Source organism: Polypterus senegalus, chromosome 14 (genome assembly GCF_016835505.1).
Source record: "Polypterus senegalus isolate Bchr_013 chromosome 14, ASM1683550v1, whole genome shotgun sequence".
Taxonomy (NCBI): Eukaryota; Metazoa; Chordata; class Cladistia; order Polypteriformes; family Polypteridae; genus Polypterus; species Polypterus senegalus.
In genome coordinates, this window is record NC_053167.1 from 93,221,545 (window position 1) to 93,425,256 (window position 203,712).

Below are 203,712 nucleotides of genomic sequence, written 5' to 3' on the forward strand. Positions count from 1 at the left end.
CCACTGAGCAAAGTTGTGAATAGAATGTCTCCAACACAGAGAAATCACTCATTGCAGTAGGAACATACACTGAGACAAATCCCAAGACAGTGCCTTAATCTCAGTTTCATAATAAGTTTGTCAAAAGGAGTGACATCGGACAACATCAGGAGCAGCTCATCTGCCACAGCAACAGCTCTTCTCTGAGAGTGACAGAGCAATAAAAAGTGTTCCCAGTCCTGTCATGGTAAAGAACCATATAGTGCCATTAAAAAAATATTATTTTTAAGAGTGTAGGAAAAAAATGGAGAACTCTGAAAAAAAGGTCATGTCAACACAAAGGACAATGTGCGGCCTCCAGACAGTCCATGACAGGACTTGTGTAGTGGCACAAAGCACTGTAAGGACACAATTCGCACAGACTGTAGCATGGGAGGTGGTGGGGTGATGAGTGGGGAGACAACAGATGTATATAGTGCAAGTAACGTTCAATAAAGTTCAGTAGTCTTTTGCCTGCATTGAGAAAACTTCTGGCGTGTTTTCTTCCATTTAATTCTGGGACGGGTCCTTTGCATATGAAGTTGCTTCTTTATGAGTTGCAAAACTTCCTAATATTTGGAAAAACCTGAAACGTTTAATGTATGATATATGAAGTATATTAACTGATTAAGAAAGCCTGGACTTAACCTGTGTTATTGTATGCAGCAAGACATCTTGTACAATTATGAGCCATTGGTATTTTACAAATCTGCTACCATCTGTTTATGGTTATTAACTGTATGGAGCCTGTTTTGGATGTAAATACATTTTTAAAAAGTTCTTTCTAGAACCTTCATTTGGATGCTTCTTTTGGGAACTATGGCATCACTCTGAAGAAACACTCTAGGACCTTCATTTGTAAGAGTGTAGATCCTAAAGATCTTTCTAGGTGGCTGGGATTGGCTCGTGACCCTGTAGTTAGGATATAGCTGGCTGGATAATGGATTGGATGGGTAGATCCTAAAGATGGGCAGTATAGTTTGTCTGGTGACTCTAAATATATCCCCTTCTTAGGAATTGTCAGAAGACATCAATGAAGAATATTGGTAAAACAGAAGACATTGGCTGTAAAACCACACTTAAGCATGAGAAACATTAGGAAACTCATCATTCAGCCCAATAAAGTCCAAAACAAGACCTGAAGGTCCCTAAAGTCCAGCTCTCCATTACAATACTTGGTAATTTTTTCCATGTGTCTATGATTTTTGTGTGAAGAAAAACTTTTAACATTTGTTTATAATCTGCCCTTGACAAGTTTCCAACCGTGTCCCCATGTTCTTGTTGAAGGACTAATTTTAAAGTAACAGCTGGGAAGCACAGTACTAGTTCTTTTCATATTTTAAACACTTTAGTCATGTCAACTGAAAAGATTCAACTTCTTCATTCTCTCCTCATAGCTCATCTTCCTTATTCCCAGAATCGCCCTAGTCCATCTCCTCTGGACTTTCTCTAGTGCTGCTGTCTTTTTTTTTTAATATGGAGACCAAAACTAAACGTAGTATTCCATGTGAGGCATTGTAGGAGTAAGGATGACGTGAAATATACAGAGAGAAGAAATTGTAAACACACTTAATTCTAACTTGTCAAAAGGCACAACAATAGCTAGTACATTTGGGCCACACTGAGAACTTTTGTTACTAGGATTAAAAACAAAACAAATACACTAATATAAGAGGACTTCCTTTCCCATAGTGTCTTCATAAGAATACAGCCATTATAAACCATTTAAAAAATACAAAAACACACAGCTCAATCAAGCAAGAACAAATAACACAGACATTACAGCAATATGCTCCAAAATCAAACCAAAGACAACAGAGATAGATAGATAGATAAGTCTATTATGCAGGTGTATTGTTGTGCAGGTGTATTGTTGTTGGTATAAAGGACCCCAGGTTGTATTTCTTGACACACTTCTGCTGAATAATTTGTTGGCTGAAAGTCCTCAGTGTTAGTGTGTCAGATTGACAATGTGGCACATTGTTCATAATGGCACTCAGTTTTGTTTTACTTCTCTCCTTTGCTACAACCCCCAGGAGGTCCAGAATGTGTCTCTTAATTTAACCTGCCCTTTTAATTAAGTTTGTTGATTCGGTGGGTCTCTCTTGAAATGATGTGACCAGCCCAGCACACCACAGTGTAGAAAATTGCACTGGCCACCACAGAGTTATAAAAGATGTGAACAATGTCACTTTCCACATTATAAAGAGAAGCAGTGTCCTAAAGAAAAGGAGCCTGATCTGCCCTTTCTCATATAGCTCCTCTGTGTTCTGAGCCCTATCCAGCCTGTCATTGATGTGGACCCCCAAGTAATTGTAGGAGTGGACCACTTCAACACCCACTCCCAGAATAGTGACTAGACATAGAGGCTCTTTGATAACCAGTCCCTTGGTTTTGCTGATGTTAAGCTGCAGATCATTTTTTCTCCACGTGGTTTTAAATCCAAGCCTACCTGAGAGATGTGTAAATAGTTTTGTCCAAAATGATCCATGTGCCAGAGAGTCCCAAAACATATGGACTAACAATGCTGGTGCTAGAAGACAATACTTACAGGATGGACCTTGCTATTTGTACATTTTAGACAATATCAAAAAATATACACAAAATATGAGAAATGAAAGATTTTTAAGTGAATTATGGTGTGACTAGTTTATTTTGAACTAGAGTGTTTTCTATGAATGGCTGAGTTCCATTTCTTTGCTGAGGTTTTAACTGTAAAAATAACTTCAAATTTGATCACACAAAAAAGATCACTTTACCACTATCACCTTGGATCATTAAGTTCTGGGAAATATTTTTTATATATTGTAGAGATGCTGTCTGAATTTCCATCAAGGCTTGCCAGTATCGGTGGGTGAGAGGTGCAGAACACAGGGTGGGTCAGTTTTTACAAAGTGTCTGATCTGTGTAGAGGTGTGTACAGCCAGATGATTACATTAGGAGTGTAAATTTTTAAAAGATGCAAACATATAACCAATGTAGAGATCTCTAAGGCTGTGTCCCAACACTACTATGTTTTCATTTAAAAACATGCATATTAGCCTTCATTGCACTACACTGACGGTTTTAAGCCCTGAAAATTGAGACTTCTGAATACGCAGCCTCAGCCCGGTAAGGAGGATGGGAGAAAAGGGAGAGCTTTGAACGTGCAGACTCTAATGGCATTTGGTTTGTGCATTTTACATGGCACCTTCCCCAATTGTGAGCGCTCATTACATTTTTTCAGTTGGTTTGCTCACCTTACACTAAAGCGTTACAATCTGTTATATACATCTGTGTTATTCAGCTTCACCTGGGAAGTTTCTTAAGACAATGCTGATATGACTGTCATTGTAGTTTAAAACTTATCATGAAATTGCCTTTGATTACTTTTTTTTGCACCAAATGACATCATTTGAAACACACGATTATACTTTCTTACAGCATTCATTAAATATATCGAGTCCAGAATATTTTTAATAGGCTCTAGCAAGTTTTGAAAAGGTAATAATTAGATTTTCCTGCTTTTACAACACATTCCAGTATGTTCATTAGCCAATTTTATTGTACAACAATAAGAACATTAATAATTCATGGGTCCCATAAGAATTTCTTTATTACTGTAGATTTAAGAGCACTGTGTGAATTGTAATTAAACCCATCACTGCATTTTTTTCAAGTAAAGCAAATGTCTTTTTTGACTTGCCTGTCAAACAGAAGTTGCTCTGTTCATATCAGTATGCTTCAGGTATGTTTAGAAACAGCAGTCATGTGAAATTCTAGATGATTGTGTGTATTTAGCAACCACAAATCAGGTCCTTTCAAGGATTCTTTTTCAATGAAATTGAAAATTGCAGTTGTCTAAAATACTAAAAATAGTGTACAGTTCAATACAAAGGTTTAGACACCCCTGGCCACATGGCTTTATTGACATTTGAATTGAGAAAAAAAAAAAACAATTTTGTATTTGTATGAAAATGTACAGCTATATGCTTTGTTCGATGAACTAAAAAAACGTTAAAAAAAAAATAAGAGAGTAAATGTTGCATTTGCAAACACTTGGGCACCCTACTAAGTCAGCAACACCCTTTTTGGCAAAAGCCACAGCTTGCATACTTTTTTTCTTTTTTCAAGAGTCTTTGAACTGTTTCCCCAACTGTTTCCCCATTCTTCCTTAAAGATGCTTCTAGCTGCGAGATATTTTTTGGTTGCCTTGTGTGCACAGCATGCTTAAGATCAATTCACAGATATGGGAAGTGCAAAGGCCATTCCAAAACCTTCACCTTGTGTTTTAGGAGGCAGCAGATTTTGGAGTTTGCTTCATATCATTGTCTCAGAGAGTCATTCCCTTTTCTGCTTCAGTTTCCTAACAGACTGCCTATCATTCTCCTTGAGGATTTGCTGATATTTACTCAAATCCATTCTTCCCTGTACTATCACAATGTTTTCAGTGCCACTATCTTCCACACAACCCCAAAGCATAACAAATCCACTTTGTACAGTTGGCAAGATGTTCTTTTTTCCCCCCAAACACTACTCCTTATTATCTCTTTCCTAATAAATCTTATATGGTTGTGGGCAAAGTGTTTGATTTTAACTTCTATCCACAGCACTTAGTTTCAGAATGCCTCTAACTTGTGCTTGTTGTTTTTCCTGTTGAGATCACATGCAAGGTTTCCTTCTGAAGGCTCTTCCATGAAGACCACATCTGTGTACGTAATTCTACAAGGCAGTGAGGGGCAGCAACAATCGCCTCAGCTAAACCTGCCTGCAGGTCTCCCTTGCAGTCAATACAGGGGATTTGCTTTGCCCTCCTGCACTGTATACAAGCTGATCTGTCAAATTTTCTTGGTCCTTAAGATCTTGTCTTGAACTCTACGATTCTGCTTAACTGCCATTTCTTAAAGACATTTTAGACTGTGGAAATTGCTAGATGGAACTGCTTTAATATCCTTTTATAGCTCCTTATAGCGAGTTGCACAGAACAGCCAATAAGTGTTGAGTGTTGTATGATGCATGAATTGTCAAAATATAAATCAGACCCAGGATTGGTTATTAGCTGGCAACTCCTAACGACAATACTCAGCCAGACTAACACCTTAATAAATTAAGCCAACCAGACTAATGACCCGATGAGTTCTGAGGCTTTAAAACTAAAAGTGTGTAAAAACCTTTGCAAATATTATTTTAAAAACATTTTTCAGCTCATCAAATAAATCATAACTGCACATTAACATCTGCATCAATTTTTGTTTGCTGCAGGAGTTATATTTATTTATTGCTTTAAACTGTTAACAAGATGCACAATTTGGCCAGGGAGTCTACATTTGTACGGAACTGTACATGGATGTGTGTGCATGAGTTGGACAGTTTCAAGCTGAATGGCCAGATCTCATCAGGAACTTAAACTGTCACAGTCAAGTTTCACTGTAACCGTCTACAAGAGAAACACACACATATGTATTGTATTTAAAAATAAAGGATATCCTTCCATTTATTATGCATTGTCTATTTGGAAAATATAGCACACAATATACACTGTATGGACTGCTGTTAGTATGTTTAAAGAAATCATTAGTACTGTAAATACCTCCACTATACCACAACTCTGACCTGATGTCTAATATTAAAAAACATCTGACAGCTGTACTGAAATTAGGAGTTGAATGTTTGCTCAGAATTAATTTTATTTCAAAAACTGAGGTATTATATGAATGGCCCTTACAGCACACATAGGCTATTGGAATATTGTTCTTCACACAGAAAACAAAATGATATACAGTATTTAGATATGTGGCTAGCTTCCTACTTTGTCCCTCTAAAATAACATTTTCTTAATTACCATAATACATGAAATGTTCATGCAAATTGATTTTTTCCAACTTTTGCTAACTTGACATACAGTATATAGAAAATAAGAAACCTGACAGACAAGAGGAGGCCATTTGTTCAGCTAATAGCTAAGCTGTCCGAATAGCTCATCCAGACACTTCTTAAAGGTTGTCCAGGTTTCTTTGCTAACTACACGTGTTTGTAGTTGGTTCCAGATTCCCACAACTCCTTGCATAAAAAAGTGCTTACTGGCTTCAGTCCTAAATGCAGTGTGTAAAAGAGATCAAGATTGCGCATGGTCATTTTTTATGCATGGTCAAGTTCTCCCTAAAGACGTTCAGTACTGTTTTAAAGTAGTAAAACTGTTTTAAATTACAGTATTATATTTTAAAGGTACATGCATTTGCCAGGAAAGATGGATAATAAAGTCCATTTGGTAGAAAAAAACAGAATGAATTTTCCATAAATTGCATACCATAATCTGCAAGTTATATATGATGGTCTACATAATACAAGCAACTCAATGATATTAAAAATTCATCATATACTGTATATTTATTGAAAAAATAGCAATTATAGAACACACTTAATACATAACAGAGCTGTTTTCACAAATCCTGCATTTCAGAATTTGGTACATTTGTAAAATATGTTGATATCCATTTAATTACAGTATACATAATTCACACACACTTGTTACTGTACCACTGAAGAGTACAAATGCAGAAAATTTCTTAAGATGCAATGGGACTATCTGAACCGAAGAGTAAGAGGCCTCAGATTACTAAACTATATACAATTATCTTCTGCCTCTGAAAATGTATTGTTGCCATTTTCAATTCAACAGGCTACACCTGCTTAGTAGGTGTGCTGTAGCATTTATTAAATAACCAGAATGCTGCCTCAGACATTTCCACAAATGCTTTTATTATAGAGATGAACCTCTTGCTAAACATACCATCATCCCTAACCAGGTCTAGAATATCAGATACTGCACAATTTACCCATATTAAATTATATTAAAATTATAAACACTAATACTTTTATTCTTTCAACATTTAAAAACTCTGCTTTTTTGGAAGTGCTAAATCAAACAACACTGGTATTGTGATTTAAAAAGTAATACCAAAGAAAAGACATTCATCAGAAGGATGTGGCAGCTCCTAGTTGTATTATTTTTTTATTGTTACTTTTTTTAAAAAAGGATAAGTTTTCATTCCTTGTAATCCAAAAACAGCTGTAGCCTTTTTCGGTGTTCTTCTGACATCTGAACTGCACTATAGCAAAACAAGAAATGAATGCATAATCACAATCATTTACCTTACTCATACATACTCTAATTACTTTTATGTTCTTAGATGAGATACACAAAATCAGCAGTAAACTAGGCTGACCAAAAATTAATGGTAAGTGAAAAATAGGTAATAACTTTAGCATTATTTGAAACATCACAAACACTTTGAATTAAATTTCTAAACAAAAAAAAAACAATTTACAGTGCAGTATCTGTTGATATCCATTGGCTTTTGCATTAAAAAATAATTTAAACATTAAAACCACTGAGTCAGATCTTATCTTACCAAGATCAAAGAATAAATCACACAAAGAGGCTAACAGTATTGAAATTTAGTTATACGGCTAAAACAAAAAATGTTTTATATCATGATTTATTTAAACAGTGTCTTTCACATTGCAACAAGATTTATTAAGGAAATTATGTGACAATTGAAAAAACAAGTATAACTATAAAATATTTTCCTGTGCAGAACACATTGGAAACAATGCATTCAAGAAACTGAAAATTAGAATTTTTATTTGTCCTAAGCAAAAATAAACATTTCACCTCATACTGCTTTCAATGCATTTCAGAGTGAGAGGTGACCAAAGATAATTGTCTGCTAAATGTTAGCAATAATGTTTATTAGGCATAGCAGACACACAGGCAACTGTAAAGGATCAGAAAAAGCAGGCTTTTTAAAGTAATTTGGCTTAGATTGCACTGTAGAATATTGCAGTGGTTTTTGATGATTCTTTGTTCTATGACAAGAAAAAAAATTATTTGGTATAGCAAACGGCACAGCTGATATAATTTTAAAAGAATCTTATGTAGACAACATGTAAACTTGACACATGAATAATTTCTCTACAGAGAGAAATTAATTCAAAACTTACGTTAAATGATCACCAAAGGTGGTGGTTATTCTGTAAATGGCAGTTTTCAGAGCAGCTCTCAAAGCAAATCTGAGAGTTTTATAAGATGCATCAACAAGACTTCCTGATGTTCTCATTGGCTTGCTGGAGGCATGAGGTAGCTTAAAATGTTTATCCACTGCCTAAGAATAATGAACACATAAACATGAAAAGAAAGTTAACACTTTACAGTACATTAAAATACTATTTTTAATACATGCAGTACTTGCTATTGATTCACAGCTCCAGGGCCTAGGGTTTAATTCTACCAAAGGTCAATCTCTGTGTGGATTTGCACATTCTTCTTGTACCTACAGGGGTATGGGGTATTACCAGCAAAATTGGGTTCCTCTTGCATTTAAAGACATTATGTGAGATTAAGTGGACACTCTGTATTGAGCACTTAGGATAGACAGTGTGTGTGTGAGTCCATCTCTGTGTCTTCAGATCAGTGCCCCATCCAAGGACGGGCCCTCCTTTGCAACCAGTGATCTATAGACACTATGAAAGATGGGACGTTACTTGCTAACAAGCTTTGAATCAGCTTCCCATCAATATCCCGTTAACTGCCAATTTTTTTTTCCCCGAATATTTTCACTTTATTGTTATAGATTAACATCTGCTTAATAAGGAACACATATATTTTGAATCTCAACAATTGTACTTTTTCCAAAATTTCAAAATTTTGGCTATTCCCTAAATGGAGATCATGACACTACCTAGAGATCATGATACTACCTAGTTTTGGTGCCATACTGGAAAACACTCAACATGTAGTCCAACATTACATTTGCAGCACTGTTTTCTTGCGTTAGTCTTACACACTGCACACTTCCTTTGTTTACCCATTTCTGTGCGTTCAATGTAGTGACCAGTTCCAGAGGTTCTGATATCAACAGGAACACGACTCTTGGCTGGTTTGGAGAAGGATTTCCTTCCAGCCTTTTTTGGGTCAGATATTCACAAAGAAAGAGCAAAATATATCCTGGCAACAGATCTTCTGAAATCCAAGAGAGGAATTGCACCATTTGCAAGACAATATAGTGCATGGGAATTCACCAATGCTACATGAATGGCATTGGTCAGCAGAGGGAAATAACACTTTTTCCCCCTGACTTTGATTCTGTATTTTTGGATGTTCCAATCCATCTTATCAACCCCACCCATGTGTCTTTTTTATTCTGTGATCAATTTGGGTTAGGGGACTTGTATCTCTCTCTTGTTTTCCCTGCTCCATCGCTTCACCTGTGACATAGGATCAATGGGTTCATGGTTGCTTAGTAGCTTTACACAGCTGTTGTCATTCCAAATCACACCCAAAATTTCATTCTCAGAATTAAATCTGTAGTCGCATGTACCTCTTTCTTTTTTCTTCATTTCCTTGTCAGATGCAATAGGGCACTTGTTCATTCTATTGAATCGAGCAGTCCCTGATGCCCTGACATCAATATCTTTCAAATATTTCATCAAGGAGAATCCGGTAAAGAAATTGTCAAAATACATTTTGTGAACATATGGTGTCTCTAAAATCGAAATCATTTTCAAGACAACAGATGCCCCAAGTCCAGACACGCCTGCATCATCATTACTGCCTGTAGCCTTGCCTTCGTACACCTGCATCTGGTAACAATAGCCTGTTTGTGAGCAGCAAATCGCCCATTGTTTGAATCCAAATCTTACAGGCTTACCACGCATAAACTGCTTGAGTTAATGGTGTCCGAAATATCTGACAATTTGTTCATCAATGCTCAGACTTTTAGAGAAGACACCAAATTGTTGAAAGTTTTCGTTAGTTTGTCAATCAATGGGCTGAATCTTGAAGAGCTTGTCCCTTTCATTTTCTGGGATCCCTTCCAGGTCAGAATTGTCAGTAATATGGAGGTAGCGTTTTATTTCCAGATATCTGTTTCGACTCATACATTTTCTCACACTTTGAACTTCCATATCTTCATCTTCACACCAGTACAATTGTTCTTGAGGAAGAGAGTGGTACCCAGTGAAGAGAAGAATGCCAATAAACTTTCTAATACAATCATTTGAAAGGGAAAATTGATGGGCGTTTTTTTGTGTAGCGTATGTTACAGTCTGCCGGACAATATCTGTGATAATTGCATCATCAAATAGCTTCTCAAAACACTGCACAGGGCTTTCCCCCCCAGAGTAAGTTGATGAGATCACACCTTTTTTCCACAACATCACAGTATGGGTAGCTTTTAGAATAAACTGGTGGTCTCTTCTTCCACTATGGATTCAAAGGTACCACTCTCCTTTTGGCAGGTGGTAGGCCTGTATCATTTGTAGCGGTGCTTGTTGATGGTGACGCGATGGCCACTGTAACATGATCATCCTCCCTTGCTGCGCAATGAATTTCAACAGGTCCAGGAACATCTGCGGGTTCATAATCATCAATAATGTTGTCATCAATATCTTCATTGTCTGACACTTCAACTCGTTCTGGAGGAAGTTCCACAATATCTATAGGGCCATTGTCATCATCATCTTCATCAGAACTTAGAAATGCATCGTCATTTATTATATCATCAATTTCTTTCAAAGAAAGAACCCTATGCCACGCCATTACCTGTTAAACGCAAGTACAAAATATTTAGTGAAATTTCAGTCAGTATCAGATGTGAGCCCCAAATGGGGATCGAGATATTTGGTTCTATTGTGCCCATCAAAACTATATAATGTATTGAAAAGTGTAATTACAGTACTAAACACTTACCAATCATCACGACAAACCATCAAGAATGAAAAGGGGCCTCCTGGATAAACACTTGTTCTGCTGTAAAAACCAGCGTTCTACTCATGTGACGAAAATAGCTGCCCTGACCGGAAGAATGATCTCGCGTGGGAAGCCAACCACATGCACGAGCTCAATTTAGCATCCGCATCACAGACACAAACCTGATTAGTCATGCGCACATCGTTGTTTCCTAAACAGATAGCAGGTGGCATCACTAGACGGTTTACAGTACATGATACCCAAATGGGGATCGTGGCAGTTAATGGGATATCATATGCATTTTGAAAATCTCTAACTTTTCATGGAGCATTGGACCTGGTTAGGTATTTCAACAACTTTTACTAAAAGACTTAACTATGATACTGTTAAAAGGTTGCTCCTTTGGTATTTAGTCTAAGCTCAATCTACAATCAAAAACTTTTATCAGTGTCACAAAACATTTTTCACTCTCAAGCACCTATCAAATGTGTGCTGTTAACCATTATGATGTACTGTGATACAAGTTCCATTTCTTCCTCAGGTAAAAGCATCTGTGAAATTAGGAACAGACATAACTTTAAAGATGCTACCTTTTTGACCATTACCTTTACATAGTGGAAAAATCTTGGCAATGACAAAAAAACCTGATCAAGGGAATTATTCAGATGCATTATAGGAAACACATAATGAACAAAAAAAAAAAAAACAATTTCAAGCAAAAAAATGTGGTGTCCAAATTCCTAATTATTGTAAGAATATAAGCTAAAAAATGTAATACACACAAAAAAACTTGTAATAATGTACAATTCAGCTAGAGTATTCAGAAATGGACAAGGACTATGTTGGAAAAAAAAGTTGAGTCAGATATAGATATATATATAGATATATATATAGATAGATATAGATATAGATATATATATATATATATATATATATATATATAGATAGATATATATAGATATATAGATATATATATTATATAAAAAGAAAAAGAAAAAAGAAGCTTTTTGGCGCCACCATTTGGTAGTAGATTAGTTCTCAAAGAAGGTCATTAGGTAAATATGCCTCTTTTCAGATACTAGCAAATCATATTATTGGTTTACAAAATGCCAGGCCAGTTTTGTTATTTCAGTAAATTAATGGAATTGGTAATAACCTATTTTCAGATAAAATTTTTAGTTTACTTACTCAACCAAGGACCAGTGCTAAAAAAGAGACCAGCAGTATCAAGCTATAAAGTACCAACGCTGGAACAGGAGCCAGTTTATTACAATGAACATTCATGCCATGGGCCAATTTAAGGTACCACCAAAAAAAAAAAAAAACCCAACTATAAACATGTTTGTAATGTGGATAGAGTGACAACCAGGACAAAGGAAGGCAAAAACAAGTCATTGGTGAGCCAATTAGGATTTGCTAATGAATCTGACAGTATGTTTTTGGATGACATGGATGTCAGAGCACCTTGAAAAAAAAAAAAATCCACATAAACACAGGAGAAAGTACAAAATGCTCACAACACCCAGGTGAAGATTCAATGCAAATCACTTGGAACTATAAGACTGAAGTGCTAATCATAATGTCTCAATGTCATTCTATTTTGACTAGCAGGTAATTACAAATACCTTTAAACAGTGTAAAAGTTAATTTGATGGCCTTGTGAGAATGTTCCACATTTTTAAATCTGAGAAAAATCATTTGAAACAGGAGTGATAAGACCAGGTTCAGGTCATGAGTAGAAAATTAACAATGGTGCTGCATGCCAACTCTCAAAAAACAAATATCAGATAAAAGCTACACAAACATTTAAATTTAGAGGTAGACTGAGCCTCTGATGAAACTGAAAGCATTAATTCACACTATACTTTAAACAACCAACCAACAAATGGGGTAGCTTGCACATGATAATACTAAAGTTAGGAATGATATAAAATTTTACAATATTACTGACTTACTAATTTAAAATATTTAAATAAACTAGGATATGTACTGTTCTAAGTGCTTTCATACATGGGGTAGCTTGTACATGACAATACTGAAAGTGCTTTTATACATTTCTGGTCAAAATAATGTACTCTAACCTTTTGTAAATTCAACATAGAACTGAGGATGTCAGGAAGTGTGGTCTGCACAACTCCAAACTTGTCTTCAAAATAGGAAGCTGCTACCAAATGAGACAACCCTGTTGAGAAATAAAATCAACAAAACTATGCTCTTAAATCAATTTAAAAGACATCACTAATTTTCAATGAAACTTGTTAAAATTAAATTCATACCATCTTTTTGCATACAAATTAGAAAAGTAACCGAGCTTCATTAGTAACCCAGCCACAGGGGATGCACAAACCAGTATGTTTCTTTGTGCCGGTCCCAAGCCCGGATAAATGGGGAGGGTTACATCAGGAAGGGCATCTGGTGTAAAATTTTGCCAAATCAATATGCGGACAACAATACAAATTTCCATACCGGATCGGTCGAGTCCCGGGTTAACAACGACTGCCACCAGTACTGTTAGCCAACAGCGTGCTGGCGGAAATTGGACTACTGTTGGCTGAAGGAGAAGAAGAAGAGGGGGGAGACATGTCCGGAGGCAGGAGGAAAGTAAAGAGAGTGAAACTAAGGGTAGGAACTTTGAATGTTGGCAGTATGACTGGTAAGTGGAGACAGTTAGCAGATATGATGGAGAGAAGGAAGGTTGATATATTGTGCATGCAACAGACTAAATGGAAGGGGAGTAAGGCCAGGTGGATTCAAATTGTTCTATCATGGTGTGGATGGGAGGAGAAATGGAGTAGGGGTTATTCTAAAGGAACAGTATGTCAAGAATGTTTTGGAGGTGAAAAGAGTGTCAGACAGAGTAATGATTATGAAGCTGGAAATTGGAGGTGTGATGATGAATGTTGTTAGTGCATATGCCCCACAAGTTGGGTGTGTAATGGGTGAGAAAGAAGATTTTTGGAGTGAGTTGGATGAAGTGATGAACAGTGTACCCAAGGGACAGAAAGTGGTGATTGGAGCAGATTTCAATGGGCATGTTGGTGAAGGGAACAGTGGAGATGAGGAGGTGATGGGTAGGTATGGTGTCAAGGAGAGGAATGAAGAAGGTCAGAAGATAGTGGATTTTGCCAAAAGGATGGACATGGCTGTGGTGAATACATATTTTAAAAAGAGAGAGGAACATAGGGTTACGTACAAGAGTGGAGGAAGATGCACACAGGTAGATTACATCCTATGCAGAAGAGTTGATCTGAAGGAGATTGAAGACTGCAAAGTGGTGGCAGGGGAAAGTGTAGTTAAGCAGCATAGGATGGTGGTCTGTAGGATGACGCTGGAGATCAAGAAGAGGAAGAGAGTGAGGGCAGAGCCAAGGATCAAATGGTGTAAGTTGGAAAAGGAAGACTGCAAGGTTGAGTTTAGGGAGGAGGTGAGACAGGCACTGGGTGGCAGTGAAGAGTTACCAGACAGCTGGGAAACTACAGCAGATGTAGTAAGGGTGACAGCAAGAAGGGTGCTTGGCGTGACATCTGGAAAGAGGAAGGAGGAAAAGGAAACTTGGTGGTGGAATGAGGAAATACAGGAGAGTATACAGAGGAAGAGGATGGCAAAGAAAAAATGGGATAGTCAGAGAGATGCAGAAAGTAGACAAAAGTACAAGGAGATAAGGTGCAAGGTGAAGAGAGAGGTGGTGAAGGCTAAAGAAAAGGTGTATGCTGAGTTGTATTAGAGGCTGGACACTAAGGAGGGAGAAAAGGACCTGTACCTATTGGCTAGACAGAGGGACCGAGCTGGGAAAGATGTGCAGCAGGTTAGGGTGATAAAGGATAAAGATGGAAACGTATTCACAAGCAAGAAGAGTATGTTGAGCAGAAAGAAAGAGTACTTTGAGAGGCTGATGAATGAAGAGAACGAGAGAGAGAAGAGGTTGGATGATGTGGAGATAGTGAATCAGGAAGTGCAACAGATTAGCAAGGAGGAAGTAAGGACAGCTATGAAGAGGATGAAAAATGGAAAGGCCGTTGGTCCAGATGACATACCTATGGAAGCATGGAGGTGTTTAGGAGAGATGGCAGTGGAGTTTTTAACCAGATTGTTTAATGGAATCTTGGAAAGTGAGAGGATGCCTGAGGAGTGAAGAAGAAGTGTACTGGTGCCGATATTTAAGAATAAGGGGGATGTGCAGGACTGCAGTAACTACAGGGAATAAAATTGATGAGCCACAGCATGAAGTTATGGGAAAGAGTAGTGGAAGCTAGGTTAAGAAGTGAGGTGATGATTAGTGAGCAGCAGTATGGTTTCATGCCAAGAAAGAGCACCACAGATGCAATGTTTGCTCTGAGGATGTTGATGGAGAAGTTTAGAGAAGGCCAGAAGGAGTTGCATTGCGTCTTTGTGGACCTGGAGAAAGCATATGACAGGGTGCCTCGAGAGGAGCTGTGGTATTGTATGAGGAAGTCGGGAGTGGCAGAGAAGTACGTAACAGTTGTACAGGATATGTACGAGGGAAGTGTCACAGTGGTGAGGTCTGTGGTAGGAGTGACGGAAGTTGGAGGTGGGATTACATCAGGGATCGGCTCTAAGCTCTTTCTTATTTGAAAATGGTGATGGACTGGTTGACAGACGAGATTAGACAGGAGTCCCCGTGGACTATGATGTTTGCTGATGACATTGTGATCTGTAGCAATAGTAGGGAGCAGGTTGAGGAGACCCTGGAGAGGTGGAGATAATGCTCTAGAGAGGAGAGGAAGAGGAATGAAGGTCAGTAGGAACAAGACAGAATACATGAGTGTAAATGAGAGGGAGGCCAGTGGAATGGTGAGGATGCATGGAGTAGAGTTGGCGAAGGTGGATGAGTTTAAATACTTGAGATCAACAGTACAGAGTAATGGGGATTGTGGAAGAGAGGTGAAAAAGAGAGTGCAGGCAGGGTGGAATGGGTGAAGAGTGTCAGGAGTAATTTGTGACAGACGGGTATCAGCAAGAGTGAAAGGGAAGGTCTACAGGACGGTAGTGAGACCAGCTATGTTATATGGGCTGGAGATGGTGGCATTGACCAGAAAGTAGGAGACAGAGCTGGAGGTGGCAGAGTTAAAGATGCTAAGATTTGCTTTGTGCGTGACAAGGATGAACAGGATTAGAAATGAGTACATTAGAGGGTCAGCTGAAGTTGGAAGGTTGGGGGACAAAAGTCAGAGAGGTGAGATTGCATTGGTTTGGACATGTGCAGAGGAGAGATGCTGGGTATATTGGGAGAAGGATGCCAAGGATAGAGCTGCCAGGGAAGAGGAAGGCCTAAGCGAAGGTTTATGGATGTGGTGAGAGAGGACATGCAGGTGATGGGTGTAACAGAAGATGCAAAGAACAGAAAGATATGGAAGATGATGATCCGCTGTGGCGACCCCTAACGGGAGCAGCCGAAAGAAGAAGTAGAAGAAGAAGAACTGAGTTTCATTAGTAATAAGGAATATTACATGGTGCTCCTTTCTACTATGAGATGGACACAGCACCAAGCAACATTGCTCATCATCCTTATACTAGTGAGTAAAAACTCTTTTGAGGAAGGTGCAACAAGAGTATGGAGCTGCTGCTGTGTCACATTAGGTTTATATACGTGTGAAGTGGAAGTTATGCAAGTCAAATCTGTTGAAAGTGGACGCAAGACTTTTTCAGTTTTTTTCAGAAAAAAACAGAACAACAAGTAAAGCTGAGGCTCTCTGCGCTGTTAGTGTGTGATGTTGCCCATCTGGAATCATCAGCCTGCAACAGCAATCTGAATTCTCTTTTGGACTGTATTTCGCTTGGGGACCCAAGTACTGAAAATATGCTGTTTAATCGTGAGGCAGTCTTTACCAAACTAGATGCACTGGAGTGGGATGTGTTCAGGTTTAAATTAGCACCTCCCAAATGTGATCACCACCTGGAAAAAAAATTCTTTATATTTAAGTGTGGAGTAGATTTCACAATTGGACGAGCTACAGAAGTTATGGTAAGAACAAGAAGAACAAATTTAGTGCCTCTTGCGAGTGTTTTACCAGGAACAGCTTATTGCCAGGAGAATAAGCGGCAAATTCAAGGCATGCTGGTGCGATATTATCTGCTAGATGGTTTTGGAGTGACTAGGCATACTCCTTGAGGTGTTGAAGGGGGGCTGCACACTAAGTCTGACTGAGCAGTGTCCAAGTGTAATAGAACTTCTGAGTTTTACTTATTCTGTCATAAACTAACATCACCTAGTGAGCTTCTTAATAAATTGAAAAAGTTTAATCATTTCATAGACTATAAGGAAGCATGCTGAGAAAGCATTAAAAACTTATGGTAAAATGTCATATTATAATTGACAAAAGTACTCAAAATGGAAAAAGTCACATTTACATTTCTGAGGTCATCAATTCTAATGTACAGTAAGACTATATGATTCAATCTCTCCCTCATGTAACTTAACTAAAGAACACAATAAAAAGTTGTCTATTTTGGCCCAAGTTGATCATTTTCCTCCAAGTTATAGTTTAAAAGATTTCCAATGATATACCAATATAAAAATCAGAGGATATTAATCTTACCTGTACTTCAACATCACTGCGGCTTCATGCTTAAACAATGTATTACGAACTGCTCTGTAATCTATGTATTTAGTTATAACTATGACAAAATGATTAGAATGTTAAACAATTCTGCTAAATCTATGACAGAAAAACATATTTACCTTCTAGTGCCCAAATATGAGCTTGGCTGTCTGCAAAAAGTGCCTGACTGGAAGCTTCAGGTAGCTGTAAAAAAAGAAGTAAAATTAAATAAAAATGTTACATATGGCAAAATATTATTTTGAAGTGACGTTTAGCACAAAGACGGGAAAAAATTCACAATCATATTTAAATACTAATTGATGTTGTATATCATAACAAAATTATGCAAAATTGCACACCAAAGGTCATCCTTTTCTGCTACAGTTTCAAGCTCAAAAACTGTATCTTTTAAGCTCATACGACAGTTCTCTCATTACTGACACAGGTGGGGCTGCAGTCATTGTCCATCTAGACCTTTCTGCATCTTTTGACCAGGAGATCTTCCGGTTGCGGCTTGAACATCTGGTGGTTCTTAAAGGGGCTGCTCTTAACTGGTTCAGGTCATATTTTAGTGGTAGACACTTTTCAGTGTCTTTCAAATCTTCTCTCTTGTCTACTGCTTCCATTAAAGTGGTGTTCCTTAAGGATCCATTTTGGGACCTATTTTATTTTCTATATATTTTCATCTTATAGGAACTATTTTCAGAAAATGTAATATTTCAGCTATGCTGATGATACACAGGTTTATATTCCTTCGGCTGCACAATTGTCATTTTGAACTAAGATCCAGGATGGCTAACAATTTTCTTGATCTCAATCAAAATAAAACAAAAGTGATGAAAGCTGGCCCTCCTGCCAAAGCTCAAATTGATATCGAATTTCTCGGCTCTTTTTCAAGTCCGTAATCTTGGCATCATTTTTGACAATAACCTCTCTTTTGGGAAACAGATTAACTCTGCAGTCAAGAGTTTCTTTTTCCAGCTTTGTCTTTTGCCCAAGATCAAACTTTTTTTTTTTTTTTTTATCATCTCCTGGGGACTTTAAGAAAGCTAATCATGCTTTTCTTGCCTTGATTACTGCAACTGGTCTTCTGGGATCAGCAAATCCCTGATAATCAGGTTGCAGTTTGTTCAGAATGCTGTTACCCATTTTTTGGCTGGGGCAAGAAAGTTTGATTGTGTTTCTCCAATATTAGCTTCTTTACACTGGCTGCCTGTTAGTTTCAGAATTGACTTTAAAAAGCCATGTTCCTGACTACTTATCTGTCTTTTACACCAGCCATCCAGAGAACTTAGATCTACCGGTCAGTTGCCTTTTACAGTACCTTGCACTAAGTGTAAAACTAAGGAGAAAAAACCTTTTGCAGCCTCTGCACCTCTTCTGTGGAACTTTTTACCTCATTACTTTAAGATGTCACCTTCAATTGAACTGTTTAAATCTAAACTGAAGACTCATTTCTATTGCCTATCTTTCAGTAACCTTCACTGACACCGATGGTTACCCTGCTCAGTCATATTCTTTTTTTTCCCCTCTAAATCACTGCACGCTTTTTTTAATTTTATTGTACTTTATTACCATTTTATTTATGTTCATTGTAGGTTTTAATGTAAAGCACTTTGGCTACAGTATTACTGATGATGTTTAAAATGGGCTCTATAATTAAATTGACATTGTATCTAATTTATAAAAGAAATAATACTGAAACAGTATTAGTATAAGTTCATATAAGCATGTTTAATGAATACAACATTTACAAAAATAATATAAACCAACTGCACTTTTAAATAGTAAAAATTAAAATGGCTGAATAGACACAAGGGTTATGATAATGATAATAGTCATGTGGCATCCTGATAGACGAATTAGTTGTGGAAATTTTGTTCTTGGGATATTACGTGGACAAATTAAAAGTATTGTCAATATAGTCTGACTAGCTCCTATCTACAGTACCGGGAACAACTCATCTTGACTGGTGGTGGTCTTTATTCTACGCTGTACCTGCCCCAAAATTGAGTAAGCCTGAAATGCAGCCATTGAGCTCTGCAACACAGAGTTAGAGATTTTTTTTTTTTTGTTTATACACCAAATAAGTATTTGTACTTTTAAACATTTAAAACAGTGGAGATGCTATTGTGAAAAGGGTACCAATTTACAATTTTGTAGTAGTCCTACTGCAATGTTTGATGCCCTTGCAAGGAATAATGTAAGTGCATGAAGGACAGAAATTGCAAGAAATACCATGCATATTTAAATTTCAAAAGTGAATGTTCAAAGTGAAAACTGCTTATAAATATATCAGAACATCTTGCATCCACTAATATACTAATCAGAGGTCATATGTGAAAAACAGGAAGAGTATCTTTGCCTCCAAATTACTAAAAGAACAAAATTCATGAGTTTCATAGGGAGCACCAGAGGGAAAGAAAGGAGATAAAAAGTAGACGTTGAGCTTCAAATTTAAGAGGAGCAACGTAGATTCTGCTTAGCCTACACATCAACTGTCCGTTAATATGTAAATGATTGCGATAGGTTACATTTTCTTTCAAAATGTGTTGGACATCGAGAATCCTTTTTTTGTTCCTCCAATTATGGGAGATGCTGGAAAAGTGTTGTGTGCCATTTTCACTACAACATGCTGTTCAGGCTTTGTATTTGCAGAGCAAGACTTAGGTTTGCATTTAGTACCATTAGTTAAAAATCACTGAAGGTCTCACCTTCCAGGTTGTGATTTTTATCAACGATTATGATGGAAAGGTTCAGGCATGGGAAGCCAAGGATTCATTGTCTTCTACTTATATCATTTGAATGCAATCAACTACATGCACAATGTGAAGTAACACTCATGTAAAGCAACAACCCCCAATCTAGGCGTATCCTTTTGTTAACCAGTAGTTTGCAATGTGCAGCGGAAATGGGTGCAGCTTCCATAGTAGAGATATTTTAAATACATCTGATCCTTTCCCACAAAAGTATAGGGAATTTGTGTTATTGTATCAATAGTAGGCTAAGTAGCAAGACTTACACAGAATACAAGTGGAGCCAGCCTCTGGTTTTTCATTTTACAGTTATATCTATCCCTCCACATGTGACAATAATGACAAAATAAACCTATAAATCTATATGCAACCATGTTCAAAAGTTTAGGTGATGAATGAAAGAATGGGATAATGGGCTTTGGTGACCTAAATAATATTCCTCTCACTGGACTGAAGAGATTGCTTTCTGCCAGAGACGGAGATCAAAAAGGTAAGTGTGCTTTGTAGAAAAGGCACAAAAACTCCACTCTCAAGAATAGCCAGGTGTTTCAGTAGTGAGGATGCCTCTGACAGCACTTACCACAGACTGTTATGAAAGAAAGGAAATTCTAATCTACCCTGCATATGCCTATTACTACAATGACCTTAACATTACTAAAATGATATTTTTCTCTATTGGTAAACCTGTCTATGCACTCTCACTGTGTGGAAATATTATATATTAAACTATATCAATGCATAGCACTGTCAGGCATGTAAGTGCAATCACTTTCATTTAAAATGACAGCATAGGACTGTAGAAGTTGCCTGCATAATTTAAATTAACACTTTTTTTGAGGTGTGGAGTCATTTAAAGTTTTGATGGGATCTACCAACCCTATTATATTTATGCAGTACACTATTACCTGCTCTTGGGGAGTGTATTATAATTGTAGACCCTTGACTGAGTCCTGCAATATCACAGAAACCCCTTTGATTTTTGTTTTCTATTTTTTGGTATTTGGTATACTGTATTAATCCAAGTGAGAAGGTTGTCTTATCACATGGCCATTGTACAGCACTCTGTACAGCATTGTACTGGAGTAATTTTCAGATTCAAGGTCCTTGCTCAAGGGCCCAGCAGAGTAGGATCCCTTCTGGCAGTAATGGGATTTGAACTGACAACTTTCCCAATACACCATCTGTAGCCTCAGAGCCACCACTATGTATTTTCATCTTTTCTTTAGTATGTTATATTTAATCTGGCTTTGCAGAAAATAATCATCCTGGTAAATGAAATCCTTGTTAAAGAAACAGTCACTAAATTATATAATTACATTAATAATTACAAGACGCATAAAACTACTTAAAAGATATAGAAACAGGCAATCATACAAAGAAATCAATTAAAATAAAATAATGAAATAAACTGTGGTATGAACAGGCATGATATAACTGCAAGCAGAAGAGGTCCCACCAACGATGCCTGCTGTACTGAGCCAGGATTTCATATATAAATATCTTGGCTAAGGCACTGCCTGTGTGGAATGTGCACATTGTTCTTTGGTCAGTTCGGCTTTTCTCCTATTACTCTCATTTTTCTCCAATACACCTCAAAACATGGAGCAGTTTAAAATTTTGTGTGTTAAGAACACTCATGAAAAATGCCTGTTACTAATGTTTATACCAAAATGGTCTAACACTCAATACTAAAGACACACTTTTGCTCAGTATTGCTTTTTGGTGCTTTGCTATTTGTATTGTTTGTCTATACATTTTAATTTCTGATTATATTATTTGGTAAAACAAAGATGAAAAATTTGACAAAGAATGAAAATGAACGGATAACTTCTTTGATATGGGGAAAAAGTAAACATTTTTTATACAAATATGTACCTATTTCTCATTAAAATAGTATTTGTGAATGGTTACATTTTTATCCTATAAATGTTGCTTCAGAATACACCCACTATGCATGATACTAGTAGTGTCCACACAAGGAGCAAGTTATTTGCTGCATACTGTATAGAAAAAAATACTCAATACCTAATATACTTCAAAACTTAATTTGAAGAAAACTACTAAAATGCATTGAAATCCTATATACGAGGTTAGATACAAAAATAACTGGATGGGTAAAAAAAAAATATATATATATAGTTTTATATATTGATGAATTACAACATTCTAAACATTGTCACCTTCAATATACTTCCCTCCCGATCTCTACACCACTCCATACACATCTTCCATTGATTTAGACAGTGCTGGAGGTTTTCTTGCTCAAGACTCTTCAACAGGTTTGCCGTTTTGTCTTCACTTCATCCACTGAAGAAAAATGCTTTCCCTTCAGGTCACTTTTGATTTTTGGGAACAAGGAAAAATCACAGCGAAGCTAAATCAGGTGAATAGGGAGGATGATCCAGGACAGAAAATTTTTGTTAGTCAAAAACTGCTTTATGGAAAAGAAAATTCATGAGAAATCTGATGTTGATTTGCCGTTTGATTTTTCACCTGACATTATTGCAGCAACTCGTAGCTATTGTTGTGCAAATACTGAATGGGCTATTCACAGGATATACCTAGCCGGTTAGCAGTTTGAGAGGGTGAGTAGGAGGGAATATAGTTCTATGATTCATATCCCACCAACTTCCAAACAGTTTTCCAGGAAAGCCCAAAGCCCAGTCTGGTTATTTTTGTGTCTGACCTCGTATCTTAGTGGCTAATTTATTATTAGTTTCTTTTTTCCTTTCTTACACCTTCACTTGACTGTCATTGTCTTCTGTGGGTATTACATCTCTTTAGCTTGGATTTATTAAGGTGTTTGTTTTGTGGCTTAGATTTGTTCTTTGGGTGGATTACACCAAATGGTTGTGATGGGATTTTATCACAGTGATATTAATTTTATTTGAAACTTTATTTTTATTGGTCTAAAATAAAAATCATCACAAAGAAGAAATAAACAGCTAAAATCCAATCTTTCTCCACAGTATTTATTTGCACTTCATTCAGTATAAGTATTATACTTGTATCACTTCAAGATGTTTACTTAAATTTAAAGTCAGAATAGTTTTCAATGTAATCAATAGGAAACTAAAATTGCAATAGTTTAAAAAGACCTTACAAAATTTTGGTTTAGCAACATTTGTAAAATTAATTTCTTTTATTAATTATACAAAGCATTAATATATCCTTACCTTATTAAAGAGATACATGACCAGCACCCGTTTGGCCAAGAAAGTTTTGACCTTAAAAAATGTAAAGAAACTGAAATCAACACAAAAATATTGCTGACATTTGGTAAATGCCATGAGGTAAAATTAAAAACTATTTTATGTCATTTTGGTTTTTATTAAGATGTTAAAAAAATAAAGTTTACACAGTGTATTTATTCCAAACAGAATTTCACAGATTATAAATTCATAGTAAACACATTTGACTTGTTAGGTTTGTGATCTGTTACAAGAATTACATGATATAAAAATTTGATCATGCTAACTGGCGCCTTACATTCAACATACATATATAACAGATAAATAACATAAAACTACTAGAAACATTTTTTAATGTACACACATTATATCACTGTCTCATACCTGGTCAAATCCATTTTGGAGCCACACTGTAAGAAAGTTTGATTTTTGAGGACCAGGAGATGTGCAAGGCAGAACAGGAATATCTCTCTGTGATCTACCATTAAGTGGAGAGTCTGAAATAAATGTATAAATACACATAAAATAAAAAGGAAAACCTAAACAGAAGAATACCATATTTTTGTGTTCATCATAAGGACTGCTGAAATGTAGTCTTACTAGAAACATTTGTAAACACTGTAGACAAGTGTAAACATCAAAGGAAAAGAGAAAAACAGATTTTGTTTAAAAAATAATGTGCATCATTCTGATTATACCTGTAGATGAGGTCCAAAGCTTTGGTCCTCGCCTTATTAAATGTGGACTCTGCACAGAACCATACCATGGGGAACCTGGATCTATAGAGGCAGTTAGACGTTTCAGTGCTGGTGATCCAAAGGGACTATTCATGTCAGGAGAGAAGGGGGCAGTTAAAGGAGATTTTAGGGAGGACAAAGATGGTTTAAAAACAGAAGAGGACCCTCTGTTTGTTTGACTAGAAGTTGTGCTTTGTTCTTGCCAAGGTGGAGAATCTTCTACTGAAGATGAACCTGTAACTAAAGAAACAAGAAAAGATTACAGGTATAATGCACATATGGAGTTGCAGAGTAGCAGCAGTAACCCCTGTAAAACCCAAGTCCTACAAAAAGCATTCTATTTGCTGCCTGTGTGAAGTATGAGTGCTTTCCAGGGATCCACATTCATTTTTAGGGTAATTACATTCCATTCAACATCTGACATTAGCGACTCTAATGGTGGACAACATGAGTGTATGTGCCTTCCTATGGATTTTCATACTTATCCGAGATTGTTTTTTTATTAAATACCATGCTGCATGCATACATGCTGTATATTCAAATTTATAGTATTGAAAATGCAAAGAAGCTACACATTTATTAATGCTTGATAAATTATTTCAAAGGCAACCATAAAATTAAACAAAAGTCTTCATGGGGTTAAAATTAAATAAATAACTAAATATAGACTTTGTGAAATGAGTATTGAAAAGATGAGGGCAACAGATAAGTACTTTACTGGTATAAACTCTCCTACATTGGTTCCAAATCTTAAATGAATGGTGAACCAGTGGATTGTTAGTTAACTGGTGGAAACTGGTGTTGACTGAGGCACAGAGGAAAACACAGAGAGAAGATTCTGAGCAAGATTTACATTCCCATGACTAACCATTAAGGTACTGTTTCACTGAGTTCTGTTTATTTTGGTTGTCTTATTGTAAAAATATCTACAAAATAGTATGAGAACTGAAAGTTATAGCATATTCACTTTCAACATGTTAATTTTCCCAGCTAAATTAAGATGGAGGGAGGCTCATCCATTAAAAACTTGTTTAAAGTTTTCTCTCACATAACAAAAAGTATCATTATCATACACAGATATTTTTGTTCTAGCCCTTCCCTTATGATCCCGATTATCTATGGCCGTTTCCACAAATGGAAAACTAGGGAATCAATAGCAATCATATCAAAGACTGGAGAAAAAGATCGCTCATATTTGGTTCCACATTATAATCTGAATTTATATTATTTAGACTTGGAGTGCTTAGCTAGTACAGAGTAACTTAATCCAAGCTGATATATTAGGACCAAACCCAAATTTGAGCAATTCAGTAAATTCAGTATATCTCCATTCAACTCTGTCAAAGGCTATTCCTGAATCCAAAGGCAGTAAGACCTCTGGAAACTGAAAGAAAATATTGGTCATTAACAGATACATTTTGATATTGTTATATTATGGGTAGGACATTTTCTCTGTTCTTTTAATTGAAATGCTAACCAGGATCTTAACATTATTCAGAAGTGAAACTGATCTACTTCAAGCACATTCAATCAAGTTTATTTTTCCTTGGAAAGGCTGTAATTGATACCTGGAATAGTGTTTCTTTAGAAATTTTTGTAGCTTTAATAAGCAATGTTAACAGTAAATGGGTTAATCTATATTACTAAACGAAGGTTGAATATATGCACAGATGCCAGACGCATTGAAAGCGCACGCGCACTGTGCCTCAGCGCCCCAGAGTCAAACCCAGCGGCTTCCCAGAGTCAGTAGGAGCCCAAACAAAGCACAATACAACCTGTAAACTAAACTTCAGGTCACAATACCCCTGCCCGCCCGGTGAACACCACCGCATATACAACCTTCATTTAGTAATGTTTGTATACATACAAGACGATTGCAGAGGCCAGTGGGCCAGAAGCACCAACAGCGATGACGCTCGCAGAGTCAAACCCAGTGGCTTCCTAGAGTCAGTAGGTGGCGCCCAAACACCACAACATGATCTGTAAACTAAACTTGAGGTAAAGCGTGCATGGCGCAGGCTGTATATATGCACAGATGCCAGGAGCCACAAGCAAGCCGTACCCACTACCACTGCCCCCCGAACACGACCGCCAACACCACCGCATATACCACCTTCGTTTAGTAATGTAGCCCTCCAAGCCTGGATCCGCCGCCATGGTCACTTCAGCAAGCGAGTCCGCTGCCGTCAAACGACTTCTAGCTAACGACACAGCCATAGAAAAACAAAAACAAGACCGCATGGATATAAACAATGAGCGCAGGCGCCTTCTGAAACACCATAACCAGATAAGTCACGGCTCCAAAAAGAAACCGGTTTAGTACAAATATGTTTATTTAATTAAATGAAAACTTTCCCAGGACGCACCCACCCTCCATGATTTTCCTTCCTTCCAAATATCGGAGAACAAGCGATTGCCATTCTTGGATTTGCAATTCTTTCGAGAATCCCGGGTTTGCTGGTTTAATAATGAAACTTAAAAATTACCAATTAGTTTAAATGATAAATACACTTAAATGCTAGCAACATTATTACATGTATATTTATATTTTCTAATTGTATCTTATTTACAATATAATTAACATCCAATTAATTAAACAAATTTCAGCTTTGAAATCCTTGTAAATCTTGTTAGCCTTAAATATCTATTCCCACTGTTGATTTATTGGTTTCAGTTTTCAAAGCCTTTCTGTAAATTACTTTCCAAGAGAGTTAACTGGGGAATTAAATGGTTTTATAAGATTTGTTAATTATGCATGATTGCCTTATGGTAAAGTTCAAAATTTTAAACTTTTAGACTTCCAGTCTTGGTTTCAGAGGTTAGGGCTCACTGTCGAAGGTTCTAGAGTTTGAAAAATTAAAGATTCATTTTCAGAATTCCTTAATTAATTTTCTGCTTTTTCCTTCTGAAGTAATTTTTGTTGTAATAGTTGGCTTGAATAATTGTGGAATTTTAAATTCTTCAAGTTAAATGCAAAAAGACTTGTTTTTGGGATTACAAGCCTTAATGCAATTCTGAATTTTGTCTTACTAGAAACATTTGTAAACACTGTAGACAAGTGTAAACATCAAAGGAAAAGAGAAAAACAGATTTTGTTTAAAAAATAATGTGCATCATTCTGATTATACCTGTAGATGAGGTCCAAAGCTTTGGTCCTCGCCTTATTAAATGTGGACTCTGCACAGAACCATACCATGGGGAACCTGGATCTATAGAGGCAGTTAGACGTTTCAGTGCTGGTGATCCAAAGGGACTATTCATGTCAGGAGAGAAGGGGGCAGTTAAAGGAGATTTTAGGGAGGACAAAGATGGTTTAAAAACAGAAGAGGACCCTCTGTTTGTTTGACTAGAAGTTGTGCTTTGTTCTTGCCAAGGTGGAGAATCTTCTACTGAAGATGAACCTGTAACTAAAGAAACAAGAAAAGATTACAGGTATAATGCACATATGGAGTTGCAGAGTAGCAGCAGTAACCCCTGTAAAACCCAAGTCCTACAAAAAGCATTCTATTTGCTGCCTGTGTGAAGTATGAGTGCTTTCCAGGGATCCACATTCATTTTTAGGGTAATTACATTCCATTCAACATCTGACATTAGCGACTCTAATGGTGGACAACATGAGTGTATGTGCCTTCCTATGGATTTTCATACTTATCCGAGATTGTTTTTTTATTAAATACCATGCTGCATGCATACATGCTGTATATTCAAATTTATAGTATTGAAAATGCAAAGAAGCTACACATTTATTAATGCTTGATAAATTATTTCAAAGGCAACCATAAAATTAAACAAAAGTCTTCATGGGGTTAAAATTAAATAAATAACTAAATATAGACTTTGTGAAATGAGTATTGAAAAGATGAGGGCAACAGATAAGTACTTTACTGGTATAAACTCTCCTACATTGGTTCCAAATCTTAAATGAATGGTGAACCAGTGGATTGTTAGTTAACTGGTGGAAACTGGTGTTGACTGAGGCACAGAGGAAAACACAGAGAGAAGATTCTGAGCAAGATTTACATTCCCATGACTAACTCCAAGCCTGGATCCGCCGCCATGGTCACTTCAGCAAGCGAGTCCGCTGCCGTCAAACGACTTCTAGCTAACGACACAGCCATAGAAAAACAAAAACAAGACCGCATGGATATAAACAATGAGCGCAGGCGCCTTCTGAAACACCATAACCAGATAAGTCACGGCTCCAAAAAGAAACCGGTTTAGTACAAATATGTTTATTTAATTAAATGAAAACTTTCCCAGGACGCACCCACCCTCCATGATTTTCCTTCCTTCCAAATATCGGAGAGAACAGAAAGCGATTGCCATTCTTGGATTTGCAATTCTTTCGAGAATCCCGGGTTTGCTGGTTTAATAATGAAACTTAAAAATTACCAATTAGTTTAAATGATAAATACACTTAAATGCTAGCAACATTTTACTTGTATGTTGATATTTTCTGAATTGTATCTTATTTACAACAAAATAATTCCAACACCCAATACAATTAAACAAATTTCAGTTTGTAAAATCCGTTTTGCTAAATCTTGTTACTGCCTCCTTCAAATATCTATTCACTCACTGTTGAGTTTATATGGTTTCAGTTTTCATAAGCTCTTTCTGTACAATTACTTTCCAAGGAGTAAGTTAACTGGAGAATCTAAAGTGGTCATTTATAAGCAAGATTTGTTATATGCATGATTAAGCCTTATGATAGGTTGCCATTCCAAACTTGTTAGACTTCAGTCTTGTGCAGAGGGGTGTCAGAGCCTACACCATAAGTAACAGTGTCAGAGAGTTTGAAAAAAATTAATGAATTACATATTTTGAAGATTTTATAAATTGTACATTTTCATGTTTTCTTTTCCTTAACTGGAAGCTTCAATTTATTGTTGTTCATATATCTGTGGCTGGCTCTGAGACTAGGGATCTGCACTGGCAATCGGAAGGTTGCCGGTTCGAATCCCGTAAATGCCAAAACAGACTCTGCTCTGTTGGGCCATTGAGCAAGGCCCTTAATCTGCAATTGCTGAGCGCTTTGAGTAGTGAGAAAAGCGCTATATAAATGTAAAAAATTATTACTATTATATAAATTACTTGTGTTTTATACAGTATGTTTTATGGGTGCTACTGGTTTGTTAGATCTATGAATGCATTGTTAAGGTTAGGTCAAAAGCCCCATTCTAAACAAATTCACCTTCCAACCTTTTACTTGACTCTTCTTCAAAGTCTACACTGTGTTTACAGGGTTATATATGGGGTGGTTGGGGCAAAATCGGGTGTTGGGCTCAGAAATTATATCTTCTTCCAGTTGTAGCATATGCAATTAGGTTTTCCCATAAAGGTGATACAGTCAGTTACCAATTTACAATAGTTTCTACCTCTTATAATCACTCGATACCAAATAGGAATATATAGACTTGTAGATATCTAATGAATATTGAAAAAAAAACAATTTGAAATGTTCCAAGTACATTTCAGCATTTTTGTTCAATTCACAGCTTCATTCGCTTTTGAAAATCTCTGGGATAACTACAAACCTAATTTCATTTGTAGCACTAGTTTCTATGCCTACAAATCTTACTCTCTGTGCTTAAGTGGCATGTATAAACTGTCATTATCTCTTTAAACCCTTATATAAACCTCACATACCTTCATGTGAAATAGTATATTGCCAAGGCAAAATACTCCACAATGTATTTACATTTGCTTTCTGCAACAGACCCATACAATATAGATGTTGGGTCAGTTGATGTATCTGCCAATCTTTGGAAGCATTATATAATATGGGCCTGGTTCCTCTGAATGGGAAAAAGAGTATAATGAAAAAGTGCTTTAAAATATCTGCAAGGAATTGTTTTTTTTTTATACTGGGTATTCTAGTTTAAGCAGTCACTATATGCAGCGGTCCAGAAGAAAAGCCCAAAAACCATCTGGCTGTCACACAATTGTATAAGCTAATTAATCTGCTGGATCTGAAAAGCCGCATCCAACGTTCTAATAGAAAACACATTATAAATGCCCTAATACACACTCACCAGCCACTTCATTAGGCACGCCCGTTCAACTGCTTGTTAACACAAGTAAATAATTTGCCAATCATATGGCAGTAACTGAATGCATTTAGGGATGTAGACATTGTCAAGACAACTTGCTGAAGTTAAAATTGAGCATCTGAATGAGGAAGAAGGGTTATTTTAGTGACTTTGAATGTGGCATGGTTGTTGGTGCTTTATAGGCTGGTCTGAGTATTTCAGTAACTGCTTATCTACTGGGATTTTCACCTACAACCATCTCTGGGGTTTACAGAGAATGGTCTGAAAAACTGGAAATTAACCGGTGAGTGGCAGCTCTCCGAGCAAAAATGCCTTGTTGATGCCAGTGGTCAGAGGAGAATGGGCAGACTGGTTTGAACTAATAGAAAGGTAACAGTAACTCAAATAACCACTTGTCACAAAGTAGGTATGCAGAAGAGCATCTATGAATGCACAACACATCAAACCTTGAAGCAGCTGGGCTATAGCAGCAGGAAACCATACCAGGTGCCACTCCTGTCAGCTAAGAACAGGCAACTGAGGCTACAATTCGCAGGGGCTCACCAAAATTGGACAACAGAAGATTGGAAAAACATTGCCTGGTCTGACGAATCTCGATTTCTGCTGCAACATTTGGATGGCAGGGTCAGAATTTGGTTTCAACATCATGAAAGCAAGGATCTATCCTGCCTTGTATAAATGGTTCAAGCCTGGTAGTGGTGGTGTAATAGTGGGATGGATATTTTCTTGGCACACTTTCGGCCCCTTAGTACCAATTGAGCATCTCTTAAATGCCAGAGCCTACCTGAGTATTGTTGTTACCATGTGCATCCCTTTATGACTACAAAGATAACACGCCATGTCACTAAGCTCCAGTCATCTCAAACTGTTTTTTGGGCATGACAATGAGTTAACTGTACTCAAATGGCCTCCACAGTCACCTGATCTCAATCCAACAGAGCACCTTTGGGATGTGGTGGAACAGGAGATTTGTATCATGGATGTGCAGACGAGAAAACTGCAACAACTGCGTGATGCTATCATGTCAATATGGACCAAAATCCCTGAGGAATGTTTCCAGCACCTTGTTGAATTTATGCCACAAAGAATTACGTCAGTTCTAAAGGCAAAAAGAGGATCTACCTTGTTCCTAGCAAGGTGTACCTATAAAGGTGTACCCAATAAAGTGGTAACTGGTAAATATACCTCACAAAATAAATTGGGGTCAATTCAGACAGATAAGATTAAATCAAGAATATGTTTATGAACATTACACCTTACATTTTCTTAAACATTACTAATTTCCTTCAATTTCAGTTTCATTCACGGTAAGTAAAACAGTAACAGTGTCTTAGTCAGAATAATTAATGGTGAAAAAAATCATGAGACACAAAGAATGAATGTCCCTCCTTATTCACATAGAAATTACCTGAAAAGACTAAAGTAACTGAAAATGTACATACTGTATTTAACTTTAGAATCCTGCTATGCTGGAAGCAATACCTGAGCTCCTAGAAAGGGATGATCTGTTATCACCGTCAATAGGCTGCTGTTTCACCCGTCCATTGGATGCAATTGCCTCCTGGTAAGCAATCAATTTGTGGGTAAGATTATTCAAGAGAGATAAACATTCTCCAGAGAGAGTAGACCAGTTGTGTGGATGACCACCTAAACAATAAAAAAAGTTAAATATCTTCCACTATTAAACTGTATAACAGACACTAGAATTACATACCTGCATACATAATGCAAGGAAGCTTTAAATACATTCCATTTCCTCCATAGGTAAAATACATAAATGAATCATGGAAGTCTTCAGCCCTTTTAACAGATTCTCTAAAGCTATTTTAAGTGGACAGTAAGTCAGTAAAGTAAAAAGTAATCAGCATACCACACTGCGATAACAATTAATAAACATGAATTGATGTGAAACTGTTTAATGTAATAAAACACATTAACTGTCCTGTAATTAACCAATTATCAAGCGCAGTACATTTCAGTTATTCTAGGTCATACATTATTAAAATAAGCCCTTACCTTTAATCAGCAAAATTTTCCTGATTATTAATATTAATTGTATTACCATTACAAAGTTACAAGGACCATTATTAGCAAAGAGGCAGGTGTTATAAATTATTATGTCTGTGCTAAAAGCAGTTAAATAATGCCACTTGACAATTTCTTAAAACATAAAAAAAACACTTAAAAACTTAACTTTTACATACCAGGCTGACTTAGACTGAAGACCTCATGTCTTCTAGAGGCAGAATGTTGTGACAACAAAGCAAAGTCCTGCAAAGCTAAATACTAGGGAGAAAAACAATACACAGATTAAATTACTATATTTATACATTTTGTTTCCTCTAATGGCTAATTCTGTCACATGAGCTTCTAAGTAACCATTTGGTAGAGCCAATACACAATCACTGAGTAAGTAATAATTATTTATCTTCTAAATGCTTTTTCCTTTACTAATTCAAGACAGAAATAATGCAGGGTACAAGACAAGGACATAATCAGGATGTGAAAGCATTTCTTCTCAGGCACATTCACACTCAATATAATAAGTTGCAACAGGCAGCTGGAAAAATAAAAGAAATCAATCTAACATGTAAATCTCAGGTATAAGAAGAAAACCAGTGTACCATGACGAGAAATAAAAAAAAAAAAAACACCCAAGAAAAAAAGAAAAACACATTTACACAGAAACCAGCCTAGGGTTGAAACGTAAATCCCATGAAATTAGAGGCAAGAACACTAAGAATGTGATATTATGTTGTCACAAAAAAATAATATGTACCTTTAAAACAGGTGGCTGCTTGCTGTTCAACACTTTGGGGAGACACTCATTAACTTTTTCTGAAAATGCAGTTTGCACTGGAAAACAAACTACCTAAAGAGACATAAACATTACTATAGACACTGTTATTTACTTTCCAAACATTGGTGATATCAACAGTTTAAACTGCAGTGTGCATGTAACTTGCAACAATTTCCCTAAAATGCCTTGACATAAGCCAAGTTAAGTTATTAAATTAGTGCAATGCTGCAATGCATACATTTGCATTATTGTTATTTCTGGAAAACAGAAATATTTTTCCCCAAATTATATAAAACAAAGAATAAATATGTTTAGTTTACTGAAATACAGTAACTATGCACAAATACATATCCAAATTATTTTATGAGGAGAAATCGCTTATTTGAAATATGGTGGCAATGCAAGATCTTCACAAAGGACAATTACAGTCATATGAAAAAGTGTGGGAACCCCTCTTAATTCTTTGGATTTTTGTTTATCATTGTAGCAACTTCCTTTTAATACATGACACGTCTTATGGAAACAGTAGTATTTCAGAAGATACATTAAGTTTATTGGATTAATAGAACATATGCAATATGCATCATAACAGAATTACATAGGTGCATACATTTGGGCACCCCAACAGAGATATTACATCAATACTTAGTTGAGCCTCCTTTTGCAAATATAACAGCCTCTAGATGCCTCCTATAGCCTTTGACGAGTGTCTGGATTCTGGATGGAGGTATTTTTGACCATTCTTCCATACAAAAATCTCTCCAGTTCAGTTAAATTTGATGGCTGCCGAGCATGGACAGCCTGCTTCAAATCATCCCATACATTTTCCATGGCCGAGCATAGACAGTCTGCTTCAAATCATCCCATAGATTTTCCATGATATTCAAGTCAGGGGACTGTGACGGCCATTCCAGAACATTGTACTTCTCCCACTGCATGAATGCCTTTGCAGATTTTGAACTGTGTTTTGGGTCATTGTCTTGTTGGAATATCCAACCCCTGCGTAACTTTAACTTTGTGACTCATACTTGAGCATTATCCTGAAGAATTGTTGATATTGGGTTGAATTCATCAGACTCTCTACTTTAACAAGGGCTCCAGTCTTTTAACTAGCCACACCGCCCCACAACATGATGGAACCTCCACCAAATTTGACAGTAGGTAGCAAGTGTTTTTCTTGGAATGCGGTGTTGTTCTTCTGCCATGCAAAGCGCTTTTTGTTATGACCAAATAACTCAATTTTTGTCTCATCAGTCCAAAGCACTTTGTTCCAAAATTATTCTGGCTTGTCTAAATGAACATTTGCATAAAACAAGCGACTCTGTTTGTGGCGTGACTGTAGAAAGGGCTTCTTTCTCATCACCCTGCCATACAGATGTTCTTTGAGCAAATTATGCTGAATTGTAGAACAATGTACAGATACACCATGTGCAGCAAGATGTTCTTGCAGGTCTTTGGAGGTGATCTGTGGGTTGTCTGTAACCATTCTCACAATCCTGCGCAAATGCTGCTCCTGTATTTTTCTTGGCCTGCCAGACCTGGGTTTAACACTAGAATTACCAAAGTTTACGAGAAAACTCATAAATCTGGCCCACCTTAAATCCAAATCGCACGTCTCCATTCAGTGTCTTTTGTCTTGTAAATGTGTCGATAATCCCAAGCAGCCTGGTATACCATTCACCCCACCACCAGAGAAACTGCAAAAACCTCTCCCAGCTCAAGCCTTGTTTATCAGTGAGTCAGGTACCTATGCTAAAAAAAAATAGTTATTCGGAACACATGCATTTCACATGTGCTCCGTGTCTACAAAGATCTGTGTAAGCGTAGAATGCTATAAAATGTTGAACACGTACCTGAAAGACAAACTTTTTCCTTGTTTTAGTACTAACGACAAAATGTACACATGAAGTGTATAATGTGAGAAGACTGAAGTCCAAATATCAAATAAGCACTTTCACAAAAACTGCAAGTATAACAGAACAAATGCGCTCTCCCCAAGACTATAACCGAAGAAAAACAGAGGTGAACTCAGATCGAAGAAAGAGAACAGAAGCCCTCGCCGCAAGAAACGCCCACTCACATATAAGAACAATGCAGCTGCACCAGGCGTAAAGGCGAAAGATGGCACCGTTTGGATACAGGACGAGGTCTGGCATCTTCCTGCCAGTCAGTCTGCCCCACATCTGCCCTTCAAAGAAACAGCATGGCTTATAGCGCTCGCCAACGTATTGTGCAAACTCCCGTTTGCGATTATGTTTTCTGATGGTCTTTACATAAGAAGCATTTATATGTTACTTATATAAAAGCCAGATCGAATGTTACTAATGTTGATTTATTTACTTGTCTTCCTACAGCGTAAAGTCACAAGTAGACTGCAGAGCTTCCTCTGTTTAATCGACAAGGGCATGCTCACAAATTACATATGTAATGCCATGGAAAATGCCTGCTGACACTTTAGTACGTGAGCAATGGTACGAGAATGCAGTTAGACTTCTTTTGGGGCACATACACCGTCCAGATCTAAACACTAGTGTGGAGAGTCATTCGCTCGCTCGCATCTTGTTTCAAATCTTTTAAGAGTTGCTTTGAGGATCCCATGCTGTCACTCTTCAAAGGAGAGTCAAAGGGAAGCACAACTTGCAATTGACCACCTTAAATACCTTGTCTCATGATTGGACACACCTATGAGGTTAAAGGCTTAACGAGCTGATCCAACCATTTTGGTGTTGCAAGTAATCAGTATTGAGCAATTACATGCATTCAAATCATTAAAATTGCAAGTCTACCCAAATTTTTGCACAGCCAATTTTTCAAATTTGATTTAATTTCATACATCTAAATACTACTTCACGAAAAATCTTTCTTCCGAAAACACCCCAGTACTTAGATGTTCCTAGGAAATGAGACATACCACTGTTATCTTTTTTGTTGAAAGTACAATAAATTATTATGCAGGCTGAGAGGGGTTCCCAAACTTTTTCATATGACTGTAAAGTAGACGGTGTGTTTGGTTTTTGTAACATACTAACACAAATGGTTTCTCTCAGAATAACCTTTCTGCAGTGTTCATTAGCACAACACATTTATATGGATGCAGCATTTTTTCCCCTTTCTCAACTTTGATCGTAAAAACTTGAAAAAAAGTACCAATTTTTTTTTTATAATACTTTGAAACAATTCATAATCCATTACTATTTAAAAGATGATAAAATTTATATTGAAAAATAAACATTGAGAAAATAACAGCTACAAACATATTCACTTTATATTCTTTTGGGAACATACAATGTGTCTGCTTGTCAAGTGTTCACATGATACCATGCAGCAACGTAAACACTTAAGAACAGTGACCACAAATAACAGGGTATTCTGGTTTTAAGGCAAGTTTTTACAATATTCTTTTCCCGGATTAAAAAAAAAATGAACTTTGGTATTCCATATATCTTACAATTATGGTGTTAAAATTTATTTAAATGCAATTGAGAGAGGTAAAGCCGGAAAACTGTGGTAGAGATACCCAAAGATAGCCATAGAAGGAATTGTAAAGGTACAAGCAAGGCAAGAGATATCAAATCTATACTAATAAAAGGCAAAGCCCTCACTCACTGATCACTGATCACTAATTCTCCAACTTCCCGTGTAGGTAGAAGGCTGAAATTTGGCAGGCTTATTCCTTACAGCTTACTTACAAAAGTTAAGCAGGTTTCATTTCGAAATTCTACATGTAATGGTCGATAACGGTCGACAACATTCGCCATGTTGAACTTTCTTATTTATGGGCCGATCTTCACGAAATTTGGTAGGCCGGCTAATCCCGCGCTTAACGGTGGTATGATGCCACCGCCATATTGAACTTTCCAACGTCACTAATTCTCCAACTTCCCGTGTAGGTAGAAGGCTGACCCCATCTTCACGAAATTTGGTAGGCAGTAACCGAAACCGATGTATATACTTATTTGGTGGTATGACGCCACTGTCGGCCGCCATATTGAACATTCCAACGTCACTAATTCTCCAACTTCCCGTGTAGGTAGAAGGCTGAAATTTGGCAGGCTCATTTCTTACAGTTTACTTACAAAAGTTAAGCAGGTTTCATTTAGAAATTCTACGTGTAACGGTCGACAACGTCTGCCATGTTGAACTTTCTTATTTACGGCCCCATCTTCACGAAATTTGGTAGGCGGCTTCCCTGAGCTAACCGAAACCAATGTACGTACTTATTTCGGTGATATGACGCCACTGTAGGCCACCATATTGAAATTTCCAACGGTCTTTGTTACTTATGGGCCCATCTTCAAGAAATTTGGTACGCGGGTTCCCAACGCTAACTGAATCCTACTTACATATATATGTCCATAGCCTGCAGCTTGGTCACCGTGTGAGGCGGCATTGGGTCCCCCATCCCAATGCCTCCCACGTTGTTGGCTGCCTGCCTATATAAGGTCACCCGTTGCTCCAGTTTCTACATTCCCTTCCTTGCTTCGCCACGGGATTCACGTCTCCCTGCTGACAACTGCAGCCTTTTTATTTAATCCACAGCTTCTCCGCTGTTTTATTGTTCGTTTATTACGCTTATAATTATTATGTAGGTATTTTAGACTTACTTTACATTGTTCAGGTACCCATTTCCTTTATCGTTCCAACCATACCCCCATTAACATGTCTATCGAGGTGATCACCATCGATCAAAGAACACACTCTCTCTCTATGCGCACACACATATAAAAAAATTTGTTGAGTGTGCAGAGAGCATATTGCATGTTTTAAAAGTAAACATTCATCTGTGTCATCAGATTATACATTGGCATTTAACAACATTAATGGACGAATGGTAAACATGAAAGATACGCTGTCGCAGGTGTAGCGTATGCTGTTGTTCAGCTGTGGCCAAAAAAAGATGCCAGGCGTCCAGCTCTAAAATGACATATACTATGATAGTGTAGGATTCAATGTAAGCTTGAAAGAATTGGTAGCTATATTCATGAAAATTGTGCATTTGAAGTAAACAGTAAATTATACTCTTCAAAAAGGCTGCTGTTAATAGCTGATAAAAATGCTACAAGAAACAAGAAACGCAGATTTCAGTATTCAAAACACAAAGAATCAACAAATCTGTCTAACACCACCAGTACATACACAGATGAGACTGCACAACATTCGCCTTCTGACTGCATGTCTAAACAAATAATTTTAAAATTACTGTCTAATTGCAAATATAAACATGCTATGACAAAATAGCTACGTTTTAAAAATGTTGTACATCCATAGAGCACAATGCTTATCTAACTCTGTTTGCTGTAGTTATGTCATAAAGTGATGCAATTGTTAAAATGACAGACTACTGTTTAGTATATTTTGCTTAACCCCTCATATCCCGGCAGCAATTTAAAAATGCACGGACTATAGAAATTAGGGGTGGGTGTTATAGGAAGAAACCCTGTGGGTATAGGCTTTGCAACACCAAATCTGCCCACTGTTTATACAATTCTTAACAGGTTGTTCCCAGGTGTGTATTCTCATTTGAGAATAGTCCAATAAAGGAAAACGGAAAGACCGTTGAAGCGGTCAAAGAGTTCTACCTGGACCTTCATCGAAATAAAAAAATGGGGTACAATGCAAACTTTGCAGGGTAAAGCTTTCGTTTCATAAGACAACTATATCTATGTATAGGCAATTGAAATCATAACAAAATTCCCTCTCCTTTCACATATCAATAATCAACAGCTAGCCTTGACATCAGACAACATCCTTGCAACAGCAGCACTTAACTTAAAACACTTCTTTGATAAAGTTAAGAGGAAACATGTCCAATGTAGTTATGTTTGGGTTAAGTATTCCTGTGATACAGCTAAAAAAAAAAAGTATTCCTGCTTTACCCATGCAACAAGAGCTGGTAGGACTAATGCAATGGGTTCACCCACAACAAATGTGGATTTATACACCCTGAGCACTTGTGTACAATTTTAAATGTAGGTTAGTTTGCACAAATTGTTAACAACATGCTATAAGCATAAATAACAAAGCCTTTTGTAACCATTAGTGCAGCTATGTTAGGTATGTTCAATTAACAATTATTACTGTAAAACATGTTACTTCCTTAAAAATGTAAAAGGTCCATTAACATGTATGAATAAATAATTAAATGCCACAGCTATATGGCTCATTAGATTTTTCAGATTACACCATGAAAACACAATTTTGTCCAGTCTTACATACCCCTACTAGCCACTACACCATAGTGCAGTCAGCAATTAGAATCCTTTACTTTCCAATGAATAATAGTTGTTAGTTGTTTTCTGGTTTTAAAACGTAAATATTTTTAGTAAAATATACTTAATTTCTAGTTTGTTTGTTTTTTTAATTTTTGCTCAGAAATTCATTATAGTCCTGCTTATATTTAGCCTTAGAAATTTTTGCATGCTGAACTCTGCAACCTGAAATACCACAAAAAAGTGCATAACAAAGAAAGAACTCAAGAATGTCCCTTCTTTGTCCACCCAGCATTTCAGAGGTTCAGACATGCATATGGAAAAAAACAGGTTCACAATCTCCCAAAAAATATTGAAAATCTACTTAAAAAAAAAAAACAGGGCATCACTTGTTTTTCCTGAAAAATAATTATAGCAAACTTATATGCCAAAATACACCAACAATGTTATACTACTAATTAAATAAATATGCTTGGTGTTATGTGATATGTTATGTTTAGAGCAAGTTTAATGTTGGAGATATATTACAAAAAAACAGATTACCGAATAGCCAAGTTATTATCTATAGTAATACTAAAATCCACATGACTGGTTAGCCATTGTTACTATTTTCATATTCTGAAACTGAAAAGAATTTGGTCAATATTTCTACTCTTCAGCCAGTGGCAGGGGTAGAATTCAGCCCTGATGACCACAACAATCTAAAATGTTATTTATTCACGTTTTCCCCATATTAAAATGTTATTCTCTGCCTAATTATAAAGTGTTTTAGTTGTGCAATATATTATTCAAAACTATACTCTGTTTTAACCTATAATTAGCATTAAATTCTGGCGGTGTACTATATCAAGGTGGACAGTAAGAGAGATTAATCACGGACTTTGAAGAGAACTGTGATGAATCATGGCTGTCAATAGGACTGAGCAAGGTGTGACATACGTTACTTGAGCCTCTTCTTCTATTGTAGCTTTACAGTTATCATGACCTGTGTGAAATTCTGCTTCAACAGGTCCACCTGCAATATGACTGGCCAGATCAAATTGCTATAATGTTACATTTCATTGCCTGTTTAGCAGGTATTGTGTGTTCTGTACTACAGCAGCTCTGTTTTGTTTTTATTTTAATGAGAATAAACATTAAAAAAGCAATAAATAAAAATGTACTTTGTTGATTATATGATCAGATTATCAGATTACACAAAACATTTAAATAGAGAATATGATGTGGCTTTTACTAGTAAGCAACCATAACATTTAAAAAAAATAATTAATAATGAGCCTACCTACTTACTGTATCTAAAACTAATTTTGAAATTAAATTTTATTGCAATCATTCCATACAAATCAATTTTTACAAAAAGTAGGATTGAGAGCAAATCGACCCCCACCCCTGAGAGAGAGAGAGAGCAAGGCCAACAGAGTAAAACTTAAGGCTTGTAAACATACCTAAATTGCCGAGTTTGATAAGCCAATAGAGATGAATGGAGAAGAAAAAGGAAATGCAGAAATAATTGCTTCCTCTGTGCTTTAAGAGCTTATTCTAAAATATTACTGATTAGATCCTGCCATGTTTTGAAAAAAATCTGTACAGATCCTCTGAGTATTTGTTTTTTTCCAATTTCAAATAGTATAAAACATCGGTTTCCCACTGACTTAAAAGAGGAGAGTTAGGATTCTTCCAGTTTAGCAAAATAAGTCTGTGTGCCAAAACTGTAGTGAATGCAATCACAGTTTGTTTGTCCTTCTCCACTTTAAACCCATCTGGAAGAACACCAAACATAGCTAGCTGTTAGTGGATTAGGAGTGATTTTGAAACCAAGGCTGTCTGAAAGGTAATTAAAAATTTTGGTCCAAAATGAAATTAATTTGTTGCAGGCCCAAAACATGTGACCCAGTGAGGCTGGGACTTGATTGCAGCGATCGTAGGTTAGATCTTGTCCTGGAAAGAAAGAGACAGATGTGCTCGATATATAATTTTGAGTTGAATAATTGTATGCTTTGCACATATGGAGCTCAAGTGAATTCTCTGCATTGCTATTTTCCACCCCTTTTCTGATATATTAATTGAGAGATCTTTTTCCCAGTGTCCTATTGGATCTTTGAAAGGGAGGGACTGTAAAATAATTTTATATATTGCAGAGATGGTGTCGGAGTCCTTGAAATTGAGCAATATTTTTTCCAGCGTGGATGAGGGTGCAAGATGAGGAAAATCGGGCAGGTTCTGTTTATTGAAGTTCCTAATTTGAAGATAGTGAAAAATGTGTAGCTGGAATGTTAAATTTAGATTGTAATTGTTCATAGGATGCAAAGACGTTGTCTATATAAAGATCTCTAAGCAGGTTAATCCCAAAATCCACTAAAACATTTTAACACTAGATTAATTAGGACTTGCTTCCTCTGTATGCATTAACACTATGAGATTTAATAAAATCAACTCAGTTAAACTATTTTCAAGTTTAAGGAAAAGTAAAAACATAATTTTTAAATATAAACAAAAAGTAATAATCTATTTTCAAACAAACTACATTATTTATATTTATCTATTTGAACAACATTTAGGATATATTTTGACTTGTTATTTTCTATTTTAGAACTATACACTATAAGGACTATTAAAAAATGATTTCTATTATTATTTAGTAAAACTAAATCTTTTTAGAAATCCTTAAATAAAGGATTTATTTCTTGTAAATTATGTCCCATGTATACTTACATGATTATGCATAATCAACAATTCACAAAAGCAGAGGCAGGAGCATAAATAAACTGTTAAATTTGTCCTTTTCCTGAAAAAGATTTAACTGGACAAACCTCAGTAATGTATATTTTGAAGAGCAGCCATGTTGTGTACCAGAGCATCAAAAGAAAAGTGCCACTTAACCACAAATGGTAAATAAATGAAAAGTCAAGAAGTCCTGCCAAACTGTCCAATGAGGGAGCAGAACTAAAAAAAAAAGCAGAAAAGTACATAGTATATTATTTAATAACCCTGTTTAAAGACATAAATCAATATTTACAAATAAATGCTTACCAACCTGTCTCTCTTATGGTTCATTGCTGTACAAAACCAAGCTCTTGGAATATAGCCTGAGAATAAAAGAAATAAATCATAATGATATAGTTTTTATTTAGTTAAAACTCTTTTTCCATCATTATAGCAAGTAGAATTAACACTTAAAAGAAAGCTCAAAATACATTAACCTATTCTGAAACAAATGGTATTTTCAGATATCCCAAACACATTTCAAGATGTCAAGATATCTTAAAATAACATGCTGGTCAACATTTTGAGACATCCTGAAATAAGCTCCTGTTCCTTTCAAGATATCTTAAATGCATCGAGATATCATGCTTCTTTTACACATTTTAAGATATCTTAAACCAAATTCTAGATTCCACAGTGATTTCTCTCATAAATACTTTTTCATTGGACTGTCTTTTTACGATTTATTGAGATAACTTTTAGACATCTTGAATTGCACAGTAAGCTATTTTAAGATTCTGGAAATATATTTTAAGATATCTCAAAATACAAAAGGAAGCTAATTTAAGATATCTTTAAAGAAGGTTTTAAATATATTGAAATGCATTTTAAACAGAGCTGCGGTTTCAATTTAAAAAAATTCATCACGATTAATCTCACAATTAACATTTCTAATGAAAATTAACTGCACATTAAATTGCAATTTATTGGATTTCTTTCAAGCATGATATTTTCCTATAAAGAAATAACTCAGTGATTAATTTCAAATGCAAACCACTTTTAATTACTACTTGCCTATGCATGTTACGTTACTCCAGTTAATTTACTGAACAATTTTGTTTAACAGAAACACCACACAATGACCACCAAAAATACACCCATACTCCTCAGGGCTTGCAATAATATTTGAGAAAACCAATATGAATGATTTGAACTCATATATTGTGAAAGAACATACCAAAAGCACCAACCATTATACAAATACTGAAACTAAATTATTAAGTATAAACTGAAACATAAAATCATGGATCAACTTTTGTGCACAATCAGCACTGTTATAGCTCAGGTTGGGTTTAACTGCATGATACACAAAAGCTAACTCCACAGCTATGACCTAGAGAGGAGACATCATTAATTTCATTTATAATGTATATAAATTAGGCTTTTAAATAGCAAGGACAAACTGAAAAAAAAATTATAAATATGCATCTGTACAGTTCTTTGTTTAGATACACATCTTCATAGTGTGTATCATTTATGAATTATAAGAATAAATCAATCTTAAGCCCAAACGAATGGAAATATTAGCATAATTAATTTGTACTGATTATTGCCTAGTTTAATTGGTTACAGTACAGCACAGGCTTCATTTGCTTAATATACAATTAATTAAACAAAAAGCTCGACCATAAGCGTATTCTTCACCAGTAACAGGGATAACAAACTGACATTCTGTCTCCCACTCAGACCTAGAAAGTCTCTTACACGACTGGAATAGGATTAGCAGACATCACCATAGTACTGTGTACAGCGAGTGTATTGCCTTGTTCCGACGTGATTCAACTTTTTTTTTTTTTAAAAACTTATTTGTGAATGCAGGATAATGGCAAGGAAAACACTGACAGTACAATCTCAACCATTGCGCAAAACTTGTCTGTCTGAAATTCATTTACTCCGCTTGTTTAACTGATTTTAATTGTTTCCTTGCAATTTTCTGCATTTTGAAAAGCTACTGTATACATGAAAGTATTTGTATGAAATATGAGAAGAATCACAGAAATTTTTAATGTGTTAAGGATGATTATAACAATAATACATTTTATTAACTTGTAGGCACCCTTCTAAACACTCAAGGACACCGAATAATAGATAAAACACACATTATAATCAAAACTAAAAATACAAAAATTAAATCAGACAGAGCAATTATAATCAAAGAGAAAAAGCAGTTTTAAACAGATGAGTTTTAAATTTAGATTTGAAAAGTGAGAATGAATCAATATTTCTGAGTTCGGATGGTAATGAGTTCCAAAGCTGGTGGTAAGACGGACGAAGGGGTCAGTCAAGTAGGTGGAGGAAGGGGATCTAAGGGTGTATGAGGGAACAGCAACATGGAGTTCTGACAGATATGGAGGAGCAAGGTTGTGGATAGCCTTGAATATTAACAGGAGAATTTAAGTCAATGCGGAACTTACCTGTAAGCCAGTGAAGCTGCTGCAAGACGGGAGTGATTTTGGTGAATAGAGGGGGTTCTAGTAATGTTGCGGGCAGCTGAATTCTGGACCAGTTGATGAAACAAAGACCAAAGAAAAGGGACCCAACAAGTGACATTACCAGAGGTGACAAGGTTATGAACAAGGATAGTACTTGTGTGGGGAGTGAGGGAGGGGCAAATACAATTAATGTTACGCAGGTGGAAATATGCAGACTGGGAGATGTTATTGATGTGGGTCTGAAAATAGAGTACTATCAAGAATTACGCCCAGACTTTTAACCTGTGGGCAAGGGGAAACAGAGGAATGATCAATAACCATTGAATAATTATCAATTTTTGATAATGTTGATTTTGTACCAATGAGGAGAACCTCAGTTTTGTCACTATTTAATTTAAGAAAATTTGAAGAAACTCAGGATTTAATTTCTGCTATGCAGTTAATAAGCGATGAGGGTGGAAAGGAAAAAGTAGGTTTGCTAGTGAGGTAAAGCTGGGTGTCATCAGTTTAACAGTGGAAATTAATGTTACTTTTACGAAAGATATTGCCGAGGGGAAGGAGGTAAATAATAAGGAGCAGGTGCCCCAGGACAGAGCCCTGGGGCACACCTGAACTAACAGTGGTGGGTTGGGATGTAAAAGTATCAAAGTTAATTCTGTAAAAAGAATCCAAGTTAATATTTTTAATATAAAGGAAAGGCATGACACAAGGAAACTTAATAAAGGAAACAGCAAGTTTAACACTGAATGAAAGAAGAAAATGATTAGTTATGGGGAGTTCATCTGCAGTACAATCAAAGGTGGTAACTCCAGAGCAGGAGATCAAATCAAATCAATAGCCACAGACTTAGGCGGTGCCGTGAGTGGCAGCCTTTTCTACAGCTCTGTGTACGACTTTATCTTTCTACCTTTTTCTCTATTTTACTGATCACTCTTATCACTTTCTTTTATGTAGACTCGTTCCCTGGACACTTTTTACTACTTGGACATGGATTTTTACACGTCGAGACTCGTCTATTCAGGTAGTCAACTTCAAGCGCTGAGAACAAATGCCCATGCCGGTGTGTTTCACTATTTACCTGACGAGGTAAGAAGGCGGTATCGTGGCAGCAGAGCCGCAACTAAGCCAAAAGCGAAGCAGCTTGCGAGAAAGTGGTGTTACAAGCCTTTGATGCCTTCTGTGATCCTGAGAAACGTGAACTCACTACCAAATAAGATCGACGAACTGGCCGCGCTGATGAAAAATGTCAGGACCTAGAGAATGCAGTTTGTTGTGTTTTTGTGAAACGTGGCTAACAACTACCATCCCAGATGCTAACGTGGAGCTACCCGGGTTTAGCACAGTTAGAGCGGACAGAGACGCAAATACCTGTGTGAAGCAGAAAGGAGGAGGACTCCCTCTCTATGTGAATACAAGGTGGTGCAACTCTGGACATGTAAACATCAAAAATTTCCACTTGCTGCAGGGACATCGAACTGTTGGCCGTAAGTCTGCATCCCTATTACTTGCCCAGAGAGTTTGGACACGTCATTGTTGTTATTGTATACATCCCTCTTCAGGCGAATATGGAGATAGCGGGTGAAATCATCCATTCCGCTGTTGCTAAATTACAAACAAAACACCCTGAGGCGCTTGTGCTAATCACTGGAGATTTTAACCATGTGACGCTAGACAAAATATTACCTGCCTTCTCCCAGTATGTGGATTGTAACACCAGGGGAAACAGGACTATTGACTTACTGTATGCAAACGTTAATGACGCATACAGCGACACCCGCTGACTGCGCTTGGGAAAGCAGATCATAACCTGGTTTTGCTTCAGCCTCACTACAAACCAAGATTAAGGGAGCTACCTACAACCACACGCTCATTCAGGAAGTGGTCCCTTGAGGCAGAGCAGGCTCTGAGAGACTGCGTTGGAACTACAGACTGGGATATCCTGCAGGGATCATATAGTGAGAACATTGAGGAGGTTGTTGACTGCACTATTGACTACATCAACGTCTGTATGGACATTGTAGTTCCAGTAAGAACAGTACGCTACTATGCTAACAACAAGCCATGGATTACAAGTGACATCGAGGGCCTTTTGAACCAGAAGAAAAGGGCTTTTAAAGGCGGTGATCAGCATGAGCTCAAGCGCATGCAGAAGGAACTCCGAGTCCAGCTCAGCCTGGCGAAGGAGCAGTACAGGAGAAAGCTGGAGCAGAAGATGCAGAATGGCAGCATGAAGGAAGCGTGGGATGGGATGAAGATCATCACTGGCTACAGCTCGAAGCGGGGTGCCACCATCAAGAGAGACGTGGAGAGAGCAAACCAAATGAACAACTTCTTTAACAGGTTTCACCACCCTAACCCACTTTCACCTGAGAGTACTGCACTCTCCACCCATCCTTCTGCTGATACCAGCATAGGAGGCAGTTTTCCCCACCCACAATTACAGCAGTCCAGGTAATTAGAGAGTAGAGGAGACTTTGTGCCAGCAAAGCAGTGGGTCCAGATGGAGTATCGCCATGACTGCTGAAGGCTTGTGCACTGGAGCTGGGGAGTCCTCTACAGCGTATCTTGAACCGGAGCCTCGAAACAGGGTAGAGTCCCGAGGCTTTGGAAAACATCTTGCATCACCCCAGTCCCAAAGGTATCACGTCCTAGTGAGCTAAATGACTTCTGGCCTGTCACTCTGACGTCACATGTGATGAAGACCATGGTGCGGCTGCTGCTTCACCACCTGAGGCCACTGGGCCGCCACCCTCGACCCTCTGCAGTTCTCATACCAGGAGAAGGCAGGTGTGGAGGATGCCATCATCTATATGCTACACCGATCCCTCTCCCACTTGGACAGAGGCAGTGGTGCAGTAAAAAATTATGTTTCTGGACTTCTCTAGTGCCTTCAACACCATCCAACCTCTGCTCCTTAGGGACAAGCTGACAGAGATGGGAGTAGATTCATACCTGGTGGCATGGATCGTGGACTATCTTACAGACAGACCTCAGTATGTGCGTCTCGGGAACTGCAGGTCTGACATTGTGGTCAGCAACACAGGAGCGCCGCAGGGGACTGTACTTTCTCCGGTCCCGTTCAGCCTATATACATCGGACTTCCAATACAACTCTGAGTCCTGCCATGTGCAAAAATTTGCTGACAACACTGCTATCGTGGGCTGCATCAGGAGTGGGCAGGAGAAGGAGTATAGGAACCTAATCAAGGACTTTGTTAAATGGTGCGACTCAAACCACTTACACCTGAACACCAGCAAAACCAAGGAGCTGGTGGTGGATTTTAGGAGACCCAGGCCCCTCCTGGACCCGGTGATTATCAGAGGCGACTGTGTGCAGAGGGTGCAGACCTATAAATACCTGGGAGTGCAGCTCAATGATAAATTGGACTGGACTGCCAATACTGATGCTTTGTGCAAGAAAAGGACAGACTTCCTTAGACTGCCATCTAACATCTGCAATAAGATGCTGCAGATGTTCTATCAGACAGTTGTGGTGAGTGCTGGTGGAGGCTGGGAGGCAGCATAAAGAAGGACGCCTCACGCCTGGACAAACTGGTAAGGAAGGCAGGCTCTATTGTAGGCATGGAGCTGGACAGTTTGACATCCGTGGCAGAGTGACGGATACTGAGCAGGCTCCTGTCAATCATGGAGAATCCACTGCATCCACTGAACAGGATCATCTCCAGAAAGGGGAGCAGCTTCAGCGACAGACTGTTGTCACTGTCCTGCTCCACTGACAGACTGAGGAGATCGTTCCTCCCCCACACTATGCGAGTCTTCAATTTCACCCAGGGGGGTTTGAGGGTTAAATGTCAACATTATACAAAGTTATTGTCTGTTATACCTGCATTTTAATCACTCTTTAATTTAATATTGTTTTTATCAGTACGCTGCTGCTGGAGTATGTGAAATTCCCCTTGGGATTATTAAAGTATTTATCTATCTATCTATCTGTCTCTAAGATATGTCCTTTAGAATGAGTGAGAACATCAGCATGCTGCTGGAATCCAAAACTCTCAAGGAAGGATGTAAAGTCTCTAGTAAGAGGGTTATTGGTTTTATCCATATGTATATTAAAGTTCTACAGAAGTATTATGTTTGATGAAACAGTAGATAGGTGTGTAAGGAAAACAGCAAAGTCATTATTTGATTTAGAGGGACCGTAAGAGGGGGCAGTAAACATTTGCAATAATAGTAGGGATAGGTCCAGTCAATTGACACACAATAGATTCAAAAGAGCTGAAGGCAGGAACAGACAACAGCAGGACTTTCCACTTCTTGTGATACATTATCGCAAAACCACTGCCCTGGCCAGAGCCACGGGGTTGACAGATGTAAACAAACCCCGGTGGAGTGGATGCGTTACGTTGGGAAAAGTCATGAGGTTGTTGCCATGTCTCGGTTAGACAGAAAAATTCAAACTTACGATCAGTGAGGAGATCCTGGATGAAATGCCCCTTGCTTGTAAGTGAGCAGACGTTCAACAAACTGGTTGACAATGGCATTATCACATTTGGCAATGGTGTTAGCCGACCAAGCTAGGCTGGCTAACACACCGTGGTCAGCAACCCTTCCTATGTTATGTGGAGGATGTAGAGAGTTGAACCAGATGGAGTTTATTATTTTCAAGGTGTCAGCCTGGAGACTCCGGTGGGACCCACGGTGAAAGTATCTCCAATGGGGGAGGAATACGATGTCCAGGCAGAGATACAGTGCGTTCAGCATAGGTTTGGACAGGTGGAAGTGCAGTCGGAGGAGCTCAGCAGCTGAGTACTGAAGCAGGACCGTCACAGGTTGGATAGTGAGCAACAGGAGGGACCAAAGAAACAAGAACCAAATAAATATCCTACCAGTTCACATTGTAGGCAAGAATGCAGACAACTCAGACATCCGGAGAAGAAAACCAGGTAAGTCTCAAAACAGGGTTAGGCTGAAAATAGTCCAGACACAGCCGCACTGAAGAATCAACAAAATCACCAGTTGAGCTAGAAATTATCAGTCTAGCTATAAATAACTAAAAAATAACACTCGAAGAAAACAGTTGCTCCGTCAATTAGATCATAAACTAATTAAAAAAAAAAGTTAAAAATAGTTACCGGCAAGCAGTCCCACCATCATTTTCTCAACGAAAAACGACATTTGTGGAATTTAGAGATTTTGAGAGAAAATTACAAAATTTCTGAATACATTAACTTTTTGAATAAACTCAACCTCAAAATACCACCAAGTAAGTTCACTTTTGTGAACGTTTTTAGGTATCTCAAATTAATTTACTGATATCTTAATGTGAATCTCTAGTCTGACTGAGATACATTACAATGTATTTCAGGATAGCTAAAATTTTATTTCTGGGCATCTTAAATGTATTTGAAAGAATTATCAAAATTACTTCCTAACTGTTCAAATTTACAATCCTTTAAATTAAACGTCCTGTCTATTTCATGATATCTGGTGTGTAACACCTTGAAGTTCACACCAAGTTACTTTCAGATATCCAAAAATGAACTGGAGGTATCTAAAATGGACAGAGTTATTGAGATATCTGGAAATGTTAAAATGTTGTCAATTACATTTAAATAACATACTGGCTTTTTAAAGCTTTCACAAAGACATCTAAAAAGGTTAACTGCATTGCAAGATATCTGAAATTCATTTTAAGGTATCTCAAAATGTTTATTTGGATTGCAATACATCAACAGAAATGGTATGTTAAAGTATAAATTCTAAGCCAATAATAAAAATGTTAAAATGCATTTTTCTACTTTGTCCATGAATTAATATTTACTTTACAAAAGCAAGCATTTATGCAAGACATATTACTTAAGACACTTAAAACATGTGCTTTACACCAAAAACAATGTGTTATTTGTTCAAAATACCTTATACAAACAGTTTTTTTTCCAAAGAGAATATCAAATAATTAGGTTGCATAAACTTTTTTAATGTATAAAGGAAATGCAAAATGGGTTTTATTTTCAAATATGGTTAGGATCAAAGAATACTAATTAGGTGTCAGAAAGTAAACAAAAAACAAAAACTGAATTATGAAGATGTCTCACAGTGTCCACTAAATGTAGAATGTATAATGGTTATGGCTACCTTAATCATATGTTAAGCACATTAACTGGAGAGATGGTGAAGCCATAACATAAGTAACAGTAGTGAATTTGTGAATGTACCCTGTAATAGACTGACCACTGTTCAGACTCCAGTCACCTATAAACCCAACACCCCCCCTAACCCACCGCAACAATACTGAGGCAGGTTCAATAGTGGGTGGATATGTACATTTGGCCATAAATTATTAGTCATTCATTTACTTACTAATATAAGTGACCATAAGCTGCTCAAGTGAAAAAATGCTCAAAGTTAATTAAAATAAAATACATTTACAGTAAATTACTTCTATTTATGAAATCACTTCAACATCAATTTAAAGATTGTTTCAAGAATAAAATCAAAATAAGAACACATTCTTACCTAAGAAATAGTACACAATGATGAAATTGCGAACAGAATACAATGCTTGAATTGCGCTATGCTTAATGACCAAAGGAAAGGCTCCCTTGACACGGAGATACTTGTACTGCTATTGATTTAAAAAAAAAAAAAAGATGAATTAAAATGTTATTTTCATTATTTGAAACAACTGAAATATTGTTCAGTTTATGGGAGAAAACAGTTTACAAGTCCTTTAAAGAGGACACTTAGAGCATTTAATGAATGTGATCATTTGACAGGAGATGCTGTCACATGAAGACCTGAAACGGCAGATTTGCACTGGTCATTATCCCCTGAGTAGATGGAAATAGTAATGGTGTCAAAGTTCCCCTATAATCTATAGCTATTCCCAAAATACATTTATAAAAGGACAAATATACAAACTTTATACTCAAAATGAAGTATCTATTTTTTTTTAGAAGTCATTGACTATGGGTGTTTTCTAATTGCTTTATCAAAGGTGTTTTCTAAGAGCAAGTTTGACATGGGTGAGTGGAAGCCATTCCTTAAAGGACAGAATAGTGTCTTGAAATATGGGCTCTGGACTACCATAGACATATAGAAAGCAATACATTGTCTCCTGTTGACAGTAGAAACTGAAACTTACTTTTTTTGACTATTGTTACGCTGTACTTGAAGCTGTTGTGAGGTGCCTATCATGCAAGTTGGTGACACTCAGAAACTGAGGTCTGGGTTGTGACTTTGGGTCTGCTGGATACCTGCCTTTCAAAGTTTCTTCCAGTTTTAAATTGTCCTAGGATTATGTAGAACAATGTACTCATTAACACTTATTTTTTGGCAATTTCTCTAAATGAAAAACCTACACTTCTAAGGGTAATAATGCACCGTCTCAATTAATTTAACTGCCGCTTTCTTGCCATCATCACTGCAATTTACAACTTTCTACAGTGTAGAGGGTGCAGTAACACAGTCTGTTCCAACTCAGCTTTAAGACAGAGGGGATTTATGTTATCCACAGAAGTTTGGACACCTGTGCAAATTATTTGCTTCAACTTGCAAGGCTTAATTTACTTTAATTGCTGCAGAACTCCTAGAGGTTGTAACCCATTAGTTCTTCCCTGAAGAAGGTCCATTTCTAATATTCTGAAATTTCCTTTTTTCAGGTTTTTGCTAACCTAAAACTTTAAATTTAAACCTCTGGCACTTTACTACTTACTTTTCCACCATTTAAGTCGTTCATTGTATTTCAACCGATTAAATTTGAAGAAAAACAGGAAAAACTGAAGTGTTCTAAAACCTTTGACCAGTAGTGTACATGTTAATGATTTGTGGTATATTTAAATCTAATGACATACAGGCAGGGTCGTTTAATGATAAGGAAACTATTCCTTTATGTTATCATACAAGCTCATGTTAACATTCATTTTTATAAATGGGGTTACTTGGGCTCACATAAGAACCATGAATAAAATTAAATAATAAAATAATATTAACATAATCTATGACTGACATTGTAATTTCCAAATATCTTTCATTATTATTATTATTTAGAACAAAACACAAATAAAATTACTTTTCACATTCACCTATATTAAAATACTTAACATTTTTATGTATTAAAAATTTACTGTACAGAAATTATTCCTAAAAAAATTTACTTCAAATGCATCCAGTACTTGACAATAGATAACCCAAGCACAACATTCACAATATTTTCAGCTCTGCTTCAACATTTTATTTGATTTGCTTTTTTTTTTTTTTTTAAATACAGGATGCAGAGCAAACCTTTGCAGACTGCTGCCCGTATTTTTAAACTGCACCTCCTGCTGTTCATGCTGTTTAACAGGCAGGCATTAGACTGCTATAGACAGTCTGATGACTGCCTGTTTACCAAGGCAAATACTGCAGAGTACACCACTTTTAACCATCACCTTGAACAGTGTCATTCTTTAAACATTAAAAAACACAAATGCACAATAACAAATCCTTTCCATTTGAAAAAAGTCTAAAATCTGACACGACTCTTGACTAGACATAGTACTTCAAAATTTAACCGCAGAAGAGTTAAACTCTTTGCATGGTGCGATTATTTCATAATGTCAGTATTCAAGGCAGATAAAAGCTTTAAAGGCTAACAAAGAGTATAGTTGCTCATTTATATTCATTTATTATTCATTTTATATTAACTGTCAGTTTTTTTCTCATGTTTTGTGCTTTATACTGTTGCTTGGTAAATTACAATTGCAGAGCTTATCACAAATGTAATAATCCATTTGACAACTACCAAAATTACTTTGCATTACTGTGAAAATTTTAACCGAAACAAACACAGTATTCTTTTTTTTTTATTAAATAACAGAAAATATCCAGGTAATAATCCACTTAGTGACTCTGGTATGAAGTATTGATACCCACTTTCCATAACAAGAGAGACATTTGCAACTATTAAAATGCTGTTACAAAACTGGTCCAAAGAAATTGTTTTGCAAATACAAATAAATATTAAAGATGTTTTCTATAAGTATATAAAAATACCTGTATACATGGAAAAGATACATAATTCATGTTGTTAACAACATAGAGAAGGCTGTAGATAAATCCTAGAAAGCCACCAGCCAGCAGAAAAAACAGGTGATATTCATTAAGGCACATGTGAATACTTTCAAAGCTAAGGATGGAAAAGAGAGATACAAAAACAGTATTATTTTAAAACAGTCACAATAATGGTGTATTAACATTCTATTAAAAAAACCAAATATGTATTTTCTGTCAACTGTGTCACTAAAGTGGCCAATTTAAAGTTTAACAGTGTTAAAACGAAACCTTCCAGCATTACCAAAATTATCGGGCAAAACGTCAGACCCTATCAGAGGCATCATCACTCAAGCTCAAACATAACCAATTTCTGAGAGAAAATCTCAGAAAAAATCTAATATCCCACCAAGCAACCAATATAACAAAGCATTATATAGTATTCTAAATTAGTCTTTTGTAAAACCAGAAAAGTACTTTTAATCTGTTTCACAAGAATGTAAATAATTAGTAAAATACATGCTGTGAAAGTAACATAAGGCAAAAAAGTTAAATTTAAGTGATGGGTGGTCTTCAGAAAACATCCAGCTCTTCATTAAAAGAACACAAATTCCAAATATGAAAATTAAAGTTTTTAGATTTTTAAATATGGAAAAAATACTGATTATATCTACATATTCATATTAAAAATTGTAGTATTGAACTAAGAGATCAATTCCAGAAAAAAAATAATTTCTGCAATCCACTCACATATACAAGTTTGATACTTCTGTGATGGTCTCATGGTTAACTTTAAGATCAAGAAAAAAATGCTCAATTCTTGAAAATACAAACCAAAAACTACTATGTTTCACAAATGAAAACGTGTAACTTGCATGCAAATATTTAGTAAACCCGTTAAAAAAAGATTTTTTGGGAGATTTTCCTTATCTTCAGTTCATTAAATAGTAGCAATGTGCACATTCAAAAAGTGCCACAACAGAAGAAAGAGGGAAAAGAGATGACAGATGGCAAATATCAACAAGTTAGAAAATGTATACATGGCGTAACATTCAGGGGCATTTGGGGACTTAGTTAACCGATTTGAAAATTGGAGCATTATACATTTTTATATTCACGTTAATAAGTCAGTTATCATGTTTATTAATATTGTGCAAGTGAATCTTACTAAAAAATAATAGTGATAACAGAATGCAATGACATGCCTTAGTAGACTATATTAAGCACATACCTGTTAACAGCATTTTACATATTATGTAGTTAAAACATAGCCCAAACAGGCGTATGGTGAGTTAATATTTTGCAGATTCCAATTCAACTGATGTAAAAATGGCATCCATTGATGTCCAATTGTTAATTCTTGGTTGTGTGGGTCTACAACTTGCTGGAGTTAAAATTTCTAACACGTAGCATTTTTTGAAAGATGTGCCCAAAGAAGAATTAAGATCTATTTAAGATTCAAAGTAAAACAGTTGGCTGTTTCATGCAATAATGAAGAGAAGGTCTGGAGTTTTACCAGTAAATTATAGTTACTTTGAAATATTAAGTCATTATAATGTGGTTTTTAGACTGTAAAAACAGAGTACACATTTGTTCACTCTATGTTTACAAAAAGATACGTACATAATTCTTTTCCTCTTCTATTCATTTCTAGATAGCTTAAGTGACATTTGCAATTTTTTTTAAATAAACTTTTTGGTTGACTTACCAAAGTAGGCATGAATAATTTGGTGTACTAGCGGTGCAGCTTGTCCATGCTTCCCTTGGCATATACCTAACTTGTAGTTAGGATCTGTTTTGCCATCAGAAGCGGCTTTTGTACACATAAAACAAGAAAATACCTCTCAAGATAAATATGAAACTAATCCATAATTAAAACTGTACAGAATGTTTCTCTGTTCTAAGACAGACAAGTTTGAAAATGTGTTTCAATGGGACATTTTGAAATTTCAAAAATTTGCATAGTGTGCTGTATTTTAGAAATGCCAACAAATGTCCTTAAAGAATATGTGCCAAAGTTCAACAAAAATTGGGCTATTTTCATGAGGTTAAACAGACAAGGCAATCATAGTTGGTGGTTTTCTCTGCCATTATTAAAGAAACATAGGACATGTGATGCAAGATGCCTCAATCAAGTACGAGAAGAAATTTTTAAAAAGTAAAATGTATTGATGATATATTGGTACACATTTTTATCTACTGTTAACGAGAGACAAACTGTCTCAAAAAGCTACAAACAGCTATGTATTGAAAGATAAAAATAGAAATTTAATAAATGTACTAGTAATGCTTAATAATCAGAAATTATTTGGAACACACAGTATATAACCATCTCCAGCTATTTGATCTATAACTAGACAAGGCTCTCTCCTAATCAAATTTGAATATGAATTTGTAAATAAATGATAAAACTGCTAAAAGATATGTCCTATGCCCTATCCCTGGTTTACAGTTTTTTTATTGTTTTTTGTTTTTAATGCATGTAATACCGAGTTCATTTTCTCAAACTCTGCCTGCAGTCAGCACAATGGAAGTCTATGTAGACCATTTTCACTTTAACGCAAAATACATTCAATAACCACATCTTTCAAAATATATGGATTCTTTTCTCATTTGAACTCCACCACAGCAAAACTGTATGCATCTACCATTAATTATACAAAAATCTATATGCTCTTTTCAAAACTGTTAAACTGAAATTCAAAACTTGCATAACACAAATTTCAATTTAAAATTCTTGCTACATTTCTGCAATATTACCAAATTTAAAACCACAAAAAAGGGAAAACAAAAGAAGAAGAATGAAAACAACCTGAGCTCATAGCGCTTTATACATGAAAACCAACCCCCAGGTTTTATATTTGACTTCACTACTATTTAACAAAAGTCTTGAGAGGTTTCCCCGAAATCTTTTCACCCAGCTAAGGACAGAGTATTTGATGGACGAAGAAGTGAGTCTGTGGAAGGAGTATGCATATATATGGTGGAACACAACTAGTAAGAAAATCAAGGGCTGTAGTCTCGGAGATAGGGATAACTATTATATAATGTATATTTTGGTATGATCAATATCAATGGCAGAGACTGATCTGAGAGTACATCTAAATATGCAGCACTCAACAGTGGCTTCTACTATAAAAATTTTCAAGAAAACCAACAGGTAAGATATGCATTCTACAAGACTTTCGACTGAACTGAATACAACAGCAACACAGTAATTAGAGTAACGCCTTCACAATTACAAGTGGGTGACTGTTTTTGTATTTCTCATCTAAAGCTTACTTCCTACAGTGGGGAAAACTAGAATTTTCACAATTGAGCAGAAATCAGTGATCACTGAAAAACCATCACCAAAAATGCCATAACACTCAAGGAAATTCAGAAAAGTGTTGGCAGATGGCACCACATTTGGAAATGTCCAAAGTGTAAACAGGACAACTATTACTTGAGTCCTGAAGAATTATCAGGTCAGGATGAAGCAGTCATAGAATTTGAGAGGATACTCCCAAGTAAGAAGTCTATGCAGTACAATAATGGCTTTGAAAAGAAAAAGGCAGGGCTTCACACAATATCTAATTGTTTTTAGATATATCATGGAAACAACTATAATAGCACAACTCTGGCAAACCTTTTATATTGACTTTTCAATTTAAAGAGTTCAGGTGTTTTAAGCCAGACAAACACCCCACATATTTATATTTGTGGATAAGACTAGTTCAACCAAGCCAAAACACACCGATAGGGGTGGCAATATCACAATATGTGCGGTACAATTCTCCAAGGACCTATTATTACATTAGCTGTTATTGCATTAGCGGCTCATACAATACAGAGTGGCCTATTTCATTCCTTGATGACCTCTGTGGAAGGCTTGTGCCAGGAGAGGAAAGACACGTAATAAGGTAAAATAAACAAACAACTGTAATTGCATGGGACAAAATGGTATTCTGCCACTGCCTTGCCACCACTATGTGACTATTTTCCATGCACCATATTCTCCATTTCTCAACCCCATAAAAAAAAAAAAAAAAATCTCCTCATGGGGGTAACAAGGTTTAAGATAATTCCTTATGATTAGATATCCTTCCTAGATGCAATTAAAGCTGGAAGCCTGCAGATATCTACAAAAGATTGCCAGGCATGAATCAGGCATGCAAAAATATTTAATCCCTGGTATACTGCAAGGACAGAGCCATTGCAACCAGACAGACACAAAGAAATTTATCCTTTCATTAAAGTGGATTTTAGAGAGTAAAACAATCTTCAGTTCATTAATATATAAAAACTATTAAGACATATATAGCAACTTCAGATATAACCCATCTTATTTTATTAAAACAAAATAAACTGACTTGTGCACTTACCTATTTTCAGCACTGCAAGGGATTATAAGTGCCTGGTATCTTCCTCCAATCATTACTGCTGCACACCAGAATACAAATATTCCCATTACACAGTGGGAAAAGGAGTGAAACAATTGGTGAGGATGAAGAACTTTTCCTAGTAATGCAATCCGAGTACAAGGTATTGAAGGCACCACTAGAAGAAAATTGGCAGAATTACTTTATATACAACTTTATTTTTACTTTATCTATTAAATTTATAAAATAAATGCAACTGTGAACATACCTGTATAAAACTGTAAACTGAAGAACCCAATACTCAGCACAACCAAACAAAGAAAGACAATGGAAAATATAACATAGGATGCATAAATAAAGCTGAATGAGCCTGAAAAAAGTGTTAAAAAAAAAAAATTAAAATAAAATATTTAAAAAGAAAGAGCTTAAATATCACTCTATACCATGTTTATAAATACTTTTACAGACATAAAAAGCAGGTAAAAGTGTTGCATGTCAAAGTCTCAAGTAAATATTCAGTAAATAACATATTTGCTATATCACACATTTTATAAAAGAAAAAGTGCAATTTACATTTAAAAAAAAAATCTATTAAATAAAATAAATTTGAACTGAAAATATATCAAGTGCAAATAACATTGTTTATTGGAGGTAGCAACCTAAAGTATTTCTATTAAATAAGCAAGAAAGTTTGTCTGTCCCGGTGTTCGTCACAATGCAATCACCAAGTGAGTGGAAGATTAAATACAGTTTTGATGATTTTCAATAAAGAAAATTTAAATGCGAACATGATTCGAAAAACTAAAGAAAACTCTAAAATAGTAAATTCTAAATTAATCTGGAAAAAAGTTATATACCAAGGTTGTGAGAAATGTGGCAATATTGTCATATCATCTACACGTAATCGAGGCCACTGTTCTAACCAGAATGGGAAAGGAGGGGACCATTTTCATTCCACGTATACCAATCATTTTCATAGAACTCCCTTTCCAATTCAAACAACTTTAGTTTCCAGTGCTTCTTATATTTGCAATGTCAATAAATAAAGCTCAACAATAATCATTTAAAGTTACTAGAGTTTACCTTAAAGAACTGCTATGTCACCTGTTCAGAGATTAGGATCAGGAAAAAATGTACTCATTCTTGCTCTGAATGGCAATATGAAAAACACTGTATCAAGGCACTCTAACCAATTCATAACAACTATAATCTGGACTTCCACCACGGTCGCCAGACCCATGGGGACCGACACAATCCCCATAGCCAGCCCTGTAAGTGCCATCAATGACATCAGACACCATCAGAACCGCAACAGCTACTTCCTTAGTATGACAGCACATCAGATCAAACAAACCAATAGGTGTACCCACCTAAAGAGAACTGGCCAATCCCAAGTATGAACACCTCAGAGCATGCCATCACTGAAATGCAGAGTTTACAAAGCTCTTCCAAAAGCAGAAGAAGATGATGATCATGCTGGATAGATGTTTCACGCCCATACCCAGATGGGCCGCCTCAACTTCCAACACCACATTCATAGTCTGCTGGCATTTCATTAACTTGTATTGATTCTCAATCTGAGATGAAAGCAAGGAAAAATCTACAAAATATACAAGTTGGTGTAACCAATGTCCAGATAAAATTAAAACAGTTAACTAGTTTGTAGTTGGAAGTTGCAAAGGATGTTTCTCCATTTTTATATAGACTAGGGGGCTCCCCCAATGCTCGCTTCGCTTGCCCACCCCCGTGTTTTGTTTACCGGATATACAATTTAAAGAGATTGTTATTTTCATAGGAATTGTTACATACGCATTGTTTTCACTTTTACTTTAAAAACTTTTGTAAAAACAATACTTGTCCTTTATTTCCGGCCCTGGGCGTGGTTATATCTCTTTCTGGCAGGACGTTTAACGCGGCTCGCGTTGTGAAGGGGAGGCGGCTGAACGCACGCTAAGGATATGCTGTTGGATCATCTGCTGTCATTCTGCTGCTGGCAAGCTGCCTGTTCTGCTTGTCACATGTTGTTTTAAGAGCTGGAAGCACATGATGCATGTCTGCCAAAAGCAATCCAACAACTGCTAGGTTAGATGTCTGTGGACTTGTTTTAAATGATGGCTCACTGCCTTGTCTCGCGTGATGTTGTAAAAACAATACTTGTCCTTTATTTCCGGCCCCGTGCTTGTTTAAAGTCGATCATTTTAAAGCCTGTACAGCTGCTGCCCTTTTTGCCACTTCGTGTCTCTGCTGCTCGCGTTGTGATCGCTTCTCTGTGATCATAAATATACACCTGACCGAATTGTGTTTTCTTTGAAATTAAACTTGTCGTTGCTTTAACTGTTGCGGGACCACAGACTCTCATAGCGTATGGTCCATTATTTTGTAAATCTACGTTTTGTGCATTGAATGATCCAAAGGCAAAAAGACTTTGTTTTCTTGTTCTTTTATTTCTGACCTTGCTTTGTCCTGTTATTTTTTCAATTACACCTGGTCCTGATGATTAATTTCCTTTTGTTTGCGCTAATGCAATCTTTACTATCTTTTTTGATACTGTAGCGTCTGACGTAATAAAGTGTCACAAAAGTTTTACTTGAAATATCGATGACTTTGTAACCCCAAATACAACTTTCTAGCACTCTCTCCAACCCCTCACCACCACCGCATCAATCAATACCCCGCTATCAGTCTTCCGTGCTGTACCCCCGCCCTCCCTCAATCGGACCTAACAGTCACTTAAAACAAAAAAGGATTCGGCCTGGTTGGGACGCTACAATACTTTCGAATTTTACCGCTTTCATATTCTTTACCTTTCTCTGCATGTGTATGGCGCCATCGTTTGTTTCAGCCTTTCTAATTCCACTGCTTTCATAATCTGCCTTTTTTCTCTCCAACGCTATTGGGGCTCTTTCGTCAGCGTTGCTCTTTCTTCTTTGCTTAGTCATTGACGTTTCATCTAGAACATATTGTCCTTATACGCTTTATATGTGCAGATAGCACAGAATCTGTGTGTGCTACATGCATTTTACACGACTGAGTGTTTTGCTGGCCGTGTTCTTCTTTGATATTGTTTGCATCTCGCAGATCTTTTAAGTGTCTTCCGAGAACTTCTGAGAAGATCACGTCTCGTCCTTTTCCTTTCCAGGATTTTTTTTTTTATAATAGAGAGATGAGTTTGCAAATTCGCCAGTGCTTTTCAATTGGAGATTTAAAACTGTGTATGGAATCTGCTCAAGGTATCTCAACAAAAATTGAACCATTTCGACAAATTTTCTTGAAGAATAAATCAACCAAAGACAAACAGTCGTGGTTATCGTAATAGGGGCTTTGCACATTATATGAAAACACACCTAAAAAGGCAGTATGAAGATACCAGAACAGTAACAATGGATTTGTTTTCTGTGTGTGCTTATCTTGTGAATTAAGGCCCTAAAAACCATATAATAAACCAGAAGCATGCAACACTCTACACACTCAGATTTCACCAATCATATATTTGAGGCCATTTGTAAAGGAGTTGATCATAGATTTCAGGAAGCAGAAGACAGACCACACTTCTTTCTACAACTTAAAAACAACAAACACTAGATATAGTAGTGTATGGTAAATACAAAAATAAAAACAATATTACTAGCATGCATTGTATGTGTATGTGTCTTAATACAGTAGCAACATAACTGTCACTGTGGAGAGGAGACATGCAATTAAGAATGCAATTGAATTACTTGCACTGTATACACATTATCAGCATAAATATCTATCGCAGCTAGCCTATATCGTTTTATTCCATATCGGGAAGTGTGGTACACCCAGCTTCAGTCCACCTTAACCCCTGAAACAAAATAATCTAAATATACATGTTTCTGAATCTGCCTGGTAAATCTGCTTTTTGTGTGTGCATTTTTACCTTTGGGCTGAATAAAGACAACGCATAAAAAGCCTTTGGTGGTCAATCATGTTAGGTGACAGTTTTCATTACAACAACTCCATTTATAACAGGACAGTAGTATAAATGTACTACTCCAAGGTTGCCCCTTAGCCTTGCACTTTTCAAGAAAATAAGAGGCTACACTAATGTAAAAAATTCATTCAGTACATAAGGCTTGTGAATGAAATTACCTTTTCCAATATCTTATCCAGATACTTTTTGAATGCAGTTAAGCATTCCTGTTACACTACACACTTAAGATGTTTGCTCTAGAGTCCCTTAACCTTTTATGTAAGTTCCTTCTAACTTTAGTTTTACACTTCTCTGCATTTCCAATGGTTACCCGAATGTGATGTAATGTTTATTTGAAAGAGATGTTTATTTGATGCCTTTAACAATTTTAAAGGCCCGAATCTTGTCTCTATTCAGGGACTAAAGAGGCTGCAGAAAGTTATTTAGTCATGGGATATTAGCTGCCTTCTCTGTACAGCCTTTAGTGATAATATATTTTTTTATAGCATGTTAACCAAAACTGCACATTATACTCTTCAAGTGATCTCACTAGTATGTTATAGTTTTAGCAGAACATCCCTTTATTTATATTCAATGGTTTCTATGATACAAAACATTATTTGCATTTGCACGTTGTCTAGAGACCAGCAGTTCTCAACATATAGTGTGTGCACAAAAGCACTTACCAGAAGCATGCGAGGTAACACACAAATAAAAAGCTCAGGAATACGGAGAGAGAGAGAGAACCCACTTCTGTTGCAGTTACATAACATGTGGAACTTTGGCTTAGTGGAAAGCAAGAAATTCCTCTTACAGCACTTAGGGAGGAGGGTTATTCCATGTCTGAAGGCATGATCATCAATGAGCAAGGTATTAAAGAACACGAAACCTTGTTGTTTGGGATGAATTTTTAGAAATTAACAACATTTTAGATAAATATATACATGTTTGGGACATTTTAAGCATGTAACCGGATATATGACACATGGATTACAGAATGCGTAATTTGAAATTATTCATGGGTGTTTTCATATTGTAATGTGTTTTTAGCTCTTGCATGGACATCTGTCCGGTGTGGAAAGCAAAGCTGGACGGGAACCTGAGCACCTCCCTATCAAAAACCAAGTGACACGGTAAATAGGACTCGTGGTCCAGATAAAGAGATTACTAAATGGATATAACTTAAATAGATGCAACAGTCCTGAAGGACTCAAATTTAATAATCAAACACAATAAAGAAACTACAAAAACTAAATAATTTTGAGCACAAGATAAAAACAAAAAATGATTTTTTTTAACATCCAAGAGTAAAGTCATGAATAATGTATCACACAGAGTATTTCAGATGCAAAACAAAATACTATACAGTATTCACACTGTTATAACCAAGCACACCACCATTAAAATATGGGTATTTTTTTTTTTAAATTAAACGTGAAATGTATGGCTCATACACAGTGAAAACAGCTATGAACAGCGCCTGAATCTTTCAGTCCTTTACACCAACAATCAATATTATGAATGGGGTTTTTTGTAAAGTCGTAAAGCGTAATATCAGACAAGTAGCAAACCTGACGTGGAATACCACTAACTGTCATCAGAATGTTACAAACATTAGAACTGAAGCATGTGTCCACCATCCTAGACCATGGCAAATTCAGAATTGCCATACCAGCTTGAATTACTGTAAATAACATTTTGAAGATTTGACTACAAAATTCACATGTAAACAAATAATGGATTAAAATGATATGGTTATCAGACAAATACTAGGTAACCATAATATAAATGCATTAATGCCAAAGTATGTAACAGTCTACAAAGCTACATTCTTTCAACAGCTTAAAGAGGCCAAGAGTCACACATTAACTCTTTGGAAAGTCAGAAGGATATAACTCAAATGGCCACACTGCAGTTAATATTGAGGAAGATGGATTTATAATGCGTTATATTATATATTATAATTTATAATATACTAACCAGTACCATGATCCATACAAAATCAGCACAAAATGAAAAAAATTCATAAATAAGTTGTACTGCCTTCTTATATAGGGGAAATTATTACATGCAGCAAAACATGTGTGCCTCTTAAAGACAGAAGTGGCATGAAACATATGTGTTGTGTTTATCCAACATGGTTAGTTATGATGATTGCATGGTTAGTTATGATGATTGCTGCCGCTTCAAGGATATGTCATCCTGAATCCAAAATCTATACCCATTTATATCATACCAAGGTCAACCGGGCTCTTGGTGGGGGGTGGGGAGGAGCATTATATCCTATGTTTCTAGACATAGATACATAGGTAATACAAAAGAAATTACATTCAAGCACTGAACAGTACACTGTATTGTTTAAATAAAGGAAAAAATCAGCACCTTTGGCAGTTGACCAACAGTAAGTTATCCTCCAAATTGTGCCCACAAACTGACAAAACTGTGCTCTAAGAAATCTCTTAGAACGACAATTTAACAATGGGTCTAAGACCACCTTGTAATAGCAGTGGCAAGGTGTAAAATGCATAGGTCATGAACAGGGCTGTGGAGTGACAATTTTTACCTAGACCAAAAGTTAACCAACTCCGACTCCTACTAAATTTAAATGGGAATTAAAAAGTAAGTTGAAATGTCCCAATTCACAAACAGTCATAATGAACTACATTCAAGCCCAATGCATGCAGTGCACATGTTACACATGTCAAGTAACCATGAAGCATGTCATTGACTGTATGCATCAATATGGGATGTAAACAAATCACCGCTTTCCATTGTGTCGTGTTCCACTGTTGGAAGTTGAACCTAGCCTAAAGCCCACTGATTTTAGATTGCATTTAAAGGGAACCCGAGGTCCAGGAATATGCTGCCATATTTATTTCCTTTCCTTTAACTATAACTGTATTCCAAGTTTAACATAGGTTTTCCAGATATTGTTTTTAGTTCTAGTGCTTTTTTTTGTTTTAAAAGTTAAAACTACCAAAGAATGTGGTTTGTATTTTTGAACCAATACATTTCCTGTTCCTGATTTTTATGCCTGCTATTACTATCCAGACACTTGTTTAAAAAAAACCTTGTTTTCATTGTGTTTGTCTTTAATCTGGCATTATAGTAGAGTGTTGGCTTCTAGCCAGTAGTTCTGTGGTGAAATGACATGTATGTTGCCTTCCTTTCCTTCAATGGATGTAGAAAATACATTAGCATAGTATATACATACAGAGGAGTCTGTCAGAGTCGGAAGATTTAGAAACTGAGGAGTCGGAGCATTTAACCGACTCCACAGCCCTGGTCATGAAGGATTCTACATGGTCTATGTGGGACATCAGTAAAACAGAAAAAAGGCTCTGAACAAAAAAACTAGCACCACTGACGTTTTCCAGAAATCAGACGGTAACAGATTAAGACTTCTAGAGCAACATGCTCTGGAGAGATAAAAATAACATATAATTTCAGTTTACATATAATTTCACAAACGGAAGGTTATCTTTCAGAATGCTAAGGCTAAACCAAAAAGCTTGAGGAACCAAAGCACTTGAGAAAATTACAAAGCAGTCTGATGTTTAACTCTTTCAGGGCGGATGTCGACTTTTGTCAACAGGAGGTGTTAAGGCAGGAATCAACCGTAGACTGTGATACAACTAGCTTCTACATTTTAGTTCAACTCTTTTGGCCAGAAGGAACGTTACCCTTGTTGGATTGACTGCTTGAGTAGTGAAGCGCCTACAATGGAAAAAATTGCATGGACATCTGGCAAGAGGTCAAGGAGAATGCACAAAGCAAAATACTCCGTAGACGACGTTTTGCGTATCATCACTGCAATGAACTCTTACTTGTCAGACTCCACTTTTGACACATGTGATCTGGAGATCAAGACTGAAAACGAAAGTGAGGTACTGGCATTAGCTGATCGTGGTGCTGAACACGTTTATGTAGTTGATGCGCTTACAGCAATGTTCACCTGGAAGGATCACCATTTACAATGACAAACCAGACTGCACTTGCGCTGCAACCGCTGCTACCACCACTCCAGTACCCCAAAACGCTAAGACAGCCTGGCAGCCAGTCTGCCACGGCCATTCCAGCCAAACCATCAAGCCACAACAGATAGCGAACTGGCAGCCACAGCATGCAGCAACAGATGGTTTATATTGATTTATGCAGGAATCCATTGCTTTGCGTGCTTTTCAGAAAAAATATTCAGCCCTCAAAGAGTTAAAAACAAAAAAAAAATAAAAGCACAGTTTGAAAACAGCCAAGAACAATATCAAGATTTAAATGGTGTAGAAAGTTTATACAGTGGCCTGAAGAGGAGCTATACAAGCAAAAAAGCTCTTAACCTCTCACGCCATTAAAACAATTCTTTTTTGAATGTGGGCCAAGAGTTACAACAGTTCACATGGCTATTTCTACCAAAGTGGTAGTATCAGATATTAAACACAAGTATACTTTTCTTCCCCAGGAAAATCTTTTTCTCTTGACTGTATAACTGCATACAAAAATAGTTCGGGTCATATTATTAGGTCACCTTACCCTACTGAAACAATAAAACTATGCTTAGACTTTTCCTAAAATTGCACATTTTACACAATGGAACACTTTTCCAAGAGTGTACATTTTTCAGAACACCACACACAGTAAATAATCTGTGTCAGCACACAGTGGATACAGGGTCTTCTAGTGTGTAAATCTCTCCATCACAAATTAAATTAAAATAGGTAACTTCTCTTGCAAGCACAAAGGTTTACTGTATTTCTACTATTTTCTTAAATGAGCACTTAACTCTTATGGACAAAGGTCACAATGCAAAAGTATGTAGTGTGTTATATCCATAAATTATGTCAAACAAGCACGACCTGAACAAAACAATTAGTAAATACTGTAATAGGCATATGTGAAATTTGGATAAAACATCACATTGAAGACAAAAGATTATAAACTTATGTAACATCAATCTGATTCATTTTGCAATTTTATGTTTATGGTCACAACATTTTTGGTTCTGGAAATGCCAGAAAACAGTGGGTTGTTTTTAACTTGTTTGATTTAAGAATAAATTCCCACAAACCATACAAGATTAAAACTACAGTAAATGCTATATTAACCAATAGAAACATCATTGTCAACATCATATATCAATAGAGAATTCCACAACAAACTATTCATTCAAATTTTACTGTGTTTCTATGGAATTATTGTAGATGTGGCTAGACTGTATGCTATTTCATACTTAAGCGGTGAACTTACAGTTCTGATGGGTTTACATCCATTGCATAGCACAATGCATTGTTGTCAGTTCTGACATTTATTTCCTAGATATAACCGAATTAAATAAAATGTCCTTACATTTATATTAAAAATAATGACTAAATAAAACAATTGAAGTGCAGTAATTTAAAAGATTGCTTATCTATCAAAGAATAATGGCATTAGCATATTTATATCTATCATTTGATATTAAGAAACATATAGAAACTATAACACATACTGAACCTACCCATTTACTATCAGCTCTTACTTACCCAAAATCCACTGTATTGGATGAAAAAAACTGAACCTACTTAAAAGGACAAAAGCAGCTGTAAAGGCTGGTAAAAGAAGCACAGACCAGGCAACACTTGCTGCTGCTCTCCAACATATGACCTAAAAAATTAAGGAGTTCAATGAGTTCCAACATTTCCATTCAAATCAGTTATAACACACCATACTTCAATAAATATTACTTAAAATGTAGTTGTTGACACAACATGTGCGACTCAATGAAGAAGGCATAAATGTCTACTTTTCAGAAATTCGTTATTTATAGACCATTACAAAAACAGCTCACGAATTTGAAAGGATTGACTTTGTCTGTTTACACAGTGAGCTGCATAATGCTGACGGTTTTCAATTTTGGTACAGTGTGTTCTGCACTGTACTGTACGTATGTTGATAATATGCATTCAAAGGAAGAACTGAAAGCCTACTTTTAAATGTATGTAATTATATGGACTTTTATAGAATTACGATTATTTAAAACTAAAGTGAAAACAGTACGTGATGACTAATTGTTAGGATGTGCAGGTATCATATACTTTTTCTTTTTAAGTCATTTACTATAGACAGACAGACAGACAGACAAACAGACAAACCTTGCCAGAAACTCATTAGGTCCCAACGCCTCTTATTCAAACGAGAAAGGCAAGTAAAACGACCCTTTATTACATAAGAGTGACGATAATTAGCAGACAAATTTAAAAAAAAATAGCAGTTACTCAATAATCACTTTAAGTAAGGAGCTTAAACAGAGAACAGTTACTCAACCTCATTGTTTGAACAAATAATCATGAAATCACCTAAAATAAATAATCTCTGGAAACAATGCATTTGTATAAACACTTACGGGACAAAATAAATAAAATAAAAAATAATAACTGAAGCACCACTGTAGCTGCCAATTAAATAGCATGTGCCGGGCTCATTTTTAAACTAAAATAAAATTACAGATACTATAACTTACGCATAAAAAACTCACCTTTTTAATAAACCAATGATCCTGCCCTAGCAATAGCATTATGTCACGCTTTAAAAAAATCCCAACATCAAACTACACACACATAAGATCCGACCACACCGTACTAATAGACAACTTTTACTTGGGAATGGTTTTCAGTCGAACGCGCCTATTCGACTTCAAGGACCCCAACAGGACCCTGCAGTTAGGGTGTCCGTTGAGATGCCTGAAAACCTGTTAACGTTTCCTGGGCTGAAGAGCGGATTCTAATGGAAGAATCTGGTTAAAATTTGAATAGCGCCATCTTTCCAGAAAAATGTGAAATGTCAATTTATGATGAACTTATCATACATATCAATCATCCATCCATCGATTATCCAACCATCCATCCAGTATATCCTAACTACAGAGTCACGGGGATCTGCAGGGCGCAAGGCAGGAAACAAACCCCGGGAAGGGTGCCAGCCCACCGTAGGGCACACACACACACCAAGCACACACTTGGGACAATTTAGAATCGCTTGGAAACACGTGTCGCCCATATCAACCAATGATATAAAATTATCGCATTTAATTAGTATTACAGTATGCTTTTAATTCTTGCATATTCGTTTATTTTAAATATTTATTATATTCATAATTATAAAATATTCAAAAGGACACATTCTTTCGCCACACTTGAGGGCAATACATTAACATAACAGTATTTCTGATGATGATTTATTTTCAAACAGTACCTGTGTATTCGATTTATAGCAAATTTAAAAAGTTTAATTTATTTTTTAGACCCCTGTCGTCACTTAATTGTAAAATATGTTAACCCATTTAATTTCGAGACGTTAAATATGAAACGACCAGCATTTCTCTTGAGTATTCCAGTTTTCCTCGCGAGTGTAAATTTTGAACTGATCATCTGCGCGAGCGTTAACTGAGATAGACGGACACCTCGTTCGTTTGAGTTGTTAGTGAGACATTGAGTACCGCGACCTAGAACTGGAACTGACTTGTTTTTATTATTAATGTTGTTTTATTTACGATTCATTCGTATACAATTCAGTGCCTTTGTAAAGTGAGGGAAGTGACTATAGATAATACTAATTAATTGTAAAATCGTAAATATATATCCCACTGTGCTTCTGAGAATGACGCATTTCTGTATATTTTAAGTATTATTTAAGCATGCAGATAGATAGATAGATAGATAGATAGATAGATAGATAGATAGATAGATAGATTTTGAGACTTATAGATTTTGAGACTTAATTATCTGGGATTTTGTCCTGATCGTTACTTAGACTGTGTAAACCAGCAAGAGGCCAACATATTTTGCCTGATCCATATGTGATACATACAGTTTATATGTCTTATATCTGACAACAGTGTATAGATAAATCTGAAAACAATGTATAGATAGATAGATAGGTAGGAAATGCAGGATTAGATAGATAGATAGATAGATAGATAGGTAGTGCTTTATTATTAGTCTAAAGGGGGAGAATAACTTTTTATAGATGCTCAATAAATAAGTACTGTAACAAACAACAATAACCCCCTTTAAATACACACCATATTTACTAAAAAGAAAAAAAACCTTTGAATGGCTGCAGTTGCAGTTGGTATTAGCTATGGAAAATAATGCACATGTTCTCTGAATAAACTAAAAATCCAAAAAAATATGAATAAATACATCCAATAAAGTTTATTTATATTACTAAGAATGAATAAAAGTAAAATCAAATATTATACATTAGGTACATCAGTACAGAAAATACATACAATATATAGATGACAGATGTAGGGGTAATTATGTTAAACTGTATAAACAACTCAATATCATTTTTTTTCTGTGCCATATGGATATTCCTTAATAGAGAAAGAAGATTCAGGTCTGAGATGTATAACATATCTGTGTTCAACACAACACTATTTATGTACATCTGTACTTCCACTGGTTGATGTTAAATCAGACTAGCATTCTGTCTATGGTTTATTTATTCCTTTATACCAAATGATTCCAGAAATGGGTGTCACGGTGGTGCAGGGCTTGTGTTCCAGGTATTTCCTACATTGAGTTTGCATGTTCTCATTATGTCTGCATGTAGTTCCTCCAGGGGCTCCAGGTTCTACCCACATTCTAAAGATTTGCATTTTTGGTGGACTGGTGATGATAAATTGGTGTGTGTGTGTGTGTGTGTGTGTGTGTGTGTGTGTGCGCACACCCTTCGATGGACCTACTTGGATAGGTTTTGGCTTCCCTGCAGCCCTACTTGGGATAAACAAAGTTCAGAAGCTGGATGGATTCCAGACAGGTCAATGGTTCTTCACAGTCTCAATCAGTGGATTCAGATAAAGTTTATTAAAAACTATGCACACACATATTAGTCCTAGATGTGTACAAATGCACATATACCAAATCATTTTGTATTTATCATTTAATGTTCAGATTTGTCACTTTCTTACACCAGTGTGATCCAGGATTTAAGTCAAGTGGCTGGCAGTTCAAACGCTACCCTTGACTTATAGTGAAATTCTGAAATTACTTAACCTGTCAATGCTTCCTGTGTAACTATTACCATCCATCTACCCATTACTGATTCTGCTCAAGATAGGTCCAGATCATAGGGGATAGAGCCTATGGTGCAAGGCAGGAAATAAGCCAAAAATATGTCTCTGTGTGTGTGTAAACAATTGTACTACAGATTTGTGCTTGTAAATTACTGTGTTAATTTGATATATATAGTGCTAATGGGTTATTGGTTTACTTCACTCTTCAAGTCTGGTCCCTGAAAACCCTGAACTTGATTAAATAACTTCAGCAATGTATGCAAAGAAGGAAGCTTGTTTATTCTACAATGTTTTACTCAGTTCTGTTTCCATTAGATGCACAAAGCAGAAGTAGTTCATTAGTCATTAAATTACAGTTATTTACTTATTCATGACCAGATAAGGATGGCCTATCTTATATTACATTTATTTTACAGAACAGTGGAAGAAAAGGAAATGTGAACGCTTGACAGATCCAAACAAAGTTGGTTAACATTAGCACTCCATGCCTTGTCCATATTTAGTCTTTAGTTTCTGTAAGATGAGCTACAGAGGCTGTATAGTCACCCTAGCTCAGTTATGAAGACTTCTGTAAGTGATCTTAACTGTACTAGAAGTTGAATAAAGGTTGTTTTCACTTTTAGTGTGAGGTTTAGGTGCCCCAGTTTTCCCTAATGTGTCTTGGAATTTCTTCTTCAGTTTTTCTGATTCACCTTGGAACTGAACAAGCTCCCAGGAGCTTGTCCTTGGAAACCTCTGGTACTGAGAAATGGAGGTTACTGTCTGCACAGATTTGTCACAGACCTCTTTAGGTGAAATTTTTGGGGTTATCCCAGGGAAATTAGTCATGAGTACCCGTTCATGCCTTTGCACTTTTGTGTCTTCCCACAGTTTTAGCAAACGACCGTACTTCTTTGTTAACTCCTTCATTTCATATTGAACAGAAGACAGTTGCTCTTCCAGTGTTCTTCTAACTAGCACATTTGAGTTTAATGCAGTTGTAAGCTGATTGATTTGATGGTTTAAACTGCTGTTTTCCTCAGACAGATGACTGCTCTGCTGTTCTTTTTCCCGCAGCATGCCAATGATATCCTTAGTTGTTTTTCCCTTAAATTTAGGGTCATATTCAAGTCCCATTTCAATTCTTAGTCGTTTCACTGTTCTACGCAGATCTTTGTTTTCTACAGTGAGATCTCGAACTTTATGTTTAAGACTTTCAGCATGAGTCCTTGTTATAATTTCAGAAAGCTTCATTTTGTCTCTGAGTGACTCTTCTTTTTGAAAGGCCTCATCTCTTTCCTTCTTGTATTTTTCCAGTAGTTTCAAAACATCAGGGTTATTCTGGTTAGATTTTTTCTGATTTGATTTTGTTGAAGGCATTTCAGGAAGATAACAGCAAATAACTAAAAAAAATCATGCAAGTAAACTTCAGTATTGACAACATTTAATTAACACATGGCTTAATTAGAAGATGATATATTTTGAAAATGTATTCTACTAAAAAAAAGAATGTTTCAACAATATTATTGTACTTGAATCTTTTTCATGTGATCAATACAAACAATATTTTCTTCATTATTCCTTTCCACTTTTTCTGTAATGTTTAGCTAAAATTATTACAGCTGCTAAAATATTCACAAAGTCACTTGTACATTCTAAGAAATATTTAACCATCATAAGAACTATTTATAAATGCTTAAAAAGAAAAAATACATACCGTAGAAACCTGTTTAGAACTAGAAGTTTGCAGAGTTTGGAGGAAGGAACACGTGTGACTTTAGCATTCTTGCAACAGGCATTGTAACACTTAGCAGATTAGCACCCTTGCCATTTAACTGTGACTGATCTCTAGCTAAATTACTACAGAAGAGAGTCAATACACGTGTAATTTAAAGCTAAGGGGTCGGATAACCATAATTAATTAGTGGGCACAGTAGCATTCATTAACTCTCAAATTACAATCACTTGATATGTCACTAATTAGAATTTGATATTCAAAAAGTCCTTTCTCATCCTTAAAAGTTATGTTGTACAATGACCGGCAGCCCATTCATGCAGTTTCTTCATACTCAACAAACAGTTATTTATGTACCTGCAAAAATAAATACTTTTAGCAGAAAATATTTTAACTTGAATTCAAGTTAGGTCAGTAGTGGCTTATTTTAGTCCTCGAGGAGCACTTTGTCAAACTGTGTTCATTAATCTTGTTTTTATCTAAACACCTTGGGATTTATGATATTCTTCTTGTAGACTGAACGATACACAGAAGTGTTTTATTCTATATTTTAAGAAAGCAATTAAATATCTAAATGCTTTGACCAATCATAGGATTTGCAACTATATGAAGTTTACCCAGACCACTTAATGTGTACAGAAAACGCTGCCAAGCTCACCCATGAAGGACCACCATTGCTGATTTTATGTAGCCTCAACTAATTTCATGCTCAATATTCATCACCCAAATTGATGTTTTATTTTTTGTAAGTAAACTCTGATGGATAAGCATGTTTTCAGTAGTTGGTTTCTGATAAGATTGGACTCTGATAGGCAGAAAGTCATAATTAACTGTATTGGCCAAGTACAGTAATCTGTACTTGGAATTCTTCCTTGTATGATGCAATATACAAGAACAACACAAAATTAAAAAAAAAATCAATAAAAGATAAAATATGATGCAGTATACAAAAGCAACACTAAATAACAACATGTAAAGTGATTACTGTAAATAGAATAAAACACAAAGAAATAAAGAGAAAGTCCAAGGTATACACAGATATACATACTGTTGATACTGAACAGAAACTCACACCTGTATGGTCAGAATAACTGTATGTGGGGAAAAATGCTTAGGTGACAGGTTGTTTCAGGTTTCACCACACAAAGGCATTTGCTGGAGGGAAGTCTTTGGCATGGTGGGTGGTGCCCTCGGTGAATCAAAGCAATATTGATTTTTGCAGTACATTTTCTTGCCATGGGCTCATATTGGATCTGAATGGGTTGGTAAGTTAGTGCCTACATTTTTTCACAGGCTCTGATAATGCACTGCGGATTGGCCTTAGATTGAGCAGAGGCAGCACTAAAACAGACAGTTACAGATGAGGTCAGAATGGACTTAATGATCGTTGTGTTAAACAGGACCAATATTGCTTGGGAAAGATTGGATTTGCTCAACTAGCACAAAAATGACATTCTCAGATGATCATTCTTTATAATACAAATTATGCTTTCATCCCACTTGAGGTTTTGTGACAGCACAATACCCATACACGTAAATGCTTCTGCCATGTAATAATCCTTTTATATAAAAGCGGTCGGGTGTCCTTCCGTCCTGTGAGTGCTACGCAGGCGCGGAGTTTCACACACGCCCCGTCCATTTTGCAATGCACGATGGGATTTGTAGTTTCGTTTTTCCAGGTAAAAGATGATTTTCTACTATGCCAGACTGTGATCTTCTTCTTCTTTCTTAATATATAAAAGCGGTCGGGATTGTCCTTCCGTCCCGTGAGTGGAAAGCGTAGCGGTATTTCGCTTATCACAGACTTACTACTTGCAGCTTGCGGTACGAAGCGACATGATGTGAGCAGAGTTCTGGTGCTCCCATCGTTCCCTTGCTTTTGTGCGCGATGCGCTGGAGAAATAGACAAAATTATGTCTCTGGAAATAATTAATGTTGATGGAGTACAAATGCCTCACCGCCTAGTAAATATCGGGGTGTGAGTTCAAAAGGTCGACCGAAAAAAAGTTTAAATTTCATCACAAAAATAACAGAAACTACGAGTATTAAAGTAATACCCCCCAAATGCAATATAACCAAATTAATGAGTTTGTATAAAATATCAAATTGATCTACATATTGAATTGCCTTAAGAAGTGGTCAATTTAAAAGTCGCTCGCCTTAAAAGGCGGGTCAGCCTAGTACTAATAATAAGTTGTAACAGCTGAGCTATTTATAGCAAATGATAGATAAGCATGTTGGTGTTTTTTCAAATCTATGATCCCATTCAGTTTTTTGAATGCTAAGGTCCCTATTATAACGGCTGTACTATACTGTTTGATGCCCCACCTCTCATCTGTAAATGGACTCGTCATTGTTTGAAATGAGGCCTACAGGGTAGGATTCAAAAGTAATGAGCCATTGTTCAAAAAGACAAATTTATTGAGCAAATCGGTACAACTAATTAATAGTCTTCAAAATAGGCACCTCCTGCATCAATACACTTTTGTAGGCGGCTTTTCCATGACTCGAAGGCGTCCACGTAGGCCTGTTCCGGGATGGTTGCAAGGGCTGCCTTGACATTTGCTTGGATGTCCTCGATCGAGTCGAAGCGTTTTCCTTTCAGCGCTGATTTTAAGCGCGGAAACAAGAAGAAGTCAGAAGGCGACACGTCCGGACTGTAGGGAGGCTGGGGGACCACCGGAACGTTCACGATGAAGGCGGTGTGGCTGGGCGCGTTATCGTGGTGAAGCTTCCAGCTGTCCTTGATGTCCCTTCTTTTCTTTCAGGACTTCCAAGTAGTAAGCAGCATTCACGGTCTGTCTTTGCGGGACAAACTCGTAGTGGATGATCCCCTTCACTCCGAAGAACTTGATCGCGTACCGTTGCTCTAACGAACTTTCCATTCCGCCGTGTAACGCACTACCGCACAGGGGTTCCCGTCAAGGCCGATCGGAGCGGTAGGAGCTCCGTTGCGTTGTGAAGCCAACACCCACCGTCGCCGGCAAGTGGGGCGCGCGGCGAGGTACGTTCGCTTTAGAACAAAATGAGGCTCATTACTTTTGAATCCTACCATGTATTAGTTTAATGTCACCCACAAATTTAAGAGTTTGACAGATGAATTACTGGAGGTACAGTCATTTGTACATAGTGCATATAGAGCGGTGCAAGAGTTATCAAGGGTTAATGGGTCAGACATACAGTTTGTGTCCCCAACTGGATTTACTGTTTCCTACCTGTAAAAAAACTTCCAATGCCATTCAAAATTCACCTAAAGCTTGACACCAAGAAAAAGGACAACACGTTACAAACTACATCATCTGCAATCAACCATTTCAATTTTGAGTTTGGAATTCAGTCTAATTTGATTTGCTTATTATTTGTTTATCAATAGCTTAAACACATCCTTAGTTTGTCTTGCAGTTTTAATCAAAGTTAACAATCTGATTGAGCATTAGCACTGAAGTTTGTCAGCGCGCCATTGTGGTGGCGTTTTGCATATTGGTTGAACATGCAAATAGGACTTAAACTGTACGGTGCACATGTCAATATTACTTTTGGTTTTGTTCTACTACTATACTTTAACTTGGTAGGTAGAATGATTGACTTTTTAACTGACTCAGAAACTGAAAATAAAATTGTCTGATATGCTGCACATATCAACATGGTCCCCTCAGAGGTATATACTCTTTCACCTCTTTTGTACATTGTACAGTATTCTCTAGTGGATGTCATAGTAAAAGACAAGACCTATTTTTGATCCATTTGTTCTGCCTTAATTGTCCTTTGCTCTTTTTTGTAATCTTTAAATAGATTATTTAAACATAAATAATATTTGTATTGCTTGTCCTGAACCAGAAGTTTTCCAGACAGCTCAGACCTTGAAGAAGACCAAGCATATTGCTGCTTACTTATTCTCAGGACAATCACAATGGTTTAACATTTGAACACTGTCTTGTTCAAAGTCTTTCAGTCATCCAGCCTTTGGACCTTTTCTCTGAACCAAAACTATCTGAATATGGTTAGACAATTAACACCTTAGCCAAAGACAAGAATATTGCCCATTTTCCAGACATTGAGACTCTTGTTCTGATAATGTTAATGATATGGACTTTTATTTCTATGGGGTTTTGTATATCTCAAGTTAAACCCGCATCAAGAGTGTTTTTTTTCTCTCCAATGTTTGATCCTGCTAGTGTTAAGCTTTGAGAGACATGACCAACACAGATAATTCGACCCTGGCTCATGTATACTTTGTAAAGGCACTGCAAAAAGTAAATCATTAAGTTATGTGACTATGGCCACATCAGAGCTCTCAAGAATACTATGTAGACAGCTTAGGACTCAAAATTCAGATTAACAAATTTTGTATTTATTTTTGTGATCATACAAACCATATCACTGAAAGCTGGGCTCTTACTAAAGCATATCTGAAACTCTTAAACGCTGGTTTATACTTGACAAAAATGAAGTCAGACTTGGAGAGACGCCCCATCACACAGCTACAAGAAGCTGGTTACATGGGTGCCAGAATGATGAATGAATTGTTGAAAATGAAGCAACAGGTCATCAAAACACAATGAAGACATGCAAAAACATTTGTAATGGATCTGCTCATCATGTAATTAGGCTCAAGGGGAATATTTTACTTGATCTTCTTTACTTGACACTGATCTAATAATGTCCCTTATTGACTAGGAGATTATCAATGTGTCGATTGAATGGGATGTAAAAATGTGTTTTGGTTTCAGGCTTCACGGGGCGAGTATAAACCAGACTTTAAACTTTTAATAATATATTTATTTTTTATAGAATTTCATAATATCCAGATTGAATGTATAACACTTTTGAAAAAGGAAGAATTAAAAGATTTCTGAGAAATTTCTGTCTTTGGTCAGCCATGCAAGTAAGAACTTTGTTGTACTCCTTGTATGTGAAAATAAACTTGAACATGAACTTTCATTTAAAAATACCAGTGAATCTCAGAATTCTGTAAGCAATATACCTTTCACCTATGTTTTTCATTATGAAAAAACAATAAATAGTACAGAAGTTATTTTGAAGGCACAAACTAGGATAAAAATCATTACAGATAACAAATGTAAGATTTCTATTTAGAAACCTTTACAAAATGACAATAAAATTAACCTATAAAAATAAAGTTTTGTAAGCAACAAAGTTGTGGTTTAGTATGGTATGAACAGCAAACATTTGCTGCTCATAGCTTTTTCCTCCTGGATATGATTAAAAGCAGTTCCATTACCAAAAACAATTTTTACAAATTTAATAATACATGTTTATTTAAGAATTTTTTTAACGAGATTACTTTTTAAGAAAAAAAACTTTAATTGCATGAACTAAAGATATACACATGAAATAAACAATACAGTCAAAAATACAAGAAGTCATGATATATGGAAGTGTAGTACAATACATATTTATTACAGTTGAGCTTGCTGTGTAACATAATTTGTACAAAACAATTTGGCTAAAATATACTTTATATCACATAATAAATAATCAAAAATGCATTTAATGTTTCTTTTACAATGAGTTTATACAATTATATATCAAATGCAACCACAGACACATGGAAAAAGTTACCAAGTGGTGTGGTAGGTAGTAGTCTTTAAGGACCTTCAAACCTCCACTTGATGTTATTTTGGAGAAACTGGTGAAAGGACTGAGAAAGTTTGTTAGGTTGGATGGCCTTTTCTTCTCAAAACTGTCCTAATATTGTAATTTGGATAATGCTATAAATGTAATTTATCTGCTCTAATGCCATGTTCAATTTCCATTGATGGCATCAATCCAAACAGGTATCTACCACGTAACCCTTCTTATTTTTTCCCTAAATTAAGGCAACCATCTCTGGAACCTGCAGAAAATGTACAAGGGAAAGAACATCTCTGTTAAACATTTAATGACACATCAATGTTACATACCAACAAACCCTGTTAGAATTAAATATGTAAATTGTTTCACTTAATTTAAAAACATAAGGCTAACACAATATCATTTCATTCATTTTCGGAAACCCCCCATCTGCCAAGTACGGTACTATGGAGCCAATGCATATACTAGCAGCATTAGGCCCAAGGCAGAGCTAGTCTTAATTGGGGCATTACTCCAATGCATTGGAAATTGGCATGCACAACCAAACTTTCCTATTTCTGGTTATGTATTTATAGATGAGAATGCTAACTAACTAAAACACATATTTTTACTGTCACATAAAACCTTGATCCCTGTGAAAAAAACATATAGGCACAACCAAGGACATGTAAACTCAGAAACTGAGTTATGCTACCTGTTAGGCCACAATGCTGCCAAAAAGCATTTAATGAATAATAATTTTAACACAAACATCCTAAAAATAGCTCTCCATATTACAAGTTACTGGATATAATTCATATTCAATTAACTGATATTCACATAAAACATTCATTAAATGTAACTAACTAAATTGGTTCATTGTGATTCTAATTATGTCCTTTGGGGGACTGGAACCCCAAAATTCTAAATTGCAGGCAAGAAAATGGATGGATGGATAATATAGGAATGCTTTAAAACATGTCCATGTAAACTGTCATTGAAACCTAGAATCTAAACAAACTTTAATAGTTTTATTTAGCTTACCTAAACCGTTTATGTTTTCTGACTCGCAGTTTTTATTGTCACATTACTTGTTGAGGGAAGAGGAGACTGAATCTGATTACCAGCTTCAGGGAGATCAAAAAAATATGTCTGTTCAAAATTGCATCAAAGAGAAAGAAAAAAAATCATTTGTTTCTTCAATCTGTATAAATGTAAGTGTACTCTTCCAACTGCTTTTGCTACATATTTTAAAATAAATTTCATATTCTCATCTACATACCTTACAGCCAATAGCCAGAAGGGCATGAAGAATTACAATGGCTGACACAGTAGCAATAGCAATTCGCCGTTGATCATCACGAACAGCAGGCCAAAATGTCAATACTAAAACTGATCCTGACAGACACATGGCACATACAACAGAAACCCATCTCAGCCATTCAAGGGGTATAATCCACAATACCTATCAAAGAAAAGATTTCAAAGTCAAAGACTTCAATAATATAAGTGTATGTTCAAGTAAAAAATCCCAAAACAGAGGAGAAAGCAATTAAGAGTGTTCAGCACTTAAAAGTCTAAAGTATTTTGTGCATATGTTATGTGTAATATAGCTTTATTTTTAATGACTCATTTAAAATGTACAAAGTAGCATCAACAAGGAACCATGCAACTTGAGAAAATAATCTATAAAATACACTGTAAATGTACTGAAAAATTATTCATATGAAAATCAGTGTTTTGTTATACATTGTTGTCTCCTGGGGAAGCAACATGAGTTCAAAGGGTGCACAATGCCTGAACAAACTTATGAAGAAAGCCTGCTCTATTACAGGACTAACTCTGGACAATGCTGTGACAACTCTGGAAGCTACTGTAGAAAGGAGGATGGCGACAAAACTGGATGGCATCATGAAAAATCCCCTCCATCCCTTACAGGAAGGGCTTACTTGGAGCACTTTTAGCCATGGTCTAATTCCCCCATGGTGTGCTAAGGAGTGCTTATGGGGATCTTTTCTACTTACTGCTATCAGGCAATAAATGCTTTCTCTAGATGTCCCAGACTAAATTGTTTATTTTGCTATTTCTGTACAAATATACATCTATTGATGGATTGATTGTATTATTTGTCCTGTGAGTCTGTATCTTTGTTTTTTTATGTTTCTACTGCCGCATCTGCATTTCTCCTTAGAATTAATAACATTTATCTAACCTAACCTAAATTCAACATGATTCATGTTACTTTTGTAAATGACTACCAAACAGGCTACTTACTGCTGTAGGGATATAAATAAACAGTGAATATCCATAGACACACACGATCTCCAGAAAGGAATAACAGACTATGTTCATGACTTTGCTGTTTCTCCACATCAGAAAACCCCACAGTGCAAGGGGAACAAGCCATGCATAGCAGTAGATAGCGGTTGCAGCAATGGTTACTGAAAAAAACAAAATAAAACTCGTTAGTTTTTTAAAGCAAGTTTACACAGTGTACATAACATAAATTAATACTAAAATAATAATAACAATAATAATTAATAATAACAATAATAATGTTTATTTTGCAGACACCTTTATCCAAGGCAACTTATAGTATTTGAGATAAACTGGTTGCATTTTTTTTGTTTTTCTGATCAGAGCACAGTCAGGTGAAGTGACTTGCTCATCGTCACACAGTGTCAGTAACAGGATTTGAACTCATAACCTCAGGATTTAAAGTCCAACGCCTTAACCACTACACTACACTGCCTATCTAATGCAATTTAAAATTAGAAATGTTTAATCAATTACCTTTTTATGATAACTGATGAAATAATGTTTAATGGACATACAGAACTATTTTTGCAATGAAAAATACAAATTTGTAAAGACTAAAGTGCAGTAAATATATAATGGGGAATAAGGTGAAATAATTATATTATTTCAAAAGAGCACTTTTTATTTAAACAGTTTTTGCATGCTAAAGTAAAAACAAGAGCCTCTGAAGAACTGCTAATATCTACTGTTTATTTGTGTGGCATATATAATTTATTCCTAAAAAAAAAATAGAAAAATAGCAAGAAAGTTACACAACCTTCAATGCTTTTACCCTTATAAAAGGTCATGATGCTGATGGGATTCTGGAATATTTTATATGAAAACACCAAAACCTAGTGGAAACCTAAAGATTTTTTCCTTCATAACCAGAAAGGGCATTTTGTTCTTGTAATAGTAATGGTATTATTCTGATCACTTCGCTAATTACAATATTATTACAAGTTTGGAGCAAACTTAACTTAGTCAGCTTATATCCAGTTTACTGATATAATCATTACAAATAAAACAGATGTTCTATGAAATGTAAAAAATACAATATTTATCCTTTAAAATTAATAATTATTCAATGATTAGAGAGATGCAGTAAAAAGTAATTATGTTGTATATCTTTAAACTTAAAGTACCACAACAATTTAGTCAATAACAAAATAAAAGTACAAGTAAAATATGTATATACCTTTTCTAAATTCAGGCACATAATGGTATGTGGGTCCACCAACATGTAAAATGAAATTTGAAATATTTCCACTAATGGCAATGGCAAATACTAATGTGGCACAAATCCAGAAAGGACCTAAAAAAATGATCACAAAGTGGTGTTAATATTGCTATTAAAATTTCATTATGTTTGTTGTACAGTATACTTAAATAGTTAAGAAAATAAGGCATGCATGAGACTAATTTTGTCCATATTAGCCTGCTAAGTATATATATATAAATATATATATATATATATATATATATATATATATATATATATATATATATATATATATATATATATATCACACACACAAACACATATATACATACACACACATGTTGTGCATGTATGTGTGTTTTTGTTTTTTTAAAGTCTGCTTACCGTACAGATCTGGATTACTGCGGATGTACAGGCGAACAAAGTTTTTACCAGGTATTGGCAAAACAGATCCTTTTATTCTATCTAAGACCTAAAGGCAAATAAGTCGATAGTAGTTATTCACTACAACTTTCCTTCTATTTAATTTGCTGAGTGTAATGTAATATCACACATTCATTAAAATATGGATATAAAAAAATCAGAATATATTTATTAAAAGGTACCTGATATGTATCGACATCAAATAATGTCTGATAGTATTCAAATGTCCAAAAGGGGGCACTTTTCCTTTGACCGGCAAGTAACTGTGACAAGAAAAATAACATGATATACACAGGATCTAACTGATGGTTATTTTAAACTTACATGTAATTCTCTAAAAATGTATCTGGATATTTCATAATCTACAAGAATATTTATTAATCCAGGTTCACAACTGCTTTTTCTCTTTAAGGTTGTGGAGAACTGAATTTATAATACATTTGGTGTAAATTAGCCACGAAAGGCAAAAATATTTATTTTTCAAAATTGATAGTCAAGTAAACAACTAAATGGATACACATATAATTATTTTGCTGGAAACTGATGTCTAAGTGAAGTTTATTAATAAATGATCACCATCTAAGAAATTTACAGACAAATTATAGCTTTGATTGTTTTAACATTCCATGGTGGAATATTCCATCTCCCACCCAGCCAACCCCACTCAAGTTCATTTAGATTTTTACCTGTGTACTCCAGATTTCTCCCACAGTCCAAAGTCTTAAGAAATTGGTACCATCTAAGTGGAGGTGGGGAGGGGTTGGCTAGCATAAGATAACATTGCCTAATAGATTAGGTAGCACAGGGAGACAGTGCCATTTCCCAGGCTAGGCTAGGTGCAGAACAACAGCCAACCCTAGACAGAGTGCCCAAGCACACACACACACACTCACTCACTCACAGGGACAATTTAGAATCACCAGTTAACCTAACCTACACATCTCTGGGAGAAAATAGCAGCAAAAGGAAGATGCTGGATATGTAAGGTAGCAGCAGCACTTACTACTACAGTGCTGTGCTGCCCCACATAAGATATCGTAGGAAATATTTTCTGGCAAAACTTTTTTCCTTTATTATTAGGTAAAATCATTATTATAAAATAGGCTAATTAATTAGTAATACATCTGTGAATAAAACCATTTTGATAAAAAGTCTTATTTCTTCCACTTTGATTAGATTAACAAGACAGGTCTCACAATGCAAAAACATTTATTTAAAAAATAAAATAAAATAAATCTAATCCATAGCAGGTTTAAACTTTGCAGTTTACAAGTTTTCTCCTACTTCAGTTTTGTCAGACTCTTCATTGCCAAGAAGATCATCGTCTTCATCTTTTGGAACGTTCCTGAAAGATTTGCGCTGTTTTTTAGAATTTTCATGTGAATCACCAATGCTAATGGTTGTGGCGTCACGATTAACAGCTAACAAATTTTCTGCATCATCAAACTCTGTCCAAAAAAAAAAAAAGATAAATAAATTGAAAGATTTTGAATTACTAAATAAAAGCTAAAATGTCAATGGATGCAAACAGATTTTAAAGTAAAACAAAGACTAAATAAATCTACAAGCTAACTATACAGTTTGGGTTGAATGATAAATTGCATTAGCTTGTATTGGTCTGATAAACAACTTTTTTAGTTAAATGTTATTATAACATGGACTAATCACTAGAACTGTCAAGTAAAATCAAAATAATAACCACCCAGTAATTTTCTTACTCAAACATTGTATGCTGCAGTGCAAATTATAACTTTAAAATACATGGTTTCAAAGAAATGCATATTGAATCAGATATTGTCTTAAATATGCACAATGATAGTTTATGGTAGTGATATTTTATAAAGCAAATTAATAAGTGATCACTCTTTAAAATTCACTATCATTTCTTCACTATACAGACAAATTATAGCTCTGATAGGTTTAAGTAATTTTTATATGGACCTTTTCAAATCAGTGTTGCCCCATGGAAGTGACGAGATTTAAGATACCAAACCAAATTATTTATTTTGATCCTTGGGAGACTTAGTGGTCCAGAGGCCTTCAGAAGAAGGACAGTCAATGACTATGGTTAAGAAACAATTACAAATTCACTCTAGAGTATATCACATAATCTACAAGTGAAGACATTTCAGCATCACTGGCAATCTACCTAGGGAAGACAATCCCACTAAACTCAGCCCAATGGATGACTAAACAATTAAGGGGATCTCAAACTGCCCCAAGTTAGCACTAAACAAAATGAAAAGTCATTTTAATAGCTCAAACAATATGAAGGCACATAAATCAACTCTAAGAAAGAAAAGCAACATTCTGGTTCTACACGTGAGGTTAGGAACAAGAAAAATCTATTCTCAAAAAAATAATATAAAAGGATAACTGAAATTTTCTGGAATGCATTTGGTCGGAGCAATGTGCTTTAGACGCTTTGGTGTTATTTTGCTGTAATAAAAGACATCATTTAACAGAAAGGAAAAGGTCCTTTAAAAATAACAGCCTTATAACAACTGAGTTGCAACCATAGTGGTTTATAATTGTTTTGCTGCTTCTAAGGCTGTGAACCTGGCTTTCAGTAAGTCAAACACAAATCCCACAGCAAACCACTGAATGCTTCAAGAAAATACAGTAGATGATCATCTGCTAAAATAGTAAAGATGAAAACAAATTGTACAATATTACAATCACATAAAAACACACAAGATAATGTAATAGATCAAAAAGAAAAAAAGACAGAACTAAATCTTACTTAAATGCTGATAGGGTACTTTTAGCTGACATTACATACAACATTATTTTCAGATACTACATATGCAAATGTTCTTTGTGCAATGATAAAACATAAGCAATTCATGGAGGACAACTAATGTAATGGACTGCATGGTGGCACAGTGGTTACTGGTGCTACTGCTTGCATCTGCTATCCTGGTTTGAATCCTGTACATTGTTGCAAATATGTGCAAGATACCAAATGTGCCGAGATTGTACACTCCAACCATGCTCACAGGGGTTTTCCTGTAGGGAATTTAGTTTTCTCCAACATTCTGAAAGCTGTACAAGATAGGTTAACTAGTATTGCTAAATTTGCTCATGTGATTGACTGGCATCCCACCCATGGGTGCTTCCTGCCTTTTCCACAGTGCTACCCTGTCCACCCAAAACTCTGAATTTTATAAACTGGTTGGACAATATTACCTTGTGTTACTATACATAAAATAACATTTATTTCTGCAAAAGAGGCCAATGCCAGGTTATGAAGCCAGGGCTGAATATACTTTTCTTTCACAGGAAACTGCATTTTAACTGAATTCGTTTATATAAACATTTGCAAAGCACAGTTTAGTGTTGTTTATTAAAACTATGAAAGATCCAATGTTGTTCAGTGTGGACATAAAGAGGGACAAGGGATTTTTAATACAATTTTTTCAGCAACCATAAACTGGCAAATATATAACTGTGGACCAAGCTATACTAGAGGTTAAAGACACAGAATACTAATTTAGCAATTCCTGAAAAATCCATCCAGCATGTTACAGCTGTAACCTATATAAAACACTGTCATTTTTGGTACCACATTAGTAGCGCCCACTATACCCCCAACCTGAAAATACAATCGTAAAATTGTGCACACTAATTACTGGCAACAATTACAATATTTTCTCAAAGTATGTAGCAAATCGTAAATGGTCAGTCGAAAACATTTTCTAAAATCTGTTTATACGACACATATTGACTCATCTGCATAGCAAAAATGATGTATAATCTATCTTCACTTTAATAAGCACCTGTCACAAATGACATTAAAGCAATCAACAAAAGCTTGTATTTGATGATAAAAATATGCCCACCTTGAAACTGCAAATCATCTACAGCCGCCATTCATGCAGCCGTCTTCCTTAAACTAGATAAACATAAAAGAAATGCACGTTACCTGCAATCTGTAACCACGTACTGATTGGTTTTGTTTTACTTAAAAGCTGTCTGACATATCAATTAAAACAAGGTTAAAAGAACAGAAAAACACAGCTACGTGTTATTTACAATCGTGTCCGGTCTTTCGCGAGGAACACTAAAGCAGTTCTGCTTAATTAAATATGCTGTTTATGCTAACACACAACTAATTACACATCTCAGAACTGAAGATTTTAATAAATATTACCACTGGTTTAATTGCAGATGCAGCGAGTAATAAAAACTGAAAAACTACTTCCGCTGACGCGTAACACAACTGACACGTGTCACGTGGTAAGGACGGCACTGATTTGCCCGTGAATTTGATACAGTACTACAAAATAGGATAAAGGGGCGGGGCAATAGGTTCTATAAAGAGAGAGAGAGAGGCGCTGGGAGGGCCATGCCAATTAATACTTGAATTTTATTAAGAACTGTTCAGTTAAGATGGTCGTATTTGGCAGAAAACCAGGGGAAAAACGAATACAGCAGGGACGTGCAATTACAAATATATATATATATATTTAAATATATATATAAACTGCTCAAAAATTAAAGGAACACTTTGAAAACACATCAGATCTCAATGGGAAAAAGAAATCCTCCTGGATATCTATACTGATATAGACTGGGTAATGTGTTAGGAACGAAAGGATGCCACATCGTTTGATGGAAATGAAAATGATCAACCTACAGAGCCCTGAATTCAAAGACGCCCAAAAATCAGAGTGAAAAATTATGTGGCAGGCTAGTCCATTTTGCCAAAATTGAATTGCAGCAACTCAAAATTGTACGCAGCACTTTGTATGGCCCTGTGTTCCTGTATACATGCCTGACAACATGGTGCATGCTTCTAATGAGATGACAGATGGTGTTGTGGGGGATCTCCTCCCAGATCTGGACCAGGGCATCACTGAGCTCCTGGACAGTCTGAGGTGCAACCTGGTGGCATTGGATGGACCAAAACATAATGTCCCAGAGGTGTTCTATTGGATTTAGGTCAGGAAAGTGTGGTGGCCAGTCAATGGTATCAATTCCTTCATCCTCCAGGAACTGCCTGCATACTCTCACCACATGAGGCCAGGAATTGTCGTGCACCAGGAGCCACTGTACCAGCATAGGGTCTGACAATGGGTCCAAGGATTTCATCCTGATACCTAATGGCAGCCAAGGTGCCTTTGTCAAGCCTGTAGCGGTCTGTGTGACCCTCCATGGATATGCCTCCCCAGACAATCATTAACCCACCACCAAACTGCTCATGCTGAATGATGTTACAGGCAGCATAATGTTCTCCATGGCTTCTCCAGACCCTTTCACTTCTGTCACGTGCTCAGGGTGAACCTGCTCTCATCTGTAAAAAGCACAGGGCACCAGTGGTGCATCTGCCAATTCTGGTATTCTATGGCGAATGCCAATCGAGCTGCATGCTGCTGGGCAGTGAGCTCAGGGCCCATTAGAGGACATGGGGCCCTTGGGTCACCCTCATGAAGTCTTTCTGGTTGTTTGGTCAGAGACATTCACACCAGTGGCCTGCTGGAGGTCATTTTGTAGGGCTCTGGCAGTGCTCATCCTGTTCCTCCTTGCCCAAAGGAGCAGATACTGGTCCTGCTGATGGGTTATGGACCTTCTATGGCCCTCTCCAGCTCTCCTAGAGTAACTGCTTGTCTCCTAGAATCTCCTCCATGCCCTTGAGACTGTGCAGGAGACACAGCAAACCTTCTGGCAATGACACGTATTGATGTGCCATCCTGGAGAAGTTGGACTACCTGTGCAACCTCTGTAGGGTCCAGGTATCGCCTCATGCTACCAGTAGTGACACTGACTGTAGCCAAATGCAAAACTAGTGAAGAAACAGTCAGAAAAGATGAGGAGGGAAAAATGTCAGTGGCCTCCACCTGTTAAACCATTCCTGTTTTGGGGTCATCTCATTGTTGCCCCTCTAGTGCATCTGTTGTTAATTTCATTAACACCACAGCAGCTGAAACTGATTAACAACCCCCTCTGCTACTTAACTGACCAGATTAATATCCCATAAGTTTCATTGACATTATGCTATACTCTGAGCAGTATATATATATATATATATATATATATATATATATATATATATATATATATATATATATATATATATATAATATGTTAACATTATCAGAAATTTATAAAACAATACATTGACTTTGTTTAGGCTCAATGTGTTCACTTCCTATCCTGAACTATTTATATTCTTAGCTGTCTTCCATTTTTTTCACGGTGTGCTGAAATCTAACTCAAAACCCTTACAGTACTCTTTTTAGTCCATTTGAGAGTCTTACAAGCTAAAGAATTTTTATAATGAGCTACTACAGTAGATGTGAAAGGTCTATACACCCTTATTGAAATTACAGTCTTATTGTATTTCATATACTGCATGGCAATGCTGCTGCTTTACAACAAGAAGAGCAAAGTTCACGTCCAGAGTGCTCCCTGTGTGGAGTTTGCATATTTTTCCCTTGTCTGTGTGAATTTCTTTCAGGTGTTGAGGTTTCCTCCCACAGTCAAAAAGCACACAGGTTAGGTGGATTGATATTATTATTATTATTATTAGATTGGCTCGTGTATGTCTGCGTGTTCACTCTGCAATGAAATGGCGCCATGTCCAGGGATTATGCCTGCCTCAAGCCCTGTGTTTGCTGGGAAAGGGTCCAGCCACCAACAACCCTGCTTGGAGTAAAGTGGGTTTTTGAAAATGGTTGGATTTACAGTACACGTTGCATAGCAGAAGACTTCTACAACCCTGACAAGACCTTTTTCTTGTCTTCATATAATTTCGATGTAGGCCTTCAACATAGTTCTGATTATCTATTGTAGATCAAACCCAATGTTTTCAGACACAACACTAGATGACATGAGTATGAGTAAACTGATTTAAGACTAAATTGGTGTCAGCCTTACTGCAATTTGTGAGTATCTTTACAGATTTTGCAAAGTAATCAATACTTCTAGAACAGAGATTAACAGATGACATGATTTAAGTTTGAAAATTTGGAACATGACTAGTACAGTGGATCCAGGCTATTACCTCAAAATGAGTTCTTAAACAAGAACAAGGGGACACAGGTCAAAGCAGGTCAAACCTATTGTACATATTGTAGGAAGTTTACCTTAACAGAGAGAATTGTTGGCATTTGGAATACATTACCAAGTACCGTGGTAGAGAAAAGGAGTTCAGGGACCTTTCAGACCTGTGCAGGATTATTATTTTGAAGGAATTAGGTGGATTGGTCTGGCAAGCTTCATTGGGCTGAATAGCTTGTTCTAAACTAAATTTTTCTATTATTTTAATTTGTTTTTCATTTAATTCGTATAACAAAACCAAGGTAGTAAACTTTTATTCTTTTTTCTGACCCAGTTTCATAACATCAAAAACCAGGCCAGGATTCCAAACAGATTCTTAGAATGGTGAGGCAGCAGTTCAAGTACAATAACAACAAACCATAGTTTTCTGAAAATCTGAAAGTGTTACGAAAAACTGAAGAGGAAGAATTTAAAAGAAGAGATAAGGCTGTTTACAGATTAGCAAAATATCAACTACACAAAGCCAAAAGCAGATATAAGGTCAAGTTGGAACAGAATTTCTCCATCAATAATTGTTCATCTGTCTGGAATGCATTACAAGTAATTACTGGTTACAAATGCAGACTAATGCCTCTCTACCTGACCAGATGAGCAGTTTTTATCGCAGGTCTGAAAAACACCCCTCCACCACTCTGGACGGCAAAGTGTCTGGCTTATCTCTCTTATAGTCCAACTGCATCTTTCTGCTCCGCATATCTGACCATGAAGTCTGTAAGATCTTCCAGAGACAAAAATGTCATAAAGCTCCTGGTCCAGATAGCATTTGTCCCTCCACACTAAGATGTTACTTTGAACAAAAAGGGCCTGTATTTACAAATATTTTCACTCAGGCTTTGGCTCGTTGCAAAGATGCTGCTTGTTTCAAAAAATTCACAATCATCCCTGTGCTTAAGATGCAAAATATTTCCTGTGTAAACGATTACAGGCCTGTGGTGCTGAATTCTGTAATAATGAATATGAACATCTGATTCTTCAGTCTTTCACATTTATCACAAATTCTCTCTTTGGCCCATTATTGTTTGCTTACTGTGCCATTTGGTCAGTTGAGGATGCAGGAAACATGGCTCTCCACTACATCTTGCAGAGTTTAGACAAGTCATCTACTTATGCCAGAATCATATTTGTGGTTTTCAGCTCTGTATTTAACACAGTCATACCAGAGCTTCTCCACTGCAAACTTCTCAGTATGAATGTGGACTATGCCACACGTCTCTGCATCTCTGACTTCCCTGCAACCAAAGTGTACAGAAAAATAGATTACAGCGGTGCTAACACAATTACAAGGGTTTCTCTAATAATCAATCTGAATTTAAAAATGAGAAATGAAGGTAAAGCTAAGGGTTCACTGTTAGGATACCAAATGAATGGCTGTTGAAAATGCGGCTATGTTGTCATACTGTATGTGAACAATAAATTAAAGATCATTCTTTTCAAGCAGTAATAGCCATTAGTGGCACTAGTAATGTCTTGGCTAAATTTTTAAACGAATGTAAAGGTATCTTAATAGAAGAGGTATCAAAAGTATGCAAATTTCTGATCGATTCCAAACTTTTACCTGATAGTGAAAGTATAAGTAGATATGAGGCATGAAAATGGCCTAAATATGAATGTTTCGCAAAAGTTAAATGCTTGTGTCATGAGCACGAGGCGGCTATGCAGTGTCCGCAACGGACATGCCATCCACTGTGCATAAGCTACCTTACTGACGGGCGGCTAAGGAGCCACCGATTCTTCCTCTGCCCAGTGCCACCACAAGCCTAGAGACGCCCCTGATTGTACTGCTGCAATAAATTATTTCATCAAGTGAAACACATGTTTAATAACGTGCTTTAACTCCTATCATCATGAAAATGATATCACGTATACATCTCAGTATTTTAGTTATTCAGAGAACTGTAATATTACGAATGTAATTGATTCTGTGTCCAGTTGGAGGAAGAGAGCCGGTTTAAAAGCAAGTAGTGATTCACACACATAGAGCACATAGAAGATCAAATACAAAACAAAGCATTTAACGTGCTACTTTAATTACGATGTGATTTGAGAAACTGGTTAATTAAACGATTTTAAGATGAAGTTTATGATGTTCTACTTTAATGACAAAATAAACTACGTGATTAAAGTGGAAATGTCGAGATTGAAGTTGACATTTCGTGCTTTTTCCTCACTGTGTGCCTTTTTTCTCTGTACCCTAATAAGCTTTCATATGACACTCAGACAGTGGGCTTACAACTCGGCTTTTCACGGCGACTTTGATATGTGACTTCTTTTTATTTCCGCACTGTGCGATTTGTGAATGTGAGCTTTCAAGTTTCTCCAACACGCTATGTCACTCGATCAACTTCCTTTTGTTGATTATACCACGGTTTATTTGAACAAATAGTATGTTTTTCATTTGCCTCCACTTGGTATTCGCTGAAATTCTTATATTTTCCCCGTGCTTTTCCCATTGTCTTTTCACAGAAGGCTGCGCTTAAGGGCGATTTATATTGATTTGCATATTCAAATAGGCGTAATTCTGGGAGGATTTGGGGCGTTACATAATGCGCGTGGCGAGCGTTAGTTTTCACGCTGATCGGGATTTATGTAGCGGAAGAACGTGGAAGTTGGAGTACGCACAGATTCCTGCATCTGGATTTTTCTGTGCGTAAACACATTTCGCTTTTGTGCTTACGCCATGTTATAGTGCGAGTTCTACGCACGGCGTTATACATGAGGCCCTGGTCCAGATAGCATTTGTCCCTCCTCACTAAGATGTTACTTTGAACAAAAAGGGCCTGTATTTACAAATATTTTCACTCAGTCTTTGGCTCGTTGCAAAGATGCTGCTTGTTTCAAAAAATTCACAATCATCCCTGTGCTTAAGATGCAAAATATTTCCTGTGTAAACGATTACAGGCCTGTGGTGCTGAATTCTGTAATAATGAATATGAACATCTGATTCTTCAGTCTTTCACATTTATCACAAATTCTCTCTTTGGCCCATTATTGTTTGCTTACTGTGCCATTTGGTCAGTTGAGGATGCAGGAAACATGGCTCTCCACTACATCTTGCAGAGTTTAGACAAGTCATCTACTTATGCCAGAATCATATTTGTGGTTTTCAGCTCTGTATTTAACACAGTCATACCAGAGCTTCTCCACTGCAAACTTCTCAGTATGAATGTGGACTATGCCACATGTCTCTGGATCTCAGACTTCCCTGCAACCAAAGTGTACAGAAAAATAGATTACAGCGGTGCTAACACAATTACAAGGGTTTCTCTAATAATCAATCTGAATTTAAAAATGAGAAATGAAGGTAAAGCTAAGGGTTCACTGTTAGGATACCAAATGAATGGCTGTTGAAAATGCGGCTATGTTGTCATACTGTATGTGAACAATAAATTAAAGATCATTCTTTTCAAGCAGTAATAGCCATTAGTGGCACTAGTAATGTCTTGGCTAAATTTTTAAACGAATGTAAAGGTATCTTAATAGAAGAGGTATCAAAAGTATGCAAATTTCTGATCGATTCCAAACTTTTACCTGATAGTGAAAGTATAAGTAGATATGAGGCATGAAAATGGCCTAAATATGAATGTTTGAGAAAAAGTGAAATTAACTGCCTTGCTGCGATTTCTGCTTTATGTCCAGTGACGCAACATTAGATTACGACTCTCTCCTGGACTTTGACGTGGAACACTTCAGATGACCTTACTGTATTTAAGACTACTGTATACATTACAGTATACATTAATCGATTTACAAGGCCAATAAATATTTTACCTGTAGGTGGCGCACAGAGCAGCATATTACGATTGGTAGGAGAAGGTTGCAGCGAGGAATCGGGAATTACTGTTGCAAATCCTAACAATGGGGAAGTGGACGGTTCGCTTCAAATATATCTTCACATTTATTCTTCTTTTACCGCAACTACTGGTTTTCAGACTCATTGCCCTTGTTTGCCCAGGCATTGCGAAGGGCATACTTCTCAAGCTAGGCGAATTAAGCACTATGACCCAGAATCCAAAATTCTCTTTTGAAGACTGGGGGCCAACTTTCTTCACTCTCACCTTTGTTAAAAGCGTCTTTTTTGAAACTTTGGCAAACTGCGGAGATGAGGCTGTAGAGGGGGAGGCGGCACCAAATACGACAGTGCTGGACTTGCGGGGTGGACTGCACAAGCTTCACGAGTTTATGAGAGGTGAGCTGCGCCGCGGCGCTCCTCGGATAGCTGAGGTGCTGTTAATGCACTTCCTTTACCCTTCTTGCTGTTCTGCACCCCTGTAGACTTTGGCTTTGATCGACTATCTCTATCATTTGTGTGTATGCTCTTTCTGTTTTCAGAGGACAGACCACTGGTTCTTAGCTTTGGCAGCTGTTCCTGACCACCGTTTCTTTTCAAACTGGATGAGTTCAAGCGGCTTGTCCAGGACTTTAGGTCAGTCGCAGACTTCCTGATCATCTATACCCAGGAGGCACACGCAACAGGTATTGTCGGTTTAAGATTATAACTTAATGCTTTACGTTGTGTTTACTTTCTCAGATATGAACAAAGGGAATCAGATGAAGTGGTAAAACTGATCAATCCAGTCGGTCCAAATAAAATCTCACATAAATTGATAATCAGAATTAATGGCGAGGCATCCAGACTTTGTAACTGGAAGATTTATGCAAATGTTTAATTTAGAATAAGTTTAGTGGAAATAATCTTTTGGAAATAATATTGCACTGGCATCCGTTTTTTGGTATCATCTTGGAAGGCATTGCATTTGTTAATAAATGAATTAGCGCGAAATGTTGTCTTTATGTGCAGACGTGGCGCTGTATTAAGACTCTGTTAACGTCTCTGGTGCTCCATGGGTATAGTTTGCATGTTCTCCCTGTGCCCAGTAGTTAACCAGCCCTGGGTTAAGCATGTGAAGAAATGGAAAAAATTGATATATATATATATATTTAACTCGAGAGATCAATGGGCATGGTTCTGAAAGCCACACCACCACTCATATCAGCATTATTTGGCTACTGATGAAAGTGTGTGATGTGACTCTATTGTTATAAAATGGGAACTGAAAGACTAAGCTGCTTAATATGAGGGTAACTGGGTAACTAGGTGTCACAAAAACGTCTAGGAGACCTCCTTAATAGTGTCAAGTGAATAATAGCTTGACTACACTACAGAAGTTTGCAACCACCTGTAAATTGTCACAATTGTTTGTCATGATACGCAATTAACTCTTTTATTATTTCAGATGGCTGGTCTTTCAGAAATAACATTGAAATTCAAAGTCACAAAAATCTTCAGGATCGTCTAAATGCTGCACAGATACTTTTAAAGCAGGATCTACCCTGCCCAGTTGTAATTGACTCTATGAATGATGAAACTGCTAGTAAATATGGTGCTCTGCCAGAAAGGCTATATGTGCTTCAGTCAAAAAAAGTAATCTACAAGGTAATTCTTTTTTGAAGTTAAGACCTGTCCCACGCAATATTAAAAATGTTGATTTTAAGAAAACATACTATGACTAGTGACTGGTCATCTAATTTCCAAGTCATAGCTCTTTTTACATATTTTATTACAGATTTATTAAAGACATAAAACTACATTTGTTTATGTACTTTGTATCTTTAGAACTGCTTTTAAGCAAAGTGCCATTTGTTGGAGGAAAATAAATCAATTTGCATATCCCCATCACAGTCCCAAAGAAATAAACAATCTATTAAAATAAGTTTAAAAACAGTTATAATCAGATGATCTAGTTTGAATGAGCATGTAAATGACATCATTCAATGTGTTTTCATTAACAGTGGCAACATTACTGCTAATTAATTTGGATTCTTTTCTTTTCTAACAGGGTGGATTGGGACCATTTGGTTACAAACCAGAAAGTGTTCGTGCTGTTCTCCAAAAAAATAATTAATCCATTGTATTCTGTTATTTTTTTATAAATGTAAATGTAGAAATATTTAAACATGCAAAAGTTAATTATAAATTGATAATACATACCTTTTTGATTTTATGTTAAGACCATAACAATAATAATGTCTAGCACACCAGAAATTAATTTTTACATAGCAGTATTTATGAAAGTTACAAGAAAGGTAAAATACCCAGAATGTAAAGACTTGAGTAAATTAGTAAAATTTTTATCTGAATTTGACTAAGACTCTCTACATAAAGAAAAGTAAAAATTAATTTGAATTTGTATTCTGATGATTATGAAACTGCATAAAGTAAGCAAAGCTAATGTTTAAACACTTTTCAAAGATGAATCTCTGAATTTAATTCTAACAATTTAGATATAAAAAAATAATGTGTATTTGTTGATCAGCAACTTATCTTGTGCAGAACAGACACGTCACTTGGAAGGGAACAATTATCGTGAAATTGCTGCATTCTCTGTATGTGTAAATGAAAGTTACAACTGAAACCTATGGCTGTTGTGACCTGATGTCACAACATATAGAGAATACAATAAAGTTAATTAAGTTAATTGCACTAGCATTGTGAACATGAAGCAATTTAAAGATAACACTTGTATCTAAACATCAGATAACATCATGACAATAAATAAACTGTCTACCTTTAACAACTGCCAGATGTTAATTTTCTCACATATATACACACACACCACATATATTGCATATATATATATATATATATATATATATATTGCATATATACATATACTGTATATCTCCCTATTACGAAAAAAAATCTTGGAAGGAGACGAGACTGATTTTCTCGGAAAGACACGTACACATCCTGTGAGACGAGTCTTTGTGGTAATGGAAGTATGAAAATTCGAAAGTCTCAAAAAAAGGATAGGAAAGATCGCATTAGTGCAAAAAAATGGAAATTATTACTCGGTGAAATAACAGACTGCGGTGGGCTGGCACCCTGTCCAGGGTTTGTTTCCTGCCTTGCACCTTGTGTTGGCTGGGATTGGCTCCAGCAGACCCCCGTGACCCTGTAGGTAGGATATAGCGGGTTGGATAATGGATGGATGAATGAAATAACAGAACAGTGAAAGAGATAGAATACATTGTTTGGATTTAAAGTTTAAGTCAGAGACTTGTAGATTGCCTACGTCAGAATGAAAAGATTCCAAAAATGTGTTGCCATCAGGGAAAAAAAGTAGTGTTTCTTCCCAATGAAGAGCCGTATCCGTGAGAATTAAAAGATTCCAAAAATGATGTCACGGTACACATGCAGAGCAGGTTAGAGATAATGGAAGTACGAAAATTCGAAAGCATCAAAAAAGATAGTAAAGATCGCATTAATGCAAACAAATGGAAATTATTACTTGGTGAAATAACGGAACAGCGAAAAGAGATCGAATATATATATATATATATATATATATATATATATAATATATTGTTCAGTAGTGGGTTGGAAAATGACTGATTGACTGACTATATATATATATATATATATATATATATATATATATATATATATATATAGTCTATATACAGTATATATAAAGTTTGTGTTACAGCTACATATTATTGTCCATGATTTTGAAATGGGGTGTCTAATAAGGTCAGATAGGTGTGATGGTCAGGTAAATTTCCAGGCTTAACCCAAAACAGAGTCAAACATATGAGAGAAAATAATACTTTTCATTTCCATCCAGTTTTTGTAACATTCAATCTTGCAACAGACACAAAGGCAAAATATATTAGATTAACTGGTCCAAATGCCAAATTCTGCTTTATCAACGCTGGACTAGCAACAGAAAAATTCTATAGCAAGCCTTCAAAATATCTTATTGAATAGCAAAAATTCAGAATGCATGTTAATACTTTATGGCAGTGTTTTCCAACCTCGGTCCTGGGGGCACACTGTGGCTGCAGGTTTTTGTTCCAACCAGCTTCTGTTTTTAAATGGACCCCTGGGCTAATCAAGTTCTGTGTTTTGGGAACAATATAGAAATTAGAAAACTAAGTTTGCTAAAAAAATGTATACTGTATATATTAAAATGTACCAAGCAGTTATATGGGAATAGTGTATTTTTTCTTTTTAACAATATTTTCATTCTACTTTTCTAGGTGTTCTAAATGTTTAATTAATCCATTATTTACTAATTAGTGGGTCTGATGTTAAAGTAGTTGCAGCCTTTGATTATTCAGTGTTGTTTGCCATTGTGTCTGCTCTGCTCATTTTTAATTGTCATTAACAAGATACAACGAAGGGGAACAAGATACAGAGAAAGGGCAAAATATAATGAAATCGACAAAACAGAGTTAAGCATTCAAATCTACAGCAAAAGCAGAAATATTTCTAAATGTCTTATAAATGTAAAGATCATGCTGCTGTGCTTTTCTGAATGTAGAATAAAAGAAAAATAATACCAGCTAATTAAATGAGATCCATGTTATCAGATGTTGTCACTGATTAGGAATCTGGTTGGAACAAAAACCTGTAGCCATAGTGTGCCCCCAGGACCGAAGTTGGGAAACACTGCTTTATGGTGACTGCAAAGCTATTTATATTAATACCCCATTACATGATTAATACTCTGAAACCATATTAATTATTTTTAAAACAATTTTACATAATGCTGATAAAATTATTTCCCTAAAACTCTTAACACAGCTAATGAAATCTTTATTTTAATCCATGAAAAAGATCAGAAATTTACAACGAACATGCATATAAAAATGTATGACAGTCTATAATACAAAGCAGGATAAAGTATAGTAAGTTCTCATGTTATTTATTAAACTTCACATGTGATTTTCGTTTGTTCCTTCTACCATTACTCTGTGTACTGAAACAAAGTGGTCATATCCAGACTTAATGATAAATCGCAGGTGTGTTGCTCTTGTGCCACCAAGCTAAAAGAAAAAACATATCTTCATTAATCAATATTCAAAATGCATTGCACCATAAATAATGATTATCTACTGGACACCCACACACAGTATCTTGTTCATCATAACACCATAAATGAACAAGAAATTATAACAGTGAAAACTTACTGAAAAATCTTCTGACTGGAGTTGTCCTTCTGTCTGTTCAAATTCTGTCAAAAAGCATACATTCAAATACTAAATAGAGTATAATTTCATTCAGTGCCATCACAATAGCCATCTTCATAAAGTAATTGTTGTGCTTATGCATTATTAACAGTATGATAACAATTTTTATCTTTTCAACTGTATTTGATTTGTTTATACAAATCCAGTCAAAATACATTCCAAAGTAAAATACAATTATTTGTTAATTAAAACATTAATTTGTATTGCTATTTTCCAGGATATCAGTCAGGATTGATTAAAAAATTATTTTGGACTAATTAAATGCACAACTGAATAAATTAATAATTGACAAGCAAAACTACAATTGATAGTAATATGGCAAATATTCCTCCAGGTAACCCCATTTCCTCGCAAACCCCAAAGACAGGCACATTTGATTGATTGGTGATAAACTGGCCCAGTGTATATGTGAAGTTGCCTTCCACATCCCCAAAGACTTTCTTGAGAGTTTGAATAACAATTTCAAAACAGCCCTGTGATTAGCATGTCCTCCAATGATCTGGTAACCTGACCATTGCTGGTTCCTGCCTTACGCCCAATGCTACTGGAACAGGTTCATCTTAATACACCCTGAATTGGATCATGTTATGCTAAATTACTAAAATTGATCATTTTAGTTGCTAATCTACTTTAATTAAAAATATTCCAAATCATAATCTATTATTCTCAGTCCTACTTAATATGATTCAGGGATATGGAGAAGCAAAGACTACCAATCGACCAGATCATTAGAAACAATACTCAGGTAGACCTTCTAGTGATTATTTTTTTCTTTTTTCTATATGCTGTCCTGTACGTACTAGTCCAAATAAACACCATGTACATTTTACAATGCGCACCCAAAACTGAATGCTTCAAACCTACTCCAAATAATTGTGATTTTAATCAATGTGTTAGATTTAGTCCTTCCTTAAATAATATATACTATTCTGTTGAAGAATTCTTGTAAGAATTACTGGTAGTTTTATTTTTAATCTTACCTTTTTCTAACACTTTCTCGAAATCTGTTGTATCTGGAGAACTGCATTTGTCAATTCGTAGACTCTGAACTGGAAGGTAAGAACAGTATTTGTTAAAAAAATCACACTTCTAAGGAAGAGATGAAGACACTGGAGACTGTTGCTTTGAACAGAGTGGCTTGGTCTGTTCATTTGCATGCTGCTGCCCTGACCATCACTGGAAAAGACAATATAAAGTGAAATTACATTGGAGCATATTTACTAAATGTGGATATAACCACATGCATTTATGTCATTTTTGTTTGCAATACAGCATTTTAGTCATTTATTTTTCAAACTGGTTATTCCAAATCTAGAAAATGTAGAGGGGCCTACTATAGCAGCACCAGGCACATTTGCGGATGGGATGCAGTCTACTACAGGGCTCCCTCAATCACAAAGCCACCCTGGCCAGTTACTGTTGCTAATTAACCTATTATAAACACCCTAGAAGAAAACTGGGGCATCTAGAGAAGCTCAGAGAATACAGAAACACCATACAAACGAAGTCCTGTCCAATATTTAAACATACAACTCTGGAGCAGAGGAGAACCAATGCAAACCATTTGCTTTTCAATTGCATGAAAATCATATATTAGACAAAAGTATAGCAGTTGTTTCAATGGGAGTGTGCCAAATAGAGGAAGAGAGAGAGAGAGAGAGGTTGAGGGCATGCACTGATACAGTGCATTGCTGCACCAACCACACAGCGAAACACTTCAGGATCCCAAATTAGGACCCGAACACAGCCATGCAATGGGTGACACCTCAGCACCACACTAGTTTGAATGGAATGGAACAGTGTGAGGTTTTTTTTAACAGTGGCTGGAGTGCCAATCATGCCACCAACCCTTGAGCTTCCCCTACAAGTTGGAGGACCTGATTGCAAGGCTGGATGCAGGTTAATGCCATACCCAGGATGGAGGACCAACTAGAACACTTATACTTAGGTATTTTGCCAAAATAAAAAAAAGTGACACAGTGGCGTAGTGTTTAATGCTGCTGCCATACAGTTCCAAAGTCCTGATTTTGTGTTGCAGTCCACATGCTCTACCTTAATGTATGGAGATGTTCTCACACATTAGTGTGTGGCTTTCTGAGAGATGCCCTGCATTCTCTGGCACAGCCTTAGGATGTGTGCATTAGGTTAATTGGTGACTTTAAATGGGCTCAGTGCAGGAGAGTGTACATGTTTGTGTGACCTGTACTGGAAAGGAATCCTATCCTGGGTTGGTGCTCACATTCTACTAAATGCTGCTAGGATAGATACCACTTCATTATATCCTGGATTGTATAAGTGGATTATAAAATACACGGATGGGTAATTCTTAGAATATTTGATAAAAAAAATTTGATCATTTTCCAAATAATGAATAGCATAACAACAGCTATGTTAAATAATTTTTTGCATCTATGGTTTGTTATAAAACCTGACTGGAACTAGTCAAGAATAAAATGCTTATTCAAGTAATCATTTAACTACTTACAGTGGGATGCAAAAGTTTGGGCAACCTTGTTAATAGTCATTATTTTCCTGTATAAATCGTTGGTTGTTACGATAAAAAATGTCAGTTAAATATATCATATAGGAGGCACACACAGTGATATTTGAGAAGTGAAATGAAGTTTATTGGATTTACAGAAAGTGTGCAATAATTGTTCAAACAAAATCAGGCAGGTGCATAAATTTGGGCACCGTTGTCATTTTATTGATTCCAAAACTTTTAGAACTAATTATTGGAACTCAAATTGGCTTGGTAAGCTCAGTGACCCCTGACCTACATACACATGTGAATCCTATAATGAGAAAGAGTATTTAAGGGGGTCAATTGTAAGTTTCCCTCCTCCTTGAATTTTCTCTGAAGAGTAGCAACATGGGGGTCACAAAACAACTCTCAAATGACCTGAAGACAAAGATTGTTCACCATCATGGTTTAGGGAAGGAGACAGAAAGCTGTCCCAGAGATTTAAGCTGTCTGTTTCCACAGTTAGGAACATATTGAGGAAATGGAAGACCACAGGCTCAGTTCAAGTTAAGGCTCGAAGTGGCAGACCAAGAAAGATTTTGGATAGACAGAAGTGACGAATGGGGAGAACAGTCAGAGTCAAGCTGCGCTGGGGCTGGATCTTTCAACAAGACAACGACCCGAAACACTGCTCAAAATCCACTAAGGCATTCATGCAGAGGAACAAGTACAACGTTCTGGAATGGCCATCTCAGTCCCCAGACCTGAATATAATTGAAAATCTGTGGTGTGAGTTAAAGAGAGCTGTCCATGCTCGGAAGCCATCAAACCTGAATGAACTAGAGATGTTTTGTGAAGAGGAAAGGTCCAAAATACCTTCAACCACAATCCAGACTCTCATTGGAACCTACAGGAAGCATTTAGAGGCTGTAATTTCTGCAAAAGGCGGATCTACTAAATATTGATTTCATTTCTTTTTTGTGGTGCCCAAATTTATGCACCTGCCTGATTTTGTTTGAACAATTATTGCACACTTTCTGTAAATCCAATAAACTTCATTTAACTTCTCAAATATCACTGTGTGTGTCTCCTATATAATATATTTAACTGACATTTTTTATCGTAACAACCAACGATTTATACAGGAAAATAATGACTATTAACAAGGTTGCCCAAACTTTTGCATCCTACTGTAACTATTACCTTTTCTAGAACTTTGCTTAAAGGCTGGTTAGAAATTGGTTTAAAGTTGTCAAAGACAGAGGAGTCAAGATTATTTCCCTTGAGCAGCGGTTTAACAACTGCAGACTTTAGACAGTCAAGAAGGATCCCCGTATCTAATGATGAATCGACTATGTCAAGTAAACTATAAATTAGTATATCAGAGACTTGTTTAAAAAAGCCTGTTGGCACTGGGTCAAGGACGCAGGTGGAGGGCTTCAGATGAGAAATTATTCTACGTAGTTTGGGTAAATCTATTCCAGTGAAAGAATTTAACTTGTGTAAATGGTCATGCTGGTATTCAATTAGTTTAACTTTAGAGGGATGGACTATATTATTTCTAATATAATTTATTTTGTGTTTAAAAAAATACAGCAAAAAGCCTCACAAGTTTCACTAGTAGTTTTTAGGAGACATTCCATTGAGTGAGCTGGGTTTTGAAGATGATCAATAGTTGAGAATAAAACTCTTGGATTACCAGCATTTATAATTTTAGAGAAATAGTTCTGCCTCTCAAGGCATACTGTTATTGTATTCAGTTATATTTGTCTTAAATATTTCGTAGTGGATGATCAGTTTAGTTTTTCTCCATTTACGTTTAGCACTCCTGCATGTTCTCTTTAAATCAGACGCTCTTTGGGTCTTCAAAGGTATGATAGTGCTGGAGGATTTCTTAACTGTCTTTTCACGGGCCACTATGTATGGGCTGTACCTCTTGAATTAGCGTTAAAAGTATTCCAACTTTCTGTTTACACTACTAGCATCATTAAGGTAAGCACTACAGATGGACTGATTGCTTAGAATATTAGCAAACACTGAAGCTGCAAATGTTTCAAATAATGTTATTAATACTACATTTCTCACTAGTTGTAGTTATGAGTATTTCTACATTAAGTAATATGCAAAAGTGATCCAACATACCAATATCCACAACCTGCCTCACAACCACTTTTAATCCATTTGAAATGACTAAATCTAGTGTATTCTCCCTTATGTGTGGGCTGGCTGACATGCTGATTCAGATCAAAGGAATGCAGTAAATTCGGGAAATCTGTTGCCTTCTGGTCAAACTGGCTATCATTAAAATTGAAATCGCCTACAATTAGGAATCTGTCATAGTTAGTTATTATTATAGATAATAAGTCTGAGAATTCCTCAATAAAAGATGCATTGTTTTTAGGAGGTCTGTAAACAGTCACTACACAAGACTGGGACACTCCTTGAATAACAACAGCAAGATACTCGAAAGACATAAAGCTGCCAAAACCGGCATTTTTACAGTTTAATTGGCTAGAGTAAAATACTCACTAAACCGCCGCATTTTTGTCTTGGCAAACTGAATGAACAAAACTGTAATTCGGAGGTGCTGCTTCAATTAACACTGTGGTACCACCAAAGCTTAGCCACTTTTCACTTAGTGAAAGAAATTCTATTTTCCTATTACTGATAAGATCATTAGTGTAAAAACACCACTCAAGAATTTACTCATAGGGCCAATTTAAAATTGCCAAGTAAAACAATATGCATATCTACTGGCATTGGGAACTAAACCTGAGTACCTGAAGAAAACCCCACTCAACATAAAGATGCAAAACCCAGAATGTAATCTGAACCCAGTACTCTGGGGGTGTAAGAGAGGAGTATGAACAATTATATCCCTCCCTCATGTATATTTCATTGTTAGTTATTATATACATTAATCCATTATTTAAATATGTATTTTCCTTAAAACAGATATGTATACATTTCTAGCATTGTACTTGGAGATGTGTTCTATCAACAATTCAAACCTGTAATATGCATTAAATGAAACAAAAAGGAAATATTTAAATGTACAATGAAAAATAACAAGAAAGAAGGAAATATACCGGCTTAGGCTGAGCCTATCCCAGAGGTACTGGTTCCAAAGCTGGAACTAGCAATTGATGGGTTGCCAGTTCATCACAAGCTAGACACATGCAGTGGGCCCAACTTCAGTTGGCTAATCCACCTTTTTGCATTTTTTAAAATTTCATGGAAAAAGGAATACTTGGAGCGAAGGTGCCTTAATATAATTGAATGACAACTACACACATAAAGTGAAAGTGACAGAATCAAACCCAGGTTCCTTCAGCAGTGAGACCACATAAGTAGTTACTTCAGTGCTGTGCTACTATATGTAACACAAAAACATCTAAATATATATCGGACAGTCAATTTCACATTCTGTTTTAAGCGTGCCACCGTTTCTGCTTCTTTGTACTCTCTGCAATACTGGAAACAGAGGAAGACAATGGAACCTAACCAATTAACGCAAATAGTGTATATGTCTTACCATTGTAACTCTGGATAGTGACTAAAGTGACTTTAATGAGGTTTGAAAAACGAATTATAAATTCTTGAGGGTACATTCCAGTTGAAATCCAAAATGTATCAGTTCTTCTGTGAGGGGGAAAAAAATAAAAAATTGTAAATACACAGTTAAAAAGGAAGTTAATAATGTCTCTTCTTGTCTTTATAAATGGATAAATAAAACCATTTACATTGGTTTGATTCTTTAACTTTACATTATTTATAATTTTGTAAACATACAGGCTATTTTTGATTATGAAAAACCTACTAAAGTTTTAGAGAGGATAAACACCACGGATGTTCTACTGAATTAGCACAAGTGTGCCTATCAGCCTGATTTTTCATTACTGCACCACTGAAAGTATCCTTACTTGTGACCTCACCCTGTATACAATAACACAAGGAGAACATGCAAATTCCACGCAGACAGTGGCCAAGAAGGAAGGAAGGAAATCTGGACTCTAGTGCTGTAAGGTAGCAATCACTGTGCCAACCTTATAAACTATACCATACCATTTTCGAAGCCCGTTTAATCCTGAACAAAGTCATGGTTGGAGGTGGGGCGACGGTTTTAGGTCTGAAGCCTATCCCAGCAAGCACTGGGATCAAAGCAGGAGTAAACCCTGGACAGGGTACCAGTCCATCGCAAGTGGAATAAACACGCACACACACTTGGACCAATTTTAGCGTCACCAATTCACCTAACCTATACAGGCTGCTTAATTCTAAAATATGTTACACCTTTTACAAAGGCTGATTTACTTGTCATTTTGTGAACTATTTTGAAACACCACTAGTTTTAAAAGAAGTATATTCTCTCAAAGAAACAGTGTACAGAGAGGCATGTTTTGATTTTGCCTACCATATTTTACTTACAGCAATAATCCTAGTACCAGTAACCTATACATATTATAAACATGTCTGTCTATAAGGCATTACGTTCAGAAAGGCGTCATAAAATAAAGGCAAAATGCTTTCGTTATAACAACACTGTGCTGTACCTTCCTTACCCGTCAATTATATTTTCAGGAGGATGATTCTCATCACTTGATGTGGCTAAAACTACTTGAGCTCCCGAAGAACTCAAAGCAGCATCGATCATATCTGCAAATAACACTTAACGAAACCTGAAACTGAAACAAGTGAATTAAAAGTTCGTAGATTTATTTCTGTTTCATGGATACAACACTTCTGCAAGTTCCTGTCACAGAACGCTATTACGCGCGTTGCCAAGCAGCCACTGGGTGTAACTAGTGAGCGGCTCTAAAGCAGGGTGTCCAGTTGAAATATTTCCGACACGCAGCCTAAGGCTCAGCAGTGTTGGTTCCTCTCGATATTTTTATTGTGAGACACTTTTTTGACAATAGAAAAGTGTTTTGTTTAATTAATAACAACTCATCACATTCCGTTATACACACATCGGAACATATGACCATTTTAAGTGAAGTGATATTATGTGTAACGTTTTGATTGTCTATGCTTACTCGACCTTTACTAACCAACGTATTTTGAGATAACTACGACTCAAATGCGTTCTATGATGGTGCAGTGGTTAGCGCTTCTACTTCGTGCCTTCAGTCCTGTGTTGATTTTGCACGCACTCTCAAAGATTGTGTGAAATTTGGCTGGTTAGTCTAGTTTGCTTGTCACATACAAAGAGATGTTTTCTTATTCAGACAGGCAATTTGAAATTAGACCGATACGACTGAGTGTTTGTTATGTGCTCTCCAGGGCCCTGACCTGAGTAAAAGGGTTAGAAAATGGGCAGTTGTGCCAGGGCAGTAATCTGGAGGTGTACTTTAAAAAAATGAGAATTATGAGCCACAGATTAGCATTCCGGTCAGGTTTGATTCCTACTTTCCAAGAATTGTCACCAGGATTGCCAATCTTGCAGACTGATCTTCGTGTGTCATTTTGTTGCTCTGTATAAACTTAACAGTCGAATGAATGGAATCAAAGCAATGACGGACGACAGGAACTCTAAGGATCAGTTCCACAGGTAAGACTTTGGGGTTACTTCTAGGCTGCGTCTGCATGTTTCTTCTCGAACAATATTTGTAGATGCACACTATTCCTTCTTTCCCCCCGCCCCGCGCGCCTCTCGCGCTGGGGTTCATTGGTCGGAGTTTCTTTTTGGGAATGGGACTGTGCGGCAGATGAAGCCTCGGTAAGAAAGGTTGGTTTAGTGTTCTTTGAAAATATAATTTGTTAAAGCTTGATAGGCTAAAGTTGTTGGCAAATTGTCCAGTCACAATGCGCACAATACTGAATGGTCATTTCTTACTGCTTCTAATTTTAGATATGTTATGAAAGCCTGTAATCAGAATTAAGGATATAATTTGCAAATTGAAAAATACTAAATAAATAGAGCAGTTTGCTGTTGTATTCTTCATAGTTACTTTATTAAACTAAATATGCAAACTTAAGCTAATAAATCATTTTAAAATTTTCTGTTATAGTTTGGATAAAAAAAAAAAATGTTATTTTGGTCAATTCGTCCTAGGACTGAGCAAGTCCTATAGGACAATTATAAAATGAGGACAAAGGTTGATTCGTGTTACTCATTCATCTATTTACATTTTGGTTAACAACACCCCCCGACATATTAAGCGATTTCGTTAAACTGTTCCACTTATGGTATGATATATGACAGTAGTTCCGTGGAGTATACCCGTTAATTAAGTACATTCTGCATTTGCAAGGTCATGTAACGATCCGAGCATCTTTTTTTGGGGGGGTCAGCTGTAGGATGTACCGCAAAAGAGGCTAGTGGACGTTTGGGGGTTAAAGCCCAGTGTGTAGATGAGTTCAAAACTACCTCAGAAACAGAAAGTAAAGAGTTACAGTGAAAGGAGCTTCTCCGAATTAGGCAATGCTAAAACTGGTGTTACCGATAAATCAGTAATCAGGGCCGTTGTTTGTTTTAATTTCCATAAATTATATAAATAAAAATACAAAAAAAAACTTCTTATGACAGTTGATGATGCTGTATGAGATATCAGCAGCCTCTTGTGTAATTTACTGTTTTTTTTGTTTATTAAATTAAATACTATTGGACCAGTCACCCTTGATCAAATACCTTTGTTGTTTTCTCAAAAAATTGCAATTGATTTCCCTTGTGTTAATAATGTTTATTTATATACATGTTATCAGTCATTTCTTAAATAATTACTTCCATTAATTTACCCACAGTACATCCAAAGTTTACTGGCCTATATTGGAACTTTTGCTAGCTTTCAGTCATTGAAAGCTTCCCCAATGTGCAGTGATTTAATATACAGTCAGGTCATGTGTGCACTCACTAACTTCTTTAAACATTTGAGGATTCATATTATCTGGTTCCATCAATTTATTTGATTTCAGCCTTTTTAATTGTTGTAGCATTTTTGTCTCTGCTATATCCATGTCACTAGTACCTCCTCATAGTCATTGTAAATTACTGGAAGGTTATCAATTTCTAAGCAAAAATGCAAAAACTTAAGAAAAATATAAATATACAGCATTTGAAATTTAATTTCTGTATTTTTAATTTCATCCTTAAATTACTTTACATTTCACCTCTTATTTTGATAGTTCTTTTTACTGCTGAAACTAGCCAAACTCTGATTCTAGAGTCATGTATTACAGAGAAGTCAGCTAATTTTAAAGAATATTCAAAAAGAAGGGGAAATGGACCTGAAATAGTGAAGATGTTAGTTTGGAAAAATTATTGCTTCTTCTAGAATTTAACATTGTAGTGTGATTACTACTGACTGACAGTTGTATGCTGTGCTCATTGCTGGCAGCAGCCAAACCGATTAAGTGCAAATTCTATTTTCCACGCTGACATTCAGTTTAGTGCACTCATATGTGTAATGTGTTCACTTATATAGAGTTTGCTGTATATGAATGCATACTGTACATTGGGGCACGATGCTGGCATTAATGGTCTTGTACATGTTACATATGTGCTTTTTGGTGCCTTTTTCTTTTGCAACTTTTTCTTAGCTTATTATTTCTTAGCTTAGCTTCTTATTCATCCACTGGAGGTTTCTTTTAAATTTCCCAGTGTTTAAGAAATGTAAGCATTAATGTTCAATGCATTGAACACAGTGTGCCATGCTAAAAATATAGCATTTTTAGTTTTAATACTGTATGCACATTCTGCCAAAACACAGTTAAACTTATTTTTATTAAGATCACTGTATCATAATGATTTGGTTAATTCTACCCCTCAAATCTTATCCTGCTTTTGTACAGAATAAAGATTTAGACAGATGCTTATATTCATAATCACTGATTGCATAAAATCCACTCCCTGTGCTCTGTTATTTGTTCTTCCACTAAATTTTGTTCCTCCATTACTATTACATTCTTTCAGAAACTTCGTTTTTGATCTTTTTAATAAGTTGAATTTTGACATTGTTAGTTATATGCATTGCAGAGTCTGCATTACTTTTCCAATGATAAGCCTGTCACTGAAATCCATGCATCTTTACTAACATGTACTTTATCTCATATTTAAAGCAGACTCTTATTTTAATCCTCCTTATGTAACTGTCCTCATGTTTTAATTTGTGTCTTTTATAAATATTCATTTATATTATATTATAGCACTTAACTATGTTTCTATTACTGCTATAACATCATATTTACTTTATTTGCAACTACATACAACTCAATGCGTTGTTTTTTTATTTTTAATACTACCGTGATAAAGACAAATTTTTTATATATGATACTGGTCATATTTTCAAAGTTACCTTTTACACTTGTATTATTGTTACTATTTGTTCTTGCCCATAAACATTTATATTTATCCTGTTCTAAATGTCCTTTCCCCCTCCCCTTCCCTTGTTTAAACCATCTTCAACTAACCTTCCCACACACACACCTTCTCAGTGTATCAGTGTCTTTCATATGTAACCATTCTTGGTAGTAAAAGTCCTATATGTTCCAAACGGCACCCCAGTATGCCATAAACCTGTACCCCTCTGTCCTACACCAGAATCTGAGTCATGTGTTAACCCTGCAAATCTCTTCAATCCTGCCTTGGCATGTGGCACAAGCAGAACTTCAGAGAAGACCAACTTGTGTCTTCTGCTCCTGAGCTTAGCAACCAGCTTTTTAAATTTGGATCACTGAACTAGAAGCCTAACTTTGTCACTTGTTACAAAATGTCAGTGTCAACTGGATCCACCCTGATTCTTCCGAGGAACCAATGCACAAACCCAAATACATGTAAGGGACTTCCGCTTGAACACCTGGAAGACAACAGAACACATTAGATTAGTGTGTCACTCCCTCTAATAACTTAATTTTCCACTATCATTACTTTCTACATGGACTTAGAAGAGATCCATTGGGGCTTCCCATCAATGTCCACCACCTCCAAGTTACCAGAGTTACTGTTCAGGTTCTCTAGGTATTGAAAATGGTTAAATACCTCAAGTCTGTGGTGGATGCAACTGGACAGGGTATATGTCTTACCTAGTGCTTATGTCTGTCCGTAACCTGTTTTCACCTGTCTGGACTGGTTCTGTACCTCTTTATGGGCACACAATGTCTCCTTAAAGGACACCTGTACAAAATCCTCCCACCCTGTACTACAATGAAAGCTAGCTCAGTCCTACTTAAGTTCAGCAGTTCTAATCTTGAGATGATGGATTCGCTGACATCTCTCACGGATGTAGGTCTTTGGAAGCAGGCTTCCACATAGTCCAGTATCATTAAAGAATGGTTTTGCATTTGCCTAATACTTAAATTTATTTGAATGAAAGGGTTTAAACCTTTCAAAATAAAAAAAAAAAATTAAATACAATTTGAAAGAAGCCTCAGTAGCTGTTTTATAGCCACTAACTTTGACTAAGCGCTTGTATCACTTCTTAAAATTCTATGTCATGCCTGGGACTTTGCCCCTCTGCCCCGGTGTATTTTTTACCTTATCTGAGTTACTCTATCTGCAGTGTTGAAACTTTCAAATACTTCTAGACCTTCATCTGCTCCTATACTTTTTTCTTTTTTCTGCTTAATATTGCCACTAGTCTTCTTTTATTTTAAACATAGCATCCTTGACGCATTGTAAGGTGAACATAATTAAATCCAAAATGTACGTATGAGTGGGGTCTTGTCCAGGACTGGTTTATGTCTTATGCTTAAGGATTCCTGAAGTAGGCCCAGCTCTCACAGTTCTGGGCAGCATCAGGGGTTGTAGAAAAATAAATCCCCAATTGTAAGTCTTGAATATAGAAATAAATATAGAAACTCTAAATTAAGAGAGTTCAGTTACAAATACAAAATGTTTATTATGCTGGAATGTAAATAAACAACACTTGTTTATGATGAATTCACTTGTCAGCACATCTGAGTGTCCAAAAGAGAATTCCTTGGTGAATGTTGTTTTATAATAAGTCTTGGTGATTTATTCCGAAGTTAAAAGTTCTGAGGTGTTTTTTTTTTTTTTTTTAAATTTTGCTATTAATTAAAAGTAAACTTTTAAAATGTGTTGTTTTTTTTTCTACACTAGGATGTTTTCTTCCATTAAGGAGTTGGATAATGGCCCAGTTTATATACGGGAAAATGGAAAATTACATTTAGTCTCTGGTACTGGAAATTTCTCAAATGAAAGTCAGAACATCAGTAAAAAGCCTCTTCGACTTTTTCAAAAAGGTTTTTCTGTCACTTTGGGACTTGATGATGGAGACAGAAGTGCTGGATCTGAGAGAAAAGATCACTTCATTTTTGTCTACACCAAAGAAGGAAACCTGCGTTACACTGCAAAGAAACTCTTCGATATTTCATTGGCATTTATAGCAGAACATGTTCAGCACATTGATTCCCTTATAGGGTTTCCTGAGCAAGTGGCTAAAAAATTATTTTTTGCTGTTGAAGAAAGACAGAAATTTGTTGATCCAAATGTGGCCACAAAAGCATTGTATTTGTTTAACGAAGCCTATGGGGAACTAATGCTGAAATCTCTTTGTTTAAGAAATGGGTAAGTTTCACTTACATGAATGTTAATTAAGATTAAATTTATTTTATTAATTAAATTTTTTTTATATATATGGCTTATGCTAGTGTTAAATTGTCCCTTCATTCAGTGTTATAACCAACACTAGTTTAAAAAAAAAAAAAAAGATTTTATACTGTTGCAAAGGGTATCTGTTAACTCTTTCTTTATGTACTGTACATAGATATCTCCTTCTTTCTGAGAAACTGCAGGAAATCAAATCCTTTCAGGGTTTGTCATGCCTGGATCTTTCCAGCTGTAAACTTGGGGATGACCATGATTTTCTTGACCATCTAACCTCTGACAACTTGACCAGGTAACATTAGGATGTTTCAAAGTATATATTATGACATTTGTATAAAGCTAAAAATAATGTTTTTAAGCAGTAGACAATATCCGTTTTATAAGTTGTTTGATACTTTTGTTCCTCGAAATAGCTTGAGTTTGCATCTTTTTTTTAAATGTGTGCTTCATGGTTTTCAAATGCTGTCTTCTTAAAGAGTAATTGATGTTGAAAGAAAATTCAATCTGTAGTTTGTTTATGTCAAGGTAGTGTTAAAGGAATGGATCTTTTGACACTGATCCTGTACATCTGATGACCGTGAACAAAAAAGGCAGTATAAAATAACCGACATTACATGTGTCAGTTTGCTGAAGATGTGTGCAACAATATTGTATTAATTATCAGATGCACAGCAGCCAAAAGTCAGTTACTTTCTCACCCAGCTTTTTTGAATTCACAACCCTTGTACAGGAATAGAACACTTTCCTTTTGTAATCTACTTCGGGAACATCAGTTTTTGTGATTTTCTGTCACAAGCCTAGTAACATCCTTTCTGTAAAAGGTTACTAGTGGATGGAAATAGCAAATTAACATTTTTGAGAATGTGACAAGGAGATAACTTGACACATCTTCAGACAGAGAAAGCCTTAGCTAAATAAAAGCATACCTTCCAAAAATAAACAATATCTGTGGCACAGTGTTACTATGTAAAAAGTTCACCCTTAATTACCACATTTGTACATGCTATCGCATTTTGTCTTTGTGTAGGTTATTAAAAGGAGTTTATTTCTGTTAACAAACTGGCTTTCTGTTATACTGTTCTGCAGTCTTCTACATCTGTCACTTCAGGACAACTGCTTGTCAGACAGAGGCTTGCGTAAGTTGACTGCACCAGTGAGAGTGATGAAACGAGGGCTAAATAATCTGAAAGTGTTAAACTTGTCTTGTGAGTATTATACTGTTCAAGAATGTGTACATGAACAATATGAGATATTCCTAAATCTATTTATGATCATATTTATAAAAATATTAATAACTATATTAATTTCTATAAAACATATTTTACAGTTACACTGAATAAAAAAATGGAAATGCAAACAGCAAAAGTAAACACACAATTGTTTCCATACCCTTTTTTGTAAAGTATATATTTTTTGGTAGAGCTCAATGTTTAATAAAGTTAAAAGCATTGAGCAAAAAAATAATAGAAGCAGGGCATTTTCAGTGTATTAATGGTAATTAAGGGAAATATTCATTTTTTTATTCTATAGGCAACCCTCATATCAGTGAAGAAGGAGTTGGATATATCTGTTGTTTTAAAAAACTGAATTCACTGGATATCACTGGAACAGCTGCCAAGGTAAACACACTGAGTATAAACAATTACTTACTTGAGGAGTAATAAAATTCATGTAAACAGTAAATTATCTACAGCTGATTCTCTTGAATTCGTAGAATCTAAACTTGCTGTCTCATGTTTTTGTATCTGTTGTAGGTTTTGGCATCCTTTTAATCCCAACCTAGGATAATCAAATAAAACACAATGGATGTCCAATATTTATCTTAATGATTATTTCATTCACAAGTTAATGTTTTAAATGTTGGAAATAATGCAAAGCAATGAAGATTTTGCTTTGATGAGAGATCTCTTTTTGTTCTTAGATGTGCATATCTTTAATGACATTGCTTCAGTCTCAGCTGGGCTTGCTTGCTGTTGAAGTAGCATTGGAAGAATTTTCACATGAAAAATGCAAAACAGAAGGTTGGGCAGAGCAAGTAAGTTAGAGAAGCCTCGTGGCATATAAGATAGCACTGTGCACTTTTTTTTTTGCAGCTCAAAAATCTTGGATTGAATTCCTTGACTTGGTCAGCCATGGCTGAGTATGCTTTTTCTCCTAGTGTTTACTTTTGTTTTCTCGCAGTATGTTGGTTTCTTTCCATGTTCTAAAGTTGTGCTGGCTATATTTATTGACAATTCTAAATTGACCTGGTGTGAATTAGTGTGTGTGTGCGATTCTGTCTTGCCTCAAGTTGGTGTCTCATCTATAGTTAACTGCATTCTTGTGCATGACGCTAACTAGATGAAATCATACTGTCTGCAAACTTGTAATGGTAAAATGTGGTGGAGAATTTGCATATACCAAGTTGAAATACAGGGTGGGCCATTTATATGGATACACCTTAATAAAATGGGAATGGTTGGTGATATTAACTTCCTGTTTGTGGCACATTAGTATATGTGAGGGGAAACTTTTCAAGATGGGTGGTGACCATGGTGGCCATTTGAAGTCGGCCATTTTGGATCCAACTTTTGTTTTTCAATAGGAAGAGGGTCATGTGACACATCAAACTTAGTGGGAATTTCACAAGAAAAAAATGGTGTGCTTGGTTTTAACGTAACTTTATTCTTTCATGAGTTATTTACAAGTTTCTGACCACTTATAAAATGTGTTCAATGTGCTGCCCATTGTGTTGGATTGTCAATGCAACCCTCTTCTCCCACTCTTCACACACTGATAGCAACACCACAGGAGAAATGCTAGCACAGGCTTCCAGTATCCGTAGTTTCAGGTGCTGCACATCTCGTATCTTCACAGCATAGACAATTGCCTTCAGATGACCCCAAAGATAAAAGTCTAAGGGGGTCAGATCGGGAGACCTTGGGGCCATTCAACTGGCCCACGACCAATCCACTTTCCAGGAAACTGTTCATCTAGGAATGCTCGGACCTGACACCCATAATGTGGTGGTGCACCATCTTGCTGGAAAAACTCAGGGAACGTGCCAGCTTCAGTGCATAAAGAGGGAAACACATCATCATGTAGCAATTTCGCATATCCAGTGGCCTTGAGGTTTCCATTGATGAAGAATGGCCCCACTATCTTTGTACCCCATATACCACACCATACCATCAATTTTTTTGTTCCAACAGTCTTGGAGGGATCTATCCAATGTGGGTTAGTGTCAGACCAATAGCGGTGGTTTTGTTTGTTAACTTCACCATTCACATAAAAATCACTGAACAAAATCTTCTGCGTAAACTGAGGGTCCTGTTCCAATTTTGTTTTGCCCATTCTGCAAATTCAGTGCCGATCTGGGTCATCCTCGTTGAGATGCTGCAGTAGCTGGAGTTTGTAAGGGTGCCATTTGTGAGTAGCTAATATCCCCGAAGGGATGTTCGACTAATGCCACTCTCCAGTGACATGCGGCGAGTGCTACGCTGTGGGCTCTTGCTGAATGAAGCTAGGACAGCCACTGATGTTTCTTCATTAGTGACAGTTTTCATGCGTCCACATTTTGGCAAATCCAACACTGAACCAGTTTCACGAAACTTAGCAAGCAGTTTGCTAACTGTAGCATGGGAGATGGGTGGTCTCGTAGGGTGTCTTGCATTGAAATCTGCTGCAATGACCCGGTTACTGCGTTCACCAGACATCAACACAATTTCTATCCGCTCCTCACGTGTTAACCTCTGCGACATGTCAATGGCTGTAAACAAAGAGAAACTTGTAAATAACTCATGAAAGAATAAAGTTACGTTAAAACCAAGCACACCATTGTTTTTCTTGTGAAATTCCCAATAAGTTTGATGTGTCACATGACCCTCTTCCTATTGAAAAACAAAAGTTGGATCCAAAATGGCCGACTTCCAAATGGCCACCATGGTCACCACCCATCTTGAAAAGTTTCCCCTCACATATACTAATGTGCCACAAACAGGAAGTTAATATCACCAACCATTCCCATTTTATTAAGGTGTATCCATATAAATGGCCCACCCTGTATATTCCTTTGCTGTATTATTTTATTTTTCAGAATAGCTTTTTAATTTGAAAAGAGTTGGGTTAGGAAAATAGGACTTAAATATGAACTATAGTTTGAGCTTTCCTTGAATATTCTATGTATTCCCTTTCATATTTTTGTATTTGTTCCACTGTTAAATACTATCATAAATTATATTAGGAAAAGAGTGACTCCGTAGTGAGCTGTGAGGAGATATTTTTCTTGTGCTTGCACATGTACTGATAAGGCTTTCTTCCACCATCTCAAAGACATGCAGATCATTTGATTGATGATTCAGGTTAGCCAGTACTGTATTAATGAGTATGAAAGTCAGCGTTAAGGACAACAGTCTGCAAATAAAAAGTAGTCGTGAAAACTGATAAAAATGAATTTAAAGATGAACATCATTTATTACAATAAGTCTGATGAAGCTTGCCACACATGACAACACTGACTAAAAGGATAAAGCAATGGCCTTAAGTAAATTAGGTTAATTTACATAACATGGTCGGGAAACATCTCAGTTTTCACTAATCAAAATACAAATACAGGCAGTCCCTGGGTTATGTACGAGATAGGGACTGTAGGTTTGTACTTAAGTTGAATTTGTATGTAAGTCAGAACAGGTACATTATTTTAATAAATGCTATTGTTGACCGACTGTAACCAAGTGCTCTGCCAATGAATGATGGAGTTTCACCTCTCTCTGACCTTTTTATTATTTCTACTTTATTTTCAATGGTGATGGTTTTTCTCTTCTTTACTGTATCACCAGCACTTGCATCAGATTTGTGTTTCAGAGACATTGTTGAAGGGTGAAGACAAAAGGTTAAGATGAGCTCTTCTGCACAACACTGTCCACGCTATCTCAGCAGGAAGGCACCCGTCAACACGTCTGATGTACTGACAAGAGACAATTTCCTGCTATGTGCGTAACAGTACAAGCAGGCTTGCTATTGAGAATGAATGGGGGCGGTGAGGGGAGGTTCATCACTTGCCCACCACACAGTCCCCTCCACTACAATATGGTGCCTGCAGCATCCACCCACCGAGAACGAACACGGTGCGGCCAAAGGTGGGTAGTGAATTGCCCAACCCCAATTCAACAGGCAGCCATCCGAGGTACACTACAATGCTACCCCCGCTGCCCCATTCACCCTCAATGGCCTCCGTTCAGCCACAACTGGGTCACCTACCCCTCTCTCTTCTGTTTGTTTTTCTGGTTTCTTTGTGGTGGTGGCCTGCACCACCTCCACCTTCTCAAAGCTTCATGATGCTCCAACAATGATGGATGGATTAAAAAGCAGAAGTCTACGTGACCATCATCATCAAGTCCTTCAGTGAGAACCCTAAATCCACAGAGGACTGTTTCATTTATGTTAGGTAGAATGCCCAGAGGGGACTGGGCAGTCTAATGGTCTGGAATCCCTACAGATTTTATTTTTTTTCCAGCCGTCTGGAGTTTTTTCTGTCCCCTGGCCATTGGACCTTACTCTTATTCTATGTTAATTAATGTTGACTTATTTTGTTTTCTTACTGTGTCTTTTATTTTTCTATTCTTTATTATGTAAAGCACTTTGAGCTACTGTTTGTATGAAAATGTGCTATATAAATAAATGTTGTTGTTGAAACTCCCCCCTCCGCTCCATCCAGCCTGCGTCCAGTCAGGACCAGTAGCTGCGGCAGCGTAGTGGCCAGGCAGCGAACCATCGTCCTGCACACGAGCGATAGCTGTGCCTCCGGTGACTATGGACCCCTCCAGCCACCGCTTGCAGCATCCCCAGGCCAAAGATGACGAAGCAGCAGTTACTGAGGTGCATGCATCGCAACTGCATCCTCGTTCATAAGTCGTAGGTCGGATGTCCGTAACCTGGGGACTGCCTGTACATAGTATATTCTTATAACACACCTTATGTCTAAAAATTATCTAAAGGTCCCAAACAGATTAAAAGACCTTAGTATACACACAGTTACCTCAAATTCAACAAGAAAACTTTATTATTTGTAACAGAAACATGTAAAGAACAAGACTACAGTAGGAAATACAGTAGGAAAGACATGTCTGGCGTCCACAGCTGCACTGATGTTAATTTAGTACATGTCCTTCGTGTGACATGTGTTGAAACAGTCACCATCACAAAGGCTGATGTTGCAATAGGGACAGTACATGTGTGTTTTTGTTTTTTTTTTTGCACACATTATTTTTTTCTGTTGTTTGCACATGGGAAGGTAGAATGTCAGTGTATGATCTACATGGACGCCACATCCTAAGTGATATTGTAGGTTACTGTAGTGCAAAGCTTAGTGATTTACACATTTCCCCTGACACAAACATTGACGGTTGTTGTATTATCAACAGTGCTTAGGGGTTTATTGTCTTTCTTGGCTTTCCACTTGATCACAATCATTTTGCCTTTTCCCCCAACACCTATTTGCACCACATTGAACCTTCAGGTGACCGAATTCACCAGGCATATCACAGTGATTTGGTCAACCAATGCCCTATGCATTAGTACCATTATCCGTGTCAACGTCTGATGACCCATTCCCATTGTCATCACTATCGCTTGATTCAACTAATGGTTCTGCATCAGTTTGATCTAAAACTGGCTTTACAGCTTCTTGTTTACACACTGTGGTGTTTTAGTTCATGGCTCTGCCCCACTCATAAATAGTGAGTTACCATACAGTGGCAAAATGCATTTGGTAACTTGTTCAGGACACAATAGGTACAGAATATTTTACTTACACTGCAAAGGCACTCCCAGAGCACTCATAAATTCACAATAAAAGAAGAAAAAGCACAAGAATGCACTTTTGGGATTTTCTGCAACAGTTACTTTGTCTTGTGATTGGCATTCCGTCTACTGTTTAGGTACTGGTTCTAAGTACCTTGGCCCCAGTACCCAATGCTCCAGTGCTGCCAGGTAGGCCCTGGCTCTTCATAAATCTTGATTTGAGTAATGTTGGTGTAAAATATCAATGGATATTAAGAACTATTTTAACTAAAGTAAATGCAGTAATGTTATATATTCTATTTTCAGGTGGTGTTACAGTGGAACAATATTGTGTCTGAATCTACAAATTCTAAACAAATACCAGAGACAAGAAGAATTGCACAACGCTTCTGTAAGGAGTAAAATCATTTACAAAAATATATGCTATAATGAGCTTTGACAGTTGTTTGAGAATGTTTGTTTTTTTTTATTTTCAGAAGGGCTAACATTTTAGTGTACAGCTTTATACCCAGTTACAATATCCTAAAATGCCCATCCCAGTTTGTACTAAACAGCTGACTTTAAGTGTTCAGTTCTTGAGTTTGTGAACATTCTGATATACAGGTATTTGGGCAAAATGGTCATAAATTAAGAAATCACTGAGAATCTATTTACTCTTTGAATGCAAAAATACAGTATCTGTACAATATATTTAATATGGTACTTTGCAGTATTATTCAGCATGGGATTGGTTATAAAAAAATGAAAAATGGTCCATTTTGTTTATTTAATTGATTAATTATGCATTCTGTGTATTTATGTATTTTGCACTAGATGGCACAGACAAGACACTTAAATCAAAACTTGAACAATTTTCTTTGGAACTCGCACACAAAGAAACAGCCAGCCAAAATAAAATGCAGTTCTGGAAAGCACCTTTACAAACCTTAAAAACCCCAGTACAGGAGAAAGAAAAACACACAAAAACCAAAACTGACAAAACCCTGAACAACAAAAAAAGAAGTTTAGAGAATGAGGTATGTCAGAATAATGAAGTGACGCATAGAAAACGTCTGTGTAATGTTAAGATAACATCAGAGGATTGGGAATTGTTAAATAGCTATTAAATGTACAAGTGGAAAAGGTAACCATTTTGCTATTATTCTTGTACAATTAGAATGGTTAAATGAATTAACATTTCAAAAATATATGCTGTGGAATATCATTTCATTTATGATGGAAGGTTTCCTTTTACAGAACCCTTCAGCTTCTGATTAGTAGATAATAATGTTTACTATGTTATGGTGGTCGAAACTTGTAATGCAATTCTGTATAAATTACAACACATTTAAACATATTGCTTAGTTTGGAAGTGTTAATTAATTTTGTACTATGACACCTGTTGATTTGTTATTTTTTTGATAAAATAAAAAGTATTTTTGTATAATAAAGGTTTGCTTTTTAACTACACAAACCCTGTTAAAATTTGATTACATAAGTTCATTTATAAATTAATTTCATATAATTGCGCATGAGTGGCAACAAATTGGAGCATTATTATTGCAATTAAATTGTTGACTTGATGTTTGTAAATTGGGTTGGTTGATACATAAAGACTGTCCTCTAATTTAAGGACTTTTCACTAAACTAAAATAAAATCACACCATAGCTGACAAATGCAGTTTGTAGTGAGTGAAGGCTAGAGAAATTGTGTAGCCATAAAATGCAGGTGAACAGTTTTTGATAGCTTCATACGCCTCTAAATATTTTTCCTAACTTTTTTGTGTGAAAGAGATCTTTTAGCAAAAATCCACAAACAGTACAGACTGAATTTAGTCATAGTATTCTATGCAATTCTGTGTTAATATGCTTAAAAATAATAACCCTTTCCAATTCTGAACTCAGATATACAGTACATTAAATGAAAACTAATTACTGTAAGTAAAAAGATTAGTTTACAAAAATACAGAATAATTATAGCAAACAAACTGTCATTAACACCTTCCAAGAAAGAAAGCGCCTGATTGGCATTGATTTCCAGGTATCCTTTGGCATTCAAATGCTACTTTAATTGAATCAAGGGACACAACATGACAAGACGGCACCATGATGCTGCATCATCTACATTTTTGACACCTGTTGGAATGGACCCATGGGCATCTGATTTTGGCCGCCTCTCCCCTCAGTATGACCCGAGGAAGATTTTTCCAGTCCTGCGGCATCCAGTATGTATAACCTTAGTCCACTGCAGAGCACTCTATTTGTTCACCTGCAGAAGTTTAACAGCCACCATACCCCACCCTGTGACAAGGTGCAGGGTGTGCTTGCTCATGTAAAGCTATAACGACTTTTTTCAAAAACTTATTTTTGAGAAGAGGACCAGAGTTGGTTGGGTATTTTTGGTTGGAGATAAACTTCTGATATATTTGAGAGACTGTTGGGTCTGAAAATCCCAGCAGAGTTGGGACAGCTAATGCTGGCATGGCTGCTCAAAGTCACTGAAACCTTTGGTCTTGTCAATGCTCCTTCTGATTTGCACATACATAAAACAAGTTGGTAACATGTTGGTAGCTGTCTACTATAGTAAAACCTTGTTGGAAAAGAGGGATTAATAAAGCAAAAAAGTAACTGTAATAAAAAAAACTTTTAACATAAAGACACAGTGATGAGCTATTTAACTTTATTACATAATTGTATACTTTTATGCAATAAAATGTGATACACATACAAAGACAGTTTTACATGACTTGGAAACCTTTAAAATGAACAGAAATGTTTTATGCATTATTATTCCAAAGGGAATTTAATTTTAAATGTATTGATTAAGAACCAGACCAACCCTTCCACAAAGAAAATACACAATGTGCATAATTCCCATCTAAAAAGACTGTCTGGAACAGCACATTATTTAGTTAAAGTGAATAGCTCAAATTTATTAGTTATACCATAATTTATCTAAAAAATAAGGCATACTATATAAAACAGTAAACAATTTTTTTCTTGTAAAAACATGCAATATTACATTATATACAAGTCTCAGATCATACTTATTGTATTATAAAGCAATTTGAAGATTAAGTAGAACCATTATAGTGCTCAAAGTGCTATATGTAGCAGTTAGAAATCAAAATAATAGAATGAATCTAATATCTGTGGCCATGTATTGAATAGAATTGTTACAGTAATGTAGGTTTAATTGTGCATGAGGCAGACGCATACAGTTTGATATCCTTCTATATAAAAGCGGTCGGGTGTCCTTCCGTCCCGTGAGTGCTACGCAGGCGCAGAGTTTCACACACACCCCATCCATTTTGCAATGCACGATGGGATTTGTAGTTTCGTTTTTCCAGGTAAAAGATGATTTTCTACTCCAGACTGTGCGAGTAGCACAGAGTTTCACACACGCCCCGTCCATTTTGCAATGCACGATGGGATTTGTTGTTTCGTTTTTCCAGGTAAAAGATGATTTTCTACTCCAGGGCGATATTTTGTTCTTCTTTCTTACTATATAAAAGCGGTCGGGATTGTCCTTCCGTCCCGTGAGTGTAAAGCGTAGCGGTATACCGCTTATCACAGACTTACTACATGAAGCTTGCGGTACGAAGCAACATGATGTGAGCAGAGTTCTGGTGCTCCCATCGTTCCCTTGCTTTTGTGCACGTTGCGCTGGAAAAATAGACAAAATTATGTCTCTTATTAATGTTGATGGAGTACAAATGCCTCACCGCGTAGTAAATATCAGGGGGGTTCAAAAGGGCGACCTCAATATAGAAAAAAGTTTAAATTTCATCACAAAATAACAAACTACGAGTATTAAAGTAATACCGCTCAAATGCAATATAACCAAATTAATGAGTTTGTATAAAATATCAAATTGATCTACATATTGAATTGCCTTAAGAAGTGGTCAACTTAAAAGTCGGTTGCCTTAAAAGGCGGGTCAGCCTAGTCTCTATAAAATAAGACCACATTAGGATGGGCTGTAATGGGAAGGGTTGCTTCTGAAAGTGAATGAATGGCACTCCCACTTCTCGTTTACTTTTTTCCTTAACGTCAGTAGGAGTTAGCAAGTACGAGAGATCATATGAGTTAAGACAATCTGATCTTTCCTAGGCCACACAGTTTAACTTTGTCTAATTTGTACAAATACAAGGGCCAGAGAGCCAAAGCCACACCTTCTGTTGTCCTTACCCAAAATATACAATATTTATGGGACACTAAACAGTTAATTTTGTTTTACTCTTATAAAACAGCAGCATTCTATTGGTAATAAACACCATTTTGGAAAATTGTATCAGTTCCCTAAAAGTAGCTTGCAAAATGTAGGCTTGTTTATCTTTGGTGAATTCACGGAGAACAATCTCTCTCATCTGACCAGTCATTGCAATGCTGTACTCCATCACAACGAAATGTCGGAGGGATGCACTGACAGAACTGGTAAAATACAGGTGTGCAGGGCTTCCATCCAGCAGGACAAGATGACCCACATAATGAACCTGGGGAAAGAGAAATGGAACAGATGTTTTTGAAGTCCCACAGTAAACAAAAGAATGATGGATTTCTGTTCAGTCACTCACCTGCTTCATCTGAGCAGTCTCCACAGTTGTTATAGCCATCGCATTCCTGGTTGCTATAAATCCATACCAGTGGATTTGCACATTGGAAAATAAGAAATGCAGGAAGGTTCTTTGGAAGATTACCTTGAATAAAAGAAGTAACAATCAATTTACTGTGAGAGTTAAAAGATTGTGACGTGTTTCGTGGGTTGAGTCAAATTAAAAATAGGACTTCAAAGTCACCAACAACAATCATAAGAATTCACACAAAGATTAAATTAATCAGGGCTTCTGTGTTACCAACCATTTTCATGACTGTTTCAACAGGGTTTTGATCCTGATATTGATTCTGATGCTATATACAGTATGTTTCTTTTTATATCCCATCCATCATTTAAACAGTCAAGAATTAGTATCTGGCTTTTCTTTTCTATTACTTGATACATAACATAAAACCCAAAATAGTTTCACACGTCCTTAGAAATTAAAAAGTCATCCATTCAGACTAAAGTACAGAGACACCCAAAAGGAAAAAACAAAACTGCTTACTGCACATCTGTGGGTTTTCATCTTCACTATTGTAGCAGTTGCTCACTCCGTTGCAAACGGCAGATGGTAACACACAAGTAGCTCGGTCATCACAGAGGAAACCTGTCCGATTATTTGCTGTTTTGCAGATCCGATTCTCTGTAGCAGAGAAAAATCAGCTATTTCCGACAGTTCTGCACTCCTTTACGTACAATAATTTTACATCTCAATATGCCCTTGAATTGCAGCGACAGATGAATGGTTATGAGATTGTGAGCTGGTGTGATATAAAGTCATAGTTGTAAAAACCATCCTACTTGAAGTGAATGTGCCCTGTGAAGGAATGGAACCCCATCCAGGACTGAATTCCACTTTATGTCTGTCATAGGTTTTTGGCTTACCCAAAAAACAACATTAAACAGGCCTAGGGAAAGGCAAGAAGTCAAATGATGGCTTCTGTTTCATGTATAAGCCACAATTAGCCCACCGGGACCTTTCTTTTCCCCACAAGGCGTCTTCTAAAGATGACACACACTGTACACTTATTTCATGTCATCGATACAGTATGAAACATTTTTGGGGATATTCTTAGTGTTCTCTACAGATCTTATTCATATACACATTCTAAATACAGAAAATGAAGTGGGATAGATGAAGTTGAAAATTGGTGGAGTAGATGCATTTTACAGAGGTGAATAGAGAGTTAATATGGTGCATTCAGAAAGACCTCTCACTTTTGTCACATTTTGTTATGTTGCAGCCTTGTGCAAAAATCATTTAAATTCATCAAGCAACATATTTAACACCCCAGAATAACAAAGTGAAAACAGGATTTTGCTATGACACTTGACATTTGGCTCAGGTGCACCCAATTCTATTGATCATTATTGAGATGTTTCTGCACCTTGTTTGGGGTCCACCTGTTGTCATTTCAATTGATTGGACATGATTAGTAAACACACAAAGCTGTCTGCAGAAGGTCCCACATTTGACAATGAATATCAGGGCAAAAAACATGCCATGAGGTCAAATGAATTGTCTGAGGAAGGTTACAAAATATTTTCTACAGTAGCAAAACTTTCCAAGAGCACAGTTTCCTCCATAATTATAAAATGGAATAAGATTGAAACAATCAAATCTGTTCTGAGAGTTGGCCATCCCACCAAACTGAGCAATCAGAGGAGAAGGGAAAAACTTCCAGAAGGACAAACATCACTGCTATATTCCAACGGTTTGGGCATTATGGTATAGTAACTAGATAGAAGCCTCTCCTCATTAAAAGACATATGAAAGTCCATTTGGAGTTTGCAAAAAGACACCTAAAGAACACTCAAACTGTGACAAACAAGATTCTCTGGTTTGAAGAAACCAACATTAGCGTCATGTCTGGGGGAAACCAAGCACCAGTCATTCCCTACACATTACCTTTCCAAATGTGTAGGGTTGAGAGAAAGATGAACAGAGAAAATTAGAGAGATATCCTTAATGAAAACCTGTTCCAGAGTGCTCTGGACCTTGGACTAAGCCAAAGGTTCACGTTCCAACAGGACAAAGACCCTAAGTAGAAAACAAAGACCTCACAGGAGTAACTGAAGGACAATTCTGTGAATGGTCTTGGGTGGCCCAGCCAGAGCCTGGACTTGACCACAATCAAACATCTCTGGAGAAATGTGAAAATAGCTGCCCATTGATGATCTCCATCCAACCTGACAGAGCTTGAGAGGATATGCAGAGAAGAATCCCCAAATTTAGGTGTATGAAGGCTGATACATCTTATCCAAGAAGACTCCAGGCTGTAATTCTTGCCAGGGGTTTTGATTACGTACTAACAGAAGAGTCTGGCTACTTGTGTCAATGTGAGAATTCAGTTATTTCTTTTTAATAAGTTTACAAAAATCCTAAAATCCTGTTTTTGGTTTTTCACTCTGAGCTACTGAGTGTATCTTGATGAGGGAAAAATTAATTTAAATGAGGAGTATAAAGCTGCAACATAACAAAATGTGGAAAAAGTGAAGAGGTCTGAATATTTTCTGCATCCATTGTATATTTTATTTTCAAAGAAGCTTTTCAAGAAAAACATTCAGATTTTTTTTTATTGATTTTAATTTTAATTAGAAGCAGATAACATTCCAATAACATAGAAGTAAGTCAAAATTAACAAAACAAAGAAAAATTCAAACCCCACCCAAGAGAAAGAGATGAGAGGCAGCCTGTTCTTAATCACCAAGTATTTAGAACAGACAAGGTTTGTTCAATAAAGTATGAAAATCATACATTTTCAATGCAGTTGTTATCTGGATAGGTGCTACATCACATATAAACCCTAAAAAAAGCTGCTACAACTGAAAAATCCAGCCTTGGGGCTGAGCATGAGCAACCCAGTACCTCTATTTAAGAAACAACATTTTTAAATTCACATTTTTGTAAATTATATTCAGTAACATTGCTAATAAGTTTTGATTTCAATTTTGTGGTTAGTGGTTTGCGCCCTTTTACCTTTATTGTTATCATTATTAGTTTAAAGTGTATAAACTGGTGTTAATCAGTGGAGTAATAAATGTAACCTAAGAGTACTTACTGTATGTGATTTGCCTGGCTGAGTAGGGCCTCCTTGTTTGTTATATGCACTGGCACCATTAACATGGATGAAAAGATATGGATGTTTGTTCTATTAATGACATTAAAAAAACTGTATCAGGGTATTTAAAAATATATATGAATTATTATAAGCAAAGGTATGAAACTAGCAACAATGTTAAGGTAGAAGTTCCCACTTACGGACAAGTACTACAAGGGTAAGTTGCAGTATGTGTTATGATTGGCATTTTTGTTTAATGTTTATTACAAGAAAATGCCAGTCCTATTCTCTTCCAGGACGATGTCTGTGTCCTTTTTACATCAGTAAATTAATTTCTGGTGTTCTTTTATTTCTGTGAGCCTTCATTTAAAAGTTTACATTTTTTTTCTGTTATTTCACAACACCATTTAGTTTAGTCTTGGGTGCTGCCATTTTAAAATTATAGTGTGTCTGTTCCTATGTTGATATGTCACTGGGAGTAAGTGACCCTTAATATCATCAACGTGATGGTATTTAAGTCATCACGTGCAATCCTGAATCATCCAAAAGTTGGATACAAAGAGTATTACATTTTGTTTGGTGTTCTCTGGGTATTGTGACTCAACTCTGCTACTAAAAACTTTGATTTTTGTTAGCATTAATGATAGTCGACAGAGAGTTTTAACTTTCAGGTTATGACTTTGGTAAGGATTTCTGACCATGTCTTTTTCTCCCAGTCCTATATTATTAAAAATCTCTCTGTCTCATTCAAGTTAGAACTGAATGGAAAGAATAATTATGAAATGTGGAAGAGCCTTTGCCACAATGAGCTCATTAAAGAATGTCTTTTGGTAACTACCAAGTGTGTGTGCTTCTAATGAAGCTAAAATACATAAATAAATGTGTCCACCATAAAATACAATAGCTTTCTGTATTGACAATGCATCATAGGACATAGCAGTGTAGCAAAAGTAGAACACCATAATGGCTGTGTAAGTCAGATACTGAAAGTGACAGCTGCCTGTGGTTTGTTATGCAGTGCCTCAATTTGAACTAATGGTTGTTTATATAATGTTTTTTATTTAATTTTTTATTATATACAGTGTACTGTATAGAAATTAACAAAGTGTGTATAATATATATATATATATATATATATATATATATATATATATATATATATATATATATATATATATATATATATATATATATATACACACACACACACTTTGTTAATCTCCAGTGGGAAATTATATTTTACTGAATACAACAGGTTTGCTCATGTCAGCTAAGGTATTTGTCAATTTAATCCTCTATAGTTTGATAAAATGTAATATTCTATTTGGGCAGGAGGATTACCTACAGCACATGAATACATAAATATTTTAATAAACCACATTTAAATTTGAATCTGTTAGGCCAGAAACCTTGCACACTCCTGCTTTATATAGCGCACTTCTATAGTGAAAACTATGCCAAGGCACAACTGTAGAACTGTATTGCAGTTTACATCCCACAGACCCTTTCCATTGGCAAGGTTCTCCCTGTCACCCATTTGGCACTGAACCCAACCCTTATCCTACATGCTGCTTTTTTTTTGACTACGTAGATTATCCAGGCACTCACTTTTAAGCATCTCTCCCAGTTCTAACTCCTGGAATGGGTCTAGAGTATTCCCTTCCAGTCAAGAACTATGTTTGCATATGGAGTGTTAAGTGGAGTTCATTCATTGTGGGTGCTGAACTCCACCAAGTATGTATCTTATCTGTTCTCCTGTGCATGCAGAACATGTAGCTGTAAGTGATACTATTGTTTCCTCCTTTCATTAAACTACTAAGTAATAGGCATGAGATTCATCTAACCTGGGGTTCGTGGTGGAATGCCAAACAGGATGGCTAAAACCAAAACCATAGCCAGGAATCCCAGACCCAGAAACACAAAGACTGAGATGCAGACACAACGCACTGTACAGCACTTGCATTTGCCACAGTCTTCACAGCAGTCTGGCAAGGAACACAAAACACAGCAACAGTTTAAGTATAATATTCAATTCAATTGTATATTTATATTGCACATTTCCAATTAACAAACCCAGAGCACTGCATACTTTTACTAATGCAATTAACATAACACACAATACAAAACAAATAATTTACATAATATTTAATATCTAAATGCAAATCCATTACAAGATACATATACTAATTCATAACTTTGAAAGTGCAAGTAACCATTTAATTGTTTTTAGAATGTGACAGAAAACTGGAATACCTGGAAAAAACCCCAATAACTCATGGAAAATATTTGTAATCTTCATGGGCTAGTATTCAAACTCGAGACTCTGGAGTTATAAGCCAAGTGCAGGTGTTCTAGTAATTCCTCCAGTTTTTTAATAGGTATATTCAAGGTTTTATTTAGTTGTGCATCTCAGCAGCCACACTGCTTTTACTGGCTTTTCCAGTTATGTCTCTTTGTCCAACATCATCTGCTCATTTCTTTTCAATCTGGGCATAGGTGACATATAACTTGTCCAAGCACAACCGCTCATATTAATGTACAGTATATTCAATAGACATGGTGCTGCACATGTTTAATACAAGAGGAAGCACAACTGAGGCCATAAAAGCAAAGGGGCAGGAGGAAAGTTTCTAGAATATTTTAAGTCAAAGTGACATTCTAGTCAAACAGGAAGCCCAATAAGTGTGAATCTATAATCTACACCCTGTTCAAAGACAATACTTTCACATTTTCTGCAAGATTTTTACTCAGAACTGGAATGCTTATAATTTTTTTATCCTTTTTACCGTTTATCTATTAAGCCAAAGGGAAGATCAAGACTGCATGTTTTTATATATTTTATGTACAATGTTGTGCATAACAGCTTTCATCCTAAGCAGAATCACAAGGTGTATCACAAAAACATTGGTCATAATACAAAGTAAAATTCCCATATTTCATACTTACAGAAGTACTTGCAATACTCTAAAATCTTATAAGACTTGAATGTCCTGTCTTTACAGAGAATATCTACCACTTGGAAGGAAACAGATTGTATTTGAACAAAAGCTATAGCTGTTGGCACAGTTCGGCCTGATAAAGAAATGGTTCCTTCTTAATATGGTGGTACCTAGTGTCAGCTTTACAAATTCTGTGGCTGCAGTGATTCAGAACTTTCTCTCTTGTCTCGGCCAAAAATATTAATGCTATTTGGTTGTGGTTACATCATAAGAAGAAACTTATAAAGATGACATTACCTTTTTCTTTTCTTGACAGCATGGTAACTGTAGATCCCATAGAACTGGCATCAAAACTTCTCCTCTAAGGTGAAAGTAGACACATGTGGAACAACTTAAACCTCTAAAGCAACACTCACACTTAAAAATACAATGCAAAATAAAATGCTTTACGAAATACAAAGGTTCTATAAAAGAATTAAAACAAAACTGAGTGCCATTATGAACAATGCTGCACATCCTCTCTCTGACACACTAACACTGATGACTTTCAGCCAATGAATTACTGTATTCTGTAAAAATGTATCAGTAAACGCTACTGGGGCTCTTTTATATAAATAGCAATATGTCTACAGAAAGACTCACTGGGACTATGACAGCCAAGTTAGAACTTTTCTTTCTTTTTAATTTTCTTCCTTTATAGTTGTTCTGATGTGTATTCACAGAAAAGTGTATGTATATTTATTTATTTGTTTTCTTACTTATTTACCTATTTATGTATTGATTTAGACAAATAAAGGTCTATCTAGCTATCTATCATGACGACAATATAAGTTAATTCCTTGATGTAAGATAACTATCTGCTAGAATACATCATTACTTAACAACTACCTTCTGGAACACTCTGATTGTTAATCGTCTGGTGTTTCCACATGAGTCTATCCTTTTTTTTTTTTTTTTTTATGTAGGGTTGCAGCTGGAGCTGCGGGTGTAATGTAGGAAAACAACTCAAAACAGGATACATTAATGCACACACTCCCATTCACATATGCTGAGACAATTCTGAGGAAATAACTAACCTTTCACACAAAAAATTGTCCTGTGGGAGCAAAACTTGGGTAGCTAGAGTGCAGAAACAGGGAAAACACATCAATTTCATACTGACAACGTCTGGTCTACATAGAACCAATTTGCTAGAATTTGAGCCCTGAATCCTTACTGTACTCTCATGCCAACACTTGTCCAGATAATAAATTAAAAAATGCATTTGAACCTTAGCTTTTGTAACCAGAGTTCAAAAAATCACTAAATGATTAATACAGCAGTGATATGTGAGCCAAAAGTACTTATTCTTAGCATGTATACATACAGTGGTGTGAAAAGCTATTTGCCACCTTCCTGATTTCTTATTCTTTTGCATGTTTGTCACACAAAATGTTTCTGATCATCAAACACATTTAACCAGTAAACACAAAATGCAGTTTTTAAATGATGGTTTTTATTATTTAGGGAGAAAAAAAAATCCAAACCTACATGGCCCTGTGTGAAAAAGTTATTGCCCCCTGAACCTAATAACTGGTTGGGCCACCCTTAGCAACAATAACTGCAATCAAGTGTTTGCGATAACTTGCAATGAGTCTTTTAGGAGGAATTTTACATCTTTGCAGAATTGTTGTAAGTCAGCTTTATTTGAGGGTTTTCTAGCATGAACCGCCTTTTTAAGGTCATGCCATAGCATCTCAATTGGATTCAAGGACTTTGACTAGGCCACTCTAAAGTCTTCATTTTGTTTTTCTTCAGCCATTCAGAGGTGGATTTGCTGGTGTGTTTTGGGTCATTGTCCTGTTGCAGCACCCAAGATCGCTTCAGCTTGAGTTGACGAACAGACGGACATGCTCCTTCAGGATTTTTGGTGACAGTAGAATTCATGGTTCCATCTATCACAGCAAGCTTTCCAGGTCCTGAAGCAGCAAAACAACCCCAGAACCATATTTTACTGTTGGTATGATGTTCTTTTCTGAAATGCTGTGTTCCTTTTACGCCAGATTGACATTTGCCTTCCAAAAGTTCAACTTTTGTCTCATCAGTCCACAAGGTATTTTCCCAAAAGTCTTGGCAATCATTGAGATGTTTCTAGCAAAATTTGAGCCCTAATTTTGCTTAACAGAAATCTGCCATGCAAGTCTCTTTCTTATGGTGGAGTCGTGAACACTGACCTTAATTGAGGCAAGTGAGGCCTGCAATGACCTCTCAGATGAGTCGTCTCTGCGCTCTTGGGGAATGCCACTCCTGGGAAGGTTCACCACTGTTCCATGTTTTTGCCATTTGTGGATAATGGCTCTCACTGTGGTTCCATAGCTTTAGAAATGGCTTTGTAACTTTACCAGACTGATAGGTTCTCATTTGTTCCTGAATTTCTTTGGATCTTGGCATGATGTCTAGCTTTTGAGGTGCTTTTGGTCTACTTCTCTGTGTCAGGCAGCTCCTATTTAAGTGATTTCTTGATTGAAACAGGTGTGGCAGTAATCAGGCCTGGGGGTGGCTACGGAAATTGAACTCAGGTGTGATACACCACAGTTAGGTTATTTTTTAACAAGGGGTTAGGGCCATGTAGGTTTGGATTTTTTCTCCCTAAATAATAAAAACCATCATTTAAAAACTGCATTTTGTGTTTACTTGTGTTATATTTGACTAATGGCTAAATGTGTTTGATGATCAGAAACATTTTGTGTGACAAACATGCAAAAGAGTAAGAAATCAGGAAGGGGGCAAATAGTTTTTCACACCACTGTATGTACATTTCTGTAACATACTGTATAAGATTTACTAAAAGTTAAAATCCTTTTTTCTGGCAGCTGTGACAATCTGGGGAAAATAAAAAGGAACTTTAAATAATTTTGGTTTTCAGAGCAGTTGCACTGTTACAATTTTGATAGAGGAAAGATACAGCAAGTCTAATCCATACAGCACTGGTTCGTAAAACCTGCAAACAGCTCACTGAATGTGCTAAATTGTTACAATGAAGCCCAATCCATATGCTGTAGTGGTCAGTGAAACGTGTGTGTGTGAAGCCTATCACAACATCATTGATCCAGGAGTCTGCACAAGATGGAAGTCATCTAATCAAGTCGGTGCTAATAGAAATGCTTCCCACTCCTCTCTAGATGAAAGACCCCACTGAAGACCTAAAAGAAAATTGTATTGTTGCATGGCTTCTCTTCGGTTATTATGTATACAGTATTAGGAGTGAAAGCTGCATTTTAAGGCAATTTAAATATATTCTTTTTAAATAACAAATTTCCCTTGTCTTAATATTTCCCCTATGGTTACTGGTAAGGGATATGTGAAGGTAAAATGTATCTGCTGCAGTTTAAAAAATATATATTCCAGACAGCATGTGCTCCTGTTAGATACAAACTTGTTTTCTGAAAATAAATGTACTTGTTGTTCACAAAAAGCATTCACAGTTAGGTGCATTTTTTGTTTTAAATGGAACTTTTTAAACTATCAGTATCCCACCGGTGTGTTACTGCAGGAAGAACCATTTCTAAAAATCATATAACGGTAATGAGAAAAGCCCAGCAGATAGAAGAATCTGGAATGTGTAGGGACTGTATACTTCTGATACATAATCACTGCAGTTTGTTCAGGTGATAAGGTGTCAAGTCCATACAACACTCCTCACAGTTCTGTTGTCCAGCTGGCTAATCAGAGGCTGTGATTTATAGCCAGGTAAACTGTGAGGTGGCCAAGTCACATGGTGATTATTAAGACTTCTGAGGTGTGGTGTGAAGCAAGGAAATGAGGGATGGAAAATAAAAATGTTTTTAAAAGGTGAAAACCAGCCCTATAAAATCATGAAATAAGGAATTACTAAAATTTACAAAGATTTTGTGAACCTGATTTTACAATTACAGGATCAAAGGGAGAAAGAGCCAAACCTGACAGGAACTCGGGGCCTTAGGATTATAGAACAGCCTTCTTTGCCAGCTGTGCTAATGAAGAACACATTCTGCCCAAATGACTTTTACTTGAAAGGCTTTTCCTGCAAGGGGAGTTTGCGTTCTACAACTGCCATCACAGGGAGAGTGAACTGCTGAAAGGGAGTTGTCACCCTGATTGAATTCTTGAGCAGACACACCAGCTCTCTGCAACATGTGATTGCTTTCACAAGAAGACAAATGAAATGTTTCTTTAAAAGAAACCTCTTTCACCTGACTTGTATTCCATGAAGGGTTCATAGTGCTGGTTAATAAAAAAAAACATTCAAGCAAACCAGGATTGCACCCAGCAACACAGAACTGTTTTTCTTTTCCAAACAGTAAATGTGCCGTCTCCCCACGCTACGGTAGGGCCTGTTCTTGTGTGTTCGGAGTCACTTTATGACATTCACCTTTAGACCAAAGCATTACTTTAATTTCAGCTCTAAGATGATCCGGTGGTCTGTCAACTTGCTTTTTCAACATGGCCCACTTAACATTTCTGTCAACCAATCGCTATTTTTGTAGTGTCATTAAAAGACTGCACCACTGCAAGGTGATAAATGTATACTAAGGTAAATAATATCCAAGGTAAACACCACAAGAAAAAAAATGAAATTTTCAAATATACAATAGGTAAATGTTCTAGCAGCAAAAGGAATATATGTAAGAAGGTCTGAGCAACATGGATTGAATCAAAAAGAGAATTAATTACATAAAAAGGGACAGGGCACATCTTCATTACACTCTCATACAGCCTGCATCTCAAATTCTATCATTTTGAGGAATGTTGCTCATCTTCTTTCTTTTTTTGACTACCACCAGTGGTAGATGGACCACCACTACCCACTGAGAAAACATCATTAGTATTCTTGTGAAAGCTTCCCTTGTTTGTAGGCATCTATCAGCAATCCTCCTACGTCTTTCCTTGCCTGGCACCTCCTGTCTTGATTGCATCAGAATGAGGAACCACAGTGAAACTGACTAATAAGGCCAAACCCAAACTGGCCGAATCAGATTGCTCTTAGGGATCTGACACACACAGGCATTATAGTTTTATTTTATAGATATCATGCCCATTGCATGCAAACTTTGTGGTGTTCAAAGCCTTTAATGTGTTTTTGTTTTGGTAGCCTTGGCTTAATCTTGTTCTTTGGTTACCTCTGAGTTAGCTTCTGGTCCACAGGTTTATTCAGTTGATATTAATTTGTGTGCCTCTTGTTATGAACCATCCCTTCAGTCTAGTGCTTGACTAACTAGTGGAGAGCCCCTGGAGTAGTGAGAAAAGCTCTATATAAATGTAAAGAATTATTATTATTATTATGACCTCTGCTATTCATTTAACGTCTGTTGACATCAATGCATTATTATATCCTGTAGTTTTCTGAGCCAAGACAGAGACTAATTTGATTCAGTATTGGAAATTCATATTGGCCAGTGCTCGTACATAGAATTTTAAAATACTTTGCTTAAGATTTTGTTTGGAAAACATGTCTGCATTAAAGGTGGCATGGCTGATAGATGGCTAGTGCTGCTGCCTATTCTGGGTATGAATGCCATGTCCAGTCATTGACTATGTAGAGTTGGTACAATGTCTTTATGAGGATTTCCTTCTGCATTACCAAATATGCATGGGTTAGGTAATCAGTGACTCTGAACTGGTACGGAGTTGGTGTCTGTGTAATTAACCTTGCCATGGACTACTGCTTTGGTTTCCATTTGGAAGTTAATTCAGCTTTTGATGCAAAATGCTTTGACTAGTGGGAAGCACGCTATATAAATTTAAAGAATTATTATTATTAAAACATTTCTACTGGTGTCCCACCTTCTGTTGATTACTTACAAACCTTCCGTCTGTATAAAATAAATGCAAACTGTGTTGTGGCACCACCCTCTGAATAATTATTGGCACAATATTGCACTGTATATTGGCTATCATAATGGTGAGAATTAACAAAGAAAGGCAAACTGAGCATTATAACCTGTAAACACTGAGGTGTTTCTTTTAGAGAAACTGCTAAGTGTGTCATGGAGTAGGGTTTTCTAAACCATCAAAAGGAACTTGTGGAATCTTTCTAAGACACAACAAAATCAGAAGACAAGTTTTTGTGAGTCAAAAGCTTGAGTGATAGGAAAATAACTTTGACTTGAAAAATAACACACTCATGTTTAAGAAACATAGCAAGAATTAGACTTTTTATAGCATTGCAAAAGTCTAAAAAGTTAATACACACTTTTGTCTTTAGCTGTCTGAATTATCCCCATACCCTCTTACCAGGATTATCTAAAAATACAATATACAATAACTCATCTACAGTTTGTTCAAAATTCAGTGGCAAAAATCTTAACCAAAGAAAAAGTGTGACCGCTCGAGGGCATCCTCTATCCCAAACCTTAGGCACAACTGTATCAGGCACTGGTTCTAGTCCCAAAAAAGACCCTTTCATTCAGCACAGTACTTTTTTTATGCAAGTCAAAAAGAAGATGCCAAACCTGACACACATACCAAGCCAACAATAATAACTCCTTCTGTATTTCTTCTTCACCTCCTCTCCAAGTGAGTGTTGTCCTCCTTCACTCCCAACTCCACTTGACATGCTGGGGCAGAGGGGCTCCTTTTCAAACTAAAGCTAGTACAACAGTACTGATTCCTTAAAGTACTTTTGTGTCATGCAGAACCTCCATATGACTGTGGAGCTTCCTTCTGGCCGTTCCATCCAGCTGCACCCATGGATCCCAACATGGCCGTCCACTGGAACTACAATTCTCATGCAGCTCTGCGGGTGTCCGAATGTGACTTCCACCAGAGAGATGCTGCTACCCAGTGTACTGAGGAAACAAATGGCCCCAGGAGGCAGTCTTGTACTGCCTATATTAACCTCTTATCTGTGATGGATGGTGATAGTCCATCCCTGCTTTACATCAAAAAAGAAAATCTGAGCATATCTCACCAGCCTTAGTATCATTACACTGGCTGTCTGTGCCCTTTTAGACTGATTTTTAAACACCTTTAATTCTATACTGTATAAGGCTCTGAACAATTTGGCACTTTCTCATATTTTGGAGTGTCTAACCCACTAACGTTCATAATCATAATCTTAGATCCTCTAACAATGGCTTGCTCAGTTTTCCAAGAGTGAAACATACAACATACAGTACTTACTTTACTTTGTAGTGTTACTTTAGCACTATAAAGACTTAACACTGGCAACTTCACTATGCAAAGCAAGCAACCTAATTTAGATTGGCGTGTTTAAAAGTTGCCCTTTTTAAAAATGGCACAACTATAAAACAGCACAATGATCCCCTGTAGAGTTCATCTGCCAATAATCCTCAGCTGGGAAAAGCAGCCAAACAGCATTGTTTCCTGCATTACTCATATAAATGCGCCATTGCTTCCTAGTCTCTGATTCTCCCTATTTTTAGACGACATTACTAAATGTTAATCTAAATTTTGGTTTAATTCCTGAACAACACATGATAACCACTATCACTGGCTTGCTAACAGATTCCATGCATCAGTTAGAAATGCAGAGGCTTTGCCTTGCACATTAGGAAAAAAAAAAATCAAACCACAATGAGTGTCTTATGTGGGAATGTACAGGGTGGTCCAGATCGTCTGGATGACTTTGATTTATGCGGGGACGATTCCAGTTCAGCGCGAAGACGATTCTTCATGTCGTCAGGTCGCACACTTCTCGATGGTCCGGGATTTTTCGGGTGATTTTCTATGTAATAAACTTAATAAGTTATACCGTAATAAAAATTGCATAATTAGATCTGGACCACCCTATATATGTGAGTGCCCTGCAATCCACGCCAGCTTGGTCCTGCAAATCAAAACTCATCTAGTGTGACTGACTGTGGACATACATTCTGTTTGTTTGTAAGTACGAAAGCAATGTGTCAGGCTAGTTCCCAACTTTTCCCTGGCACTGAGCTAGTTCAGAATGGATTCATCTCCTTTATTTTCTTGAAAGCGATAGTAATTACCTGAGGGTGGGTCTTGTTGGACCTCATGTCGGACGGTGGAGTTTGTTCCTAGCTCCTTTACAATTCTTTGGTGGTGAAACCGTCCACCCAGATCGGCTAGAGGTGTATGGCGCCTCAAACCTCCTCTGACGCACTAAAAGGCTTTCGCTTGCCTTCCTTCACATAGATATCTTAAAGCTTTCCATGCCACTTAGTAACCAGAAGCAACAGATAAAGCAATATAAGAATAGCCACTCCATGGCAATGACGTATTGTGTAATCGGCCCGCGGTGACAGAACAGTCAACACAAAGTCTCTCCCGCCCGCCTGACTGCTCTGTTTCGGCTGACGGAGCCTCGTGAAACTACCGCCTCTGTCTCAGCTCGCCTGTCTCCGCCGCACAAACTGGGGAAGCGACTTTTCTCCTGCATTTAACTCCTACTTCACAAGCCATGGCCGGCTCAACTGCACAGCAGAGGCTGTCGCCCCCGGGGTACTGGAAGCAGCTGCTCCCTCCTTATTCCAACAGGTGAGGCAAATTGAACTACACGCAAGAGTAGAGGAGAGGAGTGCAGTCTGCGGCTCGCCAAAAACTTAACTGTTTGCAGATTGTAGTCTTTTTAGTTAGCCAATAAAAGGTGTCATTTTGCTTGACTTTTCACTACATTCATAATGGCTAACACGGTGCAACACCTTAGTGAAGCAGGGGCCGTGATGGAAGCGTGTAGAAGACTAGACTGGAGATCGAGAATTGTATCATTCCTTTGCAGTTGTTTTCTATTGTACTTTTAACATTTTGTTATTCTTCTTCAAACCTGAATATGAAGATTAATAATGATACAAAATCCGATAAATAATTACAAATGTGGCCCACCATAACAACATTGTCAAACAGGTTAAAACAATGCGGGCTCGCGAGGCGTGATGTCCACGCCACTGGGTGCCAATAGTGCACAGTCGCCAGTGTAAAATTAAAGCGGAAAAGTACTTAACATTATTTTCATTTACACACTGTAATTTTTTTTCTATTAACTCTTTGAGGGCTGAATATTTTTCCAAAAACTCATTTTTCTGAAAAGCACACAAAGCAATGAATTTCACACATAAATCAACATAAAACATCTGTTGCTATGTGCCGTGGCTGCTGTTGGTTTATGTTTGGCATCTCTGGCGGCAGTGGCTGTGTGGGGCACCTCGATGGACAGCAGGAATGCACAGTGGGCCTGCTGCCTGACTGTCTTTGCACAGCAGTTGGGTTGTGGTGGCGGTTGCAGTGTAACATATGTGTTGTGGCCCTCCCAGCAGGTGAATGCTGCTGTAGGTGCATCAGCTACATGAAAGTGTTCAGCCCCACAATCAGCTGGGGCCAATCAGATGATGCTGGTACCTCACTTTCGTTTTGATACCCATCTCCAGATCATCTGCATCAAACTCTGAGTCTGACAAGTCAGAGTTCTATTCAACGAAATGTGTAAAACGTCCATGGAGTATTTTGCTTTGCACATTCGCTTTGGTCTCTCGCCAGATATCGATACCATTTTAGAGGCGGTTTGCTCTTCGCTACTCATGCACACGTAGGAAATCAAGGTTAAATTAACAAAGCTATGTAACTTTCCTTCTAGCAAAGAGAGCTGAACTAAAACATAAGGGTGAGTTTTGTTGCAGTTTACCGGTGATTCCCGTTCTCTACCCCTGAATTTTGACAAAAGTTGACATTAGCCCTAAAAGAGATAAGACAAGCGACTTTGCTTTTAAGGCAAGTACTATTCCTAGAAAGGGTGACGCACTCTCATTCGTATACCTTCTCACACAAGCAGGCAGTTTTGAACCACCGGTTAACCGGACCGCCATGTCATTGGGGATGTGCAAGAAAATCGCTTGCGCAATCCAGAGGAGAAACCCACTCACACACGAGGAGAGCCTGTAGACCCCATACAGACAACGTCTACCAGTGGGATCTAGACGCAGGTCACTGGACCCCTGGACCCGCAGCACTCACCACCGCGCTGCACTCCGATGAAAGTAATTGAAGTGAAAGGAGTTCACCATATTTAAAGATAGCCCACACATTCACTTTAGAATGCTCAGAGTGTACAAAGGAGAAGACCATTGCACGTTTACCAGTCTGAAGGAATTGAAAGCATTATGTTGTATAAAATAGTACTAGAAATGGTACAATAGATGAAAAATGTAATCCACCTTCAAATTGTAACTGTAAGAATTATTTATGAAGGCTTTGAAGACACTTTTTTGTCCAGCTCCTCCTCACTCAGTGGCATGAGAAAACCCACACATACAACATACAGATAGACACGTCTTGATCTCTAGTTACAGTTAGGTCCATAAATATTTGGACAGAGAGAACTTTTTTCTAATTTTGGTTCTGTACATTAACACAATGTTGTAAGACCACATGTTGTCTGTTCACAGCAAAAATCTTCCCCACACCTCAAATCAACTCCAGGCCTTTTATCAGCTTAATTGATAATGACATAACGACAGACTTGCCCACACCTGCCCATGAAATAGCCTTTGAGTCAATTGTCCAATTACTTTTGAGCCCCTGAAATGAAGGGATTGTGTTAAAAAATGCTTTAGTTGCCTCACATTTTATGCAATCTTTTGTTCAACCCACTGAGTTAAAGCTGAAAGTCTGCACGTCAACTGCATCTGAGTTGTTTCATTTAAAATTCATTGTGGTAATGTACAGAACCAAAATTAGAAAAAAGTTGTCTCTGTCCAAATATTTATGGACCTAACTGTATGTAAGATTTTCAGCTTTTTGGGGTGCCCCCTATTTTTTGCCCTCTAGATCTCATTCATTTTTAGGCCATTTTTAGACCATACTTTGTGCCTTCAGCAAAATGATCAGAAGGTCCTGAGGCAACCCAACTGCAATATCGTACCAGTAATATAGAAGCTGAAACTGCACACATGCTCCAGGTGAGACCTCACTAATGCAATATATAATTTATGCATTACCTTTGACTTGTACGCCACACATTGCGATAAAGAACTTAACAGCCTGTTACTATTCTTGATTGCTTCTGTACACTGTCAGTGTAGATAGAGTTTAGTCCATTATGAATCCTCATACGGTGTACCTCCAAGTTTCAGACCTACCATTTTGTTTTCCTACATGTAATACTTTATATTTATTAACATTACATTTATTCTGCCACAAATTGTCTGAGTTGGTATGATGTCTAAGTAATTCTGTAACAATTTAGCTAGTTCTACATTATCTATCATCTGCAGACTTAACCAGCATATTGATTATATTCTTGCCCAAATTGTTTATGTATAGTAAAAGAACTGCAGCTCCAGTATTGACCCCTGCAGGACACCACTTTTAAAATCACTAATTTCTGAAAAGCTTCCATCACCTTAACCCTTTTCTTCATGTGTTTGAGCCAATGTTGTACTCACCTAAACACTAACCTTTGATATGGTACCTTTATAAAAATAATACCTATATAAAATATTTAAGGTACTGTATATAGAGTGCCCTCCATAATGCTTGGGACAAAAACACATTTTCTGTTGATTTCCCTCTGCTGCACAGTTTAATTGTATCAAACATGATGGTGCCCTGAAATGAGGGGACCATGTAGAAAATTGTTGTCATTTCCTACATGGTGTGACTGAATGTATGCAAATATCCTTAAATTAAAGTCTGCAATGTGCACTTTAATCACTTCTGAATTATTTGATTTGTAATTTTAAACTGTGTAGCAGAAGAATAAATCAAGGTAAAATGTGTTTTTGTTCCAAACATTATGGAGGACACTATATAACATATATATATATATATATATATATATATATATATATATATATATATATATATTTCTTAAGAAAACTCTAGAAAAAGCAGTTTTAACCAGTTAAATGATTGCTTGAATAAACATTTTATTCCTGATAGGTTTCATTAAGTTTTAGAAAAAACATCATAGTATAGAAATGGCACTGGTTAAAAGAGTAAATGATTTGTGGGTTAATGCAGGCAGAAGCCACACATGTGATCTTATTCTCTTAGACCTGAGCACAGCATTTGATGCCACAGACAACAGTATTCTTATAAATCACCTTAGATAATGGGTAGGCTTGTCCTGTAGTGCCTTAAATTGCTTTCAGTCTCATTGAACAGTTCGAAAATTCATTGTTAGCTGAAGTGATTGTATTTTGGAAGTCCATGTCATTGTATATGGTGTACCACAATGATTTATTCTAGGTTCACTGATTTTTTCAATCTACATGCTTCCATTAGGCCAAATTATCTCAAAATACAATGTGAACTACTAAAGTTATGCAGATGATGCACAGCCTTATTTATCTTTGGCACCGGATGATCCTGATGCTCTTGGCTCCCTGGTTCAATGTCTTACTAGTATGGATGAGTAGTAATGTTCTCAAACTAAATAAATTGGTGATTAGCAAAATGTAAATAGCGAGGATATTAGAATAAACTTAATCCCTCAGGTTTAAAAGTCAAGTGAAGGTAAAGAATTTAGGTGTAATAATGTACTCTGACCTAAACTTTAAATCGCACATTAAGCAGATTACTAGGACTGCATTTTTCACTTATAGAACATTGCAAAATGTAGACCTCATATCACATTAAAATATACTGAAAGTAACTCACACTTTTGTTTGTAGTCTGCTAGATTACTGTAATGCACTCCTAACAGGACTACCTAAGAAAGACATCAATCGGTTGAAGTGAATACAGAATGCAGCAGCTAGAACCTTAACTAAAAAATGAAACCTAAGCACATTTCACCAGTTTTAGTGTTGTTACATTGGTTATCTATGCCATTTAGAATTGACTTTAAAATACTACTTGTGGTGAAAGCCTCAAATAAATTTGCCTCTTCCTATAATTTGGAGTGCCTGTCCCCCTACACTCCAAGTCGTAACCTTAGATCTTCTAATAGTGGTCTGCTTATAATTCCAAGAACCAAGCTTAAAAATTGGTGAGGTGGCCTTTTGCTGTTATGCACCAAAAGACTGGAATACTTTACCAACAGAAATATGCCAGGTTAACACTGTAGATCATTTTAAAAATCTCCTAAAATCTCATTTTTTAATTTAGTTTTGTGGTAACATTTTAGTTGTACTCTGTAGTTAATAGATGATCTACAGTAGGCACAGAATTATCATACTGTTCAGGGATTTCCAGTCTTTGGCAATCTCTACTTTTGTGTCTTTTCCGGTTCTTCTGTGGTGGCATTTTGCACCAATACCACCTGACCAACACACTGTGTACTCACCTATGATGCTGGAAATGAAGGCAGGTGCCCCAGCTGACCACAAGGTCGATTGCACTGAATCCTCTGGGACAAAGTCTGGAAAAAAGAGAAATGACTTAAGAACAGTTATGTTAGGTACAGGGTGAGGCAGAAAGGACAGACGTTTTTACAAAATCACAAAATTGTTAATTTTTTCTTACAAAGAAATTATTGAAAGATTTGAGTTCATATTGAAATAGCTTTTGACAAAATCAAGTGTGGAAAACAACATCTCCCATGTGGTGTCCGTTATCACTGATGCATTTCTGAAAGCGTTGATGGAAGTTGGCCTCCACTCTTTTCAACATCGCTCTGTCGATTTGGGTGACTTCCGCGAATGGCTTCCTTCAGTTCCTCCAGTGTACGGGCTTATGCTTGTATACATGTGTCTTGAGGTGACCCCACAAGAAATAATCGCACATGGATAAGTCAGGGGACCGAGGAGGCCAATGAATGTCACCAAACCTGGAAATGAGGTGACCAGAGAAGAGAGGGCGAATAACATCCATTGATGCTCTAGCTGTGTGGCTGCCGCCCATCCTGTTGAAACCACACACGCTGGATGGGAATACGTTTTGTCGTAATTCAGGTAAAAGTTGTTTATTATCTCTATATAGTGCTCCGAGTTCACGGTAACAGCATTCCCATTATAATTTTCGAAAAGTAAGGAACAACGACGTTGTTTTCTCCATAGCGCACAAACCGTCACTTTCGCCTGTGCAGCGGTCTTTCGTGTAATTTTTCAGATTTTCAGAAGCCCAATAACTGCAATTCTGTTGATTCACCAAGCCATTGAGATGAAAATGAGCTTATTACTCATGAACAAAATGAGGTTGTCATTTTGCTCAAAATTGCTTCCATTTCATATGCTAAGTTCAGTTGCTGTGTGTAATCCCGGCCTTCAACTGTTGCACAACGCCAATTTGTAGGGATGAAAATGCAGGTCTAAATGCAAAATACGCCTTACCAAACGATTACTGAAGCAAAGTTCAGAAGAATGCTTCCAGAGCAGATCGACTTGGACTGCACAGCAGGACTAGTCGACGCTTCCATATTTTCAGGGTACGTGCGTTTGTGTAGCCCCGGCGTCTTTTGTTCATTAGTTTACCTCAGTCGAAGTGCTTTAACCCAACGTAGGATAGTGTTACGAGTGGGAACAGCTTTATTTCTGTGGATATTGAAATGGCAATGAAACTCACGCTGAACTGCGGTAATAGATTGGTTGTTCTTGACAAAATAGTTGTATACAAAACGCGTGTTCTATCGCCCACGGCTCCATGGCTTCAACTAAAAAGAAAATAAAAAAATGCTAAGACTTCGCGAACCTAACGCCACCTACCGCACATCTGTCACTCCACCTAGTGGTGAGTTCTAGCCATTTCAAAGACGTCCGTCCTTTCTGCCTCACCCTGTAGAATGCTCAGTGGGGTTGTGCGATCTTTTGACCTTGGAACCCTGCAGATTTTGTTTTTTCTCCAGCTTAAATGGATTTTTTTTCTTGCTCTCCCAGCCATCTTGCCTTATCACCGGAATTATCTTTAGAGACTTACATTAGGATACTGTAGATAAGGACGCTTCTACTAATTATATAAAGTATTTACAGCATGTTTTATAAAATCATGTAGAATTATTTACTTTTCTTTGTTACTTATTAATTAATATTCTTACATAATCTTTGTTTTTTAATTTTCTTGTAACTTTCTCTCTGACATTGTGTAAAACACTTTGAGCGATATTCTTTATATGAAAGAGTGTTATATAAATAAATGTTGTTTTCAAAAGACTTATGAAAATCAAGATAAATATCATATACATCCTCTCTGATCCTACCTACCCTTTGGTTGATTCCTCAAAACATTCCAGCTATTAGTGAAACACAAACTTTCTCATCTGAATCCATGCTAACAGTTTCCTCAGACTCCTGTTCTAGACACATACCACTCAATCTTTTTGAGTTAAAACAATCACTTCTGAACACCTTGAAATCAGTTTCTTCTCCAATGCCAAACTGACTCACTGGTACATGAAAGCCATTACATATACCGTCAACAACTCATGATGCTTAGTCATGCAAGACATTGAGCTCTCTAGGATATCCCTAATTTTGGACCTCTGGACCAAAAACTAATTTGTAGGCAAATTTTGGGTCATATTTTGTGAAGGAAATTAGACACTTATGATAAGCAATAATTCAAAAAGCATCTTCAGCAAATATGATCAGAAGGACTTGAAGGTGTGCTTGCCATATCAATTAACCCCAGGGTTCACCCCTTATGGGATCCAAGGGTCATTTTCCAAAACTTTGAAAAATTAGGAATCATAAGCATTTGGAATGACATTTTATCCTATTCTGAGGTTGCCATTTCCCAAACATCATAATATTTTTATATTTAATTGTCTACCCCTTTGTGTAGTCATAGCCCTTCTAAAAGCCAGACCCAGAAGGATAAAATGACAATTTTCAAACATGAACACATGAAGTATTGTTTTAGACTATTTCAAGATCCATGATTATTTATTTATTTTTGTTGGATATCATTTGTTAATCGCTGAGGGAAATTGTCTTTTTGATCCTTTACTAGTAATATAGGTCTCTATGGACCTCTATCAGAAGGTGAAAACTGACAAACTTCTATTACAACTGAGAATATTTAGACTTTAAACATATTTCAAACATCTGAAATAACTGTTCTTGTTTATTATGTACTTCTACCTCATGGAATAAATGTATACGAGCACCCTGAATTAGGTCAACTTACACTAATTCAGCATTTTATTACAAGTTGCTTCCAATGATTTACCTGTGGTGCATGTTAGTTTGCCAGGATACAATGCGACTCATGATTGTATTTCAAAAGTGTTGGGAATAATTTTTCAGCTCTTTTCTGCTTCATCTGGAGAACTAAAACTGTAGAACTTGCCTTGAATGTCCACTCTCTGTTTAGCAGGATACAAGAGGCTGTATCTGAATTCAACTTTGTGTTAAATGCTGTAAAAACGTTTAGCAGCAGTTGAAGGTAAAAATAAGGAAAATGCAAATGCGGTTATTTTCAAATATAATCTCGTTTCAGTCTGAGAAGTGACATCAGATTTACTTTAGATTGTAAATTATTGATGCCCTGAGGTGGGCTGATGCCCTGCCCAGGGTTTGTTTACTGCCTTGCGCCCTGTGTTGGCTGGGTTTGGCTCCAGCAGACCCCGTGACCCTGTGGTTAGGATATAGCGGGTTGGATAATGGATGGATGGATGTAAATGATTGAACATACAATAAGGCTTCTAGGTTTTGAGATGTTTGATCCACATATGGATTAAGCTGCTGATATCCCGGTGTCTGATTTGAAGTTCTATCCAGTTGTTTGAGAGAATAGTTCAGCAATGAATTTCACTGGGTTTGGACTTTCACAGTTTTCAGGGTGACCTTCAATTCTGACATTATTTATTCTATATCCATCTTCCTGCACAGCTAGTTTGTCTCCAACACCTTTGCATTCGGATTTTGTAGCTGTTGCTTTTTGTCAACAGTGGAGCCAATTGGTCAATAATTTCAATACGAGTCATGAACATTTGCTTAATCTCTTCAAGCTGAGCACCAAGTGCTCTACATTTATTTTCAAAATAAAGCCTATTTAATCCAAGCAGTACTTCTCCCTCTGCAATTTCCAAATCAATACATCCTTAGTGGTCCCTGTTATTGTTAGGAGGTAATCAACTTCCTCATAGTATACACCACTTTACCATGTCTAATACTCTTCACCTCCTCAACTGATCTTTTACTACTAAAATATTGAATCTCTGGGTCACCTTTTGCTTTTTGCAGTATTTCTCTCCAGTGGTCTTTTAGCCTTCCTTATATCCTCTGTTTCTCTCATATGCCCTGTGGTTAGTGCTAGAGTTACTAGTTTTACAGTATATACCTTATAGAGCTTACCCAAGCCATATCCTTTTCACCAAGTTTAAATAGTTTGAAGAGAAATGTATATTCAGTAGTTGGACAAGAGTACATTTTAATCAAATGATACAGTCCTCAATTCCCCTAAACTAGCCATTCTAAGGTAATTAAATAATATTTAGAGACAAATGTTCTCAAGAATTTCTGACCAATATAAAAATAACTTTTCTTTTTAAGATTTTAGAGAAAGCTATAATCTCACAAGTCAGTTCTATCTTAAAAATGCAACCCTTATGAGAAAATTCTCTTTGGTGCTTCCCCAGTCACAGTGCAGAAACGATATTAACTTATAGTATAGTAAATAACATTTGAATTTACCCAGAGGTAGCCAATGCACAGATTTTGATGATACTGACCATAGCATTTTACTGCACAGACATATTTCTACAAAATGCGTACTCCATTACTCAGTTTGAAATTAAATATGCTTTCTCACAGATTTTGCTGCTTGAAGCTTATTTTGTTCAAATACACCAGAGGTATTATTCAGGACTAGGGCTTATCCTTTAGCTAGTGCATTTCCATCCTTTGTAACACTTGCTTTATTCACTTTGGTAGCTTTGCACAATTGTTTTTTTTTAAATGCAGAATCCTAAATGTTTAAGCTCATTAAATCAAATCTAGCCAAAGAGTATGCTTTATCTCCATAAATTAATTCAAACTGGTATCTTACTTAATTCAAAACATAACATAAAGTGCATAACTAGAACTAAGAAATATCAGTGTAACTCCAGCTGTAAGAACACTACTCTGATTTATCTATACTAATAAAAGGCAAAGCCCTCACTGACTCACTCACTCACTGACTGACTCACTGACTCATCACTAATTCTCCAACTTCCCGTGTAGGTAGAAGGCTGAAATTTGGCAGGCTCATTCCTTACAGGTTACTTACAAACGTTAATCAGGTTTCATTTCGAAATTCTACGCATAACGGTCATAACTGAATTCTACTTACGTATATATACGGCCATAGCCTGCAGCTTGTCGCCGTGTGGCGGAGTTGCATCCCCATCACCATGCCTTCAACGTAGTTGGCTGCCTGCCTATATTGCATCCCCATACCCACGCCTCCCACATAATATAAGGCCATCCGTCAGCAGCAATCCAATAGACATGCTGCCGCTAAATATTTGCAGGCAAATCAAAAAGTTAATACATCTTAGATTCATGAGTAGCGATTTGGGTGGTGAGATGTCTGTCGAGGTGATCACTGTAATATTTATATGTCATTGAAATGTATTATTATCAGGCATGGTTTAGGCACCTATGTCATCAGGAAGGCACCAGAAAAAGGGACCTCAAGGTTACTATTATGGAAGTTAATTTAGAGCACGGATGCCGTGAATGTCAGAGCTGTAATAAATAAAGTTCCCTGCATACTTTAAAAGAAAGTCTCGCCATCATTTCATTTTTGATCATTTGTGAAAACAAGACATGGTGTCAGAATAGAGGACAGCCATGGATTTTGTTGGAGTTCCCTCACCACGAATTGACTGGGATTCTCTTAACCTGCCGGGAGAATGGAAAAAGTTCAGACAGCACGTGGAGCTGATGTTTTCTGGCCCGCTAAAAGGCAAAGACGAGAGTGAGAAATGCAGCTACCTGCTCCTGTGGACTGGGAAAAAGAAAGAGACATTTTTAACACATTGACTCTCACCCAGGAGGAAGCCAAGTTACTGAAAACTTATTATGACTGTTTTGAGGCATATGTCATGCCTAAGACCAATACGATATTCGCGAGATACAAGTTTAATGAGAAGACGAGGGTATAAACGAGACTTTTGATCACTTTGTAACGGAGTTAAAATTGCTGCTGAAGTACTGTGCTTATGCAAACGAAGATGAGATGGTCAGGGACATTATAGTGTTTGGCACAAACTCAGCTAAAGTGCCGGGTCTGAGCTAACATTAAATAAAGCCTTGGACATCACAAGATTGCACGAGATAGCACAAACACAGCTGAGAACCTTCAATGCATGTACTCCGAGTGGCTCACGTGAACTGACTGTGAACGCAGTACGTGAGACAACAAGCAGGAGCTCCAAAGAGCGCTGAACAAAAAACGCATTACACAATTGAGAAGGCAGCAAAAGAATATGAAGCGAGTGACGCATACAAGCATATTCATAAGTACAGCTACTGCGGAAACAAAGCACACTGTGGAAAAAGTCAATGTCCAGCTAAAGGAACACAGTGTAAAAAATGTGATAAATTGAACCACTTCTCTAAAGTTTGCAGGACTGGGAAAGGTAAACCCATGCATGCAGTGTGTGATGTCTCAGATAAAGATGAAGACAAGCTGTTTATTGATGCAGCAAGAAAAGAACAACCCTCTGTAGACATATCAATAGGAAAGCAAGGTGTAAAGCTTAAGTTTAAATTAAGTTCATAGACACGCTGCCGCTAAATATTCGCAGGCAAATCCACAACTTAATACCGGGAATGCCTGTAGTGAACACTTCGATGAATGAAACCTGTTATCTTTACAACGGTTGACAAACATGGAATGTAACTTGAACACAACATATCCTCCAAATATGAACCTGATTGAAAGAAATAATGATAATCAAATCCTTGATGACAGTAACACTCATAACAGTCACAAAACAATTACATTGACAATCATGTTACGTTATTTTTAAAATGTTCCCTTTTCTTTTTCATAACTTCTTTAATGCACTACTTCTCCGCTGTGAAGCGCGGGTATTTTGCTAGTGTAACAATATTAGGGAAGACCCACCTGTGTCAACAATCAAATCAAGGACAAAAACATGTCAAATGAAAGACCAGCTACCATTATTATTTGTTTTTTTAGTAATCCTATTAATGATCTTGATTAACCATTACTAAATGTTACTCATTTTATTTATTTTCACAGTGTTCTGTAGTGGTGTATTTTGTTGTGGGGATGACATCTCCACTGTCAAACCCTTATGGATTTGTTATATTTTGCCTGTGCTGTAAATACATAGTGACTTGCTGGGGTAGGTGGCCTGCTGATCTAGGACAGTTGGTATCAGTGACTAGACTTTATGCTTTAAAAAATTTTTTGTAATAAAAAAAGACTCAATTTCTCCATATTAAGTTTGAGTTTTATTTGTAATTCATTTTGGGGTTTTATTTGAACTGGTTTCCTGTGTTTGTGCCCAGTTCTGCTAGAACAGGCTTCAGCTCCCCGAGACCCTTGGCCGGATAAGCGGTTAAAAAAATGATGAACTATTGATTATGTAGTATCTATAATGCATAAAGCACTGGAACTGTAATTGGAAGTGCATGGTGAAAAAAAAAAATTTCATTTAAGACTTTTTCTTTTTTTAAAATCAAAAATATGCTTAGGCAAAACTAAAACATAGCAAATGATTAAAGAAGAATGTTAAAAAAATCTAATAGCAAACACAAAATCTTTCAAATGTATAAAACATGCACTGAAGTCATCAAAAAAGGATAGACAAAGGAAATTAACATACATTTAATCAGACATTATTTATTAGACAAGTGTACTTTAATTTCAAAAGCATCTCAAAAATAAAAGGCAATGAATGTAACACTCAGAACTGAGATTTATTGAGGTTTTAAATTCCAGAAATAGTTTTTTTTTCTGCTAAACAGAACACATTTCATTTACATATTGTGATTCATGTTGTGCAAAATAAAAGGGAAACTTCTAACAACTCTGCATTTATATTTTATGGAAAGCAGATACATTTGACATTCTTTGTAGAGGACCTCTTAAATAATGGATTAAGCCTAAAGACAAAAAAAAAAAATAGTAGAATAAAGGCTTTCAACATACACAAACATAAAATGTGCCAGAAATTACAACACATGCTAGGAACATGAAAATATACAGCTGGACTGAATAACGTTAAACTTTAGAGGTCTTAGAAAACTAACAGGTTTATACAGCGTTCAGAAAAAAAAAGTATAAGCTTTTAAAGCTATCCTGAAACAAACAAAAAATCCCACACAAAATCATTATTTTAGTTAAATCAAATGTAATTAAAAAAGACACTAGACTAGAAAATTTAGGACATATCAAAAATTACACCTTTGCCAGTACAATGTGTGGTACATTTTAGGTTGTTTAATGCCACAAAAAGTTCATGAAAACATTACCCTTCCAACAATTAACACACCTCTTCAAAATCTAAGGCTTATAAAATGTAAGATAATCTGAATCAGTTTTGCAAATCATCCATTTATTTTTCTTGACTTAAATATTGGAAAAGGATCCCACTTTAGAAACTCTGCCTAAGAAAACAAATAGCAGACACCAGTGCTAACTCAAGCTTCAGATTTCAGACTTGCTTAGATTAACTTTAGATGGCAAAGGCCCAGCTTCTTCAGCTGCTGAACTTATAATAACCAACGATGAATGTGGGTATGGGGTCAACTTTTGATCCTTCATATATTCCAAGTCTCCATAAATACTTAATTTCTGAAAAAGAAAAAAAAAATAGAAAATTTTCAAAAACACTGAAAATATCTTCAGATAAATAAGAATCATCCAATGAATGCCTTGACACCCCCCTTCCTATATAAAGACAGACCATCCATTCAGCATTTGCATTTCACATGCATGAAATGTTTGACTATTGGGTACCCCCACTGTACAAAATGTTTACATTGTTTTATATTTTAACTTTACTAGCAAATTGGGAAAAAAGCTCCCAAGAGCAGACTTTTCAAACTAATGGCATCCTACCTCAGGCGGCACATACTGGTCTACAGCCGTTGCTACTGTAGCACAACAAATCCACATCAGGACTAGAACAGACAGCACTAATGTTGCAGTCAGAATCCATCCAGGCAGCCAAGCATTCCTTAAAATGAAAACATAAATTTATCACATAAGTGCTGTACTGTGATAATGACACTCAAGATCAGGTGGAACTCAATAAGGGGACAAACAATAGTACTACAATAAAACAACAACATTTATTTGTATAGCACGTTTTCATACAAATGATGTAGCTCAAAGTGCTTTACAAGATGAAGAAAGAAAGAATATATAAAAATTCGGCAATACTTTAACAAAGAATAAAGTAAGGTCTAAATAAAATAAGGGTCAGGGAGGACAGAAAAAGAAAAAAAAAAAAACTGGGTGGGAGGAAAAAACAAAATCTGCAGGGGTTCCAAGGCCATGAGACCACCCAGCCCCCTCTAGGCATTCTACCTAACATAAATGATCAATTAAAAATACTAACTGAAAATATATCGAGCCATTTTTATTTTGGGAAACCTACTGCAGCACACTCTTGTGTCCTTACTAGTAACGAGCAAATTCCATGGTGTTCGCTTTTCCTCAAGTTCAGGGAAATCACTGAAGTGTCTGCGAATATCACTGAACTCTCAGAAATGCATTGAAGTCAGGGGGGAGGACTAACTGAACTAGATTTGACTGGTGTCACAAATGTGCGCATGGGAGGCAGCTAAAGGGCTTGAGTAAGGGCAATTCCGAGTCATACTGGGATGTGGCAGAGTGCACTGACTCTCCTTCTCCCTTTCCTGCAGACCATTCACGGGAGATCCCACCTGGCCCTCTTGACGTCACTTCCGGGACCGAGCCTATGGAAGGAGACCTTGCCAGCTCCGGCCCTTGTGATGTCACGTCCGGGCTTGAACCTATGGCTGAAGACCTTCCTGAGCCCGGCCTCTTTGATCTCACTTCCTGTCTCTCCCTTTAAAAGCCTCCACCTTTTCCCTATTCCTTCAGTTCTGTTTTGGACTCGGTTTTGTGCACATCAGTGCTGTATTCATTTGAGCAACTTTGCAGCCAGGGAATCAGTTATACGGGTGGCTGCCCCAAACCTTTCTATGAGTTGGAGTCAAGTTAGTGACACTGGATTTATAATGGTGCAATCATCTTTAAGTGTCCCTGAAGGCTAGGGAAACGTCTACCAACTATGGACCAATTATTGTGGCCAAATGACCTGGGCTGTGCAGCACCACTGCACCACCGTGCCTCCGTGAAATCAAAAAAGACAGACCACAGTCAGAGACAACAAATGATATATTTTGTCAAAACAAAGCAGAAATACCGAAATTGTAGTCAAAAGTCAGAAAAAAATACATAGGCCTTTTAAAGGCAGAAAATTCAAAGCAGTGTATGTCATGATTGAAACCACTGGCTTGTGTTTTTTGAAGGCTCTCCAAACTGCAATTGGACTGACAGCAAACACTTTAACTAATTAATGAATTAATTAATTGAATATACACACAGTGGAGCTCTACATCATTGATAATATGACTTGTACATGATAAACTAAAACTACTGTAAACCACTGTTAATACACTCATAATTGTGATTTGACATCAAAAAATGTACATACTACTTGTATACATACTTAAAAACTCAAATTTTAACCAATACATTTTTATTGTTAAACACATTTTATTAAAAAGCTTTCACACTATACATGTAATAAATTATTTTTCTACTGTTAAAGTAAATTTAAAATTTGTATTGGTCACCTTGAAAGACATTTAAACAAGTTATGGTCCTCCTCCCCATTCTTTTCAAGATAAAATTCCTGTGCTTGTAAAATATTCTTTTGTTGTTCTTTATAGTCTGTATCATATTCCTGTTGATCTGTTGAAAGAGAATAACGAAGGTACTATTGTTTGATGTATGGGTAAAAAAATAGGTCTTTTCAAAGCAACTTATGATACATGAAGCATTTAGAAACCAAGAAAGAAACATTCATACAAACTTATAATTATAAAGAGACATGACAAACCAATGACCCTGTTCAAACTTATTTAAAAAATAAATGCACTTAAAATTTAGAATTAATTGATGAATCAATCGAGTTAAACTTTAATGCATGTCATTGCAAAAAAATTAAGTGTGCATAATCTATTTGTCTACAGAGCTGTTTAGTTGTTTTCTTTGTTTTGGGCCATGTGCACAAAAACATTAATTTTCTAATAACTTAATGTAAAAATATGTTTAGACGACCGATATATAATTCACTATTTAAAAGATAACTGCAGAATAGAATTCTTATTTTGCATTCTAAAATAACAAGTACAACCTAAAATAACTTACATGAATTTCTGTTGAAGGATGTTTCAAGCTCTTCTTTTGGCGACTTAAATGGCGACATAAACTGAATCTGTGGTTCTGACTAAGAAAGAAGTATGCAGGCATTTAGAATATATAATGCAAAACAAAATTTTTTACAATTTATTTCCACTCATGGCTCCATGAGAGAGCTTTTTATAAAAACATATTACGATTATGTAACAAGTGCTTGTGTTTTTTATTCCAACCTGAGAGCTACTTAACAACATTTATGATAAATATCTATAAATTACCTGAAATACAACTATTTTCCCATCATCAGCCTGAAGGTAAAAGGTCCAAGAAGAGGTAATAAAGCTTTGGGCTGAGCTCATAACATCATTCCAGAGGCCTCGAACAAGAATAAGAGGATAAAGGAGATGAATTCTAGGCATCATTGCCAACAGCTGTAAACAAATAAGACACACGAAAAAAGGCAGAAGTAAGTAAAACATTAGTAAGAATGTGGTAACATCTGCTAAAGATCTATCAAAATTATGGATTCAAAGTGTTTTATCCAAATAACTTGTTTTCAGATTCAATTTAATTTTAAGGGCACTGCCTTCCTGTGTTTTTTTGTTTTTCTTCATATAACCAAAATATACAACTAATAGAACACCACTTGGGTATTAAGAAAAATGGAATAAAAGGCAAAGAAGGAAAAGAACTGCTTAACTGAAAGTAGGAAAGGAGGTAAAATAAAAAGATGAGTGGAAAAGGGGGGAAACAGTCCAATCAAGTGAAATTAAATCCCTATCTTAATTCACATTTTCCAAATATTTTATTAAAACGGCACTGGATGCATACATATACACCTTAAAATACATTTACAGTGATCCCTCACTATATCGCGCTTTGACTTTCGCGGCTTCACTCCATTGCGGATTTTAAATGTAAGCATATCTAAATATATATTTTTTCGCTGGCTCACGGATTTCTGCGGACAATGAGTTTTTTTAATTTATGGTACATGCTTCCTCAGTTTGTTTGCCCAGTTGATTTCATACAAGGGACGCTATTGGCGGATGGCTGAGAAGCTACCCAATCAGAGCACGTATTACGTATTAAATAAAACTCCTCGATGATATACGATATGCTTCCCCCGCGGTGCTTTGCACACTTTAAAGCTCTAACAGCCTGTATTGATTTTTGATTGTTTGCTTTTCTCTGTCTCTCTCACTCTCTCTGACATTCTCTGCTATGGATGAGGGGGGCTGTTTGCATATAGGCTGTTTTCTTAGAAGAAACGGACGCTCCTCTAAAAAATGCTGAGACTACCTTCACATTGATCCCTTCATTGTGGCCGCTTTATTGTGGTGCCTTATTTACTTAAAAGCCCAAGAGCCCTATTGATTTTTGATTGTTTACTTTTCTCTCTCTCTGACATTCTCTGCTCCTGACGGCACTCCTTTGAAGAGGAAGATATATTTGCATTCTTTTAATTGTGAGACGGAACTGTCATCTCTGTCTTGTCATGGAGCACAGTTTAAACGTTTCACTAAAGGGTGTTATTTCATGTCTAGAGGACCCTAATAATGTTAAAACACGTATTTAGAAGGTCGTAAACAGGTTTTCTATGCTCTAACTGCGAAAATATTAGATTTATAAATAAAGAATCCTACTTCGTGGAAATTCATTTATCTGTCTGGAGTGGATTAACCGCGATAAACAAGGGTTTACTGTATAACTGTGCGGAGAATATTTATAAACGGTGTGGGAGAGTTTCTAAGGGCTTAAAATATATAAAAATAACCATACAAACATATGGTTTATACTTTGTGGATTTTCACCTATCGCGGGGGGTTCTTGAATGCAACCCCCGTGATCGAGGAGGGATTACTGTACTCCACTTTATTAAACAGTACAGTTCAAATCAGAAAAGCAACCAACCAATTTGATCAAAATATAAAAGATCAATATGCCATTGCTCTTGGTAACCTGGAACACCGAAAACTATCACTGGATAAGCTTGAGAAAATTTATACAATATCATTACATTAAAATATAAAGAAGCCAATCATTCAAAAAAATGTTGCAATTTTTAGATAATGGAAATCACAAGATTTTTTGACATGAATCAATTAAAAAACTGGCTAAGCAGGCTTAGGCAGAGTGTGCTGTATAAGGGACTCTACTGTCCCCATTCTGAAAACTGCACCTGAGTCTAGGAACAAGTTTGGCTTTGACCTCTGCAAAAAGAACTTTTCAAAATCAGAAAAGCACTGAAGCATACTAAAACTAATACATGAAAATCTTTGCAAGGTGACCATCCCTCAGGGGTTAAAGGCCAAGTTTTTTTGTCAATCATGATTGCGGCTTTGTTGCAACTTATTAACAAATTCCATCTAATATTTATAGAAATGTGCATTTATTGTCTTTTAGGTGTACTCTATATCTTCTACAGTTTGAAAAAAAGACAACATAATCCATTGTAATAAATGTGTGTTCATTATTGCACTCACCTGCTCTTGCCTTTGTTCAGCAAATGGAAGCTGGTTCTGGCATCCAAGATTACAAGCATATTGCTCTTCACTTTGAGAATAAGCTTCATGACAAGCTGTAAAACAGATAAACACAAAGTGCATGTGTTAACTGGCAGCTGTTATAGAGTAAAAGATACAGTTAAGGCCACTACCTTAACAAGGAATTAAAATTAAAACAAAATATTATGACCTTTATGCAGGTATACTAAAGCAGCCCTCATGGACAAAGATATAATTACCTTGGTCATAACCAAAAATAAAGTAGAAATTTTAAAATATAATTGGGGAAGACTTCACATTAAAATAACTACAGTGCCTGAAAAAAAATTGGATCTTTGTGGATTGGTGTACCCGGCAGAATAAAATGAGCACACATAGCATAGCAGTATAAAAATCTATTTCCTCCCACCCTCCATTGCCAGCACAATAAGAGAAAGCCTTACAGAGTATTAAGTTTACAATAAAACTAAAAAGGAGACTGTAGCTTTACACAACGAAAAGGAGTTAATAAACTTAAATAGATGTTCAGCAGACCATCGAAGTTATTTCTCTAATAATATAACAGACTTTTTTTAAGAAAAAAAGGCCAATCAGTCCATCATAGATGTGCATTTACCAACAATGTCATCAAGTTGAGATTACCATGTGAAAGGAAACTTTCTAAAAGTTTGTCTGAAATTTCTAACCAGCTTCAATCTGAAATTTTAAAGTAGCAGGAGACATTTAACCTATTAAATCAATTCACTTTTAAAACTTTTCATTTCAACCTTAATCTGCAAGTGAAAAAAAAAATCAACTTCATCTTTTCTCATAACTCTTATCCCTGCCATATCCCTTGCAATTCATGTCATACTGACATATATCTTTTTATATAATATGATACTGTGGCTGTCCAGGATTTTAAATCACTTGTAGCTCGCAAATCATTTGACCTATTGACCTGAAATTTGGTACACATATACTATGTGATGTCAACTATCCGCTTTCAGGAGACGATTGACCTCTAAGGTCAAAGGTCAACCAATAAGGTCAAGGTCAAAAATCAAATAACATGCAGCCTGAAATTTGGTACACATATACTATGCTGAAACTCTGCACTGCAGCTTTATTATTAAAAGCGAAAAGTTTGGGAATTATTATTCTTATTTTTCTTTTATTGTAGAATCAACTCTCAGCAGCAGGCAGCTGTGCGGCGCATGTGTATGGCGCCATTCTCATCCCTGCTACCTTCACCGTCACTTCCCCAACCAATTCATATCTCAAATCATTCTTGAGGCAGATTGAAGACTTAAGTGCCAGTGAAAGATTAAGGAAAACGTACTAAGCAATTGCAACACAAAAACTGACTTGATCAGTTTTAACGAGAAAAGATGCTGACGAAAGAGAAGTGAGCCGCTAGGGTGGAGAAAAGAACAGCTGCTCAGGAAGCAGCAAGCACATAAACCACAGCAAAATACAAAAATATAAATACCACAAGAAAATCTGATCGAATAACATAATTTGTAATACAAAAATGATGCAACCTGAAAGAAGTATCAGAAAGTCATGCCTTCCTGAACAAGGAAAGCTGAATTAAGTCAGCTGATTTTATTTACATAGGGAGGCCATTCCAAAGTCTGGGAAAAACATAGCTGAAGGCTTGGTCATCTGCAGAGCACAGGTTAGTTCTGGGTTAGTTCCAAGCCAACAGACCACAGCATTCATGGATTGGTAGTAACACATTCCCAAGTGTATGATGACCCTCACTTGTTCATCTATAACTGTGTAGCCAGACACAGCTCCAACTCCATCATTACATTTACTGAGGATACCACTGTCACAGGACTGATCATCAACAATGATAAAATAACTTACAAAGGAGGGGTCTACCTGCTTACTTAGCAGTGCCAGGACAATAACCTCACCCTTAATATCATTAAAAACAAGGAACTGGTCACACACTTCAGGAAGCAGACCACATTCTGCCTGCACCAGTGTGGATGCTGGTGAGAGAGTGAGCAGCTTAAAATTTCTTGGTGTGATCTTCACTGGTAAACTGCAGTAGACACAGCACATTTCGGCGATTGTCAAGATGCCTCATGAATACCTCTACTTCCTCAAATGTCTGAGAAAAGCTCAGACTCCACATTTGTAGTTAACTTCTAAAGGTAAACAGTGGTGTCAGTCCTCACTGGTGATATCACATCCTAGTTATGACTCCTGCAAGGACCATAAAAGCCTGCAGAGGGTTGTGAAGTTGGCACAGACAAAAATACATATTCTCTCCCACAAGCTAAGCAGAAATGGAATATTCTATTTATTGTCCCTCTGAGTACAGATTAGTCCCAGTTTATTATCTGCCTTGCAGTTTGTAAGGCATGGAGGGCAAACAGTTTTCAAACCGTATCCCATAACATATCATACTGACCATATTGAATGTGCCATCCGTATACAATGTACTGAATGTAATAAGTAAACCATATGCAGGTTTGTCACAGAGAAATAACACAACCTTTAAGTATAGAAAGCAACTGAAGTTTAACAAGAAAAAGCTAGATTTGTAGAAGAAACTTTTTTTTCCTCCCCATTTTTCCTGTTTAACAATTTTTTTCTTTTTTTAAAGTGTTTGCTTTGAATCTTCACTAAACCTTTTTAAAACGGACCTTATTAGACTGAGAAATTTCTTTTGTACATGTTTACTCATGCTGATCCTACCTTACTAATTCAGTAGCTGCTTGATTTCGAGACCCTGGAAAAACGCTGATACAATAACCATAAAGAAAGGGTGCAGATGAATTCTGCTTTTGTTGCATGTTTATTTTCTGTTTTATTTTATAGATAAAATATTTATAACACTCCAAGAGTTCTAAAGGAAAACTACTACAGAAGAATAAATAATAATGTTTTAACAAAAGAGTCCCTGGTCTATGATGGCAGGAGTGGCTCCAACCAATTTCTAAATTAGAGGTCAGTTCTTGCTGTTCATGTAACACATTTGTATTGCTTGTTAATGCACTCACTATGTCAGACATTTTTGGTATTATAGACTTTGACTTCCTGAAAGCATCAAATATTTCATGGACCAAATGAAAACTTGCTGGTCCTTCCCTTTCCTCTGCTCATTCATTCCAAATGTTTTAATGATGGTTATGTTTTGTTTATTGAACACTTAAGATGCATATACTATAGGTCTAAATATACTGCTGAATCGTTCATCTCCCTATTATTTCTATTTAATTGTTAATTGCCAAATAATTAAGGAAAAAATAAATAATTACAATTTGTGACCCTGAAGCTGAAGTGATCCACAAAAAAAGCAAATGGCACAGTCTTACATGGTTGTCTTTGTCTAATATTTCTCCCTAATCAAAAAATATACTCATGTTGTTTACTTTGTTGACTTTCATCTTTTCAACTGGAGTTTTTTTTTTGTTGAATGGCAGTCTCCTTGGAGCCATGCAAACAGATAGACTGATATAAACTATCCTTACTTTGCAGGAAAAAAATCCTGTTCATAGGTATTTTTTTCTTTTAATAATTTGGAATGCTTTCTTAAGGAATGCAAACATTTGCAGATTTTTTACACATGCTGACAAACAAAATGCCTACCATGTGTCTTGTGTTTAATAATATATCAAGCAATTAAATAAGTCAATAAAAGCTATGCAGTTGTGGGACAGTGACACGATTAAAAGAGGTGCCTTAACATCCATACTATGTGCAACAACACTTATCACAATCCAGGTAACTCTGCAGTGAGGTTTGCATATTTGGAGTAAATGAAGGAGGCATGTAAGACAGGAATGGTGTCAGACTGGAATGTGCAGAATATAGTGTTGTGTGGATGACTCACAAACCAGGCTCCTGTGTTATAACATCAGTCTCCTTTTAAATGAAACAGCTGACAGAGTGAAGGGGTAAAGTAGAAAAGAACTGAAAATCTCATACTGACCTTTAAGTATTTTGCACACTGCTCTTTGACATTCTTTGATATCCTTCTGCTGTGAAACATTCTGACCAGTCATTGTTTACACATGTCTTAAGTAACTATTATCATATACTGATAATTTTTGTATTATCTATATCTATTATTTATTATATTACATATTTATTGACTAGGGTGGCGCAGAGGGTAGCGCTGCTGCCTCGCAGTTAGGAGACCTGACTTTGCTTCCCGGGTCCGCCCTGCATGGAGTTTGCATGTTCTCCCCGTGTCTGCGTGGGTTTCCTCCGTGTTCTCAGGTTTCCTCCCACAGTCCAAAGACATAAAGGTTAGGTGCATTGGCGATCCTAAATTGTCCCTAGTGTGTCCTGTGGTGGGCTGGCGCCCTGCCCAGGGTTTGTTTCCTGCCTTGCACCCTGTGTTGGCTGGGATTGGCTCCAGCAGACCCCCCATGACCCTGTAGTTAGGATATAGCGGGTTGGATAATGGATGGATGGATGGATTTATTGACTATATTTATGTATCTAGATTGCATAATACCATACATTGCATCAATCTTGTCTTTGCATAATGTCTTGTCTTGTTTGTGTTTTAATTTTAAATTTAAATTCTATTGTTAATTAAATTTTTTTTTATTTGCCCTTCATGTTGTTACACTGTGGACCCTGAGCTTCGCAATTTCGTCTATCTGTATACAGTACTTGTATATGGTTGAGATGACAATAAAGATTATGGAGAATTCACTGCATCCACTGAAATCTCCAGACAGAGGAGCAGCTTCAGCGACAGATTGCTGTCACTGTCCTGCTCCACTGACAGACTGAGGAGATCGTTCCTCCCCCACACTACGCGACTCTTCAATTCCACTCGGGGGGGTAAACGTTAACATTATACAAAGTTATTGTCTGTTTTACTTGCATTTTTATCACTCTTTAATATTTTTTATCAGTATGCTGCTGCTGGAGTATGTGAATTTCCCCTTGGGATTAATAAAGTATTGATCTATCTATCTATCTAAAGTTCACTCTGACTTTGAAGTGTATGGACAGTGGCCAGAGCTGCATTGTTCTATGGATGTTGAGGTGGATGTATGGAGTAACAATGCTTTATAAGATCAGGAATGCAGGAATAAGAGGTACAGTAAAGGCTGGAGAGATCTCAAACAAAATACAGGTAGGAATTTTAAAGTGGTATGGGCACGTCTTGAGAAGACAGGTAAAGAAGAATCATGGATATGTAGTTGTCAGCACTGAGGAAAAAGAGGGCAACCAAAGAGAAAGTGGGCAGAACGTGTGAAGGGGGAATCCAAGCCAGAAAGATGAGGAAGTGAACCCAAGATGAAAGTGGAGGAGACTGGTCCAAAATAGCAACCCCACATGAAAGTGGGAAAAGCTTTAGAAAAAGAAGAAGAAACCATTTACTGCCACACTGGTTAATACACACATACTGTGTAACCGAGGTTTATATTAAACCAATATCCAGTCACATTGCTATGACAAGCACACTTTAATCTAGTGTGCATGCTGCATAGTAACAGTAAATATATAACTATGGTTCATTATAAAACTTAATTCAGCTGTTCTCTAACCCACTTATTCAGTTTAAATTTATGGGCTGTACAGTACCATAGCAACAACAGGCGTAAGCAAGAACACATTTCTGCAAGGTGGAGCCAGTTTAATGGGGAAATGTATAAGCGTTTTGGACAAAACGAGTGATTAAAATAAGTATGAATTCGTCGGAATTTCGTGCCGCTCAGTAAATCGCGGAAATCGACACTCCTGGGAACTGGAGCCATAATAAAAATAACGATTACTCAAGGGCGGGCATATTTCGAGTTTACTTACTTCGAGATTTTTGCTGTTGAATAAATGGGTGCTTGAAAAGGTATGCAGGTTAATGACATTATGCGCAAAAATGTAATACTGATTACCTGATTCACATTCAATTTTAGTTTGGTTAAGGTCTTCTCCTTCGTTTACAAACTGGCAGATTGAAAAAAGACGACATCCTCTCTGGCAGGCATACAACTCTTCTTCCTATAAGCAAAATGTATGTTATATATGATCAAACAGAGTAAAAAGGTGCGAGGTCTAGTGTGAACATTGCCGTATCTGAAGAACCCTCGTGGCCCTTAAATAACAATAACAAAAACAACCAAGCGTGGCATTTACCAATATGGGTGTGCAGAAGCAAAGTACTTACCCTGGGGTACGTATGCAGAGTGTAGGTCAACTGGCATGTTTTGTGGCAGGAAACGGTATCCCCCAAAACACCATCAAAAACGTCCTGGGAACTAAAACTGCACCCCACCATAAGGCACACTGTAAAAACATTTACTGACAACTTCCACACCTCCATGTTTTAGTCTACAAAAAGCAGCTCTGTGTGGGACAAAAACGTCTTCTTCCGTGTTACACCCAATCCTGCAAAACAACATTCAGTGACCAGTGACGGTCAGGAAACTGACTTTAACAGCAGGTGTTGCCTACCATTCCGGCTCCTGTGTTGTTAACAGTGGTCTCGCTCTAGTTTAGAGCCGTAATGACGGTAGTTGCGTACACACTCATCAAACGTAGATGGGCCAAATCTCGCGAGACATTAGGTGTAAACATTAAAATTGTGTATTGGGACCGCGGCTGATAGAGAGTTGTAGAAACGGATGTGGTTTGTGAAGAAACGGCACAGAATAAAAGAGATTAATTAAAGCGTAATTTAATTTTCAATGGAGTCTTTATAATAACCTCAAATATCTACAGTTTATACAAATATTGAATTTATTAAACGTGTGCCGAGCCAAATCATTAGTAAGGTTTCATAAGGATACTGCTGAACCGAATGTAGTGAATTCCTGTCGATCGAGCAGCGTGCAAACATACAATATTAGCAGATGGATAAGTTTGTGGTAAGGTTATCAAAAGATGAAGCCAAAAAAGATGAGAGGAGTCAAGGAAAAGTGTACAGACAGACTACAATCGAATCGCTAAGGGTAAGTCTGTACAGTCATACGGCGAGTCATTTTAATATTGTCGCCATGGTATTCGTATGAGTACACCTTTTACTTTAAAGGCACTGCTGATAGCTTAAATTAATAGGCATCTGTATACAGTTGTTTCATTCATTCCATTATTTTATGCAAAAGACTTACTGAAGCAGGTTGTATTTAAACGGGATTCGTTTTCGCATTTGAATATCCAGCTAAGGAAAACAGAGGTCCCGGGCCAATGTCGGGAGAATTTGTTGTTAAGGATGAAAGCAGCCCTGAAAAGCCATTCATTCATTCTATCATTATGTCCTTGTTAAGGTTCTTGGAGGGTCTCAAGACACAGAACCAGTTCATCGTGGTACATGTAGGAGGCCATTTTTTTTTAACTTACCTTTGACTTTTTCCATGAACATTTAGGTTTCTTCCAGGGGTTTTGGACATTTTCATGTAGTCCACAGACATGTAAGGTGGGCCCAACTGACTAAGTGTGACTTATGCAGGACAGATATGTTCTTTGCATTTAGAGCACATACATCTCATTTTTTAATATTTTGGAAAGGTCTAAGAGGCAGTCTTAAATTGTGAATACACTGATGAAGTTAAGGCCAGTTCTGTCCTAAAAGCTAATTCGTGATTGACATCGTGTCACAATACCAAAAATCTGATACCTTACAAAATGATTTGTGGACAAGCTTGATTTGAAAGGAGCATTTTGCAAAAGCAGTTTTAATGGGATATTTTAAATGAAGGAGGTCTGGGCCATCTCAGCAGTTACTAGCATTAATATTAGATGTGAATTTTTATTTTGATAGTATAAATTATGCATTATTTACTTTTCAATTAAAATAAAAGAATATGTCAGTTAATATATTTTGCATGTGCACGTGCTAAGATGAATTTAGTAATCTGTGCTGATCATATTTTATTCCTTTTAAAAATCCATACTGAAATTTCAGTAATGACCTCCTGTTTGTTATTATATAGAGGGAACAAATTCAGGACCCACTGTGCTATATATCAATATACATTGTCTTAATGCCATATTCATTATTTGTCTTTAGCTATTTAAATCTGTATGTTTTAAAATGCCTGTTTTTGTGTTTTGTTTTTCTTCAGAGAGTTGTGGTGCTAGAAGATATATACCGATTTAAGTCCATGTTAGAACTGAATGGTCAGACGAAAGAAAACCTTTTACTAGCTTTAACAGAGCTGAAGAAGAAAATGCCATCAAAAGAAGTATTATTATCAACTAAAATTGGTAAGATAATGAGAAGCCTGACAAAGTGATGATACTGGAATTTTTTTGAAAGGCTAGTTAATTACAAACAGAAAATGCAAAATTGGCTATTTATGAGTCAAGTATTATACAACTTAGATGAAAACTGAAAAAATGTGTTATTTTTGACAATTTTATGTATTTATCTCCTGGAAAGTCACATACATTTGTCAGAATTTTTGGCTGGCAAAAGCCATGTACTTCCATGGAGATATCATCATCATTAATAGAGCTGACCTGTGGGACATCCTTAGACTTCACTGGATCCCATCAAAGTCGCTGGATATTATTGATGGCCTTTACACTGGTGTTGTAAGTGCTGTACAGAGTGGAGGCTCCCCAGTTGATTCTGGGTTTCGTCAGCGGTGTGTTTTTCTCCTACTATGTTCAGTGCTTGCATGGACTGAATGATGGGCAGGGTTGCGGGGTCCAGTGGCTGTGGGGCATCAGTTGATGAAGAAAGATTCACAGATCTTGACTTTGCTGACAATGCTGTGATCTTTGCAGAGTCAATGGAGGCTCTGATCAGGACTCTTGACAAACTGAGCGAGAAGCCTGAGTGCCTGGGCTTGCAAGTGTCCTGGATAAAAATCCAAGACCCAGGCCTTTAATGACCTCTTGGGCACAGCCGTCAGTAGTGTGTCTGTTTGTGGAGAGTGTGTTGACCTTGTTGAGAGGTTTACTTACCTCGGAAGCGACATTCATGTCTCTGGTGACTCTTCCTATGAAGTCAGTAGACAGACTGGGAGAGCATGGGGGGAGTTCCCTAGAAAGGGGTGTGTGGTGCTCCTGATATCTTTGCAGAAGGGCAAAGGTCCAAGTCTTTAGAGTTCTGGTGCTTCCTGTTTTGCTATATGATTGTGAGACATGGATGCTATCCAGTGACCTGAGACGAAGACCGGGCTCCTTTGGTACTGTGTCTCATCAGAGAATCCTTGGGTACTGCTGGTTTGACTTTGTGTCGAATGAGTGGTTGCTCATGGTGTCCTGAATGAGGCACATTACCTGCATTGTGAGGAAACATCAGTTGCAGCATTAAGGCCATGTGGTGTGATTCCCTGAGGGTGATCTGGCTCTGGCACTGTTGAGAACCCGTGCGGTTGGACCAGGCCAGGAGGACGCCCATGTAACACCTGGCTGAGGCAGATAGACGGTAATTTCCGGAAGTGTGACTGGACCACATGTCAGCTCTGGGTGGGTTGCCAACCAGGATCCCAAGCTGTTTTTTCGTGTGGTGAGTGTGACAACGAGCTGTACGGGTGCATGCTCCCCGACCTAACCTGTTAACAGTTCACAAATATTTCTCAAAAAACACTAATCACATGAGAGATGCAGTATCAAAAATGCTGTTTTTAATAAGTTCATATTTTATAGGTACAATGGCAAAGGCTTTAATTTTTAGGAACCTTTTTCTTAAATTGTAAATTAGGTATTAAATATTTCAGAATGATCTGTCTTTCATAATTGTAGGGCACACAGTAAATAAGATGCGTAAACATTCAGAAGCAGAAGTATCTTGCTTGGCTCGTGAAGTTTACCAACAATGGAAGACATTCATAGAGGAAAATGCAAATAAACCATCTATAGAAGTGAGGAGTGACCTTCAAACAGAGAAGCTCCGAAGTAATGCAAGAAGAATGCTGGCGGAATCCATGGAAGTTCAGGTATTTTAGGGTCTTTACTATGGTTGGTATAACTGCAAGTATGATAATACAATTGAAATTAAACACCCATTTGCCGATGAGAAAACGAGCACACAGCAATTCTTTATGAACTTGTGTGAGTGTGTATTGCATTGAAAATATTATGAACTTAAAGAAAAATCAGCAAGGAAGATATTGCAATTCCTCAGGGATTGGTACATTCTGAGTTCAAAGGAGCAACAAAATTATTTAACTGAATTGTCAGATCATTTTAGATAAACTGATGGAAGTTTAAGGATGAGGATGAGGTTAGGAGCGCACACTGATACAGTGCATTCCCGGACCCACCACATGACAAACCAACTCAGGATCCAGATTCGGACCCGAGTGCAGCCATGCAACAGGTGATACCTCAGCACCACACTAGTTCAGATGGAATGGAACAGTGCAAGGTTTTTTATGGTGGCTGGAGGGCCAATTCAGCCACCAACCCCCAAGTTTTTCCCTGTGAGACGCTGAAAAAATGATAAAAGTTCTCTGGTCTCCTGTGCCTTTCTGTGTCTGTTCTGATCATTCCTTGTTGAAGAGTCAAAATTAATACACCATTAGAGTTTATCCCAGTTTCAAGTATACACATGAGAAACATAGTGTGCACACAATCATGCTGACACTCTTGATTTTACACCTTCAACTGATCTGTGACAGAGTATGGAAGGACTTATTTGAAGAAACTGCTATGATTACAAACGAAGCTACAAATCGCTTACAGAGAGAATTCTATCAATAATCTGATACAGAACATCAAGTCCTTTTGTTTATCCTTGGAACACTGAAACCTCACGCCACCAGGCTTTCTGCTTACACTATCAGATTGAATTTAAACAGATCCTAGTATTTTAACTGAACTACAAACTATAGGTTCATTCTAAATCCTCTGACTAAGTGCAGCAATTGTCATATAAGAAGTGTGTTTAAGCAAAGAGCTCTTTAAAGAAGACATGCATGCTCTGGCCATGTGACCTAATACTTGCAGACAGCGCAGTAATGAAGTATAATTAATTAACACTGCTATTTTAGAAACATGTGCTTTGAACCAAGGTAAAGTATCATGAAGTAGAACGCATTTTTTTGCTTTATTTTTACCAATGCATAAATCTAGACATTTTAGAAAAGTACAATCATGGGTGTGTCTGACTACATGACAAGTTTTCTTTTTCAGTCAATGTGTTAGAAGATATATTAAACATACAGTATTGTCAGAATTTGTGGGTTTTTGTTTGTCCACCCGCCTCTTGAGGATTGACCACAAGTTCTCAATGGGATAAAGGTTTGGGGAGTCTCCTGGCCATGGACACAAAATTTCGATGTTTTGTTCCTTGAGCCACTTAGTCACCACGATTACCTTGTGGCACGTTGTTCCATCATGCTGGAAAAGGCATTGTTGGGCACCAAACTGTTCTTTGATGGTTTGGAGAAGTTGCTCTCTGAGGATGTTTTGGTCCCATTCTTTATTACTTCAGTAATGTTTCCTGAGAAAATGCTTATAATAATAGGCACCACAACTATATGGTACAAGGGAAAATGTGAAATAATTTTTTATTGTGCAATAATGAACATCAGATTTTTTCAGAAGGTGTAGAACATGCTATATCTGAACAACATTTTAAATTGACTTGTCTTAATACTGCTAAAAAATAACTAATGTAGCAATTCCATATTTTCTAAGATGTACACTGTAACATGTGATCTATCAAGTTGTTCTTTATTCAACATCACATATAAAGCAAGTTTCAGGTTATAAGCATCAGCAGTTTTGTGAAATACAGGAGCCAATGGAGCATGATAGTAAATAATTGGCTGTCTAATATGATGAACAGTAACATGTTTTTTTTTTTTTTTTGGATGTGCAGGTTGATCATCCTCTTGTAGAAAACATCGAAAGAGAAGCATTTCATCAGTGCTCTCGGCTGATCAATGGGCCCTACCGGAGGACAGTGCGAGCCCTTGTCTTTGCTTTAAAGCACAAACCAGAGATGAGTTACCAGATCAAAAATAGCAAACTACCAGTGAATCAGTTTGTCAAGTCTCACAAAAAGTAACGGATGGATTTCAGTTTCACTAAACAAGACTCTATTATGCATTTTAAACATATTGGAATCCTGCACTTTGCAAGATTTTAACAAAAGACCGCTTACTTTTGAAATCCAGTACATGAATCAAGGATTGAGGACTGTTTTATTATTAAAAGTCGATTTCTTTTTATTCAACACTCTTTTGTTTTTGTTGTAAATGTCACCGACACTCATAAGTTTAGATGCACCAAACTGAAGATGTAAAAGAAAACAACACTTTCTTTCCTGATTATCATTTTAAATGCAATGGTATGTTTTGGTATAACAGATGGAATATTATTTTTTAATGTATCTAATCATATAATGTTACTTTTGAATTAGAATTTTTTATTAACCATTCATTGCAGGGCTAAATGAACCCAAGCCCAAAATCAAGTTCCTGTTTGCTAATGTGAAGTGTGCATATCCATTTTGAAATGTATGGTAATTATAAGTATCACCAGACACCAGCGCATGTCCCCCCAAGTGATTTTATGCCATGTTCCACATACAGAAATGCAGAGTTTAATGAGATTAAGCTTACTCACTCAAGCGCTCCTCACAGAAGTCTGTTATTGTCAAATCCATCTTGCACACCTTATAGACGCTCGTCAACCTCTTTGTGTGGCTGCAGCAGTACATGTAAATTAACTGCAGAAAGAATTTTATTTTAGTATTGCAAAGTAAAGCCATTTCCTGTTGTTTCCATGGTGGTAGTGTGCTGTACTGCTTTACTAAACAGCCAGTGCATCTGACATTTGACAGCTCGTCTCTGTCGACTCACTTAATGTTACTGCAGTCAAAGAAAACGACATCTTTGAAGGGAGAACTCCGTTACGGACATGATAATGAAAACGGTGTTCGAATTTCTAGGTGCAGACATATTCTAATCCAGGGGTTCTCAAACTCGGTCCTGTGGACCCACTGTGGCTGCAGGTGTTTGGTTTAACCAGATTCATAATCGGTGACAACAACTGATAACACTGAGCTCGTTTATTAGCTTTTTTTTCCTATTCTCTTATTCTACATTCAGTAAAGCACAGCACCCTGATTTTTACTTCGCATCTCTGCCGCTCGCGTATGTGGATTTCACTTTCACCAAACAACAAATCTTTTAATTCTCGCGGATACGCCTCTTCATTGGGAAGAAACGCTTCTTTTCCGTGATGGCAACACAAATTATACGATCTAGAAGTCTCCAATTTAAAGTTTAAATCCCAACAATATATTCGATCTCTTTTCGCTGTCCCGTTATTTAGTAATAATTTCCGTTTGCTTGCGCTAATGCGATCTTTACTATAATTTTTTTGATACTCTCGAATTTTAGTACAGTACTTTAATTATCTCTAACCTGTTCTGCATGTGTATCACGCCAGCATTTTGGAATTCTTTACGACATTCTACTTTGTCATCTACTCTTTGTCTTTTATTTCCGGCCCCGGGTGTGGTTAAATCTGTTGGCACAAAGTCTCGCCTCGCGGGACGTTAAAGTATCTCCCTGAAAAAGTCTCATCTCGGCCCCGGATTTTTTTTTATTATAATAGAGAGATTTCTATTTTTGCTATAAATTTAAATGCTTAAATATCTTTTGTTGATTTCATTATATTTTGCCCTTTTTATGTGCAGTTCGCTCCCTTCATTGTAACTTATTAATGTCAATTAAAAACGAGCAGAGCAGACACTCCAGCAAACAACACTGAAGCATGAAAGGCTGCAAGTGCTTTAGCATCAGACCCACTAATTAGTAAAGAATGGATTAATTAAACAATTAGAACACCTGGAAAAGTAGAATGAAAATCAAGGTGAAAACATTATTAAAAAGAAAAAAATATTCCTGTATAAATGCTTAGTACATTTTTTATTTATTTTTTTTTACCAAACTTAGTTTTCTAATTTCTATGTGGTTCCCAAAACACAGAATCTGTGAACTAACAGTTCACGTAATTAGCCCAGGAGTCCGATTAAAAACAGAAGCTGTTTAGCACAAAAACTTGCCGCCACTGGGGCTCGCCAGGACCGAGTTTGAAATCCCCTGTTCTAATCCATCCTTTTTATTTACTGCATTCCTATATGAAGTTCCTGGGGTTTTTTTCTTCAAAATGAATTATAAATCACAGAACAATTGTTAGATTTCTAGAATGGCAAATCTGTCACGTTTATGGACTCACTGACTGGAATTGCACTAGTAATCTTTTTGTCTATAGAAGAAAATGATCAGAATATTAAAAAATTAGGAACTATTGTGATGAGAACAAACCATTCAACCCATCCATCTCTTCCATCCTGTTCACCAAGATGGTTCAAAATAACGAGATTTGAGGAGCCCCAAAGTGCTACTCTCCACTTGTCAGATAGAACATCACTATTCGAATATAAATCGAATTTATTTAAAAAAAGGTCTTGTTTGAAAGCAAAAGCTGATATTTGATTATCAAAGTTTTTTTTTTTGGTTTTATCCACACTAATTTTGCCATCATGGTCACTCCAGACGAGCTATACAAAGCTGCAGTATTTTACTGGTCTGCTTTTGCACTTCATTTCCACAATCAGCTTTTTCGTGATTGTTAATGGTCAGCTTGTTATCTTCATTAGTAAAACTGACAGCCACGTTCTTTCACATCGTAGTGTTTTTTTTCCACTCCCGCTGTGTACTCGGAACATTTTTCTAAACACTTCTGCCGTGCTCTAAAAGTATCTTTTGCGTTTGATTCTGTCCCATTCACTTTTAAACCTGAGATGTCGGACTGCTGTTTAATACTAAGACCTTCTCATTAAAACAAATGGAAAATAGCGTTCATAACTCTGATTTTCCTCTTATTACAGCCATTTAAAATCCCCCAGAGCCTACATGGCGTGTGCTACAAGTAGCCTCCATGGCTGCTGGTTTGAAACATAATGGCTAAAACAATGAGGTATAATTAAAATATTCACCTTTACTAAACTATCACTGAATCTGCAAAAGAGAAGAAAGTAGCCAGACTGTGCGGCCCTTGACCTCATACGGTGACGATCGTGTTTGTCTGGGTGAGCCCACAGCTGCCGACTGGCTTTATATTCGGAATATCGTGATATTGCTGTACCCTGCGGCTTCCCATTGGTCACTTCTAAAATAAGAAAACAAGTTCGCCTTCGGCCTGCCTGCGTTCGCTGCTCTCAGTCTGTCGCTGTCTTGGGAACTAACCGGTATTCCTCCTGATCTAACCCTGCCCTGTCTGCGCCTATTTGACAGCCGAACGCCACACCGTACGTGTGCACCACTTGGCTCCAGTCAAGTTTTGCGTCCAGGACTCGTGTAACGGTGTCATAAGCGCTTTCTGGTTTGCAGACGAGTAAATATTTTATGAATACTGTAGAGAAGTGTGTGTGGCTCCTATGGAGTTCCCTTTTATGACTTACTGTCCTGAAAAGGCCACCAGTACTAAACTGAAAAACAGACGGCAGTTTAGATGCACAGGATTTTGATGGCTTTATATTTAAGTGACAGTCGCCGGAATACTAGTTTGTAACGGTGTCCACGTGTTCCTGTTGCAGAATTTAAAATAACAACTGTAATCCGCTGTATTAATTCATAATTAATAATTCATAATGTCATAATTTTAAACACTTCAGTCATGCCACCTCGTAATCTCAGTTTTCTTAAAATGAAGAGGTTCAGCTCCTTCAGTCTCTCCTCACAGCTCACACCTTATATTCCTAAAATCAGCCTAGTTGTTCTCTTCTGGATTTTATGGAGTGCTGCTATGTCTTTTTTTTGTAATACAGAGACCAGGGCGAGACCACACTCATGTGTTAAGCTCTGTTGGGCCCTTGAGCAATGCCCTTAACCTGCAATTGCTAAGCACTTTGAGTAGTGAGAAAGTGCTGTATAAATGCAAAGTATTATTATTATTATTATTATTATTATTATTATTATTATTAAGCATGTCCTTTTAGCTTAATATCATGTTAGCCTTCTTGATTGTATCTGTGCACTGTTCTGGATGTAGATAGCAATGAGTCCACTGTGACTCCTAGGTCCTTCTCTTAATGTGTTCTTCCAAGTCTCAGACCCCCCACCATGGATTCAAATCAAAGATGTTGAACTCTTATATGTAATGCAGTACTTTACATTTACTTAATTTTCCACAAACCTACCCAAGCCAGCATGCTGATCCCTGAGAGACACCACTTTTAACATCATCCATCCATCCATTTTCCAACCCGCTATATCCTAACTACAGGGTCACGGGGGTCTGCTGGGGCCAATCCCAGCCAACACAGGGCGCAAGGCAGTAAACAAACCCCGGGCAGGGCGCCAGGCCCATTGAATTGTGTGACAGTATATATGCATATGTATACTATACTATACTATACTATACTATACTATACTATACTATACTATACTATACTATACTACTAGTATATAGAGATAGCTATAGATATACAGTAGTATACTACTACTACATTTACATGTATATGTATACTTCTACTGCATATACATATGTACTATACTACCATATATGTACACACACCTAAAGGATTATTAGGAACACCTGTTCAATTTCTCATTAATGCAATTATCTAATCAACCAATCACGTGGCAGTTGCTTCAATGCATTTAGGGGTGTGGTCCTGGTCAAGACAATCTCCTGAACTCCAAACTGAATGTCAGAATGGGAAAGAAAGGTGATTTAAGCCATTTTGAGTGTGGCATGGTTGTTGGTGCCAGACGGGCCGGTCTGAGTATTTCACAATCTGCTCAGTTACTGGGATTTTCACGCACAACCATTTCTAGGGTTTACAAAGAATGGCATGAAAAGGGAAAAATATCCAGTATGTGGCAGTCCTGTGGGCGAAAATGCCTTGTTGATGCTAGAGGTCAGAGGAGAATGGGCCGACTGATTCAAGCTGATAGAAGAGCAACTTTGACTGAAATAACCACTCGTTACAACCGAGGTATGCAGCAAAGCATTTGTGAAGCCACAACACGCACACCCTTGAGGCGGATGTCAGAATTTGGCGTAAACAGAATGAGAACATGGATCCATCATGCCTTGTTACCACTGTGCAGGCTGGTGGTGGTGGTGTAATGGTGTGGGGATGTTTTTGGCACACTTTAGGCCCCTTAGTGCCAATTGGGCATCGTTTAAATGCCACGGCTACCTGAGCATTGTTTCTGACCATGTCCATCCCTTCATGACCACCATGTACTCATCCTCTGATGGCTACTTCCAGCAGGGTAATGCACCATGTCACAAAGCTCGAATCATTTCAAATTGGTTTCTTGAACATAACAATGAGTTCACTGTACTAAAATGGCCCCACAGTCACCAGATCTCAACCCAATAGAGCATCTTTGGGATGTGGTAGAACGGGAGCTTGTGCCCTGGATGTGCATCCCACAAATCTCCATCAACTGCAAGATGCTATCCTATCAATATGGGCCAACATTTCTAAAGAATGCTTTCAGCACCTTGTTGAATCAATGCCACGTAGAATTAAGGCAGTTCTGGTCAAACACCGTATTAGTATGGTGTTCCTAATAATCCTTTAGGTGAGTGTATATTAACACATATTTAGTGGGCTGGAAGTTGTATTTCATTACAGCTGCCATATTTGTTGAATTGTTTTCTGTTGCCCCAGAAGTCAAGGCATTCAGAAACACATTATAGCTTTACCTTTACTGCACACGGGCAGCACTCCTGCTCAGATATGAACCGTGGAGCCCAATAAGAAGTTCACCAGCCTGTAGGGCTGAGCTACTGGGAACCATAAACTGTCTGTGCAGCAGAGCTATATAAAGCTTAATTTAAAAGGAGCAGTTCTTGCTATATTTACATATTCCTTTCATACAATAATAAAATTCATAAAGGTCGTTTCCATGCCGAAAGAAAACAAAATGTAGAGACAACGTTTTAGCTATTTGCTCTTCTTCAGGTGTAGCTCTAACTTTTTTAAAATTAATTTTTGGCAGCATGAAAATGACATTTACTCATTTTTTTCTTTCTTTCGCAAACTATGTCAAGCCAAAAAAAAGTCTTTAGGCTAATACATTGCGGATTACCGCTGCAGCTATTCTTTGTAAGACCACTAGATGGCACACTTTCCTATGGTAAGTGAATGTGAAACGAATACAGTTTTACGAGCTGACCCTATGATAGGGGGTTTGCCGGATATTAGGTCCAACAAAGACTTCTTCTTCTTCTTCTTCTTCTTCTTCTTCTTCTTCTTCTTCTTCTTCTTCTATGCCTTTACAGCGTTGGTGCCTCGTTAATCCACCTTCAGTGGTCTTCCCTCATTCTTCCAGGATATGGTACGCTTACAGAGAATTTGGAGTGGCCTTGTTGATAGGACAGTTTTTTTTTATTACATAAAAACGATCCTCCTGCGATTTTAATTGTTGATAGATTCATTGGAAAATTAAAAAAGGAAATGCAGTTTCACCAACTTAGTGGGGTATCATTTTTCATGAGGAAATCAAACAGGATTCATTCATTTATTCTCTTAGCCAACTTAATTAAACTCTAAGGACGAGAGGGAATCCGCGTAGTCCTGGCAGCAGTGGGCACATAGCAGAACACGTCCGTCATGGGGTACAGTTACCTGGGCCGTTTAAAAGCTGCTGGTTAACCCAAGATTCGTATCTTTGGGATGTGGGAGGAAGACACAAAGAAAGTGACGGGGGTTGAGTTTGATTTGTCATGCTTAGTAAATTAAACTTGGCATAGACTTTGTGTAAAACGCATAGGTTTGCGTAAAACACAATAAAGAGAAGTTAAATATACCGTACCATCTCATTTAATTTATCTGACTTTCCAATCCAGATATCAGATTCAAGTCAATCACAAATCAGCCTTTATTTCATTTTTATAGAACAATGTAAAAATGTGCACCCTAGTGTATACACCGAATAAAAAATAGCATTCCTTGAATCCACAAAAAACATGCAAGGATGCTTGCTTCAGTGTTGCCACCCCTCATAATTTTAATGCCACCCCCTTGCCACCCCATGAATAATTTTCTAGATCCGCCCCTGGATCCACGTCTGCTGGCTAAAACATTTTGAACCTGTGCCACCCGACACGGAATTTTAAGTGTCTGAAATTAAGTGTAAGATATCTTGAAATACCTTCCTGTGTATTATAGGCTTTGTAATGCATTTCAGAATATCTCGGCCTGTATTTTAATACGCCTCAGACTCATTTCCTGTGAAAATTCCCTTTCCTTTTCAAAGATCCTTTTAAAATACCTTGGAATGCTTTGGGCAAAATGTTTTTGCGTGGTAGTAACATCGATCTATTGAACACCAAAGTTTTCATCACAGTGTGGTAAACCAGGAACCAACTATGAATACAAACCTATAACCATGCAGGGCCAACTTCAAGCCACTCTTCATCCATCTATTTTCAGACTCACTTAGTGCCTTGATCATGGGAAAGGTGCTATATAAATAAAATGTATTATTATTATTATTAGGACTGAGCAGTCAGCGCTTATCCCAGTCATATCAAGAAAATGGCAAACACAACCCAGGACACGGTGCCAGTGTAGTATCGCCAATCGACTTAACAGGCATATCTTAAGGAAGTGGTCTGAAAAGCAGAATATCTGAAGAATACTCACGCAGAGAACACACAGGTAAAGAACAGGCCAGGATTTGAATCACAGGAGGCCACCCATGCTAATCAATCCCCCACTTTGCTATCCAAAATTAATTTCATGTTATTTCAGATGCTTTAAAATTTGTCCCAAAACAACAAACATGACCATACTTTGTGCCGTTTATTCATGACAAAAAAAAATCACTATCCATTTTACAAGTTTGCCATCAAATTACATAAAGCCTTCTATTACATGTGAAATCTGACCCGACAATAAGGGAGGGAAATTTACTGCAGGATTGTTTAACTAAAGTACATTGAAACACGCACAGGGTCTAAAGCAAGCTTTGTTCTGGCACATACCGTGGACGTGACTACAAGAAATGTATACAGCAGAACTCTGAGAGGGCCTGACATAACCTGTACCTATAACTGACATTCCTGTTCAATTCATTCCTTCTGTTTGTAAATGTTTTATGCACAGATACTGCTGAGCTTTATTTATTTTCTTTGTCAGTAGGGTGAGTGACACTAATTGGCACAAAAGGATTGACTACACCTTACAATGTCATAGTTATAATATTTACTTTTCATTGACAACAATTAGAACCACAGTACTCTGTTTCATGGCATTCTACACTTTCAATAGTTTTATTCATTTCTGTTCAGACGGTAAACTTTTGATCTCATGAATTAAAAATATTTGCTTCAAGATGTGAAGATCAGGTCCATTTCCAGTTAGTATGCTATCACCGCATATGTTCCTGAAAAGTTTTGTAACACTTGAATATGGTGAGCACCACTTAACGCTTTCACCAATACAGCATGTTAACCGTCACAGCTGGCTCAGATGCTGTTAAGAAGGAAAACCACAATGCTGAAAGATGACTTGCGTCGTTCTCGTAAAAAGAGAAGCAACAATCTGGACTGGAAGACTCAAAAACAACAGTCACATAAAAGTAAATAGAAGAATACAACAAAGAATTGAGGCGACCATGCAAAGGTCTTAAGCGTCACCGTCCTTTCTAAATAACACAACAACAACAACATTAATTTATATAGCACATTTTCATACAAATAATGTAGCTCAAAGTGCTTTACATGATGAAGAATGAGAAAAAAGACAAAATAAATAAGAATTAAAAAAAGGGAACACTAATTAACATAGAATAAAAGTAAGGTCCGATGTCAGGGGGGGCAGAAAAAACAAAAAAAAAACTCCAGACGGCTGGAGGTAAAAAAATAAAATCTGCAGGGGTTCCAGGCCACAAGACCAGCCAGGCCCCTCTAGGCATTCAACCTAATATACATGATCAGTCCTCATTGTATTCAGGGTTCTCATGGAAGGACTTCATGATGACGGTCATGTGGACTTCTGGCCTTTAATCCATCAATGTAGGGACATCACGGTGCTTTGATCAGGTGGTGGTGGTGCAGGTCGCCACCACCAAAAACCGGAAAAAGAACAGAACAGAAAGTAATAATAATAATAATTCATTACATTTATATAGCGCTTTTCTCAGTACTCAAAGCACTATCCACACAGGAAAGCAAACCCACAATCTTCCACAGTCTCCTTACTGCAAAGCAGCATCACTACCACTGCGCCACCTGAAGTAGGGGTTAGTACAGATTTTGGAACCACCATGAATAGTAATGATAATTCATTGGATATACAGAGCATCAGGATTAAACTATGATGAAGCTATGAGAAAGCCATGTTAAAGTAATGTGTTTTCAGCAGTGTTTTAAAGTTCTTCACTGTATTAGCCTGGTGAATTCCTATTGGCAAGCCATTCCAGATTTTAGGTGTGTAACAGCAGAAGGCCGCCTCACCACTTCTTTTAAGTTTAGCTCTTGGAATTCTAAGGAGACACTCATATGAAGATCTAAGGTTACGATTTGGAGTGTAAGACATTCTGAAATATAAGATAACGCAATATTATTTAAGGCTTTATAAACCATAAGCAGTATTTTAAAGTCAATTCTAAGTAACACAGGTAACCAGTGTAGTGACATTAAAACTGGAGAGATGTGCTTGGATTTTCTTTTCCTAGTTAAGATTCTAGCAGCTGCATTTTGCACTTGTTGCAATCGATTTATGTCTTTTTTGGGTAGTCCTGAGAGGAGAGCGTTACAGTAATCTAGTAGACAGAAAACAAAAGAGTGGATTAATTTCTCAGCATCTTGCAATGATATAAGAGGTCTCACTTTTGCTATATTTCTTAAGTGGAAAAATGATGTCCTAGTAATCTGATTAATATGTGATTTAAAATTCAGGTCAGAGTCAATAGATGCCCCTAAATTCTTTACCTCAATCTTGAGTTTTAATCCTAATGCATCAAGTTTATTTCTAATAACCTCATTATATCCATTATTGCCAATCACTAAAATTTCTGTTTTCTTTTTATTTAGTTTGAGAAAATTACTACTCATCCACTCAGAAACACAACATAGCATTCTCAGTCCCATTCAATCCCACTCTTGGACACAAGGAGCAATGAAGCAAGGATGGCATGCTAGCCCACTGCAGGACCCTTACATCCAGCCAAACTCAGCAGGGGCCAATTCAGAATCATTCAATAACTAACAGTCCATTCCCCAACTGTTAAAATGTCACTCCTCAAATCAGGGCTCATGGAATGTGTTGCAATGAGCGGACATGTGACATAAAAAGACTAGAGCTGAAGTAAGAAATGTGCATTTTAAGCTGCCAGTGGAAAGATTAATTTAGTGGCAGCAAACAACTAAAATGTAAAAGATATCCTTAACTAATGTACTGTACATTTTCAAATGGTCCAGGAAAGGTGTTCAAAAGGCATAGCACACTCATAGCAGCAAGGAACAAACACATTTTATTCCTCCCTGCTGTTAACAGCAGGACAACATTTGCATGTCTGTGATTTCCTTTGGAGTAACAAAATAATCCAAAACACACAGTTGGGACAGAAACAGCTCCCATAGCCCAGATCTCAATAACACAGAAGCTTTAGAATTGTTAAATTAGATAAAACCATAAATAAGAATCTCTCTCAGAGTCTGTGCCATTTGCTGAAGAGAAATAAGAAGGGAACATCCCTTAAAACTAAGGTCATTTGTACAACAAAATCATATACTCTTAGTTTGGATCACAGAGCTGCCTTCAATTTTGGGCCTGGCATTTAATAAGTAAATCTATATTATATAGGAAATAAGATATATACAGTATAATCTGTATATACGAGGGACTTTCAAAAAGTTTCCACACTTTTAAATTTTATTAGAAATGGTGAAGGCGGGGGGAGTAGTAATTGGGTATTAAAAATTATTGGTATGACGCCGGGAAAATTTCATTGTGACTATGTAGAAAAGTGATGTAATTTGTTTTTAAATTCTTAATAAAAATAGTTTAAAAAAGTGCAGAAACCTTTGAACATCCCTCATATATATCTGTCTATTATATAAAAACATCCTGGGACGAGACGTGACTTTTTCAGAGAGATGCTTTCAAGTCTGCCAAAAGATTTCATCACACCCGGGGCCGGAAATAAAAGACAAAGTAGAACATCGTAAAAAGGTTCAAAAACGTTGGCGAGTTTCATATGCAGAGCAGGTTAGAGATAACGAAAGTACAAAAATTTGAAAGTCTCAAAAAAATGACAGTAAAGATCGCATTAGCGCAAACAAACAGAAATTATTACTCAGTGAAATAACGGAACAGCAAAAAGAGATTGAATATATGGGCATAGATGATATGACAGAAGTATGAAGATATTGTTCGGATTTAAACTTTAAGTCAGAGACTTGTAGATCATTTAATTCATGTTGCCATTAGGGACAAGTTGTGATTCTTCCAACGGGAATTAAAAGATTTGTGGCCTGGTGAAAGTGAAATCTACATATGCTAGTGGCAGAGATGTAAAGTGGCTGACATGTAGTGCAGGCCGGGGGGTTGGCGAGCAAAGCGAGCAGGGGGCAAATCCCCCTAGTATTTAAGCAGTTTTATACATATGTATAACTATGTATATCACTATTGTAGAACAAAGGATTTCTTTTACCTCACCTAAAATATGGCGTACTTGGACCACGTGATAAGTTGTGTTTCTAACTTTCCTAGTAACTTCCACAGTCTATAGGATGGTTTACTGCTTGTTAGCTGTCTTTTACAAATATGAAAGCTTGGGAACCTCCTTGTCTAGTCGGAGTGGCTAAGCAATAATAATAATAATTTATTTCTATTACGCATTTTCATGCACAGGATGTCACTCAGAGTGTTTCCAGATGTGAAAAAAATAGTTACAAGAGAAGAAAAATACTGTATATTAAAATTAGGTAAGAATAATAATGAGTAAGTAATACAACCTAAACCAATGCAAATTACATAATGCTGATATATGCTGTTCAACATAAATGATGGGAACACTTGATCATCACAGTCTAACACCAAGTCAGTTAAGCTTCAGAGATATCAGCTTGTCCAGTTAAGAAGCATAAGCGACTGTGAATCAACTTGACATAAATATAGCAAAAGTTAGACCTCTTAGAACTTTGCAAGGTGCTGAAAAATTAGTTCACGCTTTTGTTTTCAGTTGACTAGATTACTGTAACGCTCTCCTCTCAGGACCACCCAAAAAAGACATCAATCGATTGCAACTAGTGCAGAATGCAACTGCTAGAAACCTAACTAGGAAAAGAAAATCCGAAAAATATTTCAGTAGGACTCTCACCTTACACTCCAAATCGTAACCTTAGATCTTCATATGAGTGTCTGCTTAGAATTCCAAGAGCTAAACTTAAAAGAAGTGGTGAGGCGGCCTTCTGCTGTTATGCACCTAAAATCTGGAATGGCTTACCGATAGAAATTCAAAAGGCTAATACGGTGGAGCTCTTTAAAAAACTGCTGAAAACTCATTATTTTAACATGGCTTTCTCATAGCTGCATTTTAGTGTAACCCTGATATTTTGTATATTCATTTAATTATCATTTTTATCATGGGCCCGCAATCCATACTAACCCCTACTTTTTTTGCTGTTCTTTTTCCGCTTTTCTGTGGTGGCGATCTGCACTGCCACCACCTGATCAAGGCACCATGCAGTCCTTATATTGATGGATTGAAGGCCAGAGGTCCACATGACCGTCACCATCTAATTCTTCCTTGCAAAGCCTGTAAGCCATGAGGACTGGTTTAGATCATTTATGTTAGGTAGAATGCCCAGTGGGGAATGGGGTGGTCTCATGACCTCGGAGCTGCTGCAGATTTTATTTTTTTTCTCCAGCTCTCTGAAGGTTTTTTTTTGTTTGTTTTTTCTGTCCTGCTGGCCATCATACCATACTTAATTCTTTGTTACTTAGTATTGCCTAATCTTATTTTTCATATTTTTCTTTTTTCTTTCTTCATCTTGTAAAGTACTTTTAGCTACATCATTTGTATGCAAATGTGCTACATAAATAAATGTTGTTGTTGTTGTACTCAACATGTACAAATGAAGGTGACAACAGGTGCACTGGAGAGGCAACAGCAAGACAACCCCTCAAACAGGGAATGGTTTTGCAGGTGTCGGCCACAGACATTTACTCTCTCCTTATCCTTCCTGACTGATTCTTCTCTAGTTTTTGGTATCCTTGTCACTACTCATAGCATAAGAAACATTACCTGAAGTTGATTCAGGTTGCACATGTAGTCCAGCTCCTCCAGGATGGCACGTCCATACAAGCCTTGCAATTAGGTTTGCTGTGTCCCCCAGCACACTCTCAAGAGCACTGAGGAGATACTAGGAGATGGCTCTTTTCCTACATGTTATCTGGTATCTCCATGACATGCTATTTGGGGTTGGGCTTAGCCCAGCTAAATGACTGGGTCTGCATCCAGCAGGCATTCACCCGTCAAGCATGTTTTTGCTAAACTAAAGAGATATGATGTCCAGTCAAAAAGAAAAACAGTAGGGAAAAGAAGGAGATAGTCAGTTAGAAAAATAAAGATAGTTAAAAAACAAAATATGTTAGGGCTACGTTTTTCCTCTGTTGAAATCCAAAGCATCTGAACTTGAGTTCTAGCTGGATGTGTGTCAATTTCAACCTGATCCTTACTGAACCTTACATTCTTGACCTTGTTTCTGTTCTGTCTTTCTTGTCATCCCTCTTGTCCATATTAAATACAAATTTCTGCTTTTCCTTACGGTGTTTCTAAGCTTGTTGTTTGATGTATTCTGGACCTGTTTTCTACTATCTCCATATAGGATGCTTAATAGTTTGTATTACTCATTTTGTTTTTTTATGCTTGGTCAACTAATGAACAATTGTGAGGAAAAGATCCTTTGGTTTTTGGAATTACATTTCAATATCAGTTATCCTTTCAGACAAGGCTTTTTTCACTCCTTCACCAAAATATGTTAGCTTCGTCTCAAATATTGTGGTCTGATTTGATGTAAAACTGACATATTTGTCCATCTTGCAGTCCATGATAGGTGCACCATACTGTCCTTCAGAAACATAGTTCAAAAACAATGATTTTCTCTGTCTTCTGTTTCATGGTCCACCTTTCAAAGCCTTGAAAAATGACCATTGTGACAGCTTTTCAAGCATTTTTGTTTAAAGCAAAATTTTTCTGGATTTCATCACCCTAATCTTGTTCAGCTTTTCAATAGAGTATGGACTGCATGTCAACAAACTGTAGTAGTGAATGAATCTTGAGATATCTTTAAGAGGATTTCCCATTAGAGAATATATTTTGCTTTTTTCCTTTTTGCGTGTTTGAAAGAACTTTAAAGCAATACCAAACCAATGATTGCAATTAGCATCAGGATGCCGGCCAGCACACAGATACTGATAAAGACAACATCACTGGTGTCTTGTTGTTTGGAGCTGTCAGTGTCTGCAGGATCTGACTCTGCAGTCTTGCCCTTTGCATGGTTCTCCACCATCTGATCTACTTTGTAAGGGTCCATTCCTGTTATGATATTTACAGCAGCCTCCTTTTTCCTCGGATCACATTGCACTTCATATTCTTGAACATTCTCCTGCTTTTCATCAGAAAAGTCAATATAAAGAGTGTTTACCATCACTGTAGCATTCCTTCTTTTCTGTTAAGGAAATTATTAAATACGAACAGAGCGTTAGTGACAAGACTAGTCTTAATGACAGGCAATTTAAAACAAATGTCACTGACTGTTAGGCCTACGCAGATACTATTTTTTAACATATATTTATGACAACAACTTTGACTAGAAGAACAAAACTCACATGGGGTTCATTTGTGGGATTTTTTTTCAAATCAATAAAATTGATGGAGCAAAATTATAGTGGGTTCACAAGTAAAACCAAGCAGATCTTAAAATCTGAAATGGCATTCCATAAAAGTATAAATGACACACTCCAGGAAATTAATATCTTCACTGTTAAACAAAGGAGACTTCATAGTAATTCAGTCCACCCATCCTGTTATCCAATCATTATCATTCACAATTTTTATTAATTCACAAAAGGTTGTCAACCACAAGACAGTAACCAAGCCTGAATGGCACAGCTGTCCACTATAGGTCCCTTGTCATGCTCTCACACATAGTCACATAAAGTAAAATTTAGAGACACCAATCGACCTCTTTGAGTGTACCTAGAGAAATGTGTGCTAACGTGGGAAAGCTTCTCAGAGACCGTACTACAAAGGAACACCCAGACTGCATTTGGAAACACTCAGTATCCCAAATTATTGAAGAATAACATTTTGGCAAATTTTAAACTGAGATCACAATTTGATGCAATTAGGTTGCATAAGCAATTCGGGAGAGCCTCCAAGTAGAACCGCTGATCCTCAGGATTGAGAGGAGCCATTTGAGGTGGTTTGGGCATGTTGTAAGGATACGCACCCAGAAAACTCTCCCTAGAACTGCTCCAAGCATATTCCACAAGATAGAGATCCTGCTACAGACCCAAGATATCCTGGAAGAATTATACTTTTCAGCTGGATTGGGAATGCCCCAGGAAGAACTGGAATCTGTAGTTGGGGACAGTGAAGTTGTCCTGCTTTGTTTGCTTCTACTGTGGGATGAGATGGTTGTACAGCCAACCCACTAGCATTGAAATCTTGCAGTGGTGGAGGTGCTTGTGACCCTTAATAAATCCTACAGCTACTGTTTGTTTTCAGCAACAGTGTTAAGCAATTGTAAGGAGATAGAGGGAAAAGGATCAGACAAAGAATAGTCAGCAAATTCCACATTTCCACAGTAGTTCTAAGCTTATTCCTTCAAACATTGCTCAGAACAGAAGTTCCAGGACCCATGTCTGAAGCCAAGTCGTGGAAGTGTTGTTCACCCCCTAAGATGTAACCCATGCAGTCCAGTTGGGGTAAGCCAGAAATATGGCATGGAGCTTCTAAGATTGGGGTAGTGGGTGAAATTCTTGTCAGGTGATAGACATGGCTGGGGGAAAATCTAACGATGATAGCAAAGGAAACGGCCTATTGGGATATAGAAGCTAATCTTTCTGGAAGGGAGGGAGTTGTCGCTCATGTTGGCTAGATAAAGAATATACTGCTGGAAAAAAAACCCCACAATACTCTTTGTTAGACTGATATTTAGCCTTCATTGGTAAAATAATCAAAAACAAAAGAGAGCAATAGTTAAACCAACAAAAACAGAAACATGGTAACAACTGCTGATGTTGACAAAAGTTATGTGAGAGTTCTTCATTATCTTATGTGATCACCACTTTCATAAGAACAAACATTTGACAAACAAAAGAAGACCATTTAGTCAATCAAACTTGTTAACCAATAAAACCAGTACATATATGAGAAATGCATGCATGTTAAACCTGTTCAGCAATTAGAACAGGACCTGAACTCAAGTCCCTGGATTTGTGAAGTTATTGTCCTAATTACTGCATTGCCACACCCGAAATTCACTGCTTCAGAGTTCTATAAACAGGTCCTAATAAAGTAGATCAAACAGAATTCATTCAGTCAAATACTGAATCCAGTACACAAGGTCGTTGTTAGAAATTAAGACAAAGAAACTATTTTTCACACAAAGGGCCTTGGGAATCTGAAACAAACAGCTGTACTTGAAGCACTGACCCTGAAGGGTTTATAAGCCATTTAGATGAGATATTAGGTGAAGTCTGCTATTAGCTAATCAAATGAACCTGAATAGATTGAATGGGCTTCATTCTTATTTAATATCTGTCAAAAAATGTTAAGCTTTGTTTTGAATACCACTTAGAGACTAATGTATCAATATCAGACTTAATATATTTACATCTTTGCTTACACGTGCTGATACAATTAGTAAATGAAAATGTCACAAGTTAATAATAACAAACAGAAGACGTTCCTTTTAAATGTTAATTTACCTGAGATTCAGTGCCGCAGGAATCAAACCTTGCCGTTATCTTGTAATTAGAGGATGTCATCTGAGCTGCACAGTTAGGGTTACCCAGGTAGACTCGGGAGCGGTCCAGCTGGGGTAGGGATTGCTGTGATATCTGGATCTGGAAATCAGTTCTGGAGCAGCTGACATTCATCGGCACAACTTCAACACAGAACATAAACCATCAACAGTTACAATTTTATACTTGGACATTTTTTTAGTGTTAAGGAAGTGTCAAAATCCAGTGAAAGCCCCATGACTCCAACAATAAGATTACCAATCAAAGTTCCAGCTTTAAAATGCTGGCAGGGGTGAAGAACATCTGAGGATGGGCTTATATCAGGGCACATTAGCACACTCACCCCTGACGAAATAGTTGGAAAGCCTGTGACTTACACATAGTGTACATTTTAAATATACTGCAAACAAAAGGGAACTAATAAGGGTGTTCCATCCATTTTGTTAATTTGTAAGTTATTTTTCCGTATGGTTTCATTCTATCAGTGATTGCATCACCAGCAGTCACTCTTCTCTGGACATTTTCTGGTGCTGATATGTCTTTTTTGTAGCCTGGAGACCAAAACTGCACACAGTCCTCCAGATGAGGCCTCACCAATGCATTATAAAGTTTAGGATAACCTCCTTTGATTTGTACGACACACGTTGTGCTGTATAACCTAACATTCTGCTAGCCTAGTTAATGACTTCTGAGCACTGTCTGGCAGTTGATAGTGTCAAGTCCACTATGACTCCTAAATCTTTTTCATAGGGGGTACTTTCGATTTTTAGACCTCCTTTTGTGTATTCAAACCTCACGTTTTCACTTCCTACATGTAATACATTTACTTACATTAAATGCTAAACCATCAGATACTGTAGATCCCAATCTGTACTTCTTCACAAGTTCTAACAACAGATATTTAATCACGGCTGTGTAGATTATTCTCCTATACCAATCAAATGCTATAAGAAACATTTAATCTATTAAAATTTGTAGTATAAACTTGATAACCATAATAACCTTACACAGCCTTAAACATACACAGCCAAAGGAATTCTAGTTACTGTAATGTTCTGGAGTGGCCTAGTGAAGGCTCAGGCCTAAATCTAATCAAGAATATGTGATAGCAATAGACCTGATCAAACATGAACAAGCATTCTTTCTTATTTTGCAAAGAAAAGTGAAAAATAACTCCAATATTCACATATGTAAAGACTTCTTCTTCTTCTTTCGGCTGCTCCCATTAGGGGTGACTAATACAAACAAAATAATGTTATATGCTGTCAAAACAATTTAACAAATTTCACTATCTTGGAGGGCTGGGGCCTCTCCTGGGAGTAAGTCTGGATGAGGCACTAGTTCATTTCAGGGCACAATCATGCTCACAGAGAGTCAATTTTCAGATGCTAATCAACTTAACATGCATATTGAAGTATTTTATAATCTTTTATTTATTAAAAAAAATCAATAAATTCTGTCTAATACTCATATCACAGAGTATGTTTTGTTGCTCATGAAGTCAAAAATCCCACTCAAATATAAGTTTTGCACTGCACCACAAAAAATGAGGAGATGAATATAGATTGTATAGCTCATGCTTATTCGTGTATTGCAGTAGGCAGAAGTACCTGGACAACAACAACTCACAACTCATCTGAAGTCTGTGACTTATTGTAAATATTTCTGTCAAGGCATACTGGTTCTTTTACTGCTTTGCTTACCTCCATTGTAGAAGGCAAAGAAGCCCTTGTTGGCTGAATTTCGGTCTGTGCTCAGGACAATAAGAAGCTTGTTTGATCTGGAGAGCAAAGGAGGCGGCAGCTCTCTCCCACACCATGTCCCTAGCAGTGGATCTGAATCACTGATCCCATCATAAACAGTCACTGAATCATATTCACAGGCGTAGGTCAAGCTGTTCCTGTCTTCTAAGTCCATGCTTAAAAAAAAGAGCTTGATTCGATAGCTATTAGCTAAGCTGATAGTCCAGCGACAGTTTATATTGTTTGGGTAGACGTTGGGGAACTGAGGGCTTGTAAAATTTCCTTTTAAGGAAGTAAAGACCTGTTGGCATTCACCTGTGAGAGGAAGAGTAGAATTAGAAATATATCTGCGTGTAATATAACGTCATCTGAACACCTCAATAAGAGTCATGTTTAAATGATCAATTTATACTTCACAAGCTCAATTGATACTTTTTATATTCATGCTTCCATCTATTTTGAGCATCAGTGAAATTGATACTGACACTAAATACAGTGATGAAACTATCAACGATTGCTGGACTTGAGACTCAATTGAGATTATTATTATTATTTAGCAGATGCCTCTATCCAAGGTAGCTTACAAACAAGTTACAATTCATTGTCACACATATACTTGCATTTTCCTGCCAGTCCAGGAGCTGGCACTGGCCTCTAACGGAGTCCAGGAGCTGGCACTGGCCTCTAACCTTTTCTCCTTTTCCCCTGCAGAACAACAGAAGATACCTCAGCCTAATCCCTCTTCTGGTCCTCAGAAGTCGACTTCCAATTTCATTCCTTTCTTTTCCGCACCTTATGATCTTGCCTTATTCCAACGTCATTTCCTCTTCCAGTTCCAGGATTCCACCCTACGGTTTACATCACTTCCTAAACCCGCCTTTTCCTGTCTTTTATACATAGCTGAATTACAACAATTCTGCAGTGGGCCAAAATTCCTCCAGATGTAAAAGACTCATTGCCATTGGCAGTTCTGCCTGGAGCTCAGGGCTGATTTTTTCTCCCTAAATAATAAAACCATCATTTAAAAACTGCATTTTGTGTTTACCTAATGGTTAAATGTGTTTGATTCATGTGCATTTGCCTTTTCTTCAATAAACAGGGTGGATCCCTAAACCTATCCAAACCTTTTTCTTTGTCCCTGAGTTTGTTTTACAACATACAAGAACAATTGGATTGTACAAACATCCAGGAGTGTTGCAGAGAATTCTGGGCCCTATAAAGAAGCAGAGCCTCTCCCTTTCAATCCACGTCTGTCACACGTCCTTTTTATTTTTGGCTTTGAAGAAGCAAAAAAGGAGCAAAAAATAAAAAAAAACAAGAAAGAGGAAGTAGTACTGCAACTATGTAATTGTAACTGGAACAAGGCTGACACAAACAACAGCATCCTAAAGTCTTCATCAGTACAACAGCAGTTATCATGGAAAAGAGAATCTAAGAAGTTCCAAAAAAAGAGCATTTTCAAAAAACACTAAAAAATTGGTTAATTGGGTGCAGTTCAAATAGGCAAAGGGTGATCATTTCACAGCTTTGGAGAAAGAATAGAGAAGCATTGTCCATTCTGGGTACATCTAGCAAGAGGGGGGACAGTCAGCAGACAGGCAGGGGAAGAACAGAGACTTCTTGAAAGGACATAAGGAGAGACCAAAGCTGGAGATGTGAGGAACAGAACCATACAGGGTCCATAGGTCAAGACAAGAGTTTTGAGCCAGATCATTATAGCAACGTGAACCCAGTGGAAGAACCAAATCAGAGAGGTAATGGGAGTGAAACGAGGAGAAGAATACACCAACTAAGCACATGCATTCTGGAGGAGATGTAGAGGTTAGGCAATAGATGAAGAGATGTGAGCAACATTGTGAACAATCCAGCCATTCACCATCAAACTGTCTTAATCCAGTTCAGGCTGTGAATTGCACTGACTGCACAAGGTGGCAGCAGCAGCTTTGAGTGGAACTGGAATTAGGAGATGTTGCTAAGACAAACATTTCAAGATCAAGTGTCAGAACAAAAAAGACAAATTGCTAAGCAAACACTGCTCAGAATTTGTTTCAGAAATCATAGTCAGAAAACAGAGAGGGAAAGTTTGATAGCCAAAAATTAAAAGGAACAGGTCATCAGTGGCAAATCAAAATTTTTTGCAACTAGACGTTCAAAAAAAAAACAAAGGACAAGTGCAAAGGTCATCTGGTATGGGAAAATCCTTTATACCTTTGACCTGGTGATGTCACACACCACACACTTTTGGTTGACCCTACCTAACAACAGCCATGGAAACTATCAACAAGCAGCTCCCAAAATGGCATTGCCCATAAGAAAAACAGCAGTGTTTTGTGGGAGATCATTTCTTAATTTCAATATCATTAAATATATATGGAACACAAAACAATTGTGACTACGAAATTCCTTGAAATCTAAAACCCCCAACACAAATTCTCTAAATTTATTTTTGAGGACAAAGAGAAATTATAAAATATCAAAAATAAAATCCTGACTGTCCATGGAACTCAAAAACGCTTCACATTCAAAACAAGCCTAAAATCTCCATGATGGCCTCAAAATATAAAGCAGGCCCAGCCTTGAAACTCAAAAGAAGGCTCACACTGAGCCTGCAAGCTCAGAAAAAGGACAAGCATAGAAATTTCAAGAAGGGAATTGTAAAATCCCTGGCCCAAAGAATAAAAACAACAATCTTTTAATAAAATTTATTAACAAAAGAATGAGGAAATGAAAAAAGCACAACATTTTGCTTCTAAGGGATAAACTAAAAAGAACAAAATCTTCAATGATCAATACACAAGAAACTTATTATCCATCCATTATCCAACCTGCTATATCCTAACTACAGGGTCACGGGGGTCTGCTGGAGCCAACCTCAGCCAACAAAGGGTGCAAGACAGGGTGCCAACCCATCCTGCAGGACACACACACACACACACACACACACACACACACACACACACACACACACACACACACAAGCACACACTAGGGACAATTTAGAATCGCCAATGCAACTAACCAGCATGTCTTTGGACTGTGGGAGGAAACCAGAACATTATTATTATTATTATTTTTCGCTATCATACATCTTCTGATGCAAGCAAGGGCACTTCATTAGTGATGTTACCTGAGATCATTGGGTGTTTCAGGTTCTTCGAACATCAGACACCCTCACTCAGGTGACCCAGCTGATGTTGATCAAGCCTCAGCTTGTGCTCTAGCAGCCTTCTCCCATGGATCTGCTCTCTTGAGCCTGAGACACCTTGAAGATTTCTCTGCTGCCTTAGTGCTATTATAGATGGCCCTCCTTCCTGCACCTATCATGCCTAGTACAGTATACGCCTTGCAGAGAGATTGTTCTGTAAAGCCTCTACATCCTGCCTCCACGGGCAAGCACCTTGCTTTCCTTGACTTAGAAAGGTCATCACAACAGGTTTTCAAAATGGACTGAAAAACAGAAGCTGGAGCTAATGCATTAGGCTGCATATACTGTCGGATATCCTTGACATACAAAAAAAGGACAATGATTAACAGAATTAGCATACTAATAAATACACAATATAATACAAAAAAATGAAACATGAACATATTTATTCACAAAAATAAAAAACAGCAAAATAAACAAATAAATTACAAGGAAACTAAAGCCAGGGACAGGATCCTGGTCAAACCATGACGGGGGACAGCGAGACAGAGAGAGAGCACATGCCGCTGTTTAATATGACACCCACAAAGTTGCAGTAGAAGTCAGAAGCCCAGTGAGTCACTGGGTGGGGTTAGCTGGATAAGAGCTGTTGCCTACTAACTCAGGGGTCATGGGTTCATGGCCAGCACTTCCATATGAGGATGTGAAATAAAGAGGGTTGGAGGCCAGAATAATTTCTCGTCTGTGACATGTAATGCCAAGATGCATTTATCCATCTTTCTATTCCTAGCCCAATTTAAACAGTTGTGGTTAATGAAATGCCAGCACCTGTTTCTGCAGCCCTGAGCTCAAGGTGGCAACCTGGGGTGGAGAGGGTGACCACTAATTGAAGGGCACACTCAAACACAAACCCATAGTCTGTCATATTTGATCAATTTACAGTAATCAACTAACCAAACACATTTGTGTTCGGGACGTGGCAGGAAAACATCCAGTAAAATCATTCTGATAGTAAAATAATCATCTATATTACAAAACATCTAAAAATAAAATTCAGATTTTTTATGAATAAAAAATGCTCACCTGAATAATAGTATGCTTTGAATCCTCTGCCACCAATGTTGAAATCCGATTTAAACACAACCAACAATTTATTTGAACTGGAAACAACATCTAGTGGTTGGTTGCTGCCGCAGTAATTTCCCAGATGTTTGTCAGTCAAAGACGAGCCATCAAAAATGGCTACATAGTCAAAATTACACTCATCATTGTTTTCCAGCTGGAAATCAAGAAACATCAAACTGACCACTGTATGATTGGAAACTTGAATTGTCCATGAACACTCCACACTGTTTGGGTAGTTATCAGGGTAATCCGGGCTGGATATAACTCCAGAGAAGCCTGTTAACACTCCACCACATACGTCTGGAGAGAATGAAATGGAAAAAGCAGATAAAAAGATGAATATGCAACATGGGACAATGAATATGTCACTCACATTAGTGGCATGAAGTGTCATTTCATTTTATTACCCCCACAAAATTACAAATGTATTCGCTTGGTCCTTCTGTCTGCAGCCTACATACAGTAACTCTAGTAAGTAGTCTGTACCCAATGTCCAGGCAGTTTTCTTTGAATTTTTGTTAAAAAACCATAAACAGCTGTTTGTGGGGCAGCAGCTAGTGATGCAGGGGAAGGACGTGGTGGTGGAATAGGAAGTGTTGCAGCCCTTCACGTACACACCTGTCTCTGTGCCGCCATGGCAGGACACATCAGTATGAAATGTTTAATATTGGCACATAAAGTAATTGGACGAACAGTATGCAAAGCACATTTCAACAGCTACATGTTGTACTGTTTTGTGGGGAACTGCCAGGTTTGCAAGTGACATGAGTATGATCAAGCATTGGCAATGGAGATGCATCTGTGATTGAAAGTGTGGGATAAAAGTAGCTCTGTTTTATTACAGGGAACCATAAGGACAATGAGTCTGACAAAAAGCTTGGACCTCTGCTGGCTGATAGTGTGGCAGCCAATTGATCCAAAGTCTGGAGAGTTGGCACTTTGTTACTTTTTTTAACGTAAGACCTGGAAGGACTGGTAGGAGGCCAGTCATTGCCTTCCAGCCTGTTAAGTTGCAGCACATGGTCCCAGACTGGGAGACCTACAGTAGTACCATACTGAATATAGGATAGCCGTCATGGATATGTAGCCCTTTTTAGGAGGACTAGCTTAGTGTCCTGTAGCCAGAGTAATTCCAGGGCTTGGAAATCTGAGTGTTCAAAGCTGCCTAATAATTGAGTTTGGAGTTGGAAGCAATGCTTCGGATGAAGACTCACCGGCAAATAGAAGATATTAGAGCTGCAAAAGAGAGATTGAAAAGAGGGAGAGCAGTTAGTGATTGGTGTTATAGAGGAGTGGTGGGCCACCCTGCCAGATGGATGCAGATTAGAATGTGCTCAGGATGGGTCAGACAATTGGTCTTCTTGTTTTCTTGCTCTTTGTACTTTGTATTCCCCCTTTATGTTTCATACATTCAAAGAAACCTGCAAGCGTTGATATCTGTGCTCCCCATGACATTATTTCAGGTGTGGAGAAAATGATATTGCATTTATATAGTGCTTTACAAAGAGAGTAGGCAGCCCATTCAACCACCACCATTGTGTAGCCATTGTGACGGAAGCCATTTTACATCAGTACGCTCACCACACATTGGTTATTAGGGTGATGAAGTGCTGAGAGAGACAGTTGGCCAGTTAGAAAAGGGGGGTGATTAGGAGGCCAGAATGACCAGGCTCTGATGGGCAATTTAGCCAGGGCAACATAATACACCCTACTCCTTATAAAAGATGCCCAGGTATATTTTATGACCTCAGAGAGTCAGGACCTCAGTTTTACATCTCATTCGAAGGATGATGCCATTTTTGCAGCACAATGTCCCCATCAATGCACTGGGGCATTGCGATCTACACTCAGACCACAGGGTAGGCACCCCTTCCGGCCTTAGTAACACTTCTTTCGGCAACAACCCAAGTTTTTCCTAGATGGTCTCCCATTCAAGTATTTGCCTGTACATGCTTAGCTTCAGGTGGACTGCCTTTTCTGAAGCGCTTGTGGTATGGCTGATGAAGGGGCTCCTATCTTAAGCTAGAGTTAAATTAAAGTACTGTATATTAAAAAGAGACATTTGTTTACTTTTATTATTGATGTTATATTAACAATAATGACACAACGTGATGGCTATTACAAAATGTGCAGAGATTTATATACTATAGACATTACATTAAAAATGTGAATGCTCCAGCCTGTTTGATGGAAGCACACAGTCTCCAACAGCAAGACTTACATCCAGGCTGCAATCTGAAGACAGCCAGCACACGGCATGTTAATAAGTGACATTATTTGTGGTAATTCTGACCTCACTGTTATTATTCAATTCTACAAGGGAGCCCTCTCCTCCTCCAAATGGTTATTCAGTAGAGTCTTGAAACACTTTCACAGGGCATTATCAAAATTAGAAATGCTTTCCTATAATGCCACAGCTTCAGCCTTCTCACAAATTAAAAAAATAACAACCTGCCCCTTTGAGAAAAGAATACTCTAAGTCAAATTAGTTGCATGTCAATGGGATGCACTGCACAGCCTGTCACGCATGCATTGCAATAACTGAAATCTAAGCAAGTGAAAGGTATTTATATCATGACATTAAATGTTGTTTTGCTTATTATAAGAATTATTGACTTAACAAAAAATGTTTATTTACAATTATTTAGCTTACTTTAAGAAATCTTGTCAAGTAAATTTTGCTTACCCCATTGGCAGATTTTTATTTTTTGTTAAATACAAGCAAAACAGTTTCCATTTAAAGTTTTTTTGTCTAGTTTTTGCATATGCATTTTCTGCAGTGTGCGCATCTAAGGACACCTCAAGGACTCATCCAAGGTTTGTAATACCCCTCTGGGTCGAGAGGGGGCATTATCACTAACAGGCTTGTCTCTTTTCTCTTCCTCAGCACCAAGAATAAGTCCCCTGAAGGCAACTGACTATGCCCCTTCCGGCAGGACTGCTATTAAAGGGGGACATCCCCGACTGTCCACATCTAATTTGACCCAAATGTTGGAGAGGATGGAGCTTCTTGATTCTCACCACCTCACAACAGCTATTTCAGATTCACCAGCCATTGAGGTGATTTACAGTCATATGAAAAAGTTTGGGAACCCCTCTCAGTCTGCATAATAATTCACTCTACTTTCAACAAAAAAGATAACAGATGTATGTCTTTCATTTCTGTACTGGGGTGTTTTCTGAACAAAGAATTTTAGTGAAGCAGTAATTAGTTGTATGAAATTAAATCAAATGTGAACAACTGACTATGCAAAAATTTGGGTCCCCTTGTAATTTTGCTGATTTGAATGCATTTAACTGCTCAATACTGATTACATGCAACACCAAATTGGTTGGATTAGCTTGTTAAGCCTTGAACTTCATAGACAGGTGTGTCCAATCATGAGAAAAGGCATGTAAGGTGGTCAATTGCAAGTTGTGCTTCCCTTTGACTCTCCTCTGAAGAGTGACAGCATGGGATCCTCAAAGCAACTCTCAAAAGATCTGAAAACAAAGATTGTTCAGTATCATGGTTTAGGGGAAGGGTAGAAAAAGCTCTCTCAGAGGTTTAAACTGTCAGTTTCAACTGTAAGGAATAGAATCAGGAAATGGAAGGCCACAGGCACAGTTGCTGTTAAACCCAGGTCTGGCAGGCCAAGAAAAATACAGAAGTGGCATATGTGCAGGTTTGTGTGAATGGTTACAGACAACTCACAGATCACCTCCAAAGACCTGCAAGAATATCTTACTGCAGATCGTGTATCTGTACATTGTTCTACAATTCAGCACAATTTGCAAAAAGAACATCTGTATGGCAGGGTGATGAGAAAGATGCCCTTTCTGCACTCACGCCACAAACAGAGTCACTTGTTGTATGCAAATGCTCATTTAGACAAGCCAGATTCATTTTGGAACAAAGTGCTTTGGACTGATGAGACAAAAATTGAGTTATTTGGTCATAACAAAAGTGCTTTGCATGGCGGAAGAAGAACACCACATTCCAAGAAAAACACCTGCTACCTACTGTCAAATTTGGTGGAGGTTCCATCATGCTGTGGGGTTGTGTGGCTATATCAGGGACTGGGGCCCTTGTTAAAGTCGAGGGTCAGATGAATTCAACCCAATATCAACAAATTCTTCAGGATAATGTTCAAGCATCAGTCACAAAGTTGAAGTTACGCAGGGGTTGGATATTCCAACAAGACAATGACCCAAAACACAGTTTGAAATCTACAAAGGCATTCATGCAGAGGGAGAAGTACAATGTTCTGGAATGGCCATCACAGTCCCCTGACTTGAATATCATCGAAAATCTATGAGATGATTTGAAGCAGGCTGTCCATGCTCGGCAACCATCAAATTTAACTAAACTGGAGAGATTTTGTATGGAAGAATGGTCAAAAATACCTCCATCCAGAATCCAGACACTCATCAAAGGCTATAGGAGGCATCTAGAGGCTGTTATATTTCAAAAGGAGGCTCAACTAAGTATTGATGTAATATCTCTGTTGGGTGCCCAAATTTATGCACCTGTCTAATTTTGTTATGATGCATATTGCATATTTTCTGTTAATCCAATAAACTTAATGTCGCTGCTGAAATACTACTGTTTCCATAAGGCGTGCCATATATTAAAAGGAAGTTGCTACTTTGAAAGATCAGCCAATGAGAAACAAAAATCCAAAGAATTAAAAGGGGTTCCCAAACTTTTTCATATGATGTTTAGATGTTTCAGATGTTTATTACTGCGCCATCGAATGTCTGTTTACTTCATTTGCTAAAAGGTTAAAGGGGACCACCTGGCAGGCACCCCAATGCTATATACAAGCACCAAGTGTTCCTTCCACCTATCCTCAAGCCTTAAATGTGAAATATTAGAGAGAAAATAACAGACAAATGAGTTTAGACTGGTATTATAAATAAATACAACCAGCACACATCTAAAAAATGCATTTAATACTGTGTCCCCATCATAGATATAGTTTTCCCTGTCAATCTGCCATTTTCATATTTCTGTTGGTCGTGGATACACAAACAAATTGTAATGCTTCCTCTCTCTATCTGGCATAATTAGGTATAAACATTTTTACCCTTGTGTTCAGGCAAGTAAGTGTAATTTCTCTTCTTTTTAGCCTTTCACATTCCTTATATTTAATGCTCCACATTTGACTTTATCATCTGCATTTAAAAATCACTGACAATACTGAAAATAAATACAATCATTTTAAATGTTTATCAGAAGACACTCCCTGGTGCACAGATTATTTCTAAAGATAAATGCCAGTTTCACTTCTGATATTTAGTCTTCCAAATAGATAGATAGATAGATAGATAGATAGATAGATAGATAGATAGATAGATAGATAGATAGATAGATAGATTATTTACACTTGTTATGACCTTACTAGTGTTTTCAAAATTGCCTTTTCTTTAAAATTATTTATTCACCTTTACAGAATGTGCATTTCTAGATTTGTCCATGATGCATTTCAGCCAAAATGATAAATGCCAAAAGTACTTGTAATTCTTGTGTAAGCCTCTGTTTACAAAGGACAGTTTATTTAATGACCTGCTACTTAAACATTTCTAAAGATCTATTTTTAAAATAGATGCTTATTTTATGCATGGATTAAAAAAATCAGACTTCATTTGACTGATTTTTAAAATGTTTTTGCTGAAAGCATGTAACTTTTATTTAAGGAAAGAAAAAGAAACATGACATGGAAGTATAATTTCTGTTAGTGTGGGACAGTGAAATCAATTCATTGTTTTACAGTAAAAAGAGGTTTCATATTATTTCAATTTACACTTAATCCTTCAGCCTTCACTCCTCTTTTTATATTCACCATCTTTTAACCCTGAACATTAAATGTAATGATAATCACCGAGTCAAATTTGCTTGCTACTTCTTGTACCTTAATGCCTGGTGCTAAGGTGAACATCTCTGTGAAAAATGAATCTCACATGCATTACATTTCTGTCACGGCAAACATTACACATCTACTGAGCAAATCATGGACCATCTTGATCACATGATAGTAACAATAGTTGTCTGACAACAGCTCAGATATTCCTATCCAGTGTCACTCTTTAGCACCTGAGGATCACTTACTAGGCTCAGAAAACGTATGAAATATCCTGCCAGGACAAGAGGGGGCGCCAGTGCTAACAGTGCTATCTCTTATCTCCTCTGCAGCTCTGAGAAGCTGCCCAGTGAGCCATGCCACTTTTCAACTAAAACAGTGCCTCTTCCCATTGGAACAACATAAATTCGAGTGCTCAGTCTGAAGACACAATGCCACATGACGAAGCTCCCTGAACCACACATGTTCAAGAGAGATTACAACTTTGAGAATCCACTGAGGCATCTGTTAGGCCTGATTTCTGTTGTGCCACTGCACATTCATTTTGTTCTTTGCTTTGGATACTGGCAGTAATTGGGGTGGCCCGGATGGCACCCCAACTTTTCTTTGGTTCTTCTCTCCCCCATTTGCGCCTCACATCAGTAATAACCATACTGTATTAGTACTGCATCGACTGGATTGTTAAGATATAAATATGGGTGACTGATAGACTGACAAATAAGCATTATGAGAATAATGAAAAAAATGCAAAAGCAATTGAATACTACAGCTTAAATACTGATGAGTTTGCAGTTTATTATTGCTGTTTCAGTTCGTTCAGTAGTAACAGAATGCCCTTTGGGTGGGCTTAATGTGTTTTCTCCATGTTCATGTGGCTTTTCTTCTACAATCCAAAAGTCTAAGCTACTTTAGTGTTAGAGCCTGGGCTAGTGAGATGATCGGTTGGCTTCCCATCCAGCATTTGATGCAGGATAACTTTCAATATCTTGTGACAAAAATGTGAAAAAAAAATCAAATGTATAAAAAGGAAAGGTGATTTTTTTTTCTTTTTCTCAGAAATGGAAAATGAGAAAGTCTGAAACTGTTTATTACTGCCATCAGCTAAGTTGTAAGCACAATACAGTAGTTCTGTGATGCCTATTATAATTGTAAAACACGAGTCAGTAATGCAGCAATGTCTAAAGAATGTATTGTGCACAATCAGTCAATATTTATTTTAGCTTTCACCGGCAGCAGGATTAAAGACCGATTCAATCAGAGTTGTTTTTAGGTCTGACATTTTTTCAATCGTGCCAAAAGAGTGCTGAGATACAAATGCAGACAATTTCAATGACACTGTTTAGGTAAATGGGCACAAAAGAATCCTTTCTGTTTATGGTATCCACAACACATGAGAAAAAGCAGGCAGCAGAGAAAATAAAAAAGGTGTCCTCTGAACAGTTCTGCAGTTTTTGACAGAGCTGCTCTCTAACAGAAATGACTTGAAAGATACACTCGCCGAGCACATCCTTAGAAACGCCATAATAACACCGGGCAGGACCTCCGTTTGCTCTCAAAACAGCCTCACTTCTTTGATTCCACAAGATTTTGGAAACATTCCTTTGAGATTTTCCTTCATGTTGACATGATTAGAATGCACATTTTCTACAGATTTGTGAGCTGCACATTCATAAATAGGAAGGCCACTGAATAACTGAAGATACACCAGAAAAGAAGAGAACACACAAAGGGCAAAAAACAAAGCTTTGCATCAAAAAAGTGACAAAACTAGAGAGGCTATGTGTATGTACATGAATATTTATTGTATTGCATTGTATGGATATGTACAGGATGTGTGCATCTCAATAAATTAGAATATCATCGAAAAGTTAATTTATTTCAGTAATTCAATTCAAAAAGTGAAACTCATAAATTATATATATTCATTGCACACATAGTGATATATTTCAAGTGTTTATTTCTTTTCATTTTGCTGATTATGGCCTGCAGGTAATGAAAACTCAAAATTCAGTACCTCAGAAAATGAAAATATTACATAAGACCAGTAAAAAAAGGATTTTTAATACAGAAATGTTGGCCTACTGAAAAGTATGTCTATGTACGCACTCAATACTTGGTCAGGACTCCTTTTGCATGAAATACTGCATCAACACGGCATGCCATGGAGGCGATCAGCCTTTGACACTGCTGAGGTGTAATGAAAGCCCAGGATCCTTTGATAGCAGCCTTCAGCTTGTCTGAATTGTTGGGTCTGGTGTCTCTCATCTTCCTCTTCACAATACCCCATAGATTCTCTATGGGGTTTAGGTTAGGCGAGTTTGCTGGCCAATCAAGCACAGTGATACCATGGTCATTAAACCAGGTATTGGTACTTTTGGCAGTGTGGGCAGGTGCCAAGTCTGGCTGGAAAATGAAATCAGTATCTCCATAATGCTTGTCAGCAGAGGGAAGCATGAAGTGCTTTAAAATAGACAGCTGCGCTGACTTTGGACTTGATAAAACTCAGTGGACCAACACCAGCAGATGACATGGCTCCCCGAATAATCACTGACTGTGGAAACTTAACACTGGACCCTTAAGCAACTTGGATTCTGTCCCTCTCCACTCTTCCTCCAGACTCTGGGGCCTTGTTTTCCAAATGAAATGTAAAATTTACTTTCATCTGAACTGAGAATTTTGGACAACTGAGCAACAGTTCAGTCCGTTTTCTCCTTAACCCAGGTAAGAGGCTTCTGATGTTGTCTCTGGTTCAGGAGTGGCTTGACACAAGAAATGCGGCAGTTGTAGCTCATACTGCCGAGTAACCCAGACTGACAAAGCTACTTGGATGAGCAGTGAAACGTATCTACCTAACAAGAAAGAAGTTCAGTTGCCATGACTCAACTACCAGATAATTTCACCTGGATGACTGAGAATCTTCACAGACATAGTTGTAGCCCATGTTCCAGATATGTCTGTGTGTGGTGGCTTTTGAAGCACTGACTCCAGCCGCAGTCCACTCCTTGTGAATCTCCTCCAAATTCGTGAATGGGCTGTGCTTCACAATCCTCTCAAGGCTGCGGTTGTCCCTGTTGCTTGTGCGCCTTTTTCTGCCACATTTTTTCCTTCCACTCAACTTTGCATTAATATGCTTGGATACAGCACTCTGTGAACAGCCAGCTTCTTTAGCAATGACCTCCCCATGATTGTGTGGCCTACTGAACCAGTCTGAGAGACCATTTAAAGGCTCAGGACACCTTTGCAGGCATTTTGAGTTAATTAGCTGAGTGGAGTGTGACACCATGAGTCTACAATATTGAACTTTTTCACAATATTCTAATTTTCTGAGATACTGGATTTTGGGTTTCCATTAACTTTAAGCCATAATCAGCAAAATGAAAAGAAATAAACATTTCAAATATATGACTCTGTGTGTAATGAATCTATATAATATATGAGATTCACTTTTTGAATTGAATTACTGAAATAAGTTAAGTTTTTCGATGATATTCTAATTTATTGAGGTGCTCCTGTATTACACACATGTTTAAAACTATTAGACTGACTACATGTTTTGATGTTAAATTGATTTACAACTATATTTTATACCTAAATAGTGTAATTTGCAAAATTGTAATTACATTTGCTTTCAATGTTGTACTTCAATGTGATATAATAGAAGCATCTTTTTTATTTTGTTCATATTATAAAAATAACTGTTTACAATTAAACTACTTTGTGAGTGTAATTAGGAAGACCTGTGATAGATGGATGGGCTAAGGGATATGTGAAATTCTCAAAGAGACGAGCTACTCTTTGGATGAATCGCTGTCTGTGGGTTAATGGCCCAATTGAGCTCTTAATTGCTATATAAAACCCTTATGTTTAAAACTAATGAGCTTGACTAGGAATTGTTAATTACCTGCGTATCTGTAACACAGTATAGTGTACAACAGGCAGTGAGCTCTTACAAAAGTAATATAAGACCGAATCTCAATGTAATGGCAGGAAAACATTAAAGCCATTAACTCAATGTAGTTGATTTATTTGTTTCTGCCTCTCCTCCCACCAGCCAATACATTATTATACTGTTGAGCTCCCTGTCTGTTAATGCCTCTGTTACTGCCTGCATTCTCCTGCCATTCGGCTCAGATTGTCTCGAGAGACGACTTATGGTAGAGCTGAACCCATGCCAAGTCCACCCTCAGTAATCATCAACGGTACTTTAAAAACCCTGAGACAGAGCCTAGCAGGAGACATGTCATTGAATCCACTCAACCTTGAAGCACAAAGTAAGGCCTAGAGGCTGAGGCCATGGACTGTAAACCACAAGGTTTCTGGTTAAATCAGCCTTTACGCTCAAAGTGAGACCCTGACTTGGATTCTTAATCTGAGTGTACTCCAATGGTGAAACATATATAGAAACAACCGTACGCTAGGTCTGCACTAAGCACCGGGGCATGTTCACTATAAACAGATGCAACACAAAATGAAAACTTTTGAAAATGTTGAAAAAAAAATAAAAAACAGCACTAGAATCTCATATAAAACACATGCATTAGGTACTGTATGCCAATGAGCTCTACCACTATTTTTTTACATGTTAGAAAATATCTTCATGTCAATTTTAGGTACCATAACTTGTACATACACTTTAATTAGTAATTTGGCTGATGTCTTTTTAAAACTCTGACTTTTTGCTTCTGCAGGAAATAATACACTGTATCTCTTGTGAAGATTTGCTTTTGGGAAATATCAATCCACTAAAACTAAAATACAGATGTGAGTTCACACTCCAGATGTCATTACCTTTCCTGTAAGCCACAAAGAATCCTCTGTGAGCCACATGCCTATCGGAGTGGAAGATAATCGACATGACGTGCCAGGAGGATGTAAACTGAGGAGGGGCGGTCTTGCCACAGTACTTGCCTAGGAGATTGCCTTCATCCTCTGGGACCCCATTGTAAATCTTTATGTAGTCATATTCACAGAAATCATGATACTCCAGATCGAAATGATGAAACGTGAGCAGGACGGATGATCCCTCAGCCACAACGATGAGCCATGAGCACTCTGTGTCATAAGGATACTGCCTGGGGAAGTTAGGGCTAGAAATATTTCCAGTAGGTGCTGAGAGAATGCCCCCACATTTAACACCTGAATGTAATAAAAAAAAAATGATACATTTTACAATGCAGAAGAGAAGACACTTAGAATCCACAGAAGGAGCCCAGTTACTGTTTAGTTATATTGTAACTGTGTTATCTGGTGAAAAGACCTGGCCAGTGTTTGAAGTTACAGTTTAAAATGATGTTCATAACTAATTTACAGTAGTAGAAGCAATGGTAGGAGTTTCCTTTTGGGACAAAGTAAGTGCTATCTATCTATCTCTCTATCTATCTATCTATCTATCTATCTATCTATCTATCTATAGTGCCATTTACTTTCTATCTATCTATCTATCTATCTATCTATCTATCTATCTACTTTCTATCTATCTATCTATCTATCTATCTATCTATCTATCTATCTATCTATCTATCTAGTGCCATTTACTTTCTATCTATCTATCTATCTATCTATCTATCTATCTATCTATCTATCTATCTATCTATCTATCTATCTATCTATCTATCTAATAGTGCCATTTACTTTCTATCTATCTATCTATCTATCTATCTATCTATCTATCTATCTATCTATCTATCTATCTATCTATCTACAGTGAAATTCTTATTTTCATGTCTGATCAACATACATAGCATTCTCATTCTTCTGAGTGAACATCAGATTCTCCTGAATGTACTTGGTACTGTTTTGGGAGATTTTATATACTTTGTTTCATTATAAAATCATTTCAAATACTTTAATAGAGTCTGCTATTTACTTTGTCACCATCTTGATGACATTAAGCTACATTATCTTCTTATATAATATGTTCCCAATGCTGTCCATGTCTGTCCAGGATTTTAAATCACATGTAGCTTACAAACCGTTTGACCTCTATATCTGAAATTCGGTCCACATATACCACGTGACATCTATTGTCTGCTTTTGAGGTGATGATTTGTATTCCTCTTTTTATTTTAATTTTATTTTATTGTAGAATCAACTCTCAGCAGCATCAAGCACGGCGACCGTGTGGAATAAGCGTATCGGCGCCGTTCTCATACCTTGCCACATTCGCCGTCTCTTCCCCTTCATCTTTATATCTTAAATCATTCTTGAGGCAAATTGAAGTGCCAGCTTAAGTGAAAAATTAAGAAAAACATACTAAGTGATTGCAACCCAAGCACTGACTTAATCAGTTTTAACGTGAAAAGATCCCGATGAAAGAAGAGAAGAAGCAGGCCGCTAGGGTGAAGAAAAGAAGAGCTGCTCAGGAAGCAGCAAGCGCATTAACCCCTGAGAAAGCAAATGCTAAACGTACAGAGAAAGAGTATGAAAACTATGAATGCTCAAGTCAAGTATATTCACTGCACGTTATCGTGCAGTGCGCCATTACTGGTACAACACGTTTCACATTCTAAGAGCGATTCCTTTATTGCAGCAGGTTGTTGTGCATGCATACACCGAAGATGTGTTAAGGCAATGTCACGTTACATGACTTCGAGTCATAGGGTATGTCAGATTTGTCAACTGGTATTGCTGATCTTATCACCAGACCCTGTTGATTTACACGATTGAAAATTGCTAGGCATGTCAAATTTAGCAGCTGCTTGACAACATAGTCATGCTCACCCTTTTTATCTGAAGGGCAATAGTGTGCTGCCTGATGGTGTCAGTGCTGTATGATGGGTTAACAGATGTTCAGTGAGTTCAGCTGCAGTCTCGGCACCTTTTTTTTTCATTCTGTTGTATTATATAAAACACAAGACAACAGATAGATGAATTCCTTTTCTATTTGTAAGGTCCAAAACACATGAATTTTATATTTCTTCTTGTTACATTATATGTACTGTATTTCCAGATGAACATTCATTGGTTGCCATCATTCATGTACGCAGAGCCCGCCCTTTGAATTTTTCAGGGCAAGTCATGGACTAATTAGGTTGAATTGCTGTGCTGCTAAGATTATTTAAGTAAAGGCTATGACTAAAAATCACTGGAAAATTGAATGTGGTGAGGCCTTCAGATGTAGTACAGATTTTGTCTGTAATTCACCTAAAGGCAATAGAAAGACTATCTTAAACATACTGTATGCTCCAGGTATCTAAATATTTCAGGCTGTAATTAATTGTAAATTCATTTGAGCATTCAACTCTTGCTTGTCCCAAGACTATGGCCTTTTTTTTTGAATTATCAAAATCTTCCCATGTGAGAAATAAGTAATAAGCCACTCGCCCTTTTAACATGGAACGCCCGTCACAGTGGAGTACATGGTATTAGTTTAATGTAATTGTTTTTATTTATTTTGTGGTTTTTGGACCTGCAGATCGTGTTTCTGTTGTTTGCTTTTTTATTGTGTTTTTATTCTGAAAAGATTGCTTTCACCTGATGTCTAATTTTATTATTTTGGCAACACCATTTGGAAATTTCACGTGAACACTATAAATTCATGAAGTTTTCAGGATACTTTATCTGTCAATGGATAAAACATCTCTTAGTATAGTTAGCCTACAGTATATTTCAAGTAGGCCCTGATGTTTGGTTGTCTGACTAACATTCATATCTTCAACATTTGATTTTCATCTTGCTCCTTGTCTTTAGTTTGCTCAGTTTATTTACTTGACTTCCTGGTTCCAACCTTGTTTCTTGTCCCTAAATATGTATGTTTTTGCTTTACCACCTCCTGGGCTTTAGGCACTCACAATAATCCTTAGACTATTTACTTCTCCTTAATTAATGGGTGCAGTAATTTGTGACAGATGGGTATCAGCTAGAGTGAAAGGGAAGCAGTGAGACCAACTATGTTATATGGGTTGCAGACGGTGGCACTGACCAGAAAGCAGGAGA

The 203,712-nt window shown here is 36.9% G+C and overlaps 10 protein-coding genes across 12 annotated transcripts; 3 read left to right on the forward strand and 7 right to left on the reverse strand.

The window, feature by feature from the left end:
• Positions 1-6,365: 6,365 nt before the first annotated feature.
• On the reverse strand, positions 6,366-68,331 carry ndc1 (NDC1 transmembrane nucleoporin). Its single transcript, XM_039735049.1, has 18 exons — positions 68,045-68,331; positions 67,053-67,173; positions 57,871-57,972; positions 57,606-57,780; positions 53,245-53,377; positions 50,728-50,836; positions 42,088-42,139; positions 41,864-41,996; positions 32,824-32,916; positions 32,249-32,330; positions 31,527-31,691; positions 27,120-27,398; positions 23,639-23,751; positions 23,240-23,290; positions 17,448-17,511; positions 12,829-12,929; positions 8,002-8,162; positions 6,366-7,106 (listed from the first exon to the last, which is right to left on the reverse strand). Exons 1-18 carry the CDS (start codon positions 68,081-68,083, stop codon positions 7,043-7,045), a joined length of 2,037 nt encoding a protein of 678 aa, XP_039590983.1. The 5' UTR covers positions 68,084-68,331; the 3' UTR covers positions 6,366-7,042.
• Positions 68,332-71,140: 2,809 nt separating this feature from the next.
• Positions 71,141-71,947, reverse strand: zgc:113691 (uncharacterized protein LOC503529 homolog). Its single transcript, XM_039734654.1, has one exon. The coding sequence runs from the start codon at positions 71,945-71,947 to the stop codon at positions 71,141-71,143; it is 807 nt and encodes a 268-aa protein (XP_039590588.1).
• A 5,663-nt stretch (positions 71,948-77,610) lies between these two features.
• Positions 77,611-86,061, reverse strand: yipf1 (Yip1 domain family, member 1). Its single transcript, XM_039735572.1, has 10 exons — positions 85,973-86,061; positions 85,662-85,714; positions 83,104-83,267; positions 82,002-82,082; positions 81,781-81,868; positions 81,373-81,489; positions 80,151-80,317; positions 79,159-79,341; positions 78,921-79,028; positions 77,611-78,159 (listed from the first exon to the last, which is right to left on the reverse strand). The coding sequence occupies exons 2-9, from the start codon at positions 85,690-85,692 to the stop codon at positions 78,930-78,932; spliced, it is 930 nt and encodes a 309-aa protein (XP_039591506.1). The 5' UTR covers positions 85,693-85,714; positions 85,973-86,061; the 3' UTR covers positions 77,611-78,159; positions 78,921-78,929.
• Positions 86,062-92,669: 6,608 nt separating this feature from the next.
• Positions 92,670-95,453, forward strand: dio1 (iodothyronine deiodinase 1). Its single transcript, XM_039735680.1, has 4 exons — positions 92,670-93,067; positions 93,211-93,354; positions 94,116-94,315; positions 94,719-95,453. Exons 1-4 carry the CDS (start codon positions 92,737-92,739, stop codon positions 94,782-94,784), a joined length of 741 nt encoding a protein of 246 aa, XP_039591614.1. The 5' UTR covers positions 92,670-92,736; the 3' UTR covers positions 94,785-95,453.
• A 2,006-nt stretch (positions 95,454-97,459) lies between these two features.
• On the reverse strand, positions 97,460-105,197 carry hspb11 (heat shock protein family B (small) member 11). Its single transcript, XM_039735681.1, has 5 exons — positions 104,941-105,197; positions 103,914-104,020; positions 98,895-98,963; positions 97,855-97,898; positions 97,460-97,710 (listed from the first exon to the last, which is right to left on the reverse strand). The coding sequence occupies exons 1-5, from the start codon at positions 105,030-105,032 to the stop codon at positions 97,600-97,602; spliced, it is 423 nt and encodes a 140-aa protein (XP_039591615.1). The 5' UTR covers positions 105,033-105,197; the 3' UTR covers positions 97,460-97,599.
• A 303-nt stretch (positions 105,198-105,500) lies between these two features.
• On the forward strand, positions 105,501-119,104 carry lrrc42 (leucine rich repeat containing 42). 3 transcript variants are annotated; one of them, XM_039735577.1, is made up of 8 exons: positions 105,501-105,929; positions 110,436-110,903; positions 111,103-111,234; positions 112,029-112,147; positions 112,473-112,561; positions 112,864-112,977; positions 118,029-118,113; positions 118,536-119,104. In XM_039735577.1, exons 1-8 carry the CDS (start codon positions 105,874-105,876, stop codon positions 118,826-118,828), a joined length of 1,356 nt encoding a protein of 451 aa, XP_039591511.1. In that variant the 5' UTR covers positions 105,501-105,873; the 3' UTR covers positions 118,829-119,104. The 3 variants fall into 3 exon arrangements, with proteins under 3 accessions (XP_039591511.1, XP_039591513.1, XP_039591514.1); XM_039735579.1 differs by lacking the exon at positions 105,501-105,929 and adding an exon at positions 106,023-106,097; XM_039735580.1 differs by lacking the exon at positions 105,501-105,929 and adding an exon at positions 106,027-106,106.
• Positions 119,105-121,584: 2,480 nt separating this feature from the next.
• LOC120514302 (low-density lipoprotein receptor class A domain-containing protein 1-like) lies at positions 121,585-136,553 on the reverse strand. The gene is made up of 6 exons (XM_039734629.1): positions 136,273-136,553; positions 128,600-128,663; positions 127,208-127,348; positions 122,807-122,944; positions 122,279-122,401; positions 121,585-122,197 (listed from the first exon to the last, which is right to left on the reverse strand). Exons 1-6 carry the CDS (start codon positions 136,297-136,299, stop codon positions 122,049-122,051), a joined length of 642 nt encoding a protein of 213 aa, XP_039590563.1. The 5' UTR covers positions 136,300-136,553; the 3' UTR covers positions 121,585-122,048.
• Positions 136,554-149,036: 12,483 nt separating this feature from the next.
• tmem59 (transmembrane protein 59) lies at positions 149,037-161,423 on the reverse strand. Its single transcript, XM_039734628.1, has 8 exons — positions 161,171-161,423; positions 160,899-161,004; positions 155,023-155,117; positions 152,815-152,967; positions 152,546-152,624; positions 151,969-152,086; positions 150,200-150,317; positions 149,037-149,932 (listed from the first exon to the last, which is right to left on the reverse strand). Exons 1-8 carry the CDS (start codon positions 161,324-161,326, stop codon positions 149,786-149,788), a joined length of 972 nt encoding a protein of 323 aa, XP_039590562.1. The 5' UTR covers positions 161,327-161,423; the 3' UTR covers positions 149,037-149,785.
• Positions 161,424-161,537: 114 nt separating this feature from the next.
• Positions 161,538-167,139, forward strand: tceanc2 (transcription elongation factor A (SII) N-terminal and central domain containing 2). The gene is made up of 4 exons (XM_039734630.1): positions 161,538-161,954; positions 163,068-163,209; positions 164,698-164,891; positions 166,781-167,139. The coding sequence occupies exons 1-4, from the start codon at positions 161,856-161,858 to the stop codon at positions 166,967-166,969; spliced, it is 624 nt and encodes a 207-aa protein (XP_039590564.1). The 5' UTR covers positions 161,538-161,855; the 3' UTR covers positions 166,970-167,139.
• A 14,163-nt stretch (positions 167,140-181,302) lies between these two features.
• cdcp2 (CUB domain containing protein 2) lies at positions 181,303-201,960 on the reverse strand. Its single transcript, XM_039734655.1, has 6 exons — positions 201,930-201,960; positions 200,566-200,913; positions 189,893-190,234; positions 185,626-185,979; positions 183,887-184,065; positions 181,303-181,620 (listed from the first exon to the last, which is right to left on the reverse strand). The coding sequence occupies exons 1-6, from the start codon at positions 201,958-201,960 to the stop codon at positions 181,303-181,305; spliced, it is 1,572 nt and encodes a 523-aa protein (XP_039590589.1).
• Between the last annotated feature and the right edge of the window lie 1,752 nt (positions 201,961-203,712).

What these genes read in the sequence shown, in the direction of transcription:
- cdcp2 (XM_039734655.1), bottom strand. Translation starts at nt 201,960, where the DNA reads ATGAAGGGGAAGAGACGGCGAATGTGGCAAG. An exon ending in GAGACGGCGAATGTGGCAAG is followed by an intron (nt 200,914 to 201,929) that starts GTATGAGAACGG and finishes TATTACATTCAG; the next exon opens with GTGTTAAATGTGGGGGCATT. An exon ending in CTTTGCCTTCTACAATGGAG is followed by an intron (nt 184,066 to 185,625) that starts GTAAGCAAAGCA and finishes TCTGTGTTGAAG; the next exon opens with TTGTGCCGATGAATGTCAGC.
- lrrc42 (XM_039735577.1), top strand. Translation starts at nt 105,874, where the DNA reads ATGAATGGAATCAAAGCAATGACGGACGACAGGAACTCTAAGGATCAG. An exon ending in TCTCTTTGTTTAAGAAATGG is followed by an intron (nt 110,904 to 111,102) that starts GTAAGTTTCACT and finishes TACTGTACATAG; the next exon opens with ATATCTCCTTCTTTCTGAGA. An exon ending in ACCTCTGACAACTTGACCAG is followed by an intron (nt 111,235 to 112,028) that starts GTAACATTAGGA and finishes ACTGTTCTGCAG; the next exon opens with TCTTCTACATCTGTCACTTC.
- tceanc2 (XM_039734630.1), top strand. Translation starts at nt 161,856, where the DNA reads ATGGATAAGTTTGTGGTAAGGTTATCAAAAGATGAAGCCAAAAAAGAT. An exon ending in CTACAATCGAATCGCTAAGG is followed by an intron (nt 161,955 to 163,067) that starts GTAAGTCTGTAC and finishes GTTTTTCTTCAG; the next exon opens with AGAGTTGTGGTGCTAGAAGA. An exon ending in ATTATTATCAACTAAAATTG is followed by an intron (nt 163,210 to 164,697) that starts GTAAGATAATGA and finishes TCATAATTGTAG; the next exon opens with GGCACACAGTAAATAAGATG.
- zgc:113691 (XM_039734654.1), bottom strand. Translation starts at nt 71,947, where the DNA reads ATGCCTTCAACAAAATCAAATCAGAAAAAATCTAACCAGAATAACCCT.
- LOC120514302 (XM_039734629.1), bottom strand. Translation starts at nt 136,299, where the DNA reads ATGAGGTCCAACAAGACCCACCCTCAG. An exon ending in GCTGTCAAGAAAAGAAAAAG is followed by an intron (nt 127,349 to 128,599) that starts GTAATGTCATCT and finishes GTTCCTTGCCAG; the next exon opens with ACTGCTGTGAAGACTGTGGC. An exon ending in AGACTGCTCAGATGAAGCAG is followed by an intron (nt 122,198 to 122,278) that starts GTGAGTGACTGA and finishes CTCTTTCCCCAG; the next exon opens with GTTCATTATGTGGGTCATCT.
- ndc1 (XM_039735049.1), bottom strand. Translation starts at nt 68,083, where the DNA reads ATGCTATTGCTAGGGCAGGATCATTGGTTTATTAAAAAG. An exon ending in CAGTTTACAGTTTTATACAG is followed by an intron (nt 57,781 to 57,870) that starts GTATGTTCACAG and finishes ATTTTCTTCTAG; the next exon opens with TGGTGCCTTCAATACCTTGT. An exon ending in AGCAGCCACCTGTTTTAAAG is followed by an intron (nt 32,331 to 32,823) that starts GTACATATTATT and finishes TTTTCTCCCTAG; the next exon opens with TATTTAGCTTTGCAGGACTT.
- yipf1 (XM_039735572.1), bottom strand. Translation starts at nt 85,692, where the DNA reads ATGGCGGCTGTAGATGATTTGCAGTTTCAAG. An exon ending in TTGATGTCGATACATATCAG is followed by an intron (nt 81,869 to 82,001) that starts GTACCTTTTAAT and finishes ATTTGCCTTTAG; the next exon opens with GTCTTAGATAGAATAAAAGG. An exon ending in TTATTTATATCCCTACAGCA is followed by an intron (nt 79,342 to 80,150) that starts GTAAGTAGCCTG and finishes TTTCTTTGATAG; the next exon opens with GTATTGTGGATTATACCCCT.
- tmem59 (XM_039734628.1), bottom strand. Translation starts at nt 161,326, where the DNA reads ATGGAGGTGTGGAAGTTGTCAGTAAATGTTTTTACAGTGTGCCTTATG. An exon ending in CTCTGCATACGTACCCCAGG is followed by an intron (nt 161,005 to 161,170) that starts GTAAGTACTTTG and finishes TTTTGCTTATAG; the next exon opens with GAAGAAGAGTTGTATGCCTG. An exon ending in ACCAGTATGTGCCGCCTGAG is followed by an intron (nt 149,933 to 150,199) that starts GTAGGATGCCAT and finishes TTTCTTTTTCAG; the next exon opens with AAATTAAGTATTTATGGAGA.
- hspb11 (XM_039735681.1), bottom strand. Translation starts at nt 105,032, where the DNA reads ATGATCGATGCTGCTTTGAGTTCTTCGGGAGCTCAAGTAGTTTTAGCC. An exon ending in CACTATCCAGAGTTACAATG is followed by an intron (nt 98,964 to 103,913) that starts GTAAGACATATA and finishes CTTACCTTCCAG; the next exon opens with TTCAGAGTCTACGAATTGAC. An exon ending in TCCAGTCAGAAGATTTTTCA is followed by an intron (nt 97,711 to 97,854) that starts GTAAGTTTTCAC and finishes TTTTTCTTTTAG; the next exon opens with CTTGGTGGCACAAGAGCAAC.